At 58.1% G+C, this 278651-nt stretch overlaps 5 protein-coding genes, 1 long non-coding RNA gene and 1 other non-coding gene across 11 annotated transcripts; 4 read left to right on the forward strand and 3 right to left on the reverse strand.

The window, feature by feature from the left end:
• The first annotated feature begins 626 nt into the window (after window positions 1–626).
• Window positions 627–40100, forward strand: LOC125644608 (uncharacterized). Its single transcript, XM_048868791.2, has 3 exons — window positions 627–1390; window positions 37603–37763; window positions 39500–40100. Exons 1-3 carry the CDS (start codon window positions 955–957, stop codon window positions 39794–39796), a joined length of 894 nt encoding a protein of 297 aa, XP_048724748.1. The 5' UTR covers window positions 627–954; the 3' UTR covers window positions 39797–40100.
• Window positions 40101–47892: 7792 nt separating this feature from the next.
• On the forward strand, window positions 47893–99117 carry CFAP65 (cilia and flagella associated protein 65). Of its 4 annotated transcripts, XM_048868653.2 has the most exons (33): window positions 47893–47972; window positions 48541–48622; window positions 48870–49057; window positions 50045–50147; window positions 51929–52095; window positions 54818–55017; window positions 55604–55749; window positions 61901–62123; window positions 62458–62723; window positions 63688–63888; window positions 64548–64910; window positions 65805–65942; window positions 66879–67124; window positions 72638–72862; window positions 73402–73560; window positions 74050–74215; window positions 74902–75030; window positions 75562–75787; window positions 76660–76788; window positions 77337–77513; window positions 78169–78235; window positions 84645–84755; window positions 85351–85542; window positions 86485–86643; window positions 89908–90051; window positions 90510–90626; window positions 91232–91369; window positions 91896–91961; window positions 93505–93719; window positions 95337–95483; window positions 96190–96513; window positions 97085–97222; window positions 98408–99117. In XM_048868653.2, the coding sequence occupies exons 2-33, from the start codon at window positions 48548–48550 to the stop codon at window positions 98529–98531; spliced, it is 5469 nt and encodes a 1822-aa protein (XP_048724610.2). In that variant the 5' UTR covers window positions 47893–47972; window positions 48541–48547; the 3' UTR covers window positions 98532–99117. The 4 variants fall into 4 exon arrangements, with proteins under 4 accessions (XP_048724610.2, XP_074973789.1, XP_074973790.1 ...); XM_075117688.1 differs by lacking the exons at window positions 54818–55017; window positions 61901–62123; XM_075117689.1 differs by lacking the exons at window positions 47893–47972; window positions 48541–48622; window positions 48870–49057; window positions 54818–55017 and having other exon boundaries at window positions 50057–50147.
• On the reverse strand, window positions 83791–83905 carry LOC125645241 (U5 spliceosomal RNA). Its single transcript, XR_007359255.1, has one exon. It is a non-coding gene; the product is annotated as a U5 spliceosomal RNA (small nuclear RNA).
• Window positions 99118–115749: 16632 nt separating the features above from the next.
• Window positions 115750–131366, forward strand: CRYBA2 (crystallin beta A2). 2 transcript variants are annotated; one of them, XM_075117610.1, is made up of 5 exons: window positions 115750–115902; window positions 127704–127875; window positions 128369–128510; window positions 130456–130598; window positions 131140–131366. In XM_075117610.1, the coding sequence occupies exons 2-5, from the start codon at window positions 127718–127720 to the stop codon at window positions 131285–131287; spliced, it is 591 nt and encodes a 196-aa protein (XP_074973711.1). In that variant the 5' UTR covers window positions 115750–115902; window positions 127704–127717; the 3' UTR covers window positions 131288–131366. The 2 variants fall into 2 exon arrangements, with proteins under 2 accessions (XP_074973711.1, XP_048724764.1); XM_048868807.2 differs by lacking the exon at window positions 115750–115902 and adding an exon at window positions 125793–125948.
• A 1640-nt stretch (window positions 131367–133006) lies between these two features.
• Window positions 133007–134223, reverse strand: LOC142068432 (uncharacterized). The gene is made up of 2 exons (XR_012664263.1): window positions 134124–134223; window positions 133007–133299 (listed from the first exon to the last, which is right to left on the reverse strand). It is a non-coding gene; the product is annotated as an uncharacterized LOC142068432 (long non-coding RNA).
• Window positions 134224–147117: 12894 nt separating this feature from the next.
• On the forward strand, window positions 147118–159437 carry FEV (FEV transcription factor, ETS family member). Its single transcript, XM_048868806.2, has 3 exons — window positions 147118–147312; window positions 147743–147817; window positions 158667–159437. The coding sequence occupies exons 1-3, from the start codon at window positions 147261–147263 to the stop codon at window positions 159176–159178; spliced, it is 639 nt and encodes a 212-aa protein (XP_048724763.1). The 5' UTR covers window positions 147118–147260; the 3' UTR covers window positions 159179–159437.
• A 61006-nt stretch (window positions 159438–220443) lies between these two features.
• On the reverse strand, window positions 220444–222585 carry CDK5R2 (cyclin dependent kinase 5 regulatory subunit 2). The gene has a single exon (XM_048868781.2). The coding sequence runs from the start codon at window positions 222418–222420 to the stop codon at window positions 221446–221448; it is 975 nt and encodes a 324-aa protein (XP_048724738.2). The 5' UTR covers window positions 222421–222585; the 3' UTR covers window positions 220444–221445.
• Between the last annotated feature and the right edge of the window lie 56066 nt (window positions 222586–278651).

Here is a 278651-nt window from a genome sequence, read left to right on the forward strand (position 1 = left end):
GCCGCCGCCACCTCAGGTCCGACAACCACCAGCCAAAGGCACCGCACACGCCAGCCCCGGGGCCCTGCAGTCCTGGGGAGACGGGCATTGGTATAACGGGCCTGTGCTCAGCCCCGGGGCCCCCCGCCCTTGGTCTCCCAGCCTCGCCCTCCGGATCCCACCTGCTCCAAACTGGAGTTTGGCTCTGATCTGACCCGCAAAGAGGGTGTCGCTCGAGCATCAGGGAGGAGTCCAAAGCCCGGGGGCAGCAGAGGGGCTGCGGGGGGCGGTGGGAGCCAATGAAGACCCGGGAGCAAAGGGGCAGGTGGAGGGGAGATGAACCCAAGGCACCCTGTGTCGAGGCGGGGGGGGGGGGCTGTCCAGGGGCGGGGGGGGGAGGCTGTCCAGAGGCCGGGGGGGAGCGGGGGGGGGCTGTCCAGAGGCGGGGAGGGGGGAAGGCTGTCCAGGGGCGGGGGGGGAGGCTGTCCAGAGGCCGGGGAGGGAGCGGGGGGGGGGGGCTGTCCAGAGGCGGGGAGGGGGGGAAGGCTGTCCAGGGGCGGGGGGAGGCTGTCCAGAGGCCGGGCGGGGAGCGGGGGGGGGGGGAAAGGAGCCAGAGCAGGAGGAGGAGGAGGAGAGAGGGAGGTGCCTGCAAAGAAGCCACCAGTCGCTCGAGCGGCGAAACTTTCTAGCACCAGGACCCCCATCCCGGCCAGAACCGCTGCAGGTGCGCTCAGGCTGGGGGTGAAGGCGCCCTGGGGCTGGGAGCCCTGGTGAAGGGACCCGGGCGGCCCCCTGGAGAAGAAGCAGGGATTGCCCTGGGAGGAGGCTGCGGACGGTCCCGTGAGGAGTGACGCCGCAGCGGGGAGCTCCTGCCTCCGGGGAGCAGCGAGTCTGCGGGGCTTGGGGAGGCCTAGGGCCCCCCCGCGTCTCTCCCGAGGGCGCTGGGTCCGCAGGGGGCCGGGCCGTGCAGCCCCCATGGAGAAGTCCAAGAACTTTCGGATCGACGCCCTCTTGGCTGAGGAGCCCCCCCGGCCCGTTCCGAGCGCCTCCCCGCAGGGGCTGAGCCCCGAGAGCTCGGCGGGGAGCCCCGGCTCCTGTGCCCGCACAGAGACGCCGTCTCCCCGTGCGCCCCAGGGCACGGCCCCCCTGCCTGCCCCGGGATTCATCCCCAAGCCCGGCTTGTTGCATCTGCCCCCTCCCGGACTGAGCGCCCTGCCGGCCATGTACCCGTCCCCCCTGTACTCGATCGGGGCCCTGGGGGGCCAGCACCCTGCTTTCCCTTATCCCGGCTTCGCCCACCTGCCTCAGCCCGGCCCGGAGCACCTGAAGGCCGCGGCAGTGGCTGGATCGTTCCCGCTGGAGCACTGGATCCGCGCTGGAATGATGGTCCCCCGGCTCTCAGACTTCCACGGTGAGTAACAGCTCTCAAGGGGGCAGGAGACCGGGGGCCCAGGGCGCAGCGACCAGTAACTTCCCTAGAGGGAGGGAACTCCCGGGGACTCTTCCCCAGGGCGGCCGCATCCCCTTGGGAAAGAGCCCCCCTCTCGTGTGCCTGCTCCGGGCTCCCCGGCTCGCATTCGCTGCGGGGCAGAGGCTGGGAGCCAGGCGGGTTCAGGGGGGATTTTAGGCAGAAGGAAGAGGTAGGAAGTGGGGAATCCCACTTGGGGAAACCGGAGTAAAGCCTGGCCACCGCCAGCTGCCAAACGCGCTGCCCAGGGCGCAGGAAATGTCTCTGTCCGATGGGTCCCCCCATTGCCCGCTGATATCCCCCGGCTCGCCTCCCTCCCCGAGGGGTCCCGGGTGCCGCAGGGTCGGCTGGAGACACGGCCCGCCCCGCGCACCCAGAGCCTGGCCAGTCCCGAGTCACAGGCAGGGCACTGGACACAGGCCCAGACCCCTCGGCCTCAGGGCACTCGAAGGGGGCTGCTGGGGGGTCGGGATTTTGCTTTCGGATCACAACAGAGCCCGCAGCGGAGCAGGGCACGATCCCGGAGCGCAGTGGGCCGCGGCTGGAGCTGGGAAGAGCCCGGCTTGTAACACACAGCGGCTGGGTGCGGCCTTCTCCGTTATCGGGCCCACTTCCCTGGGGTCAGCCTCGGGGCGCCTTCTGCGGGTCCCCTGCGGCTCCTCAGCCTGGTCCGCACGCACAGGAGCTGGGCCCAAAACTATCACCGCCCGGCCCTGGTCTCTCTGCTCTCCCGGGGTCCACAGGGCCACAACACCGCAGAGGGCCGCGGTCCTGCCACTTCCATTCCTCCCTCCTTCTGCCGGAGTAGGGGATCCTTGCCGAGAGACAGACAGGGGGTGTGGGGACAGAGAGATTAGAGTGTAAAGATCGGACTCTATCTATCTATCTATCTATCTATCTATCTATCTATCTATCTATCTATCTATCTATCTATCCCCATACACCCCTCTCATCTATCTATCTATCTATCTATCTATCTATCTATCTATCTATCTATCTATCTATCTATCTATCTGTCTATCTATCTATCTATCCCCATACACCCCTCTCATCTATCTATCTATCTATCTATCTATCTATCTATCTATCTATCTATCTATCTATCTATCTATCCCCATACACCCCTCTCATCTATCTATCTATCTATCTATCTATCTATCTATCTATCTATCTATCTATCTATCTATCTATCTATCTATCTATCTATCTATCTATCCCCATACACCCCTCTCATCTATCTATCTATCTATCTATCTATCTATCTATCTATCTATCTATCTATCTATCTATCCCCATACACCCCTCTCATCTATCTATCTATCTATCTATCTATCTATCTATCTATCTATCTATCTATCTATCTATCTATCTATCCCCATACACCCCTCTCATCTATCTATCTATCTATCTATCTATCTATCTATCTATCTATCTATCTATCTATCTATCTATCCCCATACACCCCTCTCATCTATCTATCTATCTATCTATCTATCTATCTATCTATCTATCTATCTATCTATCCCCATGCACCCCCCTCTCTGTCTAGCGGCAAGGGTCTCACAAGTCCGGCAGAATGACCGAGGAATGACGTTTAGAGGGACCGAGGGGTTCGGGGGGCACCGGGCCTTTGCCTTGCCAGCTGCGGCCCGCACATTTTCAAAGCGTTTGGGTCCAATAGAATTAAACGGAAATTACAAGAACTGGAAATGGAAATCCCCGCGAAACGGGCGAGCAGCAGAAGCTGGGACGGCCAGAGGCCCCGGCGGGCGGGCGGCCACCCGCGCTCAGGGGATCGGGCAGGGAACGGGTCCCGCTGGGAAATCGCGCCCGCGGGTTTGCGCCTCAGCCACCAGGTTTCTCCTGCCGGGAGCGGCCTTTTCTTGCAACCAGCGAATTGCCCCGGCAGCCGCGGGGCCCCGGCCTGCGGGCTGGGGCCGGGCCGGGACTGGGTTCCCGGTCACCGAGCCCCAGGCGGGGAAATGGAGCCCCGGAGGGTCAAAATCTGCACAGGGCGGCGCGTGCATTTGACAGCGAAACCCGCAACAAACCTGGCCCGGACCTTGCGGGCAGAGCCCCCGGAAACCCTGCGGCCCCAGGACACAACCCGCTCCCGGGCGGGGTCCCCGAGTCCCGCAGGGCGGGAGCGGGTTCTGCGATTCCTCATTTTCCCTCGCTCCCTGGGTCCCGGGCCAGGCAGCTCCAGGCGAAATGCCCCGTGCCGAGGCCCCCAGCCCGGCAGTTCTGTGCCCCTGGGGGAAGCTAAATCGCGCCCAACGAATGTATTGACCCGCGTAAAGACTGAAACGACCGTCGGGATGGGTGGCGAAGACCCGCCGGCTCTGGGCTCCCGGGGGTCTTGCTGCTGAACACAAGGCAGGAGAGGGAAGAGACCCGCGAGGCTCCCCGCACGGGACTTTTCGATCCCTGCGTTACTGCGCAATAATAGCGACCTGCGCCGCACCGCGCCACTGGACCAGGGGCCTGGCAGCCTAGCTGGGACCCTGCCTTGGCTTCAGCATCTGCCCCCGCCAGGCTCCAAGACCGAAAGTCAGGGCTTTCCTTTCTCATTAGAGCAAAGCTTTTCAGGAGGAAGCGGCGGGAAATTAGGGGGTTTCCGCTCCCCCAAAACCTTATCTACTGTGAACCCACTTTCCAGCCTCGCTCCTTAGCCGGTCCCTGGCGCGGTCAACCGACCACAGCCCCCCAAACTCTAAGTGAACTGTTAATGATCTCGGTCCGCCCCCCCCCACTCAGCTTCTGCCCAGCGCAGCACTGCCGGCAGTCACACGCCTTGCCAATTCCTCCCCCTGCTCCGGGGCTTTGCTCCTGGTCCCAGTGTGAACGGGCCCGGCCACCTCGGGGTTATTGGGTGCGCGGGTCTCTCTGCCACTCCCTGACGCAGGTTTCACCCGCAGCCAAATCCCGGATTTCACGGGTATGTGGGTACGTCGGTTCGTGGCGATCAAAAGCGCCCGGGCTCAGGAGTGAGGGGCGGGGGGAGCAGTCCCCAGCGATCGCGATCTGCCCCCCACCCCAGGGGTCTGCAGGGCCAGCACCGACCCGCCCACGGAGGAGGGACGGGGCTGGTTGTCCGCAGCATGGTTCAGACCTGGGCTCCCCGCAGGGAGCCAGCCTGAACCTGCGGGAAAACGCCCCCCACCCCCCGCTCTAGCACCCTGCAGGGGGGCCCAGCCCCGCGGGGCAGCGCATCTGGGGCCGTTCACACTGAGAGTCACCGTGGGGGGTTCCGTTTCCTTTGCTCCCCTCGGGACTAGTGGCGACCCCAGGAGCCCGAGCACGGGTCTCAGCGCAGCGTGGCCCAGTGTTTCCCTCCCGGGGTTGGGCCCCTGGGAACAGGTGTGAAAAGGCTGCCGACCCAGAGTGTCTGAACCCGGAGCGGAGCGGGGCCCGCAGTGTGGGTCTTTCTCCAGCCCGGAGCCTGCTCTCAGTTTCCCTTGCGCTCGCTCTGGCGCGGCCGGCGACGGGTCGCGCTGGAGCGGGGGAGACACTTTCCATCGCCTGGGGCAGGGTGAGAACCGCCCGGGAACCCTCCTGCCTCCGCGCCTTAATCATTAACCGGGCGGCGGAGCGAGCAGGGAGCGGGTCAGACCGGTTCCTTTCACAACCTCTGGACCCCGGGCAAGCTGGGACGCTCCTGCGGAAGCGCTGCGAGCAGTGTGGGCCGAAAGGGGCGGCTGGGGGAGCTTCTAGACAATGAAAGGGGGGCGGGGGGGTTACTGAAGGTTTGTGCTTTAAACACGCGGGATGCCAGCCCCTGAGCTGCGGACAGGCCAGCAATGGCAAGACCAGGAGGAATCGTGTCCAACCTCCTGTACAGGGCAGGCCAGAGAACCGCCCGCCCCCATCCCCAGAGCAGAGCTTTTACCCAGCCAGTCTCGAGTTAAAAGCTGTCAGTGAATCGCAAGCGGGGAGACTCAGGGAGGGGGGAGCTTTCTCCCGGTGAAGCCCTGTCCTGCCCCAGCCGCCTCGGGAGGGCTCAGCCCCACGCTGTGGGGAGAGAGCAACCAGAATGTTCCAGGCCAGGTCTGGAGACTTTCTGAGGCGCAAACAGGCTGGGTCCTGGTGAAATTGGCCCCTGTGCGAAGGGGCGGCAGGGCCCTGGGCCTAGCTGCAGGCTCAGCCCAAAGCGCTGCGGGCGGCCTATATGGGAGAAGCTGGGCTGGTCCCCAGAGCTGACCACGCCTGTCCGACCCCCTAACAGGGAGGCACTTCCTGGTTTAAATCTCTGAAATCAGCTGAGTTTCATTTGGTCAATTTCAGTTCACTTGCCACAGGCGGGATTTAAATCAGGTCCGGTGCCCGGGCAGCGGGGGGTGTCCTGAGCGGGATTGAAGGCACCACTGCCCCTTTCTCACCCAGCCCAGCCCGGGCAGGGGCGTGATGGCCCGGAAGCTTCCTGCTGATCCTCTGCCCGCGGGAGCCGCGCAGGGGGTAGGGGAGGGAGGCTGGGAAGAGGAGCGGTTGGCACCAGGAGAGCTGCTCACGCAGTCAGGGCTCAGCCTTGCAGGGGAGCACGGGGCCTGCCCACTTGCTGCGGGCGGCCAGGGGAGCTGGGGCCTATTGACAGAGCCTGACAAGGCCCTTGTGGTGACAGGCCGCCACGGTGACTTTGTTGGAAGATTTTGGGTGGCTTGCAGGGGACTGACAGGGGCCTCAGAGACCAGGATGACAATGCTGATCATTAGACCTGTGTCCACGGCGCCCATCCCTGGTTCCTAGAGCACCATACCCGGCCGCGGGATTGCCACACGCTGGAAAGTTTGTTAGGGGGGCTGGCTCCTCAGGCAAATTGCTCCTTGACTTGTGTGGAGGTTTTGCCCAGGGAGGGGCTGAGGGCTGCAAGGGGACTTTTGCCCTGGGCTTCAGTTGGAGCAGGAGCAAGGGCACTGGGCTGACCATGTGCGGAGCACAGACGGAGACATTTCACCCCATGGCTGGTGGGTCACCCTTGAGGCCTGGGCGCAGCTGAGCACGGAAGTCACAGTGAGTGAGTCAGAACAGAGCCGTTCCTCTTCTCCGTGACCAGCCAGAAGGTTGTTGGGATTGATTCATGAGGGGCAATTCCGTAAATAGTCCCAGCCAGTGACCCTGGCTCTGCAGACCAGGGAATTCTTCCCATGGGTTACCCGGGTCCTGCGGGGCTGTTCTGGTCCCGGTCTGCGTGGCTCGCAGAGCCAACTCGGCCAGTGTGGACGGAGGATGGTCCAGTTGAACGTACAGTTTGAATTGTGCTTCTGAGGAATGTTCAAACTCACATGTCACCATTCACAAGTTTCTGTGCCAGTGACTCTCCATTTTGTGGATATTTGCAGGGAAAAAATTGAAATTCAAACAAATATTGGTCGTTTCTTCCGCAGTTTGCTCTGCTCTGCTCTAGTTGTGACAATAACAGAATTGTAATTTGCCTTTATTTATTTGCGATGACTGCTCCCCTCAATGGGTCATTAGCAGGTTTGAAGTCAGGTCCTTCAGAAGTCAGGTCCTTCAGTGTCCTGTCTGCCGACAGTGGCCTGGGCCAGGTGCCCCAGAGGGAATGGAGAGAACAGGGAATCATCCAGTGATCCTTCCCCTTGCCCATTCCCAGCTTCTGGCAAACAGAGGCTAGGGACACCATCCCTGCCCATCCTGGCTAATAGCCACTGATGGACCTATCCTCCATGAACTTAACTAGTTCTTTTTTGAACCCTGTTATAGTCTTGGCCTTCACAACATCCTCTGGCAAGGAGTTCTACAGGTTGACTGTGCGCTGTGTGAAAAAATACTTCCTTTTGTTTGTTTTAAACCTGCTGCCTGTTAATTTAATTTGGTGATCCCTAGTTCTTATGTTATGAAAAGGAGTAAATAACACTTCCTTATTTACTTTCTCCACACCAGTCATGATCATATCCCCCCTGAGTTATCTCTTTTCCAAGCCACAAAGTTCCAATCTTATTCATCTCTCCTCAAAGGGAAGCCGTTCCATACCCCTAATAATTTTTGTTGCCCTTTTCTGAACCTTTTCCAATTCCATCATATTACTCTAGTGTAACTCTATTAACATGCCTCAGTAGTAGGCTGTTGTCCTCGAGTGGACCAGTCAGGAATGGGACTGGGAACATACTTTACAAGCGTGTTAGCCAACACACAAGTACTGCAGGCCTGAGGTGTTGGAACCTTATTCTGTCCTGAGTTTTCTCTCTAGTTGATAGGAATATATATTTATATATCTGTATCCCAGGTCTGTCCTTGCCCTTGTACCTCCCGTTGAAGTCAGTGGAAATCCTGCTTGTGCAAAGACTGCAGGGATTAGATCCCGAATCTTTAAAATGAAGCCCGATCCTTTGATGAATTGGCTATGAAAAGCATGGATTTATTATGTAAATTTCATGATTTAATAACTTCAAAGCCCATTTAAAAAAATACAGCCAGGCAATCTGGTTAATTAAAAGCCCAGCTGGATGAGTAATGGTGTAGAAAGTTAAAAGGAAAAGCCCATTATCGCCCATCTCCTGAAATTAAACACCTAGTGATCGGGTCCAAGACAGCCAGTGGGGCCATTTTCTGGGGATAGGCACCTTCCTATGGAACGTTTTCTCTCTCCTCCCGGTGCAGAGGTGGGGTGGAGGTGAGGGAGACAGATACATTTACAGCTTGTACTTAGTGTTGCATTTACAAAGCATCAGGTGTTAACTGGCTGCATTTTCATACTTCATGGGACTAAATATGAATATATTCACTCCCAGGTGGAATTTGCCCCTTTGCTGAAGGCTGGCCTGAGGGTGAGATGCCCCTTGAGCCCCGGGGGCCAAAGCGGGGCTACAGCGTGTCTCGGCCTTGGGGTAAAAGGGGTGAATTTCACTCTTCTAATCACATTTACTGGGCAGAATCTGAACACCTGCAAGACGGGGCATAGTCACCGCTCGGTGCCTGTCTGCTTTTAGTCTGTTATTAATATTGCACCTGTTGCCTGGAAGAACTGGACTCCCAAATGCTAGACCAGCAGTTCTCAAGCTTCATTTCATTACGACCCCCTTCTGACAACAAACATTACTGCACGACCCCAGGAGTGGGGACTGAAGACCAAGCCCCACCGAGCCCTGCTTTCCTGGGCGGGGGGGGGGGGGGGGGCAAAGCTGAAGCCCAAGGGCTTCTGCTCTGGGCAGGGGTATGTAATTTTATCCCTGGGTGATGGGGCTTTGGCTTCAGACTTGCTGGGTCCCAGGGCCAATGCCAGCTTTGGCGACCCCATTAAAATGGGGTCCCGACCCACAGTTTGAGAACTCCTGGGCTATACTGACCCCAGACACTGGGCATCTGATTGTCCCCAGAGACATGCAGGCAAGGAGGCAAATCCCAGATCAGACAAATGCCAACGGCCTTGCAAAGACATGGCTTTACTCCCATGAGTAGCTGAACTGAAGTCTATGGGGCTGGCCCAGTGCTGCATTATTCCTACACTGGCCTGAGACTGGGAAACTAGACAAGGCCCACGCTCCAAGCATCGCAAGACACCCCCGGCAGGAATGGACTGGGCCCATCGGAACTCCACGTGGGAATAAAGTTATCTGTGAACCAAAGTGATTGCAGGATCGGGCCCATAATTGGGGCAGGTCCCACCGGTGGTGGGCACCTGACCAAGACAGTGATGGAGAAACGTGGAGAGGCCACCAAAGCTGCTGAAGCAGGAATAACTCCAGCTCCGAACTGGCATATGTCCCAGCAGGATGCAGCCAGAAGCGGCAATCTCTTGCCACCGTAAATAGTATCTTCTCAGGACAGCTGAGTCTGCAGTAATGAGCGAAGAGACTGGTCTGGACTGGGTCCTAAGCAACACCCAGGGGCCAGATTCTGAAGCTCTTCATTGTACTGGGGCAAAGTGTACCAGAGTCAACGGGAGGTTGGTCCAAATATAAGCAAAGGTAGGGCTAGGAATCTGCTGTGTGTCCTTCAGCTGAGTCACTCCGTGGCAGGAGCCACAGTGTAATTACGTTCAGCATCCTTGGGGGAAGAACAGCCTCACAAATTAACCCTCTGATGCTGATGTTCAGGAAAGAGGATTAAAAACATCTGCGGAAGCTTGTTAGAAAGAACGAACCCCGGAGCCTCGCATTAAAATCCTGGCCCTCCCCGTGGGGGCTCCTTACGCAGCAGGACGCACTGGAGCCCCAGAAGCCACCCACACCCAGAAATGCAAACAGAAAGCAGGGAGGAGAAACAACCACTGTGGCTAACCCGCAAAGTGAAGAGGTTGCTGGAGCTGCGGCCCTAGGCCCACCGAAACAAGCCTGAGTGGGGACCAGTAAAATGAGCGTGAGCGATTTGGGGAACGGTAGAATTTGAAGAGCAAATCGCCAGAGACAGAAAAACAAATAAATGCTGTGGGGAGAGCAGAAGCTGAAGCCGGCGAGTGTCCATGAGTCCAGCAGGGGCAAAGGGAGCAGTCAGAGCGGATTAGCACATTGGAGAGAAGCTAAATGATCCCTTTATATCAGTCTCCAGCACAGAAGAGTTGGGGAAAATACCTACTTTCCAGGTAAGAGAGGTGAGGGGAGTCAGAGACTGAAGGGTTAGAAGAGGAAGGCCTGGAACATCATGATAATTCTCCCTGCAACAAGTCACCAGGACTGGATGGTTCATCCCAGAGCTTTAACTTCAGTGCAGTTATTTTGGCTGATGCCTGTGTAAATCAGGAGACAAATCAGGCTCACTATTTATACACAATGCATAATTAACCTGTGGAACTCATTGCCACATGATGCAGAGGCCAAGAGCTTAGCAGGATTTTAAAAAGCCTGCAGACAAGGATATGAACAAGCTACAGGTACATTAGACACAATAAGCATGTGGGGGCTATAAAATCTCCTGCTGCAGGGCTCCTGCCAATCTCTAGTGACCGGGGTTAGGAACAAATTTCCCCTATAGGTCGGTTATTCTAGATAGCGGATTCCTTGCACCTTCCTCTGATGCAGCTAGCACAGGAAATGGTCAGAGACCGGATACTGGGCTAGATGGACTCCTGGGCCGACCCAGACTGGCAACCCCTCTGCTCCAATGTTCAATGGCTCCTCACTCCCTAGGGTGGCTGACAATCTGGTGCAGGAGGGCCGTAGACCAGTGAGATTTGGGGAGCGGGTGCAGGGGGGAGCTCAGGCAGATGCTTCCCCAAATACAGCCCAGTCACTGCACCCCTTGCCTCTCTCCCCAGTGCCAGAGCCACATTTACTGCTGCCCTTGGGCTGCAGGGGCAGCTTCTTCCAGCAAACTGAAAGGAGATTTGGGGCCATGCAGCCTGGGCCCCCCTGGATCTGCCACAGCCACAAAATTCCCACAGCTCCTGAAAATCTTTTGGAGGAGCAAGTTCCACCTGTCACACCCTGTCTGATGTGCAGGTTGTAAGCTCTCTGGGGCAGGGTTTATCCTCCTGGTGACTCCTTTGTACGGCTCCCAGCACAAGAGGGCCCCATCCGTGAATGGCATTCCTGGCTGCCGCCCTAATTAATAACAGGAATAAATAACAAGGGCACCAGATGGATTTGGGAGTCAGGTGTTTTTAATCCTGGTGTAGAGCACACACACACACACACACACACTCATACATGTACCCACACACAGACGCGCACACATGTCAACACAGATGCACATACACATGCACACGCACACACAGACACATGCGCATGCGTGCACAAACACACACATACATGCACATACAGGCATACACATGCATGCAGAGACGCACAGACACACACGTGTGCACACACACAGAGTGACAGGGTCGGGCCGGATGGCTACAGGAGAGTAATAGAAGGCAGATATATTAGCCCCAGGTTAAGTAGGTCCCTTTTCCCTGGGTAAGGTAACAGGGAAGATTCCAGAACAATCAGGAACCTTCTAGAGACAATTAAGACAGACAGGCTGATTAGAACACCTGCAGCCAATCAAGAAGCTGCTAGAATCAATTAAGGCAGGCTAATCAGGGCACCTGGGTTTAAAAAGGAGCTCACTTCAGTTTGTGGTGCGCATGTGAGGAGCTGGGAGCAAGAGGCACTAGGAACTGAGAGTGAGAACGTGGACTGTTGGAGGACTGAGGAGTACAAGCATTATCAGACACCAGGAGGAAGGTCCTGTGGTGGGGATAAAGAAGGTGTTGGGAGGAGGCCATGGGGAAGTAGCCAGGGAGTTGTAGCTGTCGCCCAGCTGTTCCAGGAGACACTCTAGACAGTTGCATTCCACAGGGCCCTGGGCTGGGACCCGGAGTAGAGGGCGGGCCCGGGTTTCCCCCAAATCCTCCCAACTCCTAGTCAGACACAGGAGGAGTTGACCTGGACTGTGGGTTCATGAAAACGGCCAAGCTGAGGGCTGCCGTGAAGCTCCAAGGTGAGCAAATCCGCCAATAAGCGCAAGACCCACCAAGGTAGAGGAGGAACTTTGTCACAACTGGTGTGAGCAGTGGGATTGGGAGCTGTCCTATTGCAGATGGTCAGAGATGAAGAACACTCAATCCTCTACCGCAGCAGGAAACTCCTCCTGAGAGAGCAGAAGTATGCCGTGGTTGAAAGAGAGTGCCTAGCTGTGAAATGGGCCATGGAAGCACTACGTTATTACCTTCTGGGTCGACGGTTTACTCTTGTGACCGACCATGCACCCCTCCAGTGGATGCAGTGAAATAAAGAGAAGAAAGCAAGGGTGACCAGATGGTTCCTGTCCCTACAACCTTTCCAATTCACCATACAACACCGGGATGGAAGTCACCATGGCAATGCAGATGGCTTGTCATGAGTACACTGCCTGACGTCCCAAGTTGCCCAACCCCGTAGTGTTGAGCAGAGGGGGGTGATATGTGACAGGGTTGGGTCAGATGGCTACAGGAGAGTAATAGAAGGCAGATATATTAGCCCCAGGTTAAGTAGGTCCCTTTTCCCTGGGTAAGGTAACAGGGAAGATTCCAGAACAATCAGGAACCTTCTAGAGACAATTAAGACAGACAGGCTGATTAGAACACCTGCAGCCAATCAAGAAGCCGCTAGAATCAATTAAGACAGGCTAATCAGGGCACCTGGGTTTAAGAAGGAGCTCACTTCAGTTTGTTATGTGCGTGTGAGGAGCTGGGAGCAAGAGGCGCTAGGAGCTGAGAGTGAGAACGTGGACTGTTGGAGGACTGAGGAGTACAAGCATTATCAGACACCAGGAGGAAGGTCCTGTGGTGAGGATAAAGAAGGTGTTGGGAGGAGGCCATGGGGAAGTAGCCCAGGGAATTGTAGCTGTCACACAGCTGTTCCAGGAGGCACTCTAGACAGCTGCATCCCACAGGGCCCTGGGCTGGGACCCGGAGCAGAGGGCGGGCCCGGGTTCCCCCCAGATCCTCCCAACTCCTGGTCAGACACAGGAGGAGTCGACCTGGACTGTGGGTTCATGAAAACGGCCGAGCTGAGGGCCGCCGTGAAGCTCCAAGGCGAGCAAATCCGCCAATAAGCGCAAGACCCACCGAGGTAGAGGAGGAACTTTGTCACACCAGGCACACACGTGCACACACACGCACACACGCATGCACACACAGACACACCTGTGCACACACACGACGTCGAGCTCCCCCTTCTGAATAATTTGTGTGAGCAAAATTCACTTCATCAGGGAAACGCTGCTACCGAGGAAAGGTCTTTATCTGCCCCACCCCCCCAGGAAGCATCTGAGCCCCTCACGAGCTTTGGTGGATGCAGTCCCACAACACCCCTGTGGGGCAGGGCAGGGCTATTCCCCCATTGAACAGCTGGAGAACTCAGGCGCTCAGATATTAAGGGACTTGCCCGCGGTCACCCAGGCATTTGTGGCAGAGCAGAGTCGCAGGCTAGCGCCCTCACCACTGGATCATCCTTCCTCTCGGTGGCACTCACCCTGGTACCCCCTGGTTGTCACTTCCTGGGCAAAACTCACCCTAAGCTTTGCTCTAGCCCTCTGCACAGGTTGACCTTCCCTCACTAATGAATATATCATCACCCACCCAGGGGAGGGGGGTCAGTCTCTTCATCCCCATGAGACAGGTGCGGGAAACTGAGGCCCAGACAGGGGCAGCGACTCTCCCAGGCTCACCCGGAAATCGTTTTATCTGAGTGCGAAAACAAATGATCCGATTCCCCTCTCCCCTCCTGCCTCTCCACGGCCCCCCGGGACCTAGGGCTCAGCACAAGCTGAGGGGAGGAATTCTTTTGGGGTTCCCTGAAGTTTTAGCAGAACATCCTGGCTTGGGGGGCGACAGCTGCCCCTCAAAGCCAGCCTAGACTGCGTCCAGCCAGGTAGCGTGGAGCAGGAAGGCTCTGGCCTCCTGAGCCATCCAAGCCTGGGCACTGGGCTTGGTGTCTGGCCCTGAGGCAGCTCAGGGAATCTGTGGGAGGGGGCCTCTCTTCTGCTTCCCGAGCCAGGAGAGATCACGTTGCCTTTGCTGCTTCCAGCCGTTGGGGCTGATCCTTCCCAGGGACTGGACATAGAAGCCTTTTACCACACAGGCTAGTGCGGTTGCTCTGTCACACATCGAGACAGGAGGGATCCAGACCAGGCAGGTGTGAGCCGGGGGCCAGCGGAGCCAAAGGGAGGGGAGTCTCTGCCAGGGCTGCGTTTCTCCTCAAGCCGTAGGAATTTCTTAGCTGGTGTTGGCTGGGGACCCGCTGGGCCGCACGCAAAGGGGCGGCTGGCGCAGGAAGCCGGGGTGTGTTCAGATTCCTGGGGGAGACTGATTTCTGTGCCCCCTGTCAGCAGTAAGGAAGTGCGAGGCAGGCCGGTGAGGCCCTATGCAGAGAGCTGCCAAGCTGGAGATTTATGGGCATTGAGAGACTTGATCTATGTCCCCGGGCGGGTGAGCGTGTGAAAGTTCTTTGCAAGAGTGAATCATTCTCGGCTTTCCCACTGGGGCAACCGGTGCCTGGCTGGAGTCAGCGAGACCTTGGACAGGAGAGAGGCTGGCCATCCGGCTCTGCCTGCTGAGCTCCTGCAAAGGGAGCAGCTGGGAAGGCACAGGGCTGTCACGCTTCTGCGGGGGGAGGGTGTTGTTCTAGGGTCAGAGCCCCCCTGCCCCAGCTGAAAGAAATCCGGGCTTCCTACTGCAGGGCAGGCCCCTCCTGCTCCATCAGCGGCAGGATGGGGTAAACAGACAGGGGATTCCCAGAGCAAGGATGATGCACTGGACTTGGACTAGGGGATCTAGGTTCAGATCAGCCACCTGCTCCCGTGTGACCCTGGGAAAGTCACTCGGCCTCGCTGGGTTCCAGGTCCCCAGCTGTACAGTGGGGACAATGACCCGTCCTCCCTGCATCTGTCGTGTCCATGTAAACGGGATGCTCTGTTTCCTCCTATGTGCCTGGACCCTGGTCTTGGTCAGTGCCCAAGTTCTGCCTGCCCAGGCCAACATAGCACCAGCGCCCAGCACTCCCCCTGGTTTGGATTCAAGCCAGATCCTGGCAGTTAACACTCGCTGGCCTGTCCCTTTTACACTCTGGGCGGCGGCTTGGAAGTGGGCGTGATGCTCATCCATCTGTGGCACTTCGGCCCCATTGTGGTTTAAACCCTGGGAGCTGGGGACAGTGGTTCCTTTTCAGCTCTGCAGGTCAGAGACAGGACAGTGCCCTAGGGCAGCTTCTGGCTTGCATCGGCAGCCCAATGCACTGTCATTTCAGACAGCTAAGTCCCACCCTCCAGCGGGTACCACAGTGTGAGGATGAGCAGGAGGAGGGAGGGCTAGGAGAGGTCTGGGTGCTGGGGATGCCAGGCTGGGAGAGGTCTGGGCGCTGGGGAAAATTGGTCTTCTCAAAGAAACCCGATTTCATTCTTTGCAATTACAAGTTTGGTTGATGAAGGTGATTGTGTAGATGTAACAGACAGAGCCTTCTGTCGGGTGTTTGACTCAGTACCGTCACAAATCAACAAAGAAGTGGGTGACTGGCAGATCTCTAAGGTAGTTGTGAATGGGGAATCCTCACTGAATGGGGATGTTTCTCGTGAGGTTCTGCAGGGATCAGTTCTAGGTCTGATGCTGTTCAAGATTGTCGCCAGTGATCTGGAAGAAAATATCAAATCACTGCAGATGACACATCGACCAGCAGAGTGGGGAATGATACTGAGGACAGGGCAGTCATACAGAGTGATTCGGCTTGTTCGGTAAGCTGGGCCCATTCAAACAAAATGCATTTTAATATAGCCAAATGCAAGGTCGTGCACCGAGGATGAAGGACTGCAGGGCAGACCTACAGGACAGGGGACCGGATCCTGGACAAAAGTGATTCTGAAAAGGGTTTTGGGGTCTGTAACGGGACGCAGACTCACAGGCGGTGCCTCCTGCTGGTCGTCTAAGGGAATTAGCTCACCAGCCTCCGGAGCGCCCTCTTCAGGCCAGTGTCTCACCCTGCTGCTGGCTCCTGTGTCCCTCCCAGGACCCCGGTGCCCCTTTCACTGGGTGCTGCCCCCTGGCAGAACCCCACAGTTCTGGGTCTCCCCCTCCCAGGGGAACCCCCCCGCCATCCCTACCTCACCTCAGTCGTAGGCTCCTTCCAGCCACCAGCTAGCCCCCGCGCCCTGGGGCAGACTGCAGTGTGAGCCACTCATCCCAGGCAAGGCTGGGTTTAGACCTGCTGCCTCTGCCTACCTATGGCTGCCCCTGCAACCCCCATACCTAATAGACCTTCCCAGGCCCACAGCCTGGGGCTTTCCTCGGCCCGAGCTCCCCGGCTCCCTTGGCCTTTCCCCAGCCCTGCTCCAAACTAGGTCCCCTATTCAGGTCTCTGCAGCCAGGTCCCTGCCTCTCAGCGCTGGAGAAGAGTGCTCTTCTGCTCCTGGCTTTGATAAGGCCCACTGGGTCTGTTTGGGGCGTGACCCCCAGCTGCGGCTCCTCTGCCAATCAGCAGCTCTTCCCCTGCCCCAGCCCTCTCCCAGGGCTGCCTTAAACCCCTCTGGGCCCGAGCGGGTGTCCACCCCGCCACAGGGTCCTCGTGGACAAACGGCTGAATATGAGCGGTGACCAGAAGGGCTAATGTGTATAAATAGGGGACTAGAAGTAGAAGTAGGCAGGTGATTTTACCTCTGTGCACAGCACTGGTGAGACCGCCAGGAATAGGGCAGCCGGTTCTGGGTCCCCACGTGAACGGGACAGAACAGAGCCACAGGAGTGATTCAAGGAGTGGAGAAAACGCCTTAGAGTGGGAGACGTCAGACGCGCGATCTGTCCAGCTCCCCAAACAGAGGGCGAGGCGAGTGAATTGCAGTGTGTGGGTGCCTTCCCGGGGAGAACACGGCGGTGCTAACAGGGCTCTTTAATCTGTTGCAGGGGAGAGATGCAGAGCAAGAGCCAGTGGCTGGGAGCTGAAGCCAGACACATTCCCATAGGAATTGTTAGCTCTGAGGGCCATTAGCCATGGGGACAAACTCCCAAGGGCAGCAGTGGCTTCTCCAGCTCTTGAGGTCTCCAGAGCCAGCCCAGAGGCCTTCCTGGAAGCTGCCTTAGTTATTCAGTTAAGTGCAGGGCGGGCGGGGCGTGATCTATAGGAGGTCAGACTAGAATTAGATGGCCCCTTCTGGCCTTAAACCTCTGTGAGTCGTGGGTCTGAGAGACTGCCTGGAGGAGCGATGTGGGAGAGGGGACGGGAGAGCTGGGCACCTGGCTGAGAAGCCTGCTCGGTGGGACGGTGCCTGGTATGGCGATGGCCCAGTTGGACACGCAGGGGAGAGCCAGGCTTGGCAGCGCGGGAGCCGCAGGGAGTCCGGGAGGGGTGCAGTGCAGTTACATTACAGGGATGTGGCCAAGCGGGAGGAGATAGCGAGGGGTAAGTGGGGGTTCGGGGAACCGCCCAGAATGGTCCAGCAGCTAAGACCACCAGGGGGGAAGCGAGAGGAAGGAAACCAGGCAGCGGGGGAGCCCGGGTCCCAGGAGCAAAAGCCAAGGCAAGAGGCCCAAGATGACAGGGTGTAGAAGGTGGCTATTAAGCGCTGTCTGTGGTGTTGGCAGCATCGTGCTGAGCTCAGGGTGGAAGAACCAGCTGTAATGCAGACGGGCCAGGCCGATATAGCCAGGTCAGTGGGTCAAGTGGTTCAGCGTCAGCTCTGTTGTCTGCCCCAGCTCCTCAGAGTCCTGACCCTGACACTGGGGGCAAAGCCCACCCGGCCCAGCCCGGCTCTAGTGTGATACATTCTGTTAGCTACAGCAATCAAGCAACACGTGTTAGAGACCCAGTGAAAACACAGTCGGCTAATATCAGATCCCCGCTGAACCTAGGTACCAGCAGTCTGAACCATACCAAAGAAGCCAGCAATTCTTTATGAACGTCACCTAATAATCTAGGGAGGCAGCTGTGTTGTTTAGCGCTCGGCCCCCAAAGCCCCAGTCTGACGGCCAGGCAGTATGTTGATATTCCAGCCGAATGGCGGGTGTGGTGGGTGTCAAATCATTTCGAGCCTGCAGCAAATGTGGAAAGTAGCTCCGATGTCAGCCAAGACAGCCGGCCCAAATGGTAGGGGGGTAGGTAAAGAGTGAATCTCCCCACAGCAAGATGGGGATTAACGCGGTCTTGCAGAGCCCAAGGTGAGACAGCTTGTTCCAGGTAATTAACCACTGGAACAACCTAGGAAGGGTTCTGGCAGGTTCTCCATCACTAGGAATTTTCACATCGAGATTGGATGTTTTACTCAGAGCAGCAGTAGCTCAAACAGGAATTAATGCAGGGCAATCCCATGGCCTGGGGCAGGCAGGAGCTTCACATTAGGTGATCACAAAGGTCCCCTCTGGCTTTGGAATCTACAAACAGGTTGATATTTCTGCGGGGGGCGGGAGCGTCTTGTGACCCTGGTAGTTTTGTTCTCTTTCAGGAAGCTAGTACAGGGTCGAATAGATCAGCTGGCGGTTTTATCGTGTTGGCTGATTAGTACTAATGGACTTGCTGGCTGGCCATGAGTTACTGGCTTAGTCTAGATGTTGCGTGTTCCTGGGCAGCTCCCCCTCGGCGGCTAGCCTGGGAAGCCCAGACCTCTCTCAGGCATGGTGGCACTGCATGGCCAGGGATGAGTGGTCAACAGCAGCCACGGCAGCAGGTGGAAACCAGGGTTCTTCTTTCCCTTGTGGAGATGGTGGCGTGGTTGGTTCCTCACCTCTGGGGCTTTTCCTGAGTGGGGCTTTTCCTGAGTGAGGCTTCTCCTGGGGAGTGTCACGGAGTGTGCGGGAGTCCAGGCCCTGCACCCCTCTTCCTGGGATTCACTGAGACTCTCAGCCAGCCAGTAAAACAGAAGGTTTATTGGACAACAGGAACACAGTCCAAAACAGAGCTTGTGGGTACACCCAGGACCCCTCAGTCAAGTCCTTCTGGGGGAGCAGGGAGCTTAGACCCCAGCCCTGGGGTTCCCTGTGTTCCTCCACCCAGCACCAAACTGAAACTAAACCCACCCAGCAGGTTCCCTCCTGCAGCCTGTCTTCACATTCCTGGGCAGAGGTGTTACCTCCCTCTCCCCCTCCTGGCTCAGGTGACAGGCTCTCAGGTCTCCCATCCCCAGGGCACATTCCCAGGTCAACACTTCCCCCTCCCTGCTGCGTCACATCCTCACATCTCTCCCCCCTTTGAGACTGAACTGAGCGGGGTCACTGTGACCGGTGACCTGGGGAAGTTCGGGGCTCCCTCTCCGGGACAGCGCATCCGCTATCAGGTTGGCATTTCCCTTCACGTGGACCACGTCCATGTCGTAATCCTGCAGGAGCAGGCTCCATCTCAGGAGCTTGGCGTTGGCTCCTTTCATCTGGTGCAGCCAGGTCAGGGGAGAGGGGTCGGTGTACACGGTGAAGTGTCGCCCGAAGAGATAGGGCTCTAGTTTCTTGAGGGCCCACACCATGGCCAGGCACTCCTTCTCAATGGCCGCGTAGTGTTGCTCCCGGGGTAGCAACTTCTTGCTCAGGTACACGATGGGGTGTCTCTCCCCCTTTCCATCCTCCTGCATTAACACCGCCCCCAGTCCCGTGTCGGAGGCGTCGGTGAACACCACAAAGGGCTTGTCAAAGTCTGGGTTTGCCAGAACTGGGCCACTGACCAGAGCCTCCTTCAGCGCCCGGAAAGCCTCCTGGCACTGCTCGGTCCAGACCACCTTGTCTGGCTTCCCCTTCTTGCATAGCTCCGTGATGGGGGTGGCTATGGCGCTAAAGTGGGGCACAAATCTTCGGTAGTATCCTGCCATCCCAATAAAGGCTTGGACCTGCTTTTTGGTGTGGGGAGCGGGCCAGTCTCTGATCACCTCCACCTTGGCTGGTTCCGGCTTTAGGCGGCCGCTCCCCACCCGATGGCCCAGGTAAGATACTTCCGCCATCCCCACCTTGCACTTCTCCGCTTTTACAGTCAGCCCAGCCCCTTGGAGTCGGTCCAGCACTTGTCTAACCTGGGACACGTGGTCCTCCCAGGTCTGGTTAAGACACAGATGTCAATATACGCCACGGCAAAACTCTCCATCCCCCTCAGGAGCTGGTCCACTAGGCGCTGGAAGGTGGCCGGCGCTCCCTTGAGGCCGAAAGGCAGGGTCAGGAACTCATAGAGCCCCAGAGGGGTGATAAAGGCCCATTTCAGCCGGGCATCTGCATCCAGCGGCACTTGCCAGTAGCCCTTTGTAAGGTCCATGGTGGTAAGGTACCGAGCTCCTCCCAGCTTGCCTAGGAGCTTGTCCGGCCTGGGCATGGGGTAGGCATCAGATACAGTGATGGCATTGAGCTTCCGATAGTCCACACAGAACTGGACCGACCCATCCCTTTTGGGGACCAGCACCACCGGCGAGGCCCAAGGGCTGGCCGATGGCTGGATCACCCCCAAAGCCAGCATGTCCCGGACCTCTCTTTCCAGGTCCTGAGCAGTTTTCCCTGTGACTCGGAAGGGGGAGCATCTTATCGGCGGGTGAGACCCTGTCTGCACCTGGTGGACAGTCAGATTAGGGCGTCCAGGCTGGTTGGAAAACAGCTGTCGGTACGGATGAAGCACCCCCCTGACCTCAGCTTGCTGGGCAGGGGTTAGCTGATCTGAGAGGGGAATTATTTCCAGGGGGGAACCAGCTCTGGTCCCAGGGAATAGATCTACTAAAGGGTCATCTCCCTGCTCCTCCCACTGTCCACACGTGGCCAACACCACATTCCCCCGGCATAATATGGCTTCATCATATTCACATGGTACACCCGGCGGTGGTGCGCCCGGTTCGACAGCTCCACCACATAGTTTACCTCATTGAGCTGCTTGACGACCTTGAAAGGGCCCTCCCAGGCGGTCTGTAGTTTGTTCTTTCTCACTGGGATGAGAACCATCACCGGATCCCCGGTGGCGTAGGCACGGGCCCGCGCCGTGCGGTCATACCAGACCTTCTGCTTCCTCTGGGCTCTGGCCAGATTCTCCCTGGCCAGGCCCATGAGTTCAGCCAGTCTCTCTCGGAAGATCAGGACATACTCCACCACTGACTCTCCATCGGGAGTGGCCTTCCCCTCCCACTCGTCTCTCATCAGGTCCAGGGGGCCCCTCACCCTCCTGCCATATAACAGTTCGAAAGGCGAAAATCCGGTAGACTCCTGGGGCACCTCCCTGTACGCGAACAGCAGGTGAGGTAAGTACTTGTCCCAATCCTGCGGGTGCTGGTGCATAAAGGTTTTCAGCATCATCTTTAGCGTCCCATTAAACCTCTCCACCAGCCCGTTGGACTGGGGGTGATACGCTGAGGCCCAGTTGTGCTGGACCCCACGTTTCTCCCACAAGCACCGGAGCAGGGCCGACATGAAGTTGGAGCCTTGGTCTGTCAAGACTTCCTTGGGGAACCCCACTCGGCTGAAAATGGTCAGGAGCGCATCGGCCACGGTGTCTGCTTCAATGGAAGCTAAGGGCACTGCCTCGGGGTAGCGGGTGGCAAAATCTACCACCCCCAGAATGTATTTCTTCCCCGACCAGGTCGTCTTGCTGAGAGGCCCCACGATGTCCATGGCCACCTTCTGGAAAGGCTCCTCTATGATGGGCAAAGGTCTCAAAGCCGCTTTCCCCTTGTCCCGGGCCTTCCCCACCCTCTGACAGGGGTCACAGGATCGGCAATACTGCCGGACCGTGGTAAAGACCCCGGGCCAGTAAAAGTTCTGTAGCAACCTCTGCCGGGTGCGCCGGATTCCCTGGTGCCCTGCGAGGGGGATGTCATGGGCCAGGGACAGGAGCTTGCGGCGATACTTGTGGGGGACCCCCAGCTGCCTCCTGATCCCACAGGACTCTACTTCCCTTGTGGGAGCCCATTCTCGGTACAGGAACCCCTTCTCCCACAGGAACCTCTCCTGGCAGCCTCTCCTCATGGTTCGTACCACACCGAGGTCGGCCAGGTCCCTGAGCTTCCGCAAGGAGGGATCTTTCCTCAACTCGGCCTGGAACTCAGCGGCTGGGGAAGGGATGGGGACCGGTTCCCCCTCAGTGGCCAGGTCTGAGGCCTCCGCCTCTCTGAGCCGTGCCCCTCGGCGCTCCCTCCCACCAGGGTAGGGTCCTGCACCTCCGGTGTGGTACCCTCCCCAAGGTCAGGGTGCAGTGCCCCTCGCCGGCTCTGGCTACGGGTCACAACCAGGGTGGTCTGGGGGTTGCTTGGCCAGTCCTCTAGGTCTCCCCCCATCAAAACTTCAGTGGGCAAATGGTGGCGTACCCTCACACCCTTGGGGCCCTTCTTGGCCCCCCATTTCAGGTGTACTCTTGCCACGGGCACCTTGAATGGGGTCCCGCCCACCCCCGTCAGGGTCAGGTAGGTGTTGGGCACCACCCGATCTGGGGCCACCACCTCGGGCCCGACCAGCGTCACCTCCGCGCCCGTATCCCAGTATCCATTGACCTTCCTCCCATCCACCTCCAGGGGAACAAGGCACTCTCTCCGGAGGGACAGCCCACCCTGTAAACCGAGCACCCTGAGTCCAGAGCCTCCAGCCCTCTGGCGGAGCTGGCCTGGGGTACTCTTCCCTCCTGAGCAGCTGGTAAACTGGCAGCCCCCCTTGCCTGAGCCGTCTTCCCCTCGTCCAGCTGGGTCCCTACCCAGTTAACCCTGGGTAGGTTGGGTCTGCTCAGTTTGTCCCTGACCCCGGGGCACTGGGTCCGTACGTGGCCTCTCTGGCCACAGTGATAGCAGCTCAGGTCACGTTGGTCCCCTCGAGCAGGTCGGAGGGGCCCGACGCCAGGCGTTCCCCTTGGGAGGGGGTTCTCCCTATTTCCCCGCTGGGAGGCCCCCTGGTGACTCTCTCTCTGCATCGGGGGGGGCCTGTTCTTTTGGGACTCCTCCCTGCGACCTCCGACCAACTGTTCACAAACTCATCGGCCAGCTGCCCTGCGTGCTGGGGGTTCTCGAGCTTTTTGTCCACCAACCACAGCCTCAGGTCGGATGGGCACTGTTCATACAGTTGCTCCAGTACAATTAGGTCAAGCAGGTCCTCTTTAGCTTGGGCCCCAGCTGTCCACTTGCGGGCATATCCCTGCATCCGGTTGACCAGTTGTAGGTAGGTGACCTCAGGCGTTTTACGCTGACTCCGGAACCTTCTCCGGTACATCTCGGGGGTCGGCCAAACTCACGGAGCAGGGCCTGTTTGAACAGTTCGTAGTCCCCTGCCTCCGCCCCTGTCATTCGGCTGTACACCTCCACGGCTTTGGGGTCCAGTAAGGGGGTGAGAAACTGGAGCCTGTCTGCAGGGTCAACCCTGTGCATCTCGCAGGCATTCTCAAAGGCCGTCAGGAAGCATCTATGTCCTCCCCCTCCTTCCTCTGGGCCAGGAAGCACTTATCAAAGTTCCTTGCAGTCTTGGGTCCCCCCGCACTCACCGCAGCCGGGGCCCCACTGCTCCTCAGCCTGGCCAGCTCCAGTTCATGCTGTCTTTGTTTCTCCTTCTCCTGACGCTCCCTTTCCTTCTCCTCCTGCTCATGTTGACGTTGTTTCTCCTCATGTTGACGTTGTTTTTCATGATCCTCCAGCTCCCTCATTTTTATCTCCCTCTCCCATTCCAGCCGCCTCCGCTCCAGGGATGGGGAGCTCCGCTGGGAGGATCCCCTGCTGGCTGCCGGGGTCAGGGTGCCCTCGGTATTCGCTGGGCTTCCCCCAACCCCTCCCCCAGGCATAGGTAGGAAGGGTCTCGGGAGGTCCTGGGCACCAGTCTGACCCCTCCCAGCCCGGTCAGGCCCCAGGGCCCACGCTGCGTCTGCCGGGCGGCTTCCCTCAGGGACAGGGATCGGGTCATCCAAGCAATCCCTCTCCTCCAACTGGGCAATCAGCTGTTCCTTGGTGGACCTCCCGATGCGCAGCCCCCTCTGCCTGCACAGCTCCACCAGGTCGCTCTTCAGGTGTTTAGCGTACATCTCCCTGCTGGCCACTCGCAGGCCGGGCAGCTTTCCACGGTTTCCAGGAAAAACCCTTAGTGTGCCAGTCCTTCTTGAGGTCACCACCTCTTTGCCAGGGTTGAGCTGCAGACTCCTCTGCCCCTGGGACCGCTCGCTGCAATCCCCCGGGGGACCCTGTTACTGCAAAAGTCCTTCTCTCTGGTCACACATTCCCAGGGGTTAACCGCCCCCTGAAACTGTCTCTCGCTGAATCTTCAGCACGCCTGGTCCCCGTCAATCCCCCTTCGTTTTACTGTTCCCCAGTCACTTACTGCAGGAAGCGCCGTTCACGGGGTGCAGTACATCCCACCTCTGCCACCAGTTGTCACGGAGTGTGGGGGAGTCCAGGCCCTGCACCCCTCTTCCTGGGATTCACTGAGACTCTCAGCCAGCCAGTAAAACAGAAGGTTTATTGGACAACAGGAACACAGTCCCCAACAGAGCTTGTGGGTACAACCAGGACCCCTCAGTCAAGTCCTTCTGGGGGAGCAGGGAGCTTAGACCCCAGCCCTGGGGTTCCCTGCGTTCCTCCACCCAGCCCCAAACTGAAACTAACCCCCCCCCCCCCCCCAGCAGGCTCCCTCCTGCAGCCTGTCTTCACATTCCTGGGCAGAGGTGTTACCTCCCCCTCCCCCTCCTGGCTCAGGTGACAGGCTCTCTGGTCTCCCATCCCCAGGGCACATTCCCAGGTCAACACTCCCCCCTCCCTGCTGCCTCACATCCTCACAGGGAGTTTCTTGGCAAATCAGAATGGGGTGTTCTCCTTCTGAGGTCACTGGCTTCACCCAGTGGGGTTGGATTAGGTAAGAACCGCCCCATTCTGGGACTTTCTGTCTCAGAAGGACTCCACAGGTCCTTGTGTTTGAGCCAGTGAGGTCAGGGGTCAGCCCACAGCCACGAACCACCTGGCAAGTCTCGACTCAGAAACCATCTCAGGCCGCACGGGTAGCCCAGAGCTGGAACTGATGGTTTTACAATTCCCACGCGCAATTCAGTTTCTAGCTACAGGCCCCTCCCTGCCCCACGCGGTGCAGCAAGGCAGAGAGCGGGCAGGGCTCCCTGCAGACACAGCCGGACCCCAGCCAGGCCTTACGTCCCCCATGTCCCCGAAACACACGCCCAGCGTTTGCTTTGGAGTCCTGCATGTATTATTCCTGCAGACCTCCAGGTACGTGTGTTTCTGGGGCCTGTGTGGACACAGGAAGCCATGGGTGGGTCTGAAATCTGATTCAAGTTGGTCTTTGCATGGAATTTCACAGCTGCTGCCCTGAGCTGGTGTAACAGGGCTCGCCCGTGCCAGGGCACCCTTGTGTGGCCAACCACAGCAAGGCAGAAAGTTCCTGCCTCAGTTTTCCTAGGGCAGGTGGAGCTGCCCATCCTCCCCGCCACCGATCAGACCAATGGTCACCTCCCCCACCCAGGAAAGGAATGTTGTCCTTCCCAGAGTCGTGTTCAAGCCCTGCTTCTGGGCACAATTTATTTGTATCAGTGCAACCCTCAAACAATTCCCAAAGCCTCAAAGTAAAATGCAGCCATTCCCCACCCCCATTCCTGGGGCCGCCTCCAGGCTGCCCACCCGAGATCCCCCACCTACTGCGTTCCCCAGTTCTTCTGCCCCCCTCCCTGGGCCAGCCACCTGTGAGAGGCCAGGCCTCTTCCCCAGGGCCAGCGCTCCTATTCCAGGGCCTCTGCGTCTGGCAGTTCTCCTCGCTTGGTGCAACTCTTCTCCTGCAGCCTCAGCTTGGCCTCGCTGCGGCGCTCCACTCCCCAGGCCCCTTCACGGGCAAGTCCTGCTATTGCCGAGCAGCTTCTCATGGGAATCTCCCTCTGGAGTCAACCTCTTTCTCCGGGCCCAGCCTGCCCTGACTGAGCTGGTTGTGACCGGTTCAGTCACAGAGACCCCCATGGGACTGTCACCTGACGCGCTGAAATGACCTCTGAGCCCTTTTTCCCTGCCAGCTTGGGACTCCAGAACCCTGCCTTGCTGAGCCGGACATGCCAGCCCGCTGCAACTCAGACCCAGGTCTGGTCCATGCCCCCAAAGCTGCAGACTTTAACCAAAAACTGCTCAGCAGGTCACCTGTCTCCAGCACCCAGACACGCAGCTCCCAATGGGATCCAAACCCCAAATAAATCCATTTTACTCTGTATAAAGTTTATACAGGGTAAACTCATAAATTGTCCGCCCTCCATAACACTGATAGAGAGAGATGCCCAGCTGTTTGTTCTCCCAGGTGTTAATCACTTACTCTGGGTTAATTAATAAACAAAAGTGATTTTATTAAGTAGAAAAAGTAGGATTTAAGTGGTTTCAAGTAATAACAGACAGAACAAAGTAAGTCACCAAGAAAAATAAAACAAAACCAGGCAAGTCTAAACCTAGTACATTAAGAAACCGATTACAGGTAAAATCTCACCCTCAGAGACGTTCCGATAAGCTTCTTCACAGGCTAGACGCCTTCCTAGTCTGGGCCCGATCCTTTCCCCGGTACAGCCCTTGCTAGTTCCAGCAGGGACCTTAGGTGGTAACTAGGGGTTTTCTCATGACTGGCAGCCCCCTTTGTTCTATTCCACCCCCTTTTATATCTCTGGCACAAGGCAGGAATCTTTTGTCTTTCTGGGTCCCCACCCCCCCTTCTCAATGGAAAAGCACCAGGTTTAAGATGGATTCCAGTATCATGTGGCATGGTCACATGTCCTGGCAGACCCCAGCCTTCATTCTTCCAGGCCTGACTCGCAGGCACCCACTAAGGCTTGCAAGTAAACAGACCATTTACAACCAATTGTCCTAGTCAATGGGAACCATCAAGCTTCCAAACCCCCATTAATGGCCCACACTTTGCATGATTACAATAGGACCTCAGAGTTATACTTTATATTTCTAGCTTCAGATACAAGAATGATGCATCCATACAAACAGGAGGAATATGTTCAGTAGATTATAAGATCTGTAATGATACCTTACAAGAGACCTTTTGCAGAAAGCATATTCCAGTTACGTCATATTCACACATATCAGCATATTTCCATAAAACACATGGGGTGCAACATCACACTGGTGTCTCCCTTTGCCCCCGGGCCTTGGTGCGGGCCTTCTGCTCAGCTCTGGCCAGTTCTCTCCCACAGCTCCCATCAGGTCTCTTCCCACCAGCTCCCAACTCCAGCTGTCTCCACGTGCTCTCACCAGCACCTTCTTAACTGCTGCCTGGCTCTTTACAGAGGCCCCCTATCAGGCTCCATTGGGAGGCAGCTAACTAGTCCCAGGTGAACTGGGCCCGTTCCCTCTTACAGGGACCAGTGACCCTGGGACAACAGGTGATTTGGGGGTGGGAGTGGATATTGGTGTGTGTGTGGGGGGGGGGTAGGCCCTTTGATCCCTGCTGTTTTGGGGAGGGGAAGATCCCTGCAAAGGTGTGAGCCGGGAGTGTGATGTTTAACATAGTCTCCTGGCTGGCCCAGTTCTCTCTTCTCAGGAGCCGTCCCTTGGCTCTGACAGGCTTTCTCGCTATTGCTCTGGGCTCAGTCTTCTGGTTTGGGGAGGGGGGCTGAGTGGGGCACAAGGGGGTAGCTCTGGCAGCATCTGGAGCTCTCGGACCCCTTGGCCTGGCCTGGCTGTGGGACAGTAGCTGCTGGCGGCACTGGTTAGTGATCTCCCCTGCCGATGGATGAGGATCGAGTTTCCTTGGCGGCTCTTGTTTGGCCCATAAACTGCCTTCGATAGCACTGAGCCCCAGTACTGTCTGCACACCCTTCCCCAGAGCGGGCAGCTGGAGTCCCCTTCACAGCTCTAGCCATTCTTTGGGACAGTCCCCTTGGATACCCTGGTCTGCCTCGTCACCCCGGTGAGCGTGTCTCTGTGATAGCTCGTCCCGCACACCACAAATCGCAGCAACAGTCCGGCTGCGCCCAGTCCCAAAGGATCAGTCACTTACACCAGGCCAGTTGCTCTTTAGATCTCACACCAAACCGAGCGCTTGTAGCCAAGCCTGTAATAAGCTATACCAAGATTTATTAAATAGAAAAAGGAGACAAGAGAGGTTAAAGCAGGTAAACATATATATGCAAATGAGTTACAATCTTAAATTTCAAAAAGTAATAGAAGCTTTGGTAATAAGCAAGCTCTATATCATAGAATCGTAGGATTGGAAGGGACCTCGCAAGGTCGTCTAGTCCAGTCCCCTGCTCTCATGGCAGGACTATGCGTTACCTAGACCGTCGCTGACAGGGGTGTGTCTAACCTGCTCTTAACAGTCTCCGGAGATGGAGATCCCACCACCTCCCTGGGCAATTTATTCCAGGGCTTAGCCATCCTGACAGGATGTTTTTCCTAATGTCCAACCGAAACCTCCCTGGCTGCAATTGAAGCCCATTGCTGCTTGTCCTGTCCTCAGAGGTTAAGGAGAACAATTCTTCCCCCTCCTCCTTGTAAGAACATTTATGAACTTGAAAACTGTTCTCATGTCCCCCCCTCAGTCTTCTCTTCTCCAGACTAAACAAACCCAATCTTCCCTCATAGCTCATGTGTTCTAGACCTTTCATCATTTTTGTTGCTCTTCTCTGGACTTTCTCCAATTTGTCCACATCCGTCCTGAAATGTGGTGCCCAGAACTGGACGCAATACTCCAGTTGAGGCCTAATCAGCACAGAGCAGAGCAGAAGAATTACTGCTCATGTCTTGCTTACAACACTCCTGCTAATACAGCCCAGAGTGATGTTCGCTTTTTTTGCAACAGCATTACACTGTTGACTCATATTTAGCTTGTGATCCACTATCACCCCCAGATCCCTTTCCGCAGTGCTCCTTCCTAGGCAGTCACTGCCCAGTTTGTATGGGTGCACCTGATTGTTCCTTCCTACGTGGAGCACTTTGCATTTGTCCATATTGAATTTCATCCTGTTTACTTCAGACCATTTCTCCAGTTTGTCCAGATCATTTTGAATTTTAATCCTACCCTCCAAAACACTTGAACCTCTCTCAGCTTGCTATCGGCCGCAAACCAGAAGTGTACTTTCTAAATCATTGATGAAGATAGGGAACAGAACTGGACCCAGAACTGATCCCTGCGGGACCCCACTCGTTATGTCCTTCCAGCCTGACTGTGAACCACTGATAACTACTCTCTGGGAGTGATTTTCCAACCAGTTATGCACCCACCTCATAGTACAGGTTGCATTTCCCTAGTTTGTTTATGAGGTCACACAAGACAGTATCAAAAGCCTTACTAAAGTCAAGATAGACCACATCTACCGTTTTCCCCTAGCCACAAGGCTTGTTACCCTGTCAAAGCAAGCTGTTAGGTTACAGGTTTCAGAGGAGCAGCCGTGTTAGTCTGTATTCGCAAAAAGAAAAGGAGGACTTGTGGCACCTTAGACACTAACCAATAGCTACAGCTCACTTCATCGGATGCTCAAATAAATTGGTTAGTCTCTAAGGTGCCACAAGTCCTCCTTTTCTATTAGGTGACTGTTACTTATCACCTCATTATCTTCTAGGTGTTTGCAAATTGATTGCTTAATGATTTGCTCCATTATCTTTTCTGGTACAGAAGTTAGACGGACTGGTCTGTAATTCCGCGGGCTGTCCTTATTTCCCTTTTTATAGATAGGCACTAGCTTTGCCCTTTTCCAGACCCCTGGATCTCTCCCATCTTCCATGACTTTTAGAAAATAATTGCTAATGGCTCAGAAATGTCCTCAGTCAGCACCTGGAGTATTCTAGGATATATTTCATTATATGTCTTTTAGGACTAACCAGTGCTAAACACTGGGGATCTCTTACTTATGCCTAGTAAACTTTGCACCTGAGAGTCCAAGAAGCACAGAGATACAGTTCCTTCTTGGTAGGGGTTTTTATTCCTGTTCTCCCCTGTGTCCAGAGCTTCAAGCTCAGCTGGTGGGAGGAATCCACTTGCAAGACTTATCTTCATGGGGGCCGCAAAACCAGCAATGTCTTTTGTTCTCTTTTTCGTCTCACAATAGCCATAGGGAGTTGGACTTTCTCTCTTGGCCAGGACATAACACCTTCAGCTGGAGACCAGCACTTCACACTAGTTAATGTCTATCTCCTGCCTGGTGATTTACAGAGTCACAGAGACTCTCAATACAAATGCTCATATATTACCATGCAACACGGCACACCACTGTTACAACAGAGATTAATGCTGGAAGCTACTCACAAGCATTCAATTAAGTCTAAACACTAAACATGTTCTTATAATTCTAATAAAGATTTGAATAGCTCTAACATAGGGTAGCCAGGCTAGTCCTAGCTATGTATCTCAGGGTTCAGTTGAAACATGGGGACCTTGGCATGAGCTGGCCCCTGGTCTGCCAGAGTCATGAAGGTCTGAGTTCTAGTCCTGCTTTTGCTGAGTTTCCTATTAGCCATGGTGTATGACACAGTCTGATCTCTCTAGGTTCTTTCATGGCACCTGGCATCCGGACACCTAGGAGTCAACCCAGTGCAACTTTATAACGTTCAGTTAATGCAACATCCATAAATTCCCGCCTGACACATCATTAACTCAGTGGCTTAGCCCCAGTTAATTGACTCCTGTTTGTAAAGAGCGCTGACAATGGAAAGTGCTGTCTAAGGGCTGCACACTGTTATTAGCTCAGGGAGGTTCCTTCCTGGTACCTTTGACTTCAGTTCCCATGCCGACAATTTCCCTGTTTTGCTGCTTTGTCCGTATACTTCTCATGGGCATGTGAATTTTGAGCAAGCACTTCAGGGTCGCCTGCATCAGTGCGGGTGGGCAGAGGAGGGGTGTCCCTGTGCAGAGCCTATGAAATTCCGCCCTTTTTGGACCCATCTATCCATGAGATCCAGGTCACATCCATGTTTCAGTTCCTTTAACACCTCCCAACCTCCCCCTCGCCTTCCTGGCTACTATCTGCTTCCTCAATACACTTCTTGAGATGATTGCCCTGCAGATGTCAGTCCATGAATAAAGTGACAGCTTTAACCCTTCGAACCCTGGCACTTTGCAGCTGGCTGGCCCAAGGAGGTCTCAGTGTTTGGGGTGTGTGGCACTGCGGGTGGCAAAAGGTTAACAGACCCTCCGCTTATTTCAGGTGTTTTCTTGCCTGGAGATAGCAAAGGTTGATCCTCTTGGAGAACCAAAAGGGGCAAATTCCATGTGTGTCGGTTTGTTTTCATCCAAGCCTCTGCCCCTGGTTTCACTATCAGCCACTGGGAGATGTGGGGCGGGCGGGTAGCAGCTGTGCTTTGCAGACTCCTACAAAGACCCATTTCCTCCTGCATATTAAGGGGGCTTCTTCTGGAAAGGAGGGCACGGTGTATTCCTTGTAATGTTACTGGGAGCCACCAGGCAGTGCTCTTACAGATATTCTGACAAGTTTCATTTACCTGACTGTAGGGACGGATAGATCTGGAGATGACCACGTTTGTTGTCAGCTGTGGTGCAGTTCTAAGTGGTTCCCTGCCTGAGTCTCGGGGCTGGGTGTGGAAAGAGCTCCTAGCTACACTCCCGCGACAAAGCCACTAATGACACTCGGTGCCAAAGCCTCACATCCTGATTCAGTGCGATGCAGTGCTTCGTAAAGAGCAGTGGTATCTCAATGTGCACCAGGTTTCGATTTTACAGGGGTGTCCAGTCTATAGCAGGGTTTAAAACATGAAATCACCACCTTCTGGTGACACCTTCCGTCAGCTTGTGTGGCGAAGGCCGGTGAGGTCAATGGGTGATCTGTTGGAAGTCCGAGGGGGGAGTGTAGTGACTGACAGCTGCATGGGATTCAGTGACAGACCTGTAAAGCACCCTGCATCCCAAAAGGCCCAAAGTGCTTTACAAACCATATGAATCAACTCCCTTACCCCCGGAGGGCAGCCTGTTGGGCAGTGCTAAATGCCCCAGCAGGGGAGTGGAGGGCAGGAAGTGAGCAGAATGCCTCACTCAGGGGGCTCTAGGGAAGAGGAATAGGATGACCAGAGCTGGAGTGGGGCCAGGACTCCGGGGTTAACACCCCAGCTCTCACAACGAGCATCTCTGGATCGTTAGTGACCTGTGTGACGAAGTGGGACTGTTCTTAATGTTTCCTCTGAATAGTGTGGGGGTGCCTCAGTTTCCCCTAGGCAGTTCTTAAGTCTCTAGGGGGTGGGGTAAGGGTGTATGATCATTGCAGAGCCCTAGAGGGCAGGTGTGTGCAGGGGTCTGGACACAGAGAATGGCCGACACCCTGTTTCCTGGCAACTGATGGCCTGGGCCCTTCCCCCCCGCAAGGTGAGAGCTGAAGGGTTGGAGAACAAAGGAATCAGGTGACCTCCTGGCCCGGGAAAGGAACAAAGTCCAGAGGAGGAGGGGCTGGAGGGGGTTTTCAGTTTGGGGCTGGCTGGGACATGGAGTGAAGTGCAGACGTGGTTGTCTGGCTCACTGCCCCCCAGAATGGACCCAGCTGAGGGGTCCCATTCTCTGCACCTGCAAGCTCTGTTTTAGACCATGTTCCTGTCGTCTAATAAACCTTCTGTTTTACTGGCTGGCTGAGAGTCACGTCTGACTGCGAAGTTGGGGTGCAGGACCCTCTGGCTTCCCCAGGAGCCCCGCCTGAGCGGACTCGCTGTGGGAAGCGCACGGAGGGGCAGAGGATGCTGAATGCTCCGAGGTCAGACCCAGGAAGGTGGAAGCTGAGTGAGCTGTGTGTCCTGAAGACAGGCTGCTCACAGAAATGCGACTACCCCAGAGTCCTGACTGACTTCATGGGGAGCAGTTCCAGAGCATCGCCCAGGGACTCCGTGACAACTGGTGGCAGAGGTGGGATGTACTGCACCCCGTGGATGGCGCTTCCTGCAGTAAGTGACTGGGGAGCAGTAACACGAAGGGGGATTGCCGAGGACCAGGCCTGCTGAAGGCTCAGAAAGGAGCGGTTTCGGGGGGCGGTTAACCCCTGGGAGTGTGTGACCAGTGAGAGGGACTGTGCAGTAATGGGGTCCCCCTGGGGACTGCAGTGAGCAGTCTCAGGGGCGGAGGAGTCTGCAGCTCGACCCTGGCAAAGAGGTGGTGACCTCGAGAAGGGCTGGCACACTAGGGGTTCTCCCTGGAAACCGTGGGGAGCTGAGAACACACGGGCCTGTGAGTCCACAACAACTTGGGAGGAGCGGAGTGATGGCCTGTCACCGTCTCCTTAAGAAGGACATTGTAACCCTGTGCAAAAAGAGAGGGTTGAGCGTTGGAAAGTTCACCAAAGCAGAGTTAATCGTGCAGCTGGAGGAGGATGACCGCTCTAAGGAACAGATTCCTGACCCCAACTGGGGCTATAGCAGGATCTGGGAGCAGCTGGAGCGGGAGCCAGGCATCGCCAAGACTCCTGTCCCCGACCAGACGAGGGTCTTCACGATCGGGTTCCCCATCGGGGGATCGAGACGGACGGGATTGGAGCTGAGTCCGAGAGAGCAAGAGGACCGTGGGAGACAGCGAGAGCCCGAGAAAGAGCTGCAGAAGCAGCAGCAGCATGAACTGGGGGTGGTGGGGCGGAGAGGCCTAGGGGACCTCCCCGGGGTGAGTGGGGATAGATCCCGGGGGGCCAGTTCCGCAGGGAACCTCGAGACTAAATTGCTGCCCCTGGTTAAGGAGGGGGGGGTGTGGATGCCACCTCACTGCCTTTGAGCAGGCTGGAGATTTGAACCAGGGGGACCCTGCGGAAAAGCCCCGGTGTCTAGCTCCCTTGCTGGGTCCCAAGGCCACAGACTCCGTCAGCCAGATGGTTGGGGATGTGGACAGGCTCCCACTCCTGACCCCAACCTATATGTCTGTGTGGAGTTTCCTGGGGCCAGGCCCCTCGGACCTCCAGTGGGAGCAGAAGGTGATGGTCAATGGGGAGACATTCTTGGGGTGGCCAAAGGGCATGGGCTGCATAAACCTTCCCACATGCAGCCTGCGAGTGCTATCGACCACCCCTGACCTAAGGGAGGGTGTGAAACTGGAAGGGCCTGGTGTAACTCCTACCAAGGAATGGGAGAGATGCTGGGGCATCCATGGGAACGTTGGTGGCTTCGAACTTCCCCAGGTCACCGGCTAAAGTGACCCCGCTCAGTTCGATCTCGAAGGGGGGAGAGATGTGACGAAGTGGGACTGTTCTTAATGTTTCCTCTGAATAGTGTGGGGGTGCCTCAGTTTCCCCTAGGCAGTTCTTAAGTCTCTAGGGGGTGGGGTAAGGGTGTATGATCATTGCAGAGCCCTAGAGGGCAGGTGTGTGCAGGGGTCTGGACACAGAGAATGGCCGACACCCTGTTTCCTGGCAACTGATGGCCTGGGCCCTTCCCCCCTGCAAGGTGAGAGCTGAAGGGTTGGAGAACAAAGGAATCAGGTGACCTCCTGGCCCGGGAAAGGAACAAAGTCCAGAGGAGGAGGGGCTGGAGGGGGTTTTCAGTTTGGGGCTGGCTGGGACATGGAGTGAAGTGCAGACGTGGTTGTCTGGCTCACTGCCCCCCAGAATGGACCCAGCTGAGGGGTCCCATTCTCTGCACCTGCAAGCTCTGTTTTAGACCATGTTCCTGTCGTCTAATAAACCTTCTGTTTTACTGGCTGGCTGAGAGTCACGTCTGACTGCGAAGTTGGGGTGCAGGACCCTCTGGCTTCCCCAGGAGCCCCGCCTGAGCGGACTCGCTGTGGGAAGCGCACGGAGGGGCAGAGGATGCTGAATGCTCCGAGGTCAGACCCAGGAAGGTGGAAGCTGAGTGAGCTGTGTGTCCTGAAGACAGGCTGCTCACAGAAATGCGACTACCCCAGAGTCCTGACTGACTTCATGGGGAGCAGTTCCAGAGCATCGCCCAGGGACTCCGTGACAACTGGTGGCAGTGGTGGGATAGAGCTGGATGGGCCAGGAGGTCACCTGATTCCTTTGTTCTCCAACCCTTTAGCTCTCACCTTGCAGGGGGGAAGGGCCCAGGCCATCAGTTGCCAGGAAACAGGGTGTCGGCCATTCCCTGTGTCCAGACCCCTGCACACACCTGCCCTCTAGGGCTCTGCAATGATCATACACCCTTACCCCACCCCCTAGAGACTTAAGAACTGCCTAGGGGAAACTGAGGCACCCCCACACTATTCAGAGGAAACATTAAGAACAGTCCCACTTCGTCACAACCTGTTATTAAACCTCAACATTACAGCTTGGAGCCAGCGGGAAGAGCATCACTGACCTCACTTTCTACAGCCCCCTGGGACTCCCATCCTGGCTCAGCCCCCCTGGCTTAGTTTATGGGACCAGAGAAGGGCAATGTTCAAGGTGCCATGGGTGCAGGCTAGATGTGAGATGCATCTGCTAAAACGGAGCTAAAGTGTGTGACTGGCTCTGAGCCGCCTGGCGGAGAAGTGCTGGAGGCAGGCAATGTATTCAGTATTCCTGGTTATGAAGGGTGGTGCAAACTCTCCTGGCAGAGCCGCTGGTTCCGGGGCCCTGGGGCAGATCTCCTGGGTGTCAGACGTTCAGTGGTGAGTAGCACCCTGCAATCTCATGGTGTTAAATCCACTTGGTGCTCCGGCACTGTGGATTTGCTCCCTTTTCCGATGGGCATTTCAGCGTCTCTGGTTGGGAAGCTAAAAGCTGATCCGGAGATCCTACCCTTCGCCCACCTCGTTCGCTGCCACCCTGCCCCTTGTGCCGTCATTGCACCAGTGCAACAGACCACGGCCTGCATTTGCAGCATGGCACATGTGCCTTGCGTGGGTGGGGATCAGCCCCATGCGGCCTCTCCAGCATGGGCATGCTGCCAGCTTTGCAGGCTGATAATGCTCACTAGCTCTCTCTGCTTGGGGGGATCTGCCTCAGCTTTGCATTCCCAGCCCCCCGCCTCGCTCTTCCCGGAGCCGTCTCCAAGCGCTGTGACACGCCCAGGGACTGGGCTGCAGCCTGACCCCGGGCAGTCTCTCTTGTCACCCCTCCATCTCCTGCTCAGCATTTCACACCCCGCCAGGGCCCTGCTGGTTTCAATAGCTGCTGTTCTCCTAAAGAAGGGCCGTAAAAGTGGAGCCCCAAAGAGACAATAAAGAGGGCTGAGTGGAGATGAAGGGGGAATCAAACAGTGCGTGCCCTGTCCCTGCCATGCAGGGAGACGAGCGCGCCGGGTTCTCAAAGACTCTTTTGTTCCTCTCCCTCCTGATTCAGCACGGCCCTGCGATAAAGGGTGATTAGCGAGATAGCAGGCCCGGGGCCCCGCTCCGTGGGCTGCTGCCCTTATCGCAGACTTTGGCAGCTGGGGGTAATCAAATACACTTCACGCTAATCAAGGAGTTTTCATTTCGCTAACGGAATCGATTTTAATCGCCAAACGAGCCCTGATAACGACACTGCCAGTTTAATATCAGCTGGGCAATAAAACCATTATTGGACAACCAGGCGATGACAGCGACACTTAGCGCTCCGCACCCCCTGTTGTGCCCCGGGGCCGGGGGGCACTGCATCGCCAGCCTGCGCCGGGGTCCTCTGGGGAGCCCTGCTGGCTCTTGGGGGCTGGGATGTGGCCAGGCAGGGGCTCCATGGGGAGCAGCATTGGCTACCAGGGAGAGGCCTCATTTCCCTGGGACTGCGCCAGGTGTTCACACACGCGCTGCTCAGCTTCTGCTCCTCCGAAGGGAGAGCGTCCCCTAGCGAACCACCACGTCCTCCGGCACATGGGCTGGCCAGTGGGGCCTGGCCCCCGGGGCTGGCCCTGCTCAGCCCGGGAGAGCTCCACCCAAGCTGGTTTGGGTGCAGACAGTCTCGGCAGCAGAATCCCAGCTGGGACGGGGCCAGTTTGCTGGGCCAGGGGCCCCAGCACGGTCTGGCCTCGCGTGACTTCCCCTTTCTGTGCCCCTCGGCGGGTCTGTGATGAAGCGACCCTCAGTGCCCACATGCTACGAATTCTCCTCCCCATGGGCGGCAGGCACAGTAGGCCAGGGGAGGCCAAGTGTGGCCCCGCCCACGCGGCTCCTCTTCCCATCCCCCCCACCTTTTCGCCTCCCCCCCGCAACCCCCGCCCACTGCTTGTGCCTCTTCACCCCCAGAGAGGCAGAGAGGTGCAGGCGGTAGGCAAGGGGTCTAGGGTGGAATAGGGGCGGAGCGGGGAGCGGGGTCTGGGGTGGAATAGGGGTGGAGCGTGGGCGGGGCTTCGGAGGGTGAGCGGGGGCAGGGCAGGGGGCGGGGCCATGGTTCAGGCACTGGTGGCTCCTCCCACTTCTAGGGAGCTTCCAGCTTTCAGGCCCAGGCTCCCGCCTGCCTGTAGTGACGTCCCGCACCCAGGCCGTCCCGCCACCCGCACTGTCCCTCCGCCCTGGACACTTCTTCCATCTTCAGGAAGCGCCTGCCCCCCTCCTGCTCTCACCCCCGCCCAAAGGGGCATCAGGCTTCCCTCGCCCATGCCCTCCAGCCAGCCACCATCTCCCCCGAGTGCCCACCTGTCAGCTTAGCAAGGGCGTCCCGTCTGCCCCATCCTCCCGCCTCGCCTAACCCTGGGTCACCTCAGCGAAATGCCTCCTGGCTCAGCCTTGTCTTCATGGGACACGGCTCCCGAATTCCTGCTGCCCAGCCCCACCTCGTGCCCCGCGCCCTTTCCCCAGCAGCCCCGTCTGCTCCCCCGCTGCCGTGTCTAGCCATGGCCCTTAGCTAGCGCCCGCTGCTGGGGGGTGGGGAGGGGGGCTGAGCACCTTCCACTCTTTAGCGGCCGCCCCCTCGGGTGCCCCCCTGCAGGGCAGAGCAGCGTGAGCATCCGACCGAGCCCTGCCCAAGGTCAGGTGCGGTAAAGCAGGGACTCGGCCCTGGGTCCAGCCGCCCGCTGACCTGTGCCCGCTCGTTGCATTTCAGCCACTCCGCAGTCCGGCCTGATGGGCAAATGCCGCCGGCCCCGCACGGCCTTCACCAGCCAGCAGCTGCTGGAGCTCGAGAACCAGTTCAAGCTCAACAAGTACCTGTCCCGGCCTAAGCGCTTCGAGGTGGCCACGTCGCTGATGCTGACCGAGACCCAGGTACCGTCCCTGTGCGGGCGGGGGAGGGGCGGGAGTCGCCCACCGGCCTCCCTCTGCACCTACGGGCGAGGGGCAGGGCCGATGGGCCCTGGGCTCCCGTCCTGCAATGGTGACCCCAGAAGATTTGGCTCTTTTACTAGCACAGCGACTCCATCCAGAAGCCAGTCAGCCAGCGGCAGGGCCCGTCCCCGCGCTGTGCTCCGGGGCTGCTGGTCTGGCACCCTGGAGGCGTGTGCACTGTTCTGGGACCCTGGGCTGATTCTAGCCCCTCTTGTCTGCGGGCGTGTGTGTCCCCTACAAAATGCTGTATCCCTAAGACTCAGCTCCTGGGGCCCCTCCTAACCCCAACCTCCAGGGCAGCCGCGCTCCCCACGTTCTAGCACTGGGGCTACTGGAATCCCACCCCATGACCCCGATTCTCCGCGACACCGTCTGTGCTTGGAGTGGGCATTGGGGGCTGGTAACCCCTTAACTGGGGGTTAAGGCGGCTTTAACCTTTCTGCTCCCTGTATTCTAGGGCAGTGTGGGCATCTGCCCAGCCCCCAGTGTAAGTTAGAGCAGCCTCAGAGCTGCTCTAAATGTCTCCCCAGTGCCCGGTGGACCTAGGAGGCAAAGGACAGCTGTAGCGCGGAGCACTCTGGCCATGCCCTTGATCCACCCCGTATACCGGGGGCTGGGAGCAGGGCAGTTATAAACCCTTTATACCAGCTTCTGGTGTGTGTGTGTGTGTGGGGATCCTCAGGGGGCTGTCTGTGCCTACTCCGGAGCCCCTTTACACTCCCAGAAAGGCGTAACTCAGGATCCGACCCAGCAGCCTCATCCTGGGAGGAGAGCACCTGTCGGGGAGGGCGCCCACGCAGCTACATGGAAATAGGTATTTCAGATCCTTCCCTGCCATCAGTCATGTGACTCCCCCCTGCCCCGGTCTCTTGGCACTCGACTGGAGAGGGCCCTGGGGCAGGGGAAAGGGGATTTGGCCTCAGGACAGTCACTCGCTGCTTCCCTTCCTTCAGCCAGAGAGCTGCGGGCTCTGGGCTCAGCTCCTCAGCTAGGCAGGGCGGGGTCAGGTCAGTGCTTGGCTGCAAGACCTCGGAGGAAATGTCAGAGTGCTGCAGCAAAGGGTGGCAATGAATGGGTACAGGCTGCTCTTGGGGTGGACCCCAGAGTGGGGTGCTGTACTGCAGGGATTGGGCGGGGTTATCCCTGGAGGGGGTGATCTCCAGGGCACATGACCCGGGAGGGGGTGATCTCCAGGGCGGGTGACCCGGGGGAGGGGGTGATCTCCAGGGCGGGTGACCCGGGGGAGGGGGTGATCTCCAGGGCGGGTGACCAGGGAGGGGGTGATCTCCAGGGTGGGGGACCAGGGAGGGGGTGATCTCCAGGGCGGGTGACCAGGGAGGGGGTGATCTCCAGGGTGGGTGACCAGGGAGGGGGTGATCTCCAGGGCGGGTGACCCGGGGGAGGGGGTGATCTCCAGGGCGGGTGACCAGGGAGGGGGTGATCTATTAATTTGTTCGGCCCCTTGGGGTAGGGACTCTCTCACCGGGTGTCGGTCAGCGCCTGGCCCAGCAGGGCCTGGCTCTGTGCTCCTGGCAGTATAAGGTGTCTCAGTGAGAAACAAGGAAGCGTGTGCCGTGCCCCACCCCGGGGCTGGTGGTTGTCAGCGCTGGGAGAGGCTGCCCCCGGGTGCGAGGCTGGGGAAGCTCTATAGTCGCCCTCCTGTCGGTCTTCTGCAGGTGAAGATCTGGTTCCAGAACCGCAGGATGAAGTGGAAACGCAGCCGGAAAGCCAAAGAGCAGGTGGCCCAAGCCGAGGCCGAGAAGCAAAGAGGGGTCAGCAAAGCTGCCGAGAAGCTGCTGCCCAGCGAGCCGCAGCGGCAGGAGGAGGGCCCTGGATTTAACAGGCACGGTGCGAGCGTGGAGATCCTGCACCGCCGTGCCGCAGAGCTCGGCTACAGCCCGGGCTCCTCGTGCTCCGGGGAGGAAGAGGAGCGCTTCAGCTCCACAGACAGGAAGATCGGCTCAGCGTTATGAAAGGCAGCCCCGGGTGATCACCCCACGAAACAGAGCAGGGAGAGCAGCCCGGAGCCGGGGCCGGGGCCAGCCAGATGGAGCCGGCTCTGGGGCCACCTCCACTGCTAGCAGACTGAGAGACCCAACCCAGGCCGCGGCACTGGGGAGACTCTGCGGCACCTGCCCGTCTCCTTTAATTTATGTGTGTTTGGATTCTATTTAACTCGTAATTATTCTGTCAGTGTGTACTGGGGGGCTGGGGGCAGGGGGGGCTGGACTGAGACCCCTCCCCCGTGCTTCCCCCATAAAGATGTTTGCTACAGTGTATCAGCAAGCTGGTGCTTTTCCTTGCAAGGGGGCCAAGACCAATAAATACGGGGTATGGCCCCTCCTTTCCCCCCACCACGAGCGGCTCTGCTGAGAGCTGGGGGTATGGGTCTCACAGACGAGGGTGCAAGGGCAGGCCTGGAGGGGGCAGCGCTGGACAGGCCTAGATCAAAGCCTCTGCCGGGTGCTGAGTGAGGAGGCCCTGGCCGGTGGACATTAACATGCCCCCCAGGAGGGAGCCCCGGCCCCATGCCACCGCACTCATCCCCGGAGGGAGCCCCGGCCCCATGCCACCGCACTCATCCCCCGCCCTGTGTGGGACACCCCCTGCCCTTTTCCTGACCCACATTCTCTGCAAGACCCCCAGCGAATTCACGGGAGAGAGAGCCCAGGTCTTCTTGTTTTGCATTTTGACTCCTCTCAATGCATTTCTGACCCCTAGAGAGCAGTGGCTGGCCATGGACTCCTTAATGCTTTATGGTGCAGATCCATGGCCAGTGCCCTGCTGGCTGCCGGAGCTGCTGCGGGATCAGTTTCTTGTTGCCTGCACATGGAGAACGGGGTTTGATCAATGAGCTGCAGGATTTGGTCCTTACTGATGCATGCAAGGAAGTATCTGCTCACCCTGACTTCCCTTCGCATTGGCTGTGAGCCTAGGAACCCTGCTAGACAGTGTATGCAGAGGGTAACGCAGGCCCTTGGTGTGCCGGCACCGAGGTGGGTATCATCTGCCCCAGGGTCAGAGCCACGGAGGGACAACTACACCACTCTCATTTTGCCAATTCTAAGGGCTCTGCAGCAATGTATCAAACGCTGGAAGGTAACCAGTCTCCCGTGCTGCCAGCCCTTACCCAGCCATGCAACTAACCAACTACCCCAGCCCCTACCCAGCCATCCAACTAACCAGCCACCTGTCCAGCCATCCCCTAACCAGCCATCCAACCAACCAATCACCTGTTCTGCCAGCTCCTACTCAGCCATCCAACTAACCAATCGCCTGAGCTGCCACCCACTACCCAGCCATCCAACTAACCAATCACCCATCCTGCCAGCCCCTACCCAGCCATCCAACTAGCCAACTGTTCATCTTGCCAATCCCCATTGTGACGGATCCCTGGGGTGCAACCTGAACTGTGGGACTGCTGAGCCCCCTGTCCCACCAACCTGGGCTGGCCCTCACACTGTGTGATGCTAACCTCAAGTTGCAGACCTCTGACAGGCACTGCACTCACACAGCCATCCACACCCAGCTGAGTTACAGCCACTCATGGACCATCAATAGGGAGGCTCCAGCCAGTTCCCCCGCTCCACAGCCTTGCACCTCAGAACGGTACCGACTTGCACTGTGCAGAAGTCTGGCCAGTGTAAGTCCATTTGCTAGTTCGCCAAACCGACAACCGGGTACTGGACGTGCAACCACCCTTGTAACCTGAGCTGAGATTCCCCAAGCGCTTCCACCGAAACACACGGCTTTAGGTCAAATGTCAAACAGGGTTATTAACTCCAGACAGAGAGACTGTACGGCATTCTAAGTGGTAGGTCAGAGATCCTTACCTCAGAAATAAAAATAGAAACGCGCATTCTAAATCCCAAACTTTTAGTCTAACAAAGAGTTGAATCATGCAGCTTTTCTCACCCTGACAGATGGCACAAGCAGGTCACAGTTCCTCAATACACGGGCTGGGACTCCCTTCCAGCCTGGGGACAAACTTCCCCAGTTCAAAATCTTTGTCCTCCAGATGTTCTTCCAGGTGTTGCGTTGAGGTTGGGTTGGGGGTGGGGGGGAGATGCCAAGTGATGATGTCACTTCCCCTCTTTTATACTTTCTTCGAGCTTGCTGGAACATCTTTGCTGTGATGTGGGGGTCAGGCAGTCCCTATTGGTCAAGCAGTCTCCATTGCATCTGGAGTGTGACACTGAAAATCAGCCTGCCCCACATCACATGCAGCACAGGCCGCTGGACCCCTGACGGGGTTCAGCACCTCCCCACCGCCCCTCGCACACCCTTTCTGGTTGTAAATCATCCACTAGCTAAACCGAAGCAAAGCCCCACAGTGGGACAGCCCCAGGGAGCCCGTCCTAGCCAGCCCTGGGGAGCCCACATGCTCTGAGAGCTCAGCCCCAGGGCACGGGCTGCGGAGAGGACCCCCGCACACTCCCTGGAGCTCTGTGTGTGGGTCCCGAGCTGGACACGCAGAGTGAGGAATCACTTTTGAAGTGCTGGTCTGCCCGCCCGTCCCTCCCAGCCCCCGGAGGCAGGCGAGTCAGTTGCTCCCCCGTCAGACAGGTGCAGCTGGGGGCAGTGGCTTGCCCCAGCTGTGAGTGGCCGCACTGGTACCCCTGACTGTCCTCCCTGGGGGAGGCGATTTCTCCCTTCCCCCCTTCCAGACCCATGCCCAGGAGGGCCCAGCCAGCCTGCCCGCAGAGCAGCCCCGAGCAGCCCCTGGCCAGGCTGCCAGTGACTGCGGCTCTAATGCAGACAGCCTCACGTGCCAGGCCCCTTCTCCCCGCCTCGGAGCCCCAGAGAGGGACCCAGGCGCCCTGCAGTGGCCCACGCTCCTTGTTGCAGCCCCAGAGAGCAGTGGCTGCTGGGGGAGGGGGAGTGTGGTCTGCCGGGGGGGCGGGGGGCTGCGTGGGGCAGGCGCGGGGAGAGAGGCTGAGTGTGGAGGTAGAATGTGAATGCGTGAGTTCATGGGGAAGGGGAAAATGGATGAGAGGGAGAGGAGCTGAGGTGGAAGGAAGGAAAAGAAGGAAGAGGAACGCAAGGAGCGCTGGAAAGGACAGAGGCAGGAGATGTGGGAGGCAGGCCAGGCTCTGTAGGTCATGGGGTTAGGGCACAATGCGGGAGCCGGCTGCATGCGGGTCCTGCTTATACATCTTGTCCCAGCTCCATCTCTCCTGCCTCGCTCTCTTTCTACCCATCAGTCCTGCAGCTGGCAGATCAACCTTCCAGCCCAGGCTCCGGGCTGAGAGCGTCCACTCGCTGCCCTGACACGTCCCCTGCGGGTTCTGCAGCCTCCAGCTGTCTCGCTTGCACCTGGTACCCTGCAGGAGGCTCAAAGACTGGCAAAGGTTTGCACCGAGACCCCTGGGTGCCCAAGCACCAGGCTCTGCTGGAGGCTTATCCCAGCGATGGGAAAGCGGGACAGGGGCACGGGGGTGCTGGAGCAGGGAGTGCTTGGTGGAGCAGCGCATCCACACAGAGCTGAGATGAGGTTTGAACGAGCCTCATCCTGATCCTTGTGACCTCCAGGTCCAAGTGCAAACCCCAGCCTGTCCCAGTAACAGCAGCAAAGGGGAACCCAAGGGGGACAGTGGAGGACGTTGAAAAATCAGTCTAAGCCTTGCAATGTTTGTCAGGCCCTCTTTAGCCCAGTGCCTGCCTTTCGGTGGGAATGACTAGCTAGCCAGCTGTCTGCGTGGGGCAAGCGTGACACATGGTGGCTGCCTGGAAGTACTGCAGATCTGCATGCCCCATTTGTAGCCTGCCTAAGCCCCTTGGGTTATTAGTGGGCCTGGTCCTCCTGGCCCGGGGGCACCTGGGATGCTGCACAGCTGGAAAGAGCTGACAAGATAAAGCAAAACCTTGGTGTTCCCAGCAGCAGCAGGGGTCTGAGGGAGCAGGGTTCCATGGGGCGGCTGCTCCCGCGCCCCACCGACAGGAAGGTGGAGCTCACACGTCACCAGAGAGCCTGGCAGGGCAGGTGTTTGCTGCAGGGCCCTTTGGGGGGGTGCCCCTAATAACAGACACCTCAGTGACAAGGGCTCTGTGAAGGCCTGACTAGAACTGAGGAGCCTAGGGGAAGTGGGCAGCCTTGCCCTACACCCAGCATGGGGCAGTGTCCATCCCAAATGCCATAAGCCCCGCCAGGGCTGCAGGATAACGTGAAGCACTCCCACCTCAGCACAGGCTTGTGCAGGAGACCAAGGCGGGGGCACCACAGTAAGGAGCGATGCAGACATATTGGTCAGCTCTCAGCCTAGAACCCAGGACCTTCTGCTCCAGGAACCTAGGCCCCAGAGTTGCTGGGAAGACACCCCAGCAGCAGCTTTAGTCAGCCACAAGGTGACACAGTCCCATGGCGTGCAGCAAGGTTAACGTTCGCTCCAGGAGAGGGGACACAGCCCAGCCCGTACACGGCCTGGGGCAAAGAATGAGGGGCCTGGACCCCATCATGATGGGCTCTCCGGAGGGATGGCAAGAGATGAATGCAGTGAGAGAGGGATGGGGGAGGGACAGAGGATTGTAATGAGGTGCAGGGTGCGAGGGAAGGAGAGAACGAACAAGGGAAATACAGGAGGATTAACGATCACAGGGCGAGGGAAGAGTGGGCTAGAAGATGAGTGCTGGCAGGATAGCCAGGAAAGGAGCAGGCCCCGGCGTCTGAGCAGGACTGTCACACGTGCTTCGCTGGGGGCACCCTGATCCCCTCTGCACGGAGTATCTGGCACGGGCAGCATGGAGCCTGGGGAGAGCAGAGGGTGTGGCGGGAGGGGGTCTGCCCATGGGTTCTTGTGGGCATTTTGCCTCCCATAATAAGGCCGTAAGAGGTGGATGCCTTCCCCTTGGGCTGTCCCTCCTTGCGGACCCCAATTCATCTCCCTCCCTCCCGCAGCACCTGTAAACCCCTGGAGCTGCAGCCTTACAGGAGCTCCCAGTGACTTGGGGGAGTTCAGGGTCCCCTGCAGAGAGAGACGCAGGCCCTGCCTCCGGAGCACTGAGCCTGGGCGAGACGCATCGCACCATTCCCAGCCCTGCCAGCCCGGCGCTGTGGCCTGGGGTTTGGGTAGGTCTGTGGCCTTATACGCATCCCTCCTGACGTAAGACACAACCTCCTGTAACTCCAAACCAGCACCGTGCCTTGGCACAGCGGGCACCATGGTCTAGGGCTGAATGAGGCCAAGCGAGAAGGGGAGAGAGCAGGAGATGGGGCTGGCTGGCCGGCCAGGAGAGCAAGGACGTGGGAATGAGCCGGAGAAGAAAGAGGGAGCATGCTCCAGGACGAGATGGGAGGCGGGGAGGCACGTAGGGATGTCACAGGTTTAAAATGTTCACCTTGATGGGCCGTGACAGATTTAATTTCCAAAGTACAACCATTAAAGTGATGAATGGGAGGCGTTAATCTTGCGTCAAGTGTGTTTGGGGCCTTTGCTGCTGTGAAAAGGGTTTATTTTGCTGCTGTTATTTATGAGGCTGTTTCTGCAGGATCCGGGCACACATCCAGTTCAGGGGGGGATGAGGGGAGGGGACGCTCTCGATGTCTTGGGGGAGATGGGGGCTGATTTACAGCCACTTATCCGCATGACTCATGATGTAAGCATAGACAAATGCCATTAAAGACACATTTCTCCCCTGCCGACCCCCTCTGCCCACATTGCCATGCAGGTCTCCAACCCGAGCGACTCTCTGCCAGGCCAAGGGCACCCTGGCCAGGCAGTACCGACTCAAAGGCCTCTGCTAACCCCACCAGGGACAGGAGATCCACCCAGCCCTACCACTGCACTGGGCCTCCCCTTTGGAAAGCGTCTCGGGTTGGGCCTGGAGATGTTCTGCGACGTGTTAAAGGCCAGTTATCTGAGCTTGCAGGACACGGTATTGGCCTGTGAAAAGCAGGATGGGTGGGGGAGGGAATCCCCATTGCCCACCTGCAATGGGGTGCAATACGTGTGGCCCCTTCCCTGGGAACTCTGTCCTGTCACGTTCAGTCTGCCTTTGGGGAGCCACTTTCAACCCCTGCCCCCAAAGAGCTCAGAACCTCACTGTCAGCTAAGGGAGAACAGGGGAGAGGCAGACACCACATGGCCCGCCTGGACTCCCCAGAGCCAGCTTAATAGCCAGCCCCACACAGGGCCATGGGGCTTGAGGCCCCAGCTGGGTGACGCAGTGCTCTCATGCCTGGAACCAGCTACCCCGCAGTTCCTAACTCCCTCTGCCCCTCCCCCACTACTTCACCCCCCCCACAGCCCCTCCAGCCCCCTCTCCTAACATCCCTTCCCCATGCCCTCCGCCAGCCCCCCCCCGCTCCTTCACCCCTGCCCCGAACTCCCCCAGCCCCTCCCCAGCTCCCCCCACTGCTTTACCCCCCCAAGTCTAACACCCCTCCCCCCACGGCCCCCAGCTCCCCCCACTGCTTCACCCCCCAACGTCTAACACCCCTCCCCCCATGGCCCCCAGCTCCCCCCACTGCTTCACCCCCCCAACGTCTAACACCCTTCCCCCACAGCCCCCAGCTCCCCCCACTGCTTCACCCCCCCAAGTCTAACACCCCTCCCCCCACGGCCCCCAGCTCCCCCCACTGCTTCACCCCCCAACGTCTAACACCCTTCCCCCACAGCCCCCAGCTCCCCCCACTGCTTCACCCCCCAACGTCTAACACCCCTCCCCCCATGGCCCCCAGCTCCCCCCACTGCTTCACCCCCCCAAGTCTAACACCCCTCCCCCCATGGCCCCCAGCTCCCCCCACTGCTTCACCCCCCCAAGTCTAACACCCCTCCCCCCACGGCCCCCAGCTCCCCCCACTGCTTCACCCTCCAACGTCTAACACCCTTCCCCCACAGCCCCCAGCTCCCCCCACTGCTTCACCCCCCAACGTCTAACACCCCTCCCCCCACGGCCCCCAGCTCCCCCCACTGCTTCACCCCCCAACGTCTAACACCCCTCCCCCCACGGCCCCCAGCTCCCCCCACTGCTTCACCCCCCAACGTCTAACACCCCTCCCCCCACGGCCCCCAGCTCCCCCCACTGCTTCACCCCCCCAACGTCTAACACCCCTCCCCCCACGGCCCCCAGCTCCCCCCACTGCTTCACCCCCCAACGTCTAACACCCTTCCCCCACAGCCCCCAGCTCCCCCCACTGCTTCACCCCCCAACGTCTAACACCCTTCCCCCACAGCCCCCAGCTCCCCCCACTGCTTCACCCCCCAACGTCTAACACCCCTCCCCCCACGGCCCCCAGCTCCCCCCACTGCTTCACCCCCCAACGTCTAACACCCTTCCCCCACAGCCCCCAGCTCCCCCCACTGCTTCACCCCCCCAACGTCTAACACCCCTCCCCCCACGGCCCCCAGCTCCCCCCACTGCTTCACCCCCCAACGTCTAACACCCTTCCCCCACAGCCCCCAGCTCCCCCCACTGCTTCACCCCCCAACGTCTAACACCCTTCCCCCACAGCCCCCAGCTCCCCCCACTGCTTCACCCCCCAACGTCTAACACCCCTCCCCCCACGGCCCCCAGCTCCCCCCACTGCTTCACCCCCCAACGTCTAACACCCCTCCCCCCATGGCCCCCAGCTCCCCCCACTGCTTCACCCCCCCAAGTCTAACACCCTTCCCCCACAGCCCCCAGCTCCCCCCACTGCTTCACCCCCCAACGTCTAACACCCTTCCCCCACAGCCCCCAGCTCCCCCCACTGCTTCACCCCCCAACGTCTAACACCCCTCCCCCCATGGCCCCCAGCTCCCCCCACTGCTTCACCCCCCCAAGTCTAACACCCCTCCCCCCACGGCCCGCAGCTCCCCCAGCCCCTCCCCAGCTCCCCCCACTGCTTCACCCCCCCCAACATCTAACACCCCTCCCCCCACGGCCCCCAGCTCCCCCCCACGTCTAACACCCCTCCCCCCGCAGCGCTCGGCGGCCCGGGGTGACCAGCCCCCAGGGGCGCTGCGGCCGGGGCGGGGCGGGGAGTCTCTGCGCTGCCCCCTGGCGGCTGCTCCTGCCGCGGCGCGATTCGCCTCCTGCTCGCCGGGCCCCTCCCGGCCGCCGTCGTTGCTCGGGGCGACGCCGCCGCCGCGTCCAGTTTCCATAGAGACGGCAAGATGGCGGCGTGCGGGGTCCCGCGGCGCTGAACCCCCGCCCCTCCCCCCTCCTGAGGTACCCCCGCCCCCGCCCGGGGATCCCACTGAACCCCCGCCCCCCGGGGAGCCCCAGGTACCCCTCCCCCCTCCTCAGGTAACCCCACCCCCACTCCAGGACCCCACTGAACCCCCGCCCCCAGGGGAGCCCCAGGTACCCCTCCCCCCTCCTCAGGTAACCCCACCCCCACTCCAGGACCCCACTGAACCCCCGCCCCCAGGGGAGCCCCAGGTACCCCTCGCCACCTGGACAGGGACCCCCACCCTGGGAGCTCACACCCCAGGACCGCACTGTTTTGGTAGCACCTGCCCAAAGCCCAGAGCACTGTGCTCCCTGCAGGCTGCCAGGGCCCTGACCAGGACCCACGAGGGGAGCCCTGCTCCCGCGCCCAGCTTGCCGGGTGTCGAGGGTGGGAGCCTGGGGGGGCCCCCTGGCCGGACTGGAGCGAGCATGGGGGAACAGCCTGGCCCCGGGCAGTGGCTCAAATGGGGCTTGTCGGTCCCGTTCAGCCCATTTCCCAGGCCTGGCTGTTCCCTGCGGGACGTTCCCTCAGGATGCAGGAACAACCTGCCCCCATTTGTTCCAGGTGCCTGATGCTCGCTCAGATGCCCAGGGGGCTGCCAAGCTCCGACTCCGGCCAGAGACTTGGGTGCAGCAGCATCAGGCAGGTGAGTGGCTAAAGCCAGGGGCCTTCAGGGACATTCTCATTGCTACTTGCCTGTTTCATGGAGCCCTATAACTTCTGTGGGTTTTCTGGGGAGGCCACTGTGTTGTCGTGAAACCGGGTGATGAAAGCCATCCAGCGACCCTCGGGGCTGAGCTGTAGGATGGATGGACCCTTGCCCCCCTTGTAGCAGTTGGAGATCCCAGCACAGGCAAGTGACCAGTAAGAATGACTTCTCCCTCATCCTTTAGGAAGAGCCAATGTCTGCACTGAGGCCTCCCGAACGCTCTGCGAGGAAGGCCAAGGAGAAGAAAGGCACTTTCTGGGGCATTGAAGTGGCAGAGGCTCTCCACTGGCATGGCTGGGAGCTGGGAAAGGAGTTTACGAAACATTTATCCTTGAAAAACGTTCACGTGAAAACCCAGAAGCTGAGTTACAGGTAGGTGGGGGGAGGGGAGATCCCCCTCACTAGTGGGAACAATCCATCCCCATCCCTCCTACCATGCTGATACCCTCATGGACCCTTCCATGGGTCCCTTCTGCCCCTTCTCCCATTTGCTGTGGGATGGAGAATGGGCATTCCGAATCGCAGGGCAGGGCTGTGCTCTTTGCTTCAGGGCATGCCCCATCTGAAACGTGCCAATGTGTACAGACAGCTTTGTTTCTGGCAATAGGTGTTCAAGTGAAATGGCTTTTTTCTTTAAAATAATACTTCTGCCCTTGAGCTGTTTCTAACCCGAAGGAGAATCAGCTTCCAGTGGGGATAGAAACTCAGGCAGGATGTGTATTAGGTTCTCGCTGGTGTGGCCTGGAACCAGTGCATCTGGTAAGCCCGGATGCCTTGAGACCATCTCAGCTCTGACTGTCATGCTTCTGCCCTTTGCAGCTTTATAAGTCATGCTGGGTTGCCTGGGTGGGGGGGTAGTGCAAAAATATTATTCAGGGAAGGAAAGGGGTCTAGTGCTTAGAGATGGGAATTGTCAGGACACCAGGGGTTTGTTTCTGCTTCTGCTGCTGATTTGCTGGGTGACCTTGGACTCAAGTTTTGAAAGTGGCCTTTAATTTTGGGCTCCTTAAGTATTTGGATGCTCCTCTTCAGACACTCGGGGCCTGATTTTTTTCAGGGGTGCTGAGCAACTGCAGCTCCTGCTGCCTTTGGTTGGAGTTTGGGTGCCCAGGATTCCTGAGGATGAGGTCTAAAGGTTTTCAATCTGGACACCTGAAATTAGAGGCTGGTTTTGGAGACACTGTCCTTAGCATCTCCGTGCCCTGTTGAATGGGGTAATGCTGCTTCCCTGCCTGCCGGGGGGAGGTGAGAGTGAGGAAGGTGATACGAAAGGGTAAAAGTTATCATGGTTGGGGTAATTGACCCAGGTGCTGACATCATCTCCTCTGATGGCTCTCTTATTTTGATTTGATTTTCTAGACCTCCTGCCACAAGATTTTTCATCACTGTTTTCCCACAACCGATTGTCCTGAGCCCTGGGATGTCCTTAACTCTTCCCATCATTTTCCGCCCCTTGGAAAAGGTAAAACAATACCTCCCACAGCCCTTTCTGCTGCTTATATCACATCTGCATCCAGACGAGACTCTGGGAAGGGAGAGAATGGGCCGTGGGGGTCAGCAGATCCCTTTCTCAGATGTCCTTTTTGGTTTTTTAGGGTTTTTTTTTAATTTCTTGAGCAAATACATCACGGGGGGAAGGTGCTGAAATGGCAGCCCTGGAGACCAACAGCTTCTGTCCACCCTCAGAATGGGTACAGCTTGGGCAGCAGCAGGGTAACTTTACACCCCATGCTAGTATGCCTCAGGCCTGCCCTGAAGGGACCTCCTATGGAGGGAGCATGGCTTCTCTGCAGAGTTTGCCAACACATGATTTCCACAGGGTACAGTCTCTGTATCTTACACATTGCCTCTCCCTTCTCAACTCAGTGATGCTTGAGTTGACAATCCCTTGTTGTCCATATGGGGCCTGGAACTGGGAGGGTTTAGTGAAGAACCCTTGATTCTGGAACTCACTTTCCCCCTTGGCCCGACAAAGCCTGAGTCCACTGACCTTCTGGGCACAGTGCGTGGGCTGTCAATTGGCTGCAGGACAGGTCGAGTGGCAAGAACCTCTCCCCACTTTTTTTTCCAGTCGACTGGGGAATTCATTTAGTCTCATTTTGGTCGTGTGTTAATCTTGATTATTATTGTGTGCTTTTATGTGTATTGTCCATGCGCTGGAACTAGAGAGATGGTGATGGGGCAGTGTGTGTGTGGAGTGCATGTTAAATAAAACAAAAGTCAGGGATTCAAAGTGCTGGTTCCCACAGCATCTATAACTTGGCCAAGGTGCACAGCTACTTTATATAACTCTATGTACTATGAACTTGTATGCTGTGGGGGCTCAGATATACGGTAGGAAGCCTTTCACCTGAGGGCATTGGTTCCACTCCGGCCTGAGTTTGGTGGACTGGCTGGCTTAGGCATTTGGGCAGGGGATATGGAACATTTCGCCTAGAGGTCTGTGTCTGAGTCAGGACTATGTCAGTGGTGACATGAAAGGTGTTACCTTCCGCTTCTGATTTGGTGGCCTGTGTGAAATGAGTTGATGGTCTCGTTCCATTTTCAGGCGGGCAGGGGTCCATATCACACCGTGCCACCTGTGCAATTGTCCGCCTGCTGGCAGAGACACCAAGGATTGACTGGGCCATAGAGAGTGGGGTGCCATCTCACCTACACGAGTGTGGCCCGCTGGGGTTGTGGTGTGTGGAAGATGTGTGCCTTGCAGTTCCCTGTGCTGTAACTCTTCACTGGATAAACAGAGGCCATCAGTCTGCAACACTCAATCTGGCACCTTCCACCCACATAAATTGTAGCTAGGCCCCAGGCCAGCAAAGCACTTAGTCACATGCATAACTGCTTGTGCTAGAGGAGCCCCACTGAAGGCAAGGGGAGGTCTTGCAGGCTGAAATTAAGTACATGCAAAAGTGTTTTGCTGGATCAGGGTCTTAAAGAGGTTGAAAAAAGAAAACTGCCGGGAAGCAAACAAAGGTTAAATGAATGTATCTGGTAATTCAAACGCTGTGCTCTCTGGGGCTGCATGATTCACTTCCATGAGACAGTGATTGCCAGTCCCTAGCACCTCTCACGTCCTACCCTCCATCGTGCATACTCCATCACCAACACTCTTCCTAAGGTGCTGGAATGACAGAATCCCCTGTGCCCAGAGGAGGGTGAGTGGCCAGGGAAAGAGCCCCAGCTGGTGAGGTGGGAGCTGGGTCCTGTCTAACTGCCCAGCTCTCTCTCTCCTTATTTTTTGTGCAGAAGGAGTATGAAGACAGCATCTGCTTTGAAAAGCCTGAGGGTGAATTCTCTGTTGCCCTGCGGGCTACGCTTCCACGCCACAAGCTGCTCTTCCCAGACACCATCCAGCTGCCTCTCTGTGCCGTCCACGATTTTACAGAAGCCTCGTTTCCCCTGTGCAACGTTGGGTGAGTGAGTCTGCAAGGCTGCTGCAGGTTGAGCAGAACCACATTCCAGACCTGCCGGGGCTGAGCCATCCTCTTTGTGCCCTTGGGCCAATTTGGCTTCTTTGGCTCATTGTTTAGATCTTGCCACGATTCCCATTGTAGGCTGACATCATTCCTCTGGAAAGCCACCTCTGCAGTGCAAGACTTTCCAGGGTTAGGTTCTAAAGGGGAGGGCTCAGGGGTTGGGACTGGGATACGAGGCACCAGTTCGTTGCTGTGCACCAGTTCCACCTGATCAAGAGGACTGGCTGGCTCCAGAGGACGGAAGTGGGAAACAACCTTTCAGATCTAGGTCACTATTTTGTTAGGGCTTGTCTACACTTGAAATGCTACAGCAGGACAGCTGCAGCGCTTCAGTGTAGACACTACTGACACCGATGGGAGGGGTTCTCCTGTCGGTGTAAGTAATCCACCCCCTGAGAGGCGGTAGCTAGGTCAATGGACGGTTTCTGCTGTTGACCTAGCACTGTTTACACAGGGATTTAGGTCAGCTTAACTATGTCTCTCAGGGGTGTGGATTTTTCACACCCTTGGCTGACATAACTAAGCTGACCGAATTTTCTAGTGTAGCCTAGGCCTTTGTTGATTGAAAGGCTCATCTCTGTAGCCTGTTACCTGGCCTGGAGAATGCATTGGGAGGCTCTCCTACATTTTAAGGCCAGAAGGGACTGTTCTATCCAGTCTGACTTGCATAACAGGCCATGGGGGAGGATGCACTAGGTGAGCTCTCGAGGCCCCTGCCAGCCCCTATATTTCTGTGATTCCTCACAGGGCAGGTGTCTACATCACCCACCACCAGAGCACCTGGCACCCTGCTGGGAGTCTTGGCTAATGAAGCCCTGTAGACTGAACTCTCCTTTCACTTCTAGAAGTGGACTCTCCAGGGCAGGGCTGGGGCACGTTGGCAGGGCAGAGTGTGTGGGAAGCTTGCTGAACTGAGCCTGCTCTGTGAGTGAACAGATGCCTTCAGTCTCTAGGGCTGACAATCCAGCCTTAATTTCATCTAGTGAAAGAAGAGTGAAAGCCTGCTGGCCCTACTGCTGGCAGTTAGTGTCTCCTGTGCGGGCTGGGGTTCTGATGCTGGGAATGGTGGCAGGGAGATGCCCAGTTATCCAAGGGATCCAAACCTCCAGGGCACTCTAGTGTCTGTTCCTCAACACAGCCTTTCAACCGGGCCCAGTGGTCCGTAGTTCTGTCTTTCAATGTATCTGATTTGAAAAAGCGAATCCTGCTCCGGGGTCGAAGTGCTTTCTCTGTGAATCACACATAATAACTGTCTGTCCAAACAACCACATTTCCTACCCTCTCTGAACATTCCTCCCCTCCGATATCTGGCTAACAACCGCTTCTCTTTGTAATGCACAGGTGTGCCCGGGGAGGGGAGTGTTGGAGATCGCTGTACAATACATTTCACTGAGGCGTGAGGTTCCCCTCTGTTTGTGTGAGCAGGTCTCTGATTTCACTGTTCAGCCCCTGGGGTTCAGTTGCCTCCAGCCTCCACGTGTGCACCCCGATTTCCCCGTACACAAAGATTTGGGATCCTGAACAATGCCCAAACCCACAGAAAAGGGTGGAGATATTTGTTAGTAAATTCCCGCCCCTTCCTAGGGAGCAGGCAGATGGGCTGGTGGCTGAGCTTGTTCATTCAGCCCTTCTCCGAGTTTACCTCTCATCCCCTAGCAAATGAGCAGCACAGAAATGACAGCAGGGCTTTCAGGACCGAGTCCGTTCTCTAGTGCATCACTTCCACGCTGAGGCAGACAGCATAGAAACTGCTGATTCTCAAAGAGGCTGAAGAGAGGTGGCTGAGAGAAAGGAAGGCAGAGAGAGCGAAGAGGAAAGCGTAGCAAGCATCGAGCACTGGTTGTGTGTTGGTATCCTCTGGCCCGGCGCCTTACGTCTGTGTTATCTATGCCAAGGACTGTCACTCGAGAATTGGACGGGTTAGCTCCTCGCCATGCTGCAGCGGCACACACAGTAACTGAACTGCTTTGTGCTTACATCATCTTTTCTTGAACTGGATGGGTGCCCCAGGGATGCTGTAAAGTGGGCTGACGGTTTCTCGGTAAAAACCGGTTACTCTGGTGAGGGACTCAGCCACCTGAGGATGTCATCTAAGATAAGGAAACTAGGAGTCGTCATGGGTTTGATTATTTTTGAATGAAAGGGCAGTAGGCTCAGGGGGTGTCATACCAGAGAAGATCACCAAAGCAGTGGGAAGGGCTTGGTCAGAGGGCCAGCAGTGACGGGACATTCAGGGCAGGTATGGAAAGAGGGCTATGGTGGGAAAGCAGGTAGGTGGGCTTCAGGCCAGCTGGAACGAGCCCAGCTTCCCCTGGAGTGAAATGGCCTTTCTTGTTTGGAAACTGTCATGTGTTCTAACATGTTCTAAACCTGGGATGGTGAGTGTGTGGGGCCGTTGGCAGTAAATTGTGGGTAGATGGCACAAAGGGAGCCAGGTGCAGATGGATCTGCCACAAACCATTTTGAGTGTCCAAGTGCACTGTGGAGGGCTCTTGCCTTCTGCTGAAACCACAGGGGTTGGCTGCTGCAGGAGGCGGGGCACTGGCCCCAAAGGGCCAACTGGGAAGGCACAGCCTTGGCGTGAATATGCTGGGAGAGAAGCACCAAGAGATGGGTTGGGGCTTTGATGTCTGCTTACCACACATCTCCATTTCCCTAGCGATCTAATTACCTTATTTAACTGGGAGACGGCAAGCCCTTTTCACCTGACTCCTGTCAGTGGCATGCTGGAGCCAGGCTCTGAGTGCGTGGTGAAGGTGACCTTCCAGCCGCAGATGGCACTGGTGTATGATGCGATTGCAGTGTGTTGGTTTGGAGACAATGAGGAATGGAAGAGGACCATCAAGCTAAGAGCCATCGGTGAGGCTTTCTAGAGTGTAAAGGCAAAAGAAGCCAGCACAGTCCATAAGCGAAGGAGTCTGTGGAATCATATTCAAGACAAATGCATCAAGAGGCCATGACTAATGGCCTTTCTGTTGTCCCACGTGAACCAGGGGTGGCCAAAGTGAAGCCCACAGGTTGAAATTGGCCCATGAAATTCTGTAATATGACTTGTGGTCCTCCTCATCTTTAATACAGAGAGAGTTTGGAGACCCAGCATGCAATGCTGCAGCTTGGTCCAAACTGGCAATTCTCTTGCTCTTCAGTAACTTGATGGGGGTAGACAAGATGACTTAATTTTCACAGTAGTAAAAACACTAGACATTATAGCCTTGCCTATACTAGGGCTCTCATGAGTGCTGCCAATGGGAGTTTTTTTCTAAGGCCAAAGTGTGGCTCCATGCGGGCGATTGTCTTGAACAACCACAATTACTAAGATATAGAACTGCTCTTTGCCAAGGGCCCTGCTGACGTAAAGAGAACAGCTAGGGGCCTGATGTGCGTTATCAGTAGAGTGACAAACAAAAGGACTTGCCTCTTGATTGTGTGTTCTAATTTTTAATAGCCAAATATCCTCATCTTCTGGTGAGTGTGCTTGGGGACCTGTGCGAAGATGTCGAGCCTGGGGACTTCCGGGATGTGCTGTGTTTTGGTTCTGTGGCTGTCGGTGCCGCCGTGGAGAGACACGTGGAGATCTGCAACCCAACCATGGTGAGTTCGCAAGGTGGGTGTAAGTCTGTGTTCCTCCCAGACCTCGGCAGCTAGCGTGCTTTATTCTCCCTACCAAAGCTGTACAAATAACATGGGTGTGTGCAGGGGAGAGCGAGGTGGGGGGTCTGTGTCAGGAAGCTGGGAGCGTGGGCACGGAATAAGGCTGACGAATTCGAGAGAGACCAATCGATTGATAGCCAGTGAAGAAAAGCCATGCATTTCTCTCTTGTTTCATTGGGCATCAGCCACTTCTCAGAGCAAAACTGGACTTTGCAAATGAATAATACGCTTGAGAAAAGCGTGGGTGGGTGCGGTTAGCAGTGAGCTCGAGCCAGGCATAGTGCAGACAGGCACTGCGCAGGCTTCCTGCACCCCTGCAGTTCTGCCAGGGCACCTCACTCCTGACCCTTAGCCCCCTGTGTGACGAAGTGGGACTGTTCTTAATATTTCCTCTGAATAGAGTGGGTGTGCCTCAGTTTCCCCTGTGCAGTTCTTAAATATCTAGGTGGTGGGGTAAGGGTGTATGATCATTGCAGAGCCCTAGAGGGCAGGTGTGTGCAGGGGTCTGGACACAGAGAATGGCCAACACCCTGTTTCCTGACAACTGGTGGCAGTGGTGGGATGTACTGCACCCCATGGATGGCACTCCGTGCAGTAAGTGACTGGGGAGCAGTAAAACGAAGGGGGATTGACGAGGACCAGGCATGCTGAAGGCTCAGAGAGGAGCGGTTTCGGGGGGCGGTTAACCCCTGGGAGTGTGTGACCAGCGAGAAGGACTGTGCAGTCATGGTGTCCCCCTGGGGACTGCTGGGAGCAGTCTCAGGGGCGGAGGAGCCTGCGGCTTGGCCCTGGGAGAGAGAAGGACTTTTGCAGTAACAGGGTTCCCCGGGGGATTGCAGCGAGCGGTCCAAGGGGCGGAGGAGTCTGCAGCTCGACCCTGGCAAAGAGGTGGTGACCTCGAGAAGGGCTGGCACACTAGGGGTTCTCCCTGGAAACTGTGGGAAGCTGAGAGCACACAGGCCTGTGAGTCCACAACAACTTGGGAAGAGCGGAGTGATGGCCTGTCACTGTCTCATCAAGAAGGACATTGTAACCTGGTACAGAAAGAGAGGGTTGAGCATTGGAAAGTTCATCAAAGCAGAGTTAATCGTGCAGCTGGAGGGGGATGACCGCTCTAAGGAACAGATTCCTGACCCCAAATGGGGCTATAGCAGGATCTGGGAGCAGCTGGAGTGGGAGCCAGGCATCGCCAAGACTCCTGTCCCCGACCAGACGAGGGTCTTCACGATCAGGTTCCCCATTGGGGGATCGGAGACGGACGGGATTGGAGCTGAGTCCGAGAGAGCAAGAGGACTGTGAGAGACAGCGATAGTCCAAGGAAGAGCTGCAGAAGTAGCAGCAGCATGAACTGGCGGTGGTGCGGTGGAGAGGCCTAGGGGACCTCCCCGGGGTGAGTGGGGATAGACCCTGTGTCGCGGAGTGTGGGGGAGTCCAGGCCCTGCACCCCTCTTCCTGGGATCTACTGAGACTCTCAGCCAGCCAGTAAAACAGAAGGTTTATTGGACAACAGGAACACAGTCCACAACAGAGCTTGTGGGTACGACCAGGACCCCTCAATCACGTCCTTCTGGGGGAGCAGGGAGCTTAGACCCCAGCCCTGGGGTTCCCTGTGTTCCTCCCCCCAGCCTCCAAACTGCCAACTAAACCCACCCAGCAGGTTCCCTGCTGCAGCCTCTGTTCACATTCCTGGGCAGAGGTGTCACCTCCCCCTCCCCCTCCTGGCTCAGGTGACAGGCTCTCAGGTCTCTCATCCCCAGGGCACATTCCCAGGTCAACACTCCCCCCTCCCTGCTGAGTCACATCGTCACACCCTGGGGTGCGAGTTCCGCAGGGAACCTCGAGACTAAATTGTTGCCCCTGGTTAAGGGGGGGGGATGTGGATGCCCACCTCACTGCCTTTGAGCAGGCTGGCGATTTGAACCAGGGGGACCCTGCGGAAAAGCCCCGGTGTATAGCTCCCTTGCTGGGTCGCAAGGCCATAGACTCCGTCAGCCAGATGGGTGGGGAGGTGGACAGGCTCCCACTCCTGACCCCAACCTATATGTCTGTGTGGAGTTCCCTGGGGTCGGGCCCCTCGGACCTCCAGTGGGCGCAGAAGGTGATTGTCAATGGGGAGACGTTCCTGGGGTGGCGAGATCCTGGGACAGAGAGAACTGTTATCAGGCCCTGGGTGGTGCAGCTTCAGATGCTGAGGGGCTGTGTGAGTTGGGTGAGGGTACCAGGGATGAAGCCCCTCGCCCTGCCTATGACCCAGATCCCTGTGCAGACCCAGGAGGGGTCGGGCTGGCTGGTCGTTGGGGTGCTCCAGGACACCAGCTGTGAGACCCTGTTGTGGGATGACTGTGTCTCTTTGGGACAGGATCCAGGCCCTGCTCCTATAACTGCCAAGGGTTTGAATTTGAATCCAGGGAACCAATTGGTGGAGAGGGAAACGGTCAGTGAAAATAAAAGGAGTACTTGTGGCACCTTAGAGACTAACCAATTTATTTGAGCATGAGCTTTCGTGAGCCACAGCTCACTTCATCAGATGAAGTGAGCTGTGGCTCACGAAAGCTCATGCTCAAATAAATTGGTTAGTCTCTAAGGTGCCACAAGTACTCCTTTTCTTTTTGCGAATACAGACTAACACGGCTGTTCCTCTGAAACCGGTCAGTGAAAATGCAGATGACCTGGCTGGCAGCAGGGAGGAGCTGCTGGGCTCAGGCTACCTGCCTGCCTGTAACCAGACCCCTGGGGCTCCCCGCCCCCCTTGCACACCGGAGAGGGGGCTCAGACTGGCTCTGACGCAGTGAGGAAAGCAGCGAGCTTGCTGCCTACCCCCACTGGGACAGCAAGGGCAGCGCTGAGCACAGTGGGAGCTGAGACCCCAGCTGAGTGGGGGGAGACACAGGCAGGGCAGGGGATCTGTTGGGAGTGGCAAGGTGCTTGGTAAGGAAAGTTTGGATGAGCCTAGGCAGCCTTGAGAGCTGATGGCTGTGTCTAGTCAGCAGCGTGGGAAGGCGAGGAGAGTGGAAGATGAGTGTCCCTGGACCTTTCCTGTTAGCTGGGTGGAGAATTGTGACAGTGAAGGAAACGTGCCTGTGTCTGTCTGGGGTATTGACTTGCCTCTGGAGGGAGCTACCCTGATTTCCAAGCAGTTGTCTGTGACCAGCTTTGTGTGTTGGGACCAGGGGAATGAGATCCCAAGCTGCGTGTCTGGGAAAGGAGAAAGTGTGTCCGGCTCTTCTTTGTCTGTGGAGCAGACAGAAGGGGCCTTGCAGCCTGTGATGGATGAGGGTCGTGCAGTTGTCTCAGAGTTGGTTCTGGATTCAGCTAAAGCCCAGGAAGGGAACGGTCCTAAGTTTGTGTCTGCTCGGGAGAACAGCCCTGTAACTAGGTCGCATCCAGTTAGTGTCTATGTAAAATCCCAGAGACCCGACAATTCTGGTGCTTGTATTTTGCCTGTTGCTAGTGTGTTGTTGGGAAAGGGTGTCGCAACTCTGATTAATCAGGGTGAGATCCTAGCCAGGGCACAAGGAGAGCATGAAGGTGATGTGATTGTGTTACCTACTGAGGGTCTGGAAACCTGTAGCAAGAGGGAAAAGATTCCTGAACTTGTGTGTGGCAAAGGGAAGGAGAATGCTTCTGACCTTTTATCTAGGAAGTCTGTAAGTTTGCCTGAAAGGGGATTGTGTAGGAATCCGCTGGATGGGCCAGAGGTAATTCTGGATGTAAGGGAGACCCAGAAAGAGTCTGTTGTTGCTCAGGAAAGTGTTCCTCTAGAGGAAGCCCTAGGTGAAGAGGGTAAGAGCAGAATTTCTGTGAGGAGTGAATTGTTGGAAAAGCCCTAGGGAAAGGAATCCTCATGTAGTCTTTACAAGCAGTTTACTGCAACTGAAGGGTGTGAAAGTGATTTAATTAAGATAGTTTCAGTTCCTAACAGCCAGAAATTTTCTGTTGTGAATGGATCCACTGACTTTCCTGTTGAAAGATCCAGTGTGGATAGCTTTGAGAAGGTCTCAGATGGAGTGAAAACTGTTAAGTTAAACAGTCCAATAACCAAGTGGCTGTGTTTGGCCAGCTTGTTGGGGAGAAGACCCAATCCCAGTTTACATTGGGAAATCCCTGGGGTTTTGGGGTGGCCAAAGGGCACAGGCCGGATAAACCTTCCCACATGCGGCCTGCGAGTGCTATCGATCACCCCCGACCTAAGGGAGGGCATGAAACTGGAAGGGCCTGGTGTAACTCCCACCAAGGAATGGGAGAGTTGCTGGGGCATCCATGGGAACGCTGGTGGCTTCTAACTTCCCCAGGTCACTGGCTAAAGTGACCCCGCTCAATTCGATCTCGAAGGGGGGAGAGATGTGATGAAGTGGGACTGTTCTTAATGTTTCCTCTGAACAGTGTGGGGGTGCCTCAGTTTCTCCTAGGCAGTTCTTAAGTATCTAGGTGGTGGCGTAAGGGTGTATGATCATTGCAGAGCCCTAGAGGGCAGGTGTGTGCAGGGGTCTGGACACAGAGAATGGCCAACACCCTGTTTCCTGACACCCTGCTATTCTGGTCCTGGCCACCCTGCACCCCGATCTGCCAGTGCTGATCAGTCAAATGTCAGAGGTGGCAACACACGACATAAATAATACCACAATAATACCATGGTGTCCTAACTCGCCAAGTAAACTGCCTTTCAATGCTCTTTAGTGATGGGGCTAAAATCTGCTCTGATACACCCAGGAGCCCTGCTGACTTCGTTGGGGTTGCATAGTTCTAACCCTGGGTTTCAGAGTGATCTCTGTCTGTCCTGGTGCCAGAGAGATGTCTTTCTTGGGTTGGTGGTTTTTCATACCCAAGTGCCTCTCCTGCAGCTTGTTTGATGTGCCCCTGGGGCTTGGCTGAGCCTTGCTGGCGAGGAGGACATGCTCTACTTTGGGGCTCAAGAACCTTGGTTGTTTTCCATCAAAACAAACCGCCTGTTTCACACTGTTAGGCCAGCCGGTTCTCACTCACTTTACGGGTTGGATGTGGAAGGGGATCATCGATTTAGAAGATAAGAGCACAGAGGAGGGGAGAATCAACCACAGGTTGTAAAGCCTGAGAAACAGACTAAGGAAGCCTTCTCCTTTATTCTTGTTTCTGTTGTGAAAGCATCCAGAAATCCCAAGCAGGGACCAGGGCCCTGTTAGTCAGTCAGTCAGTCCCTGTCCTTGTCTAAGATTCTTACAGGGTAAAACAGGTGGCTGAACAGCCAGACGGTGATAGGGGACAGGAAGCAGTAGAGATGGGTATCAGTCTGAGTGGGAATAACAGTAGTTAGCCGGCCCCTTCTGCAGCTTTACATTCCTTTGGCTGATGCTTTCTGGGACACAAAAGACAACCATCCCTAAAGAAGCAGAGCTCTGTGTAAGCCTGAAAGCTGGTCTCTCACCACCAGAAGTTGGTCCAATAAAAGATATGACCTCGCTGACCTTGTCTCTCTACTGTCCCTAAAAGCAGCCCAGCAGATGGCAGCATTTCCTGGGAAATCAGGAAAGGCACCTGCTTTACATTGTGTAGCCAGCTGACCCAAAGGAGGGTGAGCTCCCTTCTCCGGATGGGCATTTTGCTGTCAGGCCTCATTGGCTGCTTAGTGTTTTGGCTGAGTTGGCTGCTGAACAGACTGAGGGGCAGATAGTCAGTGACCATGCAGGTGGGTGCTGTGCTGGCTTCCTCAGACAGCTCTGCAGTGCACCTCAGTTCTGACCTGCTATTCCAGTATTGGACCCTGTGCTATTCCAGTGCTGGACCTCACCGAGCAGGGCTGATGCACCACAGTTCTGACCTGCCGCACCCTGTGGCAAACCCAGTCTTGGTGTCTACTGAACAGAAGCAGCTAACCTTGCTGCTTTGGGAACGTAGGCAGATGCCCACTAGAAACCAGGGGGAGGTTCTCCCCAACTCACGTCACTTGTGACTCGCTGTAAATAAGACCCAGCTCTCCAAGGGGGAAGACAAGTACATTTGCCTACGCAGGGCTCGGCTGACATAAGAACACAGATCTTAAACTGATAGTCTTCAAAATGCAGAGCAGCCTAATCTGGACCAGAACTGTATGAACCTGCTCGTCTTCCCCTCACAGGTCAGCGTCCCGTTTAGGATTGAGAGAGCAAAGGAACCCCTGCTCTGGGATTATGTCTTCTCTTGTGATGTCACACAGGCCATTGTTCCAGCCAATGGGAAGCTGCTTATCTCTGTGCGTTTTAGCCCCCACACAGTAGGGGTGCAGAGTGTGGACTATTTCACCATCAAGCCGGTAGGGAACCTCACCCAAACGGTCCTGAAGGTGATTGGATCATGCAAAGGTATCAAAGGACAGTCCCCCATGTCTTCAGACCCCCTTCTCATTGTGGGGTAGGGGAGTGGCTGACGGAGTGCCCCAGTACGTGGGCTGGGACTGGCCTTCTGCAGGGTTCCATGTTCTTCTTGGCCGTAGTGGGGTGTAAATTCTACCACCCGCTTGTGCTTGGGCATGAGGCTATTGGAAGAGCACGTCCAGCTGTTTGCTGAGGCAGATTGATTCAGGGAACCTGTCAGATGATTCGTTTCTGACTTGGGATGATCCACTTTGGCTGGAATAGAGTGTGCTGCAGGGACAGAAATTGGTATGAAAGACCCAGGCATTGGTTGTTGTTCCAGGTCCTTTAGTGTTCCTGCAACATTCCTTCGTGAACTTTGGCTGGCTCAACCTTGGAGAGTGTTTGACGCAGCCTTTGGAAATCAGCAACATTTCGGATGTCCCTGCCTATTATCAGTTTGACATTGATGGCAGAGAGAGCGTCTTCTCCTTTGATTGCCCATGTGGAGTCCTGAGCGGGATGGCCACTCTCATCCTGAGGGTGACCTTTCAGCCTGCTCACCCTATCATCTGTTACCGCAGAGTGGTTTGCCTCGTCCATCACCAGGTAGGAGGGGCAACGGGTGACGCTGTTACTGAGATGTCCAAGAATGAAGGAAACCTTTTCTGTTTGGGAACTTGCATCAGAGAGGGGATGGGTAACATGCTGTTACAGAACCCTGCTCATCTCGTGGTTATGTGTTTCCAGAGAAGGAAGGGATCTGTAAGTGGCAGGAGAGTGCTGCCCGTCATTCTGCTGAGGAGATGTGTATAGGGTCAAGGGCTAGTGTCATCTATTCGATCTGGCCATGTTAGGCACCAGGCAACTGCGCTCATTTCAGAGCAAGACGTCTGTCTCCAACACCAGGTTAAAAAATGAAACACAAATTGCTTCACTCCCCTTGTTTGTTGATGAATGTAGGGCTATGAACACACACTGTGTTGGTACGGGTTGTGGTACACGAGCTTCCCCCACATGGCTCTGCCAGCGCACCTCAATCCTGACCTGCAGTACCCTCCTGTTCCAGGGTGGGGCTCTCTTTCACAGCCTGGCCTACAGGGCCCCCCACCTCAACCCTGACCTGTCTGCAATGCTTCCTTCTCTTCTAGTCCTGGGTTCCCCTACGTAGCCCTGTAAATCCATCACTGCGTCTCCTGCTAATCCAGCCTGGGCCTTTTCTGAGCAGACTCTTCACTGGGGTGTATTCTGCCAGGTGGTGTGGTAGATTGTTGATGTTTACCAGTACTAGAGGGAGATCTGCAAACTCCTCTCCCTTGTGAGTCAGGTTAGGTGTCTGGAAGTGAAAGTCTGGTGCACTGACCTTGCATCGTGTGTCACCTACATCCTTCCCTAATTCTAGCAAAGATATTGGGCCAAATCCAGAGGCAATGTCAATGGTGGTGTGTGTTTACACAGTGCTAAGTCTGTAACTTACACTCTGGGGGGTGGGTGTTGCGTAACAGGAAAAGCAGCCAACCGGAGGGCAGTCAAAGTAGCCTGTTTCCTGCAAGTGTTTCTGGCACTTCCCCAGAATCCATTGTTCCTGGATTTGTTTGGTACCTGCCATTCTGATACAACTAAACCAGCCATCCTGCGGCCAAGACATCTCTCGTGGTACAGGACCAACATGGCGCGAGGGCTGACCTTCTACCCACCCGACATCCTGAGCTCGATGCTGAGGGAGGGGAAGCTGCAGATGGATGAAAACAGAGCCCTCAAGCTGCCTCCACAGGTATGGGCTGCCTTGGGCAGATGCCACGCTGCCCTTGCTCTGCCCAGCAGGGTACCGGTTGCTCACTGCAGATGCCTTCATGCTAATTGTGCAGTTACAAATGTACATAGCATATATTTGCAAAAAGAAAAGGAGTACTTTTGGCACCTTAGAGACTAACCAATTTATTTGAGCATAAGCTTTCGTGAGCTACAGCTCACTTCATCGGATGCATGAAAGCTTATGCTCAAATAAATTGGTTAGTCTCTAAGGTGCCACAAATACTCCTTTTCTTTTTGCGAATACAGACTAACACGGCTGTTACTCTGAAACATAGCATATATTGGTATTCATCTGCCTGAGTTCTTATCCCGACTCAGTTAGTAGCCCACTGTGTGCCTTTGAATGAATCACTGGACTTTCTCTTGCCTCAGTCAACCTCAGATTGAAATTTGGCTAAAAAGCAGGAGCCTTCTTGGATCCTAAATGCTGAGCTTTCCTGGGAAACATGCTATAAAGGGGAAGTCCTCTGTGCTTAACTACAGCTTGTCGGTTGCATTGGCAGTCAGGGCTGTGGGGTCTCCTGGCTCCCATGTCTTGAGAATCATTTCCCTCAAGGGAGTGTGCTTTACTATAGTGCTTACCCCTGAGCTAGACAGAGATCTGTTTCCTTTTCCTAGGTCCCTGAAGACAAGCCCCCTGAGGAGTACCCATACATCGACCCCATGACTGAATATTTTCATGATGGCATAACCAGCGACCTCACCATCTTTCCCCCTCACGTCAGTGTCAGCGTTAGGGAGTTTGATTTTGGTTGCTGTGTGCGGCTCCAAGAGGTGGAACCACTTCCTCTCTGCCTGACCAATCACACCAAAGGAAAGATCACTGTTACGTGGACATGCAGGCCGGAGAGTCCCTTCCGAGTGACCCCTGAAACCTGCGACATCCCACCTCTGAAATCCACAGCCTTTCGCCTCATTTTCCAGCCCTCTCAGCTCAACACTCTGTATGCAGCAGAGCTGGAAGGCTTTGCCTTCTACAAGGTCAGTAGGAATTACCAGTATCCACACCAAATGCAGCAGCAGTAATGTCAAGGGCTTGACTGAAATCTAGACCTATGGCTTTCACCTTGTTGGGCCTAAGATCTGTCCACCCCAGTGCTCCAGTCCCAAGGTAGGGAGTGAGTTAAGGAGAAATCACATTGCCACAACACTGTTTGGGTGGGTTAGGCTGAGTTGGCTTTCTTTAAATGGCATTTTGTTATATCAGACTTTCTCTGGTCTTAGTGAGTAACCTAAGGAGGATAAATGCTCCCCAACCAGCTGCCTGTTCCATTGCTGATCCTTCCCGGTCTGTGGGCAGGCTTGGAAGTACCCACAAAGTTTGACAACAAAATGATTGAGAATCATTTCACTGACACCCTCCTCTTGCCATGTCCTGAGTTCAGGCCAGTCAGTGTGAGCGCAGGATGGCTGGGGAGCGAAGAGTTGGTTCAATGGTTGAGGCACTCGTCCAGGACTCAGAAGACCAAGGTTGAGTTCCCAGCTCTTCCACAGGCTTCCTTGGGCATGTCACTTAGTTTCTCTGGGGTTCAGTTGCTGTAATATGGGGATAAGAGCATGTCACAGGCGCGTGGTGAGAGTAAATGCATTAAAGATTGTGAAGCTCAGATACCTGCAGTAGTGGGGGCCAGATAAGTACATAAGATAGACAGCGAAGGTCTCCAGGCATTGGGATGTCACTCTCTGGAGGTCATTCCTGATCCTGCCCTGACCAGCTCTGCTTCCCTGACGCATGTCATCTCCTCTGTATCCCCTGAGGGTGGCAATCTCATGAATGGCTGCTCATGCTGGCCCATGTGCTATCTCATTTAAAGATGGTTCTGTGGCACATTCCCACCCCACAGATGCACGATTCTCTTTCTCCTTTGCCTGCAGGTGCTGAGACACTATAGTAACATTGAGGAGGACAGCACCATGTGTCCATCCTGGTGCCTGACCATCCGGCTGAGGGGCCACACCTTTGAAGCAGATCGGCAGCACTTCATTCCGCATTATGTCCTGGACTCCCCCAAGGTGAGTGTGGTCAGCGTGTGTCACATGGAAGTATGTGGTGAATCTTTGATGTGGAGAGTCCTGGAGTACAGAACCCTCTTTCCTGCTGTCCTAGTCAGAGACATGCTTTGGGTGGCTTCCTACTGTATGGAGACTCCCAGCTTAGGACAGGTCGGGGGGTCCCCCTGTATCCCAGTTCTCTTGTGTCCCAGCTTGCAGTGAACATCTTGGTCCTTCCTGTCAAAGCTGATCTCGTCACTGGTAAGGACTGCTGAGTTAGCCCCTCTCCGTCCACTGGGCTGGGGGGTCAGCAGCAGAGCAGTGCACCAAGACTTCATTGGAAGAGAGGTCTCCTGCAAGGCAAAGTGCGACGTAAGCCAGGCTCTTGCTGCTGCTTCTCCGGCACAGGGGTCGTCGTCCTTCCCATGAGGCTAAGGAAGATCCGACTCCAGGAGCCTGCAGCCTTCTAGGAAGAGTCCTCCTGAGACGTCAGGCGAGACTCCCCAGCTAGCCCAGGGGCTGCCTGGGTAACTTGCCAAGAACCCAATAGCCACACGTGATTTGCATAAAGTGGAGCAGATTGCAGCCATCTTTGTCTTTAACCCAGAAGCAGGGCCTGCAGAGGTCGCTGGTCCCAGTGTGCAGCCTGGCTGTTTGGATTGGTAAGAAGCATTGCATGCTGGGCTTGGAGTCTCAGCAGGCCACTTCAGACAAATAAAGGAGTGGGCAGGTGCAGTCCTCACAGCTCCATGGGTTGCTGTTGGCCGCACTTTGCCCACCTTAGAGTGAATTCACTTTCCTCTCTTGCTTCCTTAGAAGTAGTGGCAGGGTTCACCTAGGGCTCAGGCTGGCACTTGTCAGACTTCGGAAAGGGAAATTCAACTAGACAAACATTTCCTGTGTAAATTGGCCTTCTGAAATGAACCCAGCCCTCCCGGCTCGCTTTCTGTCCATCAGGTTTTCCCTGCGGTGGGTCCGAACACCAACACCTACCGCAGCGTGCTGCTCTGGAACGTTGGCACTTCCCCGATCACCTTCTGCATGAACCAGGACATCTGTCCCTCCGTTTTGGTCAAACCCTGCTCAGGGTACGTAGCCTCAGGAGCCCACCAAATCTTCCTTCTCTCAACGCAGCCGGTGGACATGGCCACACACCAGCACATCCTGTCCTTGCAGCTGAACTCCTATCCCAAGTACACCCAGGTAGAGCAAGGGTAGAAGGGCTGTTTTGTATTCTGGTCTCTCTCTTTGTGATAACCTTCACCGTGGGCCTGGTTATTTCTCCTTTTTGGTAGTTTGTTTCTTCTGTTTTGGAAATGGGAATTTAAAGTTGTGACGCAGCAGGGAGGGGGAGTGTTGACCTGGGAATGTGGCAGGGGAGTTTCAATGGGAGACCTGAGAGCCTGTAACCTGAGCCAGGAGGGGGAGGGGGAGGTGAATGTGAGCCCAGGAATGTGAACAGAGGCTGCAGGAGAGAGCCTGCTGGGGGGGGTTAGTTTCAGTTTGGTGCTGGGTGGTGGAATGCAGAGAACCTCAGGACTGGGGTCTAAGTTCCCTGCTCCCCCAAAAGGACTTGACTGAGGGGTCCTGGCTGTGCCCACAAGCTCTGTTTGAGACTGTGCCCTGTTGTCCAATAAACCTTCTGTTTTACTGGCTGGCTGAGAGTCTCAGTGAATCCCAGGAAGAGGGGTGCAAGGCCTGGACTCCCCCACAGTCTGTGACAACTGGTGGTAGCGGTGGGATCTACTGCACCCCGCGGATGGCGCTTCCTGCAGTAAGTGACTGGGGAGCAGTAAAACGAAGGGGGATTGACAGGGACCAGGCGTGCTGAAGATTCAGAGAGAAGGTTTCAGGAGGCGGTTAACCCCTGGGAGTGTGTGACCAGAGAGAAGGACTTTTGCAGTAACAGGGTCCCCCGGGGGATTGCAGTGAGCGGTCCCGGGGCAGAGGTGTCTGCAGCTCGACCCTGGCAAAGAGGTAGTGACCTCAAGAAGGACTGGCACCCTCGGGGTTTTTCCTGGAAACCATGGAAAGCCACCCAGGCCTGTGAGTGGCCAGCAGGGAGATGTACGCTAAATGCCTGAAGGGCGACCTGGTGGAGCTGTGCAGGCAGAGGGGGCTGCGCATTGGGAGGTCCACCAAGGAACAGCTGATTGCCCAGTTGGAGGAGAGGGATGACCCAATCCCTGTCCCTGAGGGAAGCCGCCCGGTGGACGCAGCGTGGGCCCTGGGGCCTGACTGGGCTGGGAGGGGTCAGACTGCTGCCGAGGACATCCCGAGACCCTTCCTACCTAGGCCTGGGGGAGGGGTTGGGGGAAGCCCAGCGAATACCGAGGGCACCCTGACCCCGGCAGCCAGCAGGGGATCCTCCCGACGGAGGCGGCTGGAATGGGAGAGGGAGATGAAAATGAGGGAGCTGGAGGATCATGAAAAGTAACGTCAACGTGAGGAGAAACAACGTCAACATGAGCAGGAGGAGAAGGAGAGGGAACTTCAGGAGAAGGAGAGGGAACGTCAGGAGAAGGAGAGGCAACATAGGCATGAGCAGGAGGAGAAGGAGAAACAAAGACAGCATGAACTGGAGGTGGCCAGGCTGAGGAGCAGTGGGGTGGGTGAGTGTGGGGGGACCCAAGACTGCAAGGAGCTTTGATAAGTGCTTCCTGGCCCAGCAGAAGGAGGGGGAGGACACAGATAGCTTCCTGACGGCCTTTGAGAATGCCTGCGAGATGCACAGGGTTGACCCTGCAGACAGGCTCCAGTTTCTCACCCCCTTACTGGACCCCATAGCCATGGAGGTGTACAGCCAAATGACAGGGGCGGAGGCAGGGGACTACGAACTGTTCAAACAGACCCTGCTCCCTGAGTTTGGGCTGACCCCCGAGATGTACCGGAGAAGGTTCCGGAGTCAGCGTAAAACGCCTGAGGTCACCTACCTACAACTGGTCAACCGAATGCAGGGATATGCCCGCAAGTGTACAGCTGGGGCCCAAGCTAAAGAGGACCTGCTTGACCGGTTCTGTGGATGAAGGGAAAGCAGTGGATGTATTGTTTCTTGACTTTAGCAAAGCTTTTGACACGGTCTCCCACAGTATTCTTGTCAGCAAGTTAAGGAAGTATGGGCTGGATGAATGCACTATAAGGTGGGTAGAAAGCTGGCTAGATTGTCGGGCTCAACGGGTAGTGATCAATGGCTCCATGTCTAGTTGGCAGCCGGTATCAAGTGGAGTGCCCCAAGGGTCGGTCCTGGGGCCGGTTTTGTTCAATATCTTCATAAATGATCTGGAGGATGGTGTGGATTGCACTCTCAGCAAATTTGCGGATGATACTAAACTGGGAGGAGTGGTAGATACGCTGGAGGGGAGGGATAGGATACAGAAGGACCTAGACAAATTGGAGGATTGGGCCAAAAGAAATCTGATGAGGTTCAATAAGGATAAGTGCAGGGTTCTGCACTTAGGATGGAAGAATCCAATGCACCGCTACAGACTAGGGACCGAATGGCTAGGCAGCAGTTCTGCGGAAAAGGACCTAGGGGTGACAGTGGACGAGAAGCTGGATATGAGTCAGCAGTATGCCCTTGTTGCCAAGAAGGCCAATGGCATTTTGGGATGTATAAGTAGGGGCATAGCGAGCAGATCGAGGGACGTGATCGTTCCCCTCTATTCGACATTGGTGAGGCCTCATCTGGAGTACTGTGTCCAGTTTTGGGCCCCACACTTCAAGAAGGATGTGGATAAATTGGAGAGAGTCCAGCGAAGGGCAACAAAAATGATTAGGGGTCTGGAACACATGACTTATGAGGAGAGGCTGAGGGAGCTGGGATTGTTTAGCCTGCAGAAGAGAAGAATGAGGGGGGATTTGATAGCTGCTTTCAACTACCTGAAAGGGGGTTCCAAAGAGGATGGCTCTAGACTGTTCTCAATGGTATCAGATGACAGAACGAGGAGTAATGGTCTCAAGTTACAGTGGGGGAGGTTTAGATTGGATATTAGGAAAAACTTTTTCACTAAGAGGGTGGTGAAACACTGGAATGCGTTACCTAGGGAGGTGGTAGAATCTCCTTCCTTAGAGGTTTTTAAGGTCAGGCTTGACAAAGCCCTGGCTGGGATGATTTAACTGGGAATTGGTCCTGCTTCGAGCAGGGGGTTGGACTAGATGACCTTCAGGGGTCCCTTCCAACCCTGATATTCTATGATTCTATGACCTAATCATACTGGAGCAACTGTATGAACAGTGCCCTTCTGACCTGAGGCTGTGGTTGGTGGACAAAAAGCTACAGAACCTGCAGCATGCAGGGCAGCTGACCAAGGAGTTTGTGAACAGTTGGTCAGGGGGTAGCAGGGAGGAGTCCCAAAAGAACAGGCCCCCCCGATGCAGAGAGAGAGTCACCCTGTGAACTCCCAGCGGGGAAATGTGGAGAACCCCCTCCCAAGGGGAACGCCTGGTGTCGGGACCCTCCGACCCACTCGAGGGGACCAACGTGACCTGAGCTGCTATCACTGTGGCCAGAGAGGCCACGTACGGACCCAGTGCCCCAGGCTCAGGGACAGACTGAACAGACCCAACCTACCCAGGGTTAACTGGGTAGGGACCCAGCTGGATGAGGGGCAGACCGCCCAGGCAAGGGGGGCTGCCAGCTTACCACCTGCTCCGGGGGGAAGAGTACCCCAGGCCAGCTCCACCAGAGGGCTGGACTCAGCGTGCTCGGGTTACAGGGTGGGCGCGGGGCTGTCCCTCTGGAGCGAGTGCCTTGTTCCCCAGGAGGTAGATGGGAGGAAGGTCAATGGATACTGGGATACGGGCGCGGAGGTGACGCTGGCCCGGCCCGAGGTGGTGACCCCAGATCGGGTGGTGCCCAACACCTACCTGACCCTGATGATGGGGGTGGGCGGGACCCCATTCAAGGTGCCCGTGGCAAGGGTACCCCTGAAATGGGGGGCCAAAGAGGGCCCCAAGGATGTGGGGGTGCACCACCACTTGCCCACTGAGGTTTTGATGGGGGGAGACCTAGAGGACTGGCCAACAAGCCCCAGACCGCCCTGGTTGTGACCCGTAGCCAGAGCCGGCGAGGGGCACTGCGCCCTGACCTTGGGGAGGGTACCATACCGGAGGTGCAGGACCCTACCCTGGTTGGGAGGGAGTGCCGAGGGGCACGGCTCAGAGAGGCTGTGGCCTCAGACCCAGCCAGTGAGAGGGAACCGGGCCCCATCCCTTTCCCAGCTGCTGAGTTCCAGGCCAAGTTGAGGAAAGATCCCTCCTTGCGGAAGCTCAGGGACCTGGCCGACCTCAGTGTGGTATGGACCATGAGGAGAGGCTGCCAGGAGAGGTTCCTGTGGGAGAAGGGGTTCTGGCAAACCCAGACTTTGACAAGCCCTTTATGGTGTTCACCGATGCCTCAGACACGGGACTAGGGGCAGTGTTAATGCAGGAGGATGGAAAGGGGGAGAGACACCCCATCGTGTACCTGAGCAAGAAGTTTCTACCCCGGGAGCCACACTACGCGGCCATTGAGAAGGAGTGCCTGGCCATGGTGTGGGCCCTCAAGAAACTAGAGCCCTATCTCTTCGGGCGACACTTCACCGTGTACACCGACCACTCTCCCCTGACCTGGCTGCACCAGATGAAAGGAGCCAACGCCAAACTCCTGAGGTGGAGCCTGCTCCTGCAGGATTACGACATGGACGTGGTCCACGTGAAGGGACGTGCCAACATGATAGCGGATGCGCTGTCCCGGAGAGGGGGCCCCGAACTTCCCCAGGTCACTGGTCAGAGCGACCCCGCTCAGTTCAGTCTCGAAGGGGGAGAGATGTGACGCAGCAGGGAGGGGGGAGTGTTGACCTGGGAATGTGGCGGGGGAGTTTCAATGGGAGACCTTGCATAATGACAGGTTTCAGAGGAACAGCCGTGTTAGTCTGTATTCGCAAAAAGAAAAGGAGTACTTGTGGCACCTTAGAGACTAACCAATTTATTTGAGCATGAGCTTTCGTGAGCCACAGCTCACTTCATCAGATGAAGTGAGCTGTGGCTCACGAAAGCTCATGCTCAAATAAATTGGTTAGTCTCTAAGGTGCCACAAGTACTCCTTTTCTTAATGGGAGACCTGAGAGCCTGTAACCTGAGCCAGGAGGGGGAGGGGGAGGTAACACCTCTGCCCAGGAATGTGAAGACAGGCTGAGAAGGGAGCCTGCTGGGGGGGTTTAGTTTCAGTTTGGGGCTGGGTGGTGGAACGCAGGGAACCCCAGGGCTGGGGTCTAAGCTCCCTGCTCCCCCAGAAGGACGTGACTGAGGGGTCCTGGGTGTACCCACAAGCTCTGTTTTGGACTGTGTTCCTGTTGTCCAATAAACCTTCCATTTTACTGGCTGGCTGAGAGTCTCAGTGAAGACCAGGAAGAGGGGTGCAGGGCCTGGACTCCCCCACACTCCGTGACAAAAGTCTTCTAAAATGTCCTTTGGGTATTAACAATGTGCCCATTTCTTATTGGCACAGCAGGTGCCTTCCAGGGCCTGGTGCCCCTTGTTGTCCTGCCTGCCTTGTGCCTGCTCTCCAGAACTGTGCGTGACAGCCCAACAGGCAGGCCCGGAGTCCTTCCCCCCCTGAGCTCAGCCCTGTTGTGATCCCAGGCGCCTTTTGGAAGGAGATGCAAATCTGCCTGATTCTTTCAGAGCTCAGCTAAGATTTTCTGCTACTGTATATTCCCTTTCCCTGAGTCCCATAGGAGATCCTGCTCCGGAGCAATGGCGAGTCCCTTCTGTTGCTCTTAGAAGGAGATGGGAATCTGTACTTCAAGCCTACCTGTGTGGGGACCTCAACCACACGCACTTACACCATAAAGAACTGCACAAGGTTGCCAATGCACTTCAAGTGGAAGATCCAGGAGTCTGACAGCAAGGTCCTGTCTGTCAAGCCCGCCACAGGGGTCATCCAGCCCAGCGAAGCCTTGGTGAGTTCTGCTGAAGTCATTTTCTTTCGCCACCCACCATACAGCTGTAGAGAGCTGAGAGCAAAAACACATGGCAGTAGTTCACAGCCCCATAGGCCAAGGGCGGAGGGTGCCAGTACGTGTTTTGGGTAGAGTACCTAGCCAGCTTCCTCCAGCTTGATCTTGAAGTAGATTTGCTCCACCACATGCTTGTTTCCTTCCAGACACTAGGAGCAAATATATTGTGGAGGGCAGCAAGAACGGGTGCATCTGAGAAGGCCTGGCTGTGAGTGTCTGGGCGTGTGTTCCCAGTAAGAACCCCCAAAACAGGGGTCAGGTAATGGGCAGAGACACAATCAGGATCAGGCCAAAGCTGAATAGAAGCTGGCAGGTGGTAATCTGGAGTGTGACCAAGACAGCAGTGAGGGAGGAAGGTGCTGTCTGTCTTATACACTCAGGATTGTCAGCTGCTCCATAATGTGTTTGGAATTGACTCCTTGGCCCGGGCAGCAGAGAGGCTGGGCACACCAGTGAATGCCCTCTCCCTCCTGTGATTCTAGGCTCAGGCATGGACCTTTACTCCTGGCAAGGAGACCAAGTATCTCCTGCGAAGCTGGGTGTCAGTGTGGAGACCCCAAGGGAGTTCAGCCCCTGAGTCTCCTGAGAGCACCCGCTACACCCTGCGGGTTATTGGCGAGGGGGCACTGGGCACCATTGGGGTAAGTACCAACATGTGGGAGAGGGGGAAGAGAAGGAGTATCTCCCTGGGGGATTAATTGGCTAAGCAGAATCTCCAGCCTCCTAGTAATGTACTAGAGGAGGGTACTTGGAGCCCAGTGGCAGCTTCTTTCCAGAGAGAGGGAGGTGGTGGTAGAGGAAAGAATGTTACTCCCGCTCTGCTGTGCTTCTGGGTTGGCCTTGCATTCAGCAGGAATCCATCACCCATCCTTCCTTTTGTTATCAGGTGCCTATGCAGCTCCCCTGCTCTATGTGTTGGGCAAAGGTCCATATTAAGACTACAAGTCCCAGCAGGCAATGCTTTATAATCTCCTTGGTACATATTGGGTCCTGGAGTCAAACTTTGCACATCGCTGCGTTACACTGTGTATATTGGCCTAGCCAAATAGCAGCCTTGTCCTGCCCCCTGAGCAGTCGGCAGTGATGTAACAATACCACCCTGATTCTTGTGTGCCGCCTTTGGGCTCTAGGCTCAAGAGGAGCAGCTGGACCTAGGGAACATTCTGGTTGGCGGCCTGCAGTCCTGTGACCTTGTATTGTTGAATAATGGGACCTGTTCTCTGAACTACATCCTCCACGTGGAGCAAATGATCACAGGACCGTGTGACCCTGAGGAAGTCCTCAGCGATCCGCTAGGTATTGAAAGAATGTTTGGGGAGGTAGAGTGGGGGGCATTGGGCCTCGTTTTTATTGCAGACAAAGGCATTCTAAAATGGATGAATTGCTCTTGCGAGCTCGAGAAACACCTATTCTTTCTGTGACAGCTGGTCTGTTTGAGAAGGTGCAGGTGTGTCTGTCTGTCTGTCTCTCATTCTATACTGGGTACCTTGTACAAACCTCTGCCACTATTGTTAAAGGTGTAACAAATGTCTACTAAAACAAAAGCTTCCTGTTCTCATCATTCACCAGTTCCACCAGTATTGCTCACTTCAGCTGAAAATTTCCATGCTGGGGTCCTGCTCAAAGTTTCAGCTCAAAGGGTAAAATTTTGAGCAAAATCAATTCAGAAGTTTTTGGATTTGGGGAGAAAAACCTTTCTTTTAAAAATAATATCAGTGCACACCTTTTTAAACAGGGCTAGAAGCAAAACAATCTCCAGATTGACACTTGGAGCTTGTCCTGGACAGTCCTCCATGAGGACTCGTGTGTGTCCGTGTTTGGTCTGGACTGAAAATGGCACACTAGGTGTGTGCAGAACAAATATGTACATTCTGAACACGGTATATACAGATATAGTGTGATATATACATAGAGAGAGAATTATACTGAGACCAAGAGGTCAGTGCCCTCCCGGTACTGACTCCCTTTCCTTTCTCATGTAGCTTTAGAGCTGGATCATTACAAGGGGATGATTCCTGCAAGGTCAAAGGCCATTGTTCAAGTAACTGTCAGCCCAGCCCGTCAACTGCATTACACCTGGTCAATCAGTTACACCATTTCCATGCCTAAAGGTGAGAGCCCTGGCTTGCCGGGAAGGACCAAAAGGGCCATTCCATCCCATCCAGCCAGGGGGCCCTTTCTACGCCAGACATAAACTGTGTCTGAATCTGTGAAGATGTCAGCTCCCAGCTGCGTCCCTCCCTCCATTCCCAGTGGATTACTCCTGCCGGCGGGAGTCTCTGTGCTGAACAGCTTGGCTGGACTCACAGGGGATGTTTTGCTTTCTCCCTTGCCCCTATGCTGTCTGCAGAGATGGTGTTTGACACAGCTGAGCCCTGGGGTGCTGAGGTAGAGATGGTTCCCAGTCCACCCAGGCCCCACATTGTCCCCTCTCCTCCACATGCCGATGTCCCACCCAGGCAGCTTCCCTTTATATGTCTTATAACAGACATGGTCATGTGTTGGTTGCTTCTGAAACTTGTGCCCGGGCATGCCAGGCAGGGGTCTGGCTCTCTGTTGGGGATCCAGACCCTACTTCTAGCCCAGCCTGGGCAGCTTCCCTCAACATTGCACTGATTAGTTCTTGTCTCTCCTCCCACAAGCTCTGGATCCTGCAAACACGGTAGGGGAGCAGCAGGCCCTCTGCTGTGTAGTAGCGACGGGCGTCTACCCCTCTGTCTGCGTCACGGATGTGTGTGCAGCAGGAAGTGCCCGCGGCATCAGCAAGCTGCACCTCTGGAGGCTCTTTGCACTGGAAACTCTGAACCAGTACTTGGAGCGAGACCCCACCTCCGCAGAGCTCACCTACAGGGTTCCCACAAGGCACAGGTGACTTGAGACCTGGCCCAGAGGAGTCTATATCCTGCAGTACAATCCAGGCAGGGAAAGCATGGCCAGAGGGTTTGATTTGCAGCTCGGTGTCACCTAGAAATCTTTGCTGACTCCTTCTCAGCCCCAAAGCAGGCAGCTCCTCACCTCTCCCTGGCCCGCTGCCTGTGTGCCCTGTCTTGTCCTTTCCCCTCTGCGGGGAGGCTGTAAACCTTGGAATTTCACCTCGCCTTTCTCCCTCTCTTCTTGGGCCCATCTCCATGGACTCAGCATTGCCCTGCTGGATAGTAGCAGGGCATGGAGAATGGGAATGAGTCCCACCCCGCTCCCCTGCGTGCAGCCATCCAGAGGTGATGCAGTGAGCCTGGGTGGGCACTGCTCTCCCTCAGGCCCCCATCTCCTCTCCAGGGCCCAGTGTCTGGCTGAGCTGCCATTCTGGCTGTGCTGTGTGGAGTCATCTCTCTTTTCAGGAGGGCAGTAGCGCTCCTGGGTCAGCCAGGGGAGTTCCTTGCTATGACCTGTCTTGTGCCCGCTCTAGGCACTAAGTGTGCTGTGCCTACCCAGCTCGCTCAGCCCCCACTGCGTGTTGAGATTCCCCATGTGGCAGTTTATGGGTGTGGAGGGAAGAGCCACCTTAGACAGAGGCAGCTCTCAGGAGGAGGGGAAAGTGTTTAAGCATCTGGGTGCCTCCTCTGGGCAGCTGATGTTCCTGGAGCGTGGAGCCCTCGAGAGGAGTGAAGGTCACTAGCTTCTGCTGTTACCCAAGGGAGGAGCCTCCCAGCAGTTGTGTTATGTCCAGCTCCTGCAGCACCTCCAGTGAGCTTTCCTTCCTCTTGGCTTGATTTCATCTCCTCTTTCTCTGCCCTGCACAGCATCTGCCCAGTCCCTCCCGTGCACACCCCCGTCCTGCTGGATTTCAACTTTGGGGCTGCTCCAATCGAAGCCGAGCCGTCTGTGGTGATCCTCATGCTGGAGAACAATGGGGTGGTGCCGGTGGAATGGTACGTAGCTCTCGTTAAACCCAGTGCCTTCCTCTGGAATCAGAGCTGCTGCCCCAGGACACGGAGCTGCTCCCAGGGCACTGAGTGCACTTGGCATCTAAGGGGCTCTGTGTTCTGAGGGGGTGAGCTGGAGGAGATTTGACAGGGGACTTCAGCGGGAGGGTTCTGAATACCCGGCTGGGCTGAACTCCGTCCCATCACCCACCTGGGGCCCTTCTACAGAGGAAAAGCAAGGGTCGCTGCCCATCACAAACTGTGCGGGACTGTCCCAGTTTTCATGGCTCCATCTTGTGTCCTGCAGGTCAGGCCTGAGACTCATGGCTCTATCTGTGTGGGGAACCCAGGATTGGGTTTCCAGAGGGTTCTGCAGACCAAGCCTGGGGGGGACTGGCAGGATGGCAGTAGTGAGGAGTTTCCAGCACTTCCATGCCTTGTGCTAAAGCTGATATCTTCATGATCCCAGACCTTGGCATATTTACCATCAGAACAAGGGGAATGATGCCCATTCTCATTCCTGCTCTGGCTGACTGGCTTTGCTGAGTCCATAGGGCCTTTCTGTTCCCGTCTGACCAGAAGATTGATGTGGAGCACTGGGCAGAAAACACAGAGTTCAACCCCAGTGAGCTGCACCAGATGAGAGTTCAGGACAACCAGCTCTTCAGTGTTTCCCCAAAGTCAGGAAGACTCTTCCCAGGACAGGAGCAAACAGTGCAGCTCTCTCACAGGTGACAGTTCATGCCCCCCTCTCCTGGGCCTTCCCTTCCACAGGAGTCAGTGCGTACCTGCCAGGATCCTCCTGTACCTCAATGCTGGGAACATTCCCATCACACGGTGCGTCCCCAGCAGGCCCCCAGAGAAGTCCCTCTGACTTTGTCCCCTTTTTTCTGACCCCAGTGTGGTCTTTACAGCAATCACGTTAATATCTTTTAAAACTGTGCTAGCTGGACAGAGTGGGGACTGGAAAGGTGGCTGGGGAGCTGCTTCCCAGAGCCGGTTTGTGTGGTTTTATCGATTAGTAGTTTTTCAAAAAATCAGGGTGGCCCAGGGACTGGCTGAGTCAGCGACAGCGGCGCTGTATAGAAAAATGAACCAGCTTTGCATTCCCTTGGGGTCTAACCCTGATTGCCCCTAACTCTTCTGGACTCCAGGAGCTCCAGGGCTCGGCCTGTACATTGGTGCGTGTCTATATCAAATACAGTTGTGCCCCTCCCTGCGTCAATGGCCCTTATTCTACGGTGACTCTCTTTAGCAGGGAGATGAATTGTCTCGCATTCACTGTGTGACCCTCGATTCTGTCACTCCAGGCACAGGGTTAGATTTTTAATGTTTTCCTCTCTCTCTTTCTCTTGCTGACCCTGGTGGTTTTTCTTGCCCTGCTAGACATGATTTCATCGGCACTGATCGGCTCCCGGTCCTGCTGAAGGTCTCCCATGGCCGAGAGATTCTGGTAAGATAGCAGGCGTTGCTTGTCGCGCAGCTAGCAGGCCAGTGAGTTCCAGGAGCTGAATTCACACGGAGGCACTTTACACAGGAGCTGCGAAGCATTCACTAAATGGTGGCCTTCCCGTGGGGTCAGTACCGAACCAGTACCTTAGCCTGGGGCTAGGGGGCATTGTGATGGAGGTGCCTTCTTGCGGATGAGGCATGAAACCCAGATTCAATCAGTTTGTAGTCCCATGGCACCTTTCATAGATTAGGGAACACTAAATTGTCTAGTCTGTCCACCTGCATGGCACAGGCCATTGACATTCACCCAGTTACACCAGGATTGAGCCCAAGAACTCGTTTGATTAGAACAGCTTCCAGAAAGGCTCCAGTCTAGAGCTGATGACATCAAGAGAAGGAGAATCCAGCCCTTCCCGTGGGAGTTGGTTCCACTGGTTAATCACCTTCTGTTAAAAAATTGTGCTTTATTGGAATTGGACTTTGTCTGGCTTCAGCTTCCAGCCGTTGGCTCTTATTCTGCCTTTCCCTGGCTACTGAGATTACAGGCCTTCTACTACCTAGCGTTTTCTCCCCTCGGCCTTCCTTTTGAGAAACGAGACAGACTGAGCTCTTTGGCAGGTGCCAGTGTGGCGGTGGCCCTGTCAGTCTGTATCCACAAAAAGAACAGGAGGACTTGGGGCACCTCAGAGACTCACACATTTATCTGAGCATATAAGTAGCTCACGAACGCTTATGCTCAAATAAATTTGTTAGTCTCTAAGGTGCCACAAATACTCCTGTTCTTTTTGAGCTCTTTGAGTCTCACTCTAGGGTGTTTTTCCAGCCCTTGAATAATTTTTGTGGCTCTTTTCTGCACCATCTCCAGTTTTTCAACGTCCTCTTTAAAATATGGACCCTCTTTGCCATGTCATTGCACTGGGAGCTCACGTTCAGCTGCTTTCCCACTCTGACCCCTAAACCCTTTTCAGCGTCCCTGCTTTCCAGTCCCCCATTCTGTAGGTGTGGCCTGAAGTCCTTGTTCCTGGATGTGTGACCTTGCAGTTGGCTGTAATGAAATGCAGTTTGTTTGAATGAGCTCAGCTCATCAAGTGATCCAGCTCGCTCTGTAGGACAGCCCTCCCTCATTACTACCATTCCGCCAACATTTGTGTCATCTGCAAATTTTATCAGCAGCAATTTTATATTTACATCCCGATCGTGGATGAAAATGTTGAATAGCATCAAGCCTAGAACTGCTCCCTGTTGGACCCCATAGAAATGCCCTATTCGACAAGGGTTCCCCCCGATGGCTATTTTTGGAGATCTGTGAGTTAGTCAGTTCTCAATACATTTAAAATGTGCTTTGTTGAACAAGACCAATTTTCCATAAGCCACGTTGACTGGCATTAATTAAGTTCCTATCCTTTATCAGTTGAACCCTGTAGAGTGGGCTACAAATGTCAGCTCCATGGCAAAATTCCCGCATGGGTGCCAGCGTCCTGCCACCTGAACCCCACTGGCGTTCTCCTTGGAGGGGGTCTGGGATTCTGCCCTGCGGATTGTTACATGGTACAGCCGGTGCAGAGGAGCCCCATCCTTCCACGGCTCCACTGGCTCCACACTCATTTCAGGAGCCAGCTCAGAACAGCCTTCCTGGTTTTTCAATCTTCCACACACTTGCCCACCCTGCAGTATCTCATGGACCTTGCTTCTCTACTTGCTTCCAGACTCCCTTTCCTAGTCTCACACTGGCTGGTTCTCTGCCGCTCCACACATTTGGTGCAAGAGTCTTCACCTCTGCAGTTCATGCCCTCTCTCTGGTATATTTACCCTCCCTTCATCACTCCTCCTCATCAACACTGTCTCACTTCAAATCCCTCTGAGCTCCAGCGTGTGATCGTCAGGATCTCCCACAGCTTCTGAGGTGTGAAGGCAGCTCAGAAGGTGCCAACAGGTGGTACATTTTGTCCTGCCTGTACAAAGGTGGGGACAGCAGCCCACGTGCCTTCATCTGTCAGTTCTTTTCTCCGCAACCATGAGTGAGGAGCTGCCACTTGTTCTCCCTGCCTTGCAGATCACTAAAACAGCTAAGAGCTGCTCCTGTTTTGCCTTTTTCCCTGAGGGTTTCCTTGGGATTGGAACTAATTTCTCTTTCTCAGTTAGAGCCAAAGTCACCTTGTGCTCTGCTGGGCACGGCTCAGACCTCTGTGAGCCTTCCTGTCTGTCTCTGAAGTTTCCTCGGAGAGCTTTGTGTTCACATTGTGTTTTATTTTCCGTTCCTTTCTTTCAGGGCTATCGTCAGCTGGAAATCCAGCCCGTTGAACAAGTTGTTCAAACAGTGGCTTAACTGTACCTTCCCCTGAAGCCCTTGGATGGGCTCCCTGTGTGATGCCGGCTTGGCACACTCCAGAGAGGGGCCGACAGCTTTCTGCCAGCCAGCCAGGAAGGGATTAGGCCTAGAGCTCCAGAGGACAGTGGGGCACATGGCCCTGACTTGCCCGGTAGAGACTCTAGTGGCTTAAGACCAGTGGCCACCACCCTGCCCCAGACCAAGGTGCAGAGGAGAGTGAGAATGGAACGATGCTGAAGGAGTCTTGGAGAGAGCTCAGTGCTGTAGGAGCGGCCGCAGCCACTACACAGAGAGCTGCGCTGGCCCCCGTGCTCAGGGAGTCCTGGACCAGTGGAGGGGCAGATGCAGCATCTGTGCACTGAAGGGAACACCACCCTCCCGTGCACTCACAGGCTACGGTGCACCCGTGTGTCAAGGGTGCTGATATGCTGCATCAGAAAGGAGCTGCCCGTCCCCCACACTTTCCCTCTCCTGCACTGATATATTGTGGGGAGAGAGAGAAGGGGAAAAGGGAGAGGTATTGAGGAAACCCTTCTGCATGCCCCCTCCCCCCCCCCGCCCATGGCACATGGAGGATGCTAGACAGGAGCTGAAGCATGATATAGAACCATAGAATCGTAGGACTGGAAGGGACCTTGAGAGGTCGTCTAGTCCAGTCCCCTGCACTCATGGCAGGACTAAGTATTATCTCTAGACCGTCCCTGACAGGGGTGTGTCTAACCTGCTCTTAACAATCTCCAGTGATGGAGATTCCACATCCTCCCTGGGCAATTTATTCCCATGCTTCACCACCCTGACAGGATGTTTTTCCTAATGTCCCGACCTAAACCTCCCTTGCTGCAATTGAAGCCCATTGCTGCTTGTCCTATGCACCACCATGTTGCGCAATGGACACTTGACAAATTACCGTATTTAGTGACAGACACTGTGGGGGGGTTATGTCAATCAGTCGTTCAACGTTTCTTTCAAAATTACCACAGACCTCAAAATTTTTACCATGGACACGTTGCTGACCCCTGTTCAGAGGTTAAGGAGAACAATTTTTGACCCTGCTCCTTGTAATAGCCTGTTATGTACTTGAAACTGTTCTCATGTCCCCTCTCAGTCTTCTCTTCTCCAGACTAAACAAACCCAATTTTTTCAATCTTCCCTCATAGGTCGTGTTTTTTAGACCGTTAATCATTTTTGTTGCTCTTCTCTGGACTTTCTCCAATTTTTCCCATCTATCCTGAATGTGGCACCCAGAACTGAACAAAATACTCCAGCTGAGGCCTAATCAGCATGGAGTAGAGCGGAACAATTACTTCTTGTGTATTGCTTACCACACTCCTGCTAATATGGCTCCTCCCCCTCAAGAGGAGCAGGAATGGTGCAGAAGATTGCTCTTTGCCTGCACTCATAGGAAAGAAGGGGAACAGAGACATGCCTGGGAATTCATTGAGGCTTGGAGCCATTTGGAGAATCCATCGTAGCCTCAAGGGAAACAGCTGCTTTAGTGTTTGTCCCAAGAGCTGGACCTGGGATATCTCAGATGGCATCAGTAAGCAGCTCTGGGGTGAGGGTCGTTGCCGTCTGTGTGTTTCCAGACTGGAGAGCAGACTGCCTGCAGGCCGGGGTCTGTATGATGATGTTGGGGATTGGTCCTGCTTTTGAGCAGGGGGTTGGACTAGATGACCTCCTGAGGTCCCTTCCAACCCTGTTATTCTATGATTCTATGTTAGGGGCATGTGGGCCAACCCAAGGCATGGATTTTCTTTGTCCATCTTTGAGCCCTAAGCACAGCTTGGTGCTGATCACTAGCAAGCCAGCCCAGAAAGGATCAAGATGATGGATCTGTTCCCACCTCTCTCTCCCTCCCCTGGCACTGCCTTTCTTCATAAGTGACCTTTTCCATCTGGAGTCTGGTCTCTTATGGGGCCTTCACTCCCTCCCCTCCCACTGGGGTGCAGGCTAATGGTCGAAAGTGACTTGTTCTGGCTTTGAGGTGACTCTAGGTTTGTGGGGGTGTTGAAGGAAACCACATTGATTTCCTGCAGGAAACTTTTTGCAGGAGCAAATTCCCAGCTCTGGGAACCTGCATGCCCCACTCTTCCAGAGAGGTGGTAGCTTTTGGCATGGGAAACCCTTTGCTTGGCCAGTCTCCATTATCCAAGGCACTGCAGCTCTGACTTCACTGTCAGAGCACAGCGGTGGAGTAGGAAAGTGGGCTGGACAGAATTTGCTGCCATCAGCGGCTTTGAAAGGAAGCCGACTGCAGGCTGTAGATGCTGAGAGAGTCTGAGCCATAGAGCCTGGTTCCCAGAGCGCAGATTAGAGCGGGGGCTTGATCACTTCCACTGAAGGGCAAGATCTTTGGGGGATCCCCACTGGCATGTGGAATCCACAGGATGGACCCCTAAATGCTTCAAGCTTTCAAAAGCTTATTAACTGGTCATTGCATATAGTTACCTGGAGCTGGCATTCTCTGAGCAACCCTGCTCCCTGCGTGGGTGTCCGTCTCTGGGCTCTGCATGCTTAGACAGACAGTGATCATCACGGGCAGACTTCCAGTGCCTACAGAGTCCATCAGTATTGGTCTCAGCCAGGATTGAAAGTATTGATCTCAGCAAGCCTGAGCCTTTTGATCTCTTTCTCTAAGTTCCATCCTGCTACTTTGATTGTCAGTTGTATGGAGACAACCGCCTGTAGGTAACATCCCCTGTGTCCAGGGGAACAGGTGTTTCACCTTGGGGATCAGAGTCCTGTGAAAGCAGGGCCCGCTGGATAAAGCCAGCAGGCCTGGCTCCCTGAGTCAAGCTCAGGAAATGGAATCTCCCACTCTCATCGGAGTGCCGGGTTTGGGGACTATCTCATGCCCAGGCACTCTTGCTTGTCTGTCTCGATTGTGAATTGTCTGGAGCAGGAACTGTCTTCCCTTGTATTTGTGCAGAGCCTGGCACAATGGAGCCCTGATCCTTGGGGCGCTAAGTATTTGTACGGTGCTCTGAGATGATAAATACTGATATCGTGCCTTGGGAATCCGTTAGTGCCTGTTCTCTTCTTGTGTCAGGCTCAGCTTCCTGATCAGGGTGAGGAGGTACTTTAGAGGCACCACCAGCCTCTTGTCTACTCGGCTCTTGTTTAACTACAGAACTACATCAGCATCTCCCGTGGGTTTCTGAGAACCCAGGAATTCTGTGGGTCATCGCAGCTCCTGTCTCCCCCTTGCTTTAGTAGCTCTCCCACCTGGGCTCTTAAAAAAGTTTCACAAAAAAATTGGGTAGAAACTCATAAATGTTCCTGTCCACGGAAATCTTTAGTAAAAGGCGAAAGATTTATACGATTGGAAGAGAAATTGGCTCCACCATTTCGCTGTGGAGTTCTGAGGCCTCCAAGCTTCTTGTGAACCCTGCCTACTCCCTGTCCAACAGCTGTATCTGGGGCTTCCTCGGCAGTCTCCACCTCAACGCTGCAGTCACGCTCTAGATCAAACAGCTCTGGGTTTCTCTGATGCACTCCAACGGGAAATTATAGCCTGCAGTTCCCTGCCCCATGTGGCTCGAGGTCTGACTTCTCAGGGGCTTCATAGAGTTGGTGAGGGGAGGACATCCAGCCTCTGAGGTTCCTTTCTGCTGCATTGCAGAGGGGACACTGTTGATAACTCCACTGGTTTGCCACTTCACATTTATGCTTGTTGGTTCCTGTGGCAGCTTCTAGGCTCCCCCGCGTTAGAGAGCTCCCTGGAATGGGTCACTGTCCGAGCGTGAGGGCCTGTGACTGAGAATTGGAGGAAGGGAATCACTTACAGCTCTTCCCTGATAAGGCTGGTACCATCTCCTGGTACAGGGGATAAAGCGCCAAAGCTCTGTCTCACAGCTGTCGGGCTGGGAGTGTGCACCTATGGGGCGGGGGTGGGGATTGGTGCAATTCAAACCTTCCGAGAGGAAGACTGTACAGGTCAGTAATATTTACCTTCCTTGCTTATGCCTCTTAGCTCCTATCTGCCTCTCCTGTTATTACTGATTTAGTTCTGTAACTGTGATAGCATGATGCTTTCTTCCTGGAGAGAATTACTGGTTCTTTTCCCTGGCCTGCACTGTAGTTGAATTTCATTGGCGTGACGGTGGAACGGGAGCAGCGGTACGTTCATTTTACCTCCACTAAGCATCTGTTCACCCCCATCGCCATCGGCAGCTCCAGCCCGCCCAAACAGGTGAGCGGCCATGACTCTTAGCTACCAGCAGGCAGAGCAAAATAGCTAGAATGCCGGCCTGTGCTGGGGAGGGAAGGAAGCAATGGCACTTGTTAGGCTGTGGAATAGCCTCTCAAGGGAAGTAGTGAGGCCCCATCACATGGTGGTTTGAGACTGGAACTAGCCCAAGCCCTGGAGATGGGCGTTAGGGCCTGTTCTGCACTGGGGAGGCGGGCGGGAGGTCACCATCTCTGAACTCTGGTTCCCATCTCCAAAGATCTGACTGGACTGATTGTCCCATAAGATGCTAGCAAATATTGTTGATTCCTGCAGCCTGCTGCCACTGGACCTGAGTAAAACTGCGTTCGGTGGGCAGTGTGTGGGAGGAGCTGTAGCAGAAAGAGTGTATGTAGATGTGGTGATAGATGTTGGCTTTGTATGGTCACCTACCAGACCCTTTGTTATAAATTCTGGCGTTATGGGGTCTCCTCCATCTGAACCTCTGTTCTATTAAATGCCCTGACTTATGAACTTCATTAATCCTCATCTCAGGCCTGAGGGCTGTTGCTAACTAGTTTAACTTCAGCGTGGTACAGTGAACTTCTGTTACCTGCAGATCTATGAGCTGTACAACGGGGGCTCCATGGCTGTGGCTTATGAGGTTCAGCTGGACTCTGTGATGAAAATCCAGGAGGAGAATTTCCAGCACCCCGTGTTTGTCTGTTTGAATCCCAGGGGGGAGATCCCTCCCGGCATGACAAGCCACATTGAGTGGGTCTTCTCACCACTGGAAGCCAGAACATACTCGGTAAGATGCTCCTCAGTATAAACGAGTGATCGTGTAAAGTGCTTTCCCTGGGGCGGCTGAAGAGGCCAAGATCCTGCAGCCCTCTCTGTTCACATCAGAAATTGGCTTGGTAGGATTTAAATCATTTGTCCTCGCGAAACATTGATTTCACCTGGCACGCTGACACTGTCAAAAAAAAATCTGTTGGTTACAGTGGGCAAGCACAGCCCCTGCTGGACTTAGCACCTGCAGGGGCCCGGTGTCACTCCTGGGTCTGATACTCCTCAGCTGCCCTCTGCAGCCCTGTTGCCATGACCCTGCTCACGCACTTGCTGCTGGGAGTGCAGGGCCATCCCCTGGCAGGAGCCATTCAACAATGGGTGGTGTGCCCCACAGCTGGGGTCTTGTCCTCCTCCTTGTGCCCCTGGCCAGGGGTCTCTGCTCTACCTCGCCAGAACCTTAGCTTTCTCTGCACCTTGTGCTTGCAGGGATCTAGTGTCACTGGCCCCGTGGCCAGACAGGGAGCCCCCTGTAATGCCACCATGAAACTGGGGGGCGAGGAATCAGGATGAGAACAGAGAGAGCCTAAATACTAGAGACTTTGGGTCTGCGTGGTTTAAAGGGGCCTTGGTGCAAAGGAGAATCAGGCTCTTGAAGTTGCAACACATCCATAACTGGCTATAGGATCAGACTGGGAAGTCTTTCAAAGGTAGTTACTCCAAAGAGGTATCTGTTGTACAGTGCTGTTACGTAACCCACATTCCCAGCAGGCAGCTAGTGTCCCTGCACTTAGTGGGTCTCGGGGGGACTTGGCTAGTCAGTGTCTCTAAGAATCCCACTGCACAGGTCACTTATTCCAAACGAGGAGGCTGTAGTCCAGCTTCATTAGCATAGACATTGCTTTGTAAGGGGGTCCCTCAAAATGCAGCCCTGAATTTATCCCGGTTGCCCTTTCTGTGGCAGGTGGATGTTCCCATCCACATCTTGGAGGGAGATTCGGCTCTGATCACCTTCCAGGGAATAGGCTACGATCCAAATATTATGGGACAGACTGCCCAGTTCGACCAAGTCTTGTCTCCTTCAGTGACTCCAGGTTCTTCAAAACTAACAGTGCCCGGGCAGGTAAGCACCAGGTGTGATGTTACCATAGCCACAGCATGGCAAGGGCAGTCATTCCAGAAGTGCATGAAAAGGTCTGAAATTGGTGGGTGGCCTCTTTTCTAGAGGCTCTGATTGCATGGGGAGCGCCTTGGCCTGATATTGGAAAAGCCAGATTCCTGCCCATGGTAGCTGTTGTCCCGAAAGACGATTTACTCGCAATTCCATCTCCACTGGAACCAGAATCAAGATGGTTGTTGGGGTGTTGTCATGTGACCATCACATTATTAAAGATTAAAGCTAGCTAACGGTCACCTTTAGTGAGTACGGCAGCTTTTCCATGGTCATTTATTCATTAAAAGAAAGCTATGCTCCTTTCGTTCCTGGGCCAGGCTCGCACACCCATGTGCTAACAGCAGTACACTAGGCATCACTTGATCCAGACACAGACAGCAGGGTTGCTAATTAAACAGGCAACTAACAACTTGTTCACAGTGAAAAGTGTCGTGAGACTTGGTTGCGGGCTGCCTGGCCCAGCTGAGAGCTGGCCTGCCAGAGCCCGGATCCAGTGGTGTAACACAAGTTGAGAGGATTCAATGTGATCACTTACGGTGGAGATGCTCTAAGCTGGCGGGAGAGAGCTCTCCGGTTGGCTTATTAATGCTGCTTCGGCAAGAGGCAACAGCTCTGTCAGCAGGAGAAGCTCTTTTGCTGAGAGAGCTCTGTCTACACCGGCATTTAGGTCACATTGCTCAGGGGGTGGATTATTTACATCACACAGGGGTGTGAAAGTTAGACTGATATAACCTGTAATGTAGACAAGGTCTTAGTAAGAGCGGAGCAGACTTCCTGTAAGGAAGATGACAGGTTTCAGAGTAGCCGCCGTGTTAGTCTGTATCCGTAAAAAGAAAAGGAGGACTTGTGGCACCTTAGAGACTAACAGATTTATTTGAGCATAAGCTTTCGTGAGCTACAGCTAACTTCATCGGATGCATACAGTGGAAAATATAGTGGGGAGATTTTATAGACACAGAGAACATGAAACAATGGGTGTTACCATACAGACTGTAACAAGAGTGACCAAGAAAGGTGAGATATTACTAGCAGGAGAGTGGGGGGCGGGGGAGGAACCTTTTGTAGTGATAATCAAGATGGAAAGGAATGCATCCGATGAAGTGAGCTGTAGCTCATGAAAGCTTATGCTCAAATAAATTGGTTAGTCTCTAAGGTGCCACAAGTCCTCCTTTTCTTTTTGCGAATACAGACTAACACGGCTGCTACTCTGAAACCAATCAAGATGGGCCATTTCCAGCACTTTACAAGAACAGTAGGAGGGGAAATAAACAAGGGGCAATAGTTTTACTTTGTGTAATGACACATCCGCTCACAGTCTCTATTCAAGCCTACGTTAATTGTATCCAGTTTGCAAATTAATTCCAATTCAGCAGTCTCTCATTGGAGTCTGTTTTTGAAGTTTTTTTGTTGAAGAATTGCCACTTTTAGGTCTGTAATCGAGTGACCAAAGAGATTGAAGTGTTCTCCGACTGGTTTTTGAATATTATAATTCTTGACATCTGATCTGTGTCCAGTTATTCTTTTACGTAGAGACTGTTTGGTTTGGCCAGTGTACATGGCAGAGGGGCATTGCTGGCACATGATGGCATATATCACATTGGTGGATGTGCAGGTGAACGAGCCTCTGATAGTGTGGCTGATGTGATTAGGCCCTGTGATGGTGTCCCCTGAATAGATATGTGGACACAGTTGTCAACGGGCTTTGTTGCAAGGATAGGTTCCTGGGTTAGTGGTTCTGTTGTGTGGTGTGTGGTTGCTGGAAGTATTTGCTTCAGGTTGGGGGGCTGTCTGTAAGCAAAGACTGGCCTGTCTCCCAAGATCTCTGAGAGTGATGGGTCGTCCTTCAGGATAGGTTGTAGATCCTTGATGATGCACTGGAGAGATTTTAGTTGGGGGCTGAAGGTGACGGCTAGTGGCATTCTGTTATTTTCTTTGTTGGGCCTGTCCTGTCGTAGGTAACTTCTGGGTACTCTTCTGGCTCTGTCAGTCTGTTTCTTCACTTCAGCAGGTGGGTATTGTAGTTGTAAGAATGCTTGATAGAGATCTTCAACAAAAAAACTTCAAAAACAGACTCCAACGAGAGACTGCTGAATTGGAATTAATTTGCAAACTGGATACAATTAACTTAGGCTTGAATAGAGACTGGGAGTGGATGTGTCATTACACAAAGTAAAACTATTGCCCCTTGTTTATTTCCCCTCCTACTGTTCTTGTAAAGTGCTGGAAATGGCCCACCTTGATTATCACTACAAAAGGTTCCATCCCCCCCCCACCCTCCGCACTTCCGCGGGTAATAGCTCACCTTTCCTGATCACTCTCGTTACAGTGTGTGTGGTAACACCCATTGTTTCATGTTCTCTGTGTATATAAAATCTCCCCACTGTATTTTCCACTGAATGCATCCGATGAAGTGAGCTGTAGCTCATGAAAGCTTATGCTCTAATAAAGTTGTTAGTCTCTAAGGTGCCACAAGTCCTCCTTTTCTTTTTTTTTTTTTTTGTAAGGAAGATCGCACTCTTGTGGAAAGCCAACAGGACAATTTACAACGTGCTCTAGAATGCCATGCATATCAGTGTCCCTAGGGGGTTCTGAAATTTGTAATCCGAAGCTTGTTAAACTTCTCTAACTCTTCAGTGTAATTAATTAGTGTTTGCAGCACCTTGCACCAGGCTGAGTTACGGAGTACTTACCTGGAACTCGCAGTCCGGTCAGTGGGGATTTTGTCCAAGTCAGGACCCCAGGGTTTGCCCGCTATTACTAGTGGGGGGTCTTCAGAACTTGCCAAAAGAGCAGCTGCTCTGATTGGAGACTCTGGCTTAGCTGCAGCTCTTGTGCTCCAGGGATGTCTCTTGCCTAACCCAGCTGCAGCATGACATCCTCCGTGTCGTTACACTGCACGGCCTGGAACCTCCTGCTGCTGGAAAGGGTTGCCACCTTGCCGAAAAGAGACAGCTTTTGTAACCTGGGCAGGGCAGTGCCCTGGTTTGCGAACCCCACCTTGGAGGACAGGAATGGCCCTAGAACCAGGCAGTAATTGTCTTGTTGGAACAGTATGTCCAGCATTATATAAATGACTAGTGTATCTGGTGCTAGCCAAACGTGACCCATCGATTGCTGGACATCAGACAGATACAGGGTAGAGCTGTGCTCGTCTCTCTGGAACATGCACCCATCTTCTCTGGCTGAAGTTCCTGCCTGGTTTCTCTTTTCCAGACAGCCTTCTTATCCCAGCACAGGATTTGCCTTGGAAACATCCCAGTCTACAGCAAGTCCAGCCGGCTCGTCTTTCTCAACAATGCCTCTGAGAGCGAGGCAGTCATCTTTGCCTGGCACGTCGGCACTTCTAGCGCCAGTGAGGTAAGTTCTGCTTTCAGCTCTGCCACGCTGGGCCGTGAAAGGGCCCTGCTCTCTGATTGCATCAGAACAAGGGGAGAGCAGGCAGTCTGATGGAGGTGGCATGTACATTAGCACATGGGGGAAGAAGGGTACTTAGAAACCTGAAGGAGCTGACTGGGGATTTGGGCAAAGCAGCAGAGCTCAGAGGAAGATAGGGAATGGGAGGTCTGGAGACTGGACTTGAGTGGATTCTAGCTGCGCAGAATCAGCAGTAGTGCATCACGCCTCCTGTTCGGCAGCCTGGGTCCCCATAACCCTTCCACACCAGTGAAACCTGTGGTAGCTCCGGGATCCCTCCCAGGTCTAGTGATTTCATGTGGAGGGCAGCCTGGGAAAATTCCCGAGGCCTGTGTTACCCAGCCAGTGAGGAGAGACATACCGGACAGAGGTCACTGTAATGAGTCCACACTGTGTCTTAGACACTACAGATTGTACCAGAGATGGGGGTCGTGCAGCCCGGGGACGGTACCCACTGCATCATCACGCTGCAAGCATCTGGGAACCCATGCTTCTACAACGTGGATCTGGTGTGTGAGGTGAGACGTGGGGGTACCTGCCTCTTTCATCGGCTCAGTGATGCTGTCATGTCTCCCTCTAGGGCTGCCCCCAGCAACTAACAGCCTACTGCTGACAACAGAGTTCTTCTTTAGCTCATGGGCTGGAGGCATTTGGGGTTGGTGTTTAGCACTAGGCATTTGGGGTTCGATCCCCACTCCTGATGGAGGTGTGGCTGTGGCTCGTCACACTAAGGTTAACTGTGAGAAATGCTTGTGTAATGAGTAATGTACTGAGCTGGGGCAGTCACTGAATTGGGGCACTTGCTTCTTGTACTGCTAGGAGCAGAATGTGTGATACACCCATGCTGCTAATACTCTCTTGAGTTCTCTTGATATGAGATCGGTCAACCTCTCTGCAGGACTCAGGGCATATCCTCCAAGGTCCTGGAAGGCACGGCAAGGGAAAAGGACCGCGGGTTTGAATGCTGGTTCTCATGACTATTGACGATCATGTATTATGAGCCAGAGAGCATGAACCATACACTGTCCATGGCCTTATGCTGTTGCAGGAAGAATGTGGCATGGGCAGCTCTCTACGCCTTTCTGCTGGCCTTGTTCCTTCTAATCTCGGGTTAGTTTCCTAGGTTGTCATGCAACAGCCACTGGCTAAGTACGAGAAGGTGCTCCAGGAATGGGAGGCTGAGAAGGAACGGCAAACTGTGGAATTCACCATCACCGAGCAGGACCTGGGGGCCGAGAGCAATCTAAAGCAGCATGCCAGAGTAAGGAACAGTTCCTGGGAATTCTCAGCTCCCCAAGGGCACAAGATGCTTCTTTGTGTGTAATTTGTTTTTCCAGCTTCTCAGCTGCAGAGGAGCATCTGGGTTTCAGTGAGGAGCCTTCTCTAAAAATAAACCCCTCTGGGCCGATGACAGGCAAGGGGGTCATGTGACTTTCCCAAGCTTCCTGTGGTCAGTTGCTCCATGGCTACTAAAACCCAAGATGATCTTGGCTCCTTGTCTTTTGTTTTACCCACAAGAATACCTCAGTCCCTTCTGCTGCATGTGTAACACTTGAGAAGGGCTGGCATGTGTGGTAGCTTTGTAAGGAAATCAAAATGATCCTCATCCAGCAAACTCTGAATTTACTAAAGATCATCTGACATTTGGAAGGGAATATCTGATCAGAGCCTGGTGAAGAGCAGAACTGGAGGCTCTGGAAACTGACTAACTGGGAAGTGAGATTGCTCTGTTGCGGTTGGGAGCGGGTAAAACAGAACCTGGTTCTCATTTCCTTTCCTCTGTTTAGAGCTCATCAGACTCCTCTGCAGAAGAAAAACTCACTAAGTCGCCCGCTGTGACCAGACAGTGCAAGGTAAGATGGCTCCATTCCCGGAAGTAGACCGAGCCCAGCAGTGAGATCCTGGGGAATGTGGGGCAAGGAGGTTGGCTTGACAGGGTGCACAGAGCCAGTAAAACGCTTGCTTGAAAGGCTAGACTGCCACGCTGGGAGGAGATGTTCGTACATAGAAGAATTAGGCTGTTTGGCTGTGACTGTTGGCTGCTAGCTTTACAGAAGAGGTGGGTTAAATTAGAAGCAAACGTACATTGATGGCTGGAGATAAGATGCTGCTGAGTGAAAGTTTTGGCACCGTGGACAGAGGGTTCTGCCTGTCATGCGGTTCATCGGCAGTGTCTTGGGGTGGCTCTGTGGGGGGCTGTACTAAAGGGCTGTGAGATGAAGGGTGTGACCTTAGAGAGGGTCTCAGGACCCAGGGAGTTCCAAGAGCAGGGACTGTAGGACAGACTGAGACTGAAGATGGCTCTGTGCATCTAGCATGGTGAGTCTCTCGACCTGCCAGAGCCAGCCTGGGGAGTTTCCTGGGCTGAGGGTGGGGCTGGGGAGCTGGGGGCATTCACCATACATCAGACTGGAATGGAAGGGCGGTTGGCTGGGGAAGGGAGATGACTGAGAAGGGATGAGCAGTTTAGGTGGAAGCTGCAGGCTGATTGGAACCTGCTGGCAATGACCCACCTTCCCTGTGTGAAATGTGTAGGGAGATCTCTGCCTACTTGGGCGTCCTTGACAGAAATGTTACTAATTCTCCCTTGTCAGTGGAGAAGCCAGGGCATGACCATAGAGACTGAATTGCCCTTTCACCTGTGGATCTGACTTCACTGCAGAGTTAACACAAACTCTTCCCTGGGTGTTGCCCCAACCCTTTCCCATCTGTACACAAAACCCTCTCACTTGAGACTGATGGTGCTGGGAACTGAGTCTAGCTGGCATGACTGAGAGTATAGGCTTTCACGTGGGCTGCTAGCAGTCCACTCTGGAGTGAAGATGCAGGCTAAATCACTCGAGTGCCGACAGTCTTCCAGTGCCTTCCCACAATTCCACCTCTATCCAGCTGGACAGACAAGTTGTCCCCCAGTTCACTGGGAAAGAATCAGAGGGACTCAGCTTAATGCAGCACAGAGAACTCTGGGGTCTGCCTCCAGAGGTCCAGGCGACACACATGGGGGTGCGCAGTGACTTGGGCAGGGCTTTGCAGTGCGGCTGCTCACCCCTGGGCTGGACTAACCCAACCCAGGCACTCAGACCTGGGCGCCAATCACCCAGGCTAATAATGCCATGAAAGGAGCTGAGGCCCTGGGTCTTAGGCAGTGTAAAGAGGAAGTTGGCCCTGCTGCTCACCTGTTGCAAGGCTGGGTAGAGGGGTCAGTCTCCATTTCATTCCTTTTGGCCTCCGTGTTTTGACGCTTCCTCCTTCTCTGGTCACTGTGTGGATGGTGATGTGAGATCAGGTATCCACACCCAGTTCTGGTCATTTCCTGCACCAGGGCTCAGTGCTGAAGGAGAAGTTAGTGCCAGCAGTAGGCTCAGTAAAAGGCTAATTTTTCTTCTTCCCCAACAGACTCTGCCCCCCATTAAAAACCTCCCTGCGCCCAGTCCACCTGTCAGCCACAGTCAGAGGAGGCACCTGATGGACAAAGAAGCCAGTAGACTGTGGGCCAAACCAGAGCCTCCCAAGTCCCATCTGCTACACCTCGGAGTGACAGCCAGGTCCCATTCCATGGACGACTTCCTGAGTAACTTCTGCTCCGAGCTCCCCAAATACTTCCTTTGCCGGTAAGAAAAGACAGGCCTCTTGTTTGGAATTACATCTCCACCTGACCCAGAGCTCTTCCTGCTGCGACGCATGCCCGTGTATGTCGACTCAACCCTTGGACTAGAAACATGGCAGCTGTTTCACAGTGCACAGCAATTGCATCGGGACAAGGATGTTTCTCCGTGAGCTGCAGGAGGAATTTAGGGTGGCTGAATCCAGAAACCTGAGTTGAGATCTGGCTTGACACCTGGCTCTTGGGAAGTGAACCCGGGGATCTGTAATGCCACTGTGTCCCTTTACCTCAGCGGTTCTCAAACTGGGGGTTGTGACCCCTCAGGGGATCGTGAGGTTATTACATGGGGGTTGCAAGCTGTCATCCTCCACCTCAAACCCTGCTTCTCTCCAGCATTTATAATGGTGTTAAATATTTAAAAATCTGTGTTTTTAATTTATATGGCGGGGTCGCACTCAGAGGCTTGCTGTGTAAAAGGGTCACTAGGACAAAAGTTTGAGAACCACCAAGTGGCACCTTGTCTTCCCCTCTGCTGCCTCCAGCCCTAGCTCAGAAACCACCAGCTGATTCCCTGCCTCGCCCAGGAAAAACTATCGTCTGATCTGTGCTTGCAGGGCTCTGATGCTGGAGGGCCTCAAGGTGCTCTGCTCATTGTCAGCAGCATTAAATCCCTCAACGCCGAGTGCCCCGGGTTGGAGCTGAGCAAGGGCTGAGCTCACAGCTCTCTGCCATCGACGTACATGCATTGTGACCCCCGCATGCACTGACGCTTGCCTGGGGAGTTGGGAACAGACCGGGAAGGCTCCTGGCAGACACTTGGGGCCTGGGTCCCCTCTCACTGGTCCTGATGTGAATCAGGAGCTGTTCCTCTGGAGGGGCAATTCGGGCCCTTTGGGGGATGGTGATTGAGGGCTTCAATCATAGCTCTCCCAAGTGAGCTGCCAGCACATGTCCGCTCTCCTGCTGGCAGCCTCCCTGCTCACACCTTCCCTGAGTCTTCTGTTGGCCCAGGTAATGCATGTCGGCTGGTGCACAAGGCTGCTGCTTGGAATCGTAGGCAGGGAGCACAGGTCCCTCAGCCAGGTGCTGAGATCCAGGTTTCAGACTGGCTGCAATTTATTGGCATCCGTAAATCCCTGTGGAACTAGCTGATCTGGTCATTGCATGTGTCAACGGAGGTGGTTGCTGCTTGTCTCAGCAGTGCCTGCGTGTGGCACAGGGGGGCGCTCTTTCAGTCCATTCTCTCACCCAGAGGTGCCTCTCTGCTCCACACTGACACTTCTGTGCCCTCCCTTGTTCCCCTTTGCTTCCAGCTGTTTGCCAGCACTGCAAGCCCTCTAGTCTACAGCGTTATCCCTCCGATGGATGCTGCAGGGTCCCATGTCTTTCCAAAGCCCTGTTGTTATGTATCCTCAGAGCTGTGGTAAAAACGATTCTCTCTGCACCAAAACTTACTCGGTGCAAGGTTGGGTGAGCCAGGTGCCCTGCTCCAGCCCCTAGTGGTGTGCTTGATGCTACCAACTCTAATTACCTGATCATGTTCTGGTTTCCCTCAGGCCCCCTCCCAAGTTCCAGGCACTGTACTTTGTCTCTGAGGCCCCCTCTGCTTTTTCTTATTTTGAAGGCATCTCAAGGAGATGGTGGGAGACAAGGCTGTGGGCAGGCGGAAGGACGAGGGAGGCGTCAGGACAGACCCTGTTCTTCTGGCGCTGGCTGGCTCTTCCGAACAGGAGATGCAGGTGGTGACTGACCTGCTGGCTGCTGTGATCAGGTACAGGCTCCCCTTTCCTTTCGGAGTCAGTGTCTCCCCGCTGTAATGGGGGCCGGGCCGGGCCGGGCCGGGGACTGCTGCAGATGGGCCCGATTCTCCGCTCCGTTCTACTGGCCTTCCACTGGCGGGAACGTTGTGTCAGACCAGTGGCGTGGAATGGGAAATTGGGCCTGCGAAAGACAGAAGCGCAGGAGCCCTACCCTGGGGGTTGTGCATCGCCAGCCATGCTAAGCCAGGAGCGCGAGGGCTGACCAGAGGGTGTGCGCGCCCTCGCATGCCCACCAGCTGCTGGGGAGGAGCTGTAATAAATGTCAGTGCCGCTTCTCCTCCTGTGTGGCTCCCAGCTGCTTGCTGGATTCTGGAACTGTCGTTTGTCCTGGCTTCAGAGGCGCTGCCAATCCCCCGGCTGTGGCCTTTGCACCCCACCCACCTGCGGAGTGCGAGATCCTGCTGGAGGATGCTACATTACGACTAACTGGCTGTACAGGCTCTGGGCATAGGCACTCAGGGATCGATGCCATCTTCCCCAGGGCTAGCAGGGGGCCAAGTTGGCCACTGACTCAAGTGTGAGCAGCTGGCTTACATTGATCCCTAGGGGTCACTACACTGGCAAGGACATCGGCCTCACGGGCATGCGTCTACTTATGTCAGAGGGGACCATGGCCTGTTGTTTCTGATCCCTTTGTTCCTTTCCCTCCCATCGCAGAGGCCTGCTGGAGGACATCCAGTTCCACCAGGCGGTGAGCAGGAGCCTGGATGAGCCCCTGCCTTATTTCCAGCAGGTCAGGGCTGCAGGATCAGCAAAGCACCAGGACAGGAAGCAGAGCCTGGGCGGCTCCTCCAGAGCGTCTCCTTCCCCAGCCCCTTGTGCGAAGGACAAGCCGGGAGAGGAGGAGGAGGGGGAGAGACAGGAAGAATGTGAGATGAGCCTGGTCACCTCTCCCAGGGCGGCTGGGGAGGAGCCTCCGGATAGCTTGCGTGACATCCTTCAGCAGGAACAGCTACGGGAGGAGAAGGAGACAATCACCAGGTGAGGAGGAGCCCCGGCTGGTGTGATGCAGGGAGCATGGCCATGGGGAGCCCACTGCGTGGCATTGGTGTCACCTTCGACACGAATCTGTCTCCCCCTCTCACATTGTACCTCCAGTGGGCTAGCCATGCACTGCGTGTGGCCACCCACTGAGTTCTCCTGCGCAGCCTGCTAGCCACCCTCCTCTTGTGTCCAGCGGTGCAGCCTGTGCAGGCGACAGGCCCCAGCATGCAGTGCTCCTGACCCGACGCAGCACTGCAGATGAGAGCAGCTGTGGACACAGCGAATCGTGCAGACGAGGCAGGGTTTTCAGACGAGGCGGTTTGGAGGCTCCTGCCCATCAGCCCCCGATTCAGGCACAGTCTGTGCCGAGAGAGTGGCTGGGCTACTCCAGGGGAGGGCATGGGATCAGGTGCTGCATTTCTCCACTCTCCGTGTGGCTGGCCGTGGCACCTTGGCACCCGCCTTGTGCGCTAGGAGCACCTGCTGGAGCCCGGTGTGTGCCGGGGGAATCTCAGCTGCCCTCTCTGCGGCATTAAACATCCCCCGCCCGCACCTCTGGGCTTTCTAGGCTGCCAGCATTCGGGAACCTGCTGGAGCTGGTGCTGGAGAACACGCTCCAGAACATAATGGTGGAGGCCAGCCGTGGCGAGGTGGTTCTGACGGCTCGTCCCAGGGTGATCGCCCTACCCCCCTCCTCCGCCCAAAGGTAAGGGGAGGGAATGCCTCCTGTGTCCGGCTGTAGTACACCTCCACTCCTGGCAACAGGGCTTGACTCTGTCGTCCCATCTGCCAGCAGCTCATGCGCCGGGTGTGAAATGGGCAGGTTCCTCCCAGAGAGTGCGACCATCACCCCGCTGCAGGATCCAGAGGGGGGCAGCAGGAATGGCCAGGGCACTGGAGAATCCAGGCCAAGGGTGTAGGCTCCATGGGGGGAGTCTCCCCTTGTGTCGTTTAATTCCTTTCCAGCGGGGGAGGGGGAGGATGGGTGGACACCCGTCGTTTGGAGCCCTACAGTGCACCCCTGTTTAATAGGGGGTAGCTGAGCGAACATCCAAACCTTCCTCACGCTGGGTCGCATTTTAAAATTGGGAGCACGGTGGGGGAGGAACGTGGGTCCAACCCCAGCCTCCTCCTGGGCACACGCTCCACGTCCGTGCGGAATTGCTGGCGCCAGGTGCGGGCAGTCATGCCGCGTCTCAGCACCTGTGGATGTGCCGGAGGAGGGGGTGCTGGGTGAGGCCAGGGGGCTGGCTGTGTGTGAGGACGAAATCCCACCCTTCATACGCGTGTCTGTGCGAGTCTGGATTTCCACAACAAGTCCTGAGCTGGGCTGGGTCAGCGGGCGAACGATCCTCAGTAGGTGTCTATATCCCAGAGTGTAATGGAGCAGCAGCCAAGCTCCGACACTCACGCTTGGCAGCCCCACACCAGGGCTTCACTGCAGCTGAGAACCCGCACACCTCTCCTGAGCTCTGACCCACTGAGAGAAACCTGTGGGGGGTTGGGGGCACTTCCCTAAATGGCAGAGCTCTCGCCCACTGCTTGTGGGTTGGGCCAGAGAGGCCAAGGGAGGCAGGGCCAAGTAGTTTTATCTAGCAGGGCCGGGCACTGAGAAGCCATTTGCATGCGGGAAGGGGCAGCTGTGGGTGCTGAGGAAGGGGAGCATGGGCAGGACAGCAGCATTCAGGGCTAGGCCAGAGGCACAGTGTTTGGGATGGGGTGGGAGAGGCTCGGTGGTTGACCTGCCCATCTCCCGGCATTACGGGGGCGGCTCCTCCTGCTGGATCCCCCAGGGCTGTGTGGTGGAGGAGGAGGGTGACGTGCAGGAGGCCCTGAGGAAAGGCCGCTGGCCGGATGCTGCCAGATCCAAAGGGAATCTCTTATCTTTCAGAGGCATCAGCCCAGCCACGCCTGGCCACCCTGCATTGCTGTCGCGCACGTCAGGGCCTGGGCCCAGCCTCCACACCGAAGGGAAGGAAACTGAGGGTCACCCTCAGATGGTCCTGTCTGCCTAGATGGCCTGCGTGGCTCAGAACCGCTGCCCATGCTAGCTGAGTTCAGCGCTCAGTCTGGTCTCTGAGGAATGGCAGCGGCCACAGCCCCTACTGGAATCCCCCACAGCAGCCGGCTCCTGGGGACCAGGCTTTCTCCACTGCTGGCCAGGTCAGAGAGGAGCCAGCCCTAAGACCCGAGGTGGGTGGCTGTGCCCAGGGGAGTTCAGCCACCTGGCACTGAGTGTGGAGGGCATCTTGCCTTGCAGCGAGCTGGGCATTTGGAGCGGGACTCTGTCGGTGAAGTGTCCCCCGCATGCCCCAGGTCGTCCCTGTGGGTGGGACGTGGGTTTTGAACATGCCTACTTTGAAACTGAGCCTGCCGCTGACGACTCCCTCCCTGCGCGCTGTTCCGGTTCTCAATCTCTCTGCAGCGGCGGCAGGAACCCGGGCCCTTCTGCTGCCACAATGCCCCACGTCAGTGAAACTGGGGCAGCTCCGCTCAGGAACGGCCCGCCCGCCGTGCAGCGACCTGGCTGGCTGCAGCACTGACTCCCTCGGGTGCTACCCCCAAATAAAATGCGCTGTATGGCTGTGCCCTTCTCTGGGAGAGTGTGAGGTGGCTAACGTGTCTGGACTGAGCTCCTGCAGCCGCTGGGCGCCCCCCTCGCCGCTCAGAGTCCTGTTATGGCGCATGGGCCCCGCAGAGCCATTCATGCTGCTCCCCCGGGGGTGGGGGGAATAGGGACCCCTGCGGACTGTGCATGGCCTGTCTGTGCCCCCCCTCAGCACCCCGTGGTCTGGCAGGCAAGGCCAAGACCCGAGTGTTAGAGGAGAGAGATTCACCCAAAACAGGCAGGGTTAGCAATGGCCAATAGGTGGCACCAGCACCATGAGTAAAAGTACCAGATGGTTCAGCCAGACGCCTGGCCAAGGCCCCGACGTCTGGCCAAGGCCCCCCTGCTCCCAGGCTTTGTGGGTCTGGGGAGTGGCTGGGCAGGGGAGTCACTCTGCGGAGTACGGCTGAGCCAGAGTGGGCCCCACCCCTCCGGCCAGCTCCTGCGTGGGGTAACACGAGGGTGCAAGACACAGCTCTGGCCGCCCACCTCTACCCCTTTTTCCAGCCATCTTTTGGGCACGTGCCTGGCCATGAGCCAGGCTAGTTGTGCTGTGCCTGGCACACAGGCAGTGCGGGCTGGCACCATGGCCCTGGTGCAGCAGCCTGGGCAGTGCATTGTGCCTGGCACACAGGCAGTGCGGGCTGGCACCATGGCCCTGGTGCAGCAGCCTGGGCAGTGCATTGTGCCTGGCACACAGGCAGTGCGGGCTGGCACCATGGCCCTGGTGCAGCAGCCTGGGCAGTGCATTGTGCCTGGCACACAGGCAGTGCGGGCTGGCACCATGGCCCTGGTGCAGCAGCCTGGGCAGTGCATCGTGCCTGGTGCCCGGACAGCGCTGCACTGCATGTTCCTCTGTAGTTGGGTCCTGTGGTACTGACCTGATACCCCTGGTGCCTGGGGAGTGAGGGAGGGGTGAAGTGCCCCAGGTGCCCGGAGCAGTGCTGGCAGTGGGTGCAGGAGGCACCACCCGCTTGCTGTACCCAGGGACATGACACAGCTGAACCCAGCACTCAGCTACGAGCAGCAGTTGCATGTTTGTAAATGTCCCCAAGCCGCAGGGCTGGGCTGTTCCTGTTGTCAGAGAGACAGCGAGGGCCCATCTGGCTGCTCCAGAGCTCAGCCAGGTGCCTGGGGGCTCCAGATGGAGTCTGGATCCTTCTCCTGAGCAGCCTGCTCCCCTCCTCTGAGCTGGGGCTGCAGTTCTCCCCAGCGGGGCCTTCTGCTCACCCGAGCTGAGAGCACAGCGTGAGGTGTCCCCACCGCCCAGCCCAGCCCAGCCCATTGTGATCCACAGCTCATTGCACCAGGGCGCTGGCTGCTTTCTCTGCCTGGGCGGAACCTGTGCTCCGGGGTCACCCTGTCCCAGGCCAGTGGAATGCTTGGCACAGCTTGGGTTGGGATCCTGGCACATCATGCAAGCTCACCCTGGCTGGGGAGGGGAAGAGCTGGTGCTGGTAATTCAATAGGGGGCACTCTCCCGTCCGTGCTGACCCAGCATGGTTCTAGTGTAGGGGCGCTGTACTGCAGGGAGCAGGGTGGGTGAATCGTTAGGGGGTGCTGTCCCCCTCCCCTCTGAGTCGGTGCTGACCTCAGTGTCCCAGCTCGGGGTATGGGGCACTGTGCCGCTGGAGGGAACACTCTTTTAATGAGGTGGGAAATGGACCTGCGGACTCCTGGATCACACCACGAAGGGGGGTGAACCCAGTGCCCAAGTGGAATCCTGACACAGAGGACTCCCTCCTGCCATTTCAGCTGGCTGCAGGCTCCTCCTGTAATAACCTTCAGGGCTGCCCTGCTGCAGTCCTGGGCCAAAGGAATCCTGGGGGCTGTCCAGCAAAGGCATCAAACCGCTCCTCAGTGGCAAGTGATCCCGGGCCCAGCAAGTTGAAAGCACAGGCCTCTACCGCTTGAGCTAAAGGGGCAAGTTCATTAGCTGGCAGCTGCAGTAGACTGTTACCCTCTTAATTACTTGGGGCAGTTCTCTGGCCTGTGCTAAACACGGGATCAAATGAGATGATCACAATGGTCCCTTCTGGCTTTGGAATCTACGGCTCTTAAGCCAACTGACCCCTAGAAGGGGAAAGGCCCAGACAATCCTCATGCAGCATGGATCCCATTCATTAGATTGCTTTGAACTCCGGGGGAGGCCAGCTCCCTGGTGGCGAGAGCTCTTCCTCACCCCTCCAGCTCAGCGAGGATGGGGCTGAATCAGCAAAGGGAGGGTTCCTGGGTGTCAGTCGTGGGTGGGATCCCTGTTTCCTGCGGGTATTTCTAACCTTGGTGACAGCACGTGGCTAGTAGAATGGCTGAAAAGCAAGACTTTTCTTTTGTCAGAGAAGCCAGAGACCGGTGCCGAGAGCCGCAGAAGTACTTAGACAGTAGGCTACCTCTGGACAGACAGACCCATGCCATGCGGTTCACAGGGATTCTTTTGGCTAATTTCTTCCCAGGCGCATCCTGATTCTGTCTGTCCCTTGGAAGAAAGCTCTGTAGAGGTGGCGTGGCAGGAGAGTCTTTGCTCTGCCCTGTACGGTGCTCTTAAAATATAGTGATTGGGGCAAATTCAATAGGGAGAAACGGCACAAAGATGCACAAACTCCTGTCCCACCTGCAGCACGATCCCAGACTTCCAGGGGATCCCCCCACCCGGGGCTCAGCAAGGATCTCAGACAGACAATCACCTCAAAGGGGTATTTCTCCACAGTCCTCTACCCTTGATCACAACATTCAGCCCTAGATCTGTAAAACCAGCCCGGGATCTGCTCCCCTCTTCCATCTCTGTCCTTGGATCTACCTTTTTTGGGCCAAGATGCACTTGTGCGCCCCATGGGTGGGATCCCACCGGATCGAGATGGGGAACAGAACCAGGGGTGACCTGGAAAGCTCAGAGAGGCAGGATGATCTAGTCATCTGAGCATGGGAACAAGCACTCCTGCCTTCTAGTCTGATGCGCTCTGTTGTCTGGGCTGAGTCATTCTGGGTCTCAGCTCCCCTCCCTCATGGGGTGGCAGGATGACCGAGTTAATGTTTGGAAAGTGCTAAGCATTATTATATGTTTAAGGGCATAATATTGAAAAGCAAACAGACCGCGTGTGTAGCCTAGATGCAGTGTGATGCCTGGGGAACAGCTTTCCTGTTGTTAACAGCTCACATCCTGTCCTGGGGGGGGGGTTATTGGTGACAGATCCGACCCTTCTCAAGAAAGAGGCGATTGATGTTTATTGTCCGTTCTCTGGCACCAGGCTGTGATGAACCGAGACTCCCCCAGCTGTGGTGCCCTGTTGGCCTTTTCTCACACATTGGTCCATGGCTGTTAGGTACAACGAATCTTATTCTCTCCCTCTGGGCCGTTTTAATCTCGGGGGTTGCTGGCTTCAGCAGAGTTATGCTGCTCTCCAGGGAGCTGGCTCTCCAGGGAGCATCTCTTCAGAGGGATTGAGAGACGATGCTAACAAGTCGGAAATACGGCTTGCGCCACCCGCCATCATGGATTCTGCCTCGGCCGTTCTGGAGAAAAGTGGCTGAACGTTTTGCTTCGGTGCCAGTTTTCATCTCCCTCCACCTGCAAAGCCAGGTTGCCATCGGTACCATAGCCAGGCATGACAGGAGAAGGTGCAGTTACAAAACTTCTACCAACGGTCTAAAGAGCTTGGAGAATGTCTCCAGCTAGCTGCTAAACCTTATGGCACCACCACAGGGTGTGGGGGCCAGGACTCCTGGGTTTTACACCCAGCTTTTCTACCCGTTTGCCATGTGATCTTGGGCAAGTGGCTTCATCTTGTTTATCCCATTTGTACAATGGGCAACACGGAAACTTGCTCGTTCATAGAGGAGAGACTGAATTCACCGAGGCTTGGGAAGTGGGGCCATGAGATGGAAGATGCTGTAGACATGCCAAGCGCCCATTTCAAGATGGGCCAGGGTGCCGTTGTTTTGTGACCTGTCATCACGAGAAGCTCCAGGGACAGAGGGAAACACTGTGAGAAGCCGCAGGGATGGAGGGACAGCTGGAAACCTGCTTGCCCAGCTCTGCTGGGAGAAAGCTTGGGAACGTAGCCTTGCTGTTTGCTGAGAAATCACACGTTAACCCTGCCCTTGGGCCAGGCCTGAATGCTGGCTGCCCAGCACTCGGGGCAGTGTCATTTCCAGCCCTAGGAGGTGCTGCAGACTCAGGCCCTGCTTTTGCCTGGGGCATGTTTGGAGGGAAAGAAGGGAGCACTTTTGTGGTCTGTTTCCTGTGGGTTGGGGTGTTGGATGTTTCCCAGGAGGGCAATTGATAGATCTCCTAGGGCTGAGGACTGACGTCTCTGAGTAGGAGCAGGGAGCTCTCACCAGCAGCGCAGCTAATGAGATGCTCTCCGCCCGGTGCTAGATAGCAGAGAGATCCGTCGCCATGGATTTCATACGATATGCACACCCAGCCTTTTCTTCTCGGCCCGCTGCTCTGCTGCCGGGGCCCCGCTTCTGGGGAGAGCCCGAGGGGGGAGAACAGAAGGGATCCTGACTCCTTAAAACATTTAACACCAGGCGAGTCATGCCATTGTCTGGGAGACAATGAGATGAGAACAAAACAGCACCTGGGCTGGGAGCACCGGTGAGAACCCTGTGTCTGCACCGCACGGCTCCGCAGCCCCGCCAGGGCCTGCTGCTGATGCGCTCCGTCCATCCCGCCGGCACAGCCTCGTGTGTGGCAGAAAGACAGGGTGAGCCTCAGCCCTAGAGATAGTCCTCGCCGTGGGTTACCTGGCACCGTGTGCCGAGGAGCAATGAATGGCTCCATAGGTCCCTTGGTCTGCACAATTCATTATTAGTGTGGTGGTACCTAGAGGCCCCAACACAGGTCAGGGCTGCAGCGTGCCGGGTGCTGCACAGACCCCAATGCAGGTCAGGGCTGCAGCGCGCATGGTGCTGTACAGATCCCAGAACAGATCAGGGCCCCCGCGTGCCGGGTGCTGCACAGACCCCAATGCAGGTCAGGGCCCCCGTGCGCTGGGTGCTGTACAGACTGCAGTGCAGATCAGGGCCCCTGTGTGCTGGGTGCTGTACAGATCCCAGCACAGATCAGGGCCCCCGCGCACCGGGTGCTGCACAGACCCCAATGTAGGTCAGGGCCCCCGTGCGCTGGGTGCTGTACAGACCCCAGTGCAGGTCAGGGCTGCAGCGCGCATGGTGCTGTACAGATCCCAGCACAGATCAGGGCCCCAGCGCGCATGGTACTGTACAGATCCCAGCACAGATCAGGGCCCCAACGCGCATGGTGCTGCACAGATCCCAGCACAGATCAGGGCCCCCGCGTGCATGGTGCTGCACAGACCCCAGTGCAGATCAGGACCCCAGCGCGCATGGTGCTGTACAAATGCCACGAGACAGTCCCTGGCTGAAGGAGATTGCAGTGTAAATAGCCAAACAGACAAAGGATGAGAGGGGAAAGAGGATGAAGTAACTTCCCTAAGGTCACTCAGCAGGACAGTGGCGGAGCCAGGCATCAAACTGACTCTCAGCCCCCACCCACTAGGCCGAACAGCTCCAGCAACTCAGTGCTCTGGGACAGGGCGCTGGATTGCTCTAAGGGTTGGGCCTGGAGCCTCCCTGGCCGTGTCTAACCTGGGACTGGAGGCCCTTCCCCTGATGGCTGCTTGGTGTCTGCAGTGGGTTGGGTGGGGGGAGTGTCTCAGTCTGGTTCCTAGGGAGGCCAGGGGCCTGCATCACAAGCCCACCATCCCTTGGCAGGTTTGGGGGAAGCTTGTCCTGCCCCTGCTGTGTGGGTAAATAGTGGACTCGAGTGCGGTCTGTCTGGGAGAAAGGGTCACACACAGCCGCAGCATCGATTTACCTGCCAGGGCTCCTGCATGTGGAGGGAAGCTAGTGCATCCAATGGCTGCCTGGCACAGAGCCCCTCATTGAGCTGGGCGTGAGCTCCCCTCACCCCCACTGTGTTCACGCTGGGGTCGCTCCGTCGACTGCAGGGGAGTGACTCCTGCTTTACCCCACCGTAGTTCAGAGTCAGAGCAGGCCCTGGGGATCCTGCGGGCGCCTTACGGGCAGGGAGCTCTGGAGCGTTTCTCCTGGAGCCTGTTGCTGTATCTTGGACACGTTCTGGGGGTGCTTAATCCCCTGGCATTACCATTGGCTTGGTACCGCACGGCATTTCGATGAAAAAACCAGACCACTATCAAATGAACAGGGCCCCCATGAAATGGATTAAAAACGGGCTCACAGGGAGGTCTCCAGGTGTAATTGTGAACAGAGATTCCTCCTCGAACCAGGGAGTGTTCAGTGGGGTCCCACAGGGATCGGTTCTTGGCCTAATGCTGTTTAACATCTTTGGCAATGACCTGGGAGAAAACCCCCAAACCTCCCGGATACGGTCTGCAGGTGACACAGGAGTGGAGGGAGGGGTAAATAATGAAGTGACAGGTCCTGGATCCTGAGTGATCCAGGGAACGCAGGCTGCATGGAGGACGGGGAACTCTCCCCGGGCTTTCCCAGTGCCAGCCAAACCCATGTTCTGCCAGAGCCTGCCCAGGAGGGGAGCCGTTTATCCTCACCCCATCTCTCGCTCCTTTGCCCCATTCCGTCCTTCCTTCCTTTCCATTTGGAACGATGCAGGTTGCCTTCAGGCCCGGCTCCTCTGCGCACCCCCACTGCTCCCCCCGTCCCCCCTGCCCCGCCCCGTGGCTGCAAAGTGATCCAGGCAGGTGGGCGGAAAAGTGACAGCTGGTGTTGTTCCAGGGCAGGTTAATGAGTGTCTCCTCCTCTGGCCCCCTCCGCCCCCCCTCCAGCGCCCAGGCTCCTGGCTCCTGTCAGCCCATCAGGCTCCCATTAACAAAGCAGCCCTGGGGAGTTTGCAGAGAGCCCTGCTCTGGCTCTAATCTAGGTGGGCTAATCACCTCCCCTGCCCAGCCTGCCTCCTCTGGGTCAATATTTGCGCTGAGCAAACACAGAGCCTGTGACAGGTGTGCTGGGAGAAGCTCTCCATTGCCGACCCAGCCCTCTCCCCGGGCTCTGCACAGCCCCAGCTCCCCGGCCCCCCTTGCTCCCTGGGAGTCAGCGCTATTTTTATCAGGGCTATAAAAGCCCCACCGCGCCGCCGGCGCCCTCATTTTCTGCTCGGGAGCCAGCCGGAGAAGGTGAGCGACTCACCTGCCAGCTGCCAGCGTGTCCCCGGAACCAGGTGAGATCCTGCCGGCCCTGCTGCCTTCGGGGCCTGGGGCTGCGGCTGGGAGCAGGACTGTCCTCGGCTCAGACTGAGGGGTCAGTGCTCAGGGCTCCTGGGGGCTGCACCCCAACCGTCGGGTTGCAAGGGAGGCTCTGAAATCCCAGGGACTTTTCCTCCGATGCCCCAGGGACTCACCCCAGAGAGCAGAGGGAACGGGGCTCGGCTCGGCCGGAGTCACTGATCCGCCTGCTTTGCCCCCTTCGGTGTCTCTGGGTCGCTCCCTCTCCTCGCTTTTCCCTTCCTCTCTTGCTCTCTGCCCTTCTCTGCCCCTCTCTCCCTGGGGATTTAATTTCCTTCCTTCTCTTTTCACTACTCTCCTGCCCCTGCCCCCAGCCGTTTAACTCTCCTTCTCCCTGCTCTGTTTGTTCCCCCAGGCTGCACCTTCCGGACTTTCCCCCGGGGTGAACCGGTTCCAAGCCCAGGGCAATGGCAGGGACCCCTGCTCCTGCACGTCAGATCCAAGGGGCAGAGGGACCCGCCCAGGCGTCTCCCCCCTGCCCAGTTGTGGGCTCGGGCCAGGGACGGGCGCAAGCAGGCCGAGCCCGGAGCAACCTCTGCACTTGCCTGGCGTCGAGCCCCACGTGCAAGACCTGACGTGAACGTTTTGTTCGTTCGGCTCGCGTTAGGCAGGTCCAGCCTGTCGGCACGCCTGTGACACGCCTGTGACACGCCTGTGACACGTGTGCAATGTGCGTGCACGCCGTGCAATGCCCGTGCAAGGTGCACACCCGGTGGACATGCAGCATGTCACTGTCATGACCTGCGAGTCATGTGTGACATGCATTATACACGAGTGGCATACAACCCCCTGGCCAACATGCCGGGACCCTACATACATGTCAGATGAGGTACACGCAATGCACACCCGTGAAATATGCCAGCCACGCAGTGCGCACACCTCCAGCGTGCAAGGTACCATGCAGCCCCAGGGAGCTCCCGGCAGCGAGTCTGGGGGGAGAGACAGGGGAATGCCAGAGTTACCCCCTGCCCGTGAGTCCCGTCCATTCAAAGCCAGCGGGAGCTCACCTGCCCGGGGACCAGCTCAGCGGGGGTGGTGCTCACCTGTATTTCGCCCCAGGCAGGTCTCACTGTTCCCCTGAGTTCAGGGAACTCTCAGCAGCTGCCAGCAGCCCCGCAGGGCGGGGAGGGCGAGCAGGGCAGCGGTAGGGGGATGGGGTGGGGAGGTCGCATCTCTTAGTTCAGCCCCCTCCCCCATACTTGGTGTCATTAAGTATTTGCAGCCAGCTGCTTCCTTGTGCCCAGTGACAGAGCAGGGCCTGGCCCCCATGGCTCTGTCCCCTTAGCCAGCCCCAGCTGCAGGGGCGGTGGGCGCCTGGCTCTCACCTGTGCTACCCCCCCCCCCCAGTGCCCAGTCAGATGCTCGGTAACTGACTCTGCAGAGGGGCGAGGGCCGGGCTGGGGGCCCCAGGGAGCCCGCTCTCCCCGAAGGCCTGGTCTACGTTGCAGACCCGTCGGTGTAACTCCATCACCGGGGTGTGAAAAATCCAGCCCCCAGTGACGGAGTGATACCGACCGAGCCCCTGGGCAGCCAGCACAGTGCTTCGCCCAGTGCCCACCCCCTGGGGAGGTGGGGGATGACCCCCACCACTGTACAGGAAGATAAGCCCTTACCCACAGCACGGGCCGTGCCTGGGTGAGCTTCCCAGCACCCCCTCTTCCCCAGAGGGACCCTGGGGGGTGAGAGGGCTCTCTGCTGGGATTGCCAGCCACAGGGCCTGGTGTGATGTGCACCCCTTGGATCCCCTAGGGCCGGAGCTAAGACCCCCTGTGTCATTTCACCATCGGGCTGTCCTCTGTGCAACCCGGGCTATGCTGGGGCCAGGGACTTGGAGCTGGAAGGCTCCACAGCCCAGGTCCCCCAGAGCCATTAGGACTCCCTGGGGAGGACCTTGCCCCATAGTGGCGTAGCGGGGAGACCCACAGGGCGGTTCTCCTGGGCGAGTCAAGGCTGAGGAGGCCCCTGGGGCAGCGGGGAAGGGGGAGGATGGATTTTGCCCTGGTCCCTTGTGCCCCCTCAGCTGGCTGGCTCCAGTTTTTGTCTCTGAGCAAGGCAGGGACTGTCTGCTGCCTCTCATCACCTGCCCAGCACTACGGGCCCCGATCCCAGCCTAGGGCCCCTCAGCAACACTGCAGGACAAATCACTGCTCCTGCTGACAACTCCCTTCCCCGGAGACATGCCCACAGCCTCCACCTCAGGGCAGGTTAAAAGGCAGTTACAGCGCAGGCAAGGCCTTTGGTCCCAGTTAACCTGTGGAACTGTCTGCAGGAGGGTCAGCGGAGGGGGGATGCAGCTGTTTCACAGGCCTAGGAGCAGCATTGGCCTGAGCTGGGCTCAGAACGTCCCTGCGGATAGCAGCGAAGGCCGGGGGGAGCCCCTGAGCCTGGCGCTGCCCTGGAGGGCCCTTGGCTTAGCCACAGAGACCTCTGCTGGGGCAACTTGACACCCCCATGCCTCCCTCTACCTTGGCACTCCCTCCCTGCCCCCTTCCCCTTGGCACCCCCTCCACTGGCCAGCCCTGCTCCCCCCAGCCCTGGCGCTTTGCCTCTGGCTGCTCTGCTCAGCCTGAGCAGCACCTTGGTGATGGGATGTGATTTGAAGGAGCTGTTGGAGGTGGCCCCTTCACCTCCGCTGGCCTCCTCTGGCTCAGCATCCTGGGGCTCCCCCGAGCGGGGGAGTCCTGGCAAGCTCAGCGGGGATCCTGCTGCAGAGAGGGACCGGGGTGGAGATGGTGGGTGGGTGAAAGACGTGGAGTCCAAGCCCTGCAGGTTGGGTGGGGTCCCCCTGGGGCCGCATCGCACTGCACCAGCAAGGCAACCAGCCAGAGCCCAGCACCTGCGACTCCGACATGAGGGCTTCACACCAGGGACCAGCCCGACGGGCCTCCTGCAGCTCTCGCCGCTGGGACGTGGGGCAGCACCCCGCTGCCCTGCTGGCCCATTGGGCTGAGGCCGCGCTGCCCGGGGGGGGGTTCCCTCTGCACAGAAGTGGGTTCGACCGACTGTAGCTGTCTGAGGGCGGGATGCAGCTGACCTGGCATCAGCTGCCCCATGGGGGGCGCTGTCTGAGGTGCACCTGCCTGGTGGGCTCTCTGACCCACACAAGTGGCGCTGGAGGGCATCCCCATGCCGGGGCAGCTGAACGCGCACCCCGGGGGGCGTTCCTCTGAGTTCGGATTCTGGCCCCGGTTCCCCTTTTCCTTTTGCGGTAAAAGTTTGACAAAGTTAAAAAGAAAGAAAGAAAAACCCCTGCAACAAACACAGCCCAGAAAAAGACCAACCCGACCCCACCCCACCCTGCCACGAGTCCTGACCAAAGCCCGGCGCCCCAGGGCCCCTGCCTCCTTCACTAACGCCGGGCTTGCTCAGATAACACACCTGGCTGCCCCACACGCTAGTGACAGCTCCGCAGCCAGGTACATAAGGACACCTGGCCCAGACACCCCTTGTCCTCCTCGGGAGGTTTCGCCCTAAAGAGGCGGGAGACGGGCGCTGGGTAGGACTGTGTCCCCCTGGACGTCCCTGGGACCTTGCCCCTAAATCACGTCAGTGCTTTGGCAAACCCTGCGCGTCTTCAGGGGCCTTACGGTAACTCGAAGCACCAGCAGAGCCCGCAGCGACTCACCCAAGGCCAGAGGCAGTGGCAGAACCAAGGCGAGGACCCGGGCCGTGCCCGATGACCGAGCAGTTCCCCCAGTTTTGGGGCCTTCCACAAGGAGGAGAAATGGATGCTGCAGGCTGGGGCAGTTCTTTGGGGCAGGCTTGTTTATTCACAAAGAGCGTGCGCAAAGTCCTGCTTCCCCAACCCCATGGAAACAAACAGCAGCCGGCCTGGGGATCCCTGCGCCTGCCAGGGCAGCGGGCCCAGTGCCCAAGAATCCATCTCTTGTCTTGTCCCCAGATGGGGATGTGAGCCGGCCCGTCCCTGCCCCGTCTGTGTGTGTGGCACTGGGCTCTGCGGGGCCAAGGGCTCCAGGCTCCCGCAGAACAAATTAATAACAGTTCACCAGCCAAGCTTGGTTCACGCCCATCGCCGTCCCTAACTCACGCGTGAGGCTTGGCATGGGTGCAGGAACGAGCCAGCATAAAAATGGCTAGACTGAGTCAGAGCAATGGTCCATCTAGCCCAGTGTCCTGTCGTCCGAGGACAATGAACAGAACAGAGCAATTATCGAGTGATCCATCCCGTCCTCTACTCCCAGCTTCTGGCAGTCAGAGGTTTAGGGACACCCAGAGCAGGGGCTTGTGACCGTGCCCATCCTGGCTAGTAGCCATTGCTGGACCTATTCTCCAGGAACGTATCTAGTTCTTTTTTGAACCCAGTTATACTTTTGGCCTTCACAACATCCCCTGGCAATGAGTTCCACAGGTGTACTGGCCGTTGTGTGAATGTCACATATCCACAGGACCAACGCTGTGACCCCACCTTTGGAACAATCTCTTGGGGGTCAGTGAGCCAGACCCCACCAGGGCAGGCCCTGTGGCTTCACCACTTCCTCAGACTGGGCCCCTGGTCCTTCAGCCCCCCTGCTTCACACTGCGAGCTCCGGTCAGCGAGCCAGCTGAGGCAGCCCTGGAGGGAGACGTGTACCATCTTAGGGAACACTGCACCTCTGTAAGCATCTGCAGGGACAGCCCATACTTGACTGTCACCTAACCCCCCTGGCCCAGTCCTTTGTTCCCGAGCTGCGGAGATGTGGCTCAGCCCCCTGCTGAGAGGCGGGGAAGTCCATATCTCTCTGCCTCCTTGGTTGCTAGGTGTCCATGTCTGGGCGACTGGAGCTGCCATTGTCTTCTCAAGAGCTCCCTTGATGTGGGACCTAAGGCCAGACAGCTGGGAGCCATTCACACCTGTGTCTTAGCCTGCCCAGACAGCGAACAGACCTCCCACCCCCCGGTAACAATGCAGCATATTGCATCCGATGAAGTGAGCCGTAGCTCACGAAAGCTTATGCTCAAATAAATTGGTTAGTCTCTAAGGTGCCACAAGTCCTCCTTTTCTTTTTGGGGAAACTGAGGTGCTGGAAAAATATTACAAAAAATTCCCACTTTGTCACAGGGAAGAAGTCCTTCCTTCTGCTTGTTTTAAACCTGCTGCCTGTTAATTTCATTGGGTGACCCCTGGTTCTTGTGTTACGCAAAGGGGCAAATAACACTTTCCTAGTCACTCTCTCCACACCAGACATGATTTTATAGACCTCTGTCATGTCCGCTGTGACAAAGTGGGACTGTTCTTAATGTTTCCTCTGAATATTGTGGGGGTGCCTCAGTTTCCCCAATGTAGTTCTTAAGTATCTAGGTGGTGGAGTAAGGGTGTATGATCCTTGCAGAGCCCTAGAGGGCAGGTGGGTGCAGGGGTCTGGACACAGAGAATGGCCGACACCCTGTTTCCTGGCAACTGATGGCCTGGGCCCTTCCCCCCACCCCCCCCACCCCCGCAAGGTGAAAGCTGAAGGGTTGGAGAACAAAGGAATCAGGTGGCCACCTGGCCCAGGAAAGGGACAAAGCCCAGAGGAGGAGGGGCTGGAGGGAGTTTCAGTTTGGGGCTGGCTGGGACATGGAGTGAAGGGCAGACGTGGTTGTCTGACTCACTGTCCCCCAAAATGGACCTGGCTGAGGGGTCCTGTTCTCTGCACCTACAAGCTCTGTGTTAGACCATGTTCCTCTCGTCTAATAAACCACTGTTTTACTGGCTGGCTGAGAGTCCCCTCTGACTGTGGAGTTGGGGGGGCAGGACCCTCTGGCCCCCCCAGGACCCCGCCTGAGCGGACTGGCTGTGGGAAGCGCACGGCGGGGCAGAGGAGGCTGAATGCTCCGAGGTCAGACCCAGGAAGGTGGAGCCGGGTGAGCTGCGTGTCCTGAAGACAGGCTGCTCCCAGAAAGGCGACTGCCCCAGAGTCCTGCCTGGCTTCATGGGGAGCAGTTCCAGAGCATCGCCCAGGGACTCCGTGACATCCGCCCAGCCCCGCTCTTTAGCTGTCTTTTTTCCAAGCTGAAAAGTCCCAGTCTTATTAATCTCTCCTCATACGGCCGCCGTTCCATCCCCCTCATCAGTTTTGTTGCCCTTTCCTGAACCGTTTCCAATTCCAATGTATCTTTTGTTGAGCTGCGGTGACCACATCCACACGCAGTGTTCAAGGTGTGGGAGTCCCATGGATTTAGATAGTGGCGTTGTGATATTTTCTGTCCATTATCTCTCCCTTTCTGGCTCCCCTGTGTGTTCACGCTGGTAATCAGCCTGGGTTAGCCCGAGCGGCCATAGAAAGCTTGTCTATTACAGCCCCTTCCCTTCCCTTTGGAAACTTAAGATAGAAACTCCTTGTGTAGCTGTGGTTACCTGCTTTAACCTTGTAAATAACTCTCTTGTTTCCTTTTCCTGTTTAATAAACCTCGAGATAGTTTATTACAGGATTGGCTACAAGTGTTTTCTTTGGAGCGAGATCTCAGGTGTAACTGGCCTGAGGCAAGCGACTGGTCCTTTGGGGCTGGGTGTAGCCGGAATATTGCTGTGATTCCTGGTGTGAGCGACACCGGGAGGGAGCCTGGAGTGCCTGGTATTGTGGCCTCCCGGGCCAACAGGCCGGGCTCAGCCTGGGGCAGTGGGGAGGGATTTGCATGTGTTTTGTGTATGTGGGTATGAGACCTGGCCTGGGCCGGGGCGATTTGCATGGCTGGGGCAGAGTGTGTGTGGGATTCGGGCTGGGCGCATTTGCATGGGCATGTGTGTGCGATTGTGTCTTCCCAAGTGGTGGGGCAGGGGAGGGACGAGCTTTTACTGGACCCGCTCCTGTTGGTGAGAGAGACCCCCGTCTCCAGTCTCTGCCCTCGTCTCCTCCCGAGTGGGTCCAGTAAAGGATGGTCCCAGCCCCACCCTGTCCGTCTAATGTCCTGGGACCCACACGGCAACGGCAACACGCAGCCGCAGGGCTGGGGGGAGCCTAAGGAGCTGTCACCGTCCTGCTGCCCCCCTCCCCACTGTATGTGAGAGACGGTGTGTGCTTGCAGCCACGTGACGGTGTGTGAGCCTGTGACGGGGTGTGTGCATGTGTGATGGTGTGTGTGGGATGATTGTATGTGCGTGTGTGTGTGCGAGTGTGTGATTGTGTGTGTGTGTGAGTGTGCATGTCGATGATTGTGCATGTGTGTGATTGATTGTGATTCTGCAGCGTGCTGTGCCCCGGAGGTGCTGCTGGCTGGCGGGGAAGCAGGCCGTGGGCAGAGGCAGCCAGGTGGAGCCGGGCACGGCCTGGCTGGGAGCAGCCGCTGGCTGCTCACAGGCTCCCCAGGGCGCCAGGGCCTGGGGGATTCTGGGGAGGGCTAAGTACCAAGTGGGGCACCTCCAAAGGCTCCTCTCCAGCAGCCCGTGCGGGACGCGGACGGACAGACAGATGGACGAAGGGCGGGTGCAGCCGAGCTGCCCACGGGGGTGTGCAGACGCCCAGGGCAGAGGCTGCTCCCTGCGGACGCCTGCCGGCTCCGCAGCCCCACCCCTGCAGCTCTCAGGAGGGTGACGAATGGGTCCTCCCCACCCAGGAGGGTCGCACCGCCCCAGGGACTGGCACTGCCCTGGGTGCTTTGCCAGCATCACAGCATTCCGGCTCGGGAGACGCCAGCCTGCCCCCCCGAGAGCCAGCCGGATCCAGAGCCGGGAGGGGGAGCTGCAGGAGAGCGAGCAGTCTCACACCAGACAGGGAGGGCAAACCAGCCATCCCTTGGGCGCTGGGCACCGCCCATGACTGTGCCCCTCCCTGGATCCAGCCTGCCATGCCCACCAGAGAGGCAGCCTCTGGCCCTGGCGTGCTTTGGGAGCCTGAGCAGGGCTCAGGAGTTTGTCCATGGGGGAGAAGCCAGGGGCTGCAGAAGGAGCCGGCATCCTGGGGTTGGGGCTGCATCCACCTGGGTAACAATGGGGAGCCACCGGGGCCACAGCGAGATGCTGCCCCTGCCCCAGGGAGTAGGTGGCCCCAGCCGGCTGGAGGAGAAGGGCGGGGCACAGTCGCCCAAGGGAAGGCCAAGGGGAGCCAGCTGGGCCTCTCGTTGCCTGCCCCAGACTCCGCCCACAGGGATCCTTTTGCCCATCACTGCAATGTAGCCACCTCTGGGGTGGAACATGGCAGCTGCTTCACAGTGTGCGGCAGCCTAGGACAGGCAGTGAGGAGGCAGCTCAGAACTAGCGGGAGGGCGGCAGGATGGAATCACCTGCGCTGTGTTTTGGCCAGGACACCGGGCTGACACCTGACTCCTGGAGAAAATGCCCTGGTCCTGCCATGAGCACAGGGGTCAGGGCCCCAGCGCTGCCTCTCGGCTGAAAGATGGCACCCGCTGCAGCACGGTGCCCCCTAGCCCCGCATTGGGGTCAGCAGTGACTGCCGAGGGAGAGTGCCCCCTATTGGGCCCCCGCCCTTGCTCCCTGCAGCACGGTGCCCCCTAGCCCCGCACTGGGGTCAGCAGTGACTGCCGGGGAAGAAGCGCCCCCTATTGGGCCCCCGCCCTGCTCCCTGCAGCACGGTGCCCCCTAGCCCCGCACTGGGGTCAGCAGTGACTGCCGAGGGAGAAGCGCCCCCTATTGGGCCCCCGCCCTTGCTCCCTGCAGCACGGCGCCCCCTAGCCCTGCATTGGGGTCAGCAGTGACTGCCGGGGAAGAAGCGCCCCCTATTGGGCCCTCGCCCTGCTCCCTGCAGCACGGCGCCCCCTAGCCCTGCCCTGGGGTCAGGAGTGACTGCCGGGGGAGAAGCGCCCCCTATTGGGCCCCCGCCCTGCTCCCTGCAGCACGGCGCCCCCTAGCCCCGCACTGGGGTCAGCAGTGACTGCCGGGGAAGAAGCGCCCCCTATTGGGCCCCCGCCCTGCTCCCTGCAGCACGGCGCCCCCTAGCCCCGCCCTGGGGTCAGCAGTGACTGCCAGGGGAGAGCGCCCCCTATTGGGCCCCAGCCCTGCTCCCTGCAGCACGGCGCCCCCTAGCCCCGCCCTGGGGTCAGCAGTGACTGCCGGGGGAGAAGCGCCCCCTATTGGGCCCCCGCCCTGCTCCCTGCAGCACGGTGCCCCCTAGCCCCACCCTGGGGTCAGCAGTGACTGCCAGGGGAGAGCGCCCCCTATTGGGCCCCGGCATCCTCGAGAGAATCCTTGGCAGTTTGCCATCCAGGGAGACGTGTCCGCAGCAGCGAGCCAGCGGGCGTGGGGCTGGCAGAGGGGCCAGGCTGGAGCCCCCCACTGGAGCAGATGTCACAGGGTGATACCGGCCGGGATCCTGCGCTCTGGGGAGGGGATGCAGCTGTGGGCGGCTCCCTGAGTGGCCAGGCCCAAGGGGCTGGATTTCCCATCGCTCCCAGGGAAGGGGCGCGGGGAAAGCCCAGGAGTCCGCCCCACACGGCCCCTGGGGAAGCAGGTTGGGGGGCCCAGGCCGGGGCCAGGTGGACGGACAGAGTGAGCCCAGCGCGCCCCGGCCCCCAGCCGGTCATGGCATAAATCTGAGCAGAGGCCGCAGGCCCCAGCGGCTCCGGGTCCCAGCCTGTTAGAGTGGGGGGTCCCGCTCCCACCAGGTGCGTGTGGGGGGGGCTGGGGGCGTCCCCGCTGGCCCCAGCCGAGCAGAGGTGCTGGAGATGCGGGCGCCCGGGACAGGCAGCCGGGGGGGCGGGGGGTGCAAGGCTGTCACAGCAGCCGGGCTGTTGTCAGGGGCCAGGCCCAGCTGTTGCAGAGCCGAGCGCCAGGGGCAGGATGTTCTGTTCTCGCTGCAGCGCTCACCCCCCCCCCGACGCCCCCGCCTGGGATTTTAATAGCAGGTGGGGGAGGGTCGGTTCCACCTGCCTGGATTGTCTCCCTTCTCATTAGATTAATGTTGTGCTGGTGAAAGGGGCCGGCCCGGCGGCTTCTGGGGGCTGAATCCCCTAATTCTCCCCAGTGGTACAGCCTGGACACCCCCGCCCCCAGCTCTGCTGGTGCCCCTCACTCCCGACCCGCAGCCCCCTGCTAGCCCAGCCCCGGACACCCCCACAGCTCTGCCAGTGCCCCTCACTCCCGACCCGCAGCCCCCTGCCAGCCCAGCCCTGGGCTCCCCTCTACACCCAGCTCTGCTGGTGCCCCTCACTCCCGACCCGCAGCCCCCTGCCAGCCCAGGCCCGGACACCCCCACAGCTCTACCGGTGCCCCTCACTCCCGACCCGCAGCCCCCTGCTAGCCCAGCCCCGGACACCCCCACAGCTCTGCCGGTGCCCCTCACTCCCGACCCGCAGCCCCCTGCTAGCCCAGCCCCGGACACCCCCACAGCTCTGCCAGTGCCCCTCACTCCCGACCCGCAGCCCCCTGCCAGCCCAGCCCTGGGCTCCCCTCTACACCCAGCTCTGCTGGTGCCCCTCACTCCCGACCCGCAGCCCCCTGCTAGCCCAGCCCCGGACACCCCCACAGCTCTGCTGGTGCCCCTCACTCCCGAACCGCAGCCCCCTGCTAGCCCAGCCCCGGACACCCCCACAGCTCTGCCGGTGCCCCTCACTCCCGACCCGCAGCCCCCTGGTAGCCCAGCCCCGGACACCCCCACAGCTCTGCCGGTGCCCCTCACTCCCGACCCGCAGCCCCCTGCCAGCCCAGCCCTGGGCTCCCCTCTACACCCAGCTCTGCCGGTGCCCCTCACTCCCGACCCGCAGCCCCCTGCTAGCCCAGCCCCGGACACCCCCACAACTCTGCCGGTGCCCCTCACTCCCGACCCGCAGCCCCCTGCTAGCCCAGCCCCGGACACCCCCACAGCTCTGCCGGTGCCCCTCACTCCCGACCCGCAGCCCCCTGCTAGCCCAGCCCCGGACACCCCCACAGCTCTGCCGGTGCCCCTCACTCCCGACCTGCAGCCCCCTGCTAGTCCAGCCCCGGACACCCCCACAGCTCTGCCGGTGCCCCTCACTCCCGACCCGCAGCCCCTTGCTAGCCCAGCCCCGGACACCCCCACAGCTCTGCCGGTGCCCCTCACTCCCGACCCGCAGCCCCCTGCCAGCCCAGCCCTGGGCTCCCCTCTACACCCAGCTCTGCTGGCGCCCCTCACTCCCGACCCGCAGCCCCCTGCTAGCCCAGCCCCGGACACCCCCACAGCTCTGCCGGTGCCCCTCACTCCCGACCCGCAGCCCCTTGCTAGCCCAGCCCCGGACACCCCCACAGCTCTGCCGGTGCCCCTCACTCCCGACCCGCAGCCCCCTGCCAGCCCAGCCCTGGGCTCCCCTCTACACCCAGCTCTGCTGGTGCCCCTCACTCCCGACCCGCAGCCCCCTGCTAGCCCAGCCCTGGACCTTTCCCGAGCAGACTGCCAGGTACCTAACTGTGTAGTGTTGGGTTGTTATTTGTGTAGCTGCAGCACCCAGGAGCCCGGGCCCGGCCCAGGACCCTCCAGGCTGGGCGCTGTACAGACACAGGACAGAAAGGCGGCCCCTGCCCGGGGAGCTGGCCCAGCTCGGTGTCAGCCCGGAGACGGACACAGCCACTTGCCCTCGCGCCTTCCCTGGGCTCAGGGCGGAGTCCCTAGAGCCCCGACTCCCCCGGCTCTGACCTCTTGCCGTTTCCTCCCCCGGGAATGGACCCAGGAGTCCTGAGGGCCCGTTTCCCTGCTGAGCAGCAGAAGGATGCCCGTGCTGGGGCGCAGGAGAAGCCGGTGACCTCCTCACCCTGCCCCGCGCTGGGCATGTGGGCAGCGCTAAGGTGGGGTGGGGGAGGACAGCACTGTGGGGGGAAAGGCCCTGTCTGCCCCCCGCCCTGGCCAGGGTGGAGCTGGGGCAGCGAGGGGGCGGGCGAGATCCCCAGCCGGCGCGAGCAGCCACGGTGCGGCCGGCAGCGGGGCCGACCTGCACCGGCTGTGGCTCTGGCCCGGTGGTCCAGTGGGTCCGGGGCTGCCGGGCTCCCTCCCCCCGGGCCCAGTCCCGGCCACACCTGCTGCAGTTATCGCCTCAGCGGCGCTGCTGTTTGCTCAGGGTGATGGCAGCTGAACGGGCGAGAGCGTCCTGCAGCCGCATCCGGGTGCACCCCGTGTCAGCAGGGAGCTGGGCCTTCGCCCGGGCGGGGGTAGGGGCGGCCGGCATGGGGGCAGCCCCCCATGCACTGTGGGGCTCTTCCCCTCCCGCCGAACGTCCCTTGCCTCCCCCCCCTTGGAAACACCTGCGCGGCTGTGGAGACATTGCTGTCGGGGGGGGGGTGGGACTGGCTGGGTTGGCACCCCCGGCGGTGGGCAATGCCAGGCTAACACGAGGCCTCGGCCGGGATGGGGCTCAGCAAGCTGGCGTGCCTGGCCTGGGGCTTCCTGACTGGCTGGCAAGGGAGGCCACTGCACCAGCTCTGATTGGCTGGCTGGGCTGCCACGGCCGGCCCTCGAACGCCCAGGAAGTGCTGGGCACCCCACTATAGGAACCCCATGTCCCCGTCTCCCTGCCCCCAGCCAGGTCCCTGGTGCACGCAGCATGCACTGGGCAGGGTCATTGGCCTGTGGCTGCCTGGCCCGTCTGAGGGGGGCTACGCCCCAGCACCAGGAAGGGAGCAGGGTCCCCCCGGCTTCCCCCGTGTCGATCGAATGTGCCCAGACAGGGTTCCCTGTGGCACGGTGCCCCGCCTCCAGTCCCAGCGTTGGCTGCTTGATCTAGGAGAGCTGTGAGACATTCCCAGCTCTGCCACTGGCTGGGTGTGACACTGCCCTGCCCAGTGCCTCAGTTTCCCCAACTACACCATGGGGATGCCAACTTTCCCCGCCCCCCTGGCTGGCACTGAGGGTCTGTGACGCAGCAGGGAGGGGGGAGTGTTGACCTGGGAATGTGGCAGGGGAGTTTCACTGGGGATGGGAGACCTGAGAGCCTGTCACCTGAGCCCGGAGGGGGCGGGGGAGGTAACACCTCTGCCCGGGGAAACCTGGACGAAGGCTGGAGGAGGGAGCCGGCTGGGGCGGGTTTGGTTTCAGTTTGGGGCTGGGTGGAGGAACGCAGGGAACCCCAGGGCTGGGGTCTAAGCTCCCTGCCCCCCAGAAGGACTCAACTGAGGGGTCCTGGTTGTACCCACAAGCTCTGTTTGGACTGTGTTCCTGTTGTCCAATAAACCTTCTGTTTTACTGGCTGGCTGAGAGTCTCAGTGAATCCCAGGAAGAGGGGGGCAGGCCCCGGACTCCCCCACACTCCATGGCAGGGTCAAAGCTCGTTCTTAGTCCATGTGGACAGGCTCGTCTGGCAGGTGCAGCTGCCTCCTTGGGAGGGGGGGGATTCATGTTCGTGGAGGGAGGCTGGGGCTGAGCCCATGTGGGGAGGGGGGTTGAATGTCAGGCCAGAGACCTTGCACGGGGCCCTGTATCAGTGCGGCGCTGGGAGGGGGCGGGACGCCAGGCGGATGGGCTCAGGTGCCCGGGGGTTGCTGGGCAGAGGGGCAGCTGCAGATTCCCCTGGGGGGCTGGTACTGTCCCAGGTTCACACTCTTGCGCCAGGCGCTGCCGGCTAGCATTGCTGGGCAAAGCCCTGAGGACGAACTGCCCCGGAGAAGACGTTCCTGGACTGGCAGAGCAGCTGCCCAGTGAAGGGTTAATGGTTCACCCATCTTTTTAGCCCCTGTGGGCCCTGGGGAGCTGGGCACTGGGCAGGCCGGGTGAGCGTGGCCTGGGGCGCTGTGGGTAGGGTGAGGCCTGGGGCTGGCCGGGCCTGGCAGGGGGCCCAGGGAGCTCGGGCTGCGGCTGACATGGCAATGGGCTGGCGGGTGCCCCCTCCCCAGCCCCCTGGGCCTGATGCCTCCTCATGGGGCCCAGGGGGCACCCAGGGCTCTGGGGGTTCGTTACCATTGTCCGCCTCCAGGGCAGGACCAGGCTGGGCCTTTCCCAGCGTTACACCCTCCCAGCCCCTCACTCCTGCAGGCCCCAGCTGGCAAGGAGGGCAGACAGTGCCCAGCTGGCGGGTGCCCGTGAGGGGCTGGGTGTCTTTGCCTCTTTTGGGGTGGAGCCCGGCGTCTCCAGGCAGGCCTGGGGGGTGGCTTGTAGGCCAGCTCTAATGCTGGATGGAGAGGACCCCCCCAGCCCTGGGGGGCTTTAAGGTGCTGGGACTTGGCCCCAGGTGGCGGGTGCTGCCCGTCCTGGCGTCAGGCCCTGTACGCACCTAGGCAGTAATCCACCGGCGGGAGCGTGGCAGCTGGCGGGGCTCCGGTGACCTTCACACGGGATTAATCCCCATGGGAACAGGAGCCAGGGCTGGCTCTGCTTCCCATTGCAGGCCAGGTAGCGAGCGTGGGGCGGGGAGTGTGGGCCTCGCCGGGGGGACACACCTGGGAGCCAGGCTCTACCTGCGGCAGCCTAGTGATGGGTCCCCGGGGAGGGGGGGTTGGGGGTAGCACATGCCCCAGTCCTGGGGCAGGCGGGCAGAGCGGGTGTCCCTGGCAGGCATGAACGTGGCGCGTGTCATGGGCTGCTCCCGCTCGCGGGGGTGGGGGTGGACGGGGTGGGGACAGACAGTGCCTGGGTGCCAGGGGCTCTGGAACGTGCCCTGGGGAGGGTCCCGCTGCGTGTCCTGGCTCCAGGCAGGACCCCAGCCCCCAACATAACGGCTGTGCCCCCCCTCCCTCCCCCGCGGGCGCTGTCTTGACCGGCTGGCGGCTCCGTGGGCAGGGACCCGGCCCACTCAGTACCAACAGGAGCTCAGTGGGGCTGAGCCCCATGCTGCCCCGCCCCTGCCCCCTACTTAGAGCAAAGACACACTCAGTTCTTAGCACAGCCCCACCCGGAGCGGCTGCCCCCCGCTCCCCATTCCCTGGCATAGAGACACCCACCCAGCTGTGCCGCACTGCCTCTGGCTACCGTTCCTCTGGGGCGGGGGGGGGCGGGGTCTCTCAGCAATGGGGCTAAATGTCCAGAGGGAGAGACCTCGGCAGAGCACTGTGTCAGGGGGGTGCCCAGGACTGGGCTAGCAGGGGTGCGGGTCGGGAGTGAGGGGCACCAGCGGAGCTGTGTGGGGGAAGCTTTGCCAGCCGCTGCCCCCTTGATCTCATCTTCATGCTCCCCAAATTCCCTGGCACAGAGCAGCAGGCGCTGGGGGGGCCAAGGGGCTGCAGCAGCCGGAGGCAGAGCAGGTTAGAGCCGCTCCCCATCTGCAGGAGGAGGGACGGGGGCGGGGGGGGCGGCTAATCCGAGCAACATCTGCCAGCCTGTTTGTGGTCAGGAGCTGCTGTCAGGGCAGGCGGGGGCTGGGTGCACTCGCACGTGTCCAGGCCAGCGAGGGGCGTGGGCCTGGGCTCCGACATGACGGGGGGGGGGGGTGGCCGGGGGTGCAGCGGGGCTGGTGGCTCGCTCTGTGCACATGCCGGCACCGAGCATGTGCGTGAGCACACGTGTGTGGGCCGCGGGGCTCGGCGTGACCGCTCCCTGGTGGCCCTGGAGTGGAGAGGCACAGGGCGGCCTGGTGGCTGGGGAGTGGGTCAGCTCGCCAGGCCCCGATCTGGGGCTCAGGGGGGTTGGCGGTGGCGAGCCCGGCAGGATAACGGCCTCGCCCAGCCCTGGGTGAATTTGCATCCCTTCCCTGTAGGGTGAGTCTGCAGGGAAATGAGGCTCCCCCAGGCCGCACCGGCCCTGATCTAATCAGCCAGACCCTGCAAATAAAAGCCACCTGTGTCTGCTGCTGGTGGCAGGAAACAATCCCCAGAGCAAACACGGCACCAGGCAACTGGGAGCAAGATAAACAGGGCCTGGCCTCAGCTCCATCTGCTGGGGGGGGTGGGGGCAGCTCCCCACTCAGGCCCCGAACTTCCCTCTGCACTGGGGGCAGAGGCTCAGAGCTGCCCTCTGCCTCTGTCAAAATCCAGGGGGCTGGGGCAGAGATGTGGGGTCAGGGCAGCTCACTAGGGACGCGGGCCCCAGCTCATAGCACTGGCCACGGTGGCCGGCTTCCTGCTGCGTTGGTTCAGCCCAGCTAGTCTAGAACCCCAGCTCCTGCTGCGTTGGTTCAGCCCAGCTAGTCTAGAACCCCAGCCCCTGCCGCATTGGTTCAGCCCAGCTACTCCAGAACCCCCTTCCTGCTACATTGGTTCAGACCAGCTAATCTAGAACCTACCTTCTGAAGATTTGGTTCAGCCCAGTTAATCCCGAACCCACCTCCTGCTGCATTGGTTCAGCCCAGCTAGTCTAGAACCACCCCTCCGGCTGCTCCGGATCAGGCCAATGGCCCATCCTTCCTCCTGTCCAGCCATTGCCTGGTCTTGACCTGTGTCTTCCATGCAGCTCAGGGCACCGCTCCATCCCCGCCCCAGCACCGCCCAATGCCCGCTGCTGTTGGCACAGGGGTCAGCCCAGCTCCCCTCCAGGCACTGCCCCAGTCAGGGACGTCACCACCCCAAAGGGGGTGGGTTGGGGGCTAGCATGGGAACCCTGCGGTGATCGCCGCTCTAGGGGGGAGCAGAGAAGAAGCCAGGCTGTCAGTGTGTACAGCTGGCCCCCTCCCCCCGCTACATCGTTACCCCTCACCGACCCCTCTGCTGCCCGAACACCCTGCTGCGGGCAGTCCCACAGAGTAACGAGGCAGCCTTTCCTCCCACCAATCCCGGTCAATATCACTGAGGGCCCCTCCTGCTCCTTGGGGGCAACAATCCTCTCCCCCATTCCCTTTGCCTGCCCAGCGCCTTGGCATTGCCCCGCCTGGTCTCGAGCCCGTCCCCAGCTCTGCTCTGCTGGGAGGGCACCGCTGGGGTCTGCGCCTGGGAAATGGGGCTGCCCTGGCCCCTGCTGTCCCATGAGCCACAGGGCACCCTGCTTCTTCCCTAGCACCGGCCTCCTCTCCGTCCCTCCCCACTGCAGGCCCAAGAGCCCCCCCTCTGCCCCCGGAGCAGCCCCCCCTCTGCCCCCGGAGCAGCCTCCCCGAAGCCCCAGCTCTTGCCTCCCGTCCAGCCTCTGACTTGCTGCTTCTCCAGGGAGGGCGAGATCGGCCCAGGTCCCCGGGGTGGGAGGGGAGGGAGGCAGAAGGGCCCAGGTCCCCGGGGTGGGAGGGGAGGGTGGCAGAAGGGCCAAGGGCCCGTTGGGGGAGGGGAAGGTGGCAGAAGGGCCCAGGGCTCCGGGGTGGGAGGGGAGGGAGGCAGAAGGGCCCAGGTCCCCGGGGTGGGAGGGGAGGGTGGCAGAAGGGCCAAGGGCCCGTTGTGGGAGGGGAAGGTGGCAGAAGGGCCCAGGGCTCCGGGGTGGGAGGGGAGGGAGGCAGAAGGGCCCAGGTCCCCGGGGTGGGAGGGGAAGGTGGCAGAAGGGCCCAGGTCCCCGGGGTGGGAGGGGAGGGAGGCAGAAGGGCCAAGGGCCCGTTGGGGGAGGGGAGGGTGGCAGAAGGGCCAAGGGCCCAGCCGGTCAGCAAGCCCCGGGCACACCAATGAGCTGGCTGAGCCGGCGTCGGCAGCTGCCCTCGAGGCCGATGAGTCCCCAGCCCGGGGTGTCTGTGGCCTGGAGACACCTGCCAGCGTGGCCGCAGGGGCAGCCGCGTTGGGAGCTGCCTTGTTCCAGGGGACGGGCGGCATCGCTGCCCGGGTGCTGGGGAGCGGGCGAGGCTGCTCCGGCGCCCTAGGGGCAGAGCTGAGCACTCCCTGCCCCCTGCCTCTCCCCAGCTTCGCACAACGCCCAGCGAGCCCAGCCGGAGCCGCTGGCCTGGGAAGGACCCAGAGCCCCCTGGGGCCCTGGCTGGCGCTGGGCCCTGGCATCGCCTTCAGGACCCTCTGACTGTTTGCATCCTCCCCGCCCCCCCTCGCCGGGCAGGGACACCCCCTGCTCCCACTCCCGCCCCCCTCGGCAAGGGATGCCGTTCCCAGCCCTACTCCCCAGCCCCTGCCCAGCCCTGCCGGGGGCTCCGGGGCTGGCAGGAGGGAGATGCTCGAAGCACCCCCAGCAACGCCAGCGCCCGGCCTGTGGGGTCCCGCTGCCGGTCCTGGGCCGGCTGAGAGCGTGGCAGGGCCCCACCGGAGCCTCATCCCCACAGTCCGGCTCTGGGGGCCCCGCGCTGCCCCCTGCATTAGAAAACACCCAGCAAAGTGGGTCCCCCGCAACCCCATGCCCATGTCCTGGCCCCAGCCCCCGGTGTCTGGGCCTCCAGGGCGCAATCCCTGCCCTCCTGCGCCCTCTCGTGGGGGCTTGCGGGATTGTCCGCTCTTAGCCGGGCCCCTGGGACCAGGCCCAGCGCTGCTGGGGTCATGGCAGGAGCAGGGTGAAGCCGGCCAGTCTGGCTCCTGCGTCAGCCCTGTGGGGAGCTGGCGCGCCTCGCCCTGGGCTCGCAAAGCGCCCCAGTGTCACCCCCGGCTGGGGAAACTAAGGCACGGGGTGGGGAAAGGGACTCGCCGAAGGTCCCACTGCAAGTCAGTGGTGGAACAGGGCAGAGAACCCAGGAGTCCTGACTCCCAGGGCACCCCCGCCCCATACTCTAAGCACTCCCTCACCCCCAAATAGGCCAGAACGGCTCTCCTGTTCTCCTGGGAGCCCAGGGGGATCCAGACATTTCCTAGGGGCATTCCCAGACAGGAATGCCCGGTCCCTGCCCCTTCCCAAGGGGAACCTTTCACACCCCAGCCGTCAGGCGGCCGGTGCGGGAGGAGGCAGGCCGGGGCCAGTCTGGGCCTGGGGCTGGGCCCCACGTCAGGAGTTAAAGGCAAAGCTGCTCCCAGTTGCCTCCGCGTTTAACCAAAATGGTCCCTCCCCGGACAGGGCGGCCTTGGCCCTGCTGCAAAGCCCAGTGCCCCCGGGGAGGGGGTGGGAAGGAGACAGGGATGGGAATTGGGCACATGCATCGCCCGCCGGCCCGGCCCCGCCCGTACAGCGTACGGCCAGAGGGGCCCGATTGGAGCACAGGAGGGGGAATCCCCTGAAATCTGCTCTATTCCCCCCCCCCCCGCCACGGCTCGCTAGCCTTGCTCCCTCTGTGGGGCCACCCCTGAACAGCCCCCCCCCCCCCCCCCCGGTCACTGGCTCAGGGTTCCTGGCTGGCTGCTGGAGCAGCGTGTGGGGCTGCAGGCGGGGCGCCGGGATGGGCTGATCCCCAGCCCAGGGCTGTGACCCACCGCCCCAGCTCGACACCGCCGAGGTGGGGGACAGGCTGGCGAGAGGGTCCGACGAGGGAGGTGGGTGGGCCGAGCCCCCCAGGAGCCCCAGGGTGGTGAGCCCCGGGCCTGGGGCCTGGCACAGGGTGGCATCAGTGACCCAAGGAAGGGAAGCGGCTGCCCCAGCGTCCCTTTGGCATTTCGTCAAGCGGCCCAGTGCTCAGCACAGCTCCTGCCCCCGCCCCATGGCACCACTATCCCCCCCGCCCTGGCTGGCGTCCCACTGGCCCGGGCTGTGCCCCTAATCCCCCCAGCGCGGGCGCATTGTGCCTCGGGAGAAAGGAAAGTGGCGCGTCAGGCCTGTCCCTATTGTGCCCCGGAGCCCCGGAGCGAGCACTTTCCATTGGCGGCCCCGGCGGCTGATCTCCCCACAATGGCTGAGTGGAATGGACAAGCCGGCGCCTGGCCCCCCGCGCCCCCCCGGGCTCCCACCCGCTGACTCAGCCCTGCCTGCTTGTGCACACGCTGCACTGAGCCGGCCGGGCTATAAGAGGTCCTGGGAGGCCCCCAGCCCCGCAGCGCCACCCTCGCCTCTGTCCCTGCAGACCAAGTAAGTACCCGGCTATGAACCCCCGGTACCCCTGCAGCCACCCCCCACGAGACTCCCCAGGGGCGCTTGGGGGGGCAGCGTGTGGGGCACATTGGTATTTTGGGGGTGAATCCTGGTTTTGGGGACTTGCCCATGTTCTTGACTGCCCCCTGCCTCCTTCTCCCCCCCCACTCCCCCCGGCATGGGATTAGGGAAGCTGGAGGGGCAGAGCCCTCCCACAAGGGCATATCTGCCATGCACCCCGATAACCTCACCGTGGAGTCACCCCGCTGCTGTGTGAGCGTCCCAGTGGGTGCTGGGACAGAGAGCCTGCCCATGCCCTGCCTGCTGCCCTGATTTTAGGGTGTGGGGGGCTCCTGTGGGGGGGCAGCCTGCAGCCAGCACATGGTGCCCCGATGCCGTGCCACACCTCTGCAGCATGTCCCTGGCTGTGTTGGGTTCCTGGCTCCTGGACCTGGCGCTGCCCAGCCAGTGACCCCTCCTGCCTTTGTCCGGGAACATGACCTGGGTGCAGACAGGCTATGGCAGGAAGGATCCTTGGCCCGGGCCCTGGGGCAAAGGGGCGCCAGGCTGCAGCCCTGTGTGGAGAACAGCAGGGCACAGCTGGGAAGGCCGAGGACACAAGGTGGGAGAAAGAGGAGCCCCTCTGGTCTGGGCGGGGAGGTGGCTGGGCTGGGGGGAGGGGGCGTCTTTCCATGGGGGGGGGGCCCTCAGCTTTATGGGGCAGAGGCTCAGCCTGTTGGGGGATCCAGGCACCATTTACTGGGCTGTCATCCACCCCCAGCCGCAGCCTGCTTTGGATCCAACCGTGGGCAGCAGGAGCCTCCCTGGGTGGGGAGCGGGAGGCCCCTTGCTGGGCTCTGCCCCGGAGACGGGATGATCCTGCCCTGGCGCTGGGACAGGACAGGACCCTGTGGGGCTGAGCTGTGCGGCTGCTCTGTCTCTCAGCCCCACTGGCTGCACTGTCCCCAGCAGGACCCCCACTGTACTGCCGGCCCCTGTGGGCAGTGGAATGGGGGGCCACTGGGGCTGGGCGCTGGGGAGAGGATGGAGGACCTGGACCTGGGGCGGTGGGAGCTGGGGAGGTCTCAGCTGCTGCCACACCTTTACGGGAGTGAGTTTCTCAGGAATTTGCCAGCCAGGGTCTGTGCTGTCGTCCCCCCCCAGCCCTCCCCCCGAGCTGGCAGGAGGGGCTGTCGCTCTCCCAGCTGTCGGAGGAAATAGATGGATTGAAATGTGAGGGGCTGAGAGCACTGGGGAGAGATGGGAATGTGACGGGCGGGCACAATGCAACCTGTGCCCCTCACTCCTGACCCGCAGCCCCCTGCTAGCCCGGCCTTGGGCTACCCCCAGCTCTGCCGGTGCCCCTCACTCCCGACCCACAGCCCCTGCTAGCCCGGCCTTGGGCTACCCCCAGCTCTGCCGGTGCCCCTCACTCCCGACCCACAGCCCCTGCTAGCCCAGCCCTGGGCTACCCCCAGCTCTGCTGGTGCCCCTCACTCCTGACCCGCAGCCCCTGCTAGCCCAGCCCTGGGCTTCATGCCCCTAACTCCTCAATCCTAACATGTAGCTGTCCCAGCCGTGCTGCTATTCCCCCTCAGGGCAAAGGCAAACCATGGGGCTGATTAAGCTGTAGGACCCCAGATTCCCCCATGGTCCTAGCTGAGACTTGTGCCCTGCCTTGGCTGGAGCTGTGTCGCTCTGGGGGGCCAGGGCAGAGGTCTCGTAGGGCTGAGGTGGGCTTTGTCCCTGCAGCTGGAGAGCTCCCAATGACCAGCCCGCCCATGGAGGCCCTGGGCCAGTTCAAGCTCACGGCCTGGGAGGAGGAGAACTTCCAGGGCAAGCGCAGCGAGTTTCTGCAGGAGTGTCCCAGCATCATGGACCGTGGCTTCCGCAAGATCCGCTCCATTAAGGTGGAGAATGGCCCGTAAGTGCCCCAGGCCCAGCCTCACCCGCCCTGGGGCCCCTTCGTGCTGGCAGCTGCTTTGCAGCATGGCACGTCTCTCGCCGCTGCCTCCCGCAAGGTGCCAGGCCGTAGGGCAGCTCCGCAGCGCAGCAGGGGTCAGAGAACACGCCAGGGAGGCAGGACACCTGGGTCCTATCCCCAGCTCCGCCACAGACTCGCTGGGTGACCTTGGGCAAGTTGCTTCCCTGCTCTGTGACTCGGTTTCTCCTGCTGTGCAATGGGGAGCATGAAGGTGAGGCCGAGGCTGCAGAGGGCAAGAGACGGGCTCCCTCCCCGCAGGCCACGCTGAGGGCAAGGGGCAGCTGATCTGTCCAGGAGGGGGCAGCCCAGACTGGGTCCCTTGGGTGCCTGCCCTGCCCCCTCCTCCCGGGGACTTTGCCAGCCCCGCTTTCCGGGGCAGGTTCCTGCAGACGAGGTGTCACTGCTGACACCGTCCCTTCCCCCTCTCGCACAGCTGGGTGGGTTTCGAGTACCCGGAGTACCAGGGGCAGCAGTTCATCCTGGAGAAGGGCGACTACCCCCGCTGGGAGGCCTGGAGTGGAAACAGCGGCTACCGAACTGAGCACCTGCTGTCCTTCCGGCCCATCAAATGCGCTGTGAGTCAGATGCGCCTTCGGACGCGCCCCCTCGGATCGTCCCCATCTCCTCCCACACTGGCCCATGTGCCCATCAAGCTGGCCCAGGGGCCACGGCCCAGCAGGGGGTCTGGGGCCAAGGAGATAATGGAAAGTCTCATGGAAATCTCATATTCTCTTTGTGCCTGGGTGATGAGCAGGGATGGATAGATAGAGGGGGTGCCTGGGGATAGATAGATAGATAGAAGGGGTGTATGGGGATGGATGGATAGACAGACAGACAGGGGTTGTATGGGGATGGATAGACAGCCAGCCAGACAGTCATACAGTTGCCAGGTCACTGTCTTTACAGGACAGCAGTAGGTTGCTGAGGTTAAAAGCCCCTCTAGGATCCCTCTGACGGACCGATTTTGTGATTCTAAACACACCAGGCAGCCGGCAGTGCTGGGTGTTTAAACCACCCCCAACCCAGGAGCAGGCGGGGCTAGTGCAGGGGAACCCAAGTGTCTCTGTCTGGGCTGTGCCAGGCTCCCCAGAGAAGGAGCAAAGGGGCAGCCTGGCATGGGGTGCACGCTCCTGCCAGCTGGGGCCAGTGACACCGGGAAGGGACATTGCTGGGGCCTCCTGGACGTTCCCACCCAGGTCTCGGCTCTCCCCATGCCAGCCTGTAACCCTATCACTCCATCTGCAGAGACACAAGGGCTGTAAACCCTGGCACGTCCCCTGGCTCCAGCACCGCATCCCGCCCCGGCGTTTTAATAACCGCCAGGCAGATATGCTCAGGCTTTAATAAAGGGGCTGAGATAAGATCGCTGCTCGCTGGCAGGGCTGCTCGGTGGGGAAGAACGCAGACGGGTGGGGGTGGGGGACAGCACCACATCTAGTGTGGGCCTTGAGATTAACCCCTCGGTGCCCGCCAGTCTCCCAGCCAGCCGGCACCCAGGCACGGGCTAAGTACCAACCCTGGCTCTCGGTGCCAACGGGCAGCCGCAGGCCACGGCTCCCTGGAGCGTCTGCATCGTCCCTCTGTAGCAGAGACAACTCAGGCCTCGAGAAGCCCTGAGAGCCGAAGCAGGGATAGCAACTGGGCGTTTGGCATCTTCGCCAGCGAGACCACTGGGCGTTTGGCATCTTCGCGGCTGCCTCTGGCTCTCCCTGGCACGGGGGTACCAGCACATCCCCCAGGCAGGAGCGGGCACTAGGGAGAGGCAAGCACATCAGCATCCTCTGGAGCGAGACGGACATGGCCAGCATGGGCCTGCAGCTCCGGCCCCCAGCTCCCCGGGCGGCTCCAGGTCAGGTGACTCTGGAAGAGGAGAGCAATGGGAGGCGCAGGACATGGGCACGGTTAGCTGGAGAGGAAAGGAGAGGTTTGCACAGCTGACCTGGTGGTGAACGCACTGGGCTGGGACTCAAGGGAAGTGGGTTCTGGTCCAAGCCCTCCCCGCATGACCCTGGGTGTCTCAGCTCCCCAGGGTGTCCTTAGCTTCGTCCGCCTTGTCTCTGTCGCTGGGGCAGGGGCTGGCTCGTGCTGGGTCTGTGCAGCGCCTGGCACCAGCGTGGGACCCTTTGGCGTTTCCCTGGCGCAGCCTAGTTGGCCCTTCCCTTGGCACCGCTTGCCCCCCGCACTGGGAGTCGGCGCAAGGTGTCTCCAGCCGTGGCCGGCGATTTCAAGTTAAGGAGGCAGCTGAGAAAGAAAAGACCAGGCGCTGTTGGGGCATCAGTTCCCCCCTCCCTTCCCCAGGGCACCCCACTGACTAAGCGGGGTACGGCTGCCCTGCCACAGGCCCCAGGGGGAGTGTAGCCCGGCCCCCAAGCGGCAAGAGCCCTCCAGAGCAGAGCTGCTGGGAGAGGGGCCGGGCATGGAGCCCAGAAGGCACGAGAGAGGAGTGGGCTGGAGAGGGGGCGAGCAGGGAGCCCCGTCCGGCTGTGGGGACCCGTCCTGACTGGCCTCCTCCCCGCACAGAACCACAGCGACAGCAAAGTCACCCTCTACGAGGTGGAGAACTTCCAGGGGCGGAAGTTTGAGCTGAGCGACGACTTCCCCTCGCTGCAGGCCATGGGCTGGGGCAGCAAAGAGGTGGCTTCTATCAAGGTGAACTCGGGAGCGTAAGTAGCCTCCAGCTGTGGGGTGCCAGGGGCTGAGTGACCCCGGACAGTCACCCCACTGGGCCTGGCCGGTAGTGTGCTCAGCACCCGCAACATCCACTGGGGTCACTGGCTATCCAGGGTGCACCTGGCTGGATTGGGCACTAAACTTCATTGTAGTCCCTATGCACCATCCTGGGCCCTATGCACTAGGCCCTATGCACCATCCTGGTCCCTGAGCTCGGCTCAGAGGTTGTGGCTGAGACCTGCACTGTGAGTGGGGGAGAATGGGTGAGGGGCCGAGCATTCGTGGGAGAAAGGGGCCCCAAATTCAAGGGAGGCCAAGAGAGGCTCAGAGGAGGGTGCATGTTTCTGTCAACCCCAAAGGGAGGAAGTGGGAGGCCCCATAAGGGTGGGGAGAGCATCCCCCTTCCCCAGCCCTGAAGCCGGACCCCCACCCACTCAGGAGGATGCCCAGGGCCCAAGGGAGGGTGGCTGGGTGGGAGTGAAGACGGAAAGCTGGGGGGGGCTCTGCCCCATGGCGATGCTTTGCCCCCTGCAGGTGGGTTGCGTACCAGTACCCAGGATACCGGGGCTACCAGTACGTGCTGGAGCGGGACAGGCAGAATGGCGAGTTCCCCAAGTACACGGAGTTCAGCACCCAGGCCCACACCAACCAGGTCCAGTCCATCCGCCGCATCCAGCACTGAGCTGGGCAGGGCCCCGCCACGGGGCCTGGAGGGTGAGAGCCCCGCACCCGCTAGCAAATAAAGGCGTCTCTCAACCAGACTCGGCCGCTCGCGTTCTCTGTCGGGGGTGAAAGCTCTGCCGTGGGGCAGGGATGTGGCGGGGAACGGTGCCACTGTGGCCTCTTTCTTCCACTTCTCTGTGGCTGGAACATAACACCAACCACTCCGGGCTGTTTCGGGGGGACCCCCCCAAAGCTGCACCCCCCGAAAGAGAGCGCAAAGCCCCAGCAAAAACTCGGGCTCCTAGCTGTCTGGGATGAAGAGGCCAGTGGGCAGGGAAAGGAGCAAATGAAAAGGGAGGCCCCCCCATTGCCCCCAGGTCTCTGCAGCAGCCGCAGGAGCCAAGCTTGTCCCTGGTGGAGAGACTCGTAGCCCAGATGGGGGTGGGCGCCTGGGGAAAGGGAAATTGAGGAGTGGGCAGAAACCTAGAGCCGAAGAGGCCAGAAGGATTGGATCATCGGGTCCGACTCTCCCCCTGGTGGCTGAGTTTCCTCCCGGGGGACGGGGCTTGACATCCCTGTGAGTGTGCAAGGGAGCACTGGCTTTGCACGCGCACTCAGGCAGCTGCATGCACACTGGTGCACACGCACTCGGGAGCCAGAAGTCTTTGCGAGCTGACAGGGTGGCACTGTGTCAGCCACACACCGGCTAGCCAGGTGGGTCACCGGGTCTGCAGCCCCTTGGAGACATTGGGCACACGACTCAGTTCTCCCCTCGCAGATCAATCGGTGGGGAGGTCCCCTCCACTTTCCCCTCCCGCCAGCGCCAATTTGCCTCTATCCCATGCACACCTGCTGGCCTTTCTGGTTGCAAATTAGTGCAACAACTCAGAGGCCACTTGGCCCCTCCAGATTACCATAAGGCACCATGCACAACAGCTGGGACAGATCCACTTCTCCAAAAAGCACCTGCTCTAACGGAGAATCCCCTTCGCTGTTAGCAGTATAGAGTCTGACACATGGTGGAGCAGTTCTGAGTGCAGCCAGGAGAGGGCAGTGCGCTCTCTCTCACACACACACACAGGGACTGCCCAGATCATTTAATCAGTAACATCAAAAGCCGGGCACTGACAAAGTGAGCGTCCTATACTGCCTACCCCAAAGAAAGGGCTCGAACAGCTCAGCTGGGGCCCTTGTCCCTTGTGTGGGGCCCGGCAGGGGCAGAAGGAAGGTGGCTGATGTGGGAGTGTGGCCACTGAGAGGTGTGGGGTCTGATCCCAGCACGTGTAGCTGCGCCCATCACAATCCCCGGCTTGGACGCACGGTGCCTCTGCAATCACCGTCCCAGGGGATATTGTTTAGCAGAGCACAGCTCCTCGTGCAGGGCTCGTGCAGCGCCGTGCGCGCGTACAAGCCAGGCCTCAAAGGGCAGGTGGCAGGAGAGGCAGTGGAAGGTCTAAGGCCCAGGGGGAGAGTCAGGGATACAGGGAAGCTGCAGCAGGGGAGGAGGCCGGTGCTGGACGAGTGGAGAATGTGGGGCGAGGGTGGGTGGGAGACCGAGCCAGGGCAGCTGAAGCAAGCGGCTGGGAAGTGGATGGGGAGGTGGCAGGGCCAGCGGATGGGGGTGGGGGTGGGGGTGGGGGGGGTGAGGCAGGGCCAGCAGAAGGGGGAGTGGGGGGTGGTGAGGCAGGATCAGCAGAAGGGGGAGTGGGGGGTGGTGAGGCAGGATCAGCAGATGGGGTGGCAGGCAGTGGAGTTTATTTGCTTGCATGGGGCGGGCAGGGCTGCCCACACACGAACCAGCGGTGCCAATCCCAAGCATTCAGAAATCGCCAGCCAGGGCCCCCAGCCCACAAGACTGGATTAAAAACCAGGAGATTTCACAGAGGATCCGGGGGGTTGTGTTGATTTGCTTTCGAGTCCTCGGGGATCAGATTCTCGGGTTTTTCACCACAGTCCAGAGGGCGAGGAACTTCCTTTTCTTTCCGTGGAAGCCGAGAGTCTCCCAAAGTCCCATGACTCCGGCAGCTGGGGCTTGAAGAGAAACACCAAATACCATGAGATGCGGGAACAATGCAAACAGCGCGGGGACTGGGGCCCCTATGAATACCAGCCACCGACAGCCCCCCACACAGGGTGCAGTGCTGACCTGTGGGGGGGGGGTGAATGGGGACTAGCACACAAGACCCACGGCTCCCACCTGCCCTTGGCACCATCAGCCCTGGCCCAGGGGACGGGGCTGGGCAGGGCGTGATGGGGCAGGTGGGCTGGGGGCGAGGGGGGATAACCCTAACAGAAGCAGTAAATGGTCACACGAACCACAGTGGGGGCAGTTAGGAGTTAGGTGTGAGTTATGGGGCAATTAGGGGTGAGTTGTGAGGGGTAGTTGGGGTGATTCGTGGGGGCAGTTAGGGGTGAGTTGTGGGGCAGTTAGGGGCGAGTTGTGGGGCAGTTAGAGGTGAGTTGTGGGGCAGTTAGAGGTGAGTTGTGAGGGCAATTAGGGGTGATCCGTGGGGGCTGTTAGGGATGAGTTGTGGGGCAGTTAGGGGTGATCCGTGAGGGCAGTTAGGGGTGATCCGTGAGGGCAGTTAGGGGTGATCCGCGGGGGAAGTTACGGCTGCGTTGTGGGGCAGTTAGGGGTATTCCCTGGGGATGAAGAGGGGATTCCCTGGGGGTCTTAGGGCTAGTCCAGGGGGCTTTAGGGCAGTCCCTCTCTGGGGCCAGGGGCACATCTGTGGGCTGCACCGGGGGCGGGGGGTTACCGGACATCTCGTGGGGGGCGCAGCCCGGCTCCCCGGGCAGACCCTGGCCGGGAGGAGGAGCCCCCATGAGCCCCCCCGGTCAATCCCCCTCCTCACACTAGGGGTCCGGGGGCCCCCACCCCGCGGCCGAGCGCCCCTGGCCGAGCGGCCGCGGTCGGTTCCCCGCCTCCCGGCCCGGCTGCCCCGGCCACGCGGTCACATCCGCACCGGGATCCGGCTCCGGGGCGGCCGGGCTCCGCCTCCCCCGACCCGCCCCCGGAGCAGCGGGGGGAGCGCGGGCAGCTGGACGCCGGGGAGCCCCCTGCTCGGAGCCCCGGCGGCGAAAGCCCCCCGGGAGCCCCCCTTTGGGGTCCTTGGATCACCCCGGGCACAGAGACCCCCCCCGTGCGGACCCTGGGATAATCCGCCCCCCTCTTCCCACAGGGCCCAGCACCTGCCCCCTCTCCCAGCTGCCCCTCGGCGGTACAGGGGGGTGCCCGGGCGGACACCCCCAGGCGCCGGGCCCCCGCCACTCATCTGCAAACACGCCCCCGGGGGGCGCACGCAGGGACTTTGGGTCAGGCCCCGCAGGGCGAGAGGGGCAGACGCCTGGGCTGAGTTCCGGTCCGGGGAGCCCCGGACGCTGCTCAGGGAATCCCTGAATTTACAGGGACTAAAACAGCGGACCAGGAGTCAGGACTCCTGGGTTCTCTCGCTGGCTCCGGCGGTGCTTCGCCCTGGGGCAAGTCCTGGCCTTTCTCTGTCCCAGCTCCTCCCTCTGCCCCCCGGGGGTAGGGAGGCCACAGCGAGGGGTCCCAGGCCCTGGAGAGGAACGGGTTTAGGTCTGGACCCTCAGAGGTAGTGAGGGGCCAGAACTCCACTGATTTCAATGGCAGTTGGTGTCCCGGGGTCCCCGGGCGATGCTCTGGAGCTGCTCCCTACGAAGCCAGGCAGGACTCCGGGGAAGTCTCCTCTTGGGGAGCAGACTGTCTGCAGGACACACAGCTCCCCCGGCTTCCACCTTCCTGGGTCTGACCTCGGAGCATTCAGCATCCTCTGCCCCTCCGTGCACTTCCCACAGCCAGTCCGCCCAGGCAGGGTCCTGGGGAAGCCAGAGGCTCCTGCACCCCAACTCCGCAGTCAGACGGGACTCTCAGCCAGCCGGGGAAACAGAAGGTTTATTAGACGACAGGAACATGGTCTAATACAGAGCTTGTAGCTGCAGAGAACAGGACCCCTCAGCTGGGTCCATTTTGGGGGGCAGTGAGCCAGACAACCCCATCCGCCCTTCACTCCTCGTCCCTGGCCAGCCCCAAACTGACTCCCCCTCCAGCCCCTCCTCCTCTGGGCTTTGTCCCTTTCCCGGGCCAGGAGGTCACCGGATTCCTTTGTTCTCCAGCCCTTTAGCTCTCACCTTGCAGGGGGAAGGGCCCAGGCCGCCAGGAGACAGAGTGTCCGGCCATTTATGTACCCTGGCCCTTTGCTCTGCAACAATTACACAGTTATCCCACCCCCTAGAGACTTAAGAAATGCCTAGGGGAAACTGAGGCATCCTTACAGTATTCATAGAAAACATTAAGAACTGTCCCACTTCGTCACAGTTGGGCACCTTTGAGGATCAGGGCCTCCCTGTTCTCATGACACAGAGGGGGAGCAGCTGCCCCTAATCCCATGGCTCTGGAATCCTTGTTTCTAAAATTACCCTGCAACACCCCCCCTTTGTCCCCTTGACCCCTGCCCCCCCTCCTTGAATGAAAATCCCATTAGATCCAACTCCCTCCCCCTCTCCACACTTCCCCCCATAAACCAGCCCCACCCCTTCCCCACCTCCAGGAAACCAGCTCCCCCTTCCTTCCCCAGCAGCTGCCGGCTCAACCAGGCTCCCATCCCCAGCACACCCTGCCCCCACTGCTCCTCTAAGGAAGTGCTGGCCAGCCTCTCCCCTTCCACAAACACATGCCAGGGCTGCGGCCCACCCTGCCCGGGCAGGTAGCACACCTGAGCTTCCCCCGCCGGCCAGGGACACGTCAGCCCTTGGCTCCCTCTCCCCTGCCTGCTCGCTCCGCCCTCTGAGTCGAGCCCCGGCAGCCGGCTGGGCTGGGCTGGTGCTTGGCTCCCCAGGGTGCAGCTGGTTCCGAGGGGAGCTGGAGGCCTGGCGAGCTGGGAGAGGAGGGCTGGAGAATTGCCCTGATGTGCTGGGCTGGGACTTTCCTCATCCCACTGGTCTAAGGCCAGGAAACTTCCCTACAGGGCTGGGGGGCGGGAGAAGGGGGGCACCAGATGACCCACCAGCTCTCCCCTCTTTTTTCTGGGCATGGATTTCCTGCTCCGGACGGCGAGATGCTTCCAGTGCTGCGGAGAGACTCGACTGGTATGGGAAGGTGCTGCCCAAATAACCCCCCCCCGCTGTGCTGCTCCCCCGCCTCCACGCCTGCTGGTCAGTCCCCTGCCATCTGAGCCCTGGGCCCCCCACTGCTCTGCCAACACCCCTCAGTGCCAACCTTTACCCCCCTGGGCTGCCCCGGCACGTCCCCAGCCCTGCCAATGCCCCTCAATCCCATCCCGCAGCTCCCCTGCTAACTCAGCTCGGCGTCTCACCCCCCGCCAAGCTCTGCTGAAGTGTCTCAGCTCTGGCCTGCACCCCCAGCCCCGTTAGGCCGGTCCTAGTCCCAACCCCCGGGTTGCGGGGGGGGCCAGGAGCTAAAACAGGAAGCGCAGGAGGTCAGGACCCCGGCATCTGGGCACAGTAGGTATTTGTGCAGCTTTGGCTCTTCCTCCTGTTCTCCAAAGCCTGGCTCATCTCTGCCCTGGAGTGGCCCAGGAGCACCCCCCCCATCACCTGCTGCCCCACACCCCAGCTCAGCACTGCCCTGCCCCCCCAGGAGTCTCTGCTCTTTGCTTCCTGCCTTGGTCTGGCACCCCCATGCAGAGTGAGCGTAAGCTGCCCCCCGTCTGGATGCCTGTGCCCAGGTGTGGGGGAGAGGGCAGTCAGGCTCCATGTGCTGGCCATGGGGGGAGCAGGGCTGGTGCAGGCTGCAGCTGTGTGAACGGGCTGCCCTGGTGGAGTGGGTCCTGTCCTTTCCCTCAACAACAGCTGAGCTCAGAGGTCGGCTGGCCTGGTGCCCCCTGACCCTTGCCCTGGCTCCTTTGTGCCACACCCTGGTCACCACAGGATATTCCAGGGAAGAAAGAACAAACTGCTCGGACACAGGTTGGAGCCAGGCATCTTCTCTGGCCAGGTAGCTGGGAGCTGGGCTCGGAGCCTGGCACATTCGCTGGCCCATGAGCGGCCCTGCTGTCCTCAGACTGGATCCCCCTTCGCCCCCTCTGTGTGTCGGGCTTGTTTTCAGTTGCCTGTGGTTGGTTAGAAGGACTCAGGCAGCTAAAGCAAGTCTGGGACGCGTGAGGAGAACCCGCCGGGCAGGGGAAGCTCCATGTATGAATGGAAGGAGCCGGGAGGGAGGGCATAGGCAGGGAGTGAGCGGGAAGGGGAACAAGCCGATGGTTCTGTACACTGAGGATCACACCCCATCCCCCATCACCAGATTTCAGCTGATGGTTTTCCATCCCCCTCTGGGCCCCCCCATTCAGGTCAGAATGTCCAGTTGTCCTTATGTCAGCACGTGACTCTAACCGGGACCTGTGGCCACCATATTATCCAGGCCTTTCCGACATCCCACCCTGAGACACCCACTCCTAACCCACGCCCTTGGATTAAGGGGCATGAGGGACGGATTCAATCCACATGGCAGTCGTCACCCAGGCCGAGGGGCTGCTTAGATGGCTCCTGGGGAGGAGGAAATGGGATACCCATAGACTCTTATATCATGATCTCCGTAGGTTATCTGAGCATCTACACAGGGCCTCTGCCATCCTCTCCCTCTTGTGGATTGTGTCTATTTAGACTGTGAGCTCGTCAGGGCAGGGACTTGGCCTCTGGACGTGCAGGGTAGATTTAGGCTGCCCTACCAAGTCAGCTTTGGGGCACCATCTCCCCGTTCACACCCAAAGGGGTGATGTTCTGCACACTTAGTTTAGGGGATGGGGCCGGGAGTGGGAAAGATGCTGTCCCCCCATTATTTCTGCATAGCAATCTGGGCCAGCAGGGTTATAGCTAGGAGCTGTATTACCTCCTTGGTCCCCTCGATAATGGTATGTATTTGCAGTTATATTATCCATCCACTGGAGGTCTCTGGGTGCTGTATAGCAGGCCAGACGGGGCCTAGTCCCTGGTAAACAATGGAAACAAAGCTGGAATTCAAGCTGTGGAGGAGTCTGTTTGTTTGTGTCTACAGTTTATAGCTGTTTTCTTTAATAAATGCCTCCTGTTTAAGAAAGACTGTGATTCCATGTGGGAGAGGAGTGGGGAAAAGGAGTGGGATATGGGACTTTTTACCTCCAGGGAACTGGTTCTGATCCGGCCCAGGTCAGGGGCTCTGCCTGGCTCAGGGGGGTGGGGAATGGGGAATGGGATATGGGCATTTTACCTCTTGGACACTGGTTTGTATCTGTTCCAGACTGGTAGCAGCTGAGCTCCGAGACACGACACACGAATACAACCGTTGAATCAATGAATCTTTCACATTTGGGTACCAAAGAACTGGACAAATTTTTGTCTGCCTCCTTTCCACGACCTTTAACAGCACAAACTTCCTCATTTCCACCAATTTAAAAGAAAAGCGGAGGTGTCATTAGAGCGGCAAACCCTTTCCCCCTCTCGCCTGCCTTTCAGTCAGATTCACAGCTGTGCAAAGCCGGAGTAAAGTGCTACCCAATCACACCGGCCACCTCGGACCCCGCCTCTTTGCACAGGGTTGAATAACTGCACTCGGAGCAGGACAGGGAGAGTCCAGCCCAGACGTTCCTGAGCTTTGCTTGGGTGTCTCTGGGCTGGAACAAGTGACGATGCCGAGACACCCACAGGGATGGATTCAGTTTGGTTTCTTTGGGTACAAGGCAGCTCTCACAGCCTCTAATGGGGCAGAGGCAGGGACAGGGAAAACTGTAACCTAATAGGAACAAAATGAATGTCTGAGTCAATATTAACCCCTCAGGGCCTCATTCACTTGTGCGACCCCTGTACCACCCTGATTCATAGCTGCTGTAAAGCCAGCCAGGGAATACCCCCCTGGAAAGGCCGCCCGCTCCACTGACAGAGCTCTGCCCCCCTCCCTCAGGAGCCCCCAGCACAAGGCATTCCTGGGTAGGAGGGGGCATGGCTGGGGTGATCCTGTGCCCAGGCTAACCCATGGTGGCTGCAAGTCCCTTAGCAGGCCATGGCAGCCAGGCCAGTGGGCCTCAGGCTGCCCCAGGGTAGGTTAGCCACTATCTGCCAACCCTTGGCTCTGCATCGGGACATAGGGCTGGGAGGGGCCTCCTGGGTCCTGGTGTCCAGACCTGCTCTTGCAGGTGGCCCCTGACCAGGCAGGGGTGGGCCCTGGGCACCTACCAGGACCTCAGGAACAGTGTGAGTGGCAGTTGGGGGGCAGGAGTGTGGGGGAGCATGACCCCGAGGCGGGGTGGGAGTGGCAGGGAGTGTGATGCTGCGGGGCAGGAACAAGAAGGTGTCACAGAGTCCCTGGGCGATGCTCTGGAACTGCTCCCCATGAAGCCAGGCAGGACTCTGGGGAAGTCTCCTCTCTGTGTCTGCAGGACACACAGCTCACCCGGCTTCCACCTTCCTGGATCTGACCTCAGAGCATTCAGCATCCTCTGCCCCTCCATGCGCTTCCCACAGCGAGTCCGCCCAGGCAGGGTCTTGGGGAATCCAGAGGGTCCTGCACCTCAACTCCACAGTCAGACGTGACTCTCAGCCAGCCAGTAAAACAGACGTTTATTAAACAACAGGAACATGGTCTAACACAGAGCTTGTAGGTGCAGAGAACCAGACCCTTCAGCTGGGTCCATTTTGGGGGGCAGTGAGCCAGACAACCCCGTCTGCACTTCACTCCATGTCCCAGACAGCCCCAAACTGAAACTCCCTCCAGCCCCTCCACCCTGGGCTTTGTTCCTTTCCCCGTGCCAGGAGGGCACCTGATTCCTTTGTTCTCCAACCCCTCAGCTCTCACCTTGCAGGGGGGAAGGGCCCAGGCCATCAGTTGCCAGGAAACAGGGTGTCGGCCATTCTCTGTGTCCAGACCCCTGCACACACCTGCCCTCTAGGGCTCTGCAACGATCATATACCCTTATCCCACCACCTAGATACTTAAGAACTGCCTAGGGGAAACTGAGGCACCCCACACTATTCAGAGGAAACATTAAGAACAGTCCCACTTTGTCACATCTCTCCCCCCTTCGAGATCGAACTGAGAGGGGTCACTTTAGCCGGTGACCTGGGGAAGTTCGAAGCCACTAACGTTCCTATGGATGCCCCAGCATCTCTCCCATTCCTTGGAAGGAGTTACACCAGACCCTTCCAGTTTCACACCCTCCCTTAGGTCGGGTGTGCTCGATGGCACTCGCAGGCCTCATGTGGGAAGGTTTATGCGGCCCATGCCCTTTGGCCACCCCAAAACCTTAGGGGCTCAAACTGGGATTGGGTCTTCTCCCCAACAAGCTGGCCAAACACAGCCACTTGGTTAGGGGACTGTTTAACTTTCTTAACAGCTTTCACTTCATCTGAGACCTTCTTAAGGCTATCCACACTGGATCTTTCAACAGGAAAGTCAGTGGATCCATTCACAACAGAAAATTTCTGGCTGTTAGGAACTGAAACTTTCTTGATTAAATCACTTTCACACCCTTCAGTTGCAGTAAACTGCTTGCAAAGACTCCATGAGGATTCCTTTCCCTAGGGCTTTTCTACGCAACAATTCACCCCTCACAGAAATTCTGCTCTTACCCTCTTCACCTAGGGCTTCCTCTAGAGGAACACTTTCCTGAGCAACAACAGACTCTTTCTGGGTCTCCCTTACATCCAGAATTACCTCTGGCCCATCCGGCGGATTCCTACACAATCCCCTTTCAGGCAAACTTACAGACTTCCTAGATAAAAGGTCAGAAGCATTCTCCTTCCCTTTGCCACCCACAAGTTCAGGAATCTTTTCCTTCTTGCTACAGGTTTCCACACCCTCAGTAGGTAACTGTCACGGAGTCCCTGGGCAATGCTCTGGAACTGCTCCCCATGAAGCCAGTCAGGACTCTGGGGTAGTCGCCTTTCTGTGAGCAGCCTGTCTTCAGGACACACAGCTCACCCGGCTTCCACCTTCCTGGGTCTGACCTCGGAGCATTCAGCATCCTCTGCCCCTCCGTGCGCTTCCCCCCAGCGAGTCCGCTCAGGCGGGGTCCTAGGGAAGCCAGAGGGTCCTGCACCCCAACTTCGCAGTCAGACATGACTCTCAGCCAGCCAGTAAAACAGAAGGTTTATTAGACGACAGGAACATGGTCTAAAACAGAGCTTGCAGGTGCAGAGAACGGGACCCCTCAGCTGGGTCCATTCTGGGGGCCAGTGAGCCAGACAACCACGTCTGCACTTCACTCCATGTCCCAGCCAGCCCCCAACTGAAAACCCCCTCCAGCCCCTCCTCCTCTGGGCTTTGTTCCTTTCCCGGGCCAGGAGGTCACCTGATTCCTTTGTTCTCCAACCCCTCAGCTCTCACCTTGCAGGGGGGGAAGGGCCCAGACCATCAGTTGCCAGGAAACAGGGTGTCGGCCATTCTCTGTGTCCAGACCCCTGCACACACCTGCCCTCTAGGGCTCTGCAATGATCATACACCCTTACCCCACCCCCTAGATACTTAAGAACTGCCTAGGGGAAACTGAGGCACCCCCACACTATTCAGAGGAAACATTAAGAACAGTCCCACTTCGTCACAGTAACACAATCACATCACCTTTCTGCTCTCCTTGTGCCCTGGCTAGGATCTCACCCTGATTAGACAGAGTTGCTGCACCCTTTCCAACAACACTAGCAACGGGCAAAATACAAGCACCAGAATTGTCTGGGCTCTGGGATTTTACATAGACACTAACTGGATGCGACCTAGTTACAGGGCCATTCTCCCGAGCAGACACAAACTTAGGACCGTTCCCTTCCTGGGCCTTAGCTGAATCCAGAACCAGCTCTGAGACAACTGCACGACCCTCAACCATCACAGGCTGAAAGGCCCCTTCTGTCTGCTCCACAGACCAAGAAGAGCCGGACACACTTTCTCCTTTACCAGACACACAGCTTGGGATCTCTTTCCCCTTGTCCCAGCACACAAGGCTGGTCACAGACAACTGCTTGGAGATCAGGGTGGCTCCCTCCAGAGGCAAGTCAATACCCCTGACAGACACAGGCACGTTTCCTTCACTGTCACAATTCTCCACCCAGGTAACAGGTAAGGTCCAGGGACACTCATCTTCCACTCTCCTCGCCTTCCCACCCTGCTGCCTAGACACAGCCATCAGCTCACAAGGCTGCCTAGGCTCATCCAGACTTTCCTTACCCAGCACCTTCCACTCAGGTACCCTGCCCTGCTTGGGGTCTCAGCTCCCACTGTGCTCAGCGCTGCCCTTGCTGTCCCAGTGGGGGTAGGCAGCGAGCTCCTTGCTGCTTTCCTCTCTGCATCAGAGCCAGCCTGAGCCCCCTCTCCACCGATTGGTTCCCTGGATTCAAATTCAAACCCTTGGCAGTTACCGGAGCAGGGCCTGGATCCTTTCCCAAAGAGACACAGTCAGCCCACAACAGGGTCTCGCAGCTGGTATCCTGGAGAATCCCAACAACCAGCCAGCCCGACCCCTCCTGAGTCTGCACAGGGATCTGGGCCATAGGCAGGGTGAGGGGCTTCGTCTCTGGGACCCTCACCCAGCTCACACAGCCCCTCGGCATCTGAGGCTGCACCACCAGGGGCTGACACCAGTTCTCTCTGTCCCAGGATCTCACCACCCCAGGAATGTCTCCCCATTGACCATCCCCTTCCGCTCCCACTGGAGGTCCGAGGGGCCTGGCCCCAGGAAACTCCACACAGACATATAGGTTGGGGTCAGGAGTGGGAGTCTGTCCACCTCCCCACCCATCTGGCTGACGGAGTCTATGGCCTTGGGAACCAGCAAGGGAGCTAGACACCGGGGCTTTTCCGCAGGGTCCCCCTGGTTCAAATCACCAGCCTGCTCAAAGGCAGTGAGGTGGGCATCCACATCCCCCCCACTTAACCAGGGGCAGCAATTTAGTCTCGAGGTTCCCTGTGGAACTGGCCCCCCGGGGTCTATCCCCACTCACCCCGGGGAGGTCCCCTAGGCCTCTCCGCTCCACCATCGCCAGTTCATGCTGCTGCTGCTTCTGCAGCTCTTTCTTGGACTCTCGCTGTCTCTCACAGTCCTCTTGCTCTCTCGGACTCAGCTCCAATCCCGTCCGTCTCTAACTGCCCGATGGGGAACCTGATCTTGAAGACCCCCATCTGGTCGGGGACAGGAGTCTTGGGGATGCCTGGCTACCACTCCAGCTGCTCCCAGATCCTGCTGTAGCCCCATTTGGGGTCAGGAATCTGTTCCTTAGAGCGGTCATCCTCCTCCAGCTGCACGATTAACTCTGCTTTGGTGAACTTCCCAACGCTCAACCCTCTCTTTCCGCACAGGGTTACAATGTCCTTCTTAAGGAGACGGTGACAGGCCATCACTCTGCTCTTCCCAAGTTGTTGTGGACTCACAGGCCTGTGTGCTCTCAGCTCCCGAGAAACAGAGAAACCGTAGTGTGCCAGCCCTTCTCGAGATCACCACATCTTTGCCAGGGTCGAGCTGCAGACTCCTCCGCCCCTGGGACTGCTCACTGCAATCCCCCGGGTAACCCTGTTACTGCAAAAGTCCTTCTCTTTCCCAGGGCCAAGCCGCAGGCTCCTCCGCCCTGGCCCCTGAGACTGCTCACCGCTGTCCCCAGGGGGACCCCATTACTGCATAGTCCTTCTCGCTGGTCACACTCTCCCAGGGGTTAACCGCCCCCTGAAACCGCTCCTCTCTGAGCCTTCAGCACGCCTGGTCCTCATCAATCCCCCTTCTTTTTACTGCTCCCCAGTCACTTACTGCAGGAAGCGCCGTCCACAGGGTGCAGTACATCCCACCGCTGCCACCAGTTGTCACGGAGTCCCTGGGTGATGCTCTGGAACTGCTCCCCATGAAGCCAGTCAGGACTCTGGGGAAGTCTCCTCTCTGGGAGCAGCCTGTCTTCAGGACACACAGCTCACCTGGCTTTCACCTTCCTGGGTCTGACCTCGGAGCCTTCAGCATCCTCTGCCCCTCCGTGTGCTTCCCACAGCGAGTCTGCTCAGGCGGGGCTCCTGGGGAAGCCAGAGGGTCCTGCACCCCAACTTCGCAGTCAGACGGGACTCTCAGCCAGCCAGTAAAACAGACGTTTATTAAACAACAGGAACTAACACAGAGCTTGGTCTAACACAGAGCTTGTAGGTGCAGAGAACCAGACCCCTCAGCTGGGTCCATTTTGGGGGGCAGTGAGCCAGACAACCCCATCTGCACTTCACTCCGTGTCCCAGCCAGCCCCAAACTGAAACTCCCTCCAGCCCCTCCTCCCCTGGGCTTTGTTCCTTTCCCCGGGCCAGGAGGTCACCTGATTACTTTGTTCTCCAACCCTTTAGCTCTCACCTTGCAGGGGGGAAGGGCCCAGGCCAGCAGCTGCCGGGAAACAGGGTGTCGGCCATTCCCTGTGTCCAGACCTCTGCACACACCTGCCCTCTAGGGCTCTGCAAGGATCATACACCCTTATCCCACCACCTAGATACTTAAGAACTGCCAAGGGGAAACTGAGGCACCCCCACACTATTTAGAGGAAACATTAAGAACAGTCCCACTTTGATACAGAAGGGATGAGTGTGATGATGAGGGGAGATAGAAATGGGGAGGGGACAAGTGTGACATGGTGGGATGTTGAATATGAGAAGGCAAGTGTGACAGGGTACAGTGAGTGTGACAGGCAGTAGCTGAGTGTGACAGGTGGGGTGAGTGTGACAGGGAGGACGTGGGTGTGATGGTGGGGTGAGTGTGACAGGAAGGTTGTGGGTGTGACAAGTGGGGGGAGTGTTACAGGGCAGGAGTGAGTGTGACAAGGTAGGGGAGAGGGTGAGGTGAGTGTAATGGGGTGGGAGTGTGACAGGGAAGGGATCAGTGTCACCGGGCAGGAGGGGGGATTGTGACAGGGAAGATATGGGTGTGACAGGTGGGGGTGAGTGTGACAGGTGGGGATGAGTGTACCAGGGCAGAGGTGAGAGTGACAGGGCAGAGGTGAGCGTGACAGGTGGGGTGAGTGCGACAGGGTGGGGGTGAGTGTGCCAGGTCAGGTGAATGTGACAAGGCTGTGGTGAATGTGACAGGGTGGAGGTGAGTGTGACAGGTCGGGTGAGTGTGATAGGCAGGGTGAGGGTAAGTGTACCAGGGTGGAGGTGAGTGTGCCAGGTCAGGTGAGTGTGACAGGTGGGGGTGAGTGTGAGAGGGCAGAGGTGAGAGTGACAGGTTGGGTGAGTGTGCCAGGTCAGGTGAGTGTGACAGGAGGGGATGAGTGTGACAAGGCTGTGGTCAGTGTGACAGGGCAGAGGTGAGTGTGACAGGTCGGAGTGAGTGTGACAGGTGGGGTGAGTGTGACAGGTGGGGTGAGTGTGACAGGGTGGGGGTAAGTGTACCAGGGTGGAGGTGAGTGTGCCAGGCAGAGGTGAGTGTGACAAGGCTGTGGTGAATGTGACAGGGAGGAAGTGCTTGTGACAGGGTGGAGGTGAGTGTGAGAGGGTGGAGGTGAGTGTGACAGAGTTGTGATGACTGTGACAGGGCAGAGGTGAGTGTGATGGGGTGAGTGTGACAGGGTGGGGTGAGTGTGACAGGGCTGTGATGAGTGTGACAGGGCAGAGTGAGTGTGATGGGCTGAGATGAGTGTGAGAGGGCAGAGTGAGTGTGACAGGTGGGGTGAGTGTGACAGGGCAGAGTGAGTGTGAGAGGGTGGAGGTGAGTGTGACAGGCGGGGTAAGTGTGACAGGGTGGAGTTGAATGTGACAGGCGGGGTGAGTGTGACAGGGCGGAGGTGAGTGTGACAGGGCAGAGGTGAGTGTGAGTGTGACAGGCGGGGTGAGTGTGAGAGGGCAGAGTGAGTGTGACAGGCGGGGTGAGTGTGAGAGGGTGGGGTGAGTGTGACAGGCGGGGTGAGTGTGACATGCGGGGTGAGTGTGAGAGGGCGCAGGTGAGTGTGAGAGGGCGGAGGTGAGTGTGACAGGGTGGGGTGAGTGTGACAGGCAGAGGTGAGTGTGACAGGGTGGAGGTGAGTGTGAGAGGGCAGGGTGAGTGTGAGAGGGCAGGGTGAGTGTGACATGTGGGGTGAGTGTGACAGGCGGAGTGAGTGTGACATGGTGGAGGTGAGTGTGAGAGGGCAGAGTGAGTGTGACAGGCGGAGGTGAGTGTGACAGGGTGGGTTGAGTGTGAGAGGGTGGAGTGAGTGTGACAGGCGGAGGTGAGTGTGAGAGGGCGGGGTGAGTGTGACAGGGCGGGGTGAGTGTGAGAGGGCAGAGTGAGTGTGAGAGGCCGGGTGAGTGTGACAGGGCGAAGTGAGTGTGAGAGGGCAGAGTGAGTGTGACAGGCGGGGTGAGTGTGACAGGCGGGGTGAGTGTGAGAGGGCGGGGTGAGTGTGACAGGCGGAGGTGAGTGTGAGAGGGCGGGGTGAGTGTGACAGGGCGGGGGCAGCCCCCGGCCGGGGGGCGCCGGGGTGTGTGCGGGGCGCGGGGGCGGTCGGGCCGTGGGGGGGGGGGGCGGGAGCGGGGGGAGGCGGGGGGGCCCGGGCCCCGCGCGCCCCCCCCCAGCCCCCCGGCTCGCAGCTGGCCCGCGGGGGCGGTCGGGCCGTGGGGGGGGGGCGGGAGCGGGGGGAGGCGGGGGGGCCCGGGCCCCGCGCGCCCCCCCCCACCCCCCCGGCTCGCAGCTGGCCCGCGGGCGGCTGTTTGCCCAGAGTTAAGGAGGCGGAAGACGCAGGCGGCGCCCGCGCCCGGCTCCATGGAAACGCGCCGCCCGCCCGGCGCGGGGGCCCGGGGGCGCGGCCGATGCGGGCCCGATAGGGGGGGCGGGGGCCGGAGCGGGATCGCGGCTGTAATTACAGCGCGCGCTGCAGCGGAAATTGCTGCGGCCGGGCCCCGCGCCCCTCGCAAGTTGCCTGGAAACTGCCCCCCCCCGCGCCCCGGGTCCCGCTGCCAGCTTCCCCCCGCCGGCGGCGCCCGGAGCGAGCGCGACAATCGCGGCGATCAGCGGGGCCGGAATAATAAACCATGCAGCCCGCGGGCCGCCCCCAGAGCTGCCATGAGCCGCGGCGCCGCCGCTCCGCCGCTGCTGCTCAACATGTACCTGCCAGGTACCGGCCCGCCGCCCGCCCCTGCGGGGAGCCGGCCCGAGGGCACGGCGAGGGGCGCCCAGGGCTCCCCGCCCGCTCCTTGCCTCGCCCCCGGCTCCCCGCGCCGGCAGCCCGGCTCCTTGGCGCTTCCTCGCCTGCCGCCCCCTGCGTTCTCCCTTCCTCTCCCGTCCCCGCCGCTCCGGCCCGGGCGGCGGGCTTTTTGTCCCTATTTAAAGCGCCCCGGGCTCGCTCGGAAATCGGATTTCCTTTTTCCTGGACGCGTTTCCTGGCTTCATAGCCCCGGCGGGGGGGATGCGGCCAGCGGCGCGCAGGGGGCTGGGGACCGGGCAGCGCTTTAAAAGCCGCCCAGCGGGCGCTGGGGAGAGGCAAAGAGACTCCGGAGCGGGTTGGGACTTGGCCCCGTGCGAACGCGTCTCTGTCTCCGCTCCAGATCCAGTCGGGGAGACTCTGTTCAAGGAGGGGAAGAGCCCGGCGTGGGGCTCGCTCAGCCCTGGCGTGCAGAAAGGTAAGGGCGGCGCCTGTCCTTCCCGCCGGGCCGCTCCGCGCGGACCGCTCCGGGAGTCAACCGCGAGCTTTTACACGGCGCCTCGCAGCGCAGCCTCCGCCTGCCGGGCCGCTGGGACGCGGCGCGTGGTTCGACTCCGGCGGAGGCTTAGGAACCTTGCCGGGGCCAGAACAGGGGTATTCGCCCCCCGCCCCGGCACTGAGGCCGGGCTGGAAATACGAGGGAGACACAAGAGCGACCCAGCCCTTCGGGGGAAGGGGGGCAGCAGGCAGGGGGATCCCCTCTCCCGCGCGCGGTGAAATTGCCCGGCTGGGATGGACGCTTTTCAACCCCCGGAATTTAGCTCCGCGGCATCCGAGCGCCGCGTTCGGGGACGGGACCCAGCGATCCGGGCTCCCCATCAGCTGGGAGACCCGGGCTTTGTTTTCGGGGGCGCGGGGCGGTGGTAATTCGTCTTTCCCCCCGAAACCAACGTTTTCCTTCCGACCCAGCGCCCAGCTTCTGCCAAACCCCGACGGATTATTGGAAACAACGAAGGGAAACTTCCCCCCCTCCCTGCACCCCCAAATCCCACCGCCTCAGCTGTGGGGAGGGTAGCCCAAGGGGCTGGCCCCACTGGAATCCGAATTGGCCGCGAACTCTCTGCGCTTAACGTGGAGTCTGACCCTGGCGCGGAAACCTGCCCTCGGGGTTTCCAGAGGAGAATTTTGATTTGATCATTTGCAAAGTCGATGCGGGATAAACTTTCGATGGGGGGATTTGGGGAGAGGCTGGAGGCCACATGCGCAGCAGCTTGTGCCAGGCGGGCCCGATTGACCCGTTAGCTCGAGTCCCAGTGATCGCCGCGCTGCGGTTTGTTAATAAACACAATCGCAGGAATCCGGCAGAACGAGCCGCCCAATGTAACAAACACCGCGAAATGTTCGGCTCAAGAGGTAGATTTAAAACAAAACCGAGCCCTAAGAAAACCCCCCAAACCCGCCCACCTATAAATCTGCCCCTCGGACAGACTCTCGTCTGTCTCGCTCCCTTTAAAACACTTGTCCCTTGTAAACGGGAGCCCTGGCCATCCATCTGCTCCGGATCCGGCCATTCACGCCCAGCTCTCGACTGTTTCCAGCCTGTGCATTCACCGGGGGTTAAATTCTGGTTTGTGGGTCCTTGGATCCGAACGTCAAGCGGAACTCGAGGGGAAAAGGGGGTGTCAAATAAGAAGACGCAGAGTTCAAGAAACGAAATGATCAAATAGCAAACCTGTCCCGGTCTCTATCCCCGACACCGCGTTACCCGGCACGGATCCATTCCTGTGTGCGGGGGACGGGACAGTCTCTGCGCCTCTGAAATGGTCTCAAAACGGTTTAACCTCGTTTCCTTGGACCTATTGGCTATTTTTAATACACCGCAGCCAGCAAAGATCAATATAAACGGGGTGTGGACGGAACAACCCAAACCCGACAACCCCGGAGTAACAACCCCCGGGATGAGCCCGGCTATTCTGTCCCGATTAATACCCGGTTGTCTGGGTTTGTTTCCTTCAGCCCCAGTGTCCGAACAGCGATTCGTGGCACGCAATGAAATCGGGCGCTATTGAAGCGTAGGGACCGATCAGGGTGCGGCAGTGCGGGGTTTGAGAACAGAGGCCGTAGCGCCCGGAGAGACCGTGCTGGGGCGGGGGGGTCGGGGCGGCAGCAGGCTGGATGCCAGGGGCAGCCGGCTCTCGAGTTGGGCGGGGGATTTGCCCAGGACTCTGGGGGCTGGCACCTAACCTGGGTGTGTCGGGCACAGAGGAGACACTCTCCGCTACTGTGCCCAGCAAACGCCCCATGAAAACACCGGCCTGACCCTCACCAGCGCTTTCTGCCGGCCAGGTTCCCTGTTACCCCCGTTCCCTCCCCCCGTCTACGGGCCCAGCCAGGCACCCGCCGAGAATTATGAACCCAGCTGTTCCTGTGAGGAACCCACTGGCCAGGCAGCTCCCAGCCGCCAGTCCCCGGGGCAGGTTTGAAAGGTCTCCCGGCCCCTGCACAATGATCTGGGGGAAGAGCTCAGGGACGCCCTTTCCAGGGAGCTGCAGTGGCCAGGGTGGGGCTGTCTGCATCTCGCACACCCCCCGTGCCTCGCTTTCCCCGTGACTGAGCGGGGCTGGTGTGAACGGGAGCTGCCTTGGGCGAGCGCCTTTCAGGAGGAGCGCTCGTCTGACTGCACAGCGGGGGCTGCCGCGCCCGTCTGAACGCAGCCCGGAGCCGCAGCCTCCCCCGCCCGCGGCTTTGGGGTGCGGTTCCCCGAGAACGCAGTACCCCTGCCCCTTGCATTCCCTCAGCCCGGATCTGCAGCACCAGGCGGGCAGAGCCAGAGCCTCGTTCATGCAAACCGAGCTCCGGGAAGAGCGGGAGAGGACCGAGGGCAAGCGGCGGAAGAGCCGGGTTATGGAAGGGTTGGGGTGGGGGGGGCCGGCGGCTGCTGGCAGGAGCTGCAGGCTGGGAGACGACGTGCCAGGAGCGCAGGGGCTGGAGGCGGAGGGGACCTTTCAGCCTGGCCGGCTCTGTGGGGCGGCTCAGCCCCTCATACCCGGGAGGAAGGGGTGCTCCCAGGGGTGCGCGGGCAGCCGGATTGAACCGATCTGCTAGGGAGCGAGAGGGGACGCACTGGAACTGGCTTCCGTGAGGACAGGACCAGGGGGACGTGACAGACACATACAGACTCAGGACTGGGCTAGACCGGGAAGTTCTTTTCAGCCTGTCTCATGACACCAGGACAACGGGCCATTCACTGAAAGGGGGAAAATTCAAAGCAGAGCCCAGGAAAGCTGTTCACACAACCCGCACTTAGCCCGTGGAACTCCCTGCCACAGGATATCCGTGCAGCGGAAGGCTTAGCAGGATTGTTTGTAAGGGTGATTCATAGGAGAGCAGGACTCTCCAGGGCGGTTACAGTAAATATTACAAAAAATAACCGGGGTATCCTGTGGGTGACAGGACACTGGGCTGGCGGACCCCAGGTCTGATCCACTCTGGCCATGCCTGTGCCGTGACACCCCCTCTTCCCAACGTTACGGTTTAAGAGGAGCCAGCCCTCTAGCTGACCCTGTCATTCTAGTACCAGGTGTGCCATTCCCAGCGGAGTGCGTGGCTGCATGCCCAGAACCATCGCACCCTGGAGCCGCCTCTCTCTAGACCTGGGGCACAGCCGGGGTTACATTCCCAGGCAGCGCCCCCCGTGCTAACCCCAGACAGGCAGACACCAGGGAGCACGGACGAGGCTCCTGGGCCTTTCGACAATCTGAACGCTCAGAGCAAGTCCCACCCATGCTCTGAAAACACGGGCTGGCATGGTTTGCTCTGCCCCAGGCCCCAACTGCTGCCAACACGGCTGGCAGGTTGCACCATATCCTGCTCTGGGTAGTGCCTTGCCAGGGAGCTATTGACAAACTCAGAGCAGCATCACAGGACCTGGCTTGGGCTTGACTAAGGGGTCGCTGTCTGCAAGTAGTTGAGGGGTGCAAACCCTGAGGATGGGGGGGGGGTTATTTAGGACACTGGGGGTTGAACTGGGAGTTATGGGATGAAATTGAGAAAGGGAAAACATCATCCGCACTCTTATTAGTGGTACCCTGACTCTTAGGAAACCAGTGGGGGAAAGCAGAGGACAATCCCAACCAGTCACAGAAATTCCTGCTGCTTCAAAAGGGCTGATTCTCAAAGCTGAGGAAAAAATTAGTGAAATTGACCAGTAGGAAAATTTTAGAGAGAAGAACATCTGTGAAAATTGGTAGCTCTTTAAGAAGAGTTTACACGGTGGCCAAAAAGCCATGGTTCCACAATTGCGAAAGGACAACTTTGACTTAAAGCCCATCCTGGTTCAGTGGTGAGGTGAAGGTAGCAGTTGGAAATAAAAAAAAGCCATACCTAACAAATGGGGAAAAGAGGAAATAGGTTGCAATCGATATAAATTAGAAGTAGTGAAGTGTAGAAAATTGATAAAGGAAGCTGAAGATATCAGGGAAAAAATCCATGGCTGGCAGGAAATTAAGAAGGAGTTTTTAAAGTATATTATGAACAAAAGAAATACTAGTAATGGTACAGGCTCGTTGCTAGATAGAGATGGTGAAATTGTTAATGATGCAGAAAAGGTAGAAGTGTTCAATAAATATTTATGTTCTATATTTGGAAAGAAGCAGGCTGATGTACTTGTATCACATGAGGAAGATTAAGTACTTTCCAGTCCATTAGTAACTCAGGAGGATGTTAAACAACATCTACTAGGGCTAAATAGTTTTAAATCAGAAGGACCAGATAACTTGCAGGTAGCAAGAGTCTTAAAAGAATTGGCTAAGAAGATTTATGGCCCACTCATCTTAATTTTTAATAAATTTTGGAATATAAGGGAAATACCAGAAGACAGAAAGTTGTGCCAATATTTGAAAAGGGCAAGTGGGATGACCCAGGTAACCATAGGTTAGTTAGTCTGACATCAGTACCGGGCAGAATAATGGAAAAACTCCCACAGGGTTCAGCTGATAAAGGAATAAAGGACAGGAATATAATGAATGAGGCCAACAAAGGTCTTGTCAAACAAACCTGATTTCAGACTTTGCTGAGATAGCAAGTTTGCCTCACAGAGGTAACTGCATACCTGGACCACACGCGGACTTTGGTAAGGCGCTTGCCCTATGTGATATCGCGGGAACACATGTTACATGCACCAGGAACTGGCTGATGTCCATGGGGAACCACCAGGGGATGTGGGGTCTCTAGAGAGATCAGCACCAGGCCTGACGCTGTTCAGCGTCTGCTTTGGAACACGCACTATGGAGGTCCCGAGGTGAAATTCACTGGCCTGCGCCACACAGGTGGTCAGACGAGAAGATCTAATAGCGGGTCCCTTCTGGCCTTAAACGCAGTCAGAGATCAGGGGCTCATGTGCTAGGCGCTGCACGGACAAGGAAGAGAGAGGGCAGGCAGCTCACAATCTGGCCAATTTTTGCCTCTCCAGACGCCTGAGGTTCCCTTAACAGGATTTAAATTCGTACCACAAATAACCCTTGCACACAGCTGTAGCACTGAGCATAACCCACAGCAGGTGAACCCGGCGTATTTAACCCTGCTGCCTTTTATTGTCCCTGGTGGGTACTCCACCCCCGCTCTGCCCTGAGACCCCGGTCCCACTCTGCCCCTTCTCCCAAGGCCCCACCTTCGTTCTGCCTCCACTCTGCCCCCTCCCCGAGGCCCCTCGCTGCTCTCTGCCCTCCCCCAAGCGCCTCCTGCCAGCCACCAAACAGCTGTGGCTGGTGGGTTCTGAGGACCCCCTGTTTTGTTCTGTGGGTGCTTGAGCCCGGAACACCCACAGAGTCGGTGCCTCTGCCCTCAACCCCCCCACCCCCTCCAACAGTGCCACCCCTATTCCAATGCTTGTGAACGAGACAGGCCAGCAGGACGAGGTAGCATTAGGATGCTTGGAGTTTGGCACCTAAGCAATCTCCGCTCACCACGCCCAGCTCTGGACAAGCCCCCCCGGCAAGCAGAGGGAGCTAGCTGGGAGCCGGGCCCTGGGAAGGTGTGAGGGCTCCCTCACTTGGGATTGTTTCACGTGGGCCTGGGCAAAGCTGTACAGTGCATCCCTCCCACCCTGGCCCCAGGAGCTGGCCTGGAGGGTCTGATAGGACGTTTTCCATCCCTAACAACCATGTGCTCCAGCCCATTCCCTGCCCCCTGCTGCAGCTGGCCCTTGGGTGTTGCTGGAGTGCCATCAGGCTGCAGCCCCCTCAGGGTGGGAGTCAGGCCCCGTGGGATCGTATTGCCCAGGGAGGTGCATTTTGGGGGGGTTGGGAGAGGGTTACCACTTCCTCTGACTGTGTCCCATGTTAGCCACCGAATGGGATGGGAGGCCGGGCCGGCCGCCTGCTCCAGCCTCCTGCCAACACCTGCTCCAGCAAGAACTCATGGACCAAGTTCCTCCCTGGTGTAATAGCCTTGGCTTCAGTGCAGATGTCCCCAGGGGTCAATATGACCCCATGAGTCCATGCAGCGTGGCCTGGGGCTTGCTGGTCTGCTGAGCTCTGTGCCCCGGAGGGACCCTCTGCATGGAGGCTGCCCCCTTCCTGTGAGGAGGGGGATGGGGACCAGTGACACAGAATCAGAGAAGGCACCCGGAGAGGTCATCTAGCGGCGCTGCGGCAGGACCAAGTAAACCTAGACCAGCCCTGACAGGTGGCACCTCCTCTGCACCCCAAATCCCACAGAGCCCCCTCTGCAGGGCCCAGGGATCTCTGCTGGTGGGACGGCTGCGTATTGTCCCACCAACTTCAGTAAACTGGGGGGGACCCCTCCATGCTGGGGTGTGCAGGGGTTCTGGGTGCAGCGGTGAGCAGGCTCCAATGAGGGGTCAGTGTGTGGGACTGGGGGGGATCTGTGGGGCTGGGAGGCTGAACTGCACTGGCCTTTCTGCCCCCCACCCCACTCCCACTCCGGCTCCTGGCTCCTGCCCGCCACGGGAAGGGGATTCCTTCCTCAGCAATTGCCTTGGCTCGTGGCTGCTGAAGGCACGTGCCTGTGCCCAGCTGTCTGCTTTGGGTCTGCGTGAGCCAGCGCTCTGCCGTGGGGCTGAAGCATGGTGGCTAGCGGGCGGGCAGGCTGGTGGCAGGATAGAGGACAGGGACCTGTCTCAGGGGGCTGGCGGGTTCTTTTCGGAGCTGGGTCACTCGCTCCTCAGCTGGCTCTGCTTGCTAGCCATGGAGGGTTGACTATCAGGGTGCCTGCCCAAGGAGCTGAGTGCAAAGCTCGCCAGGCAGCCGGGGGCCTCTTCCGTCGAACCCAGTGCGCCCGGCCTGCAGGTGTTGCCAGTAACGGGAGACTGACACAACCGGCTCCCGAGACGCGGAGCCATTGGCAGTTCCCTGAGGAGACGCTTTCAAACCCAGCTCCCACACCGAGACACGCGTATGCACTGGGCGGCCACCCAGCTGGGTGCCCTAGACATCATATGCACCCCCACACACACGCACAAACCCCTCGCACACATCCATCTCGCACACATCCGTCACACACACATCACTCGCACACACACACGTCACATGCACACACCCCTCGCACACATCCATCACACACACACAACTCATGCATGCAGACACACACACCCCTTTCACACATCCATCTTGCACACACCCATCACACATACATCATATGCACACACACACACCCCTCGCACACACCCATCACACACACACACATCACATGACACACACCCCTCGCACACACCCATCACACACACACACGTCACATGACACACACCCCTCGCACACATCCATCACACACACACAACTCATGCATGCAGACACACACATCCATCACACACACACGTCACATGCACACACTCCTCACACACATCCATCACACACACACACATCTCATACACACACATCCATCACACACATCACATGCACACACATCTCTCTCTCTCTCACACACACATCACATGCACACAACCATCACACACCAACACAAGTCACATGCACACAGACACATCCATCCTTCACACACACGCAGATCATCTCACACACACATCCATAACATACACAGACATACACATCACAGGCACACATACATACCATCACACACTCACATCCGTCTCTCTCACAAAACATCACGTGCATATGAACACATCCATCACACAGACACACACGTCCATCACATGCACACAGACACACACGTCCATCTCTCTGTCTCTCTCTCTCTCACACACGCACACACGCACATGCCCAGTCCTCAGACCCTTTATCACTTTTGCTCAGTCCCAGCTCAGAGAAGATCCCCGTTGAATTCCACTGGAGTTTAGCTTCTGTCTGTCTGTTGCCGCCTGGCAGTGCCTGACCCCTCCCGCGTGTTTTGGGTAGAAATAACAATCACCGTCTCTCTCTCGTCCTTCCCCGCCTGCAGAAGGAAAGACGTGATTAGCTTACAGGTAGTTTGGTTTCTGGGGACGTGGGGGGTGGCTGTGTGGCGGGGGGTATGCTAGTTGTCTCTGTGTGAAGAGCTGACTGAGGGGAAACTAAGTCACAGAGAGGAGATAAGCATTCACTTTGAAGCCTGGGGTCTCTTCTGTCTTGCGGCAGGGAGTTCCACCGTCTAGGCCAGAGTTTCCCAAGCAGTGGCTCGCTGAAGGCTCCAGATGGGTCGCAGGCCCAGTGCAGAGGGGAAGCCCTGGGGGGCGGGGGGATGTCGGAGAGTGAACCCCCCTGCACTCACCCCAAAGTGGCAGCTGCTGTCGTCCAGGGCTGGGCCCGGCTCCTCTCAGGTTTACACCAGGTTGCAAGGCCTGGAGCGGGGAGCTGGGCCTAGCCCCGGGACAGAGCCACCGCTGCGGGGTGAGCGAGGGGCACACTCGCTCTCCAGCCCCCCAGTGCCTGCCCTTGGCGCTGGGCCAGCATTCGGGGGGTGGTGCTGGGGCAGAGGGCGTCGCCTTGGCACGGCGAGGAGGAGGATGCTGGCCTCCCCGCAGCTAGAACCCTGAGTGGGGGCCACAAAAAGGCGAAATGTGGTTGGAGGGTCTCCCAAGTAAAATGTGTGGAAGCCCCCGGGTGAGACCCCACTCCCGGGAGGCTCTGTCTCCTGCGATCTCCAGCATCCCGGGTCACTGGCCTGGTGGGGACCTGCTGTGGTAGGAGCCGCAGTCTGTGCGGGAGGGGCGCACACAGAAACAGGGACACCCGGGTGCCCAGTGCTCGCACGCAGCACCTCGCGGGTATGTTACACGCACAGGGGCATGGTACACACACGGGCATGTTACAGGCACACGCACATAGGCACACACAGGTATGTTACACTCACACACGCACACGCACGCAGAGGGATGTTACAGGGGCCGTTTTGTTGATGTATGTGGCTCTGTTTCTCCTGCGGTGTTTGACCTCCTGCCCCCCCCCCGCACCTCTTGTTGCTGAGTTATTTGCAGGCTTTGGGGGCAGGGACTGGCTTGCACTAGGTGTTCGTCCAGCACTGACCGGGGGCGCAGCGTGGTCACCATAGAAATGTGAATAATATTTGTTGTCTGCAGTGTTGTCGCAGCCCCGTCGGCCCCAGGGTGTCGGAGAGACACAGCCGGGGAGGTGAGGTCTGCTATTGGACCCACTCCTGGTGGGGACAGAGACGAGCTTTCCAGCCGCACGCACAGGGCCCTCTCAGGGCTGGGAAAGGCTCTCCCAGCGTCCCAGCTAGACACAAAGGAAGAGTCTTATGTCGTAAGGGCCCATTCAAGGCGGAGGGGCTGGTTAACACTTCCGCAGTCATAGGACAAGCAGAGGGGGCTACGGGCTGTTGTAATAAGCCATAAATCCAGAGTCTCTGTCCAGACACGGGGTGATCGCACTGAAAAGTGTTCACCTGCGAGTGACAGGGTGTTTCTGTCTTTTTCATCTCTCCACTGCTACAATGATCAGCACCCGGCACAACACACCTTTCAAGATCCATGGGTCCCGCACACGCCCCCCACAGCATGTGGTGTGTCTCAGCCAGTGCCCCCCGAACTGTGATGTGGGTGAAACCAGACAGTCCCTGCGCTCTGGAATGAACTCATACAGGAAAATGATCAAAGACAAAACCACTCTGTCACCCGTGGGTGAACACAACCGTGATCACTCCATGTCTGAGCCCCGGTCTGTCCTGGTCCTCAAAGGGAACCTGTACAACACTTTGAAAAGACAGAGCAGGGGAGCTTCAGTTCGTAACTCTGCTCGGCCTGCTAGAGACCTTGGGTTTATGGCTCATTACAACAATCTGTCACCCAGTAGCCCCCCCCCCCGTCTTTTTGACTGCACAGATCTTAACCAGCCCCTCCCCATTGAATGGTTTCAGGGGGGCAGCCGTGTTAGTCTGTATCAGCAAAAACAACAGGGAGTCCTTGTGGCACCTTAGAGACTAACAAATTATTTGGGCATAAGCTTTCGTGGGCTAAAACCCACTTCCTCAGATGCATGGAGTGGAAAATACAGTAGGAAGGTATATGTACATAGTACATGAAAAGATGGGGGTTGCCTTACCAAGCCTAATGAGACAATTCAATGGGCCCTTACAACATGTGCTAAGTACGTGCACTGAGCACTCCATTCCACCTGCATTAAGGGCTCCCTGGGGCTCGAACACCTCACATCCCCACCACAAGCTGGTCCAACAAAAGAGATCACCTCCCCTGCCGTGTCTCTCAATAACAATATTGCTGGTTTCGCTCCACTTGGGGGCAGCCCCCTGCTGGGGATGGGCCGGACGTGTTTCTCTGGGACCTGTCCACGCAGGGCTGGCTGCTCCCCAGCCCAGGGCACTGGCCCCGCTCCCAGTTACGGGGTGCAGTGACTTGGGGCAGGCAAGGCGGGTCACCTCCCTCCCCAGGACTCCCCAGAGGGCAGCACCAGGGAGCAGCGGCTCTGGGGCTTTTCGGGCACACGGGCGATCACCGTCGAAGCCCGTGCCCGTAACTCCTGGGCTGGGCACGGCCGGGGCGTCCCCACCAACGCGCTGCTCTCGGGGCAGCTCTCCAGACGTTCGGGGGGCGGGGGGAGACGTGTCCAGCGCCAGCCCCCGCCCCCCGCTGCGCTGTGGAAATGGACGATCAGTGTGGTGCCGGGGGGCTCCCGCTCAGGGCCCCATGTGTCCATGGCGCATCTACAGCGCCTGACCTAGGGGCCCAACCCTGAGAGCCTGGCTCAGGGCAATTGCCAGGGACGGACGCGAGCCCCGGGGGCTGGGGAGGGGCCGGCTGAAGAGCCCACGTCCGTCTGCCCCGGGGAGATGCGACAGGTTGCGGCCTCGGCCCCCCCACGCCGGGGGCAGTCACGCTAACCGCCTGCCGCTTGGCCCGGCAGGCAGCGGGCAGATCCAGCTGTGGCAGTTTCTCCTGGAGCTGCTGTCGGACCGCGCCAACCTGAGCTGCATCGCCTGGGAGGGCGCCAACGGGGAGTTCAAGCTGATCGACCCGGACGAGGTGGCGAGACGCTGGGGCGAGCGCAAGAGCAAGCCCAATATGAACTACGACAAGCTGAGCCGGGCCCTGCGTTATTACTATGACAAGAGCATCATGACCAAGGTGCACGGCAAGCGCTACGCCTACAAGTTCGACTTCCGGGGCCTGGCCCAGGTCTGCCAGCCCCCCGCCCCCGACCACGCCCTCTACAAGCTCCAGGGCAACCTGGCGCCCCTGCCCTTCTCGGGCATCTCCAAACTCAACCTCATGGCCTCGGGGGTGACGCCCGCCAGCTTCTCCTACTGGCCGGGGTCCGCCCCCACCCTCTACCCCGGCCACGGCCTGCAGCCCCCCGCCCCCTTCAGCGCCATGGCTGCCTCCCACCTCAACACCATGAATAACCACTACCATTAGAGCCCGCCGGGGCGTGCCGGGGGGGGGGCGGTGTGCACGATGGGGGTGGGTTTGCCTTTGGGTCCCACTCCGAGGGACCCCCTCTTTGCTCCGTGGCCCTTTCGGGGGAGAGGGGGCTTTTCTGAGTAGGTGGCTGGACCCCGTAAGGGATGGGCCCTCCTGACCTCACCCTCATGCCCTCTGAGTCAGGAAAGCAATTAGGCCGAGCCAGGGCCCCGCTGGCAATGCCAGCCATGCCCGGAGGGTGAGGTTCTCACAGGGCAGCATCGGGGGGGGGGGGGAAGGGGCAGCTTGCGGACGGGGTCACTGGGCTGCGGGTCACCGGAGGCCCCAGGCCCAGCATCTCTCTAGCCCAGCCACTCTGTCTGCTGTGGGCTGCCTGGAGAGTCTTGCTCAAACGCCAACCCTCACCCCTCAGTGCATGAGCCAGGCCCTGGGCTCAGGAGGAAATCCCCCCTCTTGCCCACAGGGGAAGATTAGTGCCTGTCAGAGGAGTCTTGCCTGCCTCTGAAGCAGCTGGTTTGGGGCACCGTCAGAGGCGGGAGACCAGGCTAGATGGGCCCCTGGTCTCATTTAGGGCAGTGTGAAAATAGGGGGGAGATACTGAGGTAGATGGGCCCATTATTCTGATGCAGGGCAGTGGGGGAGGGGAGAGGGAGGGATACCAGGCTAGATGGGCCTAGGGTGACCAGACAGCAAATGTGAAAAATCGGGAAAGGGGGCGGGGGGTAATAGGAGCCTATATAAGAAAAAGAGCCCAAAATCGGGACTGTCCCAATAAAATTGGGACATCTGGTCACTCTAGATGGGTCCATTGCTCTGATCCAGGGCAGCAGGGCTGGGGTTGGGGGCAGGATACCAGGCTAGGTGGGTCTGTTTGTCTGAAAGTCCTTGGGTCGGGTCCAGTCCCTGGTTTTGCTGCAGCAAACTGGCAGCAGTTGAGCCCCCAGCGGGAGGCGACGGGCTCACACAGAGGCTGCTCGGGGCAGACAGGCATGGTGGGGTTGGAAGGGACCGGGAGGACGTGGGGAGTTGGGCCCTTCTGTCGCATAATGAGAAGAGAGCATCTGGAATGACCTGGGCTGTGCTGGAGGCTGGTGGTTTGGTTCTAGGGCTCAGTGGGCCCTGCTGGGATTTCAGTAGCCCCCTTGTCTCTGGCACTTGGCTGCATGTGGCATGGCTTCACTGCTCTCCCCCAGACACAGTCTCATCTAGTAAACGCTGCACCCCTCCTGCGGCTTTGGCTGGTGGTATGAATGGCTCGCTCTGAGCCCTGCTGGGCTGGGGGGCTCCCTGCTGCACGTGCGGGTGGGGGCGGGCTCCGATCAGTAGCAGGGTTGGGAAGCCCTGGGATTCAGGGTGGCAGCTCGGGCTTCCTCCCTGCAGTTATGAGAGCACTGGCCACGTGGCAGGATGCTAGCGCAGCGAGGAGGACGATGAAACAGCCGAAGGGCAGACCGGCCCCTCCACTGAATTACACGGGGCCCAGTAAACGTGTGTGGGGGCAGGATGTGGGGTGCATGAGTGGTGCTGGCACGTTCAATAAACTGGAGAGTTACTTTAACGCCGAGGCTCGGTCTGTGAATGCATCAGTGCAGCGGCTGGAGTGACTCCTGTTGTCCCGGTGGTGTTTGCTTTGGAGGCTGCCGGTGACGTCTGCAAGTGTGGGGAGAAGAAACGGACCCATGGAGGTGCCACTAGGAGCCAACACCACAATCCCACGGTACTGGACTCTGGAAAGGCGGGTCCAGCCCCACCCCCATGCCTGGCCCCCAGAGCTGGGTTCCTAGTTTAAAATGGGGAATGAAGTCAGGACAGAGTGGAAAGTTGGACACTCTGGAGCAGAGTCTACTCCTGGGGGAATTCTGCGCCAAAACATTAAAAATTCTGCGCACAAGATTTTTATAATTCTGCAAAATTCTGCATATTTTATTTGTCAAAATAACACTATATAATCACAACAGTTTCCATTATTTTGGTAATTTATTTCAAAACACCTGTCAGCAACAATGTCAGTAACAATACAGACACACACAAAAATTCCCCCGGGAGTAGAGTGTTAAAGAAACCCTTACGACAACCCAGTTCCTATTTCTCTGTCCCCTCCCTCCCAGGGCCCATCTGCGGGGACCTCCAGCCCAGACACCTGCACCCCATCCCCCCAGAGCCTAGCTACGGGGCCCCCCCAGTCCAGACACTCACACCCCCTGCCCCCCCAAAACTAAGGTATCCAGAGAGAGAAACAGCCTGATCCTGGGTCCCAGGCTTGCATGGAGTTTCCTGCACACCGCTTCCCTCCTTCAAGTCGGGCTGGCAATTGTAGCTGCTGGGAATCCTCCAGCTCCCCTCTTCCCCCCCCCCGACCACACCCCGCACAGTGTCTTTTACTTGCGAGCTGGGCTCTGCTAAGTCCAGCAGCCCCCTCATGGCAGCCAGCAGCTCTGCAGCCCATTTCTGGGGGGAGAGGGGGGAATTCTGTGCACATAATATTAATTTCTGCACAAATTCTGCCTTGTGCAGTGGTGCAGAATTCCCCTGGGGGGGGTTCAGAATCATGACCACTGTCATGCTGTGAAACCATAGTCATTAGGACCACCACAGAAATGGCAGGCATGCTATGAAAGCCCCCAGAAAGCCCATGCTAACTGCTCCCCAGAGGGTGTGGGCCCCGCAGCTGTGGGTCTGCACGCTCCGGCCATTCACAGAGCACTGTGTGGTGCTTGCAGCAACCCTGGGGGCTGTCTAACGCTTTGATCCTGTAGCACTTTCCAGCAGCTGGCTGCCTCTGGGCTGCTACTTGCCCATAGGCTCTTTACTGAGCCGCCTCCCCACCCCCAGCTACACCTGACCTTGAGTGTCATTTCTGGGGCTGTTTTGAGAGCGAGCGTGGGGACACGGCCTCGCTGGGGTCTGGCGTTCCCTGACCCCTCACGCTGTGGTTGTCTAGCCCCCTTGGAGTGCTGGGAAGCAAATTTAGACACCAGACGCAATGACTGTAGGGCTCAGATGGGGACTGCCGGGAACAGAAAGCCTGTCCCTCTGCCTCAAGACACCGGCCTCTAGCAGAGCCTGCAGCTGGCATTAGGAGAAGGGCATTAAGCCTCTGCACTCATCCCTTCACACACACAAAGCAAATGCACGACCCTGCTGCAGGTGACTACAATTGTGTAGGTCTGGGCGGGCACCACAGGCTTCAGACCCACGTGAGCAATCGCCCCTGGCGTCAGGGGGCACCGCGTGCACTCGCCTGAGGGCACAAGCAGGCCCTGTCCAAGGACACACAGACAGACCCCTTCCCGTAGACCAGCAGTAAGGGGGGACTTTGCTCCTGGCTGCAGTACAAGGGCCTGCCACAAGGTGTCCCCCTACCCCAAGCATCCCCAGCTGAGGCTCCGCCAGACCAGGAATGGGCCTCCTGCCAGCACCCAGGTTGATACCGGCGTGACACCACTTCTCCCACTCTGCTCGGCGCCGTCCTGCCAAAGCAGGGCCTGGCCTGCTAGGGCCTGGTCCCTGGGCTGAGATCCCTCTCCCTCGGGGGAACGGTTCCTGTCGGTGCTCCAGGCTATTGCTCAGCCCCTCCCCGGCTCTGCACGCAGCTCGCGGCTTTTGGGCTCTCGACCACGCGGACAGGCTCACTCGTATTGCAGAGGTGTGAACCACCACCTGGCCTGCAAGGCAGGGCGGCATCCAAGAATCATGGGCTAACAGAAGAGACGGTGCAGCCGCCCCTCCGCAGGGACATCCCACCCCTGAGCAGGCCCTCGGGCGGCTCACCTGCCCACAGGTAAATCATGGTAGCTGGATCGAGAGGGGAGGTGCACACGGTTCCCAGGTCAATCGTAGTGTTGCCCGTGCTAGCCGCAGGTGCCCCTGGCAGTCCCAGCTCAGGCCGTGGATTCTCAGTGGCTGGTTCCAGCCGCTAACTCCGAAAGAAAGCGCCCAGCGTGATGTGCTGGGGCCACTGCCGGGGTGTCACGGAGTGTGGAGGAGTCCAGGCCCTGCACCCCTCTTCCTGGGATTCACCGTGACTCTCAGCCAGCCAGTAAAACAGAAGGTTTATTGGACAACAGGAACACAGTCCAAAACAGAGCTTGTGGGTACAACCAGGACCCCTCAGTCACATCCTTCTGGGGGAGCAGGGAGCTTAGACCCCAGCCCTGGGGTTCCCTGCGTTCCTCCACCCAGCCCCAAACTGAAACCAAAACCCCCCAGCAGGCTCCCTCCTGCAGCCTCTGTTCACATTCCCGGGCAGAGGTGTTACCTCCCCCTCCCCCTCCTGGCTCAGGTGACAGGCTCTCAGGTCTCCCATCCCCAGTGAAACTCCCCTGCCACATTCCCAGGTCAACCCTCCCCCCTTCCTGCTGCATCACACGGGCCATGTTGGAGCTGTGGCCAACACTGTGAACTGGTCTCATGAAATGGCTCCATCACGAGAAGCGGATCCAGGTCCGCGTCAGGTCTCTGCCGGGCCAGTGACACCGGGGCGTGATCGGCGCTCAGCTGATCGGCCAGTCAGAGTGAAAGGTCCGGGGACAAGGAGTTTGCCCTGACTGGGAGAAGATGCTTCCACCTGCTGTCTGAAGGGGGCGAGGGCTGGGAACAATGGAAAAGTAACAAAAGGCAGAACAAAAGAAGCAGGTGACGCCAGCAGGAGTCTACAAAGGGACTTGGGGTGGGGACTGCGGGATAGATCCAGTCTGCAGCAGATTAAGATGGGGTGGGGGGGCTGCCACAGGGGCAGGGCAGGTGGGGGGCAGAGGACCCTGCCTGTTGGAACCCAGAAGGGCGACGTAGGGCGGGACATTGTGTTCAGGATGTTTGATTGCCTTGTCTGCGCTGTGCTCTTCACGTGACCCTGGACTTTAGAAAAGCAGACTGTGACTCCTGCAGGGAACTGAGGGGCAGGATCCCCTGGGAGGCTAATCTGAGGGGGAAAGGAGCCCAGGAGAGCTGGCTGTATGTCGCGGAGTGTGGGGGAGTCCAGGCCCTGCACCCCTCTTCCTGGGATCCACTGAGACTCTCAGCCAGCCAGTAAAACAGAAGGTTTATTGGACAACAGGAACACAGTCCACAACAGAGCTTGTGGGTACAACCAGGACCCCTCAATCACGTCCTTCTGGGGGAGCAGGGAGCTTAGACCCCAGCCCTGGGGTTCCCTGTGTTCCTCTCCCCAGCCTCCCAAACTGCCAACTAAACCCCCCCAGCAGGTTCCCTGCTGCAGCCTCTGTTCACATTCCTGGGCAGAGGTGTTACCTCCCCCTCCCCCTCCTGGCTCAGGTGACAGGCTCTCAGGTCTCCCATCCCCAGGGCACATTCCCAGGTCAACACTCCCCCCTCCCTGCTGAGTCACTTCGTCACATCTCTCCCCCCTTCGAGACTGAACTGAGCGGGGTCACTGTGACCAGTGACCTGGGGAAGTTCGGGGCCCCCTCTCCGGGACAGCGCATCCGCTATCAGGTTGGCACTTCCCTTCACGTGGACCACGTCCATGTCGTAATCCTGCAGGAGCAGGCTCCATCTCAGGAGCTTGGCGTTGGCTCCTTTCATCTGGTGCAGCCAGGTCAGGGGAGAGTGGTCGGTGTAGACGGTGAAGTGTCGCCCGAAGAGATAGGGCTCTAGTTTCTTGAGGGCCCACACCATGGCCAGGCACTCCTTCTCGATGGCCGCGTAGTGTTGCTCCCGGGGTAGCAACTTCTTGCTCAGGTACACGATGGGGTGTCTCTCCCCCTTTTCATCCTCCTGCATTAACACCGCCCCCAGTCCCGTGTCGGAGGCGTCGGTGAACACCACAAAGGCCTTGTCAAAGTCCGGGTTCGCCAGAACTGGGCCACTGACCAGAGCCTCCTTCAGCGCCCGGAAAGCCACCTGGCACTGCTCGGTCCAGACCACCTTGTCTGGCTTCCCCTTCTTGCATAGCTCAGTGATGGGGGTGGCTATGGCGCTAAAGTGGGGCACAAATCTTCGGTAGTATCCTGCCATCCCAATAAAGGCTTGGACCTGCTTTTTGGTGTGGGGAGCGGGCCAGTCTCTGATCACCTCCACCTTGGCTGGTTCCGGCTTTAGGCGGCCGCTCCCCACCCGATGGCCCAGGTAAGACACTTCCGCCATCCCCACCTTGCACTTCTCCGCTTTTACAGTCAGCCCAGCCCCCTGGAGTCGGTCCAGCACTTGTCTAACCTGGGACACGTGGTCCTCCCAGGTCTGGCTAAAGACACAGATGTCATCAATATACGCCACGGCAAAACTCTCCATCCCCCTCAGGAGCTGGTCCACCAGGCGCTGGAAGGTGGCCGGCGCTCCCTTGAGGCCGAAAGGCAGGGTCAGGAACTCATAGAGCCCCAGAGGGGTGATAAAGGCCGATTTCAGTCGGGCATCTGCATCCAGCGGCACTTGCCAGTAGCCCTTTGTAAGGTCCATGGTGGTAAGGTACCGAGCTCCTCCCAGTTTGTCTAGGAGCTCGTCCGGCCTGGGCATGGGGTAGGCATCAGATACAGTGATGGCATTGAGCTTCCGATAGTCCACGCAGAACCGGACCGACCCGTCCTTTTTGGGGACCAGCACCACCGGCGAGGCCCAAGGGCTGGCCGATGGCTGGATCACCCCCAAAGCCAGCATGTCCCGGACCTCTCTCTCCAGGTCCTGAGCAGTTTTCCCTGTGACTCGGAAGGGGGAGCATCTTATCGGCGGGTGCGACCCTGTCTGCACCCGGTGGACAGTCAGATTAGTGCGTCCAGGCTGGTTGGAAAACAGCTGTCGGTACGGATGCAGCACCCCCCTGACCTCAGCTTGCTGGGCAGGGGTTAGCTGATCCGAGAGGGGGATTGTTTCCAGGGGGGAACCAGCTCTGGTCCCAGGGAATAGATCTACTAAAGGGTCATCTCCCTGCTCTTCCCACTGTCCACACACGGCCAACACCACATTCCCCCTGGCATAATATGGCTTCATCATATTCACATGGTACACCCGGCGGTGGTGCGCCCGGTTCGACAGCTCCACCACATAGTTTACCTCATTGAGCTGCTTGACGACCTTGAAAGGGCCCTCCCAGGCGGCCTGTAGTTTGTTCTTTCTCACAGGGATGAGAACCATCACCGGATCCCCGGTGGCGTAGGCACGGGCCCTTGCCGTGCGGTCATACCAGACCTTCTGCTTCTTCTGGGCTCTGGCCAGATTCTCCCTGGCCAGGCCCATGAGTTCAGCCAGTCTCTCTCGGAAGATCAGGACATACTCCACCACTGACTCTCCATCGGGAGTGGCCTTCCCCTCCCACTCGTCTCTCATCAGGTCCAGGGGGCCCCTCACCCTCCTTCCATATAACAGTTCGAAAGGCGAAAATCCGGTAGACTCCTGGGGCACCTCCCTGTACGCGAACAGCAGGTGAGGTAAGTACTTGTCCCAATCCTGCGGGTGCTGGTTCATAAAGGTTTTCAGCATCATCTTTAGCGTCCCGTTAAACCTCTCCACCAGCCCGTTGGACTGGGGGTGATAAGCTGAGGCCCAGTCGTGCCGGACCCCACATTTCTCCCACAAGCACCGGAGCAGGGCCGACATGAAGTTGGAGCCTTGGTCTGTCAAGACTTCCTTGGGGAACCCCACTCGGCTGAAAATGGTCAGGAGCGCATCGGCCACGGTGTCTGCTTCAATGGAAGCTAAGGGCACTGCCTCGGGGTAGCGGGTGGCAAAATCTACCACCACCAGAATGTATTTCTTCCCCGACCGGGTCGTCTTGCTGAGAGGCCCCACGATGTCCATGGCCACCTTCTGGAAAGGCTCCTCTATGATGGGCAAAGGTCTCAAAGCCGCTTTCCCCTTGTCCCGGGCCTTCCCCACCCTCTGACAGGGGTCACAGGATCGGCAATACTGCCGGACCGTGGTAAAGACCCCGGGCCAGTAAAAGTTCTGTAGCAACCTCTGCCGGGTGCGCCGGATTCCCTGGTGCCCTGCGAGGGGGATGTCATGGGCCAGGTACAGGAGCCTGCGGCGATACTTCTGGGGGACCACCAGCTGCCTCCTGATCCCACAGGACTCTACTTCCCTTGTGGGAGCCCATTCTCGGTATAGGAACCCCTTCTCCCACAGGAACCTCTCCTGGCAGCCTCTCCTCATGGTCCGTACCACCCTGAGGTCGGCCAGGTCCCTGAGCTTCCGCAAGGAGGGATCTTTCCTCAACTCGGCCTGGAACTCAGCAGCTGGGGAAGGGATGGGGACCGGTTCCCCCTCAGTGGCCAGGTCTGAGGCCTCAGCCTCTCTGAGCCGTGCCCCTCGGCCCTCCCTTCCCACCAGGGTAGGGTCCTGCGCCTCCGGTGCGGTACCCTCCCCGAGGTCAGGGAGCAGTGGCCCTCGCCGGCTCTGGCTACGGGTCACAACCAGGGCGGTCTGGGGCTTGCTTGGCCAGTCCTCTAGGTCTCCCCCCATCAAAACTTCAGTGGGCAAATGGTGGTGTACCCCCACATCCTTGGGGCCCTCCTTGGCCCCCCATTTCAGGTGTACCCTTGCCACGGGCACCTTAAATGGGGTCCCACCCACCCCTGTCAGGGTCAGGTAGGTGTTGGGCACCACCCGATCTGGGGCCACCACCTCGGGCCGGGCCAGCGTCACCTCCGCACCCGTATCCCAGTATCCATTGACCTTCCTCCCATCCACCTCCAGGGGAACAAGGCACTCTCTCCGGAGGGACAGCCCCGCGCCCACCCTGTAAACTGAGCGCCCTGAGTCCAGAGCCTCCAGCCCTCTGGTGGAGCTGGCCTGGGGTACTCTTCCCTCCTGAGCAGGTGGTAAACTGGTAGGCCCCCTTTCCTGGGTCGTCTGCCCCTCGTCCAGCTGGGTCCCTACCCAATTAACCCTGGGTAGGTTGGGTCTGCTCAGTTTGTCCCTGAGCCCAGGGCACTGGGACCGTATGTGGCCTCTCTGGCCACAGTGATAGCAGCTCAGGTCACGTTGGTCCCCTCGAGCGGGTCGGAGGGGCCCGACGCCAGGCGTTCCCCTTGGGAGGGGGTTCTCCCTATTTCCCTGCTGGGAGGCCCCCTGGTGACTCTCTCTCTGCATCGGGGGGGGCCTGTTCTTTTGGGACTCCTCCCGGCTACCCCCTGACCGACTGTTCACAAACTCGTCGGCCAACTGCCCTGCGTGCTGGGGGTTCTCGAGCTTTTTGTCCACCAACCACAGCCTCAGGTCGGAAGGGCACTGTTCATACAGTTGCTCCAGTACAATTAGGTCAAGCAGGTCCTCTTTAGCTCGGGCCCCAGCTGTCCACTTGCGGGCATACCCCTGCATCCGGTTGGCCAGTTGTAGGTAGGTGACCTCAGGCGTTTTACGCTGACTCCGGAACCTTCTCCGGTACATCTCGGGGGTCAGCCCAAACTCACGGAGCAGGGCCTGTTTGAACAGTTCATAGTCCCCTGCCTCCGGCCCTGTCATCCGGCTGTACACCTCCACGGCTTTGGGGTCCAGTAAGGGGGTGAGAAACTGGAGCCTGTCTGCAGGGTCAACCCTGTGCAGCTCACAGGCATTCTCAAAGGCCGTCAGGAAGCTATCTATGTCCTCCCCCTCCTTACGCTGGGCCAGGAAGCACTTATCAAAGTTCCTTGCAGTCTTGGGTCCCCCCTCATTCACCACAGCCGGGGCCCCACTGCTCTTCAGCCTGGCCAGCTCCAGTTCATGCTGTCTTTGTTTCTCCTTCTCCTGACGTTCCCTCTCCTTCTCCTGACGCTCCCTCTCCTTCTCCTGACGCTCCCTCTCCTTCTCCTCCTGCTCATGTTGACGTTGTTTCTCCTTCTCCTCCTGCTCATGTTGACGTTGTTTCTCCTTCTCCTCCTGCTCATGTTGACGTTGTTTCTCCTTCTCCTCCTGCTCATGTTGACGTTGTTTCTCCTCATGTTGACGTTGTTTTTCATGATCCTCCAGCTCCCTCATTTTCATCTCCCTCTCCCATTCCAGCCGCCTCCGCTCCAGGGATGGGGAGCTCCGCCGGGAGGATCCCCTGCTGGGTGCTGGGGTCAGGGTGCCCTCGGTATTCGCTGGGCTTCCCCCAACCCCTCCCCCAGGCATAGGTAGGAAGGGTCTCGGGATGTCCTCGGCAGCAGTCTGACCCCTCCCAGCCCGGTCAGGCCCCGGGGCCCACGCTGCGTCTGCCGGGCGGCTCCCCTCAGGGACAGGGATCGGGTCATCCAAGCGATCCCTCTCCTCCAACTGGGCAATCAGTTGTTCCTTGGTGGACCTCCCGATGCGCAGCCCCCTCTGCCTGCACAGCTCCACCAGGTCACTCTTAAGGCGTTTAGCGTACATCTCCCTGCTGGCCACTCGCAGGCCGGGCAGCTTCCCACGGTTTCCAGGAAAAGCCCTTAGTGTGCCAGTCCTTCTTGAGGTCACCACCTCTTTGCCAGGGTCGAGCTGCAGACTCCTCCGCCCCTGGGACCGCTCGCTGCAATCCCCCGGGGGACCCTGTTACTGCAAAAGTCTTTCTCTCTGGTCACACATTCCCAGGGGTTAGCCGCCCCCCGAAACCGTCTCTCTCTGAATCTTCAGCACGCCTGGTCCCCGTCAATTCCCCTTCGTTTTACTGTTCCCCAGTCACTTACTGCAGGAAGCGCCGTTCACGGGGTGCAGTAGATCCCACCGCTGCCACCAGTTGTCGCGGAGTGTGGGGGAGTCCAGGCCCTGCACCCCTCTTCCTGGGATCCACTGAGACTCTCAGCCAGCCAGTAAAACAGAAGGTTTATTGGACAACAGGAACACAGTCCACAACAGAGCTTGTGGGTACAACCAGGACCCCTCAATCACGTCCTTCTGGGGGAGCAGGGAGCTTAGACCCCAGCCCTGGGGTTCCCTGTGTTCCTCTCCCCAGCCTCCCAAACTGCCAACTAAACCCCCCCAGCAGGTTCCCTGCTGCAGCCTCTGTTCACATTCCTGGGCAGAGGTGTTACCTCCCCCTCCCCCTCCTGGCTCAGGTGACAGGCTCTCAGGTCTCCCATCCCCAGGGCACATTCCCAGGTCAACACTCCCCCCTCCCTGCTGAGTCACTTCGTCACACTGTATTTTAAAGACGCCTTATTGAGGGCCCAGGAACAAACCATCCCGAAGTGCAGAAAGAATGGCAAACATGGCAGGCGACCAGCTTGGCTTAACAGAGAAATCTTCAGTGAGCTTAAACACAAAAAGGAAGCTAATGTAACCCTTCTGCCCGTCAGAGTTGGCAGCAACAAGGGCTGGGTTCAATATCTAGGGGATCCATTCCAATAACACAATGCAAACCGGCTCGAGCCCCCACCCAGTGACCTGGGACAAATATATACCACCCCCGCTGGGCGCCTGTCACGGAGTCCCTGGGCGATGCTCTGGACCTGCTCCCCGTGAAGCCGGTCAGGACTCTAGGGAAGTCTCCTCTCTGGGAGCAGCCCGTCTTCAGGACACGCAGCTCACACAGCTTCCACCTTCCTGGGTCTGACCTCAGAGCATTCAGCATCCTCTGCCCCTCCGTGCGCTTCTGTCACGGAGTCCCTGGGCGATGCTCTGGAACTGCTCCCCATGAAGCCAGTCAGGACTCTGGGGCAGTCGCCTTTCTGTGAGCAGCCTGTCTTCAGGACACGCAGCTCACACAGCTTCCACCTTCCTGGGTCTGACCTCGGAGCATTCAGCATCCTCTGCCCCTCCGTGCGCTTCCCACAGCGAGTCCGCTCAGGCGGGGCTCCTGGGGAAGCCAGAGGGTCCTGCACCCCAACTTCGCAGTCAGACGTGACTCTCAGCCAGCCAGTAAAACAGAAGGTTTATTAGACGACAGGAACATGGTCTAAAACAGAGCTTGCAGGTGCAGAGAACGGGACCCCTCAGCTGGGTCCATTTTGGGGGGCAGTGAGCCAGACAACCACGTCTGCACTTCACTCCATGTCCCAGCCAGCCCCAAACTGAAACTCCCCTCCAGCCCCTCCTCCTCTGGGCTTTGTTCCTTTCCCGGGCCAGGTGGTCACCTGATTCCTTTGTTCTCCAACCCTTTAGCTCTCACCTTGCAGGGGGGAAGGGCCCAGGCCATCAGTTGCCAGGAAACAGGGTGTCGGCCATTCTCTGTGTCCAGACTCCTGCACACACATGCCCTCTAGGGCTCTGCAATGATCATACACCCTTACCCCACCCCCTAGATACTTAAGAACTGCCTAGGGGAAACTGAGGCACCCCCACACTATTCAGAGGAAACATTAAGAATAGTCCCACTTCGTCACATCTCTCCCCCCTTCGAGATCGAACTGAGCGGGGTCACTTTAGCCGGTGACCTGGGGAAGTTCGAAGCCACCAACGTTCCCATGGATGACCCAGCATCTCTCCCATTCCTTGATAGGAGTTACACCAGGCCCTTCCATTTTCACACCCTCCCTTAGGTCAGGGGTGGTCGATAGCACTCGCAGGCCGCATGTGGGAAGGTTTATGCAGCCCATGCCCTTTGGCCACCCCAAGAATGTCTCCCCATTGACCATCACCTTCTGCTCCCACTGGAGGTCCGAGTGGCCTGGCCCCAGGAAACTCCACACAGACATATAGGTTGGGGTCAGGAGTGGGAGCCTGTCCACATCCCCAACCATCTGGCTGACGGAGTCTATGGCCTTGGGACCCAGCAAGGGAGCTAGACACCGGGGCTTTTCCGCAGGGTCCCCTTGGTTCAAATCGCCAGCCTGCCCAAAGGCAGTGAGGTGGGCATCCACACACACACCCTCCTTAACCAGGGGCAGCAATTTAGTCTCGAGGTTCCCTGCGGAACTGGCCCCCCGGGATCTATCCCCACTCACCCCGGGGAGGTCCCCTAGGCCTCTCCGCTCCCCCACCGCCAGTTCATGCTGCTGCTGCTTCTGCAGCTCTTTCTCGGGCTCTCGCTGTCTCCCACGGTCCTCTTGCTCTCTCGGACTCAGCTCCAATCCCGTCCCTCTCGATCCCCCGATGGGGAACCTGATCGTGAAGACCCTCGTCTGGTCGGGGACAGGAGTCTTGGCGATGCCTGGCTCCCGCTCCAGCTGCTCCCAGATCCTGCTATAGCCCCAGTTGGGGTCAGGAATCTGTTCCTTAGAGCGGTCATCCTCCTCCAGCTGCACGATTAACTCTGCTTTGGTGAACTTTCCAACGCTCAGCCCTCTCTTTCTGCACAGGGTTACAATGTCCTTCTTAAGGAGACAGTGACAGGCCATCACTCCGCTCCTCCCAAGTTGTTGTGGACTCACAGGCCCGTGTGTTCTCAGCTCCCCACGGTTTCCAGGGAGAACCCCTAGTGTGCCAGCCCTTCTCGAGGTCACCACCTCTTTGCCAGGGTCGAGCTGCAGACTCCTCCGCCCCTTGGACTGCTCGCTGCAATCCCCAGGGGAACCCTGTTACTGCACAGTCCTTGCTGGTCACACACTCCCAGGGGTTAACCGCCCCCCGAAACCGCTCCTCTCTGAGCCTTCAGCAGGCCTGGTCCTCGGCAATCCCCCTTCGTGTTACTGCTCCCCAGTCACTTACTGCAGGAAGCACCATCCACGGGGTGCAGTACATCCCACCGCTGCCACCAGTTGTCACGGAGTCCCTGGGCGATGCTCTGGAACTGCTCCCCATGAAGCCAGTCAGGACTCTGGGGCAGTCGCCTTTCTGTGAGCAGCCTGTCTTCAGGACATGCAGCTCACACAGCTTCCACCTTCCTGGGTCTGACCTCGGAGCATTCAGCATCCTCTGCCCCTCCGTGCGCTTCCCACAGCGAGTCCGCTCAGGCGGGGCTCCTGGGGAAGCCAGAGGGTCCTGCACCCCAACTTCGCAGTCAGACGTGACTCTCAGCCGGCCAGTAAAACAGAAGGTTTATTAGACGACAGGAACATGGTCTAAAACAGAGCTTGCAGGTGCAGAGAACGGGACCCCTCAGCTGGGTCCATTTTGGGGGGCAGTGAGCCAGACAACCACGTCTGCACTTCACTCCATGTCCCAGCCAGCCCCAAACTGAAACTCCCCTCCAGCCCCTCCTCCTCTGGGCTTTGTTCCTTTCCCGGGCCAGGTGGTCACCTGATTCCTTTGTTCTCCAACCCTTTAGCTCTCACCTTGCAGGGGGGAAGGGCCCAGGCCATCAGTTGCCAGGAAACAGGGTGTCGGCCATTCTCTGTGTCCAGACTCCTGCACACACATGCCCTCTAGGGCTCTGCAATGATCATACACCCTTACCCCACCCCCTAGATACTTAAGAACTGCCTAGGGGAAACTGAGGCACCCCCACACTATTCAGAGGAAACATTAAGAATAGTCCCACTTCGTCACAGCTTCCCACAGCGAGTCCGCTCAGGCGGCGTCCTGGGGAAGCCAGAGGGTCCTGCCCCCCAACTCCGCAGTCAGACGGGACTCTCAGCCAGCCAGTAAAACAGAGGTTTATTAAATGACAGGAACATGGTCTAAAACAGAGCTTGTAGGTGCAGAGAACAGGACCCCTCAGCTGGGTCTCTTTTGGGGGGCAGTGAGCCAGACAACCACATCTGCCCTTCACTCCATGTCCCAGACAGCCCCAAACTGAAACTCCCTCCAGCCCCTCCTTCTCTGGGCTTTGTTCCTTTCCCGGGCCAGGAGGTCACCTGATTCCTTTGTTCTCCAACCCTTCAGCTCTCACCTTGCAGGGGGGAAGGGCCCAGGCCATCAGTTGCCAGGAAACAGGGTGTTGGCCATTCTCTGTGTCCAGACCCCTGCACACACCTGCCCTCTAGGGCTCTGCAACGATCATATACCCTTATCCCACCACCTAGATACTTAAGAACTGCCTAGGGGAAACTGAGACACCCCCACAATATTCAGAGGAAACATTAAGAACAGTCCCACTTCGTCACAGCGCCTCCAAGAGGCAATACTTCCCCTCTTGCAAGCACAGAGTCTGAGTGTGGCAAAAAGCCTTTTAATAACAATGTGGCATTATGTTGGGGAAACACTACCAACAGGATTCATAACACAACCCATGAGCAAAAACCCACCCCAAGCAAATTGGGTCGTGTCCTTTCCCTTTGGTTCTTGAGTCCAGCAACCCGAAATCACCCAATGTCCCAAAAGTCCAATGACCCAAAAGTCTCTGTCCCTGGTCAGGGTAGCCCCAGAGTTCGAAAGTTTATCTGCAGAGCTTTACCTCCCAACCTGGGTGGAGATCAGGGGGAGGTGGGGGGAAGAGAGGTAAGGGGCACCTTACACGATCTGAAGCTGACTGCCCCGGAGGGAGAGCTGACTGCCCCGCAGCTCCATAGGGCTCCCGTCATGCCACAAACTGCTCCACCAGCCTGTCCACAAGGCACTCCAGCCCTCCCGCAAACAGGCTCCCCCGCTACTTAACACAACGCTCAGCTCAGTGATTTCAGATTTCAGCGTGTACTAGGGGAGCCTCAGTGCTGGTGCACCATTAGGCCCAAGTGAGCTCAGCAGCCTGTAACTAGACTCCTAACAGATTGAAAATTAGCTCTGACATTCCACAGTGGAGAGAAGAGGAAGTGCAATTAGCATGTAAGGCCCTCACCAAGCAGTCCATACCACCCAGTATTAATACTTATCCCCAGCCTCTCTCAATTCACAGTTTTGGAACCCATGACCCTTGCCTAGCGAGTGCTATTTAGTTGACGGTGAGTCCCTCCATCATAACAAAAGGCCAAGTACAGTTCCCAGCACAGTTCCCATAATCAGGGTAATAACAATTTATTCTTCCTGCCCCAATAACAGAGACACTGGGGATCCCACAGCAGCCAAAGTGACCATTTGGGCAGCTATGGCCTCATTCTAGGCGGGGTGGGTGTGCCTATGCAAATGACATCAGCCCCTGAAGTTCTTTTCCATAACTTGACACACCTCACCACCAGATGTCAGGGTGGAGCTCATCCTGACTCTGCTTACACTTACAAGAAGTTGAAACTTGGACAGGTGGCTAGGGATGAGCATGCAGGGGTGTAATCAGGAAGACCAAAACACAACTGGAGTTGCAGCTAGCAAGGGATGTGAAGGGGAACAAGAAGGGTTTCTACAGGTATGTTAGCAACAAGAAGGTCAGGGAAAGTGTGGGCCCTTTGCTGGATGGGGGAGGCAACCTAGTGACAGATGATGTGGAAAAAGCTGAAATACTCAATGCTTTTTTTGCCTCGGTCTTCACAGACAAGGTCAGCTCCCAGACTGCTGCACTGGGCAGCACAGCGTGGGGAGGAGGTGACCAGCCCTCAGTGGTGAAAGAACAGGTTAAGGACTATTTAGAAAAGCTGGACGTGCACAAGTCCATGGGGCCGGATGCGCTGCATCCGAGGGTGCTGAGGGAGTTGGCGGATGTGATTGCAGAGCCATTGGCCATTATCTTTGAAAACTCGCGGCAATCGGGGGAGGTCCCGGACGATTGGGAAAAGGCAAATATAGTGCCCATCTTTTAAAAAGGCAAGAAGGAGAATCCAGGGAACTACAGACTGGTCAGCCTCACCTCACCCTGGAAAAATAATGGAGCAGGTCCTCAAGGAATCCATTTTGAAGCACTTGGAGGAGACGAAGGTGATCAGGAACAGTCAACATGGATCCACCAAGGGCAAGTCATGCCTGACCAACCTGATTGCCTTCTGTGATGAGATAACTGGCTCTGTGAATATGGGGAAAGCAGTGGACATGATATACCTTGACTTTAGCAAAGCTTTTGATATGGTCTCCCACAGTATTCTTGCCAGCAAGTTAAAGAAGTATGGGCTGGATGAATGGACTATAAGGTGGATAGAAAGTTGGCTAGATTGTCAGGCTCAACAGGAAGTGATCAATGGCTTGATGTCTAGTTGGAGCTAGTATCAAGCAGAATGCCCCAGGGGTCAGCCCTGCGGCCAGTTTTGTTCAACATCTTCATTAATGATGTGGAGGATGGTGTGGATTGCACCCTCAGCAAGTTGTTGGATGACACTAAACTGGGGGGAGAGGTAGATACGCTGGAGGGTAGGGATAGGATACAGAGGGACCTAGACAAATTGGAGGATTGGGCCAAAAGAAATCTGATGAGGTTCAACAAGGACAAGTGCAGAGTCCTGCACTGAGGACGGAAGAATCCCATGCACCGCTACAGACTAGGGACCGAATGGCTAGGCAGCAGTTCTGCAGAAAAGGACCTCGGGGTTACAGTGGACGAGAAGCTGGATATGAGTCAACAGTGTGCCCTTGTTGCCAAGAAGGCTAACGGCAAATTGGGCCGCATTAGTAGGAGCGTTGCCAGCAGATCTGCAGAAGTGATTATTCCCCTGTATTCGGCACTGGTGAGGCCATATCTGGAGTCCTGTGTCCAGTTTTGGGCCCCTGTCACGGAGTCCCTGGGCGATGCTCTGGAACTGCTCCCCATGAAGTCAGTCAGGACTCTGGGGTAGTCGCCTTTCTGTGAGCAGCCTGTCTTCAGGACACACAGCTCACACAGCTTCCACCTTCCTGGGTCTGACCTCGGAGCATTCAGCATCCTCTGCCCCTCCGTGCGCTTTCCCCCAGCGAGTCCGCTCAGGCGGGGCTCCTGGGGAAGCCAGAGGGTCCTGCACCCCAACTTCGCAGTCAGACGTGACTCTCAGCCAGCCAGTAAAACAGAAGGTTTATTAGACGACAGGAACATGGTCTAAAACAGAGCTTGCAGGTGCAGAGAACGGGACCCCTCAGCTGGGTCCATTCTGGGGGGCAGTGAGCCAGACAACCACGTCTGCACTTCACTCCATGTCCCAGCCAGCCCCAAACTGAAACTCCCTCCAGCCCCTCCTCCTCTGGGCTTTGTCCCTTTCCCGGGTCAGGTGGTCACCTGATTCCTTTGTTCTCCAACCCTTCAGCTCTCACCTTGCAGGGGGGGAAGGGCCCAGGCCATCAGTTGCCAGGAAACAGGGTGTTGGCCATTCTCTGTGTCCAGACTCCTGCACACACATGCCCTCTAGGGCTCTGCAATGATCATACACCCTTACTCCACCCCCTAGATACTTAAGAACTGCCTAGGGGAAACTGAGGCACCCCCACACTATTCAGAGGAAACATTAAGAACAGTCCCACTTCGTCACATCTCTCCCCCCTTCGAGATCGAACTGAGCGGGGTCACTTTAGCCGGTGACCTGGGGAAGTTCGAAGCCACCAACGTTCCCATGGATGCCCCAGCATCTCTCCCATTCCTTGGTAGGAGTTACACCAGGCCCTTCCATTTTCACACCCTCCCTTAGGTCAGGGGTGGTCGATAGCACTCGCAGGCCGCATGTGGGAAGGTTTATGCATCCCATGCCCTTTGGCCACCCCAAGAATGTCTCCCCATTGACCATCACCTTCTGCTCCCACTGGAGGTCCGAGGGGCCTGGCCCCAGGAAACTCCACACCGACATATAGGTTGGGGTCAGGAGTGGGAGCCTGTCCACCTCCCCACCCATCTGGCTGACGGAGTCTATGGCCTTGGGACCCAGCAAGGGAGCTAGACACCGGGGCTTTTCCGCAGGGTCCCCCTGGTTCAAATCGCCAGCCTGCTCAAAGGCAGTGAGGTGGGCATCCACACACCCCCCTCCTTAACCAGGGGCAGCAATTTAGTCTCGAGGTTCCCTGCGGAACTGGCCCCCCGGGATCTATCCCCACTCACCCCTGGGAGGTCCCCTAGGCCTCTCCGCTCCCCCACCGCCAGTTCATGCTGCTGCTGCTTCTGCAGCTCTTTCTCGGGCTCTCGCTGTCTCCCAGGGTCCTCTTGCTCTCTCAGACTCAGCTCCAATCCCGTCCGTCTCGATCCCCCGATGGGGAACCCGATCGTGAAGACCCTCGTCTGGTCGGGGACAGGAGTCTTGGCGATGCCTGGCTCCCGCTCCAGCTGCTCCCAGATCCTGCTATAGCCCCAGTTGGGGTCAGGAATCTGTTCCTTAGAGCGGTCATCCTCCTCCAGCTGCACGATTAACTCTGCTTTGGTGAACTTTCCAATGCTCAACCCTCTCTTTTTGCACAGGGTTACAATGTCCTTCTTAAGGAGACGGTGACAGGCCATCACTCCGCTCCTCCCAAGTTGTTGTGGACTCACAGGCCCATGTGTTCTCAGCTCCCCACGGTTTCCAGGGAGAACCCCTAGTGTGCCAGCCCTTCTCGAGGTCACCACCTCTTTGCCAGGGTCGAGCTGCAGACTCCTCCGCCCCTGAGACTGCTCACTGCAGTCCCCAGGGGGACCCCATTACTGCACAGTCCTTCTCGCTGGTCACACACTCCCAGGGGTTAACCGCCCCCCGAAACCACTCCTTTCTGAGCCTTCAGCAGGCCTGGTCCTCGGCAATCCCCCTTCGTGTTACTGCTCCCCAGTCACTTACTGCAGGAAGCGCCATCCACGGGGTGCAGTACATCCCACCGCTGCCACCAGTTGTCACGGAGTCCCTGGGCGATGCTCTGGAACTGCTCCCCATGAAGTCAGTCAGGACTCTGGGGTAGTCGCCTTTCTGTGAGCAGCCTGTCTTCAGGACACACAGCTCACACAGCTTCCACCTTCCTGGGTCTGACCTCGGAGCATTCAGCATCCTCTGCCCCTCCGTGCGCTTTCCCACAGCGAGTCCGCTCAGGCGGGGCTCCTGGGGAAGCCAGAGGGTCCTGCACCCCAACTTCGCAGTCAGACGTGACTCTCAGCCAGCCAGTAAAACAGAAGGTTTATTAGACGACAGGAACATGGTCTAAAACAGAGCTTGCAGGTGCAGAGAACGGGACCCCTCAGCTGGGTCCATTCTGGGGGGCAGTGAGCCAGACAACCACGTCTGCACTTCACTCCATGTCCCAGCCAGCCCCAAACTGAAACTCCCTCCAGCCCCTCCTCCTCTGGGCTTTGTCCCTTTCCCGGGTCAGGTGGTCACCTGATTCCTTTGTTCTCCAACCCTTCAGCTCTCACCTTGCAGGGGGGGAAGGGCCCAGGCCATCAGTTGCCAGGAAACAGGGTGTTGGCCATTCTCTGTGTCCAGACTCCTGCACACACATGCCCTCTAGGGCTCTGCAATGATCATACACCCTTACCCCACCCCCTAGATACTTAAGAACTGCCTAGGGGAAACTGAGGCACCCCCACACTATTCAGAGGAAACATTAAGAACAGTCCCACTTCGTCACAGCCCCCCACTACAGAAGGGGTGTGACAAACTGGAGAGAGTCCAGTGGAGGGCATGAAAATGATTAGGGGGCTGGGGCACATGACGTATGAGGAGAGGCTGAGGGAACTGGGATTGTTTAGTCTGTGGAAGAGAAGAGTGAGGGGGGATTTGATAGCAGCCTTCAACTACCTGAAGGGGGGTTCAAAGAGGATGGAGCTTGGCTGGTCTCAGTGGTAGCAGATGACAGAACAAGGAGCAATGGTCTCAAGTTGCAGTGGGGGAGGTTTAGGTTGGATATTAGGAAACACTGTTTCACTTGGAGGGTGGTGAAGCACTGGAATGGGTTCCCTAGGGAGGTGGTGGAATCTCCATCCTTAGAGGTTTTTAAGGCCTGGCTTGACAAAGCCCTGGCTGGGGTGATTTAGTTGGGGTTGATCCTGCTTTGAGCAGGGGATTGGACTAGATACCTCCTGAGGTCCCTTCCAACCCTGATCTTCTATGATTCTAAGCTCCAGAGCAGCCAGGTCGGGTAGAGTGGGGAGCTGGTTCCCGGGAAGCCAGAGGAGCCATGTCACATGGGAGGTTTGGCCCAGAACTGGGCGATGCGCTGCAATGTGTATGGGGCAGGGGCATGGGCCAGCCCTGTGGCCAAGGGGCGGGCTCTGGTGGGGCAACTTGCTGATACAGAAAACACAGAGCGGTCACTGTGCCAGCCAACATGACCCTGGCCCCCGCGACCAGGCAGACACATCCGGGCAGGGGAAACAGGCCAGGGGAAGGGGAAATGGAAGTGGCAGGGAGGAGTGGGGAAGGGACTTGCTCATGGGCACAAGCAGAGCTGGGAGCCGAGTTCGGTTGCCAGCTTGGTAATCTTTAAAAATCAGACACTCCAGCAGGAGGGCCGGAACCTCCCCTGCCTCTCCTCTTCCCCCGAGGCCAAGCCCCCGTCCACTTCCCTAACCCTCCCCCCCCCCCCCCCCCGTCACTCAGTGCTCCCCCCACATCAGGAGGGACTGGCCTGCGGAGCTGGGGCTGGGGGCTGCAGCCGCCCGATGCAGGTAGGAGGTGGCCCTGGTTGAGTAGGGGCTGGCGTGGGCGATGACCCGGGTCTCCCCACCTCCCCCACTGCAGTAACCGGACATTGAGTGTCCTGTCGTAGATCTGAGCGGATGCTGTCGGGTCCCCTTTTTGACTGGACTTTCTGGTTGAGAACCGGGCACCTGGCCACCCCAGCGTGGGGTTGGGCCCGGCGGCTTCCTCAGCGCGGTTGCGCTGTGGGGTGGAAGAGCAGCGGTCCGTGACGTGCGTCCCCCAAGGAATGGCGCTGCCCGGCTGGTGCCCACGTGGCGTGAGACGGTCGCCAGGGACAGACGCGGATGGGACACCCCAGCACAGCAGTGCAAGGGCCTCGCGGGACCTGGAGCCGGGCGAGGCCTGACCTGCAAGGAGGCTACATCCACTGGGGATTTGCCATGAGGAGGGGGAAGATGGGCCCGTTCTGTCCCAGCTCGCTGCTGCCATGCATGGCCCCGGGCCCCCCTTCCTTGGGGAGGCAGATGGCTGGAGGAGCTGCAGGGCTGGCTGCTGAGGAAGGGCTCCAGGAGCAGCTGCCCCATTAACCTGGCATGTGCTCATGCAAGCCCTGTCTCTGCCCTGGCCGCAGATCACCCCTCCTTCTCCCAACTCCCCCCTTCCCTCCTTACCCTGCGCTGAGGCCAGGGGACGGAGACAGGGCTTGCATGAGCAAATTCCAGGCTAATGGAGCACCTGGAGCCCTTCCCACCGGATGCTGGGTGCACAGAAGCCAGACCCTGAGCCCAGCACTGGGCCACCTGCCCCATTGAACGTGCTCCTGAAATAATCCCCGTGGCACACTCTCCCCAGCGCTACCTGACGTAATGGTGAACCTCCCTGCAGAGCTGCCTCTCCCCGTCACCTAGCAGGGCTCCAGGCACCATGGGCCTGTCTGGCCCCATCGCCAGCGGCAGGTCTGCCATGCTGGGCCCGGGCACCAGCTCAGAGCAAGCAGCAGCTGCAAGACCAAGCCCTGCAGAGCTCCAGGAGGGGGACCTGACCTCAGGACGCCCCCTCGCCTCTCACGGGGGGGTCCCTTCTCAATCAGCCCCACAGCGCCCGCACTTGGCCAGAGAAAGGAAGGAGAGGGAGGGCAGAACCAGCTTTGTCTAGAAGCAACTGGCGAGGGGCTGAGTGGGGTGGGGTTGGGGTGAGGAACCCTAGGGCTGGTCAGAAAAACTTCCATGGAGCCGTATCCCATGGGCAGCAAAACGTTTGGGAAAATTGGGTTGAGTTCTCTGGAATTTCAGTTGGAAAACCAATGAAAACATGGGGAAACAGTTTGTACAACCTCGGCAGGTCCTGTTTCTACCTCGGCAGACCCAAACCTGCCCAGCTTTCAGTCTGATGGGCTGCTGCGTTTGGATTGTTCTTGAATTTGCCATTATACATCAGCGTCTGGGTGACAGAGGCAATGGTGGGGTATCACCCAACATTTCTAAACCAGCCCAAAGGGAAACGCAATGTTTGGAATGACCCGAAGCAATTTCTGGTCAGGAATTGTCCTTCGGGGGAATTTTGGCATTGTTGGTTTTCTTCCTTTTTGGAACGAAGCCAGATTTAGAAATCCCCAAATCCTTTGTGCAATGAGCCATCCATCGTGTACCCTGCCCAGCTCTGCAGGCCCCACCCAGGCTGAAGATCCCCCAGCACACAGTCCCCTGGGGCAGACATAGCTAGAAACCAGCCCCTGGGGTTTTGGGTCTGAGTTGGATTCAAACCCAGAAGGGACCCATTTCCAGTTCTGGTTCAGATGTTGATAGAAATATCGAGCTAAACTCCTGCAGCGCCCATTAAAGGGCATTGCTTTTCCTCCAGGCTACAGAGCAGGGGGTCGATACAGGGAGAGGGAAGGAAGGAACCAAGGGATGAGGGATGGCAGTAAGGAGGAGGGGCAGCGAATGGCTTAAAAGAAAGTGGTACCCCTCTATCCTCACCTGCAGCCTCCCACCCTGGTATACTATGGCGGGGTTCCCCACAGCTCTGCGGGTGCCTCTCAGTCCTGACCCACAGAACCCCTGCTATTCCAACCTGGGCTCTGTGACATTGCACTCCATAAAAATATGTTTATAAGTGTGAATATGATGTAACAGGAATATGCTTTATGCAAAAGGTCTCTTGTAAGGTATCATTACAAATCTTATAATCTACTGAGTGTGGTCGTCCTATTTATATGAATGTACCGTTCTTGTATCTGAGACCAGAAATATGAAACATAACTCTGAGGACCTATTGTAATTATGCAAAGTGTGGGCCATTAATGGTGGTTTGGAATCTCGATGGCTCCCATTGCCTAGGACAATTGACTGTAGATGGCTCTGTTTACCTGCAAGTCTCCACTGCATAGGTGCAGGCCAGTCCCAATGGCCTGTGATGGGCTGTTAGATGGGGTGGGAGCTGAGTTAGGACAAAGAATTCTTTCCTGGGTGTCTGGCTGGTGAGTCTTGCCCACATGCTCAGGGTTCAGCTGATCGTCATATTTGGGGTCAGGAAGGAATTTTCCCCAGGGCAGATTGGAAGAGGCCCTGGGGGTTTTTCGCCTTCCTCTGCAGTGTTGGGCAAGGGTCACTTGCTGGAGGATTCTCTGCTCCTTGAAGTCTTTAAACCACGATTTGAGGACTTCAATAGCTCAGACAGAAGTTAGGGGTTTGTTACATGAGTGGGTGGGTGAGATTCTGTGGGCTGCATTGTGCAGGAGGTTGGACTAGATGATCATAGTGGTCCCTTCTGACCTTAATATCTATGAATCTGTGACATGTGAACATGTCACATGGTACTGGAATCCATCTTAAACCTGGTGCTTTTCCATTTAGAAGGAGGGGTGGGGACCCAGAGGAAGACAAAGGATTCTGCCAAAGCTATAAAAGGGGGTGGAACAGAACAAAGGAGGCCAATCATGAAGAAATCCCCTAGCTACCACCTGAGCTGGAACAAGGGCAGTACCGGGGAAAGGATCGGGCCCAGTCTAGGAAGGAGTCCAGTCTGTGAAAGAAGCTTATTGGACCATCTCTGAGGGTGAGATTTCATCTGTAACCAGTTTCTTAATGTATTAGGCTTAGACTTGCATGTTTTGTTTTATTTTGTCTGTTATTATTTGAAACCACTTAAATCCTACTTTTTAAACGTAATAAACTCACTTTTGTTTATTAATTAACCCAGAGTAAGTGATTAATACCTGGGGGAGCAAACAGCTCCCCCAGGTATTAATCAGTTTTATAGAAACAGTGTTATAGAGGGCGGACAATTTATGAGTTTACCCTGTATAAGTTTTATACAGAGTAAAACGGATTTACTTGGGGTTTGGATCTCACTGGGAGCTGGGTATCTGGGTGCTGGAGACAGGACTACCTGCTGAGTGGTTTTCGGTTAAAGTCTGCAGCTTTGGAGACGTGGTTCAGACCCTGAGTCTGGGTTGTAGCAGGCTGGCATGTCTGGCTCAACAAGGCAGGGTCCTGGAGTCCCAAACTGGCAGGGAAAACGGGCTCAGAGGTAGTCTCGGCAAAACAGGTGACAGTCCCAAGGGGATCTCTGTGACCGAATCTGTCACAGGCTCCCCCTCCCTCAGCTCTGCTGATGCCCCTCAGTCCCGACCCGCAGCCCCCTGCTATTCCCGCCCCGGGCTTTCCCACACATCACAGCTGTACCAATGCCCCTCTCCATGGGCTTCGGAGCTCCCGGGCACCTCTGGGGGCAGAAGCCCCGTTCCCATTAGAGGTGTATGTGGCATGGGCTGCTTCAAAAACATACATCACAAGTGACCAGGGACAACCACCGATGGGATCGGGGCTGGGGAGTGGGGAACAACAGAAGCAGCTGTGCCCTTTCCCCCTCCTGCTGTCCTCTGCCCCCTCGCTAGGAACTGTCCCTTCCAGCCTTCCGGGAACTTCCCGCCCACCCCCCAGTCTCCTGACCCTCCAATCCCACAGCCCTGCTGTGTGTTGGCAGTAGGGCATTAGGGGGAAGCTACTGTTGTCTCTTGAGTGACTGGTTACTTAATTAGGCATCACCCCTGGCCTCTAGTGGTTGTAACTGAATGGTGTGTCATAGCCCCTGTACTGCTGACAGTTAGTGGGGATTCTCCCATAGCTCAGATGACCACGGGCCTTGGTTTTGGGAGTTCTAGTGCTGCTGAAATCCTGCTGAATGTGATGGCCTTAAAGCCTGTTCTTAGAAGAGGGAGCTTGTAACTGGGGCGTCGGGGTGGGAGGGTGCAGGGAAGGGGTGGGACAGAGAGAGGAGAGTGGGGAGGCCCCAGCTGGGCTGTAATGACCACTCTTCTACTCCTGCACCGGCAAGGCTCCCCCTGCTCCTCCCCAGGCCAGCCGTTTCACATGGGGGCGTGCAGGACACAGCCAGATCCCGCACAGCCGGCAGTGGGCTGCAGCAGGGAGCAGTCAGGGCCTGCAGAGACACTGCAGCATGCATGGAAGGAAGGCAGGAGGTTGCCTGGTGCCCAGCGGCTCGTGGGGATGCTCTGCCGGGAATCAGCCCTGCGGAGGGAGCGCACTGGCCCCGTCTGGGCCAGCACAGGAATAAACAGCCAGTGCTGGTGACTCAGCAAAGCGGCTTTAACCTCTCCCTGGCCAGAGCCCAGGGGAATCCAAATAACTTAATACCGCAGCAAGCAAACGGGGGCATGGGGGAGCGGCCGAGGCCGGAGCGGCCACAGGACCAGGACCAGACCTCCACCCCCAGGGCTGACTCCCCTTCTCAGCACGTAACTCACAGAGCCCAGGCTGGAGACTTCCACCCCGTCACCCCCGTACGGAGCCCAATGACTGCAGCATGGTGCAGGAGGGCAGCCGGTCTGGGCATGAAGCCGTCAGGAGACCGCGAATCCCCCCATCCTGGGGAGTGGGTTCCAGGGGTTAATCACCTGCGCTGCTGCCAGTCGGTGCCCAGGTTCTAACTGGACTTTGTCTGGCTTCAGCTTCCAGCTGTTGGTTCTTGTCCTGCCCCGTCTCTCTCTGCTAGATTCAAGGGCCCCTCGGCAGCTGGCATTTGCTCTTCGGACATGTCCTTATCCAGCCCAGCCAGTCACCCCTCCGTCTCCTGTCCGATGAACTAGCCGTCTCCTGCTGCCCTGTGGGCCCATGCCCTGCACCGCTTGCGTGGGAAGCAGCCTGGTCCTGGCTCCTTCATCCAGAGCAATAGACCGAGCACCCCTGGCTTGGGAGCAGCTGGGCCCAGGACTGCCCAGCCCCCTAGGTCCCACGCCCCACACTTCACCACCCTGTGATTCTGGCCTGTGGTTTGGGGGTTGCTCTCTTCTGAAGGAATGAACTATGTTCAGTCTGGAAAAGAGGAGATTGGGGGAGGCATGAGAGCGGTTTTCAGATACTTGAAAGGCTGCCATAAAAAAGATGGAGAAAAGTTGTTCTCGCTTGCCACAGGGGGCAGGATAAGAGGCCGTGGGTTCAAACTAAGGCTGTCGATAAATTGCAGCTAACTCACGCGATTTACTCAAAAAAATGAATCATGATTAATCGCAGTTTTAATCCCACTGTTCAACCAATACTAGCAGAATACCAATTGAAATGTATTAAATATTTGTGGATGGTTTTCTACATTTTCAAATATACTGATTTCAGTTACAACACAGTCTACAAAGGGTAGAGCGCTCACTTGCTATTAGTTTTGATTGCAAATATCTGAATTGTAAAAATGACAAACGAAAGAAATCGTATTTTTCAATTCACCTCATACCAGTACAATTGTGCGATCTCTTTGTTGTGAAAGTGCAACTTACAAATGTAGATTTATTTTGTCGCTGTCACGGAGTCCCTGGGCGATGCTCTGGAACTGCTCCCCATGAAACCAGTCAGGACTCTGGGGAAGTCTCCTCTCTGGGAGCAGCCTGTCTGCAGGACACACAGCTCACCCGGCTTCCACCTTCCTGGGTCTGACCTCAGAGCATTCAGCCTCCTCTGCCCCTCCGTGCACTTCCCATAGCGAGTCCGCCCAGGTGGGGTCCTGCCCCCCAACTCCGCAGTCAGACGGGACTCTCAGCCAGCCAGTAAAACAGAAGGTTTTTTAGACGACAGGAACATGGTCAAAACAGAGCTTGTAGGTGCAGAGAACCGGACCCCTCAGCTGGGTCCATTTTGGGGCCAGTGAGCCAGACAACCACGTCTGCCCTTCACTCCATGTCCTCAGCCAGCCCCAAACTGAAACTCCCTCCAGCCCCTCCTCCTCTGGGCTTTGTCCCTTTCCCGGGCCAGGAGGCCACCGGATTCCTTTGTTCTCCAACGCTTTAGCTCTCACCTTGCAGGGGAGAAGGGCCCAGGCCATCAGTTGCCAGGAAACAGGGTGTCGGCCATTCTCTGTGTCCAGACCCCTGCACACCCCTGCCCTCTAGGGCTCTGCAATGATCATACACCCTTACCCCACTGTGACGATGTGACTCAGCAGGGAGGGGGGAGTGTTGACCTGGGAATGTGCCCTGGGGATGGGAGACCTGAGAGCCTGTCACCTGAGCCAGGAGGGGGAGGGGGAGGTGACACCTCTGCCCAGGAATGTGAAGACAGGCTGCAGCAGGGAACCTGCTGGGGGGGTTTAGTTTTCAGTTTGGGGCTGGGTGGAGGAACACAGGGAACCCCAGGGCTGGGGTCTAAGCTCCCTGCTCCCCCAGAAGGACGTGATTGAGGGGTCCTGGCTGTACCCACAAGCTCTGTCTTGGACTGTGTTCCTGTTGTCCAATAAACCTTCTGTTTTACTGGCTGGCTGAGAGTCTCAGTGGATCCCAGGAAGAGGAGTGCAGGGCCTGGACTCCCCCACACTCCGTGACAACTGGTGGCAGTGGTGGGATCTACTGCACCCCGTGAACGGCGCTTCCTGCAGTAAGTGACTGGGGAACAGTAAAACGAAGGGGAATTGACGGGGACCAGGCGTGCTGAAGATTCAGAGAGAGACGGTTTCGGGGGGCGGTTAACCCCTGGGAATGTGTGACCAGAGAGAAGGACTTTTGCAGTAACAGGGTCCCCCGGGGGATTGCAGCGAGTGGTCCCAGGGGCGGAGGAGTCTGCAGCTCGACCCTGGCAAAGAGTCGGTGACCTCAAGAAGGACTGGCATACTAAGGGCTTTTCCTGGAAACCATGGAAAGCTGCCCGGCCTGCGAGTGGCCAGCAGGGAGATGTACGCTAAACGCCTTAAGAGCGACCTGGTGGAGCTGTGCAGGCAGAGGGGGCTGCGCATCGGGAGGTCCACCAAGGAACAGCTGATTGCCCAGTTGGAGGAGAGGGATTGCTTGGATGACCCGATCCCTGTCCCTGAGGGGAGCCGCCCGGCAGACGCAGCGTGGGCCCTGGCACCTGGCTGAGAGGGGTCAGACTGCTGCCGAGGACATCCCGAGACCCTTTCTACCTATGTCTGGGGGAGGGGTTGGGGGAAGCCCAGCGAATACCGAGGGCACCCTGACCCCAGCAGCCAGCAGGGGATCCTCCTGGCGGAGCTCCCCATCCCTGGAGCGGAGGCGGATCATAAAAAACAACGTCAACATGAGCAGGAGGAGAAGGAGAAACAACGTCAACATGAACGTCAGGAGAAGGAGAAACAAAGACAGCATGAACTGGAGCTGGCCAGGCTGAGGAGCAGTGGGGCCCCGGCTGTGGTGAGTGAGAGGGGACCCAAGACTGCAAGGAGCTTTGATAAGTGCTTCCTGGCCCAGGGAAGGAGGGGGAGGACATAGATGCTTCCTGACGGCCTTTGAGAATGCCTGTGAGCTGCACAGGGTTGACCCTGCAGACAGGCTCCAGTTCCTCACCCCCTTACTGGACCCCAAAGCCGTGGAGGTGTACAGCCGGATGACAGGGCCGGAGGCAGGGGACTATGAACTGTTCAAACAGGCCCTGCTCCGTGAGTTTGGCCGACCCCCGAGATGTACCGGAGAAGGTTCCGGAGTCAGCGTAAAACGCCTGAGGTCACCTACCTACAACTGGTCAACCGGATGCAGGGATATGCCCACAAGTGGACAGCTGGGGCCCGAGCTAAAGAGGACCTGCTTGACCTAATCGTACTGGAGCAGCTGTATGAACAGTGCCCTTCCGACCTGAGGCTGTGGTTGGTGGACAAAAAGCTCGAGAACCCCCAGCACGCAGGGCAGCTGGCCGACGAGTTTGTGAACAGTCGGTCAGGGGGTAGCCGGGAGGAGTCCCAAAAGAACAGGCCCCCCCCCGATGCAGAGAGAGAGTCACCAGGGGGCCTCCCAGCGGGGAAATAGGGAGAACCCCCTCCCAAGGGGAACGCCTGGCGTCGGGCCCCTCCGACCCGCTCGAGGGGACCAACGTGACCTGAGCTGCTATCACTGTGGCCAGAGAGGCCACGTACGGACCCAGTGCCCCGGGCTCAGGGACAAACTGAGCAGACCCAACCTACCCAGGGTTAACTGGGTAGGGACTCAGCTGGACGAGGGGCAGACTACCCAGGAAAGGGGGCCTACCAGTTTACCACCTGCGCAGGAGGGAAGAGTACCCCAGGCCAGCTCTGCCAGAGGGCTGGAGGCTCTGGACTCAGGGTGCTCGGTTTACAGGGTGGGCGCGGGGCTGTCCCTCCGGAGAGAGTGCCTTGTTCCCCTGGAGGTGGATGGGAGGAAGGTCACTGGACACTGGGATACGGGCGCGGAGGTGACGCTGGCCCGGCCTGAGGTGGTGGCCCCAGATCGGGTGGTGCCCAACACCTACCTGACCCTGACAGGGGTGGGCGGGACCCCATTTAAGGTGCCCGTGGCAAGGTTACACCTGAAATGGGGAACCAAGGAGGGCCCCAAGGATGTGGGGGTACACCACCATTTGCCCACTGAAGTTTTGATGGGGGGAGACCTAGAGGACTGGCCAAGCAAGCCCCAGACCGCCCTGGTTGTGACCCGTAGCCAGAGCCGGCGAGGGACCCTGCACTCTGACCTTGGGGAGGGTACCACACCGGAGGCGCAGGACCCTACCCTGGTGGGAGGGAGCGCCGAGGGGCACGGCTCAGAGAGGCTGAGGCCTCAGACCTGGCCACTGAGGGGGAACCAGTCCCCATCCCTTCCCCAGCCGCTGAGTTCCAGGCCGAGTTGAGGAAAGATCCCTGTCACGGAGTGTGGGGGAGTCCAGGCCCTGCACCCCTCTTCCTGGGATCCACTGAGACTCTCAGCCAGCCAGTAAAACAGAAGGTTTATTGGACAACAGGAACACAGTCCACAACAGAGCTTGTGGGTACAACCAGGACCCCTCAATCACATCCTTCTGGGGGAGCAGGGAGCTTAGACCCCAGCCCTGGGGTTCCCTGTGTTCCTCCCCCCAGCCTCCAAACTGCCAACTAAACTCACCCCGCAGGTTCCCTGCTGCAGCCTCTGTTCACATTCCTGGGCAGAGGTGTCACCTCCCCCTCCCCCTCCTGGCTCAGGTGACAGGCTCTCAGGTCTCCCATCCCCAGGGCACATTCACAGGTCAACACTCCCCCCTCCCTGCTGAGTCACATCGTCACATCTCTCCCCCCTTCGAGACTGAACTGAGCGGGGTCACTGTGACCAGTGACCTGGGGAAGTTCGGGGCCCCCTCTCCGGGACAGCGCATCCGCTATCAGGTTGGCACTTCCCTTCACGTGGACCACGTCCATGTCGTAATCCTGCAGGAGCAGGCTCCATCTCAGGAGCTTGGCGTTGGCTCCTTTCATCTGGTGCAGCCAGGTCAGGGGCGAGTGGTCGGTGTACACGGTGAAGTGCCGCCCGAAGAGATAGGGCTCTAGTTTCTTGAGGGCCCACACCATGGCCAGGCACTCCTTCTCGATGGCCGCGTAGTGTTGCTCCCGGGGTAGCAACTTCTTGCTCAGGTACACGATGGGGTGTCTCTCCCCCTTTTCATCCTCCTGCATTAACACCGCCCCCAGTCCCGTGTCGGAGGCGTCGGTGAACACCACAAAGGCCTTGTCAAAGTCCGGGTTCGCCAGAACTGGGCCACTGACCAGAGCCTCCTTCAGCGCCCGGAAAGCCTCCTGGCACTGCTCGGTCCAGACCACCTTGTCTGGCTTCCCCTTCTTGCATAGCTCAGTGATGGGGGTGGCTATGGCGCTAAAGTGAGGCACAAATCTTCGGTAGTATCCTGCCATCCCAATAAAGGCTTGGACCTGCTTTTTGGTGTAGGGAGCGGGCCAGTCTCTGATCACCTCCACCTTGGCTGGTTCCGGCTTTAGGCGGCCGCTCCCCACCCGATGGCCCAGGTAAGACACTTCCGCCATCCCCACCTTGCACTTCTCCGCTTTTACAGTCAGCCCAGCCCCCTGGAGTCGGTCCAGCACTTGTCTAACCTGGGACACGTGGTCCTCCCAGGTCTGGCTAAAGACACAGATGTCATCAATATACGCCACGGCAAAACTCTCCATCCCCCTCAGGAGCTGGTCCACCAGGCGCTGGAAGGTGGCCGGCGCTCCCTTGAGGCCGAAAGGCAGGGTCAGGAACTCATAGAGCCCCAGAGGGGTGATAAAGGCCGATTTCAGCCGGGCATCTGCATCCAGCGGCACTTGCCAGTAGCCCTTTGTAAGGTCCATGGTGGTGAGGTACCGAGCTCCTCCCAGCTTGTCTAGGAGCTCATCAGGCCTGGGCATGGGGTAGGCATCCGATACAGTGATGGCATTGAGCTTCCGATAGTCCACACAGAACCGGACCGACCCGTCCTTTTTGGGGACCAGCACCACCGGCGAGGCCCAAGGGCTGGCAGATGGCTGGATCACCCCCAAAGCCAGCATGTCCCGGACCTCTCTTTCCAGGTCCTGAGCAGTTTTCCCTGTGACTCGGAAGGGGGAGCATCTTATCGGCGGGTGCGACCCTGTCTGCACCCGGTGGACAGTCAGATTAGTGCGTCCAGGCTGGTTGGAAAATAGCTGTCGGTACGGATGCAGCACCTCCCTGACCTCAGCTTGCTGGGCAGGGGTTAGCTGATCCGAGAGGGGAATTGTTTCCAGGGGGGAACCAGCTCTGGTCCCAGGGAATAGATCTACTAAAGGGTCATCTCCCTGCTCTTCCCACTGTCCACACACGGCAAACACCACATTCCCCCTGGCATAATATGGCTTCATCATATTCACATGGTACACCCGGCGGTGGTGCGCCCGGTTCGACAGCTCCACCACATAGTTTACCTCATTGAGCTGCTTGACGACCTTGAAAGGGCCCTCCCAGGCGGCCTGTAGTTTGTTCTTTCTCACTGGGATGAGAACCATCACCGGATCCCCGGTGGCGTAGGCACGGGCCCTTGCCGTGCGGTCATACCAGACCTTCTGCTTCTTCTGGGCTCTGGCCAGATTCTCCCTGGCCAGGCCCATGAGTTCAGCAAGTCTCTCTCGGAAGATCAGGACATACTCCACCACTGACTCTCCATCGGGAGTGGCCTTCCCCTCCCACTCGTCTCTCATCAGGTCCAGGGGGCCCCTCACCCTCCTTCCATATAACAGTTCGAAAGGCGAAAATCCGGTAGACTCCTGTGGCACCTCCCTGTACGCGAACAGCAGGTGAGGTAAGTACTTGTCCCAATCCTGTGGGTGCTGGTTCATAAAGGTTTTCAGCATCATCTTTAGCGTCCCGTTAAACCTCTCCACCAGCCCGTTGGACTGGGGGTGATAAGCTGAGGCCCAGTCGTGCCGGACCCCACATTTCTCCCACAAGCACCGGAGCAGGGCCGACATGAAGTTGGAGCCTTGGTCTGTCAAGACTTCCTTGGGGAACCCCACTCGGCTGAAAATGGTCAGGAGCGCATCGGCCACGGTGTCTGCTTCAATGGAAGCTAAGGGCACTGCCTCGGGGTAGCGGGTGGCAAAATCTACCACCACCAGAATGTATTTCTTCCCCGACCGGGTCGTCCTGCTGAGAGGCCCCACGATGTCCATGGCCACCTTCTGGAAAGGCTCCTCTATGATGGGCAAAGGTCTCAAAGCCGCTTTCCCCTTGTCCCGGGCCTTCCCCACCCTCTGACAGGGGTCACAGGATCGGCAATACTGCCGGACCGTGGTAAAGACCCCGGGCCAGTAAAAGTTCTGTAGCAACCTCTGCCGGGTGCGCCGGATTCCCTGGTGCCCTGCGAGGGGGATGTCATGGGCCAGGGACAGGAGCTTGCGGCGATACTTCTGGGGGACCACCAGCTGCCTCCTGATCCCACAGGACTCCACTTCCCTTGTGGGAGCCCATTCTCGGTACAGGAACCCCTTCTCCCACAGGAACCTCTCCTGGCAGCCTCTCCTCATGGTCCGTACCACCCTGAGGTCGGCCAGGTCCCTGAGCTTCCGCAAGGAGGGATCTTTCCTCAACTCGGCCTGGAACTCAGCAGCTGGGGAAGGGATGGGGACCGGTTCCCCCTCAGTGGCCAGGTCTGAGGCCTCAGCCTCTCTGAGCCGTGCCCCTCGGCCCTCCCTTCCCACCAGGGTAGGGTCCTGCGCCTCCGGTGCGGTACCCTCCCCGAGGTCAGGGAGCAGTGGCCCTCGCCGGCTCTGGCTACGGGTCACAACCAGGGCGGTCTGGGGCTTGCTTGGCCAGTCCTCTAGGTCTCCCCCCATCAAAACTTCAGTGGGCAAATGGTGGTGTACCCCCACATCCTTGTGGCCCTCCTTGGCCCCCCATTTCAGGTGTACCCTTGCCACGGGCACCTTAAATGGGGTCCCACCCACCCCTGTCAGGGTCAGGTAGGTGTTGGGCACCACCCGATCTGGGGCCACCACCTCGGGCCGGGCCAGCGTCACCTCCGCACCCGTATCCCAGTATCCATTGACCTTCCTCCCATCCACCTCCAGGGGAACAAGGCACTCTCTCCGGAGGGACAGCCCCGCGCCCACCCTGTAAACTGAGCGCCCTGAGTCCAGAGCCTCCAGCCCTCTGGTGGAGCTGGCCTGGGGTACTCTTCCCTCCGGGGCAGGTGGTAAACTGGCAGCCCCCCTTGCCTGAGTCGTCTGCCCCTCGTCCAGCTGGGTCCCTACCCAGTTAACCCTGGGTAGGTTGGGTCTGCTCAGTTTGTCCCTGAGCCCAGGGCACTGGGACCGTACGTGGCCTCTCTGGCCACAGTGATAGCAGCTCAGGTCACGTTGGTCCCCTCGAGCGGGTCGGAGGGGCCCGACGCCAGGCGTTCCCCTTGGGAGGGGGTTCTCCCTATTTCCCCGCTGGGAGGCCCCCTGGTGACTCTCTCTCTGCATCGGGGGGGGCCTGTTCTTTTGGGACTCCTCCCGGCTACCCCCTGACCGACTGTTCACAAACTCGTCGGCCAGCTGCCCTGCGTGCTGGGGGTTCTCGAGCTTTTTGTCCACCAACCACAGCCTCAGGTCGGAAGGGCACTGTTCATACAGTTGCTCCAGTACGATTAGGTCAAGCAGGTCCTCTTTAGCTCGGGCCCCCGCTGTCCACTTGCGGGCATACCCCTGCATCCGGTTGGCCAGTTGTAGGTAGGTGACCTCAGGCGTTTTACGCTGACTCCGGAACCTTCTCCGGTACATCTCGGGGGTCAGCCCAAACTCACGGAGCAGGGCCTGTTTGAACAGTTCATAGTCCCCTGCCTCCGGCCCTGTCATCCGGCTGTACACCTCCACGGCTTTGGGGTCCAGTAAGGGGGTGAGAAACTGGAGCCTGTCTGCAGGGTCAACCCTGTGCAGCTCACAGGCATTCTCAAAGGCCGTCAGGAAGCTATCTATGTCCTCCCCCTCCTTACGCTGGGCCAGGAAGCACTTATCAAAGTTCCTTGCAGTCTTGGGTCCCCCCTCACTCACCACAGCCGGGGCCCCACTGCTCTTCAGCCTGGCCAGCTCCAGTTCGTGCTGTCTTTGGTTCTCCTTCTCCTCCTGCTCATGTTGACGTTGTTTCTCCTTCTCCTCCTGCTCATGTTGACGTTGTTTCTCCCTCTCCTCCTGCTCATGTTGACGTTGTTTCTCCTCATGTTGACGTTGTTTTTCATGATCCTCCAGCTCCCTCATTTTCATCTCCCTCTCCCATTCCAGCCGCCTCCGCTCCAGGGATGGGGAGCTCCGCCGGGAGGATCCCCTGCTGGGTGCTGGGGTCAGGGTGCCCTCGGTATTCGCTGGGCTTCCCCCAACCCCTCCCCCAGACATAGGTAGGAAGGGTCTCGGGATGTCCTCGGCAGCAGTCTGACCCCTCCCAGCCCGGTCAGGCCCCAGGGCCCACGCTGCGTCTGCCGGGCGGCTCCCCTCAGGGATAGGGATCGGGTCATCCAAGCGATCCCTCTCCTCCAACTGGGCAATCAGTTGTTCCTTGGTGGACCTCCCGATGCGCAGCCCCCTCTGCCTGCACAGCTCCACCAGGTCACTCTTAAGGCGTTTAGCGTACATCTCCCTGCTGGCCACTCGCAGGCCGGGCAGCTTCCCACGGTTTCCAGGAAAAGCCCTTAGTGTGCCAGTCCTTCTTGAGGTCACCACCTCTTTGCCAGGGTCGAGCTGCAGACTCCTCCGCCCCTGGGACTGCTCGCTGCAATCCCCCGGGGGACCCTGTTACTGCAAAAGTCTTTCTCTCTGGTCACACATTCCCAGGGGTTAACCGCCCCCCGAAACCGTCTCTGAATCTTCAGCACGCCTGGTCCCCGTCAATTCCCCTTCGTTTTACTGTTCCCCAGTCACTTACTGCAGGAAGCGCCGTTCACGGGGTGCAGTAGATCCCACCGCTGCCACCAGTTGTCACGGAGTGTGGGGGAGTCCAGGCCCTGCACCCCTCTTCCTGGGATCCACTGAGACTCTCAGCCAGCCAGTAAAACAGAAGGTTTATTGGACAACAGGAACACAGTCCACAACAGAGCTTGTGGGTACAACCAGGACCCCTCAATCACATCCTTCTGGGGGAGCAGGGAGCTTAGACCCCAGCCCTGGGGTTCCCTGTGTTCCTCCCCCCAGCCTCCAAACTGCCCACTAAACTCACCCCGCAGGTTCCCTGCTGCAGCCTCTGTTCACATTCCTGGGCAGAGGTGTCACCTCCCCCTCCCCCTCCTGGCTCAGGTGACAGGCTCTCAGGTCTCCCATCCCCAGGGCACATTCACAGGTCAACACTCCCCCCTCCCTGCTGAGTCACATCGTCACAATCCCTCCTTGCGGAAGCTCAGGGACCTGGCCGACCTCAGTGTGGGACGGACCATGAGGAGAGGCTGCCAGGAGAGGTTCCTGTGGGAGAAGGGGTTCCTATACCGAGAATGGGCTCCCACAAGGGAAGTACAGTCCTGTGGGGTCAGGAGGCAGCTGGTGGTCCCCCAGAAGTATCGCCGCAGGCTCCTGTACCTGGCCCATGACATCCCCCTCGCAGGGTACCAGGGAATCCGGCGCACCCGGCAGAGGTTGCTACAGAACTTTTACTGGCCCGGGGTCTTTACCACGGTCCGGCAGTATTGCCGGTCCTGTGACCCCTGTCAGAGGGTGGGGAAGGCCCGGGACAAGGGGAAAACGGCTTTGAGACCTTTGCCCATCATAGAGGAGCCTTTCCAGAAGGTGGCCATGGACATCGTGGGGCCTCTCAGCAAGACGACCCGGTCGGGGAAGAAATACATTCTGGGGGTGGTAGATTTTGCCACCCGCTACCCCGAGGCAGTGCCCTTAGCTTCCATTGAAGCCGACACCGTGGCCGATGCGCTCCTGACCATTTTCAGCCGAGTGGGGTTCCCCAAGGAAGTCTTGACAGACCAAGGCTCCAACTTCATATCGGCCCTGCTCCGGTGCTTGTGGGAGAAATGTGGGGTCCGGCACGACTGGGCCTCAGCTTATCACCCCCAGTCCAATGGGCTGGTGGAGAGGTTTAACCTGACAGCTGTTTTCCAACCAGCCTGGACGCACTAATCTGACTGTCCACCGGGTGCAGACAGGGTCGCACCCGCCGATAAGATGCTCCCCCTTCCGAGTCACAGGGAAAACTGCTCAGGACCTGGAAAGAGAGGTCCGGGACATGCTGGCTTTGGGGGTGATCCAGCCATCTGCCAACCCTTGGGCCTCGCCGGTGGTGCTGGTCCCCAAAAAGGACGGGTCGGTCCGGTTCTGTGTGGACTATGGGAAGCTCAATGCCATCACTGTATCTGATGCCTACCCCATGCCCAGGTCTGACGAGCTCCTAGGCAAGCTGGGAGGAGCTCGGTACCTCACCACCATGGGCCTTACAAAGGGCTACTGGCAAGTGCCGCTGGATGCAGATGCCCGGCTGAAATCGGCCTTTATCACCCCTCTGGGGCTCTATGAGTTCCTGACCCTGCCTTTCGGCCTCAAGGGAGCGCCGGCCACCTTCCAGTGCCTGGTGGACCAGCTCCTGAAGGGGATGGAGAGTTTTGCCGTGGCGTATATTGATGACATCTGTGTCTTTAGCCAGACCTGGGAGGACCATGTGTCCCAGGTTAGACAAGTGCTGGACCGACTCCAGGGGGCTGGGCTGACTGTAAAAGCGGAGAAGTGCAAGGTGGGGATGGCGGAAGTATCTTACCTGGGCCATCGGGTGGGGAGCGGCCGCCTAAAGCCGGAACCAGCCAAGGTGGAGGTGATCAGAGACTGGCCCGCTCCCCACACCAAAAAGCAGGTCCAAGCCTTTATTGGGATGGCAGGATACTACCGAAGATTTGTGCCCCACTTTAGCGCCATAGCCACCCCCATCACTGAGCTATGCAAGAAGGGGAAGCCAGACAAGGTGGTCTGGACCGAGCAGTGCCAGGAGGCTTTCCGGGCATCACAAAATGGGGAAGAGATGGCCAGCCCTCTGTGGAGATAGAGGTGGTTAGGGACTTTTTAGAAAAGCTGGACGTGCACAAGTCCATGGGGCCGGACGAGTTGCATCCGAGAGTGCTGAAGGAACTGGCGGCTGTGATTGCAGAGCCATTGGCCATTATCTTTGAAAACTCGTGGCGAACCGGGGAAGTCCCGGATGACTGGAAAAAGGCTAATGTAGTGCCAATCTTTAAAAAAGGGAAGAAGGAGGATCCTGGGAACTACAGGCCAGTCAGCCTCACTTCAGTCCCTGGAAAAATCATGGAGCAGGTCCTCAAAGAATCAATCCTGAAGCACTTGCATGAGAGGAAAGTGATCAGGAACAGCCAGCATGGATTCACCAAGGGAAGGTCATGCCTGACTAATCTAATCGCCTTCTATGATGAGATTACTGGTTCTGTGGATGAAGGGAAAGCAGTGGATGTATTGTTTCTTGACTTTAGCAAAGCTTTTGACACGGTCTCCCACAGTATTCTTGTCAGCAAGTTAAGGAAGTATGGGCTGGATGAATGCACTACAAGGTGGGTAGAAAGCTGGCTAGATTGTCGGGCTCAACGGGTAGTGATCAATGGCTCCATATCTAGTTGGCAGCCGGTGTCAAGTGGAGTGCCCCAAGAGTCGGTCCTGGGGCCGGTTTTGTTCAATATCTTCATAAATGATCTGGAGGATGGTGTGGATTGCACTCTCAGCAAATTTGCGGATGATACTAAACTGGGAGGAGTGGTAGATACGCTGGAGGGGAGGGATAGGATACAGAAGGACCTAGACAAATTGGAGGATTGGGCCAAAAGAAATCTGATGAGGTTCAATAAGGATAAGTGCAGGGTCCTGCACTTAGGACGGAAGAACCCAATGCACAGCTACAGACTAGGGACCGAATGGCTAGGCAGCAGTTCTGCGGAAAAGGACCTAGGGGTGACAGTGGACGAGAAGCTGGATATGAGTCAGCAGTGTGCCCTTGTTGCCAAGAAGGCCAATGGCATTTTGGGATGTATAAGTAGGGGCATAGCGAGCAGATCGAGGGACGTGATCGTTCCCCTCTATTCGACATTGGTGAGGCCTCATCTGGAGTACTGTGTCCAGTTTTGGGCCCCACACTTCAAGAAGGATGTGGAAAAATTGGAGAGAGTCCAGCGAAGGGCAACAAAAATGATTAGGGGACTGGAACACATGAGTTATGAGGAGAGGCTGAGGGAGCTGGGATTGTTTAGCCTGCAGAAGAGAAGAATGAGGGGGGATTTGATAGCTGTTTTCAACTACCTGAAAGGGGGTTCCAAAGAGGATGGCTCTAGACTGTTCTCAATGGTAGCAGATGACAGAACGAGGAGTAATGGTCTCAAGCTGCAGTGGGGGAGGTTTAGGTTGGATATTAGGAAAAACTTTTTCACTAAGAGGGTGGTGAAACACTGGAATGCGTTACCTAGGGAGGTGGTAGAATCTCCTTCCTTAGAGGTTTTTAAGGTCAGGCTTGACAAAGCCCTGGCTGGGATGATTTAACTGGGAATTGGTCCTGCTTTGAGCAGGGGGTTGGAGTAGATGACCTTCAGGGGTCCCTTCCAACCCTGATATTCTATGATTCTATGATTCTATGATTCTAAGGAGGCTCTGGTCAGTGGCCCAGTTCTGGCAAACCTAGACTTTGACAAGCCCTTTGTGGTGTTCACCGACGCCTCCGACACAGAACTGGGGGCAGTGTTAATGCAGGAGGATGAAAAGGGGGAGAGACACCCCATCGTGTACCTGAGCAAGAAGTTGCTACCCCGGGAGCAACACTACGCGGCCATTGAGAAGGAGTGCCTGGCCATGGTGTGGGCCCTCAAGAAACTAGAGCCCTATCTCTTCGGGCGGCACTTCACCGTGTACACCGACCCCTCTCCCCTGACCTGGCTGCACCAGATGAAAGGAGCCAACGCCAAGCTCCGGAGATGGAGCCTGCTCCTGCAGGATTACGACATGGACGTGGTCCACGTGAAGGGAAGTGCCAACCTGATAGCGGATGCGCTGTCCCAGAGAGGGGGCCCTGAACTTCCCCAGGTCACTGGTCACAGTGACCCTGCTCAGTTCAGTCTCGAAGGGGGGAGAGATGTGACGATGTGACTCAGCAGGGAGGGGGGAGCGTTGTCCTGGGAATGTGCCCTGGGGATGGGAGACCTGAGAGCCTGTCACCTGAGCCAGGAGGGGGAGGGGGAGGTGACACCTCTGCCCAGGAATGTGGACGGAGGCTGCAGAAGGGAGCCTGCTGGGGGGGGGTTAGTTTCAGTTTGGGGCTGGGTGGAGGAACACAGGGAACCCCAGGGCTGGGGTCTAAGCTCCCTGCTCCCCCAGAAGGACGTGATTGAGGGGTCCTGGCTGTACCCACAAGCTCCGTTGGGGGCTGTGTTCCTGTTGTCCAATAAACCTTCTGTTTTACTGGCTGGCTGAGAGTGTCAGTGGATCCCAGGAAGAGGGGTGCAGGGCCTGGACTGCCCCACACTCCGTGACACCCACCCCCTAGATACTTAAGAACTGCATAGGGGAAACTGAGGCACCCCCACACTATTCAGAGGAAACTTTAAGAACAGTCCCACTTCATCACAGTCGCATAGCTGCACTCAATAACAAAAGAATGTAAAACTTTAGAGCCTACAAGTCCACTCAGTCCTACTTCTTGTTCAGCCAGTCACTAAGAGAAGCAAGTTTACATTTATGGGAGATCATGCTGCCTGCTTCTTATTTACCATGTCACCTGAAAGTGAGAAATGGCATTTTTGTAGCTGGCGTTACAAGGTATTTACGTGCCAGACATGCTAAACATTTGCATCCCCCTTCGTGCTTCGGCCACCATGCCGGAGGACTTGCTTCCACGCTGATGATGCGTGTTTAAAAAAATGCTTGAGTTACAGTTGTGAGTGAACTCCTTGGCGGAGAATTGTGCGTCTCCTGCTTCATGGTTTTACCTGCATTCTGCCATACAGTTTGTGTTATGGTCGTCTAGGAAGAAGACTGGTAAACAGCCAAAACCCGGCTCCATGGACTGCACAGGAATGAGCCCCCAGGATGGGGCCCAGGGCAGCTCCCAGCTACATATCGGCCTGGCCTGCGGCTGGGTGCTTCACTCACCCATGTGGCAGGGGCACTCAGCCCTAACCCGAACCCCAGCGTTCGGCTTCAGTGTTCAGCCGGCGGGTGCAGCCACAGGTCTGACACTGAACTCAGAGGCATTTTCCTATTTGTCACGCAGAGCCCCAGGCATGGGGGACCCTCGTATGGGGGAGACACAGAGCCCCTGGCATGGGGGAGGGCTTGCAGGGAGTCCCTGCAATAGAGGGGGATGGGAGGGTGGCACACAGGGTGTTGGGGAGGGGGAGGCTGAAGGAGGGACGGAAGGAGCCCCTGGGTGTGCAATGCCCTAGAGAAGCAACAAAGCGTGCAACTCGCTAGTACGGAGGTTGGAGATCTTGTCCTAGGGACCACCTCCCCGGGCCCTGGTGCAGAATGGAGGAGGCTTTTTCTTCTCCATTCTCGTCTCTCCTTGGAATCCAGGAATCTAGCGTCCTATCCCATGCGCTGCACTGGGGCATCGGCGCACTTGCCGGGCGTGCGTTAAGTGACGTGATTAACATCTGGCGTGCGGCTGGTTCGCGTGCTCATCCTCTCCCCGGGGGGCGAGTTGAGTGTGCAGTGGAGTGACCTGTTGGGTTGTTTTATATAAACGATCTGTACACTGAGCTCTGATTGTTCATCTTAGAGACTCCGAGGCCAGAAGGGGCTTTCGGGACCATCTCTTCTGACCTCCTGCGTAGCCCAGGCCACAGACCGGCCCTGAATTAATTCCTGTGTGAACTAGAGCAGAGCTGTTAGAAAATCATCCCAACTTGAGCTCAGAATGGTCAGGGATGAAGAATCCACCACAGCCCTTGGGAAGATGTTCCAATGTTTAATTCCTCCCATTGTTAAAAATGTACACCATATTTCAAGTCTGAATTAGACTAGCTTCAACTTCCAGCCATTGGGCCGTGTTAGACCTTCTGCTGCGTTAATAAATAGATATTCCCCATGGAGGTACTTACAGACTGTGAGCAAGTGACCCCTGAACCTTCTCTTTGTTAAGCTAAATAGATGGAGCTCCTGGAGTCTCTCACTCCAAGGCAAGTTTTCCAATCCTTTAATCCTTCTCGTGGCTCTTCTCTGACCCTGCTCCAACTTATCAACAGCCTCCTTGAACTGTGGGCACCAGAAATGGATACAGGATTCCAGCAGATGTTGTACCAGTGACCAATACAGAGGCAAAAGAACCACCCTGCTCCTCCTTGAGATTCCCTTTTATGCATCCCAGGATCACATCATCCCTCTTGGCCACAGTGTCGCACCGGAAACTGGTGTCCAGCTGATTATCCATCATGACCCCTAACTGGTTTCTGCTTCCCAGGATAGAGTCCCCCCAGTATAAGCAGGGCCTACTTTCTTTGTTCAGAGATGTATGACTTTACCTTTGGCCTTGTTAAAACACACAGTATGCTTCCTCCCAGCTTACCAGCCGATCCAGATCACTTTGTCTCAGTGACTCACAGCGTCTCAGTGACTCAGATTGACAGGTCTATAATTATCCTGGTCATCCTGTTCATCCTCTTTAAATACTGGCCATCTTTAGCTTTCTTCCTGTCTTCTGAAACTTCCCCAGTATTCCAAAACTTATTGAAAATCAACATTAATGGACCAGACCCCTCCTCGGTCAGCTCTTTTAAAACTCTTGGATGCACATTATGTTGGCCCGCTGCTTTAAAGATGTTTAACTTCTAGTAGCTGCTGTTTAACATCCTCCTGAGTTATGGTTGAAATAGAAAATGTTTCATCCGCATCATATGCTATGATCACATCATCTGGCTTTTCCCCAATAGAGGAGAAATTTTGAACATTTTGTCATTTCAGCTTATTATTGACAATTCTCCCATTTCTGCATAGTAATACATCAGTACCACTGCCCGGGCGCAGAGGCTGTGTACTTTGTGGTTGTTGTTATAACCAGGGGGAGTTTGTGCCGTAGTCATTGTCCCTCATGGCACCCGCCACTGCAGTTCCCATCCCCTGCTCCTGTCAGCCCCGTGGAGAGGGGGAAGCCTGGGGTTCAGACAGGGCACAGGGATCTCCCACACATGGGGTGCCGGGCTCAGAATGCTGCTTCTTCAGTGCTACACACACAGGCCTCTAACCCTTGAGCTAAAGGGAAATGCCATTAGCCAGCACTACTAGGAGGTCTGTTATCCTCCCTCTGAGCAGCCAGTAGGGGGCACCATCCCTCTCACACAAAGTGAATGGGTCACAGCCTTGTCCCACTTGCCTCTTGTTCCTCTCCTATTGTATTTAAAACCCCACCCTGCCAGGGCTGGGGCCTATCATTGGTGGTCCCTGGGTGCTATTCGGGCAGAAGCAGCTCACCACAGCAATCCCATAGGGAAACAGAGAAACCTCCTGCTCTCTCCTTGCAGTGGGGAGGGTTACAGGCCCCTGGGTGTGTGGGATCCTCCCTCTGCCAAGCGAATCAGCAGCTTCCTGGCGCTGAACCAGAGCTGAGCACCCTCTTCTCCCATCTGCTGCAGTGTGAGGGGCCTGCCTTTGTACAGCGCCTAGCGCAACAGGGTGCTGCTCCATGACTGGGGCTCCTAGGCGCTATGGCAATGCAAATAATAAATAATAATAAGTGGGGGACTGGGCCCAATAAAATAGTTCATCCTGCAGGATTGGTCCCAATAAGGCAACCCATCCCTCAGTGTCGGGCCCGATAAGGTACCTCACCTACATGATCAGGCCTGAAAAAGCGACTCATAGTTCTTGGAGGGAATCCCAACACTCAGTCTGCAGGATCGGGCCCAATAAGGTGTCTCACCTGCAGAACTGGGCCTGATGAGGCAACACCCCACAGGATCGGGCCCATCAGTCACACGTTCCCTCCCCCACATGTGAATCTGCATGCAATGGGCCCATTCTGCCCCGGGCGTGGGCTCTGTGGCACCCAGCTGGCCCCGCAGCCCCCAACACCAGGGGGATGTGGCTTTGGCAGTCAGAAGAGGCTCGTCTGGGACGATGGTGCCCCCCCGGGTGCAGCGCCAGTTACCCCGGTACAGCCCCACTGCCCGCTGGCTCCCCCCAGCCCAGGGAGCAGGGCACGGAGCCCCGTCCGACCCCGGCGCTTTGCATGCTCTGGCTGCCACTGACGTCACCCCCGAGCTGTCTCCTGTCTTGAGCCCCGGCCCCCCCTTGATCCCATTCACTAAGCTGATTAGCAAGGACGCAGACAGCTACAGATGCCAGGTAAAGCGCCCGCGTGGGGCGGGAGACACGGGCAGGGACAGCAGGAGGCCAGCGCCAACGGGCATCCCAAGGCCAGACGATGCTTTGTCCTTGGGCCTGGCCCAGCTGCTGAGGGCCCCAAGAGCCCCCCAGGCTGTGCCAGGCACCGGCTCCCGCTCCCCCAGCGTGCCCTTTGGGAGCTGCAGTGCATTCAGCGAGGGCAGCAGGTGCAGCCGGCACCCACAGCCCCATTAGCCTCCGTGGCACGAGGAAAGGCAGCAACGGGGTGGCGCGGCAAAAGGCGAAAGCGAAAGGCCCCACATCCATCCCTGAAGGCTTATTGTCACTGCGATCGACTGGGTCCTCCGTGGGGAAGGGGCTTCCTTGTGTTTGCCCATCCCTGCTGCCCAGGGCTGACAGTGCCCCCTGCTGGAGAGGTGCAGGACCAGCACCCAGCTGGGCCCTCCCGCTCGCTGATTTGCAGCAACCCCTGGCTGCCAGGGGCCAGCAGTTTCCCCACTGGCAGTTTCCCAGTGGGCACCATGGGCCGTACCATGCGGCATTTCGGTGTCCCTGCAAAAGCTGCCCCCCTGCTTGGCTGCCTGGTTCCCAGTCTCTGCGAAGAGGCCGAGAAGTGAAAGTGCCACGGAGGCTGAGCGTCCCTCTCCCTGGTAGGGAGGGAGTCCCCTGCACGGTCCAATCCTACATGGCCTTAGGCAGCCCTGTCCCTGCTCCATGCCTCGGTTTCCCCACCTGTACAACAGAGATGATGACAGTGACTCACCTGGCACCCAGGGGATTAGTGTCTGCTCAGTGCCTTGGCCATGACCATGCGAAGGTTTATTGCTAGGGCACGGCTGCTGTACGTGCCCAGTGAGCTTCATGGCTCATTCTCCGGCACTGCCAACCAGGACCAACGTTCACCAGTGATGGATGCCCACAGTCACTTACCAGCCAACCCCCGCACAGCCCAGAAAGCCAGGCGCTCGCTGCTTCCGCCTTCCCCTACCCTCCCTGCCTAATGGCAGCGCCCACACGGAGACGCCCAGCCAGGCCCAGAGGGTGCAACGACCTCATTATCGCTCGGGGGCAAGAGACAAGACCCGACTGTCAGACAATGAATTGTGGTGAAAAGTTCCTGACGAGGTGTCGGGCCCGGAGCGCTCGCCTGGGGACACGATTTCACATTCAGGCCCCTGGCGGGCAGTGTTCGGTTAAACCCCAGGGCCCGGCTCCGCTGGGGAGAAGGCCGCACTGAAATCCAGGCACAGGGAGCAGCTGACTCACTGGCACTGCCCTGGGGGGGCGCACCGAGGAAGCAGAGAAATAGCCTAAATACCTCGTGGCTTCAGGAGCGGGCGCCCCGGGGTTAGGTTATTTCCTGTGCTAGGGAGAAGGAATGAAAGGTCTCTTGCTGGAGTGGATCTTGGTGACTGGTCTGCGCCTGCGTGTGGATGTTAGTTGTGGGGGGCAGGTCGTGGGAGGGAGCGGAGCAGCCTGAGCGCCTTCCTTCTGCTAGATCAAGGCAAAATATTGAGGAAAAAAGGTAAAAAGGAAAGAAAAGTGGAAAGGAAGGTTTAAAAAAATGGAACTGGGAGGGGTTGTTCCTGCATCCTGATCTCCACTGAGCCGCGCGCCCTGCCTCACCCAGCTCTGCCCCTCGAAATCCCCTTCTGCCCCCTCCCCAGCCCCCCTCTGTGCTCAGCCCCCTGGCCCAGCCCCGCCCTGGAGCATTGCAGGTTCCTGGATCCAGGGCTGCTCCTGACCGGCAGTTGTCGCCCTTGGGGCACCGAGCGTGAGCCGAGTGTGAGGGCACCCCTGGCACAGGCACAAGGGGCTGTGGAGGGTGAACGCCCTTCTCCCACTGCAGGGTGTTGGTAGCCCATGGGTAGCCACTGGCCGTGCTGAGGGAACATGCCACGGCTGTCGCTGCTGCATGAGGACTGGATCAGCCCCTCACCTTGAGTTTGCCGACAGCAGGGGACGGGTGCTGCAGCCCCTTCCCTCCTCCCCAGGGCTGGGACCGCATCACACCTGGGCACCGGCAGGGAGGGAGCTGCTCCGAGCGGGGGCAATCTGCCGTCCGCAAGGGGAGCCGGTGAGGAGAGCAGATTCTGCTGACTAAGCCCCTGCTCAACAGCCTCCGTGACATCAGAGTGACCCTGGATTGCGAGCGCTGGGTCACTGGATCCTTCCCCCTCCCGCTAAGGCCCAACAGCCCAGGGCTGGGGCTATTTTGCTCGGCAGCTCCAGCAATCCCTTGGGGGCTGACATCAGCATGAGCAGACTCTGGCTCAGCTGGGACTTGCAGCCCCCGCCCGGGTCCCTGCTGCCCCGGCTCCCCAGAGCGCCCATCCCGTTGGCAGGGACAGGCCAGGTCGACGCTAGCTGGCGCAAAGGAGGAGAGACTCTTGGTCCCCCCCAGGGGCAGCAGGGTGTCTCTCAGCGGGGGGTGGCGCGAGGATGATCCTGCCCACTCCAGTGGGTGCAGCCAGCACTGAAATCACCCTCAGGCGGAGCTGGCGTTCGGTTCAGTTGGGTCCAGGCCTTGCTCGGTTCAAACAGGCGCATGCCAATAGCAGACCGCAATCCGCGAGGTGACCAGACATTGCACCTCGCAGCCCCAGAGTGCCGAACGCTTCGCAAAGCAGGGTCAGGATCATTCCTCCATGGGAGAGAGGGGGAACTGAGGCACTGAGAGGGGCAGTGACTTGTCCAAGATCACCCAGTGAGTCAGTAACAGAGCTGGGAAGTCCTAGACCCAGGCCCTACTCTCTGGACCACACTGTCCCTCTGGGCCCAGAGCCCCCAGCCGTCTCATCTCTACGCTGGCCACGCGTGGGATCCTGGCCGCACTGGAGCCAATGAGAGCCAGGATTTCACCCTGTGGTCTGATGTGGTACCACCTGGACCACGGAGCCTCCTGCACTGTCTCGTGGCAATTCAGTGGCTCATTGTTATTCCCTGGGATGGACTTGCCCACCCTGAGAAAGCTCCAGTGGGTGCAGACCCAGCAGCCCGTCTGCTCAGCAATGCCAGGTGCTGCGAGCCCATCCCCCTGACGTCCCACCTCCTCTGGCCCTGTGGAACGGAGCCCAGTGCAAGGGCTCTGTCCTGAGACTCACATTCCCCCTGTGGGATCAAATCTGGCTCCGTCTGTAACCATGACCTCCCCTCACAGCCATGCCCAGCGAGGACAAGGACTCCAAACCAAGACAGATCCATCACAGGCCCTGGAGCCCGACTGGGGAACTCCCTGCCACTAGAGAGATGGGACTGTGTGCCTTAGACCTCAACTCACCCCTGCGACTGGGATTCGCCATGGTAATAACCATCATCATCTCTCTGAGCTGATCGCCAGGCTGTTTACTCCTGCCGTCTGCGAAGGGAGGGAGCGAGTGATTGTTCTTCCTTTTTACGCACTTGGGAGCCACCACACCCGTGGGGGGCACAGAAATGCCTAATTAGCGGGTGCCTGCGTGCTGCTCGCCCTAGTAACTAGGCCATAACGCCGTTAACATGGCAACTAGGGATGCTCCTGTTGGTACTCCCCATCCGAGGGACCCTGCTCAGGGCGGAACGGTCAGAGCCTTGAGCATCCCCCCCATCCACGCCCCCCCCCTTCTCCTCCTGGCTGTCATAGTTACCACACTGCAGAGGCATCCTGCATTCTCCATTAGCCGCTGACCCAGCCGCGGCGAGCCCTGCACTTCTCAGTCACCAGCTGACAGCTCTAAATAGACTGCACCAAAATCCCACCAATCAGCAGGCTGGCGCGCCCCGTGCCATGTGCCATATGCCTGATTCACAGTTTTTGATCAGGAATTCCTAATAAGGTCCCCGCTCAACAATTAGCTGCAGCAGGCCGCCGAGGGGCGGGGCAGGGATCCACTCTGAATCTCCCAGAGCGGATCAGAAGGGGGGTGGGATGGATGATGGATTTTGGGGGGAGAGGGAGTCATTTTCAACCGCCCCACCCTGCTCTCTGTCAGTTTCCTCTGCATCTGTTTGCTCCTTTGTTTGGTGGTTTACCTTGTTGGCACATCTGTCTCGCACATCTGCTTTCAGCCACAGGCAGGAGTGTTGGTAGCCCCAGTTGGCTTCATCAGAGTTCACTGAAGTAGAAAAACACCCGCAGTTGCTGTACGTTTCCTGCTGTTCTTCAGGGATTTAAGTCCCTGCTAGCGAGGAATTATTAAGACGTGGAGAAGGGAAAACAGTAAGTTAGAGCAAAGTGTCTGCTCTTTTTCCAGAGCCAAAAGGGTTTGGGGAGAGAAACATGACCAGCCTTCACACCTGTTATAACCCTAAAGAATCCCATGTGTCCAGGATTGCTTTTTAAAGTCCTCTCGCTCCATCGTCAAAAGAAAGAACAATTGTCTATAATTCTGTAGGGCCTACAAAAACACCACCTCTCGCTCCTGAACAAGCACAAAGCCCAAAGCTGGGCCGCTATTTGTCACCGATGCTCAGGCACAAAGAAAGATACTTTGCATGGATGAAGAGCAGGATGCATTGCAGCTGAACCAAGAAAGTCCTCTTGGGTTTAAGCGTCATTCAAACTTCAGGAGGTAGCGAACAACTGTAGCCGTTTGCCAAATAGAAATGTGAAAAACAGGTGGGGGCAGAGGGGGAGGGGATATATGAGGGCACAGAAGAGCGATCGCTGTAGTGCCCCCATTATTACCCTGTTTACGCATGTTCACAGTTCTCTGAAACACTCACCTTTCCACGCACAGGGTCTGACCCAAAGCCAATCTTTGCACCGGCTCTGCACCAGGCCCTTCGTCGCTCTGCACCATGCAGGTGCTTTTCCTCCGCTGCACCTCGAATATAGCCCACGTGGTACAGAACTGGCCCGACTCATCCCCACTTCCCCAGTGTTTGGCCTTATTAACAAACGTGAACAATAAGAGAACAGAAAGGCCACTTCTGACGTTCTCCCTGGGGTGGGCTGCTCCAAAGGCTCCTCCTTCTGGCCTGCTCAGCCCACACCCTAGATCCTCTCACTCCGGAGAGCCATGCCCAGCGCTGGGTAGGCAAAGCCGCCTACCTTGGGGAGTCAGCAGGCTGCATTTAACTGTTTTCCAGATGGATCAACAGGGCGGGGGTGGCAGACAAACACAGTCAGGCTGGTATCATTTTCATAGGCTACAAGCAGGGCTGACTGGAATTTATTTCTGGCATGAACAGAGCCCCGCAGTGGGCTGCAGCGGCCTGTACGTGGTTGGAGACAATAAGAGATTCCTCAGTTTTAAAGCCAGAGGGACACTTACGAGTATCTGGTCTGACATGGGTCAGACAACCACCAGTCCCACATGCCTACGAGTCTATAGTAAGTCTCTTCGAAACTCTTTAGTTTTGTCCATCCACACTTCACTCTGATGGCTATTGCACACTTGGGAGAAAGGTACTCTTTGACAAAGATCCAGCACCACCAAACACCCCCACCCCCAGCCCCTTCTGTGACAGCGTCAAAGCTGGGTGGGAATTTTTCAACAAAATATTTTTTTCAGTAGAAAATACCAATTCACCAAATTAGAGCTTTTTGTGGGAAAGGGCCATTACAATGAAACTTTTGTTGGGAATGTTTCCCAGGTCTGGGTGGAGAGACCCACCCCAGAATACCCCTAGTGACTGGGCCATAGAGTCAGCCTCTCTCTCTTGCTTTTCTCACACACATTTTCAAAAGGTCTCGGTTCTGTCCAGTGCAGACAAAACTAAAACCATTTTCAAAACCTCAACATTTTTCATGCTCTGGAATTCTTGCTTCCTGGCCAGCCCCACTCTCACTAAACGCCCTGGAGTACCTGCCCCAAGGGGAAGCAAAGCCAGGGAGGAATGGACATGAATTTTTTTTATAGTTCTAAAGCGAAAAAGAAAAAGAGGGGAGAAATCCCACCTTTTCAGGCCCTGCTGATCCCCCATAAAGACGCAAAGTTTGTAAAAATCCTTTGCGAGCCCCCTGTGGGGCAGCCCCCAAGCCACATAACACGTGTTTTGCTGATTTTCAAGACCCACCCACCCCTTGGAATACTTTGCGACACTGAAATGAACATGCCACATTAAGGCCCCTCCCCCCACTGCCCCCTAATGAATTACGTAATTTATGGACAGCCCCTTGAATGCTGGGAACACCTTAATCACCCACGTTGGAGCTGCAGGATCGGGCCCTAACTGGGTGCCTCTGACTCCCGGCCTGCAGGTGGGGCAGAGGTTGGCTGAGCTCCCCCTCCCCAGAGCCCTGGCTGCGTGCCCTGCGTCTGGCTTTTAATGCCGCTGAACTGCCATCGCCGGAGTCACAGATGGTTGGAGGAAACCTTCAGGTCACCCCCCAGGACAGAGCCTGGTTGTCGCTCCGCACGTCTGGCCTGTGACATCTGGGAATGGGAAGAGCAGGTCAGATCAGCAGGGTCAGGGCTGTCGGCCCTGCCAAGACAATGTTGTTCCCTACAGCGGGCCCCGGCTGCCTCCGGGGATGGGGGTTCCACCGCTCACTGTGGGGAAACTATTCCCCGGGCCCATGTCCTCGGGGGTCTGCTCCTGGATGGGGACACTTCTTCACTCTGCAGCGACCTCTCTGCAGACGCCACCTGGGAACCTCCCTTTCCTCTCTACCTTCGGCCTGGCCCCCTGCCTAGGGCGCCCGGCCCAGCGTGGCGTGAAGGGGGCTCCCGAAGGATCGGGGGAAGGGTGCTGCGTCGCAGCACGAGACGCTGCAGATGAGCCAAGACGCTTCTGAAAGGCTGTTTCCATCCGCAAACGCACCCGGAGCCGGGACCAGGGAGTCAGCTTGGCTCAGCAGCCTCCAGGGTGTCCTCAGAGGGTTTAGCACCTGTCTCCGGAGTCAGGCGCACACACGCTTTCCCGGCGTCCGTACGCCCCAGGCTGCACCGAGCCAGGGAGACAGCTGTAGCAGCCCAGTCCCAGAAGTGGTGCCACCCCCAGAGGAAGAGCTGCCGGAGCACATGGTCTGTAACCCCACATCCATCGGGGGGGCTCTGAGTACCGGGCACCAAGTCAAGCTGCTGCCTCTGCTTGTTGGTCTCTCTCAGGTGGCTTGTGATGGAAGGTTTATTCGAAAGCAGCGGCCTCGCCCAGCTGTCACCACTAACCCGCCCCTCCTCCCTGAAAACTACCCCTCCCATCTTTCATCAAGGCCTTGCCTGTACTCGGCAGGGACTGGCTACCACTGTTGGGTCATCCACGGGCAAGGGCCTAGGCTAGACAAAGAGCGCCCCCCAGCCATTTCAGCCACTGTTGTGCGAGCATTTCCACACTTCCTTTCCGCTGGGATTTGTTGGCCAGCTAATCAGAGCTGCCGCTGGGCAGAGTGCTGATCCCGCGAGCTCCGCGTGGCCGTGCGGACACTCACGTGTGCTTGTTCGCAGGATCAAACAGCCACAGCTTCGGCCACACGGGGGTTTTCCGGTACCAGGGCTCAGCCCCACTGGTGTGAGCAGAACTGAACCTGGCCGCTCTCCAGGTACATCACCCTTCAGCTCTCCCCGAGGAAACTCTCAAGAGCATCCCGCCCATCTCGGTCAACTCCAGAGAACCTGCTCAGCACAGCCCCAGTCCCGGAGTCTGCTGGCCCATCTAGGAGGCGCCTACTGGCCAAGGCGACTAAGGAGGTCTCTGAGCCATAGCAGGCCCAAAGCCAGATTGACAGAGCCCGGGGGGGTCTGAAGCCTTCACTACAACCCTTGCCAGAGCGAGCAGGTGAGAGCTGGCAGGGTTGTCAGCATGGGTCTGGGTTCTTCGGCATGGACCTTGTGACCCACTCAATGGAAGCCGACGCCCTGGCATTCCTCAAGGCAATCTGGGCAACCTCCCGCACGGGAAGACCCACTCCTCCCTCATTGGGTTTTTCATCCACATGGGACACACACAGGTCCAATTCACAAGCCGGGCATGCCGGCACCCCAGCACGTCAAAGGTCAGAACTGGCCAAAGCCTGACCAGCAAAGACGAGGCATTTGTCCCCTCTTGACACGGATTGCAGCTAGCCCTGTTTGCAAATGGAGGTAAACACCACCCTCCCCTACATCCTTTGGGAGAAGCCCTGCTCCTTGTCCCTCTACAACAGCATAGGGCCTCCGGTCCCCAACCCACTGGGTGTAGGCCATGGTGTCACAGCAGGAGTCTCCAGGGGGTGCTGGGGCAGGGCATCTCCCAAGTGCTTTTCCTTAGTGCGTGGGCAGCGTTCAGTCCTGGAAGAAACCGCTGCCCTGTTCAGTTTTGTGATACAGTTCCTCTAAGGAGCTGTTGCACGCAGCATTGGAGTTTGTCCCCTGCCTTAACCTCTCCAGCTAGTCAGTTCTTGAGGCAGAAGAGTCCCTTGAGTAGCAGGTGTTTGTGGCTCGGCTGAGATCCCTGAATGAGGGGATTGCTGGTGTGCCGTTTGGGACCACCTCTGTCCCAGGCCTGGGGCACAGTGAGTACATAAACAGCTGGCACTAAGCAAACACCCAGACTCTGAGTCACTGATTTCACCTCAACTGGGAAATCGACCTGCCACTTGTGACTGCTCAGTAGAGGCCTGACAATGACCTGGGAGCTGGCTCAGGACCCCCTCACTTTCTCACACAAAGCAAGAGGCTCTGGCGGATCGGGTGGTGTTTTCTGCTTCAGAGAGATGAGCCCAGCTGGATTTAGGCTCAATCCCACGCGAAGCTATGTGTCACCCCCTGCAGCTTCTCCTCCCTCCCCGCCTTGGCCGGTCCCCACTCTGCAGTGTGACCAGGAGGCCGGAGCTGATGATCACCTTCCTTCCCGTTTCTCTCTCTGTTTTGGAGAAGGGTACCACAGCTCTCTGCTCATGGACTCCTTCTCCTGCCCACAGGCCCCGGCCTGAGCGCACCCCTAAGCCCAGGCAAAGAGCAGGGAAAGCCCATGGCAGTTACTGGTCTCCTGGAGGCCAGGAGGGGCAGTGGAGGAACGAGGTTTTGCTGCAGTGACTCAGGCCCAGATTCCAAAGGTATTTAGGCTCCTAGCTTCCATCAGTGACTGTTTTTAGGGTGATTAAATTGTATGGAGTCCAAACTCCTTAGCCTCTGCTCCTAACCCCCAGCAGAGACCACAGTTGCCAGTGGTGAGGGAAAGTTAAAAGGGGGTCTGGTGCCAACTAAGCCCTGGGCTTTTCCCCCAGCCAGACTCCCGCTAGCAGCCTCCTTCCCCACCCCACCGCACGCCCCAGCCTAGCTGGCTCCCCAGATATCCACGGGCTCATCTCCTCCCTCTGTGGAGCCCTCACTTTTCCCCTAAGGGAAGCAGCCCTGGACACTGCCAGATGTGGGACATGACCCTGCTCAGCAGCTCTCCCCAGGCCACAGCCCCGCTCCCCAGTGGCCCAGCTCTGCAGGATCCTTTGTCCGTGTCTAACCCCTGCATGGGCTGGGAGGCACCAGCTCCCCCCTGCCCCATCCCGAGAGTCGAGCTGTCAGTCTGGCACCATCCAGCCCCAGGCCTGCCCCTTGGCCTCAGCCCCTGCACAGCAAGAAGGGGTCAGCAACCCAGCCCCGACCGTCAGAATCCAAGCCCCAACCGTAGGCCTCTCCCGCTGCCCATCACTGCCCTGTGCTGTGGGCTGGCTGGGGTGCAGGTCAGCTGCCTGCTCGTTGGCCAGTTCACTCTGCTAGATCCCAGCTTAGCTCAGAGCCAGGCTCTGTGGCGGGAACTGGGGTGTTTTTCTCTTGCCCATTCGCTTTTGCTTCCCAGAGTGGCAGCCGCCCCGGCTGTGCTATAAAACCAAGCCCCACGAAAGCCCGGCAGAGGAAGAGGTTAAGGGGCAAGAACGTGCAGGTGAGGAGGCAAGCGTATGGGGCAACAGGCGGGAGATGGCCTGGGAGCAAAGGTTTAAGGGGCGCGGGGGTGCAGGGGTAGGTGGGAAGATGACCTGGCCTGGAAGAACGTTGCACAACGAATGGCAGCTGCGCATGGGATGCCAGACGGGCGGGGGGGGATCTGCAGTGATGCCTTTTGTAGCCCCCCCCCCAATCTGACGGCTCCGCTCGGAAAAGCCACCTGTGTCTCTGTGTCAGGCCTGCTGCCGCTCAGTGCTTCCCCCTCCCGCTGCGCTGGGCTTTGCTGCACACCCTGTTCTGGAACCTGCTGCTTAATTCAGCAGATTTCTGCACTGCCGGGGTTGCATGGCGGAGTCTCTGTAATCAGCCGCCCGTTCTCCGTGCCAAGGGGGGCGGGGAACGGAGGGACCGGGGAGGGGAAGAGGCTCATTGATCAAGAGACAGCACTAGTCAGGCTGAACGCAGCACAGAGCAGGCAAGAGCTGGCAGAGGAGACGGCTCCCGGGGGGGCCCTTTCCTCCCTTCTCGTGCAGGGTGCGTGGAGACCTGCTTCGTGGCCTGGCGCATCGCTACGCGGGCATCAGAGGGCCCAAGTCCAGCTTTTACCCCCTGGAGCGAGGGGAGGGCTGGCCTCCAGGCTCCATCCTGCCCCTTCCCCGGGCAGAGCAGATCAACACACTCTAATGCCGGATTCAGCGCTCATGCGGAGCCCTGACGGAAGGGGTGTGATCCAGGCCCAGCCTCCTGGGAAAACAGAACCTGCCTTGACAGAGACGCTTTGGGGCTGAAGTTAGATTCATCAGCAGAGATGTAACGAGCCAGGGAGCCACAAACATCTATTGATCTCGCGTCTGTTTCTTCACCAGGATAGAACAGGCCCCCTCCCTATTATCTCCCTGCTGATACAGTAACAGGGACATGGAGCTGCCTCTATCTCCTTGCCCTGCTTAATGCCTCCAGGCAGCTGCCCTTGTCTTTCACCCTAAGAGCCGGATTCTGACCCCTTCACTCGGCTGAGTAGCACCCAAGCCCTTCTGCTTCCAGGGGACTACTCCCAAAGTACGCTGTTAGCCCGCCGGCCCAGGGCTGTGTTCACCCAGCTTGCAGGTGTGAATTCCTTGGGATGCCTCGTCCTATGTACTGCACCCAGCACAATGGGGGCCAGCTCCCGGCCAGGGGGAGGGCGGTAAATGGGCTCAGCTTCATCAGCTGCAGCTGTTTTTCACGTGACACCCCAGCAGAGAAGCTGCCCCAGGGATGAGGTGGCTGCTGCCGTGGGAATCGCTAGGAGACCCGGAGCGCTGCTCAGAATCGAGTTTGGGTGCCTGGCCAGAGGACATTACAATCAGCTAGCAGCGATGCAGGCTGTCGAGAACCCCGCTCGGTCCAGCCCAGGCCCAGCCAGGGACATCCAAACCCCGTCTGCTGGCTGAGGCCGGGGGGGGGGGGGGGAAAGAACGAAAGGGAAGCAAAGGAGGTGGCTGTTTGAGAGCTCCGTGGGGGGTCGAGGGGGAGGGCTGGGCAGAAGCACTCAGCCAGGCCACAGAATTTTCTCCAGGAGCTGATCAGGGAAATTCACACGCAGCCCCTGGCTCGCCCAGGGAGCACACGGGAGAAGGAGGCAAGCGGGGTCAGCAGCCCCTAGAGCTTGTAGGTGCAACATCACCCGCTGTCCCCCCTTCTTGGATCCTGGCCCGGCCTCTTTATCCACCCGATCCTGCTCCCCCAAACGCCCCTTGATGCATCCAGGAGCAGGTGCGGGCCCTGCTCAGCTGGGCCCAAGAGAAAGCTGCCGCTTCCCCCAGGCTCTCATGAAGTCAATGGTAGGTTTGCCAGGGCCACGGAGAGGGCCACTCAAGAGCATCTTGGATGCAGCAGAGACCTGATGGGCTAGATCAGGCTTCCATCCCCCGCAGTGCAAACCGCTTTGTCCTTGAGGTGATGAGAGGTGTCAGGGCCGACCGATCGGCCTTTCGGCCTTTTGCCCAGGCTTCCCATGTGCCGCCTGGTCCTAAAGTCTCTGTCTCACCTGGGCTCCCATGACAACCTATCGCTGACACTGCCGGGGACAGCCAGGTTTGCAAGTCACCCCAGCCATGCCTATGCATAAAGCTACTTCAAAGTGTGTGATAAATGAAGTGGGAGGGGAGCTCCCTTTGAAGGACACCCAGCCAGCCAGTAGCTATAAAATCCCTCTTAGTAGCTGTTCTCTGATTGCTCCACCTGGAAAGGGTTAAAAAGTCTCTCTGCCTTGCACAGGTAAAGGGAAGGGTGTGGGCACCTGGCCCAAAGAGCCAACGGGAAGGTGAGAACCTTTTAAAGTGGAGAAAAGACTCCCATTGTGGCGGTTGGTGGTTGTTCTCCCGGGGAGGGGGCTGGGGCCGAGCCGTGCTGTGAGAAGCTTGGGCCAGGTATGAAAAGTCCTCAGAGTCATCCCTAGAAACTCCACATTTGAACCCGCTGAGATGTAAGCGGATCAGGAAACATCCAGGGAGACGTGAGGAGGTTTGTCCCTTTCATTTCTTTGTGGCTTGTGGACTCCTCTGTGCTGACCCCAGGTGCTTTTGTTTTGCTTGTAACCTTTAAGCTGGACCTCAAGAAAGCGATTCTAGGGGCTTAACCCTTGGAGTTCCTCTTTTAAAATCTAACAATAGCCTCAGTTCCCGGAAGTATTTTCTTTCTTTTTTTTAAATAAAATCTATCTTTTTTAAGAACAGGATTGGATGTTTGTGTCCTAAGAGGTTTGTGCACATGTTGCTTCATTAACTGGGGGCAACAGCTGATCTTTTTTTCTCTTTTCTTTCTCAGCTCTTCCCCGGGGGTGGGGTGTGTGTGAAAGGGCTTGAGGGTACCCCCAGGAAGGAATTCCCTAGTGCGCCTTCCTGGGCTCTCACAGGGGCTCTTCGCTTGGGGAGTGGCAGCATCTGCTGATCCAAGATCAGAGAACAGCTGTGACCGACACAGCTCTTAGCACCAGCAAGGCCCGACCTTCATGGGCATGCAGTGGGACGTGCCCTCCCAAGTCACTTAGGGCTGCTGAAAATCTTACCCTTTGTTCCTTCTAAGGCATTGCTGAGGGTTTCCTACTGACTGTGGCCATGGTCATTTAAAATTCCCCACCACACTGCAAGGCCCATCCACCCATCTTCCGAGTGGGAGAAGGACGACTTCAAGCGAGGGCAGAAGCTTGCATTAACCCCCTCCCTCGATGACTCCTTAGAATACCATGCGGGGAGATAGGTTTTAAAATAGCCAGGCCCCCAGGAGAGAGAAAAGGTTGGATTTTAACCCCTTGGTGCCTGCGTGTGTTTGGACTGCCTGAGGCAGCTGCGAAAGTCACACCCGGTGGGACGGCAAATAGTGGATGCCACCGCTTTAAATTCAATCTCTATTTCCATTCCCTTAGCGTGACAATTATCCCTGTTCAGAGGGCCAGCAGCAGGGCTGGCCTTCACTTCAGTGCTGTCTCAGGCCAGCTCGTGGCTCAGGCAAAGACCCTCTCTGCTCTAATGACGCTTCGGATGAGAGAAGGCACATGGCTGGTGTATACGTGCTTTTAAATGCACAAAAGCATGTAAGATCATCTTTCATTCTGGGTGTATTTCTAGCGACTCCGAGCTGCCTTCAATTACCCTGCTGCAATTAGCTTTACTAAATCCACAGTTCGGCCCGGCGCTTTTAATACATTAAGTGCAGGAGGGGCACGGTCCCTCGTGTGCACGGCAGACCCTTTCCCTGCGACAGTGTTTCCAACGCCTGGCTCTGGGGCTGACATGACTTCAAGCGTGGCCTCGGAGGGTTTCCTTGCTCTAAAGTGCGTGATGCTTCTCGAGGCGTGGCCCAGCTCTGCAAACCACAACACTACATATTGCAGAGCCCAGCTCCACCTTGGGGATTGTCACGGACACCAGCCAAATCCATGCAGCTTGCCAGGGCGACCCTGGCCTAGTGGAGAGAGCATTGGTCTGGAAATCACAAGACCCAACTTCACCGCTGGCACTGGGTCACCATGGGCCAGGCACTTCGCTGCTCTGTGCCTTAGTTCCTCCCGTCAAATGGGGCTATGATATTTACTTCCTTTGTGGTCTGCTGATGACAAGAGCTAGGTGTTGTTATTGCTACAAGCCAAAGAGTGGGATTCTAAATGGCCAGCCCTGCACGCTCCCTGGGGTCTGAGAATGAAGACTTGCTTTTCACACCACGCCTACCCGCACCACTCTCACAGCCAGCCCTCAGCGACGTGGTTTGCAGAGGTGAACCGGATCAGAACTGAATCAACAGCTCTGCACATGCAGCCAGAGGTAGAATCCAGCTCGCACGCTGCAGCCAGAGCTACCTCCATGGGCATCTGACTCGGGCCCCGAAATGAGCAAGTGTGGCCGGTACGCAGGAAGCAGGTTTGGGGAGTGTGAAGGTGCCATTTTTGCACAGACACTTCTCAGTGCAGAACTGCACTTGGAGTGAACATTAATCATTGACTAAGAGCTGAGATGGCCCCTAAAGAGCTCTGTGATGGGGGATGAGATGGTGGGCTAAATAGAGGGGTTCAGGTGTTCAGGGCTGGGAATTGGGGTCTCCCACTTTCTAACCATGGCTGTGGTACCAACTCCTTCTCCTGGCTTGGGCAGCTAAAGGGCCTTGGCCCTGCAGTTCCTCAGCTGTGAACTGGGGATAAAACTTACCTCTTATACACCAAGGTGAGAACAAAGTCCTTTAACAGCCATTTGCTGCCACATAGCACCTGTTAGCAATTATTATTAGAAAGCAGCAAAGGAAGATGGCCCAATGGTTAGAACACTAGACTAAGATTTGGGAGACCTGGGTTTGAATGCTGGCTCTCCCGCAGATTCCCTTGTGAGGTGCTCAGATACAATGGTGATGCAGGCCGGACAAGTACATTAGACACGTAAAAGGCACATCTAGCATGGACAAGTGCTGCCAGAATGGTGAGTATGGGTCTGATGTTCTGAAATACAGCTAGGCCGTTGCTCTCACGCCGGATACACTTCAATATCCAGCTAATGCAGGCTCAGGGGCTCACAAAGGACAGCAGGGAAGAGATGCTGACCAGGCAGAATGCCAAGCAGGAGATGGGCCAGTAGGGGTGCAGATACCCCCAGCCTACCTGTCCCCTCACTCTCCCATGGTGCATTGACTCCCAGCAGAGTCCAAGCAGTTTGTGCTGATCTCTCTGGGGGAAGAGAAGCTATCTTTTGGCTGAGGATTCCTGGAATGCACTGGAGATCTAGAGCCTTTGTCATCACAAGGGAGCTCCGAGCCATGGAGAGGGGAAGGGACTTTAGATGGGCCATGTGAAGTTTTCAACACCACCTCTGTATGACTCAGGCACCTTGGGAGACTATGATCATTTTTGACTCCCCATCCCTTCCAGGAAGCACTGCAAAAACTTTCACTCCAGTTCGCCACCAGTTGGGGAATCCGCCAAGAAAATATTGAGATTATCTAGTGAGCCGAATGTTCAAAATAAAATAACCCCCTTCCAGGCCTTTATATGCTGCAAAGCAGCAAACTCAAAATGCCTGGTTCTTTACTCCTCTGTAGGTCACCTGTAACTCTAGATTATCCTCATGGCTCAATTCTGCCAGGTGGCAAGGCCTCAGGCCTGATCCAGCAAAGCATTTAAGCACCTGCTTGAACTAAGTGAGCAAGTCATAGCATTGACTTCACTCGGATTCTTCCCAGGCTTAAATTAAATGCTTTGCCCCATCCCGCTCTTGCTACCTGTCTCTCAGGACCTTTTAGTGTGTAAAAAGGAAACTCCGCGTTACCACTTCTTTGTGGGCAGGAAGCTGCAGGAAGGTTGAGAGGACAGCGCTGGAATGGCAGGCAGCTCACAAGCCAAACTGGGGGTGGGGTCACCATAGCACCAGAGCTGTGGGTTTAACCCCATAGAATTGTACATCGTGAGCCCCAGACGAGGAGGTCACTGCTGGGGGGGGAGGGGGGGGGAAGGGCGGAAAGGGCCTGGCCTGCCCCCAAACATCCCGCCTGGAGGGAAAATCACTCCAGCGCTTTGCAAAGCGAACTGGACTAGACCAGAGCCTTCAGTACCTTGGACAGCACTCGGGCTCCGTCGCTCTCCCCAGCCTCGACCCGCCGGGTCCAGCCAGCGAGGGGAGCAACCAACTCCGAACTGAACTGAACAGCACAAGGACCAGCCGAAGATCACACAGGCCACCGTCGGAGCCGGGAAAATTATTATTATTCTAAGTAAATCATTGGAAAGGGACTAAAGCGCCACTGTATTCTTCAGCCAGGCCCTGCCCCTCCCGTGCCGCGTCGCTCCCTGCGGATCCGTGACTCTGGGAAGTGACCCCAGGGGGACAAATAACGCCCCGTGACTTGCTAAAAGAAGAGCCCCCCGGAGCCCTCCGGGCCCGGACCCGGACTGCTGCAATTAAAGGGTTATTACTGCACAGCGGGGGGGGCTGGACATTAGCATTCTCCCAGGGTGCCAGTCTCGAGCCAGACTTCCTGTCTGGAAAGAGCGAACGCGGGGGGGGGGGGGGGGGGGGGACACTAACAATGCCTCCTAAAGCAGGCACCATTCGCATTCATTGCACTGGGAGGGACAGGCTGGTTGTCAGATTATTTGATTAGGTGCATGGGATTGGCGAGAATGCGTCTCTTTGTATTATTCAGAAAAGACTGCAAGGGAGGATCTACATACACCCCCCCCCCCCGCCCGCATGCGAAAACCCAGAGCAGGTTCTGCTTGGAGTGTAAGTCACAAAGAAAGAGACAGAGACGGGGGGGAAGAGGCAGGTCGGCTCTTGAAATGCACCCCCTACTGCCGGTGCTCTGGGGAACACAGAGGGGCTGGCTCGCAGGGCCACTGGATATTAGATTCCATTAGGCCGGAGGTTCTCAACCTTTCCCCTTTCTGAGCCCCCCCCCCCCAACATGCTATAAAATTCCAGGGCCCCTCTGTGCCCCAATAACTGGTTTTCTGCATATATAAGCCAGGGCCAGCCTTAGGGGGTAGCAAGCAGGGCAATTGCCAGAAGCCCCACCCCACAGGGGCCTCCACCAAGCTACATTGCTCAGGTTCCCTTTCAGCTCTGGGGGGCGGGGCTCAGGGCCCTGGGTTTCAGCCCCAGGCCGTGGGGCTGCGGCTATCTGCCCTGGGCCCCAGCGAGTCCAACGCTGGCCCTGCCGGGCGGCCCCCCTGAAACCTGCTCCAGGCTCCGCAGTGGGCTGAGAGCTAGGGAACCAAGGAGCTACTGCCAAGCTCCTCTTTTAGCAACCAGCAGCCAAGGGCAAAGGCTTGGCCCCGGCTCACCACAAAACCCAAACGTGTTCCCCGTAAACATACTCCCCAGTGATCCAGCTTCTTCCCCTGCCCCCGGGCTAAGAAATTCACCGCCCGCCGCCGGGCTCTGCTTGGTCTCCGTAGGTTTATCTCTCTTTGCAATATACAATATAAAACAATCTGCTTCTGGTTTGTACATTTGAGCAACACGGGCGCGGCGAGCATCCCGCGGGCTCGGTACGTTCAGACAGCAGGCGGGCGGCTGCCTCCCGGCTCGGCTCCCAGCGGGCAAGGCAGAGCGGAAGGGCCAGACCCTCCCCAGCCCCAGAGAGCGGGCGGAGGGGGGTGGACGGAGACCAGAACTCGGTGGGGGGTGGGGGGAATACTGCCCCTCGCCGGGATTTCCCCCGCGGGGCCCCCCAGCCAGCTCTGCGCGGGACGCCCCGTCCCGTCCCCCCATCTCCGGACCCAGCGGCTGCGTGTGATACACCCACAATGGCAGAGCCGGACAGACACTCGCATGCAGAATTGCAGCCTTCTCTTTTCGGTTACAAAAACCGAACCAAACCCGATCCCTGGCCCCCGCCGTACTGTGATTCACTGTAGCGGCTAAGAGCACAGGGGTGTTGGGGGCCGGGTCCCCTCCCTTGAAGGTGAGGTTAGAGCACGGAGAGGCTGCCATCTCCCCTTGTAAAGACGTAACCCGGCTAATCATGCCTCAGGCCAGCCACAAAGCCCCAAATCCAAGAGCCCCCCCCATTTGGGAGGACAAGTCACCCCCCCCCCCCCGCTCTGCCATGCAGCCCGCTCCCTTCCAGGGAAGGCAGCCACCGCCAAGACCTCGGTTGATGGTTTAGGGTCCCACTTGGCCAGAGCAGCCTGCCCCCCCCCCCGCATACAGCATGGAGCCCCACCCCAGGAGATGCGAACCGGCAGTGCCCCTCCCCTCCCCGCCGCCTTCACACAGGCCCGGTCCTCGCTGCCTCCTCGGCAGCTCCAGCGGCTGGGCAGTTTTTGGAGGCGGCTCCGGCGGGCGATGTTGGGGGGAAGGGAAGTCCAGCCGCTCCCCCTCCAGCGGGCAGCTCCCTGGCGGCGGTGGGGGCAGAGGGAGGGAGCCCCAGGGACCTCCTAGCGGTCCAGGCTGATAGTCCAGGGCTTGGGGCCGGAGTCCCTCCTGCCGCCGGTCTCCCCTTCGCTCTTGAGGTCCTGGAAGACCTGGGTGAAGTAGTGCGGGTCCGAGTTGATCTGCAGCATCTTGGCGCTGAGGCGCTGGATGAGGGCCAGGCAGCGCTCCCAGAACCGCTCCTTGTCGCCCTCCACCAGGAAGGGCTTGAGCGGGTAGGAGATCTCGTTGCCCATGTAGGAGTAGGCCAGGTAGAGGCAGGTGAGGAAGGCGGCCTGCAGCTCGCCCTGGCTGCCGATCTCCTCGCCCCGCAGCGCCTCGCGGCACAGCAGGTAGACGAAGACCAGGTTGGCCGGGGTGATGAAGCCCTGCTCCTGCCAGCCCTGCAGCAGCAGCGCCCGGTCCACGCTGCGGAACCAGGCGATGAGCTCGCCGGGGCTCAGCTCCTTCAGGCGGTAGCAGCGGCGGCACACGAAGTCCCCCAGGCAGCGAAGCAGCTCCCCGGTGGAGGCCTGGACGATGACCCGGCGCGGGGAGCCCGGGGCGCGGCTGCCGGGCGGCGGCGGCGGGGGCGGCGGCGGCTTGCCCCCGCCCGGCTGCAGCTCCTGCGGGGCGGCGGGCACCGTGGGCACCGGCACGGCCAGGGGCCCCTGCTTGGGGCCGGGCGCGCCCGCCGCCTGCGGCGCCCCCAGGGCCTTGCGCAGGTTCTCGCGGTTACGCTGCTGCACCAGCGGGTCGGGCCGGGCCCCCCCGCTGCCCGGCTTGGGGGTCACCTTCTTGGCGTTTTTCTTCTTCTTGGCCGAGGCGGCCACCAGGCGCTTCCAGGTGAGGGCGGAGATCAGCACCCCGGGCCGCTTCAGCCGGCTCTCGCCTTTCCCGTGCGCCCTGGCCGGGGCAGCCCCCTGCGCCAGGGGCCCCCCGCCGCCGCCGCCGCCCTTCCCCGAGGCGGCGGGCGGGGAGAGGGACAGCACCGTGCCCATCCTCGCTCCTTCCTCCCCCGGGCGCTGGGACGGGCCGGAGCCGAGCGGTCTAGGGCGCGGCTGGAAGCCAGGAGCAGGCACCGGCCATGGGAGGGCGCCGGGCGGAGCCGGAGGACACGCCGCTGCGGCTGCCGCGCCCGATCTGGGCTCTGCACCAGCGGCTGCACCAGTCCCGGCCCCGCCGCTCCCCGCCTCTCCCGGAGCAGCCAATCCAAGCCGGGCTCCCCCACCCGCCGCCTGCAAGGCCCGCCTCCCCGTGGGGACCTCCGGCTCGGGCTGGGGGAGGGCGAGGGAACCCGGGGCTGGGGGTCCCTGCTGCCGCAGGCGGCTGGCCGGGACCTGGGCTCCAGGGAGCACCCCCCGCGGGAAGGAGCAGGGGAGGGGGGCGCTTTCCCTGGCAGATCCCCCGGGACCACCTTAACCCGGAAAGGATGTGGAGTTCTTATCGGGGGGGACACTACTGGCTCCCACGCGTGGTGAGCCCCCGTCCCTGCCTGAGCCCAGCGATGGGAAGGGGGAGCTGCTGTTGTCCCTGGCTGGCCCTTCTCGCCAGCTGTACAGACCGATTCCTCCAGCCCAGGGCCAGAAGGGACCATAGCGATCATCCAGTCCCAGCTGCTGCATAGCACAGCCACAAATACAGCAGCCACAAACTCCGGTTCTGGTCCCCCCACTCCAATTGGGTATAATGGGCCCAGAAGAGGTTCAGAGAAGAGACCAGAGGGTTGGAGCTGCAGCCGCAGGAAGAGAGATTAAACCGATTAGCACTGTCCAGTTTGGAAAAGAGACCACTAAGGGGGGAGATGATAGAGGTCTATAAGATGATGGCTGGTGTGGAGAGTGTGAAAAGGGAAGTGTTATTTACCCCTTCACACACTGTTGGAACCGTGGGTCAGCCAATGAAGTGAATCGGCAGAAGGTTTAATGCGGTCAAGAGGAAATGCTTCTTCACACAACCTACAGTGAACCTGTGGAACTCACTGCCAGGGGTTGTTGTGAAGGCCAAAAGTATAAATGGGTTCAAAAAAGACCCGGAGAAGTTCCTGGAGGACAGGTCCATCAATGGCTATTGGCCAAGAGGGTCAGGGCTGCAACCCCATGCTCTGGTTGTCCCCAAACCTCTATCAGCAGCTGGCAGTGGAAGACAGGGATGGATCACTCCATAGTTGCCCAGTTCTGTACACTCCCCCTGAAGCTCTGGTACTGGCCACTGCCAGAGACAGGATACTAGGCAAGATGGACCATGGTCTGACCCAGTTGTTATGTTTACCACCAAAATGCAGCCACCTCTGGGGTGGAAGGCAGCAGACACCTCTTACATGCCAGGGTCCATGCAGCAGTTCTCAAGCCACCCCCCATAGGGCCTGTGCAAGGGGACACTGGTAGAATAGCTGCAAAGGGGGGACTCCAAACCCCTTGGGCACCATATGGGGGTCTCCAGGTCAGCCCAACCTAAGCTACCATGAGGGGTAGTGATAGGGATCATCTAGAGATCATGGGTTGCATTGTCATGAACCCAGGGGCCCTAACATACCATGACAGCAGCAGGGAGGGGATATAGTTGCTATTCCATCCCTAGCCTGGACCCTGTGGACCATAGAGTGTGATTTCCCTGCTTTTGTGCAGATGCAAAGAAATTCGCCTCCTGGAGAGGCAGGAGAATGCTCCTGATTCCCAGCTGGGCTCAGGTGGGGGAAGGGGGGAGGTAGGGTGCAGTCCCCAACAGCCTGGTGCCACCATCCTGTGCTCCAGAATCTCAGTTTTCATAACAAAATAAACGAGCAAATCACCAGACCTTGGGGTTACCATGAAAACCTGCCAAACTGCAGACACCCTGGAACAATAACTCCCAGCGAGAACAATGACTAATCAAAGCTTATGCTTCAGGCTGTCAGCTGCCTGCAGGTGTCACTTGGTGATTCCCTGGTCTGTTCGCTCCCTCTGGGGCACCTGGCGCTGGCCACTGTCGGCAGACAGGACACGGGGCTGGATGGACCTTTGGTCCGACCCAGTCTGGCCATTCTGATGTTTGGTATTTTCCCCCACCAGTGCATAATGTACAGTCTCTCAGTACCTACAGGGGGAAGAAATATTTGATAGTGGGCTCTTCAGTCTAACCAGGAAAGGTCGAGCACAATCCCATGGCTGGGCTTTGACGCTAGACACATTCAGACTGGTAATAAGGCGCACATCTTTAGCACTGAGGGTAATTAACCACTGGAACAATCTACCAAGAATGGAGGTGGATTCTGGCCTTGGTCAGCTGTATCTGGGTTGTTTTTCTACTTGTATCTGGGGCACCAGAGATTGACTTCAGGTGGAGGCGGGACACCGGGCAGGGTAGGCCAGTGCTCGGAGGTGGGTCAGTGAATTCCCCTTCCAGACGCCTGACTGGTGGTTCTTGCTCATGTGCTCAGAGTCTAGCTACTCACCGGAGGTGGGGTCAGGGAGGAATTTCCTCCCAGGTCAGATTGGCAGATACCTTGGGGCTTTTCACCTTCCTCTGCAGTGTGGGGTGGGGATTGCCTGCTGGGATCAGCTGGGTGTCTCCCCTCATCAATTCCCTGCCCCTGCACGGCAGCACCTGGGGCCCTGCTGTTCTCTGCCAGGGGCATACAGCAGCTTTGTGTCCGGAGGACTGACCTGCTTTAGTCTAAGGAGATGTCTACGCAGCAAAGAGAAACCCGTGGCTGGCCCATGCCAGCTGACTCGGCTGAGGTTGCAGGGCTGGTTCATTGCTGGTAGACTGCTGGGCTCTGTCCCCTGCGGGGTGGCACGGGCCAGCTGGGGGATTTTCTTTGCTGTGCAGACATAGCCCTTGGGCTCCATACTGGGCGATCTGGGTGAAGTGTAAGGGCCCCTGGGCTATCCATGAGGTCAGACTAGATGAGGTGATGGTTCCTCTGGGTCTTAAACTCGATGAGATGCCCCCTGATAAGGGGTGCTAATTCACACCCCTGGTTATGACTGTTGAAGCGTTAGCATTAGCCATTTTGCTGCTGACCAAAGCACGACAGGAAGTCGTAATGACAGGAAGGCGTGACCTGAAGTTGGGGATTTTTGTAGTTTTACATGAATAGCATTTGTGTGCCTCAGTTTTCCTGTATGCTGCATGTTTAGCAAGGTGGTGGGAGAGAGTTTGTTGTTGCAGAGCACCAGGTACGACCTTATCTAGCAGCTGGGACCCCAGACAATGGCCTGGAGATGGGGGACCCTAGCGACCAGTGACCTGGTGACCAAGAGGCCCAGTGACCTGGTGACCAAGAGGCCCAGCCAAGCGTGGAAGGCAGCCGGTTATGGCCAGTGGGGGGACAATGGGCTGAGGATGGAGGATCTGGGTGACATGACCAACCAGTTCCAGCCAGAGCGGGAACATAGGACTGAGGAGAGAGGGGCCCAGTGACCTATTTACCTGGGATGGAAGACAAAGGACAGGGAGGAGCTGTTAGGGCTGATGATATCAGATGATCGGCTGGAAGGAGGGGGCAGCTGGACTGGGAGGAGAGAGCAACCAGAGCCCCCCTGGATGTGGGACAGACCTAGATGCACTGTGCTGAGGGTTGCCAGGCCTGAGACCATGAGGGTTTCCTGTGCTGGGTTCAGATGCAATAAACTCTCCTGTGTTATGCTGGCTGAGAATTGCTCCAGTCTAGAGAACAGGGGGGCATTATTCCCTCTGGGAGTGGAGGTCCAGAGGGCCCAGAGCGAGTGGACTCCCTGAGGGGGCCCATGGCAGAGGCAGGTGTGTTGAAGGCTCAGAGAGGTGTGGTTCCTGGAGGCTGAGGGGCTTAACCTCCGAGAGAGAGTGGACCCCCAAGAAGGGCTGTTGCACTGAAGAGGGTTCCTTCCAGGGACCGTACGGGAGAGAGCAGGAGTTCTGGGAGTCCGTGACAACATGGTAGCAGAGGATGGTGGGTGGATGCACCCTGTAGACGGTTGGCTGTGAATGCAGGCGCTTTGCAGTGAGTGGCTGCCAGCGATAAAGCGAGAGGATTGAAGGAACCAGCGTGTAAATGGCCTGAAATCAGCTCTGTAAGAGGGACCTGGCATGTCTGTGCAGGGAGTGAAGGCTGAGCATTGGGAGACTCACTCAGGAGCAGCTGATTGCCTGGCTGGCAGAGAGTGACCAGTACACGGAGCAAGTTCCAGATTCCAGCAGGCCTTCCGGGCCGCCCGGAGAGCCTGGGGTAGTGGCAGGGGGTCCACCAGACCCAGTTCCCCAGCCAAGAAGGGGGCTTCCCAACCGAGGTTCCCCCGGTCGATGTGAAGAGATGGGAATTGGAGCTGAGAGTGAAGGAGCTGGAGCTGGAGGAGCGGAGGGTAGCTGACCACTCGGAGCAGTGAAAACATCAGCTGGAGCTGGAGGAGAGGTGGGCCAAGAGGACCTGCCGTGGGTTAAGTGGGGAAGGACCCCAAGATGCCAATTCGGCAGGAAGCCTAGATTCCAAAGTGTGCTTCGGTGTAATTGGGGAGGGATATTGATGAGGAGGCTTGTGATTTGAACCAGGGGATTCCTCCCAGGGACTGCACAGAGCTAGGAGAGAGCATGAGTCCTGTGAGTCCGTGACACCTGGTTAAGACCAGCACACCCTGCTGTGAGCGACAGCTTGTCCTGGGGCCAGGAGCAGGATTGCGAATTGTTCCCAGTCCCGAAGGGGCCCAGCAGCTAGGAACGTCCAGTCTCAGAAAAGGGAGGCTTTGACCACCGTGGGGTGCCTTGGGCAGGGCTTGGCTGTGGGCCAGTTCCCCAAATGAACCCCTGCTGACATAGTTCAGGTGGGAGTCTTGTGCACGGGGGAGTTTAGGGGAAACCCATGTGGGTTGCTGGGTAGTTGTGGGGTTGAAGAAGTGGCATATCCCCTGCCCACACCCAGCCTCCGTGACCAGAGAGATCCCTGCATGGGGGCAATCTCCCAGCATTCGCCCTGTCATGGGCTTTTCCTCAGGCGACAGGACCTGCCGCCTGCAACCCACATTGCTCCTAGCAAACACCCCCATCCACACCCATCTCCATCTCCACCCAGCAGCGTCACCAGTGGAAATCATGATATTTGCGCCCACTCTGACAAGTCCCAGCATTAGCATGAAGCCGGGGCCTTGGTGAAAGGTTCAGGGGCCTCTTATGGCCTCCTAGCACAGCCAACAATCGTTATTCACCAGGCACAAAACTGATGCCTCTGTGACAAAGCGGGACTGTTCTTAATGTTTCCTCTGAATAGTGTGGGGGTGCCTCAGTTTCCCCTAGGCAGTTCTTAAGTATCTAGGGGGTGGGATAAGGGGGTATGATCCTTGCAGAGCCCTAGAGGGCAGGTGTGTGCAGGGGTCTGGACACAGAGAATGGCCGACACCCTGTTTTCTGGCAGCTGATGGCCTGGCCCTTCCCCCCTGCAAGGTGAGAGCTAAAGGGTTGGAGAACAAAGGAATCCGGTGGCCTCCTGGCCTGGGAAAGGGACAAAGCCCAGGGGAGGAGGGGCTGGAGGGAGTTTCAGTTTGGGGCTGGCTGGGACATGGAGTGAAGGGCAGACGTGGTTGTCTGGCTCACTGCCCCCCAAAATGGACCCAGCTGAGGGGTCTGGTTCTCTGCACCTACAAGAAAAGGAGTACTTGTGGCACCTTAGAGACTAACCAATTTATTTGAGCATGAGCTTTCGTGAGCAGCTGTAGCTCACAAAAGCTCATGCTCAAATAAATTGGTTAGTCTCTAAGGTGCCACAAGTACTCCTTTTCTTTTTGCGAATACAGACTAACACGGCTGTTCCTCTGAAACCTGCACCTACAAGCTCTGTGTTAGACCATGTTCCTGTCGTTTAATAAACCTTCTGTGTTACTGGCTGGCTGAGAGTCTCATCTGACTGCGGAGTTGGGGGGCAGGACCCTCTGGCTTCCCCAGGACCCCGCCTGGGCGGACTCGCTGGGGGAAGTGCACGGAGGGGCGGAGGAGGCTGAATGCTCCGAGGTCAGACCCAGGAAGGTGGAAGCCGGGTGAGCTGTGTGTCCTGCAGACAGGCTGCTCCCAGAGAGGAGACTTCCCCAAAGTCCTGTCTGGCTTCATGGGGAGCAGTTCCAGAGCATCGCCCGGGGACCCCGTGACAGCCTCTATCAGCACTTGGAGTCTGGGATCTGAGCAGGTGAAAACAAAGTGGTGAAAACCTAATAACCTCTGCTCAGAACTTGTTTTATTATCCTGGGCCTGGAAGGGCTCTGGCATCGAATGAATGTGTCCGATTGCCAGCCAGCCAGAGGAGATTTTTCTTTGTCCTCTTTCTATTTCTACAAACAATTAATAACCCTCCCTCCCTGCCTCTTCCCCCCCCAACAGAGCATTCCCACTCCGGATTTCTGACGGACTAGAGCAAAGGTTCCCCCCCGCCTGGGCACAAGGCTTCTCTCCGAGGGCTGTGAAATTCTGTACCGAATTGACGCTCCCCAACCGTTCTTTCCAGCCTTCCCGCATGCGAATCACCGCAGAGATTCGACCCAGGGAGCAGATCGCATCGGGGAACGTGCAGCTCATGAAAATTTCAACGAGACTGTATCAATGATGCTTTTTGACACAGTGCTTTACATATGAAATTAATGAATGGATGTGCAGTGAATGTAACCAGCTTTCAGGACCGACAGGAGAACATGAGCTGTAATGAATTAGAGCAGAGCTGGACCAGACCCTGGCCCCTGAAACTTTGCGGGCATTTGAAATCAAAATTTAGACCCAGATCTGAATGGCATGATCCCAAGCCCTGGATCTGAACCTTTGCAGGGGGGAGGGTCGGGTCAAAATCTAGATTCAGGGACGGATTCCATCACGTGTACGTCACGGCAGGGCACAGTGGTTGTTACTGTGCAACAAGGGGCCGGAGGAGGATTCCAGGCATTGTGTTGGTTCTGCCATAACCAGCCCTACGCTGCCCTTCCCTGAAGCAGGGGGTAGGCCGGGGAGGGGAGGGTCATGGGGCGGTGGGAATTCTAGCCTGTGCTACACCCCGGGCTGCGCCAAAGTAGAGCAGCTGGGGCCTGCTTGCACTTTGGGCAGTTTCAGCTCTTGGGGCAGCTGAGAACCTGGTGTCAGCGGGCCCCAGCTGCTCCCAGTCAGACCCCAGACTTCCTCGGGGTCAATCCAAGCCGCGGCGCGGGCTTGGGGGTTGGCTGAGAACACAAGGGGTTCTGGGAGGTGGTCTAAGGGGGGTGCGAATGGGTGGTAGAGGGGTTATGGAGGAGAGGAGAGGAGAGAGAGGTCTGGGGGCTGCCCCGGGCCCTAGCTAGGCCTGGGGCCAGTGTCTGAACACACCTGCTGTCACAATTAGTGCATGAGAACCAGGCAGTGGCTTCAAAGGAGGCCTCCCGGGCCGGCTGGGATTGAACAGGCTGCGAAGTCCTGGCCTAGTGGGGAAGCGGAACCGCTTGCTCCTGTGGAGTGTCCAAAGGGTTGTTTGTTTCTAATATTTCCTCCTTTGCCCCCTGCCCCCCAATCTAATTCTTCAGAGCTGAACAATAACTCTGGGTGGAGCCCGCTCTGTTTGTTTGCCCTGTCCTGGTGCCTAGCGACCGCCGGGGAAATTGCAGCCCTGTTGTGGTGCCCAGGAACAGAGAGCTGCTCACAACCCAAATACATCCTGTGGGCAAAGGGTGGGAGGCAGAGAGGATAATGGCCACAGCCCTCTATCTCCACAGCCCTCTGTGGAGATAGAGGTGGTTAGGGACTATTTAGAAAAGCTGGACGTGCACAAGTCCATGGGGCCGGACGAGTTGCATCCGAGAGTGCTGAAGGAATTGGCGGCTGTGATTGCAGAGCCATTGGCCATTATCTTTGAAAACTCGTGGCGAACGAGGGAAGTCCCGGATGACTGGAAAAAGGCTAATGTAGTGCCAATCTTTAAAAAAGGGAAGAAGGAGGATCCTGGGAACTACAGGCCAGTCAGCCTCACCTCAGTCCCTGGAAAAATCATGGAGCAGGTCCTCAAAGAATCAATCCTGAAGCACTTGCATGAGAGGAAAGTGATCAGGAACAGCCAGCATGGATTCACCAAGGGAAGGTCATGCCTGACTAATCTAATCGCCTTTTATGATGAGATTACTGGTTCTGTGGATGAAGGGAAAGCAGTGGATGTATTGTTTCTTGACTTTAGCAAAGCTTTTGACACGGTCTCCCACAGTATTCTTGTCAGCAAGTTAAGGAAGTATGGGCTGGAAGAATGCACTATAAGGTGGGTAGAAAGCTGGCTAGATTGTCGGGCTCAACGGGTAGTGATCAACGGCTTGATATCTAGTTGGCAGCCGGTATCAAGTGGAGTGCCCCAAGGGTTGGTCCTGGGGCCGGTTTTGTTCAATATCTTCATAAATGATCTGGAGGATGGTGTGGATTGCACTCTCAGCAAATTTGCGGATGATACTAAACTGGGAGGAGTGGTAGATACGCTGGAGGGGAGGGATAGGATACAGAAGGACCTAGACAAATTGGAGGATTGGGCCAAAAGAAATCTGATGAGGTTCAATAAGGATAAGTGCAGGGTCCTGCACTTAGGACGGAAGAACCCAATGCACAGCTACAGACTAGGGACCGAATGGCTAGGCAGCAGTTCTGCGGAAAAGGACCTAGGGGTGACAGTGGACGAGAAGCTGGATATGAGTCAGCAGTGTGCCCTTGTTGCCAAGAAGGCCAATGGCATTTTGGGATGTGTAAGTAGGGGCATAGCGAGCAGATCGAGGGACGTGATCGTTCCCCTCTATTCGACATTGGTGAGGCCTCATCTGGAGTACTGTGTCCAGTTTTGGGCCCCACACTTCAAGAAGGATGTGGATAAATTGGAGAGAGTCCAGCGAAGGGCAACAAAAATGATTAGGGGTCTGGAACACATGAGTTATGAGGAGAGGCTGAGGGAGCTGGGATTGTTTAGCCTGCAGAAGAGAAGAATGAGGGGGGATTTGATAGCTGCTTTCAACTACCTGAAAGGGGGTTCCAAAGAGGATGGATCTAGGATGTGGATAAATTGGAGAGAGTCCAGCGAAGGGCAACAAAAATGATTAGGGGGCTGGAACACATGAGTTATGAGGAGAGGCTGAGGGAGCTGGGATTGTTTAGCCTGCAGAAGAGAAGAATGAGGGGGGATTTGATAGCTGCTTTCAACTACCTGAAAGGGGGTTCCAAAGAGGATGGATCTAGACTGTTCTCAATGGTAGCAGATGACAGAACGAGGAGTAATGGTCTCAAGTTGCAGTGGGGGAGATTTAGATTGGATATTAGGAAAAACTTTTTCACTAAGAGGGTGGTGAAACACTGGAATGCGTTACCTAGGGAGGTGGTAGAATCTCCTTCCTTAGAGGTTTTTAAGGTCAGGCTTGACAAAGCCCTGGCTGGGATGATTTAACTGGGAATTGGTCCTGCTTTGAGCAGGGGGTTGGACTAGATGACCTCCTGAGGTCCCTTCCAACCCTGATATTCTATGATTCTATGATTCTATGATTCTATGAAAGGATGCCATAAAAAAGATGGAGAAAAGCTGCTCTTCTTTGCCACGGGGGGGGGGGGGGGGGCAGGACAAGGGGCCGTGGGTTCAAACAACAGAAAGAGCAGAGTTGGAGTCAATCACCATAAGACCAGTCTGCTAATGGCACAGACGCCTCCGAAGGTTGTGGAAGCTCCTTCCCTGGAGGTTTTCGAGAGGAGGCTGGAGCCGTCTGCCTGGGATGGGTGAGACCCAACAAGTCCTGCATCTTGGCAGGGGTTAGACGGGATGACCCGTGCGGCCCCCTCTAGCCTCGTGGCGCTAAAAGCTGATGAGTCAAAAGGGCTGCAGCCTGCGCGGGAGGGTGTTTGGTTTGCAGGCCAAGCCCTGCTGTGTCCCCGCCCGGCGCGCTCAGGCTCCAGGGCCCTCCCCCTGGCGTTTTGGTTGGGAATCTCCCCATGTCCCCAGGGGCTGGCAGCCGTTGGAGCTAATGGAGCATTGGCCGCGGAGGGGAAGTAGGAATTACTTGTCCTCCATGACCCCTGGGTTACACTGAGGTGTGGCTACAGCACAGGGCCCCGCTGCGGGCGACGCCAACCACCGGTAATGCCGGGGGGCACTGGCTGGGAGTCTCCTTTACGCCTGACTGGGGGACCTGTGGGCTCCCACCACAGAGCAAGAGCTTCTAGGCTGCTCTAGCTCGCCTCCTGTGGGTGGAAGGCTCAGACTGCAGCGCGATCGCTCCCATCCTTTCCCCTGCATGGTTCCCAGGCTGCTCTGGGCGTGGGGGCCCTGGCTGGTGGAGATGGCCGCTCCCCAGTGGGAGGAAGGTCCATTCGGGCGGGCGTGGGCAGGGAGACTATCTCTTTTAAGGTGTGGTCCACACCGGGCCTGGCCCTGCAGCATTTCCAGTTCTGAGATTTCCACACAGTCAGGATGGAGAGACAGAGGCAGAGCTGTGGTGGGTGGGGGGACCTCAGAGCTGTGTGATGGGGTGCATCAACCTCATACAGGCCAACAAATTGTTAATGGGAGCCTGAGAGCCCACATAGTCTAGCTGGTGGCACCTGGAGGGCTTCGGGCTCAGGCCAGTATCAGCCCCAGCTGGGGAGAAGCTGGCTGGTTGCCATAAGGGAAGGAGTTTAGGCAGTGGGGAAGGAGACCCTGAAGTAAGGGGTCCTGTGTCCTCTTTGGAAGAGAAGGACTCAGTCACAGGCGAGAAGAAAAGACTAAGCTACAGGAAGCAGGGTCGGTCTCTGCCATGGTCCTCTCGAGAGGGGCAGGGCTCGAGGGTGTGGCCCTGCGGGGTCGCTGCCCTGACAATAGGACAAAAGGGAACTGGAGAGAGACCCACGCTCCAGCCCCTCGGGTGGGCGTGAGCTGGCGCTATGGTTTGGACATCACTCGCAGGGGAGAGTGGAATTGACAGAAGACCCTGGGGGTTGGAGGACCCTCTGGTTCGCTCTCTGCATTTTAATAGTGGTGAAGAATGTTCCTTTAGGACGTCAAAGGATGCTGATGCCCCAGGACTCTGGTGGGCCAAGTACCCCACCCTGTGAGCCAGGGCAGTGCCACGAGGGGGGGCTCTGGGATGGTGAGGCTTCTTCTAGCGGGACTGTGGGTTGGACCTGATGGGACTCAGGGGAGCTGGGCGTGCATGTGGGAGCCCAGTGCTGACATGGCTGGGGGGTCTGTAGGGTGGATTGGGGGGGTGTGTGGGGGGCTTGCCCAGCTCCTGCCCGCCGTGCTTGGCTCAGCCCAGCGTTGTGCAACCCTCCCTTGTATTGGAAAAGGAAGTGGAGCGGATACACTGCAGACCCTTGAGAGAATCTATTTTTGTTCTTTTGCCCGCACGCCCGCGGCTGGTGCTGCAACTTTCTGAACGTTTGGGGGGCAGGCCGTACTGAAAGCAGCAGCAGCTGGAGAAACCTGGGGAAGGGAAGGCTGCTCCTCTGGGCTGGGCAGCTGCAGTCCTGACTCAGCATAAAGCCAGGGTGAGGGAGCTCTGGAGAGGAGCCTTCCCTCCCGCTCGCATGCAGGGAGATGGTGGCACCGGCCTTTACTGCGTCTGTGGAGAGAGAGCAGAGCTGACTCCCTCGCCTGGCTCGGAGCGTAATGATGGGCCTGTCAATGACTTTCCTGCACATGGTGCCTGCAGGGATCAAACTCCGATGTTGTGGCTTCAAAGCCCAGGCTCCCTTGCCACTCAGGTAAAGGAGACTCTCCACGAGCACTTAGCAGTACCAGGGCACTGGCTCACCGTCGGGCAGTTCTGAGTGCACCAAGTAGGGGGCAGCAGTGGGGACGCACATTGCCCAGTTCCTTAGCACGCTGTGACTATTGCCTTGCAGCGTGGGGTGGTGAGGGGCAAAGTGAGGGCAACCCGGGCGATGGTGGGCGTGGGGAAGCTCGCTGCTTCTGGCAGTTTCCCCCCCAAATCTTTCCCTGTGAAGGACCCCGAAAGGGAGTGACGGGCGACCCAGACTGTCCTCTCATGGCTTTGTCCAGCAATGGGGCCTAGTTTCTGACACCAGTGTTGTGTCACCGATTCCTGGGTTACCAGGCCTGATCTGAACGCAGGCCTGGAGTCCGAGCAGGAGGCCGCCTGATTTGGGCTCATTCGGTCTGTCTCCCTTTCACACCTTCCCCCACGGCCGGTTGTTGTGGTGCCGTATGGACTCTCTCGCAGGGGAGCTCCCAGATTAGGGCGCGCTGATGGGCCCAGTTAGCAGAGCTGCCCTGGGGTGGGGTGGGGTGGGGTGGGGGGGCTGGCTTTTCAGGAGCTGTCTGCCCAGAGGCTTCCTACTTGTCCGGGCAGGCTGATCGCTCTCCAAGGTCTAGGTCTGCCTGGGCCTGCTGGTGCTGCCCTCTAGCGGCTGAGAGTTAATGCAGTGTCCCCTTAGCACAAGCACTAGGGTTTCCGGGCCCAGGGGGGTGTGATTAACCGCTGCATTATTACACCCCACCCCTGGATGCTTCTCTTGGCCACCCTGCCTTTTGGTGCTGCCCTGGCTTCTGGGGAGCTGGCAAGAAGCCCAGGTCTGCCCGTGTCCCGCAGCCCCAGTGCACATGCCCCGTGCTGTACGTTCGCTATAGCCGAGCCCTGGAGCTACTCCACAGCCAGGGCCCCGCTGCTCCTCTCTGCCCCCCCAGGTCTCCTCAGTCCCCAGACAAAGAGAGGGGGAGGTGAAATGTCTCGCAAGAGAGCTCCTCGTCTCCAGTCCCCTGGATGAAACCAGAGCCTCTCAGGGCACGGGCCTGTCACTGTGCCGTAGGCACCCTGTACCCGGGTATCACGCTTTGGAAATGTCGCCTCCCCGCTCCAGGGACTGGCCTAGGGAAAGGGTGAGAGGCAGCTCTTGCTGCCAGCCAGCGGAGCTGCTCCCTCCGCTCAGCCGGAAGAGCTCAGGGCCGGCTGCCGAAGATCTCAGGGTTAAACGCTGCCCGTGACCTGAGGCGGGTCGTGGCACAGACCATATAACCATATAGCGCCGTATAACAGACTGCCGCCCAGGGCTGCGGCTTGCCAGGCCGTCGGATACCGCCCAGCTGGGCTGCAGTGTTTGGGCAGGAGGCAGGATGGGGCAGACCGGTGGGGGGATGCTGTAGGTCCTGCAGTCTCGTCCCACCCACCCTCCCTGGAGAGCGGTCCCAGTGCTTCCCTGACGCCCGCCGCGATCGGATGTGGACGACAGCGAGCTGCTGGGGGCTGGGCCTAGGCGGGGGTGGGGGGTTGTGGGCCGAGCAGGGGGGTTGCGGGCCGAGCAGGGGAGGTTGCTCAGAGTCTTTGGCTCAGAGGTTGGCCATTTAGGGTCAGGTTTATGACCGTCCTGGCCGTTGCCCTCGGTGCTCCGGGGAAGTCTCCCTACTGGCTGGGTGCTATCGGGGCAGGGACCGTCTTTCCATGGCATGCGGGTGCAGTGCGTGGCGCGTCAGGGCCCCGATCCCGGGTTTAGAGCACTAGGTGCTGCCTGGGGCGCCCCGCGGTGCCCCGTCCGGAGGGAACGTAGATCTGGTGCAGCTCCTAGGCTGGGCGCCTGGAGGACTTCCAGCTCGAGCTGTAGCAGCTCATGTGCCCAGCTTGGGAGGTCACCAGTTCAATCCCCAGGGCTGGCCAAGATGGCAGCTGTCCCAGGGCTGCTTTGTCCGATAATAACAGTGCATGGTGCCCCTTCTGCTGGGAGGGTCTCTCCCCTTCGCTGGTGTGAGCCCAGGCTTCTCTGTCCCCACCTCTGCTCTAGCATGCTCCAGGGCAGCTGCACAGGGACGCTATCACCTGGGGAGACTCCTTCGACCGCCGGCTCCTTGCTTCCCCTTCAAGGTCCCTGCTGGGGTGGGTCTGTCTGCTGCAGCCCAGCTCTCCTGGCCATGCCCTGGGCCTTGAAACCCTCCAGAGCCTGGCACCGGGGGTTGGAACCCGCCTCAGACTCCGTTTAATGCCTTGAATGTGGTTTGAGCTGGCACTTCCCACTGGGCAGGTTTGGGCCCCGTCTCCCCCGGGGCAGTTTCCCGTTTTGCTGCAGGGGAGAGAAATGCAGATCAAAGAGCAACCAAGTTCAGTTCCCCCTCCCGCCAAGCCTGTGACAGGGCGTCTGCCTAAGATTCCCCGCCCCCACCCCCCGCAGCCTGGGATAGGGCTGCCCCTTAGGATCCTCTCCCTTCCACCCACCACAGGCCTGGGATGGGGCTGCCCCCTAGGATCCCTCCCCCCTTCCACCCCCGCAGGCCTGGGACGGGGCTGCCCCTTAGGATCCTCCCCCTTCCACCCCCACAGGCCTGGGATGGGGCTGCCCCCTAGGATCCCTCCCCCCTTCCACCCCCGCAGGCCTGGGACAGGGCTGCCCCTTAGGATCCTCCCCCTTCCACCCCCGCAGGCCTGGGACGGGGCTGCCCCTTAGGATCCTCCCGCCCCCAGCAGGCCTGGGATGGGGCTTCCCCCAGGATTCCTTCTCCTGTACGGGGGCAGCTGGAGGCTCCCAACCAAAGCTCACCCACAAGGCTGGCAGGCAGGCTGGGGGGCCTGGCTCTGCCCCAGGCTGTCCGTCTCCAGGATTTCTGTGCGGCTGCGGGAGGGGGACTTTAGCAGAAATAGAAGCCCGGGAGGGAAGCTCCCAGCTGGGGTGGGGCTGTGGGAGAACTCCTAGGGCTTATGGCAGAGGGGTGAAGGTGCCGGGCTGGGCCGGGAGGTGGTGGGTCTGTTCCCAGCTCTGCCCATCACTGGCTGACCTGTGGCAGGTCCCTGCGTCTCTCTGGGCCTCAGTTTCCCATCGGTAAAAGGAGGTTAATAACCCTTCCTCTGCCTTGCTCTCTGGTGAGCTCTCCAGGGCAGGGCCTCAGCAGCACCCGCAAGGTCCTGCCATACCTGCTCCTGCTAAGTGCGTTCTGTGGTGCTGGGCTTTCCAGGGGGCTGTAGGCCCCCCCGCCCTCTCTCATCCCAAGGGGGCTGGCTGCTGGGTCTGTGGGGCTCCCCAGAACTGGGGGGAGGGGCTGCATTCCAAATTCTCTGACCCCCCCCCAGCCAGAGGATGCTGGTCCCAATGGGGTCAGAGCCCTCTGTGCCAGTGGGAGCAGGGCAGGGGTAGGAGTTGCTGCTTGGGTGCCCCCCACATGGGGTTCTCTCCGTCTCTCTTTTTGCCCTGCCCCAGGCTAGGCAAATAAGAGGTTCTCCGGCCTGTGTCAGGCAAGAAGCCAACTGAGATGGTCACAATGGTCCCCCCTGCCCTTGACGGCTCTGGGTCCACAGCCAGGGCTGGTACATCCAGGACGAACACAAGGAAATACTGTTTCACGCAGCACGGGGTCGACCTGGGGAACTCACTGGTGCAGGAGTACAGAGAGAGCAGCACAGTGCAGTGGATCAGTGCGTGGCCCTGCCTAACCTTGGAGACTGTGTAATGATCAGGGGCCTCATACCTCACGCCTGGGGGTTCAAGCCGAGCAGCTGGGGCGGGGTGCTGGGGAGGAATAACCCCCCTTGTGTAGGACAGGACACAGAGCTGGGTGCACGGGCTGCTTTACCTGGAGATAGCACTTGTGAGGCCTTGCCACAGGCAGGGCACCGGATCGTAGCGGCCAGGGTCTGAAGGGCCATGGTGGAGGAGTCCGGTGAGGCAGAAGGAGCGTTTAAGGCTGCCCAGCGGTGTGAGAGACAGGCAGGGCATCCCCCGCCCGCCCCCCGACAAATCCTACATCTCCCCTTGGACTGTTCCAACCCCTCCGCAGGGGTGGGGCCGAAGCTGGCGTCTACCTCGGTGACATGCCGGTAACCCCCTCTCTGCCCACCAGGTGGCACTGCCCCCCCAGTATCGTTCATGCGGCTCAGCTGGTGTTTTGCTGGGGCTAGTTATTACCTGGGGAGGGGTCCGGGATTCTGGCCTTCCGGGAGCTCCCCAGGCAGTCCCCAGCCTTCACCTTCGCAGGGCATGTGCACAAAGATCTGGTGTGTCCCGTGCAGCTGTTAGGGGCCCATCACCATAGTCCCGGGACACCTCACGGCCTGGATCTATAGGTCTGTGAGACTGAAGGACCAGTTTGCAGGCGGAAGGCCTGGGTTTTATGGGTATGATGGAGGGGATCCTATAGAAACCTGCAACCTGAGAAGTGGCTTCCTGAGGCAGGGAATGCTCAAAGGAACGTCTCCAGCTGCACCCTAGGGCGTGTACCGCTCCCTTCAACCGCTGCCCTGCCCTGGCTGTGGGGCCAGCTGGATCTGTTGGCAGCCCCGGAGACGGCGTAGCCTAGGCCGCTGCAGGCTGGCTTGGATAACAGAACACACCTGTCCCCTTCGCCTGCAGCCCCCGGACGGCGCCACAAACCCTTGGGCAGCATCAGGCTGGGCCCAGGAGCGGTGCGTGTGCACCACGGGCGTGTCCCGTGACAACTCAGAGGTAGCCTAGCAACAGCAGGAGGTCCCGTGTTGCGCCTGGTGGCCGCTTGGAACTCCATGGCACTAGCGTCCAGGACAGTGTTTGCTCCCCTCTTGCTTGACCTAGTGGAGAATCTCTGTCAGCAGCGCGGGGTCTAAGACACACAGCTCTGATTGCCCCCAGCAGCGGACGCACGTGCTGCCCCAGTATATTGCAATCCTCTGGATCAGTGCAGTGACTAACGAGCTGCACTGGGAAAGGCTTGGGTCAGGTGCATGTACTTACAATGAACAGAGTCCACCCCAGCAGCCACTGAGTTACTGGCAAACCCTGCATTGATTTCACTGGGCTTTGGCTCCAGCCCTACCAGAGAAACCTGCCTCTTCCCCAATGCCCACCCACTGGGCTGTCCTCGTGCCCATCTCTGCTTGCGGGGTGGGCCGGGCTCGGGAGCTGGGAGACGGAGGCTGACGGTTTATTATTTATTCCTTGCATTGCAGTAGCAGCAAGGAGCTCAACCCCGGAGCGGGACCTTCTGGTGCTCGGAGCTGTGCAGACCCCGAACAAAAGGACACTCCCTGCCCCAAAGGGCTGACAATCAGAGACAAGTGGCTACCGGCAGAGGGAACAATATTGGTCAGCATGGCAGGCTGCTCTCGGTGCACTGCCAGCTTTTTTGTGCTTGGAGCCGGTGTCTCTGTCCCTTGCAAGCCAGGATCTCCCGCTTCCCCTGTCCCCCGCCTGCTCCCCGTTGCCCCAGGCTCTCCTCTGCTATCCCTGCCCCTTCAAACCCACCGGCTGCACGCTGGGCTTCTGAGCTTGGGGCCTGTGGCTGGGCAGAGGGCTGAGCATTCTGCCTATGGGGCTGCCTCCTGGTGGTCAGCCAGGGTTTAGCAGGGCTGCCTGCAGGCCCCGGAGACTGTGGAGTTTTCTTCTTTCCAGACCAGGTGCAGCAGCCGCAGGTCCTGCCAGCACACCTCTCCTCTGGACTGGAAACTACAGTCCCCAGGGCCCCTTTCAGCGCTGGAGCATCTGAGCAAGGGGCCCAATCCATGCTGATGGGGAGGGTGTTTCCATGACATCCCTTAGGAACCAGAGGGAGAGATCCAGAGCCAAACCAGTGTCACAACGGTCTCCCATTCCTTGTCCCCTCAGCCAACCAGCCTCCCCTCCCCCCCAGCTGTGCTTGCAAAGAGGGTGGGGCAGGATGTCACTGACAACAAGCAAAACCGGATGATCAGGCACCTCCGTGACCATCAGCAAATCACTGCCAATCTGCCCCAGCTTCTCCATTAATAAAACGGGGTGTCTATGATCAGCAAGCACTTTTAGGCTGGACATTATCCAAGGGTGCTAAAGGAGTTGGCGGATGTGATTGCAGAGCCATTGGCCATTATCTTGGAAAACTCATGGCGATCGGGCAAAGTCCTGGACGACTGGAAAAAGTCGTGTATATAGTGCCCATCTTTAAAAAAGGGAAGGAGGACCCTGGGAACTACAGGCCAGTCAGCCTCACCCCAGTCCCTGGAAAAATCATGGAGCAGGTCCTCAAGGAATCAATTCTGAAGCACTTAGAGGAGAGGAAAGTGATCAGGAACAGTCAGCATGGATTCACCAAGGGAAGGTCATGCCTGACTAATCTAATTGCCTTCTATGATGAGATTACTGGTTCTGTGGATGAAGGGAAAGCAGTGGATGTGTTGTTCCTTGACTTTAGCAAAGCTTTTGACACTGTCTCCCACAGTATTCTTGTCAGCAAGTTAAGGAAGTATGGGCTGGAAGAATGCACTATAAGGTGGGTAGAAAGCTGGCTAGATTGTCGGGCTCAACGGGTAGTGACCAATGGCTCCATGTCTAGTTGGCAGCCGGTATCAAGTGGAGTGCCCCAAGGGTCGGTCCTGGGGCCGGTTTTGTTCAATATCTTCATAAATGATCTGGAGGATGGTGTGGATTGCACCCTCAGCAAGTTTGCAGATGACAGTAAACTGGGAGGAGAGGTAGATACGCTGGAGGGTAGGGATAGGATACAGAGGGACCTAGACAAGTTAGAGGATTGGGCCAAAATGAATCTGATGAGGTTCAATAAGGATAAGTGCAGGGTCCTGCACTTAGGACGGAAGAATCCCATGCACCGCTACAGACTAGGGACCGAATGGCTCGGCAGCAGTTCTGCAGAAAAGGACCTCGGGGTTACAGTGGATGAGCAGCTGGATATGAGTCCACAGTGTGCCCTTTTTGCCAAGAAGGCCAATGGCATTTTGGGATGTATAAGTAGGGGCATTGCCAGCAGATCGAGGGACGTGATCATTCCCCTCTATTCGACATTGGTGAGGCCTCATCTGGAGTACTGTGTCCAGTTTTGGGCCCCACACTACAAGAAGGATGTGGAAAATTTGGAAAGAGTCCAGCGGAGGGCAACAAAAATGATCAGGGGGCTGGAACACATGACTTATGAGGAGAGGCTGAGGGAACTGGGATTGTTTAGTCTGCGGAAAAGAAGAATGAGGGGGGATTTGATAGCTGCTTTCAACTACCTGAAAGGGGGTCCCAAAGAGGATGGATCTAGACTGTTCTCAGTGGTGGCAGGTGACAGAACGAGGAGCAATGGTATCAAGTTGCAGTGGGGGAGGTTTTGGTTGGATATTAAGAAAAACTTTTTCACTAGGAGAGTGGTGACGCACTGGAATGGGTTCCCCAGGGAGGTGGTGGAATCTCCTTCCTTAGAGGTTTTTAAGGTCAGGATTTAGTTGGGGTTGGTCCTGCTTTGAGCAGGGGGTTGGACTAGATACCTCCTGCGGTCCCTTCGAACCCTGATCTTCTATGATTCTAACACTCAGTACTATAATGTAAAAAACTGGGCTAGTGGACTTACATCACCACTGCCCTCTACTGGCTGAAATCAGAATGGCTCTGCCATGTGTCATACAGCCTAGATGGCTAACCTCTAAGGGAGATTCCCCACAGCTCAGGCTGTTGGTGCTGGGACTATGGCAGCTGGAAGAGCTGAGTGCTTGTTACTGCAGGGAAGCACTGAATGGCCCCTGGAGCAATGGAGGAGTTGGATTATTATTGAGAGTAAATAGTTGCAACAAGGATCATTGGCTGGAGAGCAGCTGGAGTGGGAAGGCTCAGGAAGGGTCTGGCCAGCCCAGGCTGGAGCCGGGTGATCAGTGCGAAGGAGGGTCCAGGCCCCATCTCCCCCCATTCTGTGCAGGTTGCTGGCTGGCTGGGCCCAGGAGCGAGAGGCCAGTCCATGGAGGCAGCTGGGCAGGAAAGAATCACGGCTTGTTCTGAGATTAAATAATTGGCTGGAGCGTGTGAGGGGATAAAAGGAGCCATCTGTCAGTGCAGGGAATATTAACCTGCCCGGGGGGGGGGTGGAGGAGGAGTGAGCAGCACGGGGGAGGGGGGAGGATTTTATCACCCAGGCTTGCTGCATGCTGGGGGGCTGCAGGCTTCAGGCCCAGCACTGACAGCAGCTCTCAGTGCTGCGCTGCTCCCAGGGACCCGCCGGGCCCACCCACTTGTGGCGGGAGGGGAGCTGGCTGTTTCCCCCCCCCCCCCTGAAACTGACAAGAGACAGCCCTCCTCCCACTTAGCCCAAGTGAAAGCAATCCCCTCCTCCCGTCCCATGCGGGTATTTCACCTAGATCAGCCTTCCCCCCGGCCCCTGAATTTGCGGGGTCTATTGCTGAGTTAACTCCCCCCACTACAGTCACCTGAGAAGCCAGCAGCGGGGAGAGCCGCAGACTCGTAACATGTGGCATCATTGGGCTGGATCCTGCCAGGTGCTGAGCACCCGCAGCTCCAGCCGGAGCCAGTGTGGGATGCCAGGGAGCTCTCCCATGTCCAACTACCCACATCCAGCCCAGCCAGCGTGTCAGCAAGCCAGGCGGGTTCAGACCTGTCTCCCGCAATTTAACAGCAGATCCAGTTAAGAGACAGCGTGGCCCAGTGAACTGGGACTCAGGAAACCTGGTGTTAATCCCCGCTGGGTCACCCTGGACTAGTCACTGCCCTCTCTGTGCTTCAGTTTCCCCTCCTCTGTCTGGCCTATTGGGACAGTGAGCTCTCTGGGGCAGGGGTTTTCCCCGGGTTGGTGGGTGGACGAGGGTAATGTTTGCTCACTCTGACCACCTGGGCCGGGGGAACTCAGCTGCCCAGATGTTCCCAGGAGCAAATTCATCACAGGGATTTGCCCTGCTTGGCTAACGGCCTCATTTAAAGGGCAGGGGGTTCCATAGCTGAGATGCTCTGAGTCACTGTAGTCGGTGCTCAGACAGAATAAGGGCTCAAACATGGGACATGTCAAGTGTGTCTACACGGCAGTAAGAGACTCGCACCCCAAGGTGGGAGGGTCTCTGAGCCCGGGCTCCAGCTTGATCCCGAACGTCTACACTGCAATGTCTAGCCCTGCAGCCGAGCCCCGTGAGCCTGTCAAATGACTTGGGCTCCGTGACTTGGTGCCGTGGGTTTTACTGCGGTGTAGATGTGCCCATCCATGGAAGTGGCCTGGTTTTGCAAGGGGCTGAGTGCCTGGCCCCTGAGCTCAGCAGGTGCTGGGCCTTGGCGTTGCTGGGCAGCAGACCACTGCTCACGCCTCACTAACTCCGCCTCACGCAGGTGATTTGGAGAGATTTCGAAACTGTCTTTAGAATATCTCTCTGCATCACAGGCCAGGCCAGTGGGGCTGGGGTGGGGGAGGGGGGAAAAATAGGGCCCAGTCAAATTTAGCAATTCCCGTAGGAATCTTTTGCATAAATAAAATCCAGGATGGCATTTGGGGTGACCCAGAAAGGCTCACTCCTGAGCTAGGGAGTCACTGCAACTTCATGCCCATTGAGCCTTTCTGACTTATCACACCCTGTTATGAGTATTGCAATGGTGCCCACAGGCCCCAGCTGAGATCAGGGCCCCGTCGTGCCGGGCGCTGCCCAGACACACAGGGAGAGACAGTCCCTGCCCCAAGCTGAGATCAGGGCACTACACAGACAGGCAGATGGTTCTTCCTCCTTCAAAGCTGTGATACTCCCAATAGCCCAGGGAAGGCTCATTATCCCATTGATGGGATGGGGAGCTGACGCAGAAAGGTTGAGTGATGAGGCCAAGGTTACAGAGGCCATGGCCCAGATCTCCTGAGTTCCAGCCCAGGGCCGTCTCCACATGACCAGCCACCAGCCCTGTGGTCTCTGTCTGGGGACACACACGGACCCCCAGGCGTACGCTGGGCCCACTTTGCTCTCTCCCTCCGTTTGGTGCATACAGAAACCCCGCCGTCCCTTCTGCTGTTCTCGGCTGGCTCATCGGGGCACAAAGGGGCCTTGTTTTGTCTGGCCCTTATCAGGGGACCTGCCATCAGCTCCTTCAGCACGAGCGTTAGCATGCCATGGAGCCAGGGCAGGTGGGGGAGCGAAAACAACAGGCCAGCTGGGAAGTGGGGAGTAAGTGGAGAGATAAGAGAGAAATGCAAAATATGACAGGCGACGAGCTGGGGAATGAACCCGCCCCCCAGGGCTGAGATAGGGACCGTGGGAAAGAAACTCCCAGGAACTTGAACGAGCCCCCCACCTTGCTGGGAGAGGGGAACAGCGAGAACTGCTGCTTGCCCAGCCTCCTCCTGGACAGGTGTATCTGCGGGGACCCCCCTTGAGTGCAATGGGCCGGGACCCCCATGTACTTGCACTGAGCTTAGTCCCATAGCAGGGGGCTTGAGTGGGGACACAGCTGCTGCCCTTGGTGCATTCGCTTCTCTGCCCTGGTGCCACGGAGTCCCTGGGCGATGCTCTGGAACTGCTCCCCATGAAGCCAGTCAGGACTCTGGGGCAGTCGCCTTTCTGTGAGCAGCCTGTCTGCAGGACACACAGCTCACACAGCTTCCACCTTCCTGGGACTGACCTCGGAGCCTTCAGCATCCTCCGCCCCTCCGTGCACTTCCCACAGCCAGTCCGCTCCTGGGGGAGCCAGAGGGTCCTGCACCCCAACTTCGCAGTCAGACGTGACTCTCAGCCAGCCAGTAAAACAGAAGGTTTATTAGATGACAGGAACATGGTCTAACACAGAGCTTGCAGGTGCAGAGAACAGGACCCCTCAGCTGGGTCCATTTTGGAGGGCCGTGAGCCAGACAACCACGTCTGCCCTTCACTCCATGTCCCAGCCAGCCCCAAACTGAAACTCCCTCCAGCCCCTCCTCCTCTGGGCTTTGTCCCTTTCCCGGGCCAGGTGGCCACCTGATTCCTTTGTTCTCCAACCCTTTAGCTCTCACCTTGCAGGGGGGAAGGGCCCAGGCCATCAGTTGCTAGGAAACAGGGTGTCGGCCATTCTCTGTGTCCAGACCCCTGCACACACCTGCCCTCTAGGGCTCTGCAATGATCATACACCCTAACCCCACCCCCTAGATACTTAAGAACTGCATAGGGGAAACTGAGGCACCCCCACACTATTCAGAGGAAACATTAAGAACAGTCCCACTTCGTCACACCTGGCACCTTTGCTTGCCAAGGGCAAGGAATGCACTGGGCCAAACCGTGCTCTCTCATCCACAGAGCAGGGTCCCACTGGTACCGGCTTGGGTGGCTGCACAGGGGCGCCCAAGAGCAGATGGGGCCCACTTAGGGATGGGCCACTCCGTGCCCACAGGGACGGCTCAGCAAGTGCCATGGGCAGCGTCAGCACCACCCAAATGGCTCAGTTCCCCCCCGCCCCAGGGAACAGACGACATTGAGGCTGGATCGGGAGATGCACAAGCTGGAACTTTGGCCCCGGCATTGACCAAACTCCCAAGGCCTGGCCCTGGGGCTCGGCATCAAAGCCAGGCCAGATTCTCTGGAGATGGCCAGGGGTTCCCAAGTCTTGCTCTGGAGGGGCCTGCCCGGGAACTCGGTGGCTAGCTGGTGATTGGTGCCTTGCAGGGACCACGATGGTTTGAGGCGGCTGCTCCAGAGTCCGATGCCCAGAGACAAGGCTCTCCGGGACGCGCTCTCCTCCCAGGCCGAACACGGAGTCCCCTGAGCGGGGTGGGGAGCGCGCCCCATGCAGCTCAGGTGAGCGGCCACTTGGCTCTCAGTGCAGCTGCTTGTACGGGGGCTGCAGCCAGGGGCCCACCCTGGAGTCCCCTTGACAGCACTCGAGGACTAGCTGCACTGTGCCCCGGAGCGGTGATGGACGTGGATCCGCAGAGGCCCTGCGGAGCTGTGGGGCGCAGGTCTCGGTGGGACCCTCCAGGGCAGGACTGGCCGGTGGCCCCGTGCAGCTGCACAAGTGACTCGGCTGGGATGGTGGGAGCATGGGCAGAGCTCAGGGCTTTACAGACACGGCGAGCTGCCCCCAGGACTTCCCCTCATGCAGCCCCTCAGCCAGGCTGACTTTCCAGGTCGGCCCCGGCACTGAGGGCCACCACTGCAGGCACTGGCCCTCCTGGCCTTCCTGCCCCGGCCGACCCCTCTCCTCCCCTGCATCCTGCCCCCATGCTGGCTTGGCTCATTTGAGCGCGTACCGCAATGCCTCGGGGACGGGCCCTGTGACGAAGTGGGACTGTTCTTAATGTTTCCTCTGAATAGTGTGGGGGTGCCTCAGTTTCCCCTATGCAGTTCTTAAGTATCTAGGGGGTGGGGTAAGGGTGTATGATCCTTGCAGAGCCCTACAGGGCAGGTGTGTGCAGGGGTCTGGACACAGAGAATGGCCGACACCCTGTTTCCTGGCCACTGATGGCCTGGCCCTTCCCCCCTGCAAGGGGAGAGCTAAAGGGTTGGAGAACAAAGGAATCAGGTGACCTCCTGGCCTGGGAAAGGGACAAAGCCCAGAGGAGGTGGGGCTGGAGGGAGTTTCAGTTTGGGGCTGGCTGGAGACATGGAGTGAAGGGCAGACGAGGTTGTCTGGCTCACTGCCCCCCAAAATGGACCCAGCTGAGGGGTCCGGTTCTCTGCACCTACAAGCTTTGTGTTAGACCATGTTCCTGTCGTCTAATAAGCCTCTGTTTTACTGGCTGGCTGAGAGTCACATCTGACTGCGGAGTTGGGGGGCAGGACCCTCTGGCTTCCCCAGGAGCCCCGCCTGAGTGGACTCGCTGTGGGAAGCGCACGGAGGGGCAGAGGATGCTGCATGCTCCGAGGTCAGACCTCACCTGGCCTGGTTTTAGCACGCGTGGCTTCTGGGACCCTCCTGCGTGGAAATTCGGTGGCTAGGATATTAGTGGCAGGTGAGATCAGGGAGGCTGGGCTGGGGGAATTGTTTTAAACTGAGGGGGTGGGGGCAGTATTCACAAAATAAATTTTTTGCAGTATCCACCCAACTGTGTGTGTGTGTGAGGCTGTTCATCTGTGTGTCACAGGCCCCATACCGTTAACATCTAATAGAGATTCTCCGATAGCTAAGGTAGCTAGGGTCTAGGTTGTTGGAGCAGGAGAATGTGGGGTCTAATCGCTCTGTCCCCCTGGGGTTCCTAGTGCAGCCCAGAGTGTGTGGGGGGTTATTGGTCCCTGTCTGACCCAGGGCAGGATCTGGGCATCCCCTAACGCCTGAGCTTTATCCCAGCTTGATACGCACACAGGCCCCATCCTAGGCAACCAGCCTCAGCTGGGAATGAGCCTCTGGGGTTGCCAGGCACAGTGGGGACCCCCCTGCCCCCTCAGGGAGAGCAGAAGCCAGCTGTCAGTTCCCCCCGGCATCCAGACAGCCAGAGAGCCCCCCATTCCCCACTGTGCCTGGCTCCCCACAGCGAAGATGGGAACCTTCTGCAAAGTACCACGCAGGTTTCCTCTCCGCCAGTCCCAGTATGTCATTATCAGGCACCACCCAAAACCTGCCAGTAGGTGGCACCCTTGGCTTTCTTGTGCCCCCCAGTCTGGCTGTGCCCCCCCCGCCCCTTCTTGGCCGGCTCTCCCAGGCAGCTGGCTGGATTGTATCAGACGCTGGCTGGGGTCAGGGCTGTGCTTTCTGGGCGCTCTGCTTGCCAGGATAAACAGACCCATGCAGGCGGGGATCAGCAGAGAGCGGCCCTTATGAAAGCCTGCAGCCCCTGCCCGGTGCGGAGGAGGGGCGGGACCGCCTGCTCTGCAGTCACCAGTGCAGGCTTTGAAGGCTGAGCCCACCAGGCTCCCAAGCCAGAGCTTCCGGCTCCCGTCCCCCCCTTTCACTCCGTCGCCCCCAGCCCCTTCCTCTCCCCACGCCAACCTCCTGGACTCCGGCTCAAAACTCTGGGGCTGGTTGTTGGGAAAAGCAACGTCAGACCTTCCCCCAGGGCCTCGTCCCGTGGAACCTGCCACCAAAGCCAATCTCGACAGGCTTGTGTTCCAGAACCGACGCTTTGGTGCACCCGCACGGCTGCGATTCCAGCCCTTCCGATGGCGAAAGGTCCTTCCAAACATGGCCCAATGTCTGCCGGAGTCTGCAGAGAGCCTGCGCCGACAGCTCGGAGCGGGGGAACTGCCCTGAGTGTACCTGACGCTGTGGCATGGCCTGACTTTGTAGGCAGCTTGAGACAAGAGCTCTAAGAAGCTCCTCTCTTTGCTCCAGGGGGGCGCTAACGCTGAACCCGAGAGGCCCTTTGAAGTCCGCTTTTGTTAACTGTTTAGCTGCCAATCCTTTCAGCAGAGGCGGCGAGTTAACAGGCCTGCTCCCCGTCACCCGCAGCTTGCACCGTCCATCGTTTACACCTGTGCAAAGTCTCCTCAGATTCTGCCGAACCAGAGTGTTTCCTATTTCTGAGGTAGTGGTGCAGTGCAAGCGACTTCCATGTAGATTTCTCAATGTCCTGACCACAGGCCCCGCCCCCGCCCCGTTGTTCTGGTCCTGGGCTCCCCCATCCCACCCCCAGCTCTGCCAGCGCCCCCCACCAGCAGCCCCCACTTCCTTGTTATTGCAGTTCTGGACTCCCCGCTCGGATCCGCTGTGCTCAGTGCCTCATTCCCTGAACGCTGCCCAGCCGGCATGCTGCGGGAGGCGGGCTCTCGCACAGCCGTATGGGACAATGCACTTAAAATCGGGATGGTAATGCATAGCCACAGGGGGCAGAGTTAAGGGTAAGGGTGCCATGGCAGCTTTGACAGCTCTTGACTTCTGCGTGCTTCATCAGGTTCAGGTGAAGCGGGCAGGAGGGCTGAAAAGCCGGTTTATAATGAGAAGTGAGCGTCAGGCTTGTCCCCGGAGAGAGAGAACGCAGGCGGAGACGTGGCTGCATTGCCAGGCCAAGAAATTGACGGGGCTCCTCCCAGACAGAGGCCAGTGCTGAAGTGTGGAACTATGGGATCCAGACACTGCACTGGGCATTCCCCATCACCTATCACGCGAGCTTTTCTCTGCGTCGCTCAGAAGCCCCCCCGAGAAAACCTTTACCCCCCTCTTGCATGACCCCATCTATGCTCTCGAGGACGGCCTGCTCCGCCGACGTCCAGGGAGCGACGCTGGGCTACACCAGCCGGGGATCTATCCAGCGGTCCATAAAATCCTAAACGCAGCTGTTGATAGGATGTTAAGATTTCTCAGATAACATCAAAAGCAGCCTGGAACTGCAGCCCCGGCAAAGGCTGGGGTGCCTCCCCCGCATGGCACATCCTGCGTGTTTGAGGAGAGATGTTTTGTGGTGTAAGTCATGCTATATTAAGCCACACGCCGAACTGGAAAAACAGGAGGCATGTGGGGGAAGCTCCTTTTGCACAGGGTGATTTCAGCCTCGCTCTTGGTCAGGACGCGGAGTCCCCTGCCCCTTGCTTTGCACACGCACTGCACAGGTGGAAACAAGGCGCACGGGGCTAGGTGGAGCCCTGTGTCTTTTCAAACGAATCTTAGGATCTTTAACGAGTGTAAAAGGTCAGGAGGTGGCTTTTCCAGCTCATCTGGAAGCCAGCCATGCCGGCCTAGTACCTACCACCTGCCTCCCCGCAGCACAGCGCCCCCTAGAGCCGTGGCACTGGGGGCACTAGGGGGTAAAGTTGGTTGGGAAATTATGTCCCCACCACCCCAAATGTTGAGAGTGTTGTTGAAAAAAGAAAATGTTTTGGTTTGTGGCAACTGGAAACCCCAAAGTTTTCCCTTAAAATGGTTTGGGGGTTTTCAGCTGAATTTTGTTGCTTTCTGACAAATTGAGAATTTGGGAGAAACCCCATTTTCTGGCCAGAAGAGGTTTAGAGAGACTGTTCACCTCGCCCTGGGAAGGGGGCACCCTCATGCTTTAGGGCGCGACCCGAGAGCCCCCGTTCCCTTCCCACTGGCTCGCACGCCTGGCTCTGTCACTCGCTCCCTGCCAGACTGCAGCGCACCCCAGCTGCCTGGGACGGCCCAATGGGCACCGAGGGCTGCACCCGTCGCAGCGTCCGCAGGGCCTGCCCGGCTCGCTGAGCTAGAGGAGCCGGGTGGGGGGCGGATCGGGCAGCCATTCTGCTTCCATCCCCCGGAGGGCGCCGGCGACCCAGGCTGGCTCGCCCAGAACATTTCAATACAAACCCTCGACTAGAACTAGGGCGGGATTTTCATAAACGGAGGGACTCAAGCTCTGCATTTGGGCACCTAAAGGAGTGGCTCGGTTTTCCAAAGCGCTGGGTGCCCAGCAGCACAGGGTGTGCTGGGGGCGGGGGTCACTGACCCTGGAGTATCTGCCTGATGTGGCCAAAGAGCGTAGGCCGAGGGCTTTGCCGTCCCAGCGTGTCTCATTCTCTCTCTTGTCCCCGCTGTGGTCGGTAGGCAGCTGTGGGAGTGGCCCCCGCCCTGCCTGCTCCAGTGAGCTGGGCTCTTGCTGCGTCTCCAGAACCAGGAGCCAGGCCCGTCTCTTGCAGGCGAGAGCGGCTCCGGGTTGATTGATGCCCCGGACATGTCTCCCCTGGCCTGGCACAGCATTTAATAAAGAGGGAGTGATTTATGGCCCCTCTTAAGCAGGAAGGAATGTTCCCCGGGGGCATCCCACCACAACGAGCCCCCCTCCCCTCCTCATTGTCTCAAGGAACTCGGCAGCCATCGGCCAGAGCAGGGGGGGAACCCCTCCCCAGCAGCCAGGTGCCATCGTCCCAGCCCGAGTGACCCTGTGCCCGGGGTGCCTCAGGAAGGCCGAGCCTGGGAGCCCCCAGCTGGGAGCCCCTCCCCTGACCCCACCATTCAGCTACGGCCCACCGCACTGCCTAACCACGCTAGTCTCTGTGCATGCTGGGAAATCATGGTGGGCTGCCCCCCAGCACCCCAGCTGGCATGCATGCAGAGCAGCAGCACCTGGGGCCATGCACTTGGGGCTATCCTGGCATACCCTAGCCCGGTACCTGGGCACCTGCGGGACCCCTGCACTGACTCAGTGGGCTGGACTGGTGACAGGACAACAGCCGAGGCCTCTAGCGGGTGTCCTGGTTTCTGGGTATTAATCAACCCGAGGTGTGGACACCCCCCCTACATCCCCCCAGGCCCCCGTCTGGGAGAGCTGGGGGGTAGGTCCGGGGGCTCGCCAGGGATGGGGACAGGATGGGAACGTTTCCCTGTCTCCAAAGGGCTAACGAGTCAGGACAGGGGGGCATAAGTGAGGGGGCGGAGAGGGCGCCGCCCAGCCAAAAGCTGCCCCAAGAGGCTCCCAGCTGCTAATGAAGATAAAGTGCCGAGTTCCTTTTCTTCTCCGAGTGAAATCTTGTGGCTAAGGGAGAAAAAATGCTTTCAAGTGTATTCAACTAGAACAGGGCCTGGGAGGCAGAGATTCCAGCAGCATGAGCTGGGCCTGGCAGAGGCACTTATCACACACACACCACACACACACCCCACAGGTGTACACACACGCACGCTCACACCCACACATCGCACAAAGGACACACACAGGCCAGAAAAAACACCCAGACGCACACACACGCCATACAAAATATACAGACTGCGTGCAATATACCCGCCCCCCCCCCCAAACACAAACGCAACACAAAACGCACACAGGTAGAGTTGCCCACCACAGGACATGCACCTGGACAGCTGCATGGGTGAAGTGAAACACACAACGTACACTTGCATGCATACGCCTGATGGATGTTTCACAAAACATACGTGAACGGAGATGCACGTGACACACACGGATACACGCTACGCACTAAACGCCCCCCCCCGTGGACTTGCCCTCACTCATGCCACATGCACGAACACACACGTATGGACACACGTGCCTGCCTGTCTCACTCAGGATATTTTGCCGAACCCCAAGAGGAGCACTTAAGGGCTGAGCAGTTGACAAGCGCGTCCTGTGGCTGTGAGCACGAAGCTTCTGGATTGTGAGCTCGCTGGGGCAAGGACTGTCCGTGTGTACAGCACCTGATACAATGGGGCCCTGACCCCTGCCTGGAACTTCCGGGTGCCAGTGAAATACAAAATAACCATCAGCACTTTAGATGTCGTAAAACTCGACTGTACAAACACCCTGTGGGGTCACTAGTCATAGAATCACAGAAGATTAGGGTTGGAAGGGACCTCAGGAGGTATCTAGTCCAACCCCCTGCTCAAAGCAGGACCAATCAAAACTAAATCATCCCAGCCAGGGCTTTGTCAAGCCGGGCCTTACAAACCTCTAAGGATGGAGATTCCACCACCTCCCTAGGGAAAGCATTCCAGTGCTTCACCACCCTCCTAGTGAAATAGTGTTTCCTAATATCCAACCTAGACCTCCCCCACTGCAACTTGAGACCATTGCTCCTTGTTCTGTCATCAGCCACCACTGAGAACAGTCTAGATCCATCCTCTTTGGAACCCCCTTCAGGTAGTTGAAAGCAGCTATCAAACCCCCCTCACTCTTCTCTTCCGCAAGTGGGTGGCTATTACCACGGCCAACGGCCAACGTTCAAATAGCGACCTCTCCGTTAAGGGCCCAAGAACTCGGGGCTTTTCAGGGGCTTAGAAGACTTGGACTCATCCTGGGCCCTGTGGGAGCCTGGGTAGGTCAGGTTCCATCTGCAGAATGGGAATAACAGCCCGGCCCTGCCTGCCAGGAGCGTGTGAGGAGAAATGTGTTCAGGCTTGGGAGGAGCTCAGCTCCTGGCCACGTGGGTGCATACAGAAGAGCTAGTGCGATGCTCCTGCCGGGCCCTTCTCCCTGGGGCCGGGACTAAGGGGAGCTCCCAGCTCTGGGCCGCTCAGCCAGGCCACGCCAGCCTGCAGGGGCCGGGAGCCCGCAGCGTCTTGGGCGACGGCATTGCGCGGCGCGAGCAGAGTCTGCCGTGCAGCCTTACTCAGCGCTGCGATCCTGGGGGGGTCACGCTGCTAAACATACCCACCGCTCCTGCTGCAGCCACCCGCGCATGGCATCTGCCAGGCCTCAGCTTCCCTCCTCCGTGGCGCTCTCTGACCCTCCGGACCAAACCTTCCCACTGGGGTCTGGGGTCTTAGCACAGACCAGTTATCCAGGCCCAGCCAGTCTTTTCCCCTGGGCGTCACAGTCACCCGCAGCAGGCCTCTGGAGCAAAGCCCTCCCTGGCGCTACGCCCAACCCTCCACCCCACACCTTCCCCCACCCTCAGGCCCTCCCCCCCGACCCGAGAGCCCCCCAGGCAGCCACATGATCCCCAGCCACTGTCCCCAAACGCTGGGCTGACAGGTGTGCCGGGCCACGCAGGCACCCAAAGGACCAGTGCCCAGGATTGGATTTCTGCAGCGACCATCCCCGTGGTATCTAGGCACTAACACGTCAGCTACAGAGCTCACCACCTGATCACCAGCTCCGAAGTGACCAGCCAATCCCCTCGACTCACCAATGGCCCAAACAAGGGGCAAAGACCCCCGTGGCAGCGGGCTGGGAACGGAGGGGGAGGTATGATGCCACATCTCCTCGAACCCAAGCTCCAGGACTCAGTATTTCTGATGCCAGCAGTTCAGCCAGAGGCACAAAAGCAGGCCCAGGCCTCGGCAGGAAACGGCTAAGCCGCAGGTCGTGCTGACAGGTCGCTGCGTGTCGCCCCTTCCGGGCTGTGGGGTGCCGAAGTTAGGGGGCTGAACGCAGTGGTTTAATTGAGCTCTGGCATTGTTCGGCACGGCCGGATCGGGCAGGTATATTAATATCCCGTCCTGCCTGGCTGCAGACAGACGGCTCATTGTTAGCGCCGGGGCCCCTTTTATTAATTCGTATGGATCCGCTCGGTCGAGCCCAGGAGAAACCGAAATGAACTGTGTAATGACGGTCCCTGCCCCAGACACCCCCAGCCGTGGAATGTTAATAAACGAGGGGCCCAGGTGGGGTCTGGCCTGAGCTTGGGCAGCGCCAGGCAGAGAGGCCGGCAGCACGGGGGCAAGGACCCCCGTCGCGGTGGGGCCTGCCAGAGGGACTAGGAGACAGAGGCCCTGCCCCGGCGCTGTGCGATGCCAGCAGGGGAGGGGCCCATGCGGGTCTGGGAAAGGCTCAGAACTAGTTGCATCCGCTGTATTCCAGACATCGGTGAGATGGCGGCTTGTGCCCCAACGTAGGCAGGTTTATGGTCCCCTCTTTCCTCACTGGCCGAACGCCCTGGCCGCTGCTGAGCTCTTCCTACCCAAGCTGAGCTGCAGTCATCCCCTCATACCGTGCTCCTCACCGTGGCGTCTGGGCACCAGCCAGATGTGCATTGAGCAATGTGACTAGCATCTGTCGTGCCTTCGTGCCCTCATCCACACATCACGCCCCTCGGTTACTGGCCCCATACTGGCTGTCCCCTCGGCACCATCTCACAGCCCAGGTCAGCGGATTTAGCTCTTTGAATTGGGTACCCCAGCCCCGGCTTCATTTCTGTTGCTGGAGCCCCTCCACTTTGTCCGGGTATCTTGGTCCTGGAGCTGCCCCGGTGTCCCAGGTAGAGCGTGAGCCGGCTCTCACGGCGGCCCAGGGGACCCTTTCCATCAGCTTCCATGGACTTCAGGCCAGGTCTTCAGCTTGCAACTTCCATGCAGGAATCTCAGCTGGTCACTGATTTAACCCCTTGCCTCCCTACGGAGCTGGGGAGTGTCATAAACCCACAGACAGCCCAGGAAACTCAAAGAGCTCAGCTTGTTTAGCCGAACCAAACAAAAGGTGAGGGGAGGTGTGATCCCTCTCTATACATACAGCAGAGGGATACATACCAAGGAGGGAGAGGAGTTATTCAAGTTAAGTGCCAATGTGGACACAAGAACAAATAGCTGTAAACTGGCCACCAACACATTTAGACTCAAAATTAGGTGAAGGTTTCTAACCACCAGAGGAGTGAAGTTCTGGAGCAGCCTCCCAAGGGGAGTGTGGGGGCAAAAACTGAACTGGCTTCAAGACTGAGCTTGATAAGTTTATGGAGGGGATGGTGTGACAGGACTGCCTCCGATGGTGTGTGGCCCACCAGCGGCTGCCTGAAGCAAAAATCCCCTGCAGCTGGAGATGGGACGCTAGCTGGGGAGGGCTCTGAGTCACTACAGGTGTCTGGCTGGTGGGTCTAACTCAGGGATCGGCAACCCTTGGCACGCGGGCAGCCAGGGAAATCCGCTGATGGGCCGGGACAGTTTGTTTACCTGCTGCGTCCGCAGGTTCGGCCGATCGCAGCTCCCACTGGCCACGGCCAGCACATCCTTCTGCCCACACCATTTCCCGAAGCCCCCATTGGTCTGGGACGGCGAACCACGGCCAGGGGGAGCTGCGATCGGTCGAACCTGTGGATGCTGCAGGTAAACAAACTGTCCCGGCCCGCCAGCGGATTTTCCTGATGGGCTGCGTGCCAAAGGTTGCCGATCCCTGGTCTAACTGATGTGCTCAGGGTCTAACTGATTGCCAGATTTGGGGTCAGGAAGAAATTTCCCCCCCAGGTCAGTTTGGCAGAGACCCTGGGGGGTTTCACCTTCCCCTGCAGCATGGGGCAGGGTCACTTGCTGGTTTGAACTAGTGTAAATGGTGGATTCTCTGTAATTTGAAGTCTTTAAACAATGATCTGAGGACGTCAGTAACTCGGACAGAGGTTAAGGGTCTATTACAGGGTGGGGGGGGTGAGGTTCTGTGGCTTGCAAGGTGCAGGAGGTCAGACTAGATGCTCATGATGGTCCCTTCTGATGGTAAAGTCTCTGAGTCTATGAGCAGGAGTGGCTGGGCCAGGCCACGCGGAGTCTCCTGACTCTGCCGTTCCCCAGACGATGACAAGGGGCATTGGTCCCGTCGGTCCATGACATGCTGCTCAGGACCCCATCAGCACACGGGGCAGGAGCGCCTGTAACCCAAGCGAATGGCAGTGCTCAGCATGTGATGGGCTTGGCCATTTATCTCTGTCTGGGGGCATTGTTTTCTGGCAGAGGCCAGGGACTGCTCCCTGGGAGAAAGCAGCAGCCAAGAGGGGAAAGCGAGGTAATGTTTAACCACAGAGCGGGGATGCCCTGAGTAATGGAGGTGCATGGGGAGGGCGGCTTCCCAGCCCTCCCCAACTCCTTAGACCAGACACTTCCTGGGACACTAATTCTCCTGGGAGTCATCTGTCCCAGCGGAGGCCTGGGAAGGAACCCTAGGCCCAGTGGGCTGATGGTGGGGAAGCAGAGATGTCACAGATACCATAGTGATGAGGGCCAGAGAGGTACCTGGATAGATGGAGTGATACCAAATCGCCAGCACCCATAACAAATCTGTGGCCACCGATGGCCATCACAGTTGTCACTGTGGTGCACGCCTGCTGTCCTCAGTGACTCCTGAATTTGGCTGTCTTAGGTTTCCCATCTGTTGTCTCTCAGCATCAACCCATGGGATGCAGGAATCGCTGGGTGGATTTTCTGGCCCGGGCTGTACAGGAGGACAGATGAGATGATCACACTGGTCTCTTCTGACCTTGGACCTCTGAAGAGGAGCTGGCCACCGTAGAGATGGCCTTACCGAAATGGGGAAGGAGGAGGAGGAGAAAGAGCTAAGCTGAGGAATCAGACTCAGACTCTGTGTGAGTTCTGTGGTACCCGCCCTTATGGGGCTCCAGATTGGAGCCTTGAGCTTCCCTGGCTGAAACTCTGGAGGAAAGGACGGAGAGACGGACAGAGGCCACTTGGTGCAATATCCTCCAGCCCCCTTGCCCACATTCAGCCCTGCTCAATGCCGGGTGGCCATTCTCCCAGCCCCTCTGTCGCTTTTTCTCTGCTCAAATGTCTCCTGGAGCCTCAGAGGTAGATAAAATGACAAAACCGGACGGGGGGGGGGGGAGATTCTGGCCCCCACTCCAGCCCCCAGACGTCACTCTAGTGGGGTACAGGAGCTGCATGGAGGCCGAGGAAAGATTCCCCCTAGTGCAGGAGCAGCTTAGGGCTGGCAGAAGTGGTTTGATGCTGCCCCTCTTTGCAGAGCCCAATTTTGGGTGGGGGCAGGTCAGAGGGGCACCCAGGGTGCCCATCGCTGCCAGGATTCCGGACTGCTGGAGTTTCAAATAGCCCCTAAAGCCCCCCAGCCCTCTTTGCCCCCTCTCCCCATAGGCTGCACAGAGCCTGCCCCGAGCATCCATCCCATCTGTGTGTGCCGTGGGCTCAGAATCCAGGGGGCCCAGGACGCCTCCCACCTCAGGCCCATCCCAGGCAGCGGAGCCCTTGGGAGATGCCCCACTGCCGGATAGATCCCTGGGGCCTTGATGCAGACTCACTCTCACAGCCAGGACCTCAGGATTGGGCCCCATCAGCTGGCACGCGCCCCCTTGCTGCCACTCAGCACCATCTCGTACCTGCCATCCACACTAAGCCAGGATGTGACCCGTAGCTGGGGGCCAGCGCATGGGGCTGCAGTGTGGGAGGTCCCCATCCCCTCACCAGCCTGGGTGGTGCATTTGGTCCCACTGGTGCCTTTTTCCAGAGTCACAGGGTGAAGCTGAATGGGAGCCTGTCCCAGGGAGGTGACCTGGGGTCAGTTCCCTGCTCTGACACAGTCTACCCGTGTGACCTTGGTATGTCACTTAGCTCCCCCCACAACTGTGTGACGCTAACGGGAGCCAGGCCATGCACTGGACCTGTATCCTGTGTCGAGTGATTGCTTTGTGTCTGGGCACAACACCCTGGGATTCAAGCCTGGGAGGGGCGGCAGAGGGGGTCCTTCTCAGTCTCCTCTGCGGAAGGGACTGGTTGCTAGCTGAACCCCCAGCTCTCCATCTCCTCTCTCCTGTCCCCACGTCTCAGGCAGGCAGCAGGGAAGAGGTTAAGATCTGAGCAGCATGCCAGGGAGGGCTGTGGCTGGCTTTGAGCCATTTCTGGGGCACCAGTTCAGCTCCTACCTGGAGCCGTGACCACAGGCCGGAGCTTCTGACGGTGACTGAGTGGCTCGAACGCAAGTCTCAGCCCAGATCTTAGTGGAGGGGAACCAAACTGTCGGTGGGCACACACCCTGCCCCGCCATGGCAGCCTCCGCAGAGAGCCCAGCGAGGGAATGGGTCACGCTGCCTTTGCCAGGCCTAGAAGAGCTGCGTCCAGGCCCAGGAACGGGCGTGGGGGGAGGCGCTGGGGGTACTTGCCTGCTGCTGCCCACGTGGTACCAGCTCTGCGGGTTAGAACCCGGGGGGGTTCGTTACTGGATTCTCAGCCTGGCATGAAATTTGAGAAACCGACTTTCTCCGAAGGTGCCGATTTGGCAGCGTGTTTTAGGGAGGCCAGGGAAGGAGGCCCGACGCCCCCATGAGTCCCCGCTCCTCCTTCCCCTCTGGCTCAGATTTGCAAAGGATCTCAAAGCACTGGGTGCACATTGGGTGCAGAGCTCCTTTCAATTGTGGGGGCTGAAAGCTTGAAATCTGGCTCCTCCCTGAGCTGGCATGTGGGGCATGATCCCAGACATGACTGGCACCGAGCCAGGCTGGGCGTGCATCTCTCTCCCCCGTTTTATCTCAGCCCTGCCCTGTCTGTCCGTCCGTCTGTCTCTCTGTGTCCAGCAGAGGGGGTGTGCTCTCTGCAGCTGCCGAGGGAGGGAGCGCGTGGTCCTGGCCGGTTCTCACACCTGCGAGCCAGACGTGAGCAGCAGCGAGCAAGCGAGCTCGGCCTTCGAGGCTTCCGCGGCTGCCATCCCGGCCCCGCACGGCTGGCTGCTTCCCCTTCCCCGGCTGCTTATTTACGCTGGGAATTTACTCGGGTGTCGGAAGCCTCCAGACTAGCGCTCCGCAAACGCGGAGGGGAGGGTCGCAGCCAGCTGGCCCAGGAGGCCGGGTCCATGGGGCTGGGTCACTCCCCATGGCCACCGAATCTGGGATCACACCTCCGGTCGAGAAAGGGGGAGGCTCTCTGCCTCCGAAGAGTGACCCAGTAGCCCTGGCTCTGCGTGGCTCTGGCTCAGTGTGTCAGGGGCTGCAGGACACGTGGGCCCAGTTTACCAGTAAAAGGATGGGGTGGGCACTGGAGCCCAGCTGGGATCCCTCCCACTCATACACCATCACGTGGCCCCATCACGGCCACACTCTGTCCTCGGTGCCCCTCGCATGGCCCCACCGCCATGTGGAACCAGGGCTGTCCCATCAATTCCAGGAGGGGGTGAGGAACGTTGCTTCAGCCAAAACTCCTGGGAGGAAGCCCCTTCGGAGCCCACCCGCGGCGCTTGGTCTCTCCCTCAGGGATGGGGCCCACTGCTCCTTGGCACCTCCTCCCTCGCTGACACCAGGGACTGGGAGTGTGGGGGTGGGATCTCACCTGTTCAGGGGGTTCAGCACTGGGCTGGTCCCTCTTCTGTCCAAACAGCTTTGCCAGCCCCATAGATGGATCTCCCCACCCAAGAGGCCAACCGTCCTGTGTTGTCCTGTGTCATCGTATCAAATCCCCGGCTTTGCCGTCTACCTCCCTGCTGTGCCTTGGGGCTGCTGACATCATGGAGCCGGCAGGGCTAGCCTCCAAGCCCCCTTCTCCAGAAACAATGAGCTCAGCCAGTATGGCTAAAGGAGGATCCTCACTGTCAGTACAAGGCCAATGACACACAGTTGAACTGTTCTGATGCCACCCAAAAGAGAGCAACAGCCACTCTCTCTCTCCCCGCACCCTCCCCCCCATTACGCTAGTGTCTTGGTGTGATGAAGCAGGACTGTTCTTAATGTTTCCTCTGAATAGTGTGCGGGTGCCTCAGTTTCCCCTGTGCAGTTCTTAAGTATCTAGGGGGTGGGGTAAGGGTGTGTGATCATTGCAGAGCCCTAGAGGGCAGGTGTGTGCAGGAGTCTGGACACAGAGAATGGCCGACACCCTGTTTCCTGGCAACTGATGGCCTGGGCCCTTCCCCCCTGCAAGGTGAGGGCTAAAGGGTTGGAGAACAAAGGAATCAGGTGACCACCTGGCCCGGGAAAGGGACAAAGCCCAGAGGAGGGGGGGCTGGAGGGAGTTTCAGTTTGGGGCTGGCTGGGACATGGAGTGAAGTGCAGACGTGGTTGTCTGGCTCACTGGCCCCCAAAATGGACCCAGCTGAGGGGTCCGGTTCTCTGCACCTACAAGCTCTGTTTTGACCATGTTCCTGTCGTCTAATAAGCCTTCTGCTCAAATAAATTGGTTAGTCTCTAAGGTGCTACAAGTACTCCTTTCCTTCTGTTTTACTGGCTGGCTGAGAGTCCCGTCTGACTGCGAAGCTGGGGGGCAGGACCCTCTGGCTTCCCCAGGATCCCGCCTGGGCGGACTTGCTGTGGGAAGTGCACAGAGGGGCAGAGGAGGCTGAATGCTCTGAGGTCAGACCCAGGAAGGTGGAAGCCGGGTGAGCTGTGTGTCCTGCAGACAGGCTGCTCCCAGAGAGGAGACTTCCCCAGAGTCCTGCCTGGCTTCGTAGGGAGCAGCTCCAGAGCATCGCCCAGGGACTCTGTGACACTTGGCACCAGCATCGTGGGGGCCGGTGATGGGCCTTGTGGCCTAGTGGTCAGAGCCAGGCATGCCGTCAGTGGTCACAGCGAGGGTCAAGCCGGAGTCAGGGCGAGGAAGCGGGAGCTAGGGGGCTAACAGGCGCGGGGCTGAGCCAGGGCAGCAGGAACGGAACAAGGTGAAGCACCAGGAAGTGGGCAAAGGGGCAGAGACTTGGTCCCAGGAGTCTGGGGGCAGCACCAGGCCCAGCAATGGGTGGCTCAGATGGAGAGCGAGAGGAAAGGGAAACTTTGCAGCCAGTGGGCTCCAGTTAGCCGTCCGCTGCAAATCATCTGCCCCTGCCGAGTCAGCGGGTGTAGCCGCTGGTGGTGGGGTGTCAGCTGCAGTCCCCCCCCCCGAGCCAGGACCACGGAGGGCGGGGTTCTCGCGTGGCAACCCCAGGGGTGTGAGTCGGAGGCCGACAAGCACAGAGCACCAAAACGCCGGACCTTAGAGAGGGAATGGCCCCGTGGGGAGGTGCTTGGGCCAGGGGATGCAATGTGAATTTGCAGGGGAGGGGCCTGGAGCCCAGGCTCCAGCCTGAGTGCGGATGGTTCTGCCAGCCCGTGGACACTGGCCAGACATGGGTGTTTTATTGCAGTGTAGACATACCCAAAGGGTCTGATTAAGCACATCCCTCCCAGCCCCGCATGGAAACCCAGGATTGTGAGTTCAATCCTTGAGGGGGCCATTTAGGGATTGGGGGCAAAAATTGAGGATTAGTCCTGCTTTGAGCAGGGGGTTGGACAAGATGATCTCCTGAGGTCCCTTCCAACCCTGATATTCTATGATGGCACCAGTCTATGATGGGTCAGGGCCGGGTCGGGCTGCCCCCCAGACTGTTCTCCAGGGCTTTGTCCAGGCCAGTTTCCAACATCCCAGGTGACTGGGCTTCCCCTCAGTCCTTCCCTGCTCTGCTCCAGGGGGAATTTCCCAGCCTGTCTCCTGCGGTGTATTTTCTGTGCCTCTTCCCCGGCACTGGCTGCGTCTCTGCCAGATTTGGGGGGGGGGGGGAGGCATCCGTGCAGCTGCAGAGCATTTAGCCCAGATGTGGAAGCTACACTTTGCAAAGGCAAAGCAAACCGGAGGTTGCCGGGGATCAGGCCAGTACTTAGCCGGCCGCAAAATGGCACAGGAAGAAAGGACATTCTTGCGCTGCCGGTGTCACCCTGTCATTATGACCAGGGCAGCCGCAGAAAGGGTGTTCCCAGCCTCCCAGAGCTGAAGTGAGTCCAGATCAGGGCGGTGGGTGCTGGGGCGGGGGGTGGGATCCTGCGTGGCCATTGGATCCCAAGTGGCTGCCTCCGTGAACCTCTCGGGCTTTCCACGTGCTGAGGGTTTCTGGCCCGCGTTCAGCCTGCTCAGCAGTTGAGTGAGTGCCCTTAACGCAAGCCAGGCTGTCCCGGAGCCCAGGCCGGGGCCGAGCCTGCCAGAGCCACACCAAAGCCGGGGGCATGCGAGCCGCCACCAGCCCTGGGCAGGCAGCATTCCTGGGGGAGCTTGTGGGAACGCCAGCTTGGGGGGGAGATCTCGACCCATCCCGAGGGAGGCTGCTGGCTGGCTGTTCCTCCCAGAGGCTGGGTGAGGGCAGCTCCTATTAATCAACACCCCCGCTTGGGGTTAACATCCGGGAGATCCCAGAATCCCACTGCCAAGGTGCCCGGCTGGTCACCCTTCTGCTGAGGCTCCCGAGACCCAGGCGTTGCGTGGGTGAGGGCACAGAGGGCATCTCCCGGAATTGCTCCAGGGGGAGAATGTGGGTTCCCATAATAAGGGCCCAGGGAAAGTGACTGCGTTGGTTATTGAGGGCCTGATTCTCAGAGGTGCTGAGCCCCCACGCTGATGTCAGCGGGAGCTGGATGTGCTCGGAGCTGGAGGACCTGGTCCCTGGCGGATCCCCCAAAAAGGGGGAGGTGGAAATCAGGGTGGGGGACAAGCATCCAGCCAGGCTCTCCCAGGTAAGCGGTGATGGCAGTAATCCCAGCACCCCCCTGGCCCTGCCCACCCCGTCAGCATTGTTACCCCAGCGGCCAAAGCCCCTCCCCCCGAAATCAATGAGAGCGCCAGGGGGCCAGCACCGCTGAAAATCAAGCTGTTAGTCACAGAGCTGGGGATGGAACCCAGGTGTCCTGGGACCTGGTAGCACACGGTCGGCCTGATCCCACAGCCCCTCCACCCCTGGCTCCCCCCAGGTTAAAGAGGAGGAGGCCGGTCATGGAGCTGCCTTTGCAGTGGCTGGTAGGGCTGGGGCTTGCTGACCTCCAGGGTCTGATCGGCAAGCTCCCCAAGAGGAAGGATGCTCCTAGCCCTGTCCCTTCCTACCGCGGATCCCCGGGGCCCTTGGCTTCGCCTCCTTCTCCTCCTGGAGGGTCTCTCCCGCCACCTCTGCCAGGTGCGTGGCTCCGCGGCCTTCTCCACCAAGTCACCAGCTAACCACGAATCCTTGTCCCAGGGCTCGTCTATCCCTGGGGGGGCTGGGGACGCACTCAGTGCAGGGAGCAAACTGAGCTGCCAGGGGAGGGCTGTGGCAAGCCTAGCAGATGGCATGGAAGAGGCAGGCGGGAGGGAAGGAGACAGAGGGAGGTCGGGGTGGGGAAGGAAAGGAGTGGCTGGACTGGGATTCTCGTGTCTACGGGTCCCTTCCCCCCGACTCGGCTCCTGGGGTGCGGCTCTCCGCCTGCGCTAGCCGGGGGGTGTGGGGGGGGGAGGTTTGCACTGAATTGCCCTGCTCTGCACGCACCAGCTCTTTTCACGCCCCCGGCTAACCGGGGCTGCATGGAACTGTTGTGCGCCGCTGGGGGACAAACAGCCCAACGCCGCGCTAACTGCAGGCCTGGCTGCTGCCCTGGCTCCTGGGATTAAGGCTGTTACTGGAGCGAGGGAAGATGGGGCAGCCAGGGGGCCGGGGTGAGCCAGGAGCTGCTGTGTCTTGGTTTGCGGGAGGGCAGGGAACGGACTGGGCCTCCCCTCCTGCGCCCCCAACCGGGAGAAGGAAGTGCCCCAGGGTCGGGATGAAACCGCAGGGTTGGGAGCTGAGAGAGGGCTGGCCAGGGCAGCTCCCACTTCTGGGCCTGGCTGTTCCTGGTTAGGTAGCACGGCCTACTGATTAGAGATGCCAATGGAGCCTCAGGACGCCTGGGTTCTTTCCCCACAAGGCCTGTGATTCACTGCATGGCCTTGGCTGAGGCCCTTAGGCCGAAGCTTTCAAAGGCAACATCTGATTCCAGATCCCTGACGTGGGACACCAGGGGCCTGATGTTCAGGGGTGCTGAGCCGCGCCTGCACCCCACAAGCAGAGGGGCCAGTGGCTATGGGAGGACTTGGAGGAGTTGCCAGGATGGGACAAACAAGCAGGCAGCTTGTTCGCACCAAGGTCCCCTCTTCTGGGCTGGGCAGCTCCCCAGTGCCTGTCCCCGCAACGGGAAGGAGCTCTGGCTGCCCTGGCCAGGCCGCCTAGCCCCACCTGTGCCCCTTTCAGTCGGCCCCAGCTGGGCTCAGCCTGGCCCACTGCCTGGATAGGGCAGCTTTAGCTCAGTCTCTTGCTGAGCTGTGCTGGAAACAGCTGCCCGGTTCCCACGGGAACTAGCCGGAGGGAAATCTGAAGGCGCCAAGCCCGGTGCTCGCCATCCCCCCAGGGCCCTGCACTCTGGGCTGTGTCCTCGCAGGAAGCCAGAGGCCAAGGAAGACAGTTCGCTCTCTGCTCAGGAGGCAGAGGTGAGTCCCAGACCCGCCCCATGGGGTCATCCTAGGAAAGGTTTCCCAGAGCTGAAGCAGGGTTAAGGGCCATGGGGAAAGAACGGAGCTCGGGTCTGGGTCTCTAGCAAGCAGTGGGCACCCAGCCGTGCCATACTGGGGAGCCAGCCAGCTGCTCATCCAGTCTGTTATGCTTTCTCTGGCAGTGCCTGCGGTGAGAAACCCCTTGCGGGGCAGCTACAGAGCTACTTGCCCATAGGGGTGGCTTCCTCCTGGCCCTGGTCACTCAGTGGGTGGCTTGTGCCCTGAAGTGGGAGGGTTTAGGACCCTTCTTAAACAATTTAACCTCTTTAACGGTGATGTTCTCATCCATATAAATGCCTGACCTTGTCTTAAGCCATGCCAATTACTTGGCCTTGGTGACAGCCTGTGGGAGAGAGTTCCACAGGTTAATATTAGGTGTCTTGTGTGTACAGATTTTAAAAAGTGCTTTCTGTGCCTCAGTGTTAAGTTTGTTTCTAAGTGTCACTGTCCCACTGTTCCTGTGCCCTAGGAGAGGGGGACCACTAGTGCTTTGGTGGACCTTCTCTAACTCAGTCATTGGTTTTAGCCCTCCCATCTTCTCCTGGTTCTTCTCTTCCCCTCTAAACTGAAGAAGTCCAAATCTTTTCACTCTCCCGCCAGGCAGGCGCTTCTCCTCACCATTCTGTGGCCTGTCTCTGCACCCCTTGCATTCTGCTGTGAGATGTGGGGGGACAGAACTGAACACAGTAGCCCAGGGTGGGCGTCTGGTTTTGCCACTGACATCTGAATATTTTCGGTGTGTTTATTGTGAATCACGTTCGTCGTGGTGGTGCCTGGGGGAGTTGCTGTCTAGTCTGTTCCTGGTGCACCCTACTGCTCCTGACCTGTGTGCCCGCTGTCGCTGGGGGCTTTGTCAAGCGGCCCTGCTGACGCCCCGGCTCCTCCTGGAGCAGTTGCAGTTAATCTGGTACCTCCCAGGTGTACCCGCAGCTCAGACAATTCCTTCCAGTGTGAGGGTCCAGTTGTCGGCCTATCATAGCACCCCACAGTCATTAATGGACTGGAGGCAGGGAAAGACTCTCCCCGCAGATGGGGAATGGGGTACAGGGTAGAGTAAGTGACTTGCCCAAAGTGTCACAAGAAATCTGTTGGCAGAGACAGGAATTGAATCCAGGTGTCGGGAGCCCCAATCCAAAGGCCTGTCCTAGACCCTCCTCCCTGCTCTGGGCTCTGTAGCATGAGTGCTGCAGTGCCGGCCTTTCCCCTAGCTCGGCTGGGTTCCTCTGCCATGTGCTCTGGCGATGAAACGAGGGTTAAATGGGGAACTGATCGCCAGGACATCAGAACGGTCACATTAGGCCAGGCCAAGAGTCCATCCCGCCCAGCGTCCTGTCTCTGACAGTGGCCGGTGCCAGATGCTGCAGCGGGAACGAAGAGAACAGGTCGACTATCAAGTGATCCACCCCTGTTGTCCAGTCCCAGCATCTGGCAGTCAGAGGTTTAGGGACACCCAGAGTAGGGGGTGGCACCCCTGGCCATCCTGGCTAATTGCCATTGATGGACCTATCCTCGGTGAACTTCTCGAGTTCTTTTTTCAACCCTGTTATAGTTTTGGCCTTTACGACATCCTGTGGCAATTAGTTCCACAGGTTAACTGTGTGTTTTGTGTGAAAAAGTACTTCCTTCTGTTTGTTTTAAACCTGCTGCCCATTAATTTCATTGGGTGATGCCTGGTTCATGTGTTATGGGCAGGGGTAACTAACACTTCCCGATTCACTCTCTCCACACCCGACATGATTTTACAGACCTCGGTCATATCTTCCCCCAGCCATCTCTCTTCTCAGCTGAACAGTCCCAGTCTTTCTAATCTCTCCTTGTCTGGAAGCTGTTCCGTACCCCGATCACTTGTGTTGCCTTCTTGCGTACCGTCTCAAATACTAATCTATCTTTTTGAGACGGGGCGACCAGAACTGCACACAGTATTCAAGGTGTGGGTGTATCGTGGATTTATGTAATGGCAGTATGATATTTTGTCTTATTATCAGTCCCTTTCCTAATGGTTTCCAACATTCTGTTCGCTTTGACGGCCGCTGCACGTTGAGTGGATGTTTTCAGAGAACTACCCACAGTGACGCCGAGATCTCTTTCTTGAGTGATAAAAGCTAATTTAGACCCCATCATTTTATAGGTATAGTTGGGATGATGTTTTCCAAAGTGCATCACTTTGTATTTATCAACACTGAATTTCATCTGCCATTTTGTTGCCCCGTCACCCAGTTTAGCAAGATGCCTTGTAACTCTTCACAGTCTGCTTTGGGCTTAACTATCTTGAGTAATTTTGTATTGTCTGCAAATTTTGCCACCTCGCTGTTCACCCCCTTTCCCCAGATTGTGTATGAATACGTTGAACAGCACTGGCCCCAGTACAGATCCTTGGGGGACCTCGCTGTTTACCTCTCCACTGTGAAAAGCGACCATGTGTCCCTACCCTTTGTTTCCTGTATTTTAACCAGTTACCAATCTATGAGAGGACCTTCCCTCTTATCCCATGACAGCCTGTGACGAAGTGGGCCTGTTCTTAATGTTTCCTCTGAATAGTGTGGGGGTGCCTCAGTTTCCCCTAGGCAGTTCTTAAGTATCTAGGGGGTGGAGTAAGGGTGTATGATCATTGCAGAGCCCTAGAGGGCAGGTGTGTGCAGGAGTCTGGACACAGAGAATGGCCGACACCCTGTTTCCTGGAAACTGATGGCCTGGGCCCTTCCCCCCCTGCAAGGTGAGAGCTGAAGGGTTGGAGAACAAAGGAATCAGGTGACCTCCTGGCCCGGGAAAGGAACAAAGCCCAGAGGAGGAGGGGCTGGAGGGGGGTTTCAGTTTGGGGCTGGCTGGCACATGGAGTGAAGGGCAGACGGGGTTGTCTGGCTCCCTGCCCCCCAAAATGGACCCAGCTGAGAGGTCCTGTTCTCTGCACCTACAAGCTCTGTGTTAGACCATGTTCCTGTCATCTAATAAACCTTCTGCTTTACTGGCTGGCTGAGAGTCACATCTGACTGCGAAGTTGGGGGGCAGGACCCTCTGGCTTCCCCAGGAGCCCCACCTGAGCGGACTCGCTGGGGGAAGCGCCCAGAGGGGCAGAGGAGGCTGAATGCTCCGAGGTCAGACCCAGGAAGGTGAAGCTGTGTGAGCTGTGTGTCCTGAAGACAGGCTGCTCAGAGAAAGGCGACTGCCCCAGAGTCCTGACTGGCTTCATGGGGAGCAGTTCCAGAGCATCGCCCAGGGACTCCGTGACAACTGGTGGCAGCGGTGGGATGTACTGCACCCCGTGGATGGCGCTTCCTGCAGTAAGTGACTGGGGAGCAGTAACACGAAGGGGGATTGCCGAGGACCAGGCCTGCTGAAGGCTCAGAGAGGAGCGGTTTCGGGGGGCGGTTAACCCCTGGGAGTGTGTGACCAGCGAGAAGGACTGTGCAGTAATGGGGTCCCCCTGGGGACTGCAGTGAGCAGTCTCAGGGGCGGAGGAGCCTGCAGCTTGGCCCGGGGAGAGAGAAGGACTTTTGCAGTAACAGGGTTCCCCTGGGGATTGCAGCAAGCAGTCCAAGGGGCGGAGGAGTCTGCAGCTCGACCCTGGCAAAGAGGTGGTGACCTCGAGAAGGGCTGGCACACTAGGGGTTCTCCCTGGAAACCGTGGGGAGCTGAGAACACACGGGCCTGTGAGTCCACAACAACTTGGGAGGAGCGGAGTGATGGCCTGTCACCATCTCCTTAAGAAGGACATTGTAACCCTGTGCAGAAAGAGAGGGTTGAGCGTTGGAAAGTTCACCAAAGCAGAGTTAATCGTGCAGCTGGAGGAGGATGATCGCTCCAAGGAACAGATTCCTGACCCCAACTGGGGCTATAGCAGGATCTGGGAGCAGCTGGAGCGGGAGCCAGGCATCGCCAAGACTCCTGTCCCCGACCAGACGGGGGTCTTCACGATCGGGTTCCCCATCGGGGGATCGAGACGGACGGGATTGGAGCGGAGTCTGAGAGAGCAAGAGGACCGTGGGAGACAGCGAGAGCCCGAGAAAGAGCTGCAGAAGCAGCAGCAGGATGAACTGGCGGTGGTGGGGCGGAGAGGCCGAGGGGACCTCCCCGGGGTGAGTGGGGATAGATCCCGGGGGGCCAGTTCCGCAGGGAACCTCGAGACTAAATTGCTGCCCCTAGTTAAGGGGGGGGTGTGTGGATGCCCACCTCACTGCCTTTGAGCAGGCTGGAGATCTGAACCAGGGGGACCCTGCGGAAAACCCCGGTGTCTAGCTCCCTTGCTGGGTCCCAAGGCCACAGACTCCATCAGCCAGATGGGTGGGGAGGTGGACAGGCTCCCACTCCTGACCCCAACCTATATGTCTGTGTGGAGTTCCCTGGGGTCAGGCCCCTCGGACCCCCAGTGGGAGCGGAAGGGGATGGTCAATGGGGAGACATTCCTGGGGTGGCGAGATCCTGGGACAGAGAGAACTGGTGTCAGACCCTGGGTGGTGCAGCCTCAGAGGCTGAGGGCCTGTGTGAGCTGGGTGAGGGTCCCAGGGACGAAGCCCCTCGCCCTGCCTATGGCCCAGATCCCTGTGCAGACCCAGGAGGGGTGGGGCTGGCTGGCCGTTGGGGTGCCCCAGGACACCAGCTGCGAGACCCTGTTGTGGGGTGACTGTGTCTCTTTGGGACAGGATCCAGGCCCTGCTCCTGTAACTGCCGAGGGTTTGAATTTGAATCCAGGGAACCAATCGGTGGAGAGGGAAATGGTCAGTGAAAATGCAGATGACCTGGCTGGCAGCAGGGAGGAGCCACTAGGCTCAGGCTACCTGCCTGCCTGTAACCAGACCCCTGGGACTCAGTGGGACAGAGAGATGCTCCCTGCCCCTTGCACACCAGACTGGGGACTCTCGCTGGCTCTGATGCAGTGAGGAAAGCAGTGGCCTGCCCCCACTGGGACAGCAAGGGCAGCGCTGAGCACAGTGGGAGCTGAGACCCCAGCTGAGTGGGGGGAGACACAGGCAGGGCAGGGGATCTGTGGGGAGTGGCAAGGTGCTTGGTAAGGGAAGTTTGGATGAGCCTAGGCAGCCTTGTGAGCTGATGGCTGTGTCCAGTCAGCAGGGTGGGAAGGCGAGGAGAGTGGAAGATGAGAGTCCCTGGACCTTACCTGTTAGCTGGGTGGAGAATTGGGACAGTGAAGGAAATGGGTCTCTGTCTGTCAGGGGTATTGACTTGCCTATGGAGGGAGCTACCCTGATCTCCAAGCAGTTGTCTGTGACCAGCCTTGTGTGCTGGGACAAAGGGAATGAGATCCCAACCTGTGTGTCTGGTAAAGGAGAAAGTGTGTCCGGCTCTTCTTGGTCTGTGGAGCAGACAGAAGGGGCCTTTCAGCCTGTGATGGTTGAGGGTCATGCAGTTGTCTCAGAGCTGGTTCTGGATTCAGCTAAAGCCCAGGAAGGGAAGGGTCCTAAGTTTCTGTCTGCTCGGGAGAATGGCCCTGTAACTAGGTCGCATCCAGTTAGGGTCTATGTAAAATCCCCGAGACCAGACAATTCTGGTGCTTGTATTTTGCCTGTTGCTAGTGTGTTGTTGGAAAGGGTGTAGCAACTCTGTCTAATCAGGGTGAGATCCTAGCCAGGGCACAAGGAGAGCAGGAAGGTGATGTGATTGTGGAACCTACTGAGGGTGTGGAAACCTGTAGCAAGAAGGAAAAGATTCCTGAACTTGTGTGTGGCAAAGGGAAGGAGAATGCTTCTAACCTTTTATCTAGGAAGTCTGTAAGTTTGCATGAAAGGGGATTGTGTAGGAATCCGCCTGATGGGCCAGAGGTGATTCTGGATGTAAGGGAGACCCAGAAAGAGTCTGTAGTTGCTCAGGAAAGTGTTCCCCTAGAGCAAGCCCTAGGTAAAGAGGGTAAGAGCAGAATTTCTGGGAGGGGGTGAATTGTTGCATAGAAAAGCCCTCGGGAAAGGAATCCTCATGGAGTCTTTGCAAGCAGTTTACTGCCACTGAAGGGTGTGAAAGTGATTTAATCAAGAAAGTTTCAGTTCCTAACAGCCAGAAATTTTCTGTTGTGAATGGATCCACTGACTTTCCTGTTGAAAGATCCAGTGTGGAGAGCTTTGAGAAGGTCTCAGATGGAGTGAAAGCTATTAAGAAAGGTATACCGTCCTATAACCAAGTGGCTGTGTTTGGCCAGCTTGTTGGGGAGACAAGGTTGTTGGGAAAGGGATGTCTCCATGCTAGTTCTGTAAGTGAACAGTATGTGGCCCAGGTCAAGATGGGGGCCCTTAACCAAGAGAGCCCGAATTGCAGCCCTCCAGACTGGAGCTCTGGGAGAAAACCCAATCCCAGTTTGACCCCCTGGGGTTTTGGGGTGGCCAAAGGGCATGGGCTGCAGAAACCTTCCCACATGCAGCCTGCTAGTGCTATCGACCACCCCCGACCTAAGGGAGGGCGTGAAACTGGAAGGGCCTGGTGTAACTCCTACCAAGGAACGGGAGAGATGCTGGGGCATCCATGGGAACATTGGTGGCTTCAAACTTCCCCAGGTCACCGGGTAAAGTGACCCCGCTCAGTTCGATCTCGAAGGGGGGAGAGATGTGACGAAGTGGGCCTGTTCTTAATGTTTCCTCTGAATAGTGTGGGGGTGCCTCAGTTTCCCCTAGGCAGTTCTTAAGTATCTAGGGGGTGGAGTAAGGGTGTATGATCATTGCAGAGCCCTAGAGGGCAGGTGTGTGCAGGAGTCTGGACACAGAGAATGGCCGACACCCTGTTTCCTGGAAACTGATGGCCTGGGCCCTTCCCCCCCTGCAAGGTGAGAGCTGAAGGGTTGGAGAACAAAGGAATCCGGTGACCTCCTGGCCCGGGAAAGGAACAAAGCCCAGAGGAGGAGGGGCTGGAGGGGGGTTTCAGTTTGGGGCTGGCTGGCACATGGAGTGAAGGGCAGACGGGGTTGTCTGGCTCCCTGCCCCCCAAAATGGACCCAGCTGAGGGGTCCTGTTCTCTGCACCTACAAGCTCTGTGTTAGACCATGTTCCTGTCATCTAATAAACCTTCTGCTTTACTGGCTGGCTGAGAGTCACATCTGACTGCGAAGTTGGGGGGCAGGACCCTCTGGCTTCCCCAGGAGCCCCACCTGAGCGGACTCGCTGGGGGAAGCGCCCAGAGGGGCAGAGGAGGCTGAATGCTCCGAGGTCAGACCCAGGAAGGTGAAGCTGTGTGAGCTGTGTGTCCTGAAGACAGGCTGCTCAGAGAAAGGCGACTGCCCCAGAGTCCTGACTGGCTTCATGGGGAGCAGTTCCAGAGCATCGCCCAGGGACTCCGTGACACAGCCTACTTTGCTGAAGAGCCCTTGGTGAGGGACCTTGTCAAAGCTTTCTGACAGTCCAAGTTCACTATATCCACTGGGTCCCCCTTGTCCGCCTGCTTGTTGACCCCCTCAAAGAATTGCAATAGGTTGGTGAAGTCTGATTTCCCTTGACAAAAGCCACGTTGACTCTTCCTCAACAAATCGTGTTAATTTGTGTGTCTGAGAATTCTGTCCTTTCCCACGGTTTCAGCCCCAGGGGTGCTCCACTCCTTAAGAAGTGTAGGCCACATGCTGTAAATGTAGGCTTGCTTTTCAGAGGTGCTGAGCACCTGCAGTGGATACACAGCACCGGAAAGTCCCACCATGGGTCCTTTTGGAGGCTCCAATTCAGCCTTGGCTGAAGGGACATGTTGGAAAGAGTCTGATCCTGGATTTCTCCAAGTTCCGGTGCTGTTCCTGCTGTCAGATTTGGCATCTCTTCCAGCCCTGCCACTGGCTCATCGTCAGCTGGGGAGTAAGGAGAAGGGCTCTCTTAACCAACTGTGCTCATCCCTGGTGCTGGGGAGGCATGTCCCCTGCTGCCCACGTTGCCATGGGACCTTGCCCATGTGGGGCGTGGCAGCGTTGTTTCCCACATGGGAGTTGTTCCGATGGGCTTGCCTCTTCATGCCAGTGGCTGCGGTTGGGACCCACTTGACGCACCAGGCTGCCTGGGGTGTTTGGCTCAGCAGGACAGGGAAAAAAACCCAGCGGTGCTGGCAAATGTTGTGTAAAGTTATGTGAAGCGGCGTGGCTGGCTCCCTGGGATCGGAGCAGCACTGGGGTGCTAATTCCCTGACATTAAAGCACCAGAGTGAGAATGAGCAAAGCCTGACTTGTGTAAGCAAAGCCAGACCCAGTTCCTTGTTTGCCTCCCTCTTGGCCTGCGTCCATTCCTGCCAAGCCTATCTCGTTGCACATTTAATAATTATCTTCTCTTCTGAAGGATCCCAAAGTATTTTACATGCTATTGGCCAAACTCCCTGCTGGCAGAACCCTACTGACTTCAGTGCATTTGCATCAGCAGAGAGTTTAACCTATATCTATCTATGCATCTACCTATTCATCTGACATCCCCGTGCTATAGTATCCAAGCGCTCGGTTCATTTCACCCAGGTCTACAATGCAGCCACCTCTGGGGTGCAATGTGACGTCTGAGTATTGGCTCAAAGCAACACCACCCAGCATTAAAACCGGAAGTGAAGATGAATCCCATATCGAACTCGGACTGCAAGGGACCTTGGGGAGGCAGAATGTAACTAGCTGTAACGGGGTTGCTGCTTACCGTGAGTGCGCCTCCTTGTGTCTGGCTCTGGGAATGGATCTCTCGCTGTGTCGGGTGCCCCCTTGCTCGCTCTGTGATGATCTTTCTTCTGGTAACTTGGCCTTCCAGCCGGGTCACCCTGTAATCCGCCCCTTCCAGGGTTACAAAGTCCAACTCGACCCCTGCCCAAATACTGTCTCCAGATGGTGTCGGCCCCTCCTCGGGCTCAGTGCCACTATACCCATGGCTGGCAGGGAACCTGGGCCCACCTGCTACACCAGGCTCCAGCCCAGGGACCCTATAACCAGAGATCCAGGTCTTCAGTCCCTGTCCCTGTTGGTGTTTCCCTGGGCTCCTTTGTACCCAACCTCTCTATCTTCCCTTGCCTGGTTCTGGGTTTGCCATGGGAGCTGCTCTGCCCCCTCCTCTCCTCTGGCCAGACTCCTCACTCCAGGGCAGGCTCTCAGGTGAGGCCAGATGACCTTCCAGGCCCTCGTGCACACCCCGTCATGTGATCCACGCTGGAATTCATCCAGGGTGACAGCGTTAAAGTCCCAACTCTCAATTTCAAACTGGTCCAAACGCCGCAAAGAGCCTGCCCACTGCCGAACCACATGCCATGGGGACCTGCCATTGTGATGCGGCCGAGCTGGAAAGCCAGTCTAATTAATTCTGTAACGTTTCTAAGGTACGTTAGCTGTTAGCCAGAGTTTCCCCCACTACTCTGAAGCCTGTAGGGTTGTATCTCTGGGTCTGTCTATACTGCAGTGTAAGCCCGGGGTCAGCAGACCCTAGGTTTGTTAACTTAGGGCTTGAGCCTCTACACTCCTTTGTAACCCCAGGTTGGGAATTGTTGAACCCTGGGTCCCAACTTGGGGCTCCTGCGTCTACACTGCATTATGCGGGCCCAAGTCCGACCACACACAGCCTAAGTGCCCTCCCAAAAGGTAAAAAGAAAAGGAGTACTTGTGGCACCTTAGAGACTAACCAATTTATTTGAGCATAAGCTTTCGTGAGCTACAGCTCACTTCATCGGCTGCATGCTGTGGAAAGTGTAGAAGATCTTTTTATACACACAAAGCATGAAAAAATACCTCCCCCCACCCCACTTTCCTGCTGGTAATAGCTTATCTAAAGTGATCACTCTCCTTACAATGTGTAAGGGATTATCATACACATTGTAAGGAGAGTGATCACTTTAGAAACCTCCCAAAAGGTAGCCACTCTTGCCCTTTATTCATGGTGCGGGGTGGGAAAACTTGACTGTCCACCAAACTTGATGGTCTGCAGGACAAAGGATGTCCTTTGGGATTGTGGGATACTTTTGGGCAAGCAGCCCCCAGCACGTCACCCCTGCCCTTCATCCCCTTCCCTCCAACCCTTTTCCCGGCCTCTTATCCTTCCAAGGCCTTGCTCCATCTTCCAAGCCACAAACTGATCAGGACCCAGCTACGCTAGAGGCTGCAGCTCCATCCAACGGCTGGAAGGCGAAGCTAGACCAAGCCAGAGTGGAAATAAGGTGCAAAGTGTTAAAAGAGTAATTAACAGAGTGGTGGAGTCTCCATGACAGGCAGTTTTAGAAAAGGGCCAATCTTGATTTGAATAGCTCTGCCCTGGGAATTATTTGGAGGGGGCAGTTCTACAGGAGGTCAGACTAGATGGTCCCTTCTGGGCTTGGAATCTAGGAAGCTCTGACCCTGGCACGCACCCAGACAGCTGTGCCCCTCTGGGCCGAGGCAGCGGAAGATAAAAGCAGTTTCGGTCCAAGGGATTTGGCTCTGGAGCCAACTTCCAGAGGAGAACAGGCTAATCCAGAACATGAGCGCCTTCCGGCCGTAATGCAAACCCCTCCTCTCTCTCGACGCTTTCCCACCATAACCAGGAAGGATGACAGCTATGCATCAAAGCCAGGCGGAAAACCCAGCAATGTCTTAGCAATGTTCTGGCTGCTTTATTATTTTCCGCAGGGAGGTTCTTTTGAACGTAGGAGGTGGGGAGAGGGAACTGCTGCTGTCCCTTAGCCAAACAGAAGGACGCGGCTCCTTCAGGGTGGAGATTGGCTCAGACTTTGCTGAGGACTCTACCTGCCAGCGCGTGGGGGGCTGCTGAGCTGTTGCTGTGGATTAGCACAGGGCACCTCGCCTGCTGTTTGGTAACCTAGGAAACCTGACGGGATCCCAGGCAATCTAGGGAGGAAAAGCAACTCGCCTCTGTCACGGAGTCCCTGGGCGATGCTCTGGAACGGCTCCCTACGAAGCCAGGCAGGACTCTGGGGAAGTCTCCTCTCTGGGAGCAGCCTGTCTGCAGGACACACAGCTCACCCGGCTTCCACCTTCCTGGGTCCGACCTCGGAGCCTTCAGCCTCCTCTGCCCCTCCCTGCGCTTCCCACAGCGAGTCCTCCCAGGGGGGTCCTGGGGAAGCCAGAGGGTCCTGCCCCCCAACTCCGCAGTCAGACGGGACTCTCAGCCAGCCAGTAAAACAGAAGGTTTATTAGACGACAGGAACATGTGCCACGAAGTCCCCGGGCGATGTTCTGGAACTGCTCCCCATGAAGCCAGGCAGGACTCTGGGGCAGTCGCCTTTCTGGGAGCAGCCTGTCTTCAGGACACGCAGCTCACCCGGCTTCCACCTTCCTGGGTCTGACCTCGGAGCATTCAGGCTCCTCTGCCCCTCCGTGCGCTTCCCACAGCGAGTCCGCTCAGGCGGGGCTCCTGGGGAAGCCAGAGGGTCCAGCCCCCCAACTTCGCAGTCAGACGTGGCTCTCAGCCAGCCAGTAAAACAGAGGTTTATTAGACAGGAACATGGTCTAACACAGAGCTTGCAGGTGCAGAGAACAGGACCCCTCAGCTGGGTCCATTTTGGGGGGCGTGAGCCAGACAACCACGTCTGCACTTCACTCCATGTCCCAGCCAGCCCCAAACTGAAACTCCCTCCAGCCCCTCCTCCTCTGGGCTTTGTCCCTTTCCCGGGCCAGAAGGTCACCTGATTCCTTTGTTCTCCAACCCTTTAGCTCTCACCTTGCAGGGAGGTAGGGCCAGGCCATCAGTTGTCAGGAAACAGGATGTCGGCCATTCTCTGTGTCCAGACCCCTGCACACACCTGCCCTCTAGGGCTCTGCAACGATCATACACCCTTTCCCACCACCTAAAGACTTAAGAACTGTATAGGGGAAACTGAGGCACCCCCACACTATTCAGAGGAAACATTAAGAACAGTCCCACTTCGTTACACCTGCTGACTAGACAAAGCCATCAGCTCACAAGGCTGCCTAGGCTCATCCAGACTTTCCTTACCAAGCACCTTGCCACTCCCAACAGATCCCCTGCCCTGCCTGTGTCTCCCCCCACTCAGCTGGGGTCTCAGCTCCCACTGTGCTCAGCGCTGCCCTGGCTGTCCCAGTGGGGTAGGCAGCGAGCTTGCTGCTTTCCTCACTGCATCAGAGCCAGCCTGAGCCCCCTCTCCAGTGTGCAAGGGGGCAGGGAGCATCTTTCTGTCCCACCCAGCCCCAGGGGACTGGTTATAGGCAGGCAGGTAGCCCAAGCCTAGCGGCTCCTCCCTGCTGCTGTAGCTCACGAAAGCTCATGTTCAAATAAATTGGTTAGTCTCTAAGGTGCCACAAGTCCTCCTGTTCTTTTTGCGAATACAGACTAACACGGCTGTTCCTCTGAAACCTGCATTTTCACTGACCATTTCCCTCTCCACCGATTGGTTCCCTGGATTCAAATTCAAACCCTTGGCAGTTACCGGAGCAGGGACTGGATCCTGTCCCAAAGAGACACAGTCAGCCCACAACAGGGACTCGCAGCTGGTGTCCTGGAGCACCCCAACGACCAGCCAGCCCCACCCCTCCTGGGTCTGCACAGGGATCTGGGCCATAGGCAGGGCGAGGGGCTTCGTCCCTGGTACCCTCACCCAGCTCACACAGCCCCTCAGCATCTGAAGCTGCACAACCCAGGGCCTGATAACAGTTCTCTCTGTCCCAGGATCTTGCCACCCCAGGAACGTCTCCCCATTGACCATCACCTTCTGCTCCCACTGGAGGTCCGATGGGCCCGACCTCAGGGAACTCCACACAGACATATAGGTTGGGGTCAGGAGTGGGAGCCTGTCCACCTCCCCACCCATCGGGCTGATGGAGTCTATGGCCTTGCGACCCAGCAAGGGAGCTAGACACCGGGGCTTTTCCGCAGGGTCCCCCTGGTTCAAATCGCCAGCCTGCTCAAAGGCAGTGAGGTGGGCATCCACACCCCCCCCCTTAACCAGGGGCAACAATTTAGTCTCGAGGTTCCCTGCGGAACTGGCCCCCCGGGGTCTATCCCCCCTCACCCCTGGGAGGTCCCCTAGGCCTCTCCGCCGCACCACCGCCAGTTCATCCTGCTGCTGCTTCTGCAGCTCTTCCTTGAACTATCGCTGTCTCTCACAGTCCTCTTGCTCTCTCGGACTCAGCTCCAATCCCGTCCGTCTCCGATCACCCAATGGGGAACCCGATCGTGAAGACCCTCGTCTGATCGGGGACAGGAGTCTTGGCGATGCCTGGCTCCCACTCCAGCTGCTCCCAGATCCTGCTATAGCCCCATTTGGGGTCAGGAATCTGTTCCTTAGAGCGGTCATCCCCCTCCAGCTGCACGATTAACTGTGCTTTGGTGAACTTTCCAAGGCTCAACGCTTCCTTTCTGCACAGGGTTACAATGTCCTTCTTAAGGAGACGGTGACAGGCCATCACTTCGCTCTTCCCAAGTTGTTGTGGACTCACAGGCCTCTGTGCTCTCAGCTCCCCATGGTTTCCAGGGAGAACCCCTAGTGTGCCAGCCCTTCTCGAGGTCACCGCCTCTTTGCCAGGGTCAAGCTGCAGACTCCTCCGCCCCTGGGACTGCTCGCTGCAATCCCCCGGGGGACCCTGTTACTTGAAAAGTCCTTCTCTCTGGTCACACACTTCCAGGGGTTAACCGCCCCCTGAAACCGTCTCTCTCTGAATCTTCAGCACACCTGGTCCCCGTCAATCCCCCTTCGTTTTACTGCTCCCCAGTCACTTACTGCAGGAAGCGCCGTCCACGGGGTGCAGTAGATCCCACCTCTGCCACCAGTTTTCATGGATGCTCTGGAACTGCTCCCCATGAAGCCAGTCAGGACTCTGGGGCAGTCGCCTTTCTGTGAGCAGCCTGTCTGCAGGACACACAGCTCACACAGCTTCCACCTTCCTGGGTCTGACCTCGGAGCATTCAGCCTCCTCTGCCCCTCCGTGCGCTTCCCGCAGCGAGTCCGCCCAGGTGGGGTCCTGGGGAAGCCAGAGGGTCCTGCCCCCCAACTTCGCAGTCAGACGTGACTCTCAGCCAGCCAGTAAAACAGAAGGTTTATTAGATGACAGGAACATGGTCTAACACAGAGCTTGCAGGTGCAGAGAACAGGACCCCTCAGCTGGGTCCATTTTGGGGGGCCGTGGGCCAGACAACCACGTCTGCACTTCACTCCATGTCCCAGCCAGCCCCAAAGTGAAACTCCCTCCAGCGCCTCCTCCTCTGGGCTTTGTCCCTTTCCGGGGCCAGGAGGTCACCTGATTCCTTTGTTCTCCAACCCTTCAGCTCTCACCTTGCAGGGGGGAAGGGCCCAGGCCACCAGTTGCCAGGAGACAGAGCGTCGGCCATTTATGTACCCTGGCCCTTTCCTCTGCAACAATTACACCCCCTTATCCCACCCCCTAGAGACTTAAGACATGCCTAGGGGAAACTGAGGCACCCTTACAGTATTCAGAGGAAACATGAAGAACAGTCCCGCTTCGTCACAGCCTCTAACTGGGCAGCAAGGGCCAGCTGGCAAATGGAGCGGTGATTTGGGGCAATAGGTGAGCCGCTGTCGCCAGAGCTCAATT

This window comes from Caretta caretta, chromosome 11, assembly GCF_965140235.1.
Source record: "Caretta caretta isolate rCarCar2 chromosome 11, rCarCar1.hap1, whole genome shotgun sequence".
NCBI lineage: Eukaryota > Metazoa > Chordata > Testudines > Cheloniidae > Caretta > Caretta caretta.

Excerpts from the sequence above, each read along its gene's own strand:
- CRYBA2 (XM_075117610.1), top strand. The coding sequence starts at position 127,718 with ATGACCAGCCCGCCCATGGAGGCCCTGGGCCAGTTCAAGCTCACGGCC. Across the intron at positions 127,876-128,368 it reads ATTAAGGTGGAGAATGGCCC|CTGGGTGGGTTTCGAGTACC; the intron begins GTAAGTGCCCCA and ends CCTCTCGCACAG. Across the intron at positions 128,511-130,455 it reads TCCGGCCCATCAAATGCGCT|AACCACAGCGACAGCAAAGT; the intron begins GTGAGTCAGATG and ends CTCCCCGCACAG.
- FEV (XM_048868806.2), top strand. The coding sequence starts at position 147,261 with ATGAGCCGCGGCGCCGCCGCTCCGCCGCTGCTGCTCAACATGTACCTG. Across the intron at positions 147,313-147,742 it reads GCTCAACATGTACCTGCCAG|ATCCAGTCGGGGAGACTCTG; the intron begins GTACCGGCCCGC and ends TCTCCGCTCCAG. Across the intron at positions 147,818-158,666 it reads CAGCCCTGGCGTGCAGAAAG|GCAGCGGGCAGATCCAGCTG; the intron begins GTAAGGGCGGCG and ends TTGGCCCGGCAG.
- CDK5R2 (XM_048868781.2), bottom strand. The coding sequence starts at position 222,420 with ATGGGCACGGTGCTGTCCCTCTCCCCGCCCGCCGCCTCGGGGAAGGGC.
- CFAP65 (XM_048868653.2), top strand. The coding sequence starts at position 48,548 with ATGCTCGCTCAGATGCCCAGGGGGCTGCCAAGCTCCGACTCCGGCCAG. Across the intron at positions 52,096-54,817 it reads TTTCCCCTGTGCAACGTTGG|CGATCTAATTACCTTATTTA; the intron begins GTGAGTGAGTCT and ends CCATTTCCCTAG. Across the intron at positions 63,889-64,547 it reads CCCTCAAGCTGCCTCCACAG|GTCCCTGAAGACAAGCCCCC; the intron begins GTATGGGCTGCC and ends TCCTTTTCCTAG.
- LOC125644608 (XM_048868791.2), top strand. The coding sequence starts at position 955 with ATGGAGAAGTCCAAGAACTTTCGGATCGACGCCCTCTTGGCTGAGGAG. Across the intron at positions 1,391-37,602 it reads CCGGCTCTCAGACTTCCACG|CCACTCCGCAGTCCGGCCTG; the intron begins GTGAGTAACAGC and ends GTTGCATTTCAG. Across the intron at positions 37,764-39,499 it reads TGATGCTGACCGAGACCCAG|GTGAAGATCTGGTTCCAGAA; the intron begins GTACCGTCCCTG and ends GGTCTTCTGCAG.